At 49.7% G+C, this 264,659-nt stretch overlaps 2 protein-coding genes across 22 annotated transcripts; both read right to left on the bottom strand.

Annotated features, from left to right (window-relative positions):
* Positions 1 to 23,119: 23,119 nt before the first annotated feature.
* PPP6R3 (protein phosphatase 6 regulatory subunit 3) lies at positions 23,120 to 151,756 on the bottom strand. 21 transcript variants are annotated; one of them, XM_019755615.2, is made up of 25 exons: positions 151,624 to 151,756; positions 119,844 to 119,995; positions 94,149 to 94,381; positions 89,670 to 89,856; positions 86,417 to 86,554; positions 83,842 to 83,907; positions 81,650 to 81,762; positions 76,626 to 76,739; positions 66,929 to 67,058; positions 64,753 to 64,905; positions 62,663 to 62,812; positions 61,490 to 61,554; positions 60,209 to 60,324; positions 58,550 to 58,635; positions 52,655 to 52,741; positions 47,360 to 47,457; positions 45,836 to 45,890; positions 44,897 to 45,030; positions 38,969 to 39,090; positions 37,079 to 37,232; positions 35,538 to 35,644; positions 33,739 to 33,889; positions 28,730 to 28,747; positions 28,361 to 28,462; positions 23,120 to 25,335 (listed from the first exon to the last, which is right to left on the bottom strand). In XM_019755615.2, the coding sequence occupies exons 3-25, from the start codon at positions 94,373 to 94,375 to the stop codon at positions 25,284 to 25,286; spliced, it is 2,625 nt and encodes an 874-aa protein (XP_019611174.1). In that variant the 5' UTR covers positions 94,376 to 94,381; positions 119,844 to 119,995; positions 151,624 to 151,756; the 3' UTR covers positions 23,120 to 25,283. The 21 variants fall into 21 exon arrangements, with proteins under 21 accessions (XP_019611174.1, XP_019611178.1, XP_019611180.1 ...); XM_019755619.2 differs by having other exon boundaries at positions 47,360 to 47,439; XM_019755621.2 differs by having other exon boundaries at positions 47,360 to 47,406.
* A 5,594-nt stretch (positions 151,757 to 157,350) lies between these two features.
* LRP5 (LDL receptor related protein 5) lies at positions 157,351 to 261,929 on the bottom strand. The gene is made up of 23 exons (XM_074336834.1): positions 261,721 to 261,929; positions 231,637 to 232,033; positions 225,185 to 225,382; positions 221,000 to 221,196; positions 219,480 to 219,611; positions 202,570 to 202,966; positions 201,102 to 201,273; positions 191,140 to 191,356; positions 188,982 to 189,271; positions 187,336 to 187,562; positions 185,824 to 186,008; positions 182,878 to 183,201; positions 181,058 to 181,257; positions 177,861 to 178,069; positions 176,765 to 176,955; positions 175,962 to 176,171; positions 172,986 to 173,111; positions 169,345 to 169,581; positions 167,261 to 167,371; positions 165,870 to 166,106; positions 164,747 to 164,886; positions 159,663 to 159,760; positions 157,351 to 157,816 (listed from the first exon to the last, which is right to left on the bottom strand). The coding sequence occupies exons 1-23, from the start codon at positions 261,794 to 261,796 to the stop codon at positions 157,555 to 157,557; spliced, it is 4,833 nt and encodes a 1,610-aa protein (XP_074192935.1). The 5' UTR covers positions 261,797 to 261,929; the 3' UTR covers positions 157,351 to 157,554.
* Between the last annotated feature and the right edge of the window lie 2,730 nt (positions 261,930 to 264,659).

Genomic DNA, 264,659 nt, shown 5'->3' with positions numbered 1-264,659 from the left:
CTGGTTCAAGTCCCTCCATGGGATGGTAGGCTACGTCCTCTGCAACTAAGATTGAAAATGGTGACTGGGGCCAACCCGGTGGCTCAGGTGGTTGGAGCTCCATGCTCCTACGCCGAGGTCGCCGGTTCGATTCCCACATGGGCCAGTGAGCTGCGCCCTCTACAGCTAAGATTGTGAACAACAGCTCTCCCTGGAGCTGGGCTACCATGTGCTGCCAGGAACAGCCAGTGGCCAGTGTGAGTGGCCGGTAGCCAAGAGCTGCTATGAGCTGCCGTGAACAGCCGACCGACGACTGGCGACCGACGGCCTCAGCCGGGGGGAGCACAAGGCTCATAATCCCAGCATGGGCCAGGGAGCCGTGTCCTACACAACTAGACTGAGAAACAACGGCTTGAACCGGAGTAGGCGTGGGGGGAGGTGGGAGAAGGGGGGGAAAAAAACAAAGAAAACGGCGACTGGACTTGGAACTGAGCTGCACCCTCCACAACTAGATTTCAGGGCAATGACTTAGAGCTGATGGGCCTTGGAAAAACACACTGTTCCCCAATATTCCCCAGTAAAAAAAAAAAAAAAAAAAAAAAATCAGAGGGATGAACTGTTTCCTTTAAAAAAAAAAAAAAAAAGAAAAGAAAATGTGTATCCACACAACGAGTATCATTCAGCCTTAAAAAGGAAGGGAATGCTGATACGGGCACCACATGGCTGAACCTGGACAACATTTTGCTGAGTTAAATAAGTCAGACACAAAGGGACAAATACTGTATGACTTCACTTAGATGAGGTCCATAGAGTCGTCAGATTCATGGAGACAGGGAATAGAATAGAGGTGGCCAGGGGCTGGGGGAGAGGGATGGGAGTTTGTGTTTCACGGGGACAGAGTTTCTGTTTGGGATGGTGGAAAAGCTCTGGAGATGGATTGGGCGACAGTCACACAACCTTGTGACTGTACTTGATGCTCCTGAACTGTGCACTGAAAGATGTATAAAATGGTGCTTTATGGTATGTGTTTTACCACATTTTTTAAAAAGTGGACAAATAGGCCAGAGGGAATAATTATGCTCAAAGTAATGTAATTCTTTACAAATTCCACTCCCCCAATAAAAAACTAATTTGGAAGAATGTTTTTACAAATTTCAAAACCTAGCTTCCAAACTCTATTATGTTCCCAGTGAAGTGGGTGAAAAGCGACAGGCCGTGGAGCGTGACACTGAATGAATAATACAATAGTCACCGGCAGCCTTTGCCGGGCAGTGGGGGCCCCTTCACGCCCCAAACGCTTTCTGATTAGTATATAAATCCGTGCCTGTCAGAGAATCCTGAGGCGGCTTGACCCTTTGGATGGCGTTATCCCAACTGGTGTGAGTCTCATTTCTAGGGCACTGTGATGGAAGGGTTCGCAAATGGATATTGTGGTTTGAATTTGAAAGTCCAGCCAGTGCTCGTAGCTTTGCTTCTCGCTGGTAATGCATCTGAATATGGAAATGTCCCTGCTCAGACAAGTCCACAGCATTGGGTGTGGGTCTTTATTTTCTTGGGATGGTTAGTCACAGGGTCAGGGAGGTGTCATTTCCCCAGGATCACTCTCCCTGGGGTTGAGGGACCATGTTGAAGTGGGGACAGGCAGACATCAGCATGGGGGGGTTGCTCCCCAAATCAGGCCGAGCACATGATCCTTTCTCTCCTCTCCTCCCCTTTCTGATCGGGCAATGGTCCATCAACCACGGTCTGCAGCACCAGATCTGGGAACAGACTGAGGGTAGCAGACACCATTGCATGGAACCCGGATCTCCTGTGCGCTGGTGCCTGGCAGCCTTTTTGTGCCATGAGGTTCCCCTACCCCCAATCAGAAATTATGGGACCAGTCTGGGTACCTTGGTCACTTGATTCAGATTGGGTCCCTCAGAATTTGGGATTGAGACTAACAAGGAGTTCTCTTGAGAGGCCAAGTCAGAAGAACGAAAGCCATCTGCTAGTAATGTCACCTCCTGTCCCTTCAGGATGCTGGGAGGACAGAGGAGAAATGGAGCCAAAGAGCAGAAAGTAAGAGACCAGGGACAAAGCAAGCGCAGGTGACTCCTCTGCCATAGGTTCAGTGGCTACCTGAGGCCCAGCTGCTCTCTTGTCCTTGAGGTCCCAGAAATACACCTTGAATATTTTCTCCTTTTTAGCTTAAGTCATCTCAAGTTGACATCTGTTATAGCCAGAGGCTCCTAAGTAACTCAGCTAAAATCATTGCCCTCCTTAGATAATGAGGAAACAGAGGCTCAGAGGAGTTAAATAACGTGCTTGAGGTCACCCAGCCAGAAAGGGCAGAGCCAGGATTTAAAGCCAGGTGAGCGGGGTCCAGAGGGGCTCCCTCAAACATGGGGAGTGCTGGGCTGCCGTGAACATGCCCAGACCCCCTTGGTCCCCCTCCCCGCTCCCACCCTCAGGGGTCCATCTTCCACAGGACCCCAGCTCCTCCCTCTCTGGCCTGGAGGACAAGGCCCTCTTCCCACCTGTCCTGAGTCATTGCTTTAACCCCAGGCAGCCTGGTGGAGGAGGTGCCGCTGGGCCAGTGAGTCTCAAGAGACATGGGCTCCATCTGGGAACAGCGGCACTCATCCAGACAAGATGTTCCCAGAACCGACGTCGGACGTTTCACAGGCACGGCACTGTAGCTCCCAGTGTGGGAGGCACATCCTCTCCAACTTCTAGACTGTTCCACACTGAAGGGGCCCTGGGAGGCTGCTGTATGCTGCGTCACAGGCAGGGAAGCTAAGGCCGGGCACAGCGGGTGGCCTGGGACACAGGCTTCCCATAGAGCCCTGGACGGGGTGGCCGGACACTGGCTCAATCCCCGCCCCCACCTTCTCAGCAGGACGTGTAGTGTTTGAAACTACTAAAGTGTCCCCATGCAACCGCAACAGAGGCCAGTCCGAGGCGTTTCATCAGCTCGGTGGACCCGGCTGTGCACGGTGGGCTGGAGGAATAACCCCCAGCCTCAGCCCCCGGTGTGAGTGTATGACTGTGCACAAATATACATCCTGGAATAAATGGGTGTGGATGCTTGTGTGTGGGGGTGTGAGCACACACGTGTGTGTGGGTGTGCTGGTGTTGGATGTGTGCAGGTGTGTCTCTGAGAGTATGCCGGTGTGCGTGTGTGTGTGTGAGTGTGCATGTGTGCGAGAGCAGTGAGTGTGTGTGTGTGTGTGTGTGTGTGTCCGTGTGTGCGTCTCTGGGTGAGACCTGACCCTGGGGCACGGCCGCCTCACCCTGCCTGGAATTCCCTCTGCTGCTGGGTGTGACAGACTCTTTGTGTCCTCAGGCCCTGCCAGGCCTCATGCTAAGGAAAAAGGTCTCCTGGCCTGCGGCTTCTGTTCCCTGAGCTCAGGCTTTACCTGTGCAGGGACTTGGGGTCCAAGTGGCTTTTTTCCTTTTCCCAGTTGGTGGCACTCTGCCATCTCCAATCGCTGCCCTGACCCAGGAGTGGGCCTGTTTCTGGGACACCCGCCCACCCCGCCGAGTCCTGTCTCCCTCTCGCTCACAACTCACTTTCCAGCCTTCTCTCCTGATTTGAGCCACACCACTCTGGAGAACATACGGACTCAGTTTGCCAAATCAAATCTGACTTATTAGGTTATTTTTGCCCTTTTAAAAAAGCATCACCATGCCTGGTAGGTTTCCTAATTGAATAATATGCAGCAAATGAACTTTCATTTTTTAAAAAAGCCAATCCCCTAAAAACATCACGAGTGTGGAGAGACATCTGCCTGCCTTTTGCTCCCACTGGTTAAGCCCCCTCAGCAGAGAAAATCGCCCCCACACCTCAAAGCCCCGCAAGCCACCAGGGGTCATTTAGAGCAAGAAGGAACCAGCCTAGCTACAGACACACTGCACGGCGCCATGAAGGGCTGGGTTTCTTGGCAGGAGCGGCCCCTGGCCTCCCACTCAAAGCTGGACTCCTCTGGGGCTTTCCCCGTGCCCTGCGGTGGGCTTGGCTGCTGGGTGGGGACGGTCATCCAGCTAGTGAGGGGAGAGGCTGACGCAGCCTCCCATCACCAGCCCAGACCCCAGCTCCCACTCAGCTGCTCACCCTGAACCCCAGTTGTCTGATTAGGAATCGCAGGGCATCCAGGCCACACGGCATCCTTCCCAGGCACCGCCACAGGACCTCGAAGCTGCACCCCCAGTACCTAGGACCCTGTGCTTCAAAGGACATGCACAGACCCAGGCCCTCCTCTTCTCAGTTGGGAGATTCTGTTCCCAGGGCACATGGCCACATCTGGAGACGTTTTTGGTTGTCACAACGGGGGAGGGAGGGGAACGGTGCTGCTGTCATCTCATGGGTGGGGGTCAGGGGTGCAAACGCCCTGCTGTGCACAGGACGGCCCCCAGGCAGAGTGTGCCCCACGTCAGCGTCAGCGGTGCTGTGGCTGAGCAGCCTGCCCCACAGCCCGCGGGGTAACAGGATGTGCCCTGATCCTGGAGTGGCAGGTGAGGAAAGACATAAAAAGGCGAGTGACAAGGACGAGTCGGTACTGAGCTGGGATCCTTGTTCAAAGCACAATCTCTGCATTTTTCCTCTAAAAAACGGCTGCCCGGGACTCCCCACTGCCCGCAGAAACAGGAGCGCGGAGCCCCGGGCCTGGCCTTCAGGTGCCTGAGACCCCACGCAGGGCTCCTTCCTTCCGGGCCTCTGCTCATTCTGTTCCCTCTCTGCCATGACGCCCTTCCAGCAGCTGGCATTCGGCCCGATGCCCAGGTCCTTCGTTTCCCCAGTGCCTTAGGGTGGGGGCTTAAAGAACAGGCATTTATTTTCCTCCGTCCTGGAGGCCAGAAGTCCCGCGTGCCACAGGGTAGTTTCATCCCCAGGCCTCTTTTCTTAGTGGGGAGGTGGCCGTGTGGTCCTGTGACCTGTCTGTGCCGACAGGGAGTGAGCAAGAGCTGGTGTCTCTTCTTATAAGGGCACCAAGCCCATGACAGGGGCCCACCCTCATGACCTCATCTAGCCCTAATCCCCTCCCAAAGTCCCCACCTCCAAATACTGTCACTCCGGCTTCACCACAGGCACTGGGGGACACTCGCTCAGTCTGCAGCACGAGCCACAGCTCCCATTCCCCGACCTGTGTTGTGCTTCTGTCTCCAGAAGCCGCTCCTGCTTTGGGGGATGCGTGACCTGTGCGTTGGTCACTCCCACCCCCACCATGTCATGGGCTCTATAAATCAGTCAGGGTTAACTCAGAGCCTTTCTCCCGCTGAACTGTGGTCCCCATGAAACCCTCCTGGAGACACCTGGGGGCCTGACTGGAGGTGCTGAGCAGCAGCCCCTCCCCACCAAAGATGCCACACACCACCCCCTGCCTCTCACACCTCACGCCCCCCACACCACCCCTGCCTCTCACGGTTAGAGGGGATAATAAGACTCAGTGCTCACTTTTCATCAACAAGGAAAAGAACCCCTGTGGCAGCACAGAATGGCCTAATTTATGCTGAAATTATCAGTAATTTGGGCCATTGAAGCTCCAGGTCGAGGACTCTTTTCCTGAACACAAGATAAAGATGAACTCTTCAGAGTAGCAGTTTCTGCAGTTATATTTTGGTGTTTTGTGTTTTTTTTCCAATGTGCCCATAGCTGAGGTACAGCTCTGTCTGTGGCTGTGACCTTGAACGCTTCAGCTTCCATCCAGAAGCTCTCGGTGCTGGAGAGCAGCCTGCCCTGCGGGCCCAAGGCCGAGCCAGGGGCCACACAGTGACCGTGACCGTGCAGAGAAGGGACCTGCTCCCACTGCCTGTGGGCAGTCTGACCCCATTTCATTTGCATTTTTATCCCTTTACTTGCCTCTCTGTTGATAACTCCAATATTTGAAAATGTTCACGGCAAATGGAGATTTATATTTGAATTTGCTCTGGCATCACCTAACAAGATTTGAGTTTCATTTGAAGCTATTAAAAACACATTTCAAGAATATTTGCCAGAATTAAGAACTTGAGCTGAGAACACTGTGGAGAATTGATCTTTCCCTGTGAGGGCCAGCTCACGGTAGATGGCAAGAGAGTTCATCTCTGAACCTCTGATGTGATTTTACGCACAGAGGGGCTCAGGGCACTGAGTGGCCTCGGCCCCCTGGGGGCCAGCCCACAGCAGACTGGCGTGGCAGCCCTCCCCAGGCCTTGCCTGGGTCTAGTTCCGGACAATGTCTTCCGTTCCCTGATAAGGCCTAAGGGGGAGCCTCCTAGAAGCAGTGACCTTTTGGGCTAAATCAAAGTCAGCATATGTTTCCTGTAAAGGGCCAGATGGTGACTATTTTTGGCTTTGTGGGCCATACGCTGCAGCATGAAAGCAGCTACAGACCACCCATGAGGAAGTGAGGGTGGCTATGTGCCAATAAAACTTTATGGAAACAGGCTATGGCCAGGTTCGGCCCATGGGCCATAGTTTGCAGACCCGGATCTACATGCACGCTCAGCTGTAAGGGGCAGTTCCACCAAGTTCATCCAGGCTGTGGGCAGCATTTGTTCCACCCACAGATACAGAGTACAAAATGATTGCTGCCAGAGGGTAGGGGGTGGGGGGATGGGTGAAACAGGTGAAGGGGATTCAGAGGTACAAACATCCAGTTATAAAATAAATAAGTCACAGAATATAGTCAATAATATTTTAATAACTTTGTATGGTGACAGACTTATTGTTCTTGTAATATATAAAAATATCGACTCACCTGCCTTGTACAATTGAAACTTGTCTTAGTTACGTCCTCATTCCTTAACATCATGTTGTACGCCAACTATAACTCAGAAAAAAGGGCAAAGGATATGAATAGACATAAAAAAATAAATTAAATAAAACTCTGCCCCCATTAAACAACAACTCCCCACCTCTCCTCCCGCAGCCCCTGGCACCCATTGTCTATGAACTTGACAATCCTATAGGTTCTTATGTGTGGAACCACACAGTGTCTGTCTGGCTCATTTCACTCAGCATAATGCCCTCGAGGTCCATCCATGTGGTAGCAAGTGTCAGAATTTCCTTCCATTTTAAAGAATAGCATTCCATTGTATGGATGGACCACATTTTATGCATCCGTTCATCCGTCAATAGACACTCGGTTTATTTCCACGTTTTAGTTATTGTGAAAATGCTGCTATGAGCATGGGTGTGCAAAGATCTCTCAAGACCCTGTTTTCAGGTCTTTTGAGTCTATACCCGGAAGCGGGATTGCTGGGTCTATATGGTGATTCTGTGTTTAATTTTTTGAGGACCTGCCATACTGTTTCCCACAGCAGCTGCCCAGTTTTCATCCCCACCAGCAGAGCACAGGGCTCCACATCTCCACCTACTCACCACCATGCGTTATTTTCTTTTCTGTTCTTTCTCACTTTTTTTTTTTTTTTTTTATGGTAGCCATCCTAACGGATGTGATGTGGTATCTCATTGTGGTTTGGGGTTTCATTGCCCTGATGACTTGTGACGTTGAGCATCTTTTCGTGTGTTTATTGACCATTTGTATGTCTTATTTGGAGAAACGTCTATTCAGGTCCTCTGCCCATTTCTTAAATCAGGTTGCTTGGTTTTTTGTTTGTTTACTTTATTCCTGTTTGTGGTCAGTTAATATTCCATTGTATGAATAGATCACAATTGGCTTATCCATTCATTTGGACATTTGGGTTGCTTCTACTTTCTGTCTATGGCGAGTAATGCTCCTACGAATGTTCCTGTACAGTTTTTGTGAGGACTTAGGTTTTGATGACTCTTGGGTCTATACCTAGGAGTGGAATTACTGGGTCACGTGGTAACTCCACGGTTAACCTTTTGAGGAGTGGCTAGGCTGTTTTCCAAAGTGGTCTCACCCTTTTCCATTCCCCAGGACTATTTCGTAATAGTAGAATTTCACAGAACAGAAGAACACAACACATGGGTTCTGGAATCGAAAAGGCCGTGAGCCAGAGGGAACCCGCCTTACAAACCTACACCCAGACACAGAGTAGAATTTCAGAACACTGAGAATAAGGAGAGAACCTCCAAAGTTTGGAGGGAGAGCAAACCCGAACGGGGCAGCCGTGCCTGTCCAGACTGAGCCTGCAACGTGAACTTCACCACTGATAAGGCAGCACACACTGACAAACATACATTGATAAATTTGTTCACTGTGAAATTAAGAACTTTTCTTTATCAAAAGGCATCTTAAAGAAAGTAAAAAGGCAAACTAGTAGTTGGGAGATGTTTGCAACACATTCGACTGTCAAAGGATTAGCACGGAGAATATAGAAAGACTTCCTACAAATGATGAGAAAAAGTGAATCCCATGGGATGGACAAAAGACACGGGCAGACATGTCCCGGAGCAGGAAGCACAGATGGCAAGACCCTCAGGAGAGATGCTCACCAGCATCTGATGGGCCGCCGATGAAGCCCACAGCAGACGCCATCTTACAGGCATTCCATCCGCGAAACATAAACGTGACGACCCCTCAGTAGGACAGGGGACAGGTCAGTGAGGCCTCATTCACTGTTGGGTAGAATGTGAAATGATTCGACTAATTGTCCCCAAGAACGGATCCTCTTGTCCACAGGACGTGTCCCTGTGCCCTTCTTGCAGATCCACTGTAGTGGATCCCAAGCAGGAATCTAGCCCGGTGTTCCCGGGAGATACGTTCCAGAATGTCCACAGCAGCACCTGTGTTTACCAGCCAAACCTGGAAACGGCCCCAATGCCAAATAGAACGGATGAGTCAGCTGTGGAATATGAGGTCCCAACAGCAATAAATAGGTGCCCTCAGCCTGGCAGCTGCCCTCCAGGGACGAGCTGGGAGACGTTGGTGGGGAAGCAACCAGCCCCGCCCGGAGGCCTACGGAGCCTGGCAGGAAAGCGGAGCCCGGCCAGGTCACCGGGAGGTGGTTCTGCAGGGACGTTGCCCTTGGACGTGACAGTGGTTGGGGAATTATCCTGTGCCTACTCTGGCTGTGAGCTGCCCCCTAGAACCCAGCAGGCCTATGCCCAAATGTGGCAGCTCAGGTCCCACCCAGGCTGAGGACCCACGAGACCTGTCCTCGGGCTCCCAGCCAGGCCAGTTCATGGCCGCCTTCCAAGAAGGGGGCCACCATTGCCCCCTCACCTCCCCTGGCCAGTCCGGGAGCTGGGCTCACTCTGGTGGAGCTGGGTCTTGCTCGCTCCCCATGGCCAGCAGGGAGGCTCTCACACCACCCCCCAGGACCTTGGCCCTTCCAAGGCCTTTCCTCGCTCTGTGCCCCCACTTGGTTCCACCCCTCTGGAGCCTGTCCTGACCCAGGGCCTCTCTGCCCATTGGGCTTATCCAGAGCCACAGCTTTCATGCCCCGGGAGTGCTGCTGTGGGGCCCCAGTGCCCAATGGTGGGCCTGGTGGAGAAGTGGCCCCCTCCCCTTGCGGGAAGGCCCACCAGGCAGGGCTGGCTCTTTCCTGCATCGCAGTCTCCTTCCCTCTTCCTTTCTCTCTGTCTCTAGGCCCAGGATGTATGTGATGACCAGGGTTTCCCAGCCTTGGCACGACCGACCCAGGGGCCGTCCTGAGCAGCACAGCTGGGATAGCCGCCCCCAGGCCTCTCCCCGCTCTGGGCCAGGAGCAGCCTCTCCCCCACATGCCAGACACTGCCACGTGCAGGGCCCGGGTAAGGAGTGTCTTTTAAGAGACTGTGACGGGGAGCTACGAGTGTGCCCCTGCCTCAGCCCTTGCCTCTGCCTGCTGCTGTCCACAGTGAAAGGTGTCGGGAGGGCAGGGTGTCTGTGGCCCCCTCCCCGTCCTGGGCTGCGGAGCCTGCCCTCAGCACCAAGCTCTGTTTTCAGAGCCAACACCCCCGATGTTCCAGGATGCCAGGCTGCAGAAAGAACGAGCACATCCGTTGTTCTGGACTCAGGGTGCCAGGCAGGAACAGTGGCAGCAGAACATAAAACAACTGTCTAGCTCGTTGACACCTGCTCCATAAAAATCATGTCTGGGCCTTACAATGTCACACTGCAGGATAAACACAAGAGAGGAGGGGTCAGTCTGCCCTTGCCAGGCAGTCTGGGCACCTCGGAGCAGCCCTCCTAGGGGTACAGGACCAGAGAGGGGCAGCAGGACTGGGTGAGGGGGCAGGCGCGAAAACCGGCCCAACCGGGGTGTGGGTGGGGGCCCAGGGCTGAGACTTGGGAGTCCCAAGTTAGGGTGGGCCTCCTTGGGGGGCCGTCACGTCAGGCCTGAGCACCCAGTAGCCAGCTAAATACATAGTCTGAAGGAATTGGGTCATTTTTTGTTTCTGCAACACAAATACCCATCAGCACCAGAATGAAAAAATAAACTGTGGTCGTTTTGTTGAAGAAATAAAATACTGCAGAGCAAAGAAGGGCAATGAAAACCAGCGAACTCGGGCCACACACAGCCAACCACGTGGGGGAAACTTAGGGACAAGTGAGCGGGAAGCAGACCGCAGGCTGTAGGGGGTGGGGCTCTCCCAGGAAACTCTGACCGCCCGAGGCACGTCTGTCCCCCAGTCCGATCACCCCAGGAGGAGTGTTGGCTGGAAGGGGACCCAGGATCTTCTGGGTGTGGCTTTGGGCCGTGCACGTGTGCAGAGCTCCATCGAGTGGGTCCTTCTGAAAAACAGCCTCACTGTGTCTAAATCAGGCCCCAAACAGCTCAAAGTCTGGGGTTCTGGGCTGACGAGAAGGTGTGCCATGTGCTTACTTTGACTTTTGTGTTCAAGGGCCATCGCCCCATGTAGGGTCAGCTCCATGGAGGTGATGGAGCAAGGGCCACAGTGTCCCCAGGGCCTGGCGTGCAGGAAGAGCCAAACAACCACGACGGGATGCAAGGTTAAAGGAGGGCCTGCCCCCCACTTACGGTGAGCCATGCCCCAGGGGAGAGGTGCAGCAGAAAATGCAGAATTTGGGGGGAAGGACCTGCTGTGGGGGCATGAGGCAAAGGAGCAGGGGCTGCAACCAGGGCCCTGGAACCGCCCAGAATGAGTCCTTATGGAAGACTGGAAAGGAGGCTCCAGGGAGCCCCGAAGGCCCCTGGAATGAAATTTGCAGCAGCAGCAGCGGCCCAGCACCAGGCTGAGACAGGAGGGGAAGGGGAGCTGTGGTGGAGGTGACATGTCCCTGCCCGCTCCCTGCTCTGCGTCCGAGGCCACTGTCCTGTCCAGCAGTGTACAGTGGGCACACCACCAGCCCCATCCCAGGCACACGATGGCCAGAGCTGAGAGGTGGGAGGGACCTGGCTCTCTTTCCTCTCCCCTCCCAGGTGGGGTTGGGGGCTATAGCATGCGTGAGCCCCTGCTGCTCCCCTCCAGCTCTCCAGCAGGGACCCCGTCAACAGGATGGGTGGGTGGGAGCCTGTGGACAGGGAATAGTACCCCGGGGAAGAGCCAGTGTCAGGGGCTTGCAGGAGAGGGGCTGTGGGCCCTGGGCTGGGTCTGGAGGCTATCAGCCCCGAGTCACCAGCTGGCCCCTCTCCTGAGCCTGGGGGCGTGACGGGCTGGCCCCTCTCCTGAGCCTGGGGGCGTGACAGGGTGCCCCCTCTCCTCAGCCCCAGGGGAGAGCTGAAGCAAGCCCAGCTTGGCAGGCTCTTTTGCCTCCCTAATGGGCTGCGTGTCCTGTCTGAACTCTAATGCGAGTAATTTTGCCTCTCACTCACAGATTTCAGGAAAAAAGCATATAATAGCCCTCATCCAGTTTAGCAGAGAAAATAAAATAGTAGAAAAATAATAGTAAAAATTACTGTGCGACTTTCATCACCTTTATTTTTTTTTAATCTGCTTGCTTATGGTTCCCCCCCATCCTTCCCTGAATTTCCAACAATGCAGGAGGTTATGGTTAATTTCCGGAAAGCGTAACCTTTTTGGAAATGCACCCCTCTCCACAAATGAACAGCTGCTTGTGGTAATTAAAGTGCTGTCGTGCTGTGCTCCCACTGCTTGTGCTAATAAGCCTAATTGACAATAACAAGCATTAACCATGATTAGTCATAGACAGCTAATAGCATCACTGGTGCCTGTCCTTTTCTGCAGGGAGGGGGTTGCTTCTGTTTTCATTCTCCATCTGCTTTCAGGATTGGGACCCTTGGCTGTGTGTTTCTCTCAAAAGGATCCCCTTTTTGCCCAGCATTCAATAGGCAGGTTCTTTTTTCAAAAGTGGAGAACAGCACTGGGATCGAACCTTTCATGTCGGCTCATTTTTAAAAGGAAGGAAGCTGGCTCGTGTCGCCAGCACATTCTAGGGTTTGGCACTTATCAACATGGACACCCTCTGAGACCACGGGCAAGCCAGATGCTCGGAATGCAGAGGGATGGTTCATCCAAGGAATGTCACCGTAGAAAAAAGAAAGGCCCTAAAATCCAATATGCTTTTTAAGGAAACAGGGGAACCAAATATATACACAGGGTGCCAAAAAAAATGTACACACATTTTAAGAAAGGAAAAAAATTGTATTAAAATTGTATTACAATGAACGACGCTAGCATTCATTTGATTAACGCCATCTTTTGAGCGAACATCATACTATACATGGCTTCCATAATTCAATTCAACTTCCAAAAGTAATACATAGATAACATCTGTTAAAATGTGTACATTATTTGGCACTCCCGGTATTTTTATAGCACCAGAAATTATGACAACAGACTATTTAAAACTCCCATCAAAGGCGGCCCGGTGGCTCAGGTGGTTGGAGCACCGTGCTCCTAATGCCAAGGCCGCCGGTTCGATTCCCACATGAACCAGTGAGCTGCGCCCTCTACAGCTAAGATTGTGAACAACAGCTCTCCCTGGAGTTGGGTTGGCATGAGCTGCCGTGGGCAGCAGTGTGCTGCTGTGGGCTACCGTGTGCTGCCAGGAGCGGCTGGTGCCAGCGTGAGTGGCCGGCAGCCAGTGTGAGCTGCTGTGAGCTGCTGTGAGAGGCCGACTGATGACCAGTGATCAAATGCCTCAGCTGCGGGGAGCGCAAGGCTCATAATCCCAGCACGGGCCAGGGAGCTGTGCTCTACACAACTAGACTGAGAAACAGCGGCTTGAACTGGAGTGGGGGGGCGGGGGAGGCAGAAGGGGAAAATAAATAAATAAATAAATAAATAAATAAATAAATAAATAAATAAAGACATAAATAAAACTCCCATCAAAGAAGCCTTCCGCTGGTGTGCTTCTCTCTGCGCCCCTCCTCCCCTGCATGGATGGGGTCCTGTGGGCAAGGCGGGGGCGAGCTGGAAATAAAATCTTGGTGCTTAATTTCATCCCTGAGAAAGGATATTGGGAGAAGGTCATAGACAGATGAGGCTGACAAGTCAGGCCTCCATGGTGGCCCCTGCAGCCCTAGCAACCCAGAGTCACAGGAGAGGGTTTTCAGAGAGAACACATGGGCTTCCTCTGGGTTTCAAAAGCATATGTCGGCAGATAAGCAGGAAAGAGGGTGAAGAGAGTGCACAGCAGTCCTAATTTCTAGGTGATTGGCCCCAACCCACATCCTCGGCCAGTGTGACCAGTTTGAATGGCCACTGTGGTGGCTGCTGGTGGGGCCGCCCACATCTCCTTACCAGGCTGGCGACCCCAGCAGCTGGGAATGTTGGTCATTAAGCTGTCCCTGCTGCCCTTTCTCCCAAGGAAGCCGTGCTTTCCCACACTCTGTCCATGGGGGTCAAGGCTTGCCCCTTGACTCTGTGTGCTCCTGTCATGCAGGGTGTCATGCGGGGTCCCTGGTCCCGCTCCCCGCACAAGAACGCAGGACATGGTGAGACCAAAAAGGAACACCCACGGAGCCATCGATAGGGGAGTCACACCACTGTAGTCTCGCTGGTGGCTGGGTTGGAGACACAGGAAGCAGGAGCCACACGATCTACTACCTGCCATCCACTTCTCTGCCAACCGACCCCACTTGCTAACTGCAATCCAAGCTTGCTAGCTTAGCCACGGCAGTTATATTAGTGGCTAATGGCTAACTGGTTACAGCTGATGGCCAACTAGTCACAGCTGGCAGCCATCTACTACCCGAGCCAGCACCTTTCCATGTGAGGCCGAGAGCCTGGAAACTGCTCTCTGGGACTCTGTCCCCACAGCTCCCCACCCCACAGCTATGGCAGCGGGAAGCCAGTCTTCCCAGCTTGAGCTGGCATTGGAGCTGGAAAGGTAGGGGAGAACTTCTGGAAATGAGAGAGCTGCAGGAGCGAGACCCAGAGTCTGAGTACAAACTGCCCAAATCCGCCAGCCTGCACACACAGAGCAGAGATGTGAGAGAGGTGAGTACCCCTGGAAAGAGGGGACTGTACTGGCTGACATTTGTGAGCTTTCTACTCTGTGTGTGGTATGTATTCCCCAACTCGTGCATAACTGAGGTGGCAGAAAGTCTGCTCTACAACCACTTCCACAGCTCCTGAGGGACCAGGCCCTTGGCTGTCACCATGACCTTCTCCGTGTGATGGTAAGTGCCACCCTCTGGCTTCTGGTGGTAAAGGGCTCCCACCTGGCCTCCAATGCCTTGGGGTCCTGTATCTCTGTGCCACTCTTGCTGTCATCCCTGGCCTGCACCCCTCAGCCCATGCCTTCCCGATGCCCAAGGTGGCGGTGTGTACTCTTCTGGCCTCACGTACCCTGTGGATTCCAGCACACCCACGACCAGGAAGGAGTCTTTCTCTGCCATATGCAAGGCAATTCGGGCATTTCAATTCAGGCTCACTTCTCAGCATGGCCATTGCTTTCCACAGGCTTTTAAGAGAAGTGTGCACGATCCCCTGGGATTCTTGACAGGGTGTTCAAATCTGGATCCCCAAAGAGTGCCCCCAAACCAACGAACACCTCCTTATCTGATCTTATGTTCTCACCCCCTTGACCGGACCCTCAGAATCCGGTCCCGCGGGTAGTTTCCAGCCCCGTCGGCCTCCCATACCGGGCCCCGCAGGTCCCTGGATGGGTGATGCTGTACCTTAGCTCCCAGGCTGAGGTTGGCAGCCAAGAGAGAAATGGGGACAGCTCCCGAGGGGGCACCTGTATTGTCTTCACACCTGGGGGAGGAGTGGGCCACCTCCACAGATTCAGAACTAAGTCTGGGGAGTCAGACTCTCCATAGACATCCATCGAGGTGTCAGGACCCCAGCTGTTCCCCACGCGGCCCCAACACTGGTATGAAAGGTCAGCCCCTGTGAGCATCCAACAGCCTTGCAGTGTAGCTCCTCCAAACTTCCCACAGCGTGAGATGAGGGCTGGACAGGCCGCTCAGAAAACCCTCTGGCTCTCGCGCTCCATTTTCAATTATTTGTTAATTGTCCTCCACTTGTCACCATCTGTCTCAAGGCAGCTTAGTAACAACCATCTAGTGCCACCGCCCTCACAGTGGTCCCACCCCCTGTACGGTTCAAATGCCTGAATCAGTGCCCTGGCCAGTGCCTTTCCCCCACCAGCTCATTCATTCCAGACCCTGCTGGTGACCATTTTAGCAGTTGGGCCCCCACCTAGTGTTCATGCGGCATCCCAGCCAGTCCCTAAACTCCATCACACCACCTGCTTTCTTGGGCCATTGCTGCTGCCAACTGAGCCAGTTGGGTTCTCCTGGCAGCAGACACCGAGGCAGAGTTAGAGATGTAAAGGCCTGGTGACCTGTGCACGGAAAGGGTGGGTGCTGTCCACCTGTGACGCTGGCCCAATCGCTTCCAGCCCAATGAGAAGTTTAGAGGAATCCCACAGTTGGCAGACAAGGCCAGGCCCCGTGCCATCCTCTTGTTCCGTGATGAGAGGAGGGCTGCCGAGTAGGACTTAGGCTGGGAAGCTGAGGCAGACCTGGAAGCAGCTATGGGTGGGAGGATATCAGCCAGGTCCACTCCTTGCACATGAGCCCAGTGGCGTGTCTCTGTGTCTGCTGCAATCAAGTGTAATTCTATTATGTTTTACTCTGCTGTTAACTTCTAGTCACACATTCCTTTAGCGGGAGGAGAGCAGGCATCCTATTAGAGGGTTATTAGTACTTTCAGCACTAACTAGATGAGGCCAGGACCTGGAAAGGCCAGCTGGTTACCTCCCTCTGCCTTTGTGCTGTAGTCAAATAGCTCTTTTTTTAAAAATTGAAGTTCGTTAATTTATTAGTCAAATTAGATATCTGCTTATTTGTTTGAAAAAAATTACAAATTTTACCCTCAACACATTTAAAAAATTTTATTTATTTAATTCAACTTATTGGATTAATAAAATTATATAGGTTTCAAGTGTACACTTCTGGATACCGCCTTGCGTGTTCACCACCCAAGTCAAATATCCTTCCGTCATTATATTATTTGACCCCCTTTGCCTTTTTCTGACTCCCCCCCCTTTGGTAACCACTAAACTGTTGTCGGTGTCTATGAGTTTTTGTTGGTCTTGTTCATTTGTTGCTTTCAGTTTTATATCCCACATATGAGTGAAATCAGGTGGTTCTTGAGCTTTTCCACCTTCTTTCGCTCAGCACGATCATCTCAAGATCCACCCATGGTGTCGCAAATGCCAGTATTTCATCTTTTCTTACGGCCGAGCAATATTCCATTGTATATATACCACATCTTCTTTATCCAATCACCTATCGAAGGACACTTTGGCTTGAACAATATCTTAAGGGTAGCACACATTACCGTGGACGACAGGTACCGTGTTGTACAGTTCTCTGTTAGTAACTCCCTATTTCCCCCTCCCACCAGCCCCTGGAAACCACCATTCCACTCTTGGACCATTCTAGATACCTTGTGTAAGTGGACTCCTGCAATATCTGTCCTTCTGCGACTGGCTTATTTCATTCAGCATAATGTCCTCAAAGTTCATCCATATTGTCACTGCCGAATTCTTTCTTTTTAAGGCCAAATAGTATTCTGTTGTATTATAGATCATATTTTATTTATCCATTCATCTGTCAATGGACATGTTATTTCCACATCTTGGGTATTGTGAAGAATGCTGCGATGAACATGGGAGTGCCAATATCTCTACAAGATCCTGATTTTGGTGTTTTTTTTTTTTTTTGATAAATACCCATAAGTGGATCACATGATAGTTCATTTTTCAATTATTTGAGGAAACTCCATACTGTTTTCCATAGTGACTGCACCATTTTGCATCGCAACCAACAGTGAGTTTGCAAAGGTTCCAATTTCTCTACAACCTCACCCACACTTGTCTTCTGTTTTGCTTTTTTTTGGTAAGAGCTATCCTGACGGTATGAGGAGATATCTCATTGTGGTTTTGATTGGCAATTCTCTGATGACTAGTGATATTCGACATTTTTTCATGTACCTGTTGGCCATTTGTACGTCTTCTTTGGAGAAATGTCTATTCAAGTCCATAGCCTGTTTCTGAATCAAGTTACTAGTTTTTTGTCTTCCTATTGAGTTGTATGAGTGCCTCATATATTTTGGAGAGTAACCCCTTATCAGACATATGGCTTGCAAATATTTCCTCCCTTTGTAGGTTGATGTTTCATTTTGTTGATGGCTTCCTTTACTCTGCAGAAGCTTTTTAGGTTGATGTAGCCTCACTTGTTATTTTTGTTTTTGTTGTCTGTGCTTTTGGTGTTATATCCAGCAAATCATAGCCAAGACCAAGATCATGAAACCTTCCCCCGTTTTCTTCTAGGACTTTTACAGTTTCAGGTCTTACATTTAAATCTTCAATCTATTTTTGAGTTGATTTTTGTGTAGGGTATACGGTTCCAATCTCATTCTTTTGCATGTAGGTATCCAGTTTTCCCAACGCTACCTTAATTTAAGTATAGTTTCAACCCTTAAGACAGTTATACTCATTTCTTTTTACCACTTATTTCTCTGTCCGGTGCTCTCTATTCTTACTGCATTGCCTGACTTCCATCTGGGAGGAGTTCCTTGTGTCTAGAAAACTTTTAGTGCAGCTCTGCTGGTGTTGATTATATCTCAGTTTTTGTTTTTCTGAAAATATTTTTATTTTGCTTTCAGTTTGGAGGATAATTTGCTAAGTATAGAAGTCTAGGTTGGCATTTTTTTCTTTCAGCATGTAAGATATAATTCCATGTCTTTTGTTTTGGCTTTCATCATTTCTACTGAAAAGTAACATATCTATTGGAGGCAATGTCCTTTTATCAACTGCTTTTAGATTTTCTTTGGGGTTTGGTGGCTTTATTATGATGCTGTTAGTTGTGGTTCTCTATTTATCCCCCTCGTCATTCGTAAGAGTTTCTTGAGTCTATAGATTGGGAAATTCTTGTTGGTCTCCTCTACCCCATTCTTTCTTCTTTCCTTTCTGGGACTCCAAATACACTATATTACATTTTTACTGTAGCCTATATTTCTCTTAGGTCATTTTCTGTATTTTCCATCCTTTTCCTCTCCATACTTGTCTGAATGTTTTCTACAGACCTATGTTAAGTTCATAAATCTCATATTCAGCTTTGCCCAATCTGCTTTTAAATTCATTTGTTGGGTTAATTTCAATTATTTGTTTCAGTTTTAGAATTTCCATTTGACATGTTTTTTTGTAATAGATTCCAGTTCTTTGGTGAAATTCTCCAGTTGATCACCTAGTGTCTTGACTATATTAGTCGTATTTTAAAGTCTAAAATCTCTAAGCTCTGGATCCATTGTCTGTTTTCTTCCAGTTTTCAATAACTTCACATGTTTTGTTTTCTGGCCAACATTGTGCATGAAAAATGGTGGAGGTTTTGGATGCGACAATTTTCCTTGAGAGGGGATCTGTTTCTTCCAGTAGAAACTGGAAGACTGACCTCTGATGTGTTCCAGGGTGTAGTCCTTCAGGGGTTTCAACATTCACCTGAGTCCTTCCTCCTTGGAAGTCCCTGAACTCCCCATTTCTGCCCCCCAACATGGAGAAATGTCTGGTGATTCTTCTCAGCCTCTTAGCTACAGTTTTCTGCTTGGCTTTTTGGCGTCTCTTCCTTGCATAGCATAGGAATCATCAAAGGCCTCGAGAGGAAAGGAAGAGCATGCCAGGTTCACTTCTTTATGGTTCTCTTTCCTCCAGGATCTTGTCCTGTCAGTCTGGGCTTTCTTCATAGCCCTTGACTCTAATTTTTGTCTTCTCATTCCTGTAAGACTGTGGTGAGCTCTGAGCCTCCGCTTTCTGCTGGGTCTCATGTTCCTTAGTCAGAAAAAGCCACAAGAGGAAAAACCTGGCATCGTATGTCAGGCTTATCCTTCAATGCATTTCCTTTCTCTCTAGGATCTTGGTCCTTTGAGCACCTGTCGCCTTATTTGCTCTCCAGCGGCTTCAAATAGCTAGTCTAAAACTTTTACTGATACTGTTGGCAGGATGTTTAATCTGATAAAAATCACTTATAGTTGGAAACAAAAGTCCCTTTCCTTGCATTTCTAATAATTATGTTTAGCTGCTATACTTATAATTTGATGCATAGTCTCTTAACTCTATACAGTGCTTTAAACTTTAAATTCCACTTTGCCTGATATTATGTTTTTGTTTGCATTTTCCTCTATTTTACCATTTGCTTATTTTCAGCCTGTCACCTTTATGGCTTTCATATAAACAACATATTGCTGGGTTTTATTTTCAACCTGTCTGACCATCTGTCTTTTAAAAAGAGAATCTAGTAAAAAAATCAACAACAAAAAAGAATCTAGATTTACTAACAACTTATATCCTTTCTAATTTTTCCTGGTTTGGGAGGGGGACTAGGGGAAACTCTGAAAGATTCAGAAATAAGTGGGAATGAGGACATGGGAGACAAATGGAAAAAATCTAGTTAGAAATTCTAGCTTGAGATGTGCGGCAAAATAAATGGGCTTGCCAGTACCTCACTCCTAATTTAGACAGAATTCCACGCCTAACCATTGGCAGAGCTGGACAGCCACGGGTCCCGTTTAGAGGGACAGAGAGCCTGGGCAGACGACAGACCAAGACACATGCCTCCGCAGGCCAGCAAATGCAAGAAAGAACACTTAAGGCACAGATCCCAAAATGCAGGCTGTCTCCAAATGAATCAGGTAAACTGCTGTCATCACCCCGAAGAGTGAGGATGATCTGCTTATCCATTTTCCTGTTGTTGGATGTTTTTCATCTTTTGTTACTATGACTAAAACGACATTAAACACCCCTGTACAACTTTTGTGGGTGGACTTTCGCCCTTCTCCTGGGTAAGTATCTACAATTGCCGAATCATAAGACTGAAGTATGCCTCATTTAAAAAAATAAGAAAACTTACCCAGCACTTTCCCAAATTAAATGTATCATTTTAGATGGCGATATGCGTTCCAGTGGCTCCACATCCGGTGCGTGGTGTGGTCGGTCTTTTATAACCATTCTGACAGATGGGCAACGATATCTTCTGTGGTTTTCATCTGCATTCCCCACTGGGTAATGACATCAAACGACTTTTCCCATTCTTACTGGCCGCTCACATCTTCTTTGTGAAGGTCTGTTCCAGTCTCTTGTCCATTTGTTAAATTGGGTGTTTCACTTTATTTTTGATTTGCATTTTTCTATCTTCAGGATCTGAGCCTTTCCCAGGACACACAAGTAATCTTTTTCTCCGGCAGTCCATGGCCTACCTGTTCATTTTGAAGAGCAGAAAAGTATAATTTTGATGGAAGCTTAATTCCTCTTCTTCCGTGATTTGTACTTTGTGTCCTAAGAAGCTGTTGCCCATTCCAAAGCTATTTAGGTACAGTGGTACCTCGGTTTTCGAACGTAATCCGTTCCAGAAGACCGTTCGAGTTATGAAACATTGGAAAACAGCCGACAGCTAGGCCTCAGGATCTTGCACTCAGCGGAAGCCACGTGACATGTTAGACTTCCCAGGCGTGTTTGAAAACCGAAGCATTTACTTCTGGGCTTACGGCGTTCTAAACCGAAAAGTTCATCAACGGAGACGTTCGAAAACCCAGGTACCACTGTATTTCTCTTCTAGAAGCTTAAATGTGGATATATTTAGACCTGTGATCTATTTTGGATTTTGAAGTATGATAGGAGTCCAAGTTCTTTCCAAATAATCCAGTCGTTGGTTGAAGACTTTCCTTTCCTCACGCAAATGCCTTGGAATGTTGTTGAGAATCAGCTGACCATGTATTTGTGGGTCTATTTCTGGATTCTGTTCCATTTCATTGACCTGGGGGTTGGCAAGCCTTTTCTGCTCAGGGCCAGATAGTAAATTTTTCTGGGTTTGCAGGCCATGTGCTCTCCACTACAAATATTCAACTCTGCCAGTGTACCCTGAAGGCGGCCAACTGGGGGTCGGGTCCAGTAGCAAGTGGGGGGCAGTCCCACAGGTTGCTCAAACTTGTCTACTCCTGTAGGCTTATCAAATTTAATTCTCCTATATGCACTGGTCTGTTTCAGAACTGTTTTGTACACCAGCCATCAGCCTTTGTCTATTGTTATGGCTGTAACAGTTTTACTGTTCTATCGACTATCAAAGAGTCCATACAGCCAGTCTCCACTAATTTGTTGCTCTACTTAGAAATTAAATTGTCAAAATTCTAAGAAAAATACACCAGAAGATTTGACGGGGGGCGGTGGGGCGGTCGAGGGGTAATGTGTGTACTAGAATAATAACAGCTAATATTGAGTATTTACAGAGCCAGGCATTGTTGTTATATATTAAACGTGTTACACTTAATCTTCACGACTCTGTCACTTGCTAGCTCGTCATCCTTGGACAAAACTACTTGACCTCCGTGTCCCTCTTGCACATGCAGTGAGGAGAGCTATTTCATAAAACCGCTGGGAAGAAAAGTTAATGCATGTCCAGTAATTAGGACAGTGTCTGGCACACAGTAAGAACCCAGTTTTATGTCACCCAATAGAGAATTACACAGGAAAAAAACAGCACAACACACCCAAGCGCCTTCCATGAAACGGTGTGAAACCCTGTTGGCTGCATCTGTAACCTACATGGGAGAGTCACCTGAGAGGCAGCGTGGCACCATCTGTTTACTAGGTAGGCGTGGACTGATAGGCAGGATGGAAAGGGCGCAGGAGCCGGCGAGCGCTGGACGCGGAGACGGCAGTACGAAGGGAACGGGACCCAGAGAGAGGAAACCGAATAAAGAACGCTCACAGGCTACGGAACGAGTGAAGCGATGCAAGCCCCTAACCATCACTGCCGTGCGGACGAGGCCAATGTCCGCAGAGTGGGCATGGCCCTGTCGCAGTACAGCTGTGTGACCACAGGCTGGCGGGGGCACCCAACCCGGAGGCAGAAGCATCATCAAAGCCATCTGCTCGGAGCATAGGCACTGGAGCTTTCTGGGGGTGCAGGTTTTAAGTAAACCAGCAGCTCAAAGCCAGGCTTCAGGTTGGTGAGCAGGTGACGTTACAGGCTTGAGGAGTGAAGAGCTACCAGCTAACATTTACGAGCTGCTATTACCACACGGCAAGGACTCTTCGAGCTCCTGTAAGTCTATGAACCTGTGACCACCATTTCCCCTCTGACAGAAAGAAGTGGACACGAAGAGAGGTGAGCGTTGTGAGTGTCGGGGGGAGGTGGGGTATGAGCACGCGCACTGGCCACCCAGTGAGATGCCCGCAGAGTCCAGCGGGTACAGGTGTGTGCCCAGACTGGTGCACTGGGTGGGACCTGGTGACTGGCTCTAACCACCACAAGGATCTTTGTTTATGCAAATCGGTGGAAGGAGAATGAAAAATAAGCAGTGGGAATGTCACACTTTAAATGTCATTGTGGAACAGCTGAGTTCTTTTTTTTTTAAGGAGGGCGCAGCTCACAGTGGCCCATGCGGGGATCGAACCAGCAACCTTGGTGCTAACAGCACCACGCTCTAACCAAATGGGCTAACCAGCCGCCCCAACAGCTGTGGAATTTTACCACTAGTTATTGGCAGGGCTGGAAGCCAAAAAATCCAGGCTAGGGAAGTGCTGCCCATGGAGAAGACAAGCTAGGGGACCTGACAAACCATCTCGGGACAAGGGCTCGTGGCTGTTCCCGTCGCCTGTGCGCCAGGCACTGATGGTTCTCGTGTCTCGGTGACAGTGGCGGGCGGAAGGAGCCCTGCCCCGCTGGGTGGCACACACCGTAACTCAGTACAGGCCGGGCTCCCTGCACAGCCGCCCGTGTAGAGCACAAGGGACATCAGGGAGCCCCGACCGGGACAGTCAGTGTCGTTCTCTTAACACGGCCCCCACACCCTGTCCGGTTGTGAAAGCCCAAGCAAGGTACAAGGAGATTTCTAGAAACAGAATCAGGCTTTATTTTTGTTGTTGTTATTTTTAATACAGGTATTGTATTGTAGACATCTATTAGTCTTGCAATTCAGGATGGCCAATACACAGAAATTAAAGTAGGAAGTAATGAGTGTGCTCGCTCCTGGTCCTGGGGCTGGTACCCTCCAACCCCAACAGGCTGTCGTCCTTCCCATCCTCGTGTCCTTTCCCTGCCACACAGACAAGCAACACAAAACACTACCCCAAACTAAAACCCCAAATGCTCTTTCATCAGCAGCAGGCGGGATGAAGTAAGCCTGTTACCTCGGGTGGGACGGAGAAGCCGAGCAAACGCAATCCTCACGGACAGAGGCAGCGTGTGCCACGCCTGGAGCCGAGCCCGGCAGTTGCCGGCAAAGCTCTCACCAGGTGAGACCAGAGTGCGTCATCCATCAGTGGTCCCCGAGGTCCTGTGCCACAGAAGTCAGCATCCTTGAGACGAGTGAAAGGAACCCAGTCCTCCGGCGGTGCCAGATCCCAGGGGGACACACGAGACAGTCTCTTCGAAGAGGCACTCACACAGAAAACGTTCCTGAGGAGGGGCACAAGGCCCAGCGGGGCACCCCCGCCATCTGTCCCCGATGCACTGCTGACTCCACTGTCCTTGAGGGCTCCGTGTGCCTCTGTAAACCTCACCAAGAGTTTCCACACCATTTACAATGGAAAAGTAAATAAGAAATAAGGCATTAGACATTTGACTTTTTTATTTCCATATGTAATGTAATGTTTAGGCACGCTGCTTGGGATGCTATTTCTAAAAAAATCGTTGGCCATTTTTCAGAATATCCTTTTGGTTTTAAATACTGGTCAGGAAAAACAAATGATGTAAAAATACGTGAATAATTTTCTATTACAGAAATGAAAAACTGATTTGCATCTAAAAGTGCAAGAGGTGAAGAAATTTAACCCTTTCACCAGACGATATGGCAATATACAATATATTGCTTCAGCTGTTTGAGAAGGCTGTGATGTATTCTTATATTGACATAGAAAATTATAAATTACATTGAATTAGTATCCATAATCACTATATATATACACAAACCAGTTCTAAAAAAATAGACTGGTTTAGAATTTACGAGTGAAAACCTCACAAGGTACAGTAAAACAATTAACATGCTTAGGTGCCGGATGTTGATTTCTAGTTTAAAAATACTAGCCTGTAAAATGAATTCCATTAGCGGCACGAGCATTTTTCAACTGACTTGCCTAATAGGATTTTGGTACGTTAAATACGCAGATTGCTCTGAAATGTTCATTGGTGATGCTTGTTAACAAGGTAAAATTTGGTGAATGGGTTAAAAGGCAGATGAACTACCGAAAGAAAACAAAAAAACAAAAAACGAAAAACAAGAAAACCCAAACCACAAGCCATGTACACTCCAAATAGTCTAGTGTTTCACCTGTAGGAATAATCATTTCAAGCAAACAAGACTTTAACAGAACATATGGCTTTACAATAACATCAATTTTCAACTAAGTTGTAGCAATAAATACTTAATCTCTACCAATAGACTTACATTTTTTGATCCGTTTTAAACAATACAGAAAACAGTCACCAATCCGAAACTGGTTATAAAAAGAACACCAAATATTTCTTATTCAAAATCACTTTTGTAAGTTAGAACAACCAAAATAACACTTAGAGGGCATTTCAATCCTACAACTCCTTGCCAACCTGGAAGAAAAATGAATTCAATTTTGTACAAGGTGAAAAATGTATGAAAACTGCCTAATACTTTGGTCACACTAATAATTGTCAAATAGTTATGTTTCAAATACAATAGATCTGTGTATTCACTTTTATAAAACTATTCTTACAGCCATTTTAACTATAGTATTACTACTATTATTACATGGGTGGCAAGGTCTTATTTCACAGGCTACCCATTATTTAGAACAATACAATATAAACATACGCAAAAATTCTTGGTATTTGTCAATGTGCAATATTTGTACACTTCTGAGTTTCTCTGTACAACGTCTGAGCATCTAGAATATAAAGGTTGCTGGCCCTGACCCCTTGCCGAGCGAGTGCAGCAGACGGCCTGGCGGCTGCAGCCGAGCCCAGAGCCCCTGAACGCTGGCAGTCGGCAGTCCTCCGTCAGCGGCAGCAGAGGCCACTCATCATACAGGCCCATTCACTGAGGTGTCGCCTGGCAGGCTTGGCTGGTCAGTCCTACGGAGTAAGAGACAGACGTCTGAGGGAGGCACTTACACAGGAACGTGAGGCAGAACATGAACTTCTTTTGCGCTGGGGGTGGGGAACATTTATTTCAAAGCTGCCCATGCAAGGCCAGGCATGCAACCTGGCACTGAGCAGTGACTTAATGAAACACTTCAGAAATGCATTTACCCAAAGCTCCAGAAAGTCTAACTGAAGAGCCTCTAAGCTCCTTCTCAGGCTTTGGTTGAGCGGTAGTTCGCCAGGCCTACAGGACAGCGGGAACTCCATGAAACCAGCCCCCCTCCTGGCTTTCTGGAAGCACAGGACTGGCCAGGCCCATGGATCTAAGCTGCTCCCGGAGCACACGCCTTCTTGAATGCAGCTTTTTATCTGTTCCGTGTATCGGAATCCACACAAAATTTCACTTGAAACATAAGACGCTGCTACTGAGGGGAAAAAGGAAACTAGAGGAAAAGCTTGCCAACAGGACCAACCGCTGAGAACAAAGGTGTGACTGGAACGAACGCGCTCAGGTTTACAGGGGGAGGGAGAGGCAGGATACTAAATGGACACAGTGGGGACGGAATACGGAGTCTGCCATCCTGCGCTCTGGATGGCATCACCCACAGTCCTACAAAGCAGACTTGGGGAAGGATGCTGGAGGCGCCATTGGGAAGTACTTGTGAACTAGCATCAAAATGCACACACAAAACGCTTCAGACGCCTGCAATCGTCCCGAGGACCCAGAAGGCAGCTCCACACACAATGCACGCTCTTCACATTTGACGGCATCTCAATGTATCAGAGACACAGGCATCGAGAGTTGTGGACTCAGACATAACCGGGCACATCCTGCCCTCACCACTCACTGTGACCTTACGTGAATTTGTAACCTGTCTCGGTTCAGCTTTCTCCCCCGGTGAAAAGGGGACAATAACCCCCGCGGGGGACTTGTAAGCAGACGACGAGGACAAAGTGCCGAGCACACGGGCGGGCACGCGTGTCAGATGTGCCCGACGAGCAGCAGTGCACACCGGACAGCCCGAGGGATCACCGTGATGCTTGGCTGGGACAGGAGCCCCATGGGGCAGGCTGCTTAGGAAAAGTCCCAAATGGCCTTTTGTCGCCACCACTGCCACAAGCTGCCGTAAGAACATGAACGTGGCACATCTGGAAACTTCCCTTGTCTCGGCCGCAAGGGCAGCTCAGATGTCACCCGCTGAGGCCGTTCCCCGCCGCCCTACCTAGCACGGGCTGTCTGTCCCTTCACCCGCTGGATCTAGTCTCCATGAGGCCCCCTTTCTGCGCGCCCCATGTGTCTCTGTCTGTTCTGCTACTGTCTTCTCATCAGGCCTAGACCACTGGCTGCCACCCTCAGACGTGTGCTGGACGAGGAAGGGAGATGGACAGATGCACGGACACACGTGGTGCCCCTCTTCTGCCACTGGCTCTCCCCGGTTTTTCCTGCAGATTGGATGTTTCTAGGCAGGGAGAAGAGCAAGGGGAATGGTTCCCCTGAGGAAACGAGCCAAGGATATTATCCCAAGCCTTCTGGACCACTTACGTCAGAGAATCCAAGACCGGATGCCCAAAGCAACACTCCAATTGGGACAGACGTGGACTATCCTGCCTTCTAGACAGTGCTCAATAGCAAGGAACTTACAGGTAGAAGTCAGGGAGATGACATCACTGATTGGGAGTTAGACCTACAAAGGACCTTTAAAATAACATACACTGAAGACCCCAGGCAGAAAAAGTGACTTGCCCGAACCCTTAGAAACACTGCCAGGGTTGGATGCCCAAAGCTGGGGTGTCACCCGGCCTCCATGCTGCCTCCGCCTCCCAAAGCCTTCACCAGAGCCAACATGCTCAAACAGTTCTTATAATTAATATGTGTTTTTTTAATTACAAAAGCAAACCCCTCATTCTGGCTGTAATTTCCAGGAGAGAAACAAAAGCAGAGTCGGCCAACCAGTGACTAAAGAGTGCCCTCTGCTGGTCCCGCTGGGTATGTCACCCCTAAAATGCCTAGAAGATTTTTGGTGGGGGGGTGGTTTGGGTGGGGGAAAGTACAACTTCTCTAAAATGACGGTATTCCTGAGGGACGATACACAGATAGATATAACCAGAAGAGTTAACTCTGGAGATACTGGGGGCAAATCCTCGTCCCTGGCTTGGCTTATCCCTTCAGAGCTGGCTCAGCCTGAGCAAAAGGTAACTGGAAAGAAACCACCACACTCCAAATCACTCAGCTCTGGTAGTGCGGTTTTCAGTGAAGACAAGGTAAGTTTACAAAAACTAAACCGAACAGGGCTCACCTAACAGTGGAGAATATTTAGCTACACTTGTGAAAGGGTCTCCAGGAAAGGCCTCCCCATGTGTCACAGGGGCGTGTCCATAGGAAAACGGGCGCCAGGAACTGCTTGTGCCTGACAGCTGTGTGACTTCACGGAACCAATGAGAATTTGGGGCGCAGTCCGGGAGGGTGGCTCCATGGTCTCAACTTAATACCTCATCAAAAAAAGGGGGCTGGGTAATGCCAGCATAGGACCCTTCCATTTCCAGATTTTTTTTTTAACTTTTATTTATTTGTGTTTTTCCAGGACCCATCAGCTCCAAGTCAAGTAGTTATTTCAATCTAGTTGTGGAGGGCGCAGCTCACTGGCCCATGTGGGGATCGAACCGATAATCTTGTCAAGAGCACTGTGCTCTAACCACCTGAGCTAACCGGCCGCCCCTCCCACACATTTCTTGAAGGGCCAGTGATGTTACTGAATCTCCAAACACAGGTCAGTTTTCGACTTCTGGGGTGAGGAGATAAACTGTTATTTCTGAGTTCTCAGCTCAGTCACCCTGATTCCGTAAAGACTGAGAAAAACGTTACTGTGCTGAGTAAGTCACTGAACGTGTCAGGACAACTGAACGACTTCCTCCTGTGTCCCATGCTCCCCGATGCCAACTTCCCTCCCCGCGCCCAGGTGACAACAACCAAGGCCAGAGCAGGGCCTGGGCAGAATCCCAGGAAGCGGGCCGTTACCTCTGCTCTGGGCGACTGCTGGGGGGCCGGGGGGCTGTCTCCGGGCTCTCCTCCACATCTTTACAGGCAGCATCTTGAGAGGTAGACAGTTTTCCTTCCTCGCTGCAGGAAAGAGGATGACAGACAGCGTGAAATGCCACGGTCCCAGGCCAGGGGGCGGATGAGGGCACATGCAGATGGCGCTGGAAGTCGTGGGTGCCATGGAGTCACAGGCCCGGGGCTGAGCATGCTCAGGGGAGGGGATCACAGGCACCAGACAGTGACTGGGAACCGACAGGAGGAGAGGCTCACGCACAGTGGGGACCGGAAGCAGGACGATGTAATGCAGCTGGTGTCTGGGGAAGAATGGGCCCGCACGCCTGTACATACCGATAGGATTTCAACACTCTGAAGCCCAGTGTGCAAAACAGAAAAAGAAATGTACAAGAGTTTCAGAACACTCCTATAAATGAGGAATTTGGGGAATACTATGTCCACGAGTGCACATAAGCAAATCTGCAGACTCGGTGAAGGTGTCAAATGAACCTGTTTGAAGGAATGAGTCTTTAGTTAAAGTATTTTGCTTTCCGGGCTGAGCCCACCATTTAAACAGTCAGTAGGACAGACCCCCATCAGCTTGTGGGCTGATGTCATGTGGGCAGGTGACACGCAGCCTAAACCAGGACTGAACTTCTCGAATTGCCCTCCAACCATGCGTGAGAAGTACAGACACTCAGAAGGAGAAGAGCCACGAACAGCAGCCAGAACAGGTGAAAACTGCCCCTCAGGGGTCAGAAGGAAATACCACCTGAAAAAGGTTACTTCCCCACCAACTTCCCCATGGTTCTTGGTGGAGAAAGACAAGCAGCAAACGCTTTCACCTGTTTGTGGGTTGAGATTTGGACTTTTGCCTGTTCTGTCTGGATTGCCACGTTGACACAATCAAGGTGGCCCTAAAATTAGCTGAAGGGTGGTTGGCAGTTCCCTCTGGGAAAGTCCACTATTCTGAGAGCTGGTCCTGTCCTGGATTTGCTTATGAAAAGCGGAATCTTAGGATGGTTTCTTGAGTGGCTTTCAGATAGGCCCATGCAATTTGTAAGGAGGAAAATGAACTAAAGATCTGTGGACAATCTGAGTGACCTGGTTCATTACTCTACCCCCACTGTCCACTCCCTGCCCATAAAGGAGGTGTTTCATACACACGACCTTCACCCCGTAAAATGCAGCCATTGCATACAGGTATTCTGAGTCACGTAAGTGGCACCGGATCGTACACCTCATTGCATTGATCTCTGTAATGAGCCGTCTGGAGGACCACCTGTCCCTGCCGTGACACAGGACCCCACTGTGTGCACCTCAGTTCTACCTGGCTTCTCACAGTGACCAGCCCCGAACTGCCCTCCACCTCGCACCTCTGCGCATGATGCTGCAATGACCGGGACGGCGCAGGGCCCCAGGGACTGCCTGGGGTTTCTCTGCACCCTACAGCCAGCGGTGGTCATTGACAAGGAAGTCCCTGGCTGCACTCCCCAAAGCAGGGCGACCGGGCTCGGCCCCAGAGCCCCCCACTTGCCATGACTCCCTTTCTCATTCCTGCTACTCTCGTAAGAGATGCCAGATGACGACTGTTTTGAGCAGCTCTATTTCTTTTAGCCCTTTTGGATTTCCTTGTCTGTAAATCGCCTGTTGCTATCTTTTTCTTTTGCCCATTTTCTGATTTGGATTTTCCATCTTTCCCTTACTGATTTATAGGAATTGAACACCTTCTTGTTGACTGAGATACCGTAAGCTTCCTCCCCTCCCCTCATTTGCTGTCTGCCTCCTGATTGTGTGTACAGTGCTTTATCAACTAGAAATTCTTAACTTTGATGTAATCCAATTCTATCCTTCGCATTATGGTTTATGTTTTTGCAAATTTTCTTGTTTCGTTATTAAAAAGGAAGTCCTTTTCTGCCCACAGGTCAGAAAGACACACTGCATTTTCTTCTAACGACCACGAGACTCTGGCCACATCACTTAACTCTGGAGTCTCATTTTCCTCATCTGGAAAGTGGGATAATAACCACCGTTCTTATCTTCTAGGGTTCTCGAGAGAAATGAAGGAGTTAGCACACATGAACCGTTCAGAGAACAGTGCTGGGCACGCAGACAGCACCACACATTGGACCTTTAGCCCCCCTGGAACTAACTGCTGGTCGGGGGGGCTCTTGTTTCACTTGTCCCCTTGTGGTGAGCCAGGCTCCCTGCGCCCCCACTCCTGCTGTTACTAGGCTCCCCCATCACACTGGCCCCTTCACCTGTTTGCGCACTAAGATCACACTGTTAGAATTACTGACATTGCAGCACGATCCAGTAGCTGCCAGCGCAAGTCTCTCATTTAATCTTCCTTCTGATTCTCTCACCAATTTGGGAACCTTATTATTCCACATAAATTTTAGAGTGTGTTTAACATTTTAAAAATCCAACTGAAATTGTGTTTGGAATTGCATTAAACTTAAAGGCTGATCTGGTGACGGGCACCTCTCTGCCCCACTCAGCTGTCCCATCAGAGCGTGGGTGGGGCTTCGTGCACCCAGATCTGCAGTGGCTGTTACAGGACGTCCCCACTCTCTCGACAGGCACCTGGGCTGGGAGAATTCCTAAATAGCTTAGAGTCTGATGTGTTTCGTGGCTGGTCCTCTGCCTCTCGTTATACAGCCTAGCTGCTTATTACTGATGCAGAGAAAGGCTACTGATTTTTAAGAGCTCTCTTACCCAGCGCTTTCCTGAACTTTCCATGGATAATAATTGATCACTATCTGTGAACAATAATAGTTTTACCACTTCCCATCTAATCTTCCCTACAATTCTATTTCTTCTTTCCTCCGAACATTGCGCATGGCTGCCCACAGTGGCAGTGACGACGGCCATCCTTATTTGTTCCTCACTTTAAATGAATGCACCGAAAACTCCCTTAGTGAGTGTCATTTCTGCTGTAGTATTTTGGTCTTTACCTCTTACAGAGGTAAGGAAATTCACTTCTGTTCCTGCTTTACTCTGTTTTAATCATCTACGGGTACAGAACTTTATCAAAAGCTTCATCAGAAATATCAAACGATTTTTCTTCAAGTCTATTAATATATGGTGAATTTCACTGACAGATTTTTCTGATGTTGAACCATCCTTGCACACCAGCAATGAATTCTAATGGATCATTATGGATTATTTTTAATATGCTATTGGATTCAGTTAGCAAATACTTATATAGGGTTTTTGCATTCAGTTTTCTTGTAAGTGACATGAGTCGATCGTTATATGTAATTATCCCTATCTGGTTTTGGAATGAACATTTCACTGCCTCATAAAAAGATCTAGGCAGTTTTTGCACTTTTTAAATTTTCTGTAACAAGACAGAAACTAGCAGACTCATATGCACGAAACGGCCCTGCATCGTTGCCGTAACGACACACCCGCTGCCTGTGAGGCCGCCCCGCTCGGGAGTGGGTGTGCTCCGTTGTCCTGACAGGTACTGGCTTGTTTGTATCGTCTATCCATTTCAAAGATTGCTATTGGCTTGTCTCTTTCTTACTGATATTAGGTTCTTCCTCGATCCTCCTACTGAACTTTCCTTGATGACTACGGCTTGTCTTTTCATTTTATCCCCTTTTGGAATGTTAGAAATTAAATAAAGTCAAATTATCAATCATTTCCTTTGTGGTTTGCATTTTTTATAGTTACAATATAGCCTTTACCCCCAAATTCTAAAGATACTCTTACATTGTCTTTTGAAAGTTGTAGTTTTGCCTTTCATACTTAGGTTGAGACAGAGATTTAACTGTATTTTTCTCCAAAAAGGATACCCACTATTTATTAATCCATCCTTTCCTCACCGAACTGTAATGTCATTTGTTGTCACACAGGTCAAATCCACGGAAGGCAGAGGGTCTGTGTGTGACTGCGGACGCCACATCGTCAACAGTCGCCTTAACGAGGCGTCCTGACCCCTGGCCTGGGGAGGCCCCCTCACTGCATTCTTCAAAATGACCTGGGCTAGACTTGGCTCTCTCTGCTCCTCTTTATGAATATTACAGTCAGCTCATCAGTTTCCATAAAAAACCCAATGGGATTTTGATGAGAAAGACGTTCATTTTACGGGTTAATTTTTTAGAAAATGCCAGAGACATCTTCGCATTAACACACATGGTGGCATGTCTCCCTATTTATTTAGGTCTTTAGTATATCTTTCAATCTTAATTATCTTACAGACAAGGTTTAAATTTTAATTAAAAAAGAGGGGGCACATCTCGGACAGCTGGTGTTGGTTCACAGGACGCACTTGATTTGTACATCCAGCAAACTTGCTCAACTTGCTCCACTTTCCTAGTAGTTCTAATACTTGTCTACAGACACAATCAGAAATTGTTATGTAGAAAATCATAAGCTACAAACATAACCATTTTATTTCTTTCAAATCTTTACACCTTTTTAAAAATTTTACACTGCATTTACTAAGACCACCAGCACAGCGGTGAAGAGAAGCAGTAATGGGGGTTCTGAATGTCTGGGTCCTGCCTTTGAAGGGAACACTTCTAATGCTTCCCTGTTAGGAATAAAGTCCGCTGTAGATTTTCAGTAGACACTTCCATCAGTTTTAGGCAGCTACTTCCTGTTCCTGGCTGCTAAGTCATGAACTGCTTCAATTTTTATTAATTTTTTTGGACCATCTACTGAAGGTCCAAATGGTTTTTGTCCTTTTATCTATCTGTGAATTACCTTCAATAACCTTTACAATGTCACAATATCCTCACATTCATAGGATACATTTTTGGTCATGACTTAAAAGTACATCACTGGATTTGGTTTGCTGGCTTTTAACGTAAAAGTTCTGTGCATATATGCCCACACAGGAAGTTAGCCTACAGTTCATTTTTCTCTTTCACGCCTTGTTTTGTAGTGACCTTACAATGAGCTGGGAAGCGTGCCTTCGTGTGAGCTGAAAGGGTGTGCACACCATGGAGACCAAAGCTTACTGAGCTCTAACGACCGCGCTGTGTTGGGAAACGGTTTGCATAAGGCGGAGCTTGGGTTTTCACGGGCTGAGCTTTGAAATGAACTGCATACAAGTTAGTTTCTACTATGACTAAAGGTTTGTCAAGTTTTTACATTCATGTATTTTGAATCTGCTAGACTTAAACTAGTCTGAATACTAGAGATAGAAAGAGAGAGACACAGACAGACAGACTTAGGGACCCAAACTCTCCATCTCTTCATTAAGATTTACTGAGTTTAACAGAGATGTTAGAAAGATGTCAGGCTAATCTCTGAACCCACATTTGAATCAAATTAACGATATGAACACTTGAGATAACCCCCAGTCCCCTCCCCACCTGAAGCTGCCAGTCGGACCCACCCCTGGTTACCTTTTGAAGACGGCAGTTTCTGTCTTGGCATCTACAGTGAGGCTGAGAGTCTCCTTCACGCCGCCATTCATCACTGTCTCAGTTACCTTGTCTGTACTCTCTGCGTCCTCCTCTCCATCAGAACTGGCTTCCATGGCCACACTGCCTGGCGCTGAAGAGAACACAAGGTGAAGGTCACAAACACCAACACCACACAAGAACTGTCACCCCTCTTCTGTGCATTCCCACCCACCCAGTGTGACATCTCCAGCTTGAAGACGACGACATGGTTCGCCTGGGCCAATTCTTGATGGGCACAGGCTTCTCACAAACACCCACTGGTGATGTGCCACGGGGCTTCTTCAGCCCCACACCGGTGAGTGCCCACGGCCTCCCGAGCTCTGTCTTCCACATACCTGACTCCCCAGCACGCGCCCATCCCTGTTCTCCGTCCACGGTCCAGGCAGGCAGCCCGATTCTAACCTCCCTACCTCCACGCACAGGACGCAGCCCACAGCTTATCCAGTGACTGTGCTCGTGCAGCCTTTTCCCTTCAGTTGCCCCACTTGGGTCCTCTTCTTTCTTTTTCAAGTTACTTTCTTGTGGTTTATTTCCTTCTTCTATAACAGGGAGCCATGTGGTGTACTGCTTATGAGCTGGGGCTATGAAATCATACTTCCTGAATTCAAACCACAGCATCACCACTGACTCGTTCATAACCCCTGGGAAAGGTATCTAACCTGTGCCTGGGTTTTCTCATCCACCAAATGGGGATAACTGAACCCCATTTGTTGAGGGATAAGATGAAGTCATCCACATAAAATGTTTGATAGAATGAGAAACAAAACCAGTATTGGCTGCTGGTTTATTACTTTGCCCTGCCCCTCGGTTCCTGTGCCCTCCATCCGTATCCTCATTTCTTTCTCGAAGGACCTCCTTCCTTGTTCCCTCACATATACCGACTCCCGCTCATACCCGCTGCACTAACCTCCTCCCCCTACCCTCACTTCCCAAAACCCCGTTCATCAGCTGAAGACAGTTCAGGGCCTATGCAAGGAACGATGTGTGTACAGTGGTACCTCGGATTTCGAACGTAATCCATTCCAGAAGACCGTTCGAGTTCTGAAACGTTCGAAAACAGCCGACAGCTAGGCCTCAGGATCTTGCACTCAGCAGAAGCCGCGTGACATATTCGACTTCAGAGGCGTGTTTGAAAACCGAAGCACTTACTTCTGGGTTTACGGCGTGCATTAACCAAAATGCTTGTCAACGGAGACATTGGAAAACCGAGGTACCACTGTATTGTGAATAACAAGACAACCACTGGACACCCAGGGCTCTTTCATCTGTTCACAAAGGTGAGAAGAAAATGAAGTCGTGCAGCCTGAAACCCAGACACACGCACTCGCCCAGCAGAGTGAGCTCCGTGGCACAGGAGGACAGGCGCCGCCAGGCTCAGAACACACACGACTAACTCGGCCTGTGCACCCAGTGCAGCCGGCTACGACATTCTTCATCCTGGGCATTTTCCTTTCCTGTGCAGACAGGACCACGGAAGGGAAAACTCTGTCCCTTACTCCTACAATCAACGCTGTGTTTCCGGACTGAACACGTAATCTCTTTTCTCCGGCTGCCCTGAGGACATCAGACCCACTATCTTATTCTCCTGGCTCCTTTGGGCCCTTGAGCCTGAGAGTCCAGAGTCAAACCTGCTTTTATAAATCTGCTACGCGGACCGAGGCAGCTTTTCAGACCCATAGAACTAAGTGCAAGTTAAAGCCTGAATGACAAAACGGTGGCCAGGTCCCCACCATACCCACCTTCGGGCTGCACCACCAGCGCAGCGACACTGGGAGTCAGGGGGTCCATCGGTTCAGTGCTGGTTTCCATTTCCACTGGAGAATTACTCCTTAAAGCATCTTTTGTACTTTTAGAAAAGAGAAAATTCAAATGTTAGCAGTGGGGAGGAGCACTCAGTGACCATTATTCGCAAAAATCCTTTGAAAGTCAGTTCTGGTTCTGTTGTGGAGACATCGGTAGTTGGTGACAGACTCCAGGGACACACGAATCTAAGCGGGGCCAGGTAAACATTCTGCTAACTCACAGGGCGGTAACGCAGGGGCTTCTCAGGGGTTTCCAGACAGGGACAAAATGGCCCAGCCTCAGCCTCACCGCGATCACCAGGCTCGCAGGGCAGGGAAAGCAACGGCATACACTGGACATACCACTGCGTCTACGGTGCCGCTTTTACAAAACCCCATTTACCTTGAGCCAAACTGCCCGGAGGGCCTGGCCCTCTTAGTGATACTGAATGAGAAAACACAGGCTGTGCACAGCGGCAAAGGGAAGTGAGCTGTTTCAACAACGTTCTCATGTAACCAAGGGGCCCTTGTCCTCCAGTCACAAAAGGCAGAGAGAACCAAGAGGGGAAACTCGAATGACCGGTACTAGAGCCGAGTTGGTGAAATCATTCATACTATTTTGGAGACGTTCCCACAAATCTCAGCTTCACCTCTGAATGACAGCTTACTATCTGCTCTGATCAGAATTGCTATAAAGAAGCAACATGAGTTTTAGCCAATTTTTTGATTTGTCTAAGATGGTAACTCCCAGCTCACCATCTTCCTGTTTTTTCCATTACCAGCAATTGTTTAAAAACATCACGTGTTAGAACAGGCAAAGCAACACAGTCTTTCATATGGCGCGGAGGAGATCGATTTTTTTCAGTAGACCAAATAAAACAGTGTTTAGCAAACGCAACAATACATGAAGTCCATGGCTAATACTCAAATGCTGGCAGTATTATTCAGGAACGTTACAAAATGACAGGTTGCTGTCATCGAGAATAAGACACATAACAGGACCCACAGCACACCTGTCGCACCCCTTAATTTACAGCACTGGACAAGCTACAAGGGAAATACAGGTCCGGACTGTCTGTAAGTTTAAGACACAGTTTGCCTTGCTCTGCCGCCCTCCACACACAGGTGCCTGGCAGTTCTCTGGCTCCCCCTCTTTCCTAATCTCCTCACTCCTGCCCTGATGGCTCAGAGGGGCCCAAGAAGCCCTGGCAGATGCCATCGTCATCAGCATCCTGCCAAGTAGCTTCCCGAGGCCACGTCTTCCCAAGCCACTTGGCTCACCATCTACGCCCTTTCTCAATTCGCCCTGGATGAAAGGAAGGAGAATGCTGGTTGGTTGTCCTGTGACTCAGAGCTGTGCCACTATGTCCCCCGTGTTGATTTTTAATCTCGTTTGAGGCCCTATATTCAACTTAGGGAAAAATCAACGTGACACCAAGCACACACCATCCCCAGTTCTCCTATGGAAAGGTCTGGAGAGCTGGCGCATGCGTGCTCACCTCAGGGAAGACGTGAACTCCGAGAAAGAGGCCCAGCCCGTCTCTTTAGTCGGCATCGGCTCCTCCGCGCTCCAGACATCAGACCCCACAGAGTCTAGGGGAGCACCGTGGGTTGTCTCCATGGGGACATCAAAGTTGGCTGACCAGTTGGGTGCTAAACAGAGGAGAGGAATTACATTTTGAGAACGTTTCACCAGTTTCATGTAGCACAGATATTTTTCAGAAACAGGTCTGCACTGACAAAAAAGATGGGCGTTGTGGGAATAGGGCATTTTAATACACTACTGGTAGGGAGGGGTGCAACTGGCACCCTCACCTGCAGGGTGATTTGACAACATCGATCGTGTTATAAAACTTCATGTTTCCTCTGATCCCTTAGCAAGCCCCATTTCTAAGATGTTTTTTCCAACAGAATATCTCACAAGGATGTGAAGCAACACAGGCTAATGTTAATTTCTTAGTTTTGACAAATGTACAAGGTTATAGCAACACTGGGAGGAAGAAAGATAAATGGAGCCAATCCCTCTACAATCTCTGCAACTTTCCTGTAAACCTGAAATTATTCCAAAATGAAGTTTATTAAAAAGAAAAGACTGTTGGCTATTTAACTGCAGTCCATTGGACACCACGCTGCTTCCCAGCCCACACCTGGTCCCACTTCATACTTTCCCGGCCTCCCCAGCGTTGCACAGACAACAGGGACACAGTAAGAAACGCTATTTGGTCACTGCCCCCATCTCTGTTTCTTCTTGTACGCTCATGAGCCGACTGGGGCCTGGGGGCTCCTGGACAGTCTCAGGATGGGGGCTCTTTGTAAAGTTGAGCTTATTATCAGTCAGTGCTTTAATCAATCACGTCTACTTAATAAGGCCCCCATAAAAGACCCAAGCTGTAGGGGTTCGGAGCTTCTGGGACAGGGAAAAGGGGGTGCGTCCATGGGGACAGAAGCTCCGTGCTCGGGACCCTTCCAGACCTGTCCTAGTCATCCTTTCCTCTGGCTGTTCATTTGGAGCCTTCAAAACATCCTTTGTAATAAATTGGTAACAGTAAGTAAAGCTCTTTTCTCAGTTCTGTGAGCTGTTTGAGCAAATAACTGAACCCAAAGAGGTCACAGGAACTCCTGATTTACGGCCGCTGGGTCGGAAGGACCAGAGGCCTGGACTTGACTGGCATCCAAAGTGGGGCTGAGCCCCTCACCTGTGGGGTCTGCACTAGCTCCAGGTAGAAGTATCTGACTGAACCGTAGGACACCCAGCTGGTGTCGGAAAACTGGTCTGTGGGAAAACCACACATCTGGTGTCAGAAGGGAAGCTCTGCTGAGGATTAAATGAGGGCCCGCACGTAGCAGGTCTGAATTAGGGTTTGCTCCGTGCTTCCTGCCCTAAAATCTGGATGAGTGTGGCAAGCCTCCACGGACACCAGGAAGACAACACTGGAAAGCCTGAAAATCTAAGAAGCCGACAGTGCTTGTAACAGGCCAGCTAACCAAGTCTTCTCAGCAAGTAGCAGGACATAAATAAGCACTTAGCTGGGCAAGTTTTAGTTACAAGACCCATAAATCAACTCTGAACAACCCCTTTAGACTGGTTACGCTTTAAGGCCTTTCCTCTGGCCTGGTGCAGTCACGATGCTTCACACCAGTATTGCCTCATCTTTCCATCACCCGCGGTCTGTCCCCTTCGGCACCACCACACCCGGAGGATGGCAGTCTCCTCCGGCCACTCACACAGTGCGCTTCCCTCGCAGGTATAACCTGCGCCTTTCCCTGGCCTGGTCAAACGACCGCAGGTATCTCAGCTAACTCTTCCTTCTGGAGTCACCTCACACTGCGGACCAGTTTGCCTATTTTCCAACACAGAGCGAGCGACACGGAGGAGTGAGGCGACTCACGTTCATTCAGGTCCACCTCCATCTTATCCTCGGTGCTGGCGCTGCCGGACTCAAACAAGTCTTGTTTCGCTCCATCCTCTTCTTCAGAGTCTGTACTTTCCTCGCTGTCTGTGCTCCCCGAGCTAAGGAACAAAGGAACCGAAATATTTAATGCTGCCTGCCAGGCACCAGCTAAGCCCAGGACCTTCTAAACTTCATCCGACAACAAAGAATCGCATGCACTTCAACTGGATCACGCCTGCCGTTTCACTAAGACTTCGCGCTGCAGCAGCGCCGGGGACACGGGTGAGAAGGGGCAGTGTGTCCGTGGAGGCCCCGAGCCAGCCTCAGCGGAACAGCGCAAGGAAATGGAAGACAAATGACTGGTCCACAGAAAGCGGAAGGAGCAACACAGCAGCAGCGTCCCCTCAACTGGGACAAACGCCGGGAGGTTCAGGTTTCTTAAGGAAACGACGACAGACAGCCCAGATATTTTGATTCCGGGGATCAGAACACGGCTAAAGCAAAAGGCAGGAACCAGCGCGCCCCGGGGCAGGTCAGCGGTCCCCAGGGACCACCCTCCCACTGCACAGCGCGCGTCCGCACGGAAACCAGCCCCGTTCTAGCAAGGCCGCTGGCTGATGGGAAGAGCTGCACTGCAGAATCTTCTAGTTCCCCTTCTCTTTCCTTAATGTTACGTCCCCGCTGTTTCTTCCTTTCAGTCACTGAGGCAGAGTGCCAGCTTTGCAGGTGGCGGCAGTGTGTGCTAGTGAAGGGAAGATGCCGGTGTGTCGTTTTTGATTAGTTTAACAGCATACTGATGAAACGAACCTGTTAGAGCTACATAAATTAATCTATTTGCAAATAATAGTATATGTTACCTAACTTCTAGGGTAGGCTGGTCCTAACAACTACTGAGCAAGTTTTAACATTTTGGCTTTAATTCACTTTCATTACAGCTTTGTATGTTACTCTTATTTAATATAACCTCTATTGTATTAATTTCTTCTGTATTTTCCTTTTGGATTTTATAAATCAGAAGTTTAAGACCACAGGTTGGAAGAACAGTCACATATTTCAAACAAATAGATGTGGCTCCAAAAGATTCGTATTTCTGTCCTTGAACTTCAATGGCCTTAAACCTGTCTCAGCTTTAACAACTGAAGTTTGGGGCAATATTTGCCGATTCTGGTGTAACGTACGTGATCCTAGTGTGTAACAGCTGCTGCGGAAGCTAATCTTACTCAGTTCTATAGCAAAATACCTTTGTGGTTCAAGATGTGAAGTATGCATGAACATGACGTTGAATTCACTTTTGTGCCATTTTTGTAAATACCTCAAAAAAGGTATTTACAACCTCAAAACAAAAACAAAAAAAACAAAGACTGCTCTGCGAGTGAGCTGCCTAATCAGAACTCTACCACTTGGGCAACCCTTAAAGGTGTAGATCACAATCTAAAAAAACGCCTTCTAATAGATGTGTAGGTGGAGCTTTTCACGTGTCTTCGCCACCCATCTATCTTCTTTTCTGAAGTTTTTTCACATCTTTAGTACATTTTAAAAACTGGGTTATTGTCTTTTTTTCTTATGATAGAGTTTTGAGAGCTCTTTATACATTCTCCTAGAAGTCTTTTATCAGATACACAATTTGCAAATGCTTTCTCCTAGTGTATGCTTTGTCCTTTTGTTCTTTTGAAAAGTAGAAAATTTTTGTTTAATTTTGATGACTTTAAAACTTACTGAAATTTTTCTTTCACGTATAGTGTTTCTGGTGTTGCATCTTAGAAATCTTTGCCTAACCCAAGGTCACAAAGACTTTCTAGTATAACTTTTAGTTTTATATTTAGGTCTAGGATCCATTTTGAGTTAATGTGTATATATGGTAAAAGGCATGGACTGAGTTCATTTTTGTTGCATACAGGCGTCCAACGGTTCCAGCACTATTTATTTGAAAGCCTATCCTTTCTCTCCTGAATTGCCTTAGCAACTCTGTCAAAAATCAATGGTCTACATACCTATTTATGGGCTCTACTCTGTCCCTCAATCTAGTCCCTGTCTTAATTATGTCTGAATTACTGTATCTTGAAATCAGGTAGTGTTGGTCCTCCAATTCTCTTCTTTTTTGTCAGATTCACCCCTACCTATGTAAGATTCCGATGCCACTATGAATAGTATTGCCTAGTGATTTCGATTCTAATTATTGCAGTATACAGAAATACAATTATATTGATCTTATATAGTGATTTCGATTCTAATTATTGCAGTATACAGAAATACAATTATATTGATCTTATATAGTGATTTCGATTCTAATTATTGCAGTATACAGAAATACAATTATATTGATCTTATATTGTGAAATCTTGCTAAACCACTTAATTGTTCTAGTCTTTTTGTAGATTCCAATACGTTTTATACATTGAGAGTCATTCTGTCTGTGAATATAGCTTTACTTTTTCCTTTCCAATCTAGATGCCTTTTATTTCTTTTTCTTGACTTACTGCACTGGCTAGAATCTCCAGCACAAACACTGAAAAGCAGTGGTGAGAGCACATACCCTTGTCTTGATCCTGATCTTAAGGGGAAATCGCTGAGTCTTTTACCATTAAGTATGGTGCTAATGGTAGGTTTACTATAGAAGCTTTAATCAGGTGGAAGAAATTCCCTTCTAGCTCCAGTTTGCTGAAAATCCTTAGGAATGGATGCTGCATTCAGCTGTATGATTGACTTCCGAATGTTAAACTAACTCTGGATTCTTGGAACACATCTTGCATGGTCATGATATATTATTGTTGCATTTATTTGCTAAGTTTTTAAAAGTTGTGGTATCTATGTTCATGAGAATAACTGGTCCCTTTTCTTGTAATGCAATGTAATGTCAGCTTTTGGTATCAGCTTGCACTGATGGGGCCTCACAGACATAGGTACTATGCCCTTCTTTTCAATTTTCTGGAAGCTTTGGTATAGAACTGGTATAATCTCTTCCTGAAATATTTGATACAATTCACCAGAGAAGCCATCTGGGTCTAGAGGTTTTTTGGTACATGTGGGAAGTTTTAAATTAAAAATTCAACTTCTTTAGTAGATATGGGACTATCCAGGTTACCTTTTTTGCTTGAGCTTTGGTACTTTGTATCTTTCCAAGATCATCTAAGTTTTCAGTTACTGGCATAGAGATATTCATAATAAGCCCTTATCTTCGTTTAGTCAGTATCTGTAGAATCTGTAGTGATGTCACCTCTCTTATTCTTGATATTAGTAATTTGTATCTTCTTTTTTCTTGATCATTCTGTCTATAGGTACATCAATTTTATTAATCTTCTCGAAGAACAACTTTTGATTACGATTTTCTCTATTGTTTTTGTTTTGCATTCTAGTTTCTTAAGGTGGAATCTGAGGTTGCTGATTTGAGATGTTTCTTCTTTTTAAAAGTATGCAGTTAGTGCTAAACATGATCCGTTAAGTACTGTTCTAGCTGTGTCCTCCAAATTCTGGTATGCTGTGTTTTCATTTTCTTTCCATTCAAAACACTGTGTAATTTTCCCTTTGGTTTCTTAACTTGTGTTAGTTTCTACACATTTGGAGACTGTCTAGAGATATTTCTGCTATTTGTCAGAGAACATACTTTGTATGACTTGAAACCCTGGAATTTGTTGAGACTTGCTTTACAGCCAAAATATAATCTCGCTTAATAAATATTTCATGTACACGTGAAAAGAATGCATGTTCTGCTGCTGTTGGGTGGAGTGCTTCATAAATGTCCAGCAGGTCAAGCTGGTTAGTAGTACTGTTTGAGTGTTCTGTATCTTTCCTGATTTCTGCCTATTGTTGTATCAATTACTGAGAGAGGAGCGTTGAGATATCTGATTATAATTGTGGATTTGTCTGCTTCTCCCTGCAGTTGTTTTCCTCTGTGTATTTTGATGCTATTATTAGGTACACAGACATTTAGAATTGTTAAGTCTTCTTAATGAATAGAGTTCTTTATGACCTTTTCTTTATCCCCTTCCTTTGAAATATAGACCCTGGACCTTTTCTTTTGACTCGTTTCTGTATCTATATTTAAATTATTTCACACAAGCAGAATAAACTAGATCCTTTTTTTTTTTAAATCCAACCTGAGCATCTCTGTGTTTCACCGGGGGTTTCTGGATCATTTGTTTAGTACTTATTGTTTATTACTTAAACCATTACTGATGTGGTTGCCTCGGTTTAATACTATCATCTTGCTGTTAGTTTTCTGTTTGTACCAGCTGCCTTTTATTTTTTTTGCCTTTAGATTTTTTTTAAAAAGTGACTTAATTTCCTTTCGTTAGCTTATTAACTCTGTTTTGTTATTCAGGGTTTCTAAGTATACATCTTTAACTTATCACTCTCTAGTTTCAAATGATATCACAGCCAAAAACTAGAAAGAACCCCAATGTTCATTAACAAGTCAATGAATTAACAAATTATATAATGTATCCATTTGATGGACCACTGTTCAACCATAAAAAGGAATGAACTCTTGGTACATTACACAACAGGGATGACTCTTAAAATAATTATGCTGAGTGAAAAGAGCTAGACAAAAGAATGTATAATGTGTGATTTCATTTACATAAAACTTTAAAAAAACACAAATCATTCTAAAGGAACAGAGAGCAGGTGGGGGAAGGTCTTGCCAAAGGGCACGAGGGCATGTCTGTGGGTGACGGGTAAATCTATGATGCTGACGGGATACCAGTTTCATGGAGGTATACACATGTCAAAACTTATCACGCTGCGTAATTAAAATAAATGCAGTTTACTACAAGTCAATTCTACCTCAACAGAGACGTTAAATAAACAACTGCCTTCTCTCGTCACATTGTGTTCCCTCTGGGTGTCACCTGTCATCTCCTCCAGGACACTTTTCACTGCCACACTTAATGCTCTGTTAGGACCAACTGCACTGCAGTTTCAGTGTGTGAGGACGGTCTGCCTCCAGAGGATAAATGCTACCAGGCAACGGTTATTGAGTAAATTCACAACACAAGGGCCAAGATTTCCTAGCAAAGGGTGACAGACAAGTTTGACTGGCGCTTGATCTTAAAAAAGAAAAAATCCCCATGAAGACACCTGACTCTTGCTGTTTGTTCCTGGAGCTGCGGCGGCTACAATGTGGTCACAAGGTGAGTAACCAACATGTGGAAGGTGACAGAGTGGAAACCAAAGAAAGAAGCGAAGTTTAGTGACCGTAACAGCTCTGGACTGTGAGACAGAAACACCTCTGCCGGGTAAGCCGCTGAGGGGCTGGCTGGGAGACGGGACAGAGGAGGTTTTATTATACTTTTCACTGTACCCTTTTCTCTTCAGATTGTATGCCATGTTAAAACATTACTTATTAAAATTAAAGGAAATAAAAATGAAAGTTCAGCTGTTGTTCTACTAACTATGAGGAGTCTAATGATACTCAGGTAACAAGAACTCCCTGTGTACAGAAGCAAATCTGGGTTCTTGTGACAGAGAGACTTAAAGAAAATTAGGAAAAAATAAAAACTGGATTGATTCTGAGGCGTGTCAACCGCCATGACTATCTCCGCAAGTTAGATTAGCTTTTAGAGAGAACTTTTCCCTCCTTGGGGAAACTTTCAGTCTTGTGTAACAACCAAAACATAACCTGGCTGCCGCTGTTGTTAACGGGAAGGGAACAATTAATCAGAGCCTGTGCGACTACATTCCTCAGCATCGTCCCCACGCAGAAGAGGCTGTCACAGTGCTCCGTGAACGACAGCTAAACCCTGCCAGCATTTTCAAGCAGATCACCCTGTCCACACCTGTCTCCCAGCAGCTGGGAGCACCGGCACCCACCACACCAATCAACCAGGGCATTTCTATCAGGACAAAAGCTTTGGGCTCCAGGACACAGTGCACTTCTCCTAGTAAGCATCTGCTTTGTGCCTTAACAAGACATCTTTCATCTTTCACCTGGACCGTCTCTGGGATTCTGGTGTAAACGCAATGTGCTTTTCCTCCCAGATGTCTTCCTCGTCAGACCCGCCGCCATCGTCAAACTGCTGTATTCTTTCCTTACAACACGCTTCAAACAAGGCAATATTTCCCTAAATAGAAACGAGAGAGGGAGGGAAAGAACAGAACAGATTTACAAATCAATTTATTTTCTCCAAAAGTTACCAATGTACATTGCATTCTTCCCCTTCCTTTAAAAACAGTGCCTATCCCCTATACTAAGGTAAAATGTAAGCACCTAATGTCAGCTTCTGTGTGAGCGACAGCCAGAATCCCCCTTCGGTAAGAGGGATCCAGAACTAGCCTGAGAAGCCGGGACTGTCCCCAGGGACCCACTTCTGCCTGGGAGCCTCGCTGCCCCGCCCACCTGTCAGGCGGCCTCAGCTCCGCCCCAACAGGAAAGGCAGCCTGCGTCTCCAGCGCTGGGATCAGCCCAGCTAAGCCGTGACGAGCACCAAGTGTCCGGCTGCAGTCCGCCCTGATCACGTCAGCACACAGACCGGTGTCTGTCATGCCAATCAGCACAGAGATCAAGGTGGTGCCCATTCAGGTGACACAGTCCAGCGCCATCTGATGTGGCGGACTGGCCCGCTGCTTCACAACTGCCTGGGGAGGAGAGGCTGTCCTGACCCCGCCCAAGTTTCTATCCTGTTGCCACACAGCAGACCGGAAAGGCGGCACGCTGGAGTCCAGCTACACTCCTTGAAGCTCAGTAACTACACTGCAATCATGTTTAAGATGCGACAGGGGCCAGACAGGTCACATGAGAGGGCGAAGAATCAGCGCTCTTAACACGCCGTGTCCCAGTGACAGCCTCTCGCACAGCCTGACAGACCAGCTCCTACTCGCCCATCCCTCAGATGCCTGGTGGCTACGACAGCGAACATTAATACTTACACTTTCATTTGTATTGAGAGTAAAGTTGATGTCTGATACCCGATCGAAAGAAACACTGTAAACAAAATATAAGTGTAGGAACAGTTAATTATCTATAGACTCAAAGACAGTATTTGTGAAATTTTCCAAATTTAAAGTATTCCCACTATCACTGAAATCTCTGTAAGTTACAAACAAACACCTTGCTTACATTAAATGACACCTCCTCCCTTAGTATTAAGGAATTTGTATGAAATGGGAAGGCTAGAAGGGAAGCCTTCTGAGACACAATAAACACCCTCACAGCTGTCCTGTGAAGGCTTTTCACATCCACGGAAACAACCATGCTCCATAACCAGGAAAAGGTTGTTGGAAGCTGTTGAACACTGAGCTTTCTGCAGGTACAGCCAGCACACTCATACATAAAACACACAGACAGGCCGGAAATCGTGCGCTGTTATGAAACATCAACGGGGAGAAAGGAGGGAGTAAAAGGATTCACAACCTATTCAACATAATTCTGAGTGGGGCTGGCTTAACGTCCTTAAAGGAGCTGTTCTAATCAGCCACATTCCAAGGACCCAGTGCAAGCTGTAAAGAGACTGTGGACTCCTAACATTCAGTGTGAGTTCAAGGCGAGCACGGATGCCCTGTGGCGAGCCTGTGGGTTCGGAGCCGAGCACCCCTGGGGTACAGGCACACCACCACGTGGACAGTCCCTGCTCTCTGTGGATTTCAGTTTTGCGGACAGCCTCCAACTCCGGCTGGGACAGTGCAGCCTGCGGCTCAGTGTGCCGACAGCACGTTGCGTGGCACAGAGTGTGCCGGGGGCCTTTCAGCTTCTCCCAGGCCTAAGCTACAACTTGTGAGGGCCCACAGCCTCCACTGGCTGTGGCTCAACCAACTACTGGAGGAACAGTAACAGACACTGGGGGCTCACAGGGGTCACCCGCGAGCCCCCTGTGAGAGCAGCCATCAACACTCTAAACCCCATTTGCATACACCCTTTATTTATAAACACCTCTCACCTGCAGGTCAGGTGCCAGGCCGGCTGCTTTCATTTCTGTGGATCACTGCACATCTGCTACACCTCGTTCTCTACAGCACTAACAATCCCCATTTCTGTGCGCCTCTGACCCTGACTGCACAGTGCTCTGCCTGCCTGGCTCTTGCAAAAACCTACCTCTGCCTTATAGTGAGTCACCTCGACGAGAGAACACGCAGGCTGGGGCTGCTCACCCCGCCCTGTAATATTAACACCTCCCCCTGTGCTTGCTCAAACCAGTTCTCTCTCCAGGAGGAGCTACTTTACATAATGCTACTGGCAACTAACGAGGAGTTCCTAAATCTAGTAAAAACACACCTCTGTGAAAGAGGCAAAGCCCCAGAGCAACCCCTCCTAGTGGGAGACCTTCTAACTCCTACTTGTCCCCAGGGCTGGACGCGTTGGAAGGAAAGGAACACCTGAGCCCAGGACAGTCACAAAATGTCTCACAACCAGCAGGAGTGCACGAGACAATTAAGGAAACAGGAAAATATACTCACTTGCCAATGTCATCTTGATCTGCAAACTTCTCATCGTTGAAGCCAAACTGGTCAATAAAATTGGACGTCATTTGTTGCATCTGATAATCAGAAAAGGCCTGGCAACCCCAGGACCAGTGACAGTGACATAATGATTCTAATGACATTCTACATACTATTTGCCCATTTGTGTTCCAGAAATCATCTTATTTATTGAGCCATAGGACTTAAAAAGTTGGTGTGTTTTCTAAAAAACAGATCAAATAATTTCAGACACAAAATTTACCCCAAAAAGGAACTGTTTGGAATTTGGTGCACAAGTCATTCTAAGGCACATGTCATTGTAAGAAGTGTTAAGTGACCACTCTGTCCTCTTGCAAATTATCTTTAGAGCGGGGTCTGGGTTGTCTAATTCAAAGAGGTGATCAAGTGACATGTGACAGTCTGAAATTATAAGGTTTATCAGTTACCTCTGGACACAACCAACCTTATCCTTAAGATCCAACAAGTACTGACCCCACCCAGCCCCGCCCCACCTTTGCACCTCCCCGCCCCCAATAACTGCAGCAACATAGTGGCAGAGGAAGAAAGACAATCAATCACCATCAGCATCTTACAAACACACGTTCAGGGACACTTCATTTTCTTAGAAAAAGCTTTAAGTCTTAAAGAGACTGGGAAGAGTATAAAAGTAACCTCTGTCCTACCTATGAGAAAGGACAGCCCGTTTTAACACTGCCCTGAAATCACTCTGAAAAGCCTACACCAGTTTCCTACACCGTTTCTAGAGCACCGAGCTACCTGGGTTTTCTTAGGGGAGAAATGGGGGACTCTGCAGAAATGCTGGAATTCTAATCTAAGAGAACAAGCAGGCCCAGGAGGTGAATCGGGGATGTGTCCTACGTTCTCTATCAGGAGTGAGGAAGGGAAGACGATAAGGAAGGGCGACTCCTTGGTGTACCCCAAATAGTAAACCCGGAGACAGATACCAATGTGTGTGCTGCCCGTGGACAGAGCTGTGGACAGATGACACCGCTCTCTCCTGCAGGTGAGCCCCATCCAGGGGACATGAGCAGCGGCCAGTGGCTGAACTAAAGACATGGCTCCTGAGGCCACTTGCTGGGAGGGAGGGAGGCAGCTGTCGCTGAGTTAAGCCGATCTGTCCTTGGTTCCCCCCGAGCGGAGCCCACGGACCCACCCACTGATGTACACTGCAGACGTGCCTGCCCTTCCTTCCTGATTGCTCATTCTGGTGGCAGGGAATATGGCATAGATAATCCAAGTTGTGGATAATTAAAAATCACTTATATTTGGCTTTGGAAGGCATCTTTTCCTTAGGTCTGAGACACGCTGTATCTGGTGTACAGAGAACTGCAACCCCCCTTTTCTCTGAGTATACCCACCGCCGCCTCTGTTCACGCTCACACTTCCTTGCCGTCCCCTTTCCTGCCCAGAGATGAGACTGTACGAGCACGTGGGGCACAGGGCCAGCCTCGCAGGCGTGCCGTCAGGAAGAGCGAGGCTGAGCGTGGGGATCTGGCTGACAGAAGGGGAGGCACAAGCTCCAGGAGGCTGGGCCCAGTTTTGGACGCATGAATAGAAAATATGCGATGGAGCATTTATAGTCATTAAGTCAAAAAAAAAGAAGCCGACTCCCCCGAATCACAGCTTTATCTTTGATAAGGTAACAGGAGCGCCTGATAACTTTGAAGATGCAGTGAAGGTGAGGAAGCCATCCTGAGCGAGCAGCGTAAGCCAGGCTCTGACTTTATTTGGGATGGACATTTGGTCACACGGGGGGAAGGTCCCTCTCAATTGTTTGCTTTGAGTCTTTCTTTTCCCTTTAATTTTGTACTTCTAGAGATCATACTGTAAATGTTTTGGGTGCAAAAGGGAAGATGTTACCAAAGTGTTCCTTCAATGCTTATAAACAGAATGCAACCACTAAGTGTTTTTAAATGTGCACGTGAATACACACAGATACGTACACACAGCTGTCCCTCGGCATCCGGGGGGCTGGTCCCAGGACCCCCTCGGGGACCAAAACCCAAGGAGGCTCGAGCCCCTTATGTAAGGCTGTGTGCAGTGTTGGCATAAAAAGTGCCCACACCCTCCCGTACTCGCACACTTCCAATCATCCCGAGGCCACTCATAATACCCACTATAACGCACAGGCTGTGGAAACATCTGTTACACTGGACTGCTTAGGGGACAATGACAAGAAAAAGTCTATACATGTTCGGAACAGACCCACTGTGGGCCTAGCTACATTGTGTACGTCAGCAGCTTTGTCTAGTTTTTTCCTGAATATTTTTATCAGCAGTGGCGGAACCCACCAATGCGGGACCCATGGATAGAGGGCCAACTGTATACACATACACATTCGCATTTGTCTGTCTGTGCAGATACGTCACAACTGACAGACAGTTAACCTCCGTGCCACAGCACCGAGGAAAAGGAAAACCAAGGAACCGTGGCCCTCTTAGTGCCAAGTCTATCATACCTCCTAGGATACAACCAGCAAAGAACTGCAGGTTTCAAACCTGATTATTACTAAGAAAGCTGTCAAGGCTACTACCCCCACAGAAGTAAAGGCTGTTACTGCATTCTATGTAAAGCTACACAAGTGCTTTCCACCCTGAGAAATCCAAATCTGGAGAGCCCCATACGGCTGTGTAATTACTGAAATATTTTAATCAGTTAAAATTAAAAAACAAAAACAAAACCCCCACACTTCCTGGAACTGGCTTCTGGCCAAAGCCGGGGACTGTCCAAGTCACCGAGAAGCGATCCCGCTGCTTCATTAAGCAAATCTCTCTGGGGGTGTCAGCTGGGCCACAGACTCTCCCAGTTCACCTTGTCCATCTGACCACGTGCCTATGGACAAGCCTGTCTGGAATGAGGCCTGGGGGAGCCGGTCGGATGGGTACTCTAGAGCCAATGTGTGGGACGCAGCGCGAATTCTGCAGACGTGCCTCAGCCTCCACACCTCTGTCAGGCAGAGTTACGAGAGGCAAGAGGCAAACACTGGAGGGGAGGAAGCAGAAGGGCAGCAGGCCCAACGAGACAGGCAGGGACAGAAACCCTGGGAGGCACTCGGGGCCGAATGTGGCCCCGCAGTGAGTGACACGGGCAGGAAACCTTGTTACGTAACTTGCCCTAAGCTCTCTACACTTGGGACTTGACCCACACGACACCTAACTTCAAATATGAACGAGAACTTGAAGTTCTCGTTCACATACAAAGAGCTCTGGACTAAACTAACCTAGACTTGTATGCTCAAATGAAAAAGGAAAAATGCTCTGGAGTCTGTTTCTTATTTTCAGAATGATCCATGATTGGTTTTAAACCTGCAAAGAGAAGTTTGCTGGGAGCCTGTCAATCAGCAAAGCACAGTCCTTTTCGTCCGTTTTGGAGAGTTACACAAAGTGGAGGGAACCCACAGGCACGAGCCCGGGGAGAGCTGTTACTAAGGCAGTTCTGTGACCAGGTGGCTTCATCGGCACATCGGCAGTCAGTCAAACCAAAAAAATGCCAGAAGTCTCCCAGAACAGCTATGACCCAGGAACCGGATTTAATGAGCAGTAAGGGGGTCCCCTTTCCACATACCTAAGTGTACCCACCCCTTGATTAGCTCAGTAGCCTAAAGTTCCAAGTTTGTTGGTTTATTTACAAATAGATGTTTAGGGCACTCTCCTTCTTAAAGCTATTTCCACAGGTACAAAATCACCTTGATGATTTCCGCTTTCCCCATCACGCTCCACTGTAGGGTGGAGCAACGGATGGCACTGGGGTGCACCCCAGGTTAGGCGGACCATTTCCGTACTCTCTGGGCGCTCCCGACACACAGCTGTCGTCAGCGCTTCCTGGGGCGGCACCAGGGATGGCCAGGCCGAGAAAGGCCTGCCTGGAGGCACGCGGGCTCCCAACGAGCCCGGAGGGCAGGGCTGCTCAACAGCAGCCCAGACGGGAGGGTGGCAGTGAGGGGCTGCTGCAGGCTATAGGAAAGCCCAGCGGCTCACCAGCACCCCCCCATGGCTGCTCCCTGTGCTCCCTGCCCCTAACCTGGGGGGATCGGGGGGCCGGCTTCAAGGGCAGCAGTGTCAAACATCAGCCTAGTGCTGCAACGCTACTTCAGACTATACTGAAGATGGAAACGTTCAATGCCTGGTATCAAACCAGCTGCTCAGCTCGGCCTATGCCAGAGCAGGCCAGTTCACGGGATGCAAGAGACAGGGCCGCGTGATCATCAGACATTTCATCCTGGCCCTGGTCAAGGATGAGGCTTCAAGATGGAGAAAAAGGAAGCCAAGCAACACACAGTGCCGGGCGGGAAGGCCACTGCCGTGCCAGGACCTGGTCCTGACTGAGGACACCTTCTCCGTACCAAGTGTTGATATCATGTTTCCCTGAAAGTTAAGCCCGGGTCTTATATTAATTTTTGCTCCAAAAGATGCATTAAGGCGTATTTTCAGGTGATGTCTTATTTTTTCATGTACAACAATCTATATTTATTCAAATACAGTCATGTCATCTTCTTCTGGAACACTGTCATAACGTACTAAATGCGTCCGTCTGGCTGACGATCTTAACTGGGGCTTATTTTTCGGGGTAGGTCTTATTTTGGGGGAAACACGGTAACTCTGGAAAGGGCTTCTATTTTTAGCTCCCAAACTTGATACCCAGTTGAGACAGTGAAATCATGTCGCCCCTCAGGAACCACCAAAGGGTGATAAAGCAGTACATTTATTTTTATATCCTGTTTTTCTCCCCCACAAAGATAACAAGCAGCTGGGGAACGGAGAGAAATCTGGGGGCGGGAGGGGAGGATGGCAATGAGCTGCTTCCACTAAAACTTAATTTAGTAGACCTTAAAGAAATTAGAAACATGTAAGCCATTTGCTTCAGGGACATTTAGGCAAGTTACGCTTACTGACATTAAAAAGGTCTCACTCCAATTATTCTTACCCATAGATCTCGACTACTGGAGTCTTTAGGCAACAACTCAACTACTGTAAAGGTCTGCACAACGAGCATGTCTGAGGCGCTTCATGAACTGTTCGTTCAGTTCATTCAAAGCTCCTGAGAATTGACCCAACTCACCATTGTTTATCAGGCGTGAAACATTTCCTGGAAATATAATCAACACAAACCCTCCTGTCACATACCCAACAGTTCCTGTTTGCATGCTTTTCCTAATGGATAAGTAACCCCAATCACATCCTAACATAATCTGACTCCGAAACTGATTCATAAACGGCAACTGGACTAAGCAATGAAAATAAAAACAAAAGCAAAGCTTTAGGCATGACTCACTTGCTGCAAAGAAGAATCCTGTGAGAAACCCGTTTCTTTAAAGTCAATTTCATCATCACTGGATGAATGAATATGGCAGGTTGTAACCTATATGCATAAAAATGTAAAAGACTATTTAACATAAAATGTTTTGGACATTTGTTTGCATCAGCATTTTTATGGAAAAATAACATTTACTTTTTCTCTCAATGTGTAACAACAAGAACAAAACTAAGAAACAGTGAGTTGTAAAATCAACCCAATACTCTGGGGTGCACGTCCCCTAACCAGATGGCTTGGCGCCCTGCCCTCTGCTGCCCACGTGTGGTCATTTCACTCATTACCAACATCACCAGAAAACAGGCCAGAGGACTTAACTCCGTTCAAGTGATTTTGGTAATTATCTCCAATTAAATGTTTACAAAGGGAAGGCGGAAGGAATGGCTCAGGTGAAATATAAAAATAATTTATATGTGCCAACCTGGAAGGCTAAAACTGCAATTCCCAGGATTACTAATGAGCCACGAGAAAGGTGAGATTTAAATATAACCATTTCACTTGAAATTCTTGCATTTCTTGCCCACTCTAAGAAAAGCACTGTTCATATGACTTGAGTCAAGTCTCCAGCTTATAAAAAGACCCCAAATCTTCTTCCCCTTAAAATGTCCCCCTGCCCTCAGAACTTCACAACCAACTGACATTAATTAAGCAAAAACACAAACATGAACTATTCACCGCTTCATGGTAAGTGAATTTTATTAATTCAGAAATGTCACACATTAGAGGAAATGTATTAAAAATTAGAAACGATACACAAATGACTAAGTATATAGCACTAATAGCAGAAACTGCTGTATAGCAAGTACTAAATATGAACCGTCTATACATTGTAGAAACCGGCATGAAACTTCTGAAGGTCACTTACACTGCATTTTCTGGGTTCTTCTTCCTGTATTTTTAGCAGAAGTGTTGTGGGCAGAGACCACTGTCATGGGGGAGGGGGGCATTACCCCCACCCCTTGAAGCCATGCTGAATGGGCTGGAGCCAGAGAAACCGGCTGCTCTGCTGTGTGAGGTTCCAACACTGGTTCAAGCCCAAAGCAGAATTAAATAGGTCTGTGTCTGTGTGTGATGCAGCTTGTGAAAATCTGAGTAAATCACGTTCTGAAGAAAATTAATCTTTCTCTCTGTCTGACCGCCTGTGTAAAGACACTGAGCCCACGTGAGGGACCCAGTGCTTCAATGCCTTCCCTCCGGTCCAGAGACGCACTCGCACTCTATGCAGAAGCTGGCCTGATGAAATCAGACGCACAATCTGCGATCGTGGAGGGAACCCTGCTTGCTAGCGTCAGTCAGTCGGAGCTTTAGGGGAGGAGCTTCAGAGAAGAGGGGGGAGGGGCCGCTGCAGGAACGTGGAGGCCGCGGGGTACTGCTGGGTCATGGAGCTGCCATCTCATGGGGCCACTGCTATGAAGAGTGGGCCAAGTGGTCGTACAGCAGGGGGTTTAGAAGAGCTTTGGGCTACTTGGCTGGCAGGCTAGTTAGTGCATGAGTCACATGAAGCCAGTGTGTATTTTAGGGGTGCAACCCCATGGTGGGGCGCAGAATTAGACAATTCAAAGAGCAAGCTAGGTGAACTAAACAAGAGAACAAAAATAGTTGGCTACTGCTGGCATGTTTACTTTTTGCTACAAAATAAGATTTCATCAGCTCATTAAAGATGAGAAACAAAGTAGCTTTTGTTGAGCAACTATGTGTCAGATACTGTGACCACTTTACATATTCGCCTTAACCTGTATCTTCAAAGCAATTCTGGGAAGTATTTAATATAATTTTTTCCTCCAAAAAAACCCCTGCTGTTTTAGGAAGTTATTGTTAATAACAACACAACGTATGCACACATTCGCAATTTTGTTACTGAAAGGTGTGCCGATTCTGATTTAACACGATGAGCAAAAAAGACCACTGCATTTACCCCGGGGGAAACTTGCTAATCGGAATCCCACTAGTTCATCACACAGAAGTACTCACCACGGAGTGCCTGAGCTAAACTTCTCAGCTCCCCTTTTACTGAGAAACCTCCAGCTCAGTAAATACCACTTCCATTCTTCTTCTTCCTCGGCTAAAACCCTCGTCATGCTGTTTCTTCTGTCCCCGTGCATCTGTCACGCTACTGTAGAAATGGAACCTAGACCCACCACTTCCCATCAGGTCCACACCATCTCCCTCGTGCAGGCCATTAGCGCGTTGGGATTAACGCTCCATCGGGCAGCGAGTCCCCTGCTGCAACCGTGGTCCCACCGTAGTCTGTTCTCCACCAGCAGCCGCAAGGATTTCTTCCAATGGACATCACATTAGGCCACTTTTCAGTTCCAAACCTAGTAGCTTGTCATCTCCCTAAGGACACAACCCAAGGGCTTGTCGCGGACTAAAGCTGTGAGATCTGGCCTGTAGAGCCTCAGACCTCACGTCCTGTTCTCTCCATAGCTCGCTCTGGGATGACGTGTCAGCCTCTGCACATACCGGGAACAAACTAACCTCGGGCCTCTGTGCTCACTACCCGCCCTTGCCATCAAGCCTCTACACAAATGTTACCTGCTCAGCGAGGTTTTCCCAGGCCATCTAATTTTGAATTGCACAGCTGCCCCAAACGCTCCCTGACTCCCTCCCCTGGAGTTTCTCCATCTGCATCGAGGCAGGGTTTTGCCAGTCTTGTTTAGTACAACGTCCTCAGTACTAAACACATAATAGCCACTCAAATATTTACTGAATTAATGAATACTAATAAATACCTTAAAAAAGTAACAAGTATAAGAACACTCTTGCCAAGATAGATGTATTCTAAGTACATTCTTGATGCTACAGTGAAAAAATGCTTTTGAGGAGTCACCATCTTTCACAAAATTTGTATTAACTGCTGTTACAGGAAAAAACCAAACAAGTGTTTCCCTCATTTTTGCCAGTCATGTTGCTAAGGAAAGCCACAAGCATGACTTAAAATTCTGAGTGAAACGTGGCAGCTCCAGCCTCAGCCCGCATTGGTGTGGCCCTGTTCTGGCTCTGGGTCCCAGCACCTCCCTGACCGGGGCTGGTCAGAAACACCGACTCTCAGAGGTCCCACCACAACCTGCTGGACCTCTATGCAATTCCTATTTACACATCTGTACATAACCTCCATAAACTGTCTCATCAGCGATGGAAAAGAAGCACAAATGCTTTTAAAACACATTCTCCCCTTGGAGAGGGAGGCAGAGAATAAAACAAACTTAACTTTCCAAAGTCAGCGCAAAAACATTTCCTACATTATCTATGTTATCTAAATCCTTACCAATTTTTAGATGGGGGGCTTAGTCAAAACAGTGGTCTCTGCATGTAATTAAAACACCAAATTTCATTCATAATAAACTCCTAACACAAAAGCATAAACAATGTATGACTCCGCTGTGCATATACTTTGGCACGATGGGTCGAAAGATCAAAGTCCTTCAGAGCTGGGGGGGAGGGTGATTGAAAAGTTGCCCCAGAAGTGACAGGAGCCTGGGGTTGGCTCAGCCTGTCCTACATAATGGAGCAAGTCCTCAGGCCCACAGCCAGCAGGATGGACAGGGAAGTGTCTGGTGCAGAGGTAAACAAATCCTTGCCGGAACCAGAAAACAAGAACGGGCCAGGGCAACACAACAAGCATTTGGTGCTGAACTACAGGGTGACTCAAGTCCTGTTACTACACCCAAAATAATTCCAGAGAGGTACCCGGCCCAGCCATCCTAAACCAACGAAATCAGGCAGTGCATCGAATCTAACCTGCTTGGGGAAAGGGCAGGGAGTCAGCAATCTACTAACTAATCGCTAATTTCGGTGATAAATGTGCCTGAAACCGTCAGAAGGGAAATGCTCTGAGCTGGACTCTGCACTGCCTCACACGTGTGGACACCCCTCCTGAACGCCATTTTTACAAGAGCAAGAGCCACTAACAGAAAACAATTCTAGAGTGGGGCTGCATCAACGTTAACAGGGCTCTATAAATCTGAGCACTCTTGCAGTATACGCGAACTTCTTCCTTCCTTTTTACTGTAGGTTATTTATGTGGTGCGTGCACATGGCAGAAAGTGCAACAGGCAAAGGAGCACTGAGCTCCAACGAGCGGTGGGTGGAGCCCGTGTTCGCGTCTGCTTCAGCACGGGTGTCACGTCTGGATGTTGGCCCCACAAAGGCCACATGTGACTCCGCATGCCAGGCCCGCACTCCTCCGTGTGGACATAACAGTAACACTTACAGTCACACACCAGGTAGACGCATCATGCAAAGCAGCTGAGTGTTGTCTGAATTGCAATGAAGTCCTTCTTTCCACAGAACTGCTCTCAAGAGAAATCTACTTGACTTACCAAAGATAAAGAGGTTTTTAAATTTTCCTGATACCAACAAGTTTAACGGGACATTTTTTATTTCTATCTCTGAAGTCAAAGGATAAAATTAAAAGAATTTTCCCAAACAAAATCAGAATATTTCTAAATATTCCTTTTTTTTATAGAAACAAGACAAAAATCCCCTTAAAGGAGATCACTCTGCCTGCATTTTTAACAGGTATCAGCATGGGGGCCTCTACAATTAAATGGCTCAATTTAACAGTATGAGAGAACACTTTCACCCTACAATAAAACCTGGTTATCCAGAAGTTTGAGCAATTTGATTGGGGGGAAAAAAACTACCGAGTGATACATTCATTCAAAATTATTTAACCTTTCCTTGATGACTCAGGGCTTTCAAAATGAATGTGTTTCTCTGCTGGGCTATAATACACTAGGACACTAAGGGCCATGAGATCTATTTCAATTAAATGACCCCACACAGGTCCCTTTTTATAGCTGTCTCTTAACTTCATAATTCTATCCACTCCTGATACCTACTGTTATCACTATACCCACCTTAACAAGCCATTTCCCCACCAACCTGTTCAGAGTCTGGAAACAGAACCAAATTTGTTAGACCATCTACAAAGCAGAAGGCAACAGGCCCTTCAGGCTGTGACTCAGGATGACCCAGTGGCCGCTCTGTCGCTGCCTCAGCCTGTTTCCCTCATTAATTAATTCTGTTCTAAACAGATAATGCCGCCACACACTTGACCGAACAGTTGAGGTGTTACTGTTTATTAGAAATTCAAGACTGCAGCTGCTGAATTTCCAACAGAGAGTGAAATGCCTGACACACCTCCTTCCCAGTGGACCAAGGCCACGGCCTCGACTATTAGCTGCCAGGCGCTGACGAAAGGAAATGCTTTTCCACATCTTTAAAAACAAAACCAATACTCACCTTAAAACTTAATGTGTTAAAAAACAAACAAATAAAAACAACCAAGGAACGCATTCCAAAGTCCAATATAGTTTAAGAAGATGTATTATCAATGCCATTATTCCCTGGCTACAAGACCAACCTGTTAAGACTTTAAAGCTGGGGTTTCAAAGGCATCTACAAAACGTCCCCCACTGGGAATGAGGTCAAACAAAAGTCAACTCAATTCAGTAACATTAGAAAGTATCCAAAGGAACATTCAGGCTTTCTGACCACCCAGGGCTACCTGAGGCAGAAGGCAACAAACCCACAGAGCAAAGGGAAGACTAGAGGCCATCCTGCTGAGCTGCTCAGGGAGCAGGGCGCTGAGGGAACCGGAAACTAAATACGGAGTGAAGCAGATGTCAGTGGCTTCTTTGTACCCCGCTGTCCTCCCAGGCAGGAATGAGGAGCGGACTGGGCCAGTTAGCAAGAATACTGCGAACACTGACTTCTCTTCCTGGTAAAGAAACAGACTTATCCTTGACCCACAATTCCCAGGACACATGGAAGATCTTTCACAGCTCTCTGAATAAACGGGCAAAGGCTAAGAGCCCTGAAGTCACAGAAATGTAACCTTGTAAAACCTACTAGATCTACCGTGTTCCTCTTGTTAGTCTCTCCTAAGGAACTTGTGCAGAACGTCTCCCATCGCTCCCTGACTTCATCTGGAAGATCTTCAAAGGAAAAAGAAGAAAAGCGTCATCACTACAGTGATCTACACACAAATGACATCAACAGGTAACACAAAAGGGCACCCCCCCCACTGGACTCATCAGAGAACTCCCAGGGGACCGGAGTTACACAGACGTGCACAGCATGAGCCCCGAGGACTTTCAGGAACCAGAGCCACGCCTCCAAGAGTCTACACGTGACGCCAATAGCTCTTAGCAGCCGTGCATTTAAACAAGTTTTAAAAAATCTTTTGGTTAAAAACTTAACCTGGAAAATGTGAGTGTTTCCAACAAACTCTTCTGAGAAGGTAAGTCTTTAAGGTGGGGGGAAATGCCGTCTTTTTTCATGGTCATGCAAGTTTAGGAAACACTCCAAAAGTCAGCTCCCGCACACTTTCTTGAGACACTCTGATTAGCATCTGGCCAAAGAATGTTCTGTGGAACTCAGTTTGGCTTTTCAAATTGCTCAAAAATAATGTTTCCTAAATGTCTGTGTCACAGGCGAATACATGGCTACATAGTGAAATTCAACCTTCTGTAGAAATTTTAAAGGAATTCTTTTCTGAGAAAATGAAACTATAGCTGTAATCTTGGAGGCCTTACTAAAGTTGTCATCTGATAATGCTGATTTAAACACACACGTGCACCACCTGGCAACTTCCATAAAACAAAGACTGAGCTAAAAAACAATCACACATGGCCATTTCTCCTTGGTAAGAACATAAACTGTGATGATCTGGCTTATACCCCCCTCAAGAAGCAAAATTACAGGTGAGCAAGCCCCAATTTTTCCATCACTGGGCATTCACTATGGTTTGAATGCACATTTGATAGGTAACAGCCTCTTGAACACATGAACATTCTTAAAAGATAAACAGAAGAATACACTGGAAAATGAGTTTCATCGAGTTAACTCTGAATGAACTCTGGACTGCAAAGGTTCAAGATTTTTCACGTTCAGAGTCAGTCATGGGACTAGTGACCGGCTGGTAACAGAGCTCTCCTGTTTGAGGAGACAGCGCGTGGCCTGCCTGCCAGTGTAAAAGGCATCCATCCACTCACTTTCTTCCAAGTAACCTTGGGCTGACTGCATTCAAATGCTAGGACAGAAAGAGTCCTTTAGGAGCCAATATTCCTTGTTTTAGTAATAGAGATAAGGGGAAATGCTGATCAATGCTTTAATATCCTGGTTATAGGAACTCAGTCCATAGGCTATATAGGGGCCATTAGAAGAAAAGAAAAAGCAAGAGAATTACAGGTCAGGTGGCTCAATTGCCAGCTTGCGAGTGCTTCGAGCTCAGGGGGTTAGGCCACTGAGCAGTGCTCTTTGAAAACGGACGTGGGTAACTAACTAGTATGCTGAACTCGGCCAAGCCCACCAATACTCACTAACACGACTGCAGGAATAAGAACAGCAAAGAACTATGTCGCTCAAAACATTCTCGAGAAGCTCACTTAAAGAGCCAGATAAAGAAACTCCGCAGACAACTAGGAAACATGCTGTTACTCCTACTTTATCCTTAAATCCTTTCTCTGATCCAACGAAAATGTAATTCCAATTCCGTGAAGCACGTACCTTTGATGAGCTGCTGCACGGCTGCACTGTTGGGGCCCTTATCCGTACTGTGCACGATGCAGTTCGCTATCCTCGTCAGGTGTCCCATGTAGCCGTGCCGTCTTCCTCCCTCGGCCCTGCCAGGGGGCAAAGGGCAAATACTGAGACTCCTGATAGGATGGAGCGATGCAACACCTTGGTGAATACAGTGCATTTAAGCAATCATTCTAGAAGCCGAGGCACTACGATGAGAATGGACAGAAAAGCTGGGCGCCAATACATTACCAGGCGGGGAGACAGAGAAATTGTCTACTCAAAGATTATACTATAGCCTCATTCGACAGGACAAGGTTTACTCAACTATACAAACCAACCATTAACCTTCAATAATCTGTTACCTTTAAAAAACAAAAACCCAAACATTCATTGATGCTTTTCCTTTTTATCTCTTTGTGAAACTTTTTCAGACATTAAACAGATTGTAGGGAACTAAGGTAATAATTCTGCTGGTTCATTTTGCTAAAGGACATCAAATTTTAATCACCCCAACCAATTAACAGAGGTAATTATCTACCAATGGCATTTCTCAAGTTGAAATATTGGCTGGTTTGTGGACGTGGCCAAGATGAGAGGTAGTCAACTTGTGTTTGGCCCACACACCATTTGGAACGTACGCAATTTATCCCTCATCCCTTTCCACATTTAGGGTCTCATCTTCCCAACTGAGATCCATCTTTTCATTCAGAAAAATGCCTATTAAGACAGCATCACTAGGGAAGTCTGTGTAACAGCTACTTACACGTTATCAACTAATACTTCAAGTAATCTTGCCAATCAGCTAACGGAATGTTCTAAAAGGAAAATACTAGGCAATTCCCCCCTCGAGTTCCACGAAGCAACTCTTCTCTACACCGAGAACACGGGGCAGTCAGGGCAGGCGTGCGAGGTTCAACCATCATCCAGGAGGACTTGGCTTGACAACCATTCCTTCAAGTCCACGTTATTCTCAGAAAACAGCCACTCAGAAAGGACCGAAAGGTTTCAAAGCTCAGCACAGAGGTGGGGAGCACTCCCACCCCTAGGTTTTCCCTCAAGAGAGGCAGAAAGACAGAGGGATCTAAAAATAAATTATTAGAATATCTGTTACAATTAAATAATCTGGAGGTCCTGAGAGAACATTTACAACTGTAAAGTGGCATGTACCATGTGATTTCTTTCCAGATTCTCTGTCTAGGGCAAGGGAGGACTTTTTTTTCAATTGAAAAATTAAACTGAATTCCTATCAGGAAACAATTTACGTACTGTTTCTTCTCGTTCATTTCCCAGGCATCAAGTATTCGTTCTATTAACTGACATTTTTGAAAAAGCTGAAAAAAAGGGAATATAACCAGTCAAGATTTACATAAATGTCACAGTGTCAAAACTGAAGTGAGACAGAAGTCTAATTAAACAGACTAGTGCTATGTATAACCCAGTAAGCTAAATATAGCTGTGAATTACTGGCAAACAAAATGCAGTGTGACGGCGAGTTTAGACCTTCAGGATACAAGATAGGACCCACGCCTCCAGCAGGGCCACTGTTGGACATGACAGTATTTCCGGTACTGTTACCAGTGAGCAGCTGACCTAAAGCAAAGCCAGGTTTTATCGGCCACGGAAATTGGGCCCAGAAATACAGAGCCTGGCCGAAATTCCAAAGGAATAAAGAAAATCGTGCCTGGCAAAAACTTCACTAGAATCCACAGCGATGCTTGTATTATTTTCACTGTGAGCACAACTAACTTCTGGAGGCACTAACATTGCTGCATTCATATTAAAAGCAGGTGCCACAACCCTGCAAGCCAACACCAAGCGCCTGGGCTATATTACCGGAATGCGCCAGCGCCAGTTTTAGTCAAACGTCCTTTGTCCCCCCATCTACTTGCTTACTCCAGGCTAGCCTTTTCCATCTTCCAGGTTTGGGAGTAATGTCATATGATCACAGCATTTAAGAGCAAGAAGAAACCTGAAGACTTAGTAAAATCACCTCACACTTAACCAGAGAAAGCAGACCCTAAGAAGAAGCTCCCTCAACACTGCACTGAACTCGCTTCTCCCAACTTTCAGCCACGTTTTCAGCACCAGAGGTAAAACTCTGGCGTGCCAAATAACTGCTGAAATGTTTTCTGCAGTATTGACATTTTTACGGTGCTTTTAATCTCCAAACCTATTTTCAATCTTCAAATCTATTAATTTTACCAAATAAGCAGGCCATTTAGATTTTTTCCTTAAAAGTTCATCTAACGGTTATATGTCCAGGATTTGATTTATAGAATCACTGGTTAAAAGTGCAATGAAAATAAGATAGTTAACTATTTAGACTCTGAAATTTAACTTCATGTCCTTAAACTTCAATTTACTTCACAGGTATATGGGAAAATGCTATAAACAGGAGTGGCAAAAAAAAAAAAAAAGAAAGACACCGAGTGAGCTTACGTGTTTCAATAACAAACTGTCGCCAGTGGAATCTTGATCAGTAATTGTGCTATTTTCTGTGTTTTCAAAGGGACTTGCAAGAATCAATGCGATACAAATTTCCACCTGTGTATGCAAAAAGTTATTCCACGTATATTTGAAGAACATGTCCTACAAAAAAAACACAAATAAACAATGCTTTCTTTTATTCGGTTACCTCAATGCTTAAGCCACTACTTTAATACAACTACCAAACAGTGATTTAATAACGTAAAAATGATGTGTTCTTAGTCCAATAGGACTCATTAAAGGGAACACAAGTTTATTTTAAAGAGGGCTTGAAATGCCATTTCATAGAATACATAACAGAGTGTTTGCTCATTCAACATGCCAGAGTTTTCAAGGAATTGAGTAGAGACCAAAAATAAACAGATGACAAAAAGACAAGAGTACGTTTCTGAAAGAGAAAGGGAGAATCTTTTTACATTTTCACAGCAACTAATACTGACATTTTAAGTTCAGTAAATTTCCAAAGAAACATATGAGAATTTTATTTTGATTCAACAAATTGTTACTGATGGGTTTTGTGCAGGGCACGGTGCCAGGGGCAATACGGCGACAGAGAGATACAAATACGGTCCTCAGTCTCGAGGGGCTCACAATCTCAGCAAAGAATAACCACCTTGGCATTTGAAACTCAGAACTATCAGCAAATGGAGCGAAACAAGAGAGGACATGTGGCTCTCCTAGAAGTACAAAGATGTTCCAGATTACCTCAAGAGTAACAGTATCACAAAAAGGAAAGACAATCCCTAAAAGCACAAAACGCATGGTTAAGGTATGTATTCTAATCTCAAAATGAAAAAGTAATGATTCATGACCCTTTAGGAGTTTTATCAAATGCGTTACCACTCCAAAGTAGCTCTAAAGATGAACAGAATGAACGAACAGCAGTTGTATATTTATCAGCAGTAAGAGTAAAGACCAGTACTTGATGACCGCAGGGAAACTCCCAGAGACAGGAGTGGAGAGTTATATTCCTGGAGTCAGAAGGTGGAGCAAGAACTATGTCCCCCAGAGGGCAACAATCAGGCTGCCAAAGAAACTGTAACCCTTTGACATTTCATCTGTCTCCAAAATGACCTGATCTGTGCCCCATACTGATGTGTCTTTTAACCCAAAGCTGAAATACAACTAAAAGTATGTCCGTGGCACCAGGCAGCATAACGGCATGGTTGATAAAGCCCATGTGGATTTGAAATCAGATGTGATATCAAATCCTGGCTCTACCACGTCCTAGCCATGCAACGTATCCCCATTCTGGGCATGATCTGAAAAAGATTCTCTCACAGGGTTTTGTACTCAGGATCACATGAGAAACATAAAAGTGCACATTCCAAGACCTTTCATGTTGTGAACAAACACCCCGACCCTCTTTTGAAAGCTCCCCCAAGTGTACGGTGGGATGGCATCTTGTGAAACCTGCTAAGTGGTAACCCTTGTGCCTTCCAGGCTGTGGGTGGCAGGACGGCCAAAGCAACCACGAGTACCAGAGCTGGGCCGGTGGATTCTAGGCACAAACTTTCAAACTGGGGACTTCAGAGGTCGGGGAATCCAGACATTCCCTGGGCTCCACTGACAAGCAGACTAACAGCTGCTTCAAGAAAGAAGTTGGACTCGAATCAAAAGCCCACACAGTGCCTCCGATGTTACATGGACAGAGAGACCTCAGTGGAAAGAAGACAAGCGCCTGTCCCTTTGCTACTTATGGCTCTAAGCAGCAGCGGTCATCCCTAGTACAGTCCCCTGAAGCGGGTGACTGTCCTCACTCTGTCATCTGTGAGACTGAACTTCTTGAGGGAAAGGCCTATGTTTTAATTATCTTTGTGATTTTCTAATATAGTTCTTTACACACAGCAACGATAAATAGCTACTGGAAAAAGCATTAAAAGTAGACGATAAACTCCAGGCAGAAACGACATAGAAGACCATTTACGCTCAGACCAATAGAAGGCACTGACACACATTGTAAATCGGTGAGGCTGCACCTTGAGTTACCTATCCGTAAAATATCGCGGGCAAATGAAAACGTCTCTCCGGAAACGTCTTACCAGTATGACGCCAATGCTGTTCAGCTCCATGAGGTCCCCGTTGATACTGCTGGTGTTCGTCTGAAGGAGGCTGGATATCAACCGGATCACATTCAACCGGGTGTTCCCCACGGGAGGGTCCAGCACGCCCCACGTGGTCTTCATCACACTTTTCTGAGGACGAACAAGCTTTCATTAAAGCAGGGGCGCGTGCTGAGACGTAACAACACTGGGTAAACTAACTCCGCAAACATTTGACCTGAGTTCTGCATCGGAAGGAAAATCCAAAGCTGCTATTGATGTCTTTCAAGGTATGAGGAAAAAGATGATCTAGTAATTTCCCTGGATGATTTTGTAAGAAATCAAATACCCTGTGTCAACATTCTACGCTGCCACAGAAAGAAAGCAGACAGCTACAGAAGTCCATAAAAAAGCGCAGTATCCCAAACCCGACCAGAAACGAAGAGAAGTTACAAGTGGTTTAGGACGCAGCCCTCCATCTTTGCCAAATGTGTGATAAAAACAAACACAGAAGCTGCTGGTGGATCACAACCTGGAAACCAGATCAACCTCAACCCTGTTCTTGTCCATAAAAGGGAGTCTCTGTACTTTGAAAGCACAAAAGACACAGACCATTCCAGAATTTCAGCAGTTTGACAGGAAAGGGGACGAGTTATAACAGAGAGTGCAGTGTCGCCAGCCACACTGGCACCCTCGCTCTCTCCTGTTCCTCTTGAGGCTTCTCAGAACTGCAAGTCTCACGGTTTTACTCGTGTAAGACAGCTCTAATGAACAGACATTTTAACAAGTGTCATCGAGCTACTCACACACATCAAATAGTGAAATCAGGGACAAGCCCATCTCACTCAGTCCCAGCAGTAAGAGGAGCCCCCACGAGGTGCTGCTGCCTTACTTCCGAATCAGGGCCAGGAACACACGTTTGAGACTCCACCTTAGGTGCCACCCGTTCTGTCCCCTTAAGATACAGGTCAGGGTACTTCATTACACACCCTCTCCTCCCTCGGGTCCCTTCTCCCTCCTCCAACTTCCCCTTGGACGCTCTCTCTTTTCTCCTCAGTCAGTCCTTTCTGTTGCTTTCCCTCCTCTCCCTATTCTCCTTCCGAAGTCTGGCCTGAAGAACGCCGCTGACCGGAACTGCTACACGACACAGGTTCTTTCCCGGGGACAAGCGCCAAACACGCCGGGCCGAACCCAAGGCAGGCTGAATGCAGACGAGGTGGGACCACTGCCTGCTCGCTGGTCCCACCAGCCACCGGAAGAGACAACCTGGAAGCTGAACTAGACACCCTGGGTAATGGACGGAAGTTACTTTGGCCCCCCACAACATGGCTAAATAAACACAAGTCTTTATTGAGAAGGGAGAAGCTGGTATGATCAATTCCCAGGAACTCTCAGTGACGCCACCGAGAGGCACACACAGCGGCCCGGACCCGGACCCAGCGATGCAGGGCAGGAGGGAAAAGGAGGGTGGACGAACTGGTGCAGGTGGCAGAACTCTCTGGAACTGCACCCTCCACCCTACAGATGCCAGAAGGAAGAGCCTCTTACCCTCATCTAAACCTCTGCACCAATCGAGGGGCATAGGGGGCAGCGGAGGAACACCACTTATGGACACCCCTCTTTTGTAGGTCTTCAGTGTCTGTTGTCTGTGTTTTCAGCGGCTCGCCTGCACCAACAGTCATTTTTAGATTCACACACAGATGCACGCGCCCTGCGGAACCGCTCACGCCCCAGGTCACATTCACCCACTAGAGCTTAAGTAAGGCCTCTGGCCATCACTGTCCCATTGCCTCAACATCGAGGACGTCAACTCCATCGCAAAGATCACTTCCCAAAAGCTAAACTGCACCTCAAAGATGTGAGAATAACATGCTATGAGAACGAAAGTGTTTATTGTACTGGATATAAGTACCCGGAATTTACAGAAAGAAAACACAAAGCTAAGCAGGTCCAATTTTGCTCAATTTTACCATTCACTAGTTTAGACGTTACATATAGATAAAAGCCAATTAGAAACTAGCTCAAAAGCAATCAAGACTACGGGCAGTGTACCTGTTAGCGTATTTTGTACGTGCTGGTCACAGCCAGTTCTCTTACTCACGAGTTCATACACTTTCTAACAACATTTAAATCAAAGCACTGAGCTGGCCGGCTGTGCTTCAGATTGCTACCCTACCTTGGGTGGCTCAAGCAGGAGTTCGTGGAAAGATCCAAGTCTTCCTCGGATGGCTTCTAGAACACTCTTGTTGACCGAACAAGCTGAATGACTCATGCCTGGTGGGCAGATCTCTATGTGGCCTTCAAATCTTGAAATAAAGCAAGTTAATTTTACTCACTACAATTTCAAAACAAATCACTCACAATGCTATCAGTGTGTAGATATATACACAATAGGTACACAAATATACAATGATTTTATCGACATTTCTGGAGGGAAAGGAAGCAGGTACAATAAAAACTCGAAGGGGCTAGGCCCACATGACCTGGAACCCAAAGGCCCGCAGCGTCAGGTGAGAAATTACATGCGAGTTCTTCCCGTTCCCTTAAACCTCCCATCTCCTTGTATGTGTTATACTAATAGCAGCTCTCTAACCAGAAAATCTGCAAAGCAAAAGGAGACGTGCTCCCTGAATGACAGGGCAGACCACACGGCCCACAATTCGTGATGTGAATAATAAGCGGGCCTGCCTCTGTTCCAGTTGTTCTTGTGTAATCAACGCTGTCTCCTAGTTAAAAGGCTTCAATTACTTCCACATAAAGCTCAACGTACACTCATTACTACTCACTCCTTATAGGAAGTTATGAGTGGAATGAGACTACCCAAAGCCTACTGGCTTGAGTGAGGACCTGGGCACAGGGGTTCTTAAAGCGGGGGCAGCACAGAGCCCACCCAAGAGGGGACAGAGGACATCGGGGGTGAGGTCTAAAAATGGGAGTATGCAGTTCAAATGAAAAGATCAGCCTGAAAATGGTGTGTCAACTGACCAGCAGTGCACACCGGGGGTTAGTAAGGCGGCCGCGGGAGCCGGACTGCCTGAGCCCACTGCTGGTCCTACTGTGGAGCGTGGGAGCAGCTGTAGGATGTCTCGCCAGGACTGCTGGGAGGGCCGTGCGAGTGCAGACAAGGAACTGAGAATGCTGCCTGGCACAGAGCCAACTCCTACCGTGTTTCCCCGAAAATAAGGCCTAACTGGAAATAAGGCCTAGCATGATTTTTCAGGAGGACATCCCCTGAACATAAGCCCTAATGTGCCTTTTGGAGCGAAAACTAATACAAGACCCGGTCCTATTTTCGGGGAAACATGGTAGACAGCGATTATTACAACCAGTACTCGAAAATATGCCACATGTGGAAGTGATTTCTAACTGTAAGAGCTAGGCGGAACAGCATTCAGAAACTTAATTACTGGAATGGGGGCAAAGGGAAAGGCCTTTTGCTTTGATTGTAGTGCTTTTTAATGTGTCGGGGTTTTAATTTATGTGGCCAAATATAGCTGTCTTCATTATAGCTTCCGCCTAGGGAACCACGCTGAAAAGTTCTTCACAATCCCATAATTCTGAGTATTTACATACTTCTCCTCTAGTATTTTTTAACTTAATTCATCTGGACTTTACTTTTATGTAAAACTGGTATAGACATATTTTTTTCCCAAGTGGTGAGTCACTGTTCAAGCCACACGTATAGAACAATCATCTTTGCCCACGTACATGAAAAACCATACCAACCCATATACTAAAATTCTTTAACCATTCATAGAAATTTGGTATCATAAACACCAGCATCACGCACTGTATTTATTGTATCAGTAATGCACTGTAACATGCAGGAGGCAACTTATCTCAATCATTGGTCTTGTTCAAAATTACTGCGCTAGCCTCACATTGTGATTCTTCCAAATATATGTAAGAATCTGCCAAATCCAAAACAAAACCATGCTGATGCTCCAAGGAGAACTTGATTAAGCTTAGACCTGAGCCTTGGAAAGGCACAAGAAGCGCTGGCTGCTTGTGCAGCAGCGGCCCACTCCTCCGCACTGCTCAGCAGCTCCGACCGATGCTTCACGGCACCTTTGTCTAGTCACAGGTTAAAGACACTCAGCTTGCTTACAGTTTGGGGTAATTATGAATGAAGCTGACACAAACGTTTACTTTACAGGTCTTTGCGTGACAGTTTTTATTTCACCTGGGTATCTAAGAGACTGCTATCTGCTTCACTTTATAAGAAACTGCCAAATGTTTTTAGAAAGTGGCCATGTGACTTTGCACTCCCAACGACAATGCCTGAGACTCTGTGACTTCCCAGCATTGCCAGCAGTGGCTGCTGTTTTGCTTTGGGTTAGCAATGCAGTGGGCTGAATGGGGGCTCCCCAAAATGTAAGCCCACATCCTAATCCCCAGTCTGTGAATGTGACCTTATTTGAAGATGTAATTGAGGATAGTCGGAGGTGAGATTATCCTGGATCAGCCAGGTGGACCCTAAATGTCATCCTAAGTGTCCTCATAAGAGAGACAGACACACAGCAGAAGAGGAGATGTGAAGGTGAAGCAGAGAAGTGGCCACAAGCCACGGAGAGCCAACAGCCACCAGGAAAGGGAAGAGCCAAGAATGAGTCTCCCGTTTCTGGCGAGACTGTAGCACTTTGATCGTGGACTTCTGGCTTTCAGACTGTGGGAGAATCCATTTTTGTCATTTTAAGCCACAGAGGGAAATTGTTATAGCAGCCACAGGAAACAAATACAAGTTCAAAAGGTGTGCAGCGGTATCTTGACATGGTTTTAACGTGAATTGCACTACTGACAAATGATTTGGGCCATCTTCTCATGTGTTTACTTGCTATACATGTTTTATTCTTGAAGTGTTTGCTCACATCTTTTGACCTTAAAAACTGGATTGCTTTTCTTGTTACTAAGTTTCAAGTGTTCTGTATATATCTGGCTAGAACTCCCTTCTCAGACATGTGCTTTGTGTCTATTTCCTGGCAGTCTGTGGCCTGCCTTACCATTTTCTTAATAGAGTCTTTCAGAGAGCAGATTTAACATTTTAGTGCAGTCTGTGCTGTCCACTTTTCCTCTATGGAATGGACTTTGGTGATGCAGCTGAGACATCTCAGCCTAATCCTAGGTCAGATTTTCTCCTAGAAAATAGTTTGGGCATTTCAAGTTAATTTTTGCCTAATGTGCAAGGTACGTATTGAGGTGCAATTGTTTGCAGCTGGAGGCTCCAGCACCAGTGGTGGAAGGATAGCCTTCCACCACTGAAAAGGCTATCCTTCCTCCGCTGACCCGCCTCCACACTTCTGTGAGCAGCACTGGCCGTGTGTGTACATCTACCTTGGACCCTGTCCAGTGACCTGTGTGCGTCCTTCCGCTAACGCCACACGGTCCTTGTGACTGGAGCTTTCAATCAGGTAGGGTCAGTACTCCTAATCTGTCTCTTTCAAAGTTGTTTTGGGAGCTGTATTTGCTTTGAATTCCATGCAAGTTTTAGTATTAGCTTGATTTCTACAAAAAATCCAGCTGGGATTTTAATGGGAATTACACTGAATCTCCAGATCAGTTGGGAAAGAATTACCATCTGCACAATATCGACCCTTCTAATCCATGAACACGGTACCTCTCCATGTATTTAGGTTGTCTTTGAGTCCATCAGTATTCAGTGGTTTTCAGCCTTCAACCCTGCACACGTTTTGATAGATTTATATCTAAGCATTTCCTTTTTTTCTTTTTTTTTCCCCTAGTATAATCCAGCAATCACCTTGGTATTTACCCAAGGGAATTGAAAATGATAAGTACTTTTAATTTTAAAGTAAATGGTACTTGGTGAGAATTCCAGATTCTAATGACTTGCTAGTAGTATAAAGAAATGTAACTAATTTTTGAATACCAACCTTATAGCCTGCAATCTTGTTAAATTTACTTGTTAGTTCCAAGAGTTTTTTTTGTGTTTTCTTTAGGATTTTCTATGAAGATGATCCTGAAATCCACGCATAGATTCAGTGGTCCACCTTCCTTCCAGTCTGGATGGCTTTTCCTTCGTGCCTTACTGTACCAGCTATGACCTCCAGCATGAGGTGGAATAGGTCAGGCGACGGGAAATACCCTCACTATGGTCCTTGATTTGAGGGGATATCATTTCAGTCTTGGACTATTAAGAATAATGTCTGCTATGGGTGTTTTTTCTTTTTAAAAAGGACTTTCTCAGTTTCCAGGTTCCTTCCTATTACTAATTTGCTGAGAGGTTTTAACATAAAGGAATACAATGAAGTGATCATATAATTTTTCTTTAGTCTGTTGATATGAGTTACACCAATTGGTTTTTATTAAGACTTTTTAAATTTTTTTATATATATATTTTTTAAATTTTTGTTAGGGAACAGTGTGTTTTTCCAGGACCCATCAGCTCCAAGTCAAGTCATTGTTTCAATCTAGTTGTGGAGGGCGCAGCTCACCGGCCCACGTGGGAATTGAACCAGTGACCTGGGTGTTATGAGCACTGCGCTCTAACCAACTAAGGCCACTGGCCGCCCCAAGACTTCATTTTTATCTAACAATTTTAGGATCACAGCAAAATGGAGGGGAAGGTACAGAGACTGCCCATGTCCCCTCTGTCCCCACACAGGCAGTCTCCCCCATTATCAGCACACAACACCCCCAGTGGCTCACTTGTTACAATCCATGAACCTACACTGTCACATCATAGTCACCCAAGTCTATCGTTCATACTATGGTTAACTCTTGGTGTTGGGTCCATCCTATGGGTTTGGACAAAGGTATCCATTATTAGGGTATCATACAGAATATTTCCACGGCTCTAAAAGTCCTCTTTTCTCTGCCTATTAATCTCCCCCTACCCCTGCCAACTATTGATCCTTTTTACTATCTCCATAGTTTTGCCTTTTCCAGATGCCATGCGGTGGGAATCATACAGTACGCTGCCTTTTCAGACTGGCTTCTTTCGCTTAGTAATTTCCATTTAAGGTTCCTCCATGACTCTAGAGCGCCTCCTTTCTTGTGCACTGAGTAATAACCCATCGTGGGACGTACCAGCTCACTTACCCATCACCTACTGAAGGACACCGTGGTTGCTTCCAAGCTTTGGCAGTTACGTGTCAAGCTGGTATAAACATCCACGTGCAGGCTTTTGTGTGGACATAAGTTTTCAGCTCCTCTGGGTAAATATCAAGGAGCACAACTGCTGGATGGGATGGTAAGAGCGTGCTTGGTTTTATAAGCAGCTGCCACACTGCCTTCCACAGAGGCTGCACCATTCTGCGTTCCCACCAGCAGCGACTGAGTTCCTTTGGCTCCACAATCCCACCAGCACTTGCGGTGTCAGGGTTCTGGATTTTGACTATTCTCGCTGATTGATTTTTGAAGGATGAATGGGTCTTGTATTCCCAAGATAAACCATACTTGGTCATGATACATCATCCCTTGAATATATTGCCAGATTTAATTTGCCAATATTTTCTTGAGGAATTTTGTACCTAACTTTTTCTGGAATCTTAGTTTTCTTTGCTGTAATATTTTTGTCTAGTTTCAAAGTCATGTTGGAAAGTGTTCTCTTCTATATCCTGGTAGAGTCCTTCCATGTTTGGTTGAATTCACCAATGAAGCTATACTGGACCTAGAGTTTTCTTTGTTGGTTTAAATATGAATTCAATTTCTTCAATAAATATGACTGTTAATGTTATCTATTCTTTTTGGGTGAGCTTTGGCAGTTTTATTCCTTTAAGGAAGTTGTCCATTTCATCTCTACTGTTCAATTTGTTTAATGAGTTGTTATATCCCTTCTTTCATTCCTGTTATTTATAATTTGTGTCTTTTCTACTTTTTTCTTAGTCAACTTGGCTAGAGATTGAATTTGATCTTTTCAAAGAAACGGCCTTTAGTTTCATTGATTTTATGTATTGTTTTTCTCTTCTGAATTTCTGATTTTCTGCTCTTAATTTTATTATTTCTTTCCTTCTGCTTGCACTGGGTTTAACTTACTCTTCCTTTACTAGCTTCTTAATGTGGGAGCTTAGATCATTAACAGAAGACTTTCTTCTCCTTTGTAATATAAACATCCATTGTAATAAATTTTCCCTCTACTGCTATTACTATATTCCAGAAATGTTGACATGTTCTGTTTCCATTATCAACTAGTTCAAAATATTTTTTCTCATTTCTCAACATTTCTTGACACTTCTGGTTATTTTTAAGTGTGTGGTTTCATTTCTAAATATCTGAAGATATTCCAGAAATCTTTTTTATTGATTTCTAGTTTAAACCCATTATAATCTGAATACACGCTTCATACGATTTATTATTATAATTTGTTAAGGTTTGTTTAACGGCTGAGAATCTGGTCTATCTTGGTAAAGGATCCATGTGACCTTGACAAAAATGTACATTCTGCGATTGCTAGGGGGAAGGTTCTGAAAGTGTCAGTTAGGTCAGGTGAATTGCCAGTGTTTTTCAAGTCTTCTATGTCCTTCCTGATTTTCTGCCTAAATGTATAACAATTTCTATTAGAATAGTTTTAGATTTACAGAAAAATCACAAAGATAATACAAACAGTTCCTGTATAACCCATACTGGATTTCCCCTATTCATGTCTCACAATAGTATAATACATTTGTCACAATTAATGAACCAACATTGATGCATAAAACCCATAAATCCATTTTGTATTCAGATTTCCTTAGTTTTCACCTGAAGTCCTTTCTCTGCTCCAGAATCCTATCCAAGATACCACATTATATCTACTTGTCACGTCGCCTTCGCTTCCTCTTAGCTGTGACAGTTACAGACTTTACTGCCAGGTATTTTGCAGAATGTCCCTCAATTGGGATTTGCCTTGAATTTTTCTCAGGATCACCGGTCTTTAAGAGGAAGACCACACAGGTGAAATGCCACCTTCATTACATCATGTCAAGGGTACATACTGTCTACACCATTTGTCGCTGGCTGCTGACTTTGATTGTCTGGCTGAGGAAGTGCTTGCCAGGCTCTGTCAAGTCACCCCTTTGATTATCTCTTTCCACGTGGTACGCTTCAGAAGGCAGTCATGACGTGCCATTTACACTGAAAGAGTATGAAATTCTGTACTTCCTCCTTGAGGAGAGAGTATTTACATAACTACTCGGCATTTTCTGCATGGAAGATCTGTCTCTTCTCCACCCCTTTATTTAGTCAATCATTTATTGACATCAGTATGGACTTATAAAAAAATACATTTTACACTTTGGGTTATACTATGATACTGCTTTACTTTACTGTGGAAATCAGTCCAGCCTTGGCCATAGGGGGCTCTTTCCGTCGGCTCCTGTCCCTGTCACACCCCCTTACTGTAGGTGGTTTAAGTACTTCCTTATTTTCTGTACCACGTGAAGCTCCAGACTCGCCCTGTACAATCCTTGCCCTAGTTGTAGATCCAGCCATTTCTCCAAGGAGCCCTGGCTCCTTTTATTGGAGAATGGTGTTAGAAATCCAGACCTGGGCATTCATACTTGTTCCTGATGGCACGTCGTTACTTCTAGGCCCTTGTAGCTCACAAAGCAAAGGTCTTTTTGGTTCGTCTCTCCACACTTCCACATGAATCATTTCCGAGGCCCCACGCTGATTCTTTCCTGCACTATGTCTGCGTTGGAAAGGACCCCAGTTCCTCAGTCTATGTTAAGAACGGTAATATGCACTAACTTACCCCTTTCTCCTTACTTCTTGAAGCTTGTTAAAATAATCTGGAATTTATTTGGTTTTCGACATTTGACTTATTTCAGTTATTCATTCTCAACATGTAACTTTGATAGTCATGTTCATTTCCACATCCCTCTCCATTTCATTTATCACCCCTTTTACCAACATATTTCCTGATCTTTAAGTTTTTCTTTCTAACTTATTTTTCTGTTTGCCTTTGGAAAAGTCCATCTGCCAAGTAATTTACCCCAGAAACAGAACACGGATGGAACACTGAGGTCTCACGTGCTTAGAAATGCCTTGTCTGCCCTCACACATCAACAAGATTTCAGGGCCACAATCCTGCCGTTTGTTTTTCAGTATTTATTTAGCTTTACAAATGAGATGCCTGGCAATCGGATTTGCTTCGCAGTTATCCCATTTTTTCTTACCCATATACTTTAAAGATTTACCCTTTATCCTTGGGATTCAGAAATCTCACCAGGATAAGGCTAAAATGTGAGTCGTTTTTTTAAAAAAATTTAAATCTTCCTTAGTATTTAAGAAACCTTTCTGGTCTGAGGAAAAATTCCTTCTGGTCAGACATTTCCTTCTATTATTTCTTTTATTGTTGTATCGTCTGTGTTTGCTCTGAGTTGTGCAACTCTGTTGTTTCCCTCTTCCGTGTGCAAAAGTGGACCCTTTTTCTCAGATGCACTCCTCTCTCAAGTCACTGCACCACTTCCTGTGCTTTGAAACCACTTTAGGAGATGGCGCGGTTGCCTTGCACACAGTAGCGCGGTCCCAGTCCTAACCCACGGGGTTAATACCCTAAGTTTTGGCTGCATCATTTAAAATGTAGTTCACCAGGGAAGACAGTCAAAATTCCAGACGCAATCCCCAAATTAAAATGTACTGGAAGCAGTAACGCCACAATGCCCTTCCCTTATCACTGGCCAAAGAATAAAGAAACCAGGAATAGAGGTCAGGAATTTGGGAAGCAGCAGTTGAGCAGACTATTCACTATTTCACTAGAAACCAAGAACCAGAAACCGTGGGTGGCAGAGGTCCCCACGCCGTCGGCAGACCCCTCCTGTCATCCTCTCTGTGCCCTCTGCTAGACTGGGTGGACCCAATAGTAAGCAAGAAAACACAAATTCCCATCTCGAAACCACACACTGCTGAAACGCTTACATACGCATATACGCCCCTCTTCAAATTCCCATTGGTAAGTAAATTAGTTAGTTAGCCCCGGACATAAAGTGTGAAGCATAACATGACAAACATTAAATGGCTGATCCAGGGGCACACACGTTTCTGATTCTGAAGCTCTTAGCATAAACTTTCCCCTAAGACCTCAAGCCACCTGTCCATCTATTTTAAAACAGCCTCATAAACTGCAGTGCCCTCACATGTGAAACCCCAAAAAGACAATGTGAAGCTTCAAATTAGCAGATCTAGGAAAGAACCACAAAACGGAAAGAGTCCTTGAATCGCCACCAACCAGGAACACCTATTTTCAATTTTCATAAGCAAGAAAGAAGCTTCTCATAACTACAGTATTGCCACGGGACATGAAAGAGTTTGGGGAATAAAATCAATAATGTAAACATTTTGTAGGGTGTCAGATGGGCACATGTCTTATTAGGGAGACCACTTCATGGACAGTGTAGATGCCTGATCACTGCACTGTACACCTGAAGCTGAATAGTATTACATGTCAACCATAATTTAATATATATATATACATAGTCACGGGATATGGAGTACAGCATAGGGAATTGTCAATGGATTGTAATAGATATATACAATGTCAGAGGGGCAATAGTTTGGGGGAGGGGGGTTACCCTTTGTGAGGGGTGAAATGTCTAACTATTACATTGTTTTGTACACCTGAAATAAAAAAATAAAAAAGAAAGAAGCTTCACGTGTGTGAGCCAGGAGACATGTTTTTGATTTATTACAGCACTTACTATAGTAGCATTTTGCCAATAAATAGTGTTCACCAAACCAGTTTTCAACTGCATCCCTATATATCACATTCAAGTAAAGATAACTGATGGTTTATATAGCAGAAAAAAGTTCAGCACCTGAAATTCAAGGGCATGATATTGTAGTTTATAACCAACGACTCAACTCTCAACTCAGCTTTTAAAAAAATCTAAAAAGCAAAACCCAAATGGTTCCTTTTGTAAGGTAAGAGGAAAGCTTACGTTGGTCGTCGTGTCTCAAGTAAAGTCAGCAATATCTGGATTGCACTGACGATGGCGGATTCATTTTTCTCCTTGTGAAAAATATTTGATAGAAGCTGCTCTATAATTTCTTGCCTAAGGAAACAAATCAATAGTCAAGGGTTAACAATAACATCATTTAACAGTAACAACTTCAGAGAAACAGGTCATGGTGCCAGTAAGACAAGTATTATACAAGCATTCAATGTCACTTGGGCTATTTGTTTCAACTTAACATTTATTCTTAATACATTTACTGAAGTAGGCAAGTGAGCCAGCTTATTATAATTCTCCCATTCTTCCATATGTATATTCCTACACCCTCCCCTCAGCAAACTCACCCGGGCCCTGCTTGTCTCTGCCAATCTTGTTGAGAACCAAAAATATTTCAAGACTTGACATCACCTCCCACTCAGACCAGGTGGTGGTGGTGGTGGTGGTGGTGGCAGAGGCTGGGGGGTGGGGTAATAAGACTTAGAACCCTTCGTCCCCACAAAAAAGGGGAATTTTTCAAAAAGGCTAATTAGAACCCATAAGTGTTTTCCCACAAGGCATTATGTATAATTAGAGACCTGAAACAGGTAAAAGAGAATATCAATTGTTGCATTTTAATCTATAATTAAAATGTGGTAGCAATGAAATGGATTTGACTGAACTATTGCCCAAAGAGGATTCCAAGCAGGCCCTTCCCATCACACCTCTCGAGCACATACGCAAGGTCACAGTTACTATAAAACGCCGGGGTAACCTGTGAGGTGAATCTATAAGGACACTGTCAAGGAAAGCTCTCGTTTCTTAGGATCTCAGTAATTTTCAGAATGCACGTGGATTAAGAAATGGAATCTCCTTTACAATGTGACATACAGCTGTCCCTCTTGCTCACCTGGCAGGGACGTGAGTCATCCCAAGGTAGGTGTGCTCACTGTATCCTAAGACCTGTCCCCTTGCCAGGCTAGGACCACAAGTAGAGAATCTTTTTCTATTTTGGGGGAGCAAATAAACCTGGCATCTAAACTAACTTCAGAGGATCCTCCTGCAAGGAGCTTTCAAGGACTCCCAGCCCAGCACTGTAATTGCTGGTGAGACCACTGCTACCTAAAGTACTGACACGGTAAGGTCACTCAACACATGGCAATCTGGAGCCTGCACACGAGGTCTCGGATGGCGCTCTGGAAAACAGACTGCTTCTTTACAGTAAACACGGACATTCTTCCAACAGCAGCCTCACCCCAGGAAGAGGGGTACCCACACAGCATCCAGCCTGACACGTCCCCCTTCCCACTCAAGCGTGGAGAGCACGACCAGCCTTTCACCAACACTGATATCTGAAGACAGTGGCTAACAAAGGTGCCCTTGCTATGTCATGATGGCGTCACATTCGAAGTCTCATATGTCCATTCTACCAACGGACAAAAACAACGTCATAATCAACAAACAGTGGCTGAGCCATATTCTGAGTCTTATCTAAATATACAAATATCACCAAATACAGAAGAACCATAAACTCAGGGACTGAGCTTATCTGACGGGATAAAAGGAATGCCTTCATATCCTTTAAATAATAAGGCATTTGTTTACAAGCGAGAGAAAATACATTCATTTTCACATTTAAAAAAAAAAGGAGTTCTTGGATGAGCATCCATGAAATTCGTGACAGGAGTTGTTTGCTGCACGAAGCCATCAGGGCAGGATCATTACCCAGGCCGTTGAGACAATGGCTCGCTTCTGTTTTGCTGTTTTTCATATGGGCAGTCAGAGGACTCACTTCCGTAAAACTTATTCGTTCAAACCTCAACTCATTCTAAGCTCATTAGTACCAAGAATTAAGAGCTGCATAGTCCAACCCTTTCTAAAACAGCTGCTTTTAAAGGTAGTTTTTTGTTTTTGTTTTTTAATTTTTACTGGGGAATACTGGGGAACAGTATGTTTTTCCAGGACCCATTAGCTCCACGTGAAGTCGTCTTTTTCAATCTAGGTGTGGAGGGCACAGCTCACTGGCCCATGTGGGGATCAAACCAGCGACTCTGGGGTTATGAGCACTGTGCTCTAACCACTGAACCAACCGGCCACCCTAAAGGCAATTTTTTAAACTTGAACTTGAAAATATCCCCCCAAGCCACTAAACTGAATCCAGCCAATGGGAGCCCAGCCTGCTTTGCAAGCAAAGGCTAATTACCGCCCACTTCCTTAGAGGTCGTCTGGTGCCCAACCTGGCCCTACCATCGTCTTTAACTTGAGCTCATTTCAAACTTTTCCTGAAGTGCTAACCTACACTTATATATATAGTGTACACACATACACACACACAAACATCCTGTGGGTTTTTTGGCATAATATAAAGAGTTAGGTAATCTGTACGCTATGTACTGCCAGTAGAGTGGCCTAACAATACTATATTTTTAGATAATAATTTATCACATCTATAAAAAGGCTATTATGATGAATAAAAGTTGACTAAGCTCACAGAAAGCAGCTTTTTGTCACGGTGTATTTTCTCTATCAACAGATACTACGAGAACCACCACAATGTGGGAGCATGTCTGACTGTTAAAGAGGTTGGTTCTCCTTGTCAAGAGTGTGGGAAGCACTGTGACAGAGTAAGTCTCCCCACTGCTAAGTGCAGTTAACGTTTAACTCGGTGACATCATGGGGTCCCTGAGTCATCAGGTCTGTGTATTTGAAGAATCCTATTCCAACTAATATTTAATGTTGTCAATTCTGAGCATATACCCATCTGCATCAAATTATGCTTGTCTGCTCCGGGACTAAAGACAGACTGAAACGTAACAGCTACCATGTTTCCCCGAAAATAAGACGCAGCCAGACAACAGCTCTAATGTGTCTTTTGGAGCAAAAAATAATGTAAGACCGGGTCGTATTTTACTATCACATAAAACTGAGTCTTATAATAAATAATAATATAATACTGGGTCTTATATTAATATTTGCTCCAAAAGACTCATTAGAGCTGACTGACCAGCTAGGTCTTATTTTCGGGGAAACACGGCAGTACGTCCAGGCTCCATTGGCTAGACACCCCCCATTTAGTTCAAGCAGAGGTGTATGAACAGAGACACTGAAGAGCTCAGTGCTTCCAACTCAGCAGTTTGACACTCGGGGTGAAGCTGCAATTTCCAAGACAGGAGCTACTCACCACCGGTGGCCACTGAACACAAAATGTAACTAGTCTGAGCTGGCCGGTCATAAATGTCCACTACACGCTGGGTCTCCAAATCTCTGTACAAAGAAGAGAATGTAGCGTACAGCTGACCCTCAGTACCAAGGGGCAATGGCCCCAGGACCCCTGCAGATACCAAATCCAGAGGGTTTTGTGTCGAGTATTTGCATATAACCTACATACATCCCCTCGTATCCTTTAAAGCTCGAAATTACTTATAATACCTAATCCGATGTGAACGCTACGTATGTAAAGAGTTGTTATACTGCACTGTTTAGAGAACAATGACAATGAGAACAGTCTGTCCATGTTCCGTACGCAGTATACGTCAGCAACACTGGGACACTTATCCCTGAATATTTCTGATCTGTGATCGGTTGAATCTGTGGATGCAGAATTCATGGATATGTATCTCATTAATAGCTTTTTAAAATAAACATATGCTGAAATGTTACTTTGAATCTACTAGATTAAATAAAATACATTATTAAAATTAATCTCACCAGTTTTTGCTCTCACGCGGCTACCAGAAAATGTAAGCGTACACGTGGCTTCTGTTACGCTTCTCTTGGACAGCACTGTCACGGACTGTATGAAACTGCTGATATTCAGTATTTTTTAACCTACTCAAATGGCCATTTTACATGCTGTGACCTAACGCTACTACAATTATTACCATCTGAACGTGAAAGGTCTTACATGTTATAAAAGCAGTGCATAAGCCATAATGCCAAGAACTTCTGACATGGGGCGGGTAAGATGGCATTTTACTTAGAAGCTGACGAGCTCTAGTTTTGCTACTTGAGAGAACTACTCATCTCCTTCTTCTACGTAATACAAACCGGGAAAACGCAACTTCACTTTGCAGAGGATACCTCGTCTCTAACTTGTTCCTTGCCTGAGTCACGCTTGCCAAGCAAATAATAGACACAAATGTTTATTTTAATAAAAGGGCCTTCCAGGTAGTGAAGCCAAAAAATGCAAAGGAGCCTCAACACACAGGAGGACTGAAAACAATCACTGACGAGAACAGCAGCAGCAGTAAACTGAAGCAAGACGCCACTGGTACTTAACAATGCTGACTATATGCACTGTCCAACTATTCATCCCAAGTGGGAAAATACCTGATTTTTTTTTTATTAAAATAACTTTCAGCTGTATGAATGCAGGTGAAATGTATGCCCATGCTTGACGGTAAATATTCTTTCTGAAACTATGTGAATCTAGAAAAACTAGTACACGGAGGTTGGCCATTCACCAATTGCAAAACAGCTCACCACCCTCACACTGTCTTCCCCCTAAATAAGAGATGGCTGCTCATTAAGGATTATCTAAAACTGAGGGCAGAAGCAGCACAAAGAAACGAAATACACACGACTGTACCCCTTCAAATTGGGTCTGGGCAGATGGCCCTTAGCCACAAAGATACGGTAAACCCTAAGAAGAGCTTTGGATAAAAATCGTTCACTAAAATAGGTCAAATTAGTTCATACATAAGACATTCTCCACCAAACACCCATGCAGGCGGTGAGTAGTTCTTAAGTGGCCAGCCCACTTACGATGGCTTTGCAGAATCCTAGTTTAAACTGTTGGAAAAGTTCAGTCTTCATGCAAATGTCATTTACTTACATTCGTCCCTGCAGGTCCCCACTGGGCATCACGAATGGCTGGCACCAGGTAAGCAGCTGTTCCTACCTTCTCACCCACCCAAAGGTGGTATTTTTCCAGAGATGCGATTCCCACAGGAGGAACACTTACCAACCACTCAATGGTAACACATCAAATAGCATCAACATGCAGAAAGAAGGAGAACAGAGTTTCAACATACTTCTCTAGCGTGGCAAGCAGAGGGTCTGGCTCTGTACTGTTCTGAATTTGTAACATCTGGTCTCTGCTCAGGCGAACAATTTCACACAGTGACTGTGATGCATTTGAATGCCGCTAAAGGAAAAAAGGAGAATTTTAACTACAAAACACGTCGGAGGTCAAATTTATAACACAAAGTTAGGGAGGAAACTGCGTAAGAAATAACACCAATTCACACTGGCCATAAGCTACGGTGAGTAAAACGTCAAGCTCAAAAGAAATAACATTTTGTAAAAAGCATGAGTATTTTATTCGGCCAGGCTTCTAAGCTTTTTACTTAACAATACTGCACAGTTACTATTTGTGGGGAGATGTAACAAAAGTTCTGGCAAAGAAAAACGTCTACAACTGAATACCGGAAAAATAGATCCCTAAAATAATATACTTTTAGCAGTACAGAAAGATACACTTCTTTGATGAACAGCTTTCTGGAGTATACCAATGGGTAAGAAATGGTACATCTTCTCCAAGTGTACAGTGTGTTTACCTTACGGAAAAGCACTAAAACCTCAGCGCCCATGTGACATGTGGCACCGAGCATAACCTGCAGAATTGGCAGAACACTGATATTCCAGCACAGATGACAATACACACCAGGAGATGAAAAGCCACTGTTTGGAATCAGGAGCCTAGCATCTCCTTAACAAGTAGAAATCGGACAGTATGATTTCAGCATGTAATGTATCACTTCTTACAGAACAGAAGTAGCAACTGTCCAAAGGGCAAGGTTAACTTTCTTGCAAGTCAAGTAGGGAAGGTGCTGACACCCTCAATGATTTGTCCTTCGCAGGGCTTGTCCTTTACCGATTTCTCCTGGACGCTGCAGACAGGCAGCAGACCCTGCTGAGCAGTCCAGTTCCGCTCTGATGACAAAAGCTAGTGATGAGCAGGCCTTGTCCACGGACGTGCTCCTGGTGAGGGGCGGGCCGCGCGCCTTTCATCACGCCAGCACCCCCTCCTCCAGCACCCGGCATATGGGCACCCGGCACGTGTCCTCATGTCAGCAGTACAACACTGCACTGTCCCAAGAGGAAGGACGGGGGGCAACAGCCCTGAAAGAGTTAACTCTTTCTTTCTCCCTCTTTCTCTTCTCTCTCCTTCTTTCCCTCCTTCCTACATTCCTTCTTTCCTCCCTCCCTTCCTTGTAGAAACACGTTTTAAATAAATACTCAGTAACATAAGTTTCTGAACGGACTGCAATGGAAGGGGAGGGCCTAGATCTACCTTCACACAAATTTGCCTTCATGAGAGAATGTCCTCTGGCTACCCTTCCTCCTGCGCACTGTCCCCCGTGGTGCTCACTCTCCCAGCTAACCTGTAACCGAGGGTGTATAACAAGCCCCCGCCCCGGGCCTCATGACAGACCCTGCATCTTCTTCAAACCAACTCCTTCACAGAGATCAGGTTGAACCTCATGGAACTGTCATGTCTGGAGGCAGAAATGGCTGAGTACTGGCAATTCCTCATGGCTTAGCCTGCCACTGAAGGTGGCAACAAGAGCAGCAGGAGAGAAGCGGGGTGATAGCCGCCTCTACAGAGCCACACCTTCCGATCCTGGAGACCCCATCCTGACAGATGAGCCCTCAGCACAGGGCTCAGTCTGCAAATTCCAAAGTCGTGTCCACCTGGCGCCAAGCCAATCTCCAGCACCTAAGACAGAGCCAAACCTGCCAGAGCACAAAGGCCTGGCTGGGAAGGACAACCGCCAAGAGCCCGTCCCGCTGGGGGCTCAGCGGGGTCAGCAGTGACCAAGACCTTGCTGTGCTGCCTGCGAAGCTTCAGACAGGGCAAGTAACAAATGCAGCGTGGCCTCAGCGCTTGGGCTAAAAATGGGTATAAAAGAAAAAAGAGGTGTGGACGGAGGAGAACTGCAACGAAGATAAGCAGATTCAGCATGAAATCCCAGCTCGAGAAAGGAGACAGCGCTAGAGCCAGGGCGAGCTGCTTTCCACGTCTGGACGTTTCTGGGTATCAGCAAAGTGCAGTGTTTTTAAAGTCTTTATGTTTAGAAAACTGTCTACTTTAAGAATGCCAGGTTGTTGCTGCTCTACCTGTCCTCTACCGTCACATCTCGTACAGTCATGCTCTGTGCCCAAACAAACACGGTTCCTTTTTAAAGCAATCAAGGTTATACAGTCATACGAGATAACTTACATCTTCTTCTTGCGATGGGTGAACTATTTCCACAAGCCTCTGGATAATTTTCTCCTCATTTAACCACTGTAAAACACATTGTAGAAGTAATCATAGCAATGAGTGGCTCCTGTTCGAGCCCCAATGAAGATTAACACACTTGGAAATATCCATCACATTTTAAGTAGAATGTTACAGGTTTCTCTGGACTTTGAACACTACAGGAAATTAGAAGTCCCCCAAGGAAAATGCCAGTGAATACATGATTTAACAGTAAGTAGCCAACCATACCAACTACCCCCCAACTTACAATACCCACATACAAAAATTCTATGCATCGGCTTCTTAGCCAAAGGGTAATTGTCAGAACTGAGCACTAAAAGGGCTTGTATTTGGTTACTGGGGATGGGGTGGAACTTCCACATTTTCTACAAGAGTATTCACTTTAATAAGAGCGCTTCAGAAAGACTGAGAAAAGCAATGTGTAGCATCAAGCCTCTGGGTTAAAACACATGATGAACTTGTAGATTGCAAAACCAAAACCACAGGAAACGTGGAGGCGCAGGGGGTAGGGGAGGGCACTACGGAAGCAGAGTTTATCTGCCCTGTCACATGCTAGCAAAGAGCTACTATTATGACAAGGGCCATCTCTTCTTCACCTACACATGAAACACTGCTGTGAATGAAAACATGAAGTGGATGAAAATAAGGAAGAACAAATGAAAACTCAGCTGGTATAAGATTAGTTCCATAAGGAACAGAAACACTAATAAACAAGGCGCTCACCACAGAGAAAGGGGACGGACAGAAAGACACACACACACACACACACACACACACACACACACACACACACCAGTTAAAGGAGGAGAGGGGAGGGGCTAGGTGGCAAGAAATCAAACCCTATTTGCTGAAGGCAGAGAGAGAGAAAGGAAAATACAAACAAAGCTATTAGGAGGGTACAGCCAAGGTCGAGACCCAAGTTCACAGTTTAAGAGCTGTTGTAAAATGTGCAGGGAATCACCCTCCCAGGGATCTTGTTAAATGCAGATTCTGACGCAGTAGGGCAGGGGTGAGAGGGCCCGAGTGCATGGATTTCTAATAAGCTCCCAGCTGATGCCTGGGACCACACTTTGAGTGGCAATGTCCTCAGAGGATGGTCACACCTGCATGGAAGGGGTGGGAGGAGGGTCCTGAGGGCACTCATCAGGCCCCATCCCTACTGCCTCCATAGCTGGTAACAAGCACTCACATTCCAACCCGCTTTTGGACTACCCCCCGACCCCACCGCGGGCCCCCAAATCCAAGGAAGTCATTTGGGAGTTTCTAGAGATCCTTCTCCAAGCTATTAACCACCTATTAACAACCTGCCTTTATTAACCATCTATCACTACATCTAAATTTCAACCCAGAAGTGACCAAAGGACTTCTAAGGAACCACACTGAATAATTTCCCCATAATAATCCAAACAGACAGATGACCCTCCCTCTGTCCTTCCCTGGAATCCTCAACCTCTCTTCACACGCCAAAACACGAAAAGGAACCAGCGTCGCTATGTAGGGACCTTCCACAGGCAGCTCCCAGGACATTCACTGACTGGTCCGCTCAGCTGGTCTCCTCAAAATGACCACGGTTCTCAGTGGACCTCTGCCTGGTTCTCCACGTTCAGCCCTGACCCTCGCCGGGACACACACACACCCCTGCCCACCTCAGCAGAGCACCCCTTTCCTGGGACAGCACCCGACAGACCCTCCTGTCTCACCTTCCGGGCCTTCAGGTCTTTAATTAAAATAAGCATTTTCAACGAAACTCATTTCCAGAGAAATGAGTAAGGTCTGAGGTTCGAGGCTAAGCATTACAGATGGAATGGACCGGGGAATGGTTCTGGAAGAAGACAGTGGAGAGAACGAAAGAGGAAGACACAGAAGACGAGAGGAGGAGGCACAGACCCGAGTCGGTGAGAAACCTCATTCCAGTTGCTCACACCTGCCTCTTCCCACCCGAATCCCATGCGCCTCAAGAGGCGCACGTATCCCAAACAGCCATCCCCCCCAAATTTAAAATCTGTGCCCTTTCCGAAGTGAACTGTCCTTATCCCATGCTCCGGTACCCACGAGAAGAAAGGTACTTCTGCAGCCCGAGTCCCTGGGAATCCCGACCCTCCTGTTCGGCTTCGGCGATAACCCTCCAGTGCGGCCATCTTCAAGAAGGAAGCCCCCCAGCACACTCAGAGGAGACTTACGGCTCCCAACCATCTTCCTTCCGCTCTTCCCACCTGACCAGCTTCGAGACAAACCTCAGCCCCCACCTTCCCGCCCCCCCTGCAAAACACGCCAGCAGAGGGAAAAGAAGCCCTCCCAAGGAAGGAGCCCAGGCACTCGGGATGGACACTCTGAAATCCTAAGCCTGCAACGTCTGGCTCTCCTCCTCTCTGGGAACAACCTTCTCCCCACCCTGCTCCCTGCCCCCCTCCCAGCCCCGTTTCCCAGACAACCTCCTACTACCACTCAAATCCCTGGGATCCCACCCCAGGCGGCTCCGAGCCGCCCCGCCCTCTCCCCCACCCCAGGCAACGCCAGCCATAATTCTACTCACATTCAGCACATCTTGCCTGGGCTGTGGAGGCTCGATGCACGTCAGCAGCCTGAGCAACAGATCCATGATAGCTGAAGTTCCTATGTGCTTTATAATAAGGTCGACAAAGTCACGTTTCTTCTTTAAGAAATCCACAATCTAGAGGAGAACAAACCAAAACTGAAAGGCATGTAACCTGGGAACTAGAAACTTCAGAATGCTTTCAATCCTGACCCCTCTAACTGCCCCGCTCCAAAATCCCACCTCCACTCAGTACAGGAATGGCAAAGGCTGAATCATAATAAGCTGTCAAGTTGGAAAGGCTGCTAATGGTTACAATATGCAAAAACCCTTAGGAAAACAAAAATCTCCCAAATTATCACACATTCCCCACTACAAACATACCGTTAACAGAATCTTTTATTTTTGCTCACTTTCACTATTAATTCTCAAAGAATGAGGATAAAATAATTTCATACCTTATGAAGAGCAAGAGAATATACCATTTCACAGTTTAGGAACAAAAAGCAAGTCCATTAGACTTTGCACTAAAATGCAGAATAAATATGCAAAATCCTAATCATACTCTAGGTAAGAGGGAAAAAACGTAAAACATAAAGATTTCTACATCAGTCAAAGTGACTAACTCACCTGCTACAGAAACATCTCATTTGGATTTGATTTCCGCAATTCACCTAATCAGACTCACGCAAGGAGAGTATGGGAGAGGCCGACAGTTACACAGAGGGACCGTGAGAGCGGCAATCAAGTTACAGCCGTCCACCTGAGTCCCTTCTGCGCAGGAAGAAGGGGGAGACTGTCCTGCCCCGCACACCCTTGCAGACCTTCCGTACGTGGGCACGACTCGTCTAGTCACAAGGCCCGGAAGCAGCAGGCCAGCGTGGCTGCTGCTCTAACACAGTCTCCCTGAAATCTCTCAACAGCCCGTGTCGTGGGGTTGCTTAACTCAGTTACAGATGAGGAAACCGAGGCCCAGACCGGGTAAGTATCTTGCCAGAAACTAAGAAGTGGCTGCCCTATAATTTAAACTTGAATGTATGTCCCCAAAGCCACGATGCTGCCATTATCCCACGTGAAGGAGTCTGATGGCCAGAGATGACAACTCACACTGCTCCACACCAGCAGGTGAAAACGCAGGATTAACCAGCACACGTTGCTTCTCCAGACAATGAAGTTAAATGTCGTAATGCAAACCTTTGACAAGTTATACGTAAATAATCCGCTCACAACTGAGTCACACAAGAGTTTTTAAAAGCAAAGGAGAGGAGGAGAGGAGGAAAAGTCACAGGTCACCGAAACACTGCGTAAGTCGGGGTAAGAGCATGGGACCTGCAGCCAGGGGCACAAATCGCAGCCAGTCAGTGCAGGGGACAGCACGGCAAGGACACGAGCTGTCCTGGACAGAGGACGACACTGCTGAGGTGCCTAAGCATCCCACCCTGAAGGCACCCTACCACTGGACTTCCTGCTCCACGAGCGAATAACTGTACCGGTGAAGCCAGCTCGCGTCTGACTTTTCCTCGTGATTTGCAGCTGCACTTCTCCTTACCTATACACCAAGTGATGGGAAACCTTTATTTCCTCTCAGAATTGTCTTTCCCCATCGCACAAAGAAAGAGCAAGGGCTACCGAGTCCACTCGTTCTCCTTCAAGGAGCGCTGAAGCCAGAAGCACAACGAGCAGCAGAGTGACGCCAGGGCCTTTCTCAGCATTTAACGGGCACGAGCCACCATCCTTACTCAGACGATGTGTCTGACCTTGAAGACCAATACGAATACTCAGAAAGCTCACGTGTATTCTCATGCATCACACTGACAACCAGGACCCACAAATTTGGGTTTCCCTAGCACGGGGTGAGGAGGAAAAGCACGAGGAAGGTGTAAGACCTGTTTCAACAATGGCTACAACCATCTGGAACTGACCAGTAACTTAGGCTGAGGGTTCCCGTAACAGTCAGCAGTACTGTTATTTCTCATCGGAAGGCAGGAGAGAGAAAGACAATCTGTATTAGAGTGGTCGTATCTGGGAGCTTTACCTAAGAAAAAAGAACCTCAATTCCGAGAGATTTCGGAAGGTAAACCTGCTCCATCAAGAACATGAGAATGACCTCAGCTTGCTAAAATAAAACATGCGCCCACTCCACTTTGGTACAGGGCAGACGCACTGGGCCGAAAATAGTGCCAGTCCCTCCACGTGTGCAGACGGCAAGGACGGGTCCTGGAGCCTCTTTCCCCCGAGGAGGAGGCCAGGCCCGACCAGTCTGACCACTCGCACCGTCATCACGCCCCTGCTCGCTGCGCTCCAGCAGGGCTGTTAGTTTGGACTTGGGCAGCAGAGGCTTGGCTCGCTGCTCAGTGTGTCCATAAGGGGATGGTCATATCCTGCTGGGCAGATCCTTTTCACACCAGTAACCAGTAGGGCGGCGAGTCTCACATTTCAGCACACACCCATCATCTGGAAGACCTGTACGAGTCCCAGCTTGCTGACCCACCCCGTGTCTGATTCTGTAAGTCTGGAGCAGGGCTTAAGGACTTGCATTTCTAACAAATTCTCAGGTGGGGATCATGCTGCCCTCCCATGACACATCCAACAGGTACCTGGGAAATGAATGACCCAAACACAGGCAGAGGAGGAGTAGAGGGAGAAGCGGGAAGGTGGAAGGGGAGGTATGGCTTTCTGACCAGCAGAGCTACACAGGTATACCTGCTACCCAGGTACATGAAAGTCGATACCCAACTGTCTCAAGCTAAACACTGACGTTTTTGAATGGAATCAAAATGGAAACGATCACCATTTGTATAAATCAATCATCAATTCCATTTACGAGAAAGCGTTTTGATCTAAGCTTCATCTGTCATCATTAGGGGGAAAGAAAGAAAACAGGCAGCTGTTCCTCTTCTACAGTCACTGCGACTCCACTCACACACTCCACTGCTCGGCGTGCACGGGGAGGCCGTCTCCACGAACAGAGACCAACATGCTCACGCTTCTGCTCAGCCTGAGAGGAAACCACAGTACACTAAAAAACAGGCCTCGTGAGGCTCGAAGAAAGGAGCATGTCAAGTCAGACCACATTCATTACTGTGTGACTCCACGTGAAGCCAGCGAGCAGTCAGAACGTTCCAGGTTGAACACATATTCTTTTACAGAAGCTGACGTCAGGCACAGAGAACACGGAAGCAACAAAGTGACTGGGGATCAACTCCGGGGGATGAGCAGCCCTAATACTTACCTTGTGGAAAACAATATTTACCTGTTCTGGTTTTCTGCTGATAAGAATACTTAGCACCTTGCTGAAGAAACTGGCAAGTAGTGGGTTCAAGGGGGAATCGTTTAGGAGGAAGCTATATAATTTCATTAGCAAGGATTCATCTTCTCCCAGTCTATCATTCATCTGGGAGACATCAGAAGTGAGCAACTCACAAGATATATTTGGATACCTAGAAGAACAGGATACTTACATCATCATCTGTATTAACAGTTTAATTACATAAAGTAAAACACAAATCAGAAAGGCTTCCTAAAAGTTTGTGGAAAAAATAACAAAATTATCTTCTGGGAATCAGAGAGTCATTTCAATCCATTCTTTCCAACCTCTAGATTAGAGTGAATGTTCTACTGTGTCTAAAATTGTTCCTGAACCAAGCTTTAATAGGCAAATGCTTTCCCCAACAAAACTCGAACACACCTAGGACTCAGGAGCCAGGGGGCCATGCTGCAGGCCATGGACTTCTCAGCAGAGGCGAGAGGGGCAGCGAAAGGCCTTGGGTGGCCGTCAGCAGCCTATCTGGCATGGAAGGTGACTCAGCTTGTGGACAACCATGGGGGGGCACTGGTTTCCAGGACACTGTACTGCACATGGCACCGTGTAACTACTCACACATTCAGGTTCCCGGACCAGCCACCTCTATTTTCACATGGGTTGCAAGCGGTACTAGAAAGTTGTTTTGGGGGCTTATCAAATGTTCAGTCTATGTGACATCTGAGGAGAATGCACAGTGTAATATACTAAAAGATATCAGCCTGGGTGACGCAGGTGGAAAGCTGTCTACAACGAACTTTCCATCCCAGCCTCCCAAAGGGGATCAGCCCACCATCAGATTCACTGCAGTGGGACACAGACCCTTTCTACAGACCCCCCAGTGCTAGAAATACCTGCACCCCTAAAGCTGGCTTGTCTCTGAGCACCAGAGCTCGCTCTCTCTGCAAAATAAGCAGTAGATCCATTTTCTCCACTCACTCACTTCTCTTACTACAATTTCTCGTCTGTTTTCAGTAGCAACAATGGAGACTCCAAAGCCCATGCAGACTACACTCTCCCCGACCCACAGTTCACTTCTCTGCTCTTTATTCCTCCCTGTCGAGCAGCCAGGACCCAGTCACCCAGAAGGGCAAGCTCAAATGCTGAGCAGGACAGGGAGGTGACAGAGCAGCCAGAAGCGGCTACGTGACAAGAGAGAGAGGTGACGGCTGTGGTCTGGAACACATGACAAGCAAGGGGCCGCCTGTTCTGTTTTGAGGTCCACGGCTGGAGAGCCACTGGCAACAGACAAGAAAGCTGCAGCACCTGAGAGGGTCTGACGTGAGGTCAGAAGACTGAGCAGGAGGCGACTGTCCCCACATGACCCTTTGTAGGGAGGAGAAAACTGAACAGACAGACAACAAAACGGGCAGCTGTGTGGGCATGAAAATCACATTACCAAACAGCTGTCTTCTGGAGGCTTATGGCTCAACCAGATTAGTCGTCCTCACTTTATGGAAAATGTGGGCATAGAGATACCGTAACATCAAGTCACCGTCATGCTGGGGGCAGGATTATCCAGTGGTTACAGGTGTGGCTTCTGGAGTAACACCATCGAGGCTCAGTACCTGTCTCCACCACTTACAAGCTATGACCTTGGGCAAGTTACTTAACCTCTCTGGGCCTCAGTTTCCAAGTCTGTAATCTGAAGACAATAGCCCTTACGTCACGTGGGAGGGTAATATATACAAAATACTGAGAAGGCCTGGGCTAAGTGAATGCTGGCTGTTTTTATTCCTCTTTATAAAACTGCTGACATGCTGCTATGGGGAATGGGGGGCACGCTGTGTCAAGTGCCCCAGCTTGAAAGCTGCTGGCTAAGAAAGGATTGGTAAAAGGTAGCAGACCTCAATCCCAGCTGTGAACCAAACGTGTAGGGTGCATTCCCCAAATTTTGATGCAGAAGGTCCAGGAAGTCACGGACATCTTTTTACATTTTTCATGCCTTTTCACCTATTTTCCCACAGGTGACTCCAAGGTATGATCTGGCTAAAGCAGCATGAATATGGGGCACTACACAACAGGCTCAAGGTTCTGGTTCTGGACAGGCTGGGGCTACTCTCTCGCTCCCGCCCTCTTTAACACTAAATAAGCTTCTAGAACACCCGAAGGCCTCCTCTCCTCCTACCCAACCACACGCTCTCACCTCACTTCCTTCCTTTGTACCGAGGACACAGAGGCAATCAGGAGAGAGCCCCGCCAACTGCACCCCGACCCGCATGTGGGCCCCTTCCTCCTCTCCCTATAGGGGAGCTGGCCTTGCTCCCAACGCTACCCCGACTTGTCTCCTTAGCCCACCCCCCACCTACTCAAGCACTGCACGCACTAGAGCTCACATTCCTAGATACCATCGTCATTTCCCTCTGGGGGTGTCAGTCTCAGCAGCCCCGAAACACAGACCGTCGTTTCCCGCATCTAGGAAAAACAACCAACACCCACCGCTCTCCTGATTCCACATCTGCCCGTGGCTCCCACTTTCTCCTCTGCTCCCTTTCTAGGAAACTCCTTGAAAGAGGCGTCTGTCTCCAATTCTTCCTCACAGCGCCCGTGTGCTCCGTGAGGCAAACCCCAATGGCTACTTGGTGCGTGGGCACAGCCCGGCCCACTGTCCCTTCTCTCCTTCCACCCTGGTTCTCCTCTTGCCTCAGGCCGCTCCGCAGCCCCTCAGTGGGGACCCTGACCCAAGCAACAGCATTTCAGCTTCTGAATTTATAGTTCTGCTTAAGGACCTATTGTTAAAGCTCTGTTGGTTTAAACTTATACTAAATTATTTAAAATCAGAGACATCTGTCATTAAGATGACAAAGGTTACGGTATGACCATCCCTGAACATGCTGCACCTGATTACTGAATTAAGTAGAACAGTGATGGGTTTAATCCACATGTGTGACTAATACATAGCTCTGAACTTCAGAAAACAAAACAGCAGCCTAGATTCCCTAGGTTAACTACCAGCAACCTTCCCCCTGAAAAGCTTTCCGACGCTCTGAAAGACCTCGCTGCACTAATCCAGCGGCTCGTATCACCCAGCCGTGTGTACGTTACACACAAGCCAGAAGCCCAGCAGAGAACTGCTCTGCCCGGCCAAGTTACGCTCCCTTGAAATGGTGCCACCCAGAGGCTGTGTCCAGGGAGGCAAACCTGCTCTTGCAACTTCAAACGTAGCACAAAAAGAGGGAAAAAAGAAAAATACCACTGGCGTGGCAATACCACAAAAGCAGTGACGACTTTCTGGCAAAATAAGCACTTTCCATAAGGTGTGCGCACTCTTCCCAGTTAAAGAGGTATTTGCTGCACCCAGCACAGGAGGGACCGACCCCAGGAGGGCACGTCCCCATCACACTGCCTTCTTCCAGGGAGGCCCCACGACAGGCAGCCCCCGTACTTGCTGGCTCACTGTGCCGGGAGTTCCAAAGCAGCCAAGTGTCTAGCTTTTGTGGGATGGGCATATGCTAGTATTTCTGCTGCCAAATGTCTTTCCTCTTCTTTGTTAAGACACTGGTCTCTGAGTGGAGGCTGTCACTGAACGCTAGCTGCCAATCTTCATGGCTGGCAGAGAACATGACATCCTTGAAGGTCCAAGCCACCAGCAACTTGAAAGCATTAGTATTATTTCCCTGACAGCAAAATTCTCACCGCAAAGAAATGCAAAGATACCCAAAAAGAGTGGACAGACTGGGAGAGGCAGGGCAAGGGAGAACCTACTAAAAACCACAATGCTCCCTACTGCATTAAGTTGATTTAATACATAATCAATCAATTTTTGTTCCTGAAATTGTTCTATTTTCGGGGGGGCGGGGGGGGAAGCCAAATATTTCAATAGAGTTGGAAATGGAAAAATAACTAACTGAAACCCCAATCCTTTAATCCCACATGGAAAGCTCACAGTTTCCGAGGTCTGTGTACAGTGTTACAAGACACAGTGAGAAAGGATCCCGTGCTAGCATTCTGCGTGTGAGCAGGTGAAGCCAGCGACGAGTAGACAAACGCACTGGGGTCACCCATGGTGTCACCTGCTTAAATTCAGTCACACCAACATTGACCAAGACCCACACCCTTATTTGCAGTTAACAAAAGGTCAGAATTTATTAATTTATCAGCAACGCTCTTCATAACCCAAGCTCTGGCTCATTCGCTGTGTGAGCTTGGATGGACACATAACCTCCATCTTTCTATTTGCAGAGAAAATACTTACTTGGATCGTCTTACTATTTTAAGAAACTGCATCGCTATTTATAAAGCACTTTGCCCTCCCACAGAACCTGAGTGGAATACAGAACGCTCATTTTTACAACCTCGTCGTCTCACTGGACTTGGCTCTGGAGTGCGTTCTGTGCTCCACTGGGCCGTGGGGAATCGCTGGACGACAAGAATGAATTTCTACCCCACTTCACTCAGTCCCACCCTAAAGAGAAGATTGAATTTTCTTACTTGTATCTGATCTTTTCATCCATGTCTTGAGGTGGTTCTTCTATAACGAATGAGACTAAATCTTCCAGACATTCTGCTTTTAACAGAAACTCTATCAGTTTGCGGTTCTGGGCTTTACATTCCTGTAACACGTCTTCCTCATCCATTAACTCCTTCAGTGTTACATCTTCTCTTTCTAGGAGTGTGTCTATGTGGGATGATGAGTGCAGATCAAATTTCCAGAACATGCTGGTCTAAACAAAATGCAGAGAGTATTTCAAATAAAATTTCAAATTCACATGTTAATTTTTCAAATTGCAGTTTAGTTTTACAGTCTAAAATGCCACAAATAAAGTTTCATGCTGAACCTATAAGATACTTCCTAAGTAAGTAAAATCAAGCAAGAGTTTTCTCCTCAGAAAAGAAATAGTTTTATTGGTCACAAAAAATGGACGAGAAAATGCTGAAAGAACGCTACTAGTTGGGGTTTTAACCTGCAAAATGAGCCCATCCACACTTTGTTACGAATGCCGGGAAAGGAAGAAAGAACACCCTTTCTGAAGGGCAGAAAACAGATTCTTCCACAGAAGTCGTATGTTCAGCAGCAAATGCCAAGTCCTGAGACCTCGGTGTCGGGCAGTCTTGAGAACACTAGAGTTAAATAAACACACCACAGCCAGCAGTACTATCAGCCACTGACAGCACTTTCACAGCCGAAAGCCGTAATATGGTAAAGCCCATGTCAATTCTTAATTAAAAACTAAAAAGCCGGAACCTCATTCTTGAGGAATGAGAGACACCAGTTCTCAATTGCAAGGAAGAACACTTGACTTACCATGATCACTCCACCACGCCACATACACTGTTCCTGCCTCTGCCTCCTGTCCCTCAACCAGGAAAACAACCAAATTTGTCTTCTTCAAGTTACAGAGTTAAAGGAGGTGCTTATTGGAAACGACCGGAAATAGGAAACACAGGGTCCACTGTATGATCTAAAGCTGCCATGACGAGACAATCTCACAGGCCATTCCTGAGAACAAGATGACAAAGGTCTGACTAGGGACAGGACCATTCAAAAGTCACGTCTGTCAAAGGTAGTCACTGCAGAAGTCCTGAAGCAGGGGGTAAGACACATACTTATTCCATGTAACCACCTGGAGAAGTGGCCCCATTAGCACCAAGAGCAAGCCAATATCCACATGTGCTCATTTAAAATCCTGCGCGGAACCAGCCTGGGTAAAAGGAAGGAAACTGCAAAAGGTCGTCACCTATGGACAGACAGCACACATACATTTTTCAAAGTATGTAGTTTGCTAAATCAACCACAGTAGGAGATCGGGTGGGGATGTTTGATACTTTCATGAACATGTGCTCAAGAGTATTCTTTAAACTAGAGATCACGGAGGGCAACATTTATTTATGCTGCTAGTCAAACAGATCAACCCAGCAATAGAGCAGCAGAACGACCTGTGCTCCATGGCAGGTCACTCGCGGGTGTGTGAGGGCACATCCACGTCACCGGACCTCACCAGAAGTCCACGTAAGAGCAGCGTTTAAAATAAAGCACAGTTTTAAGGAAACTCAGAAAGAAAAGGACTCCTTCAGGGAACCAGTTTTAGGTAAGAAATACGGTGTTACATTAGTTGTCTGCTAAAAAAAAAAAATCTTGAACTGTTTCGAAAGAGACATAAAGCAACATGCTGTCATCACCGGGCAACAACAGACCCAGGCCGGGCGGGGTGAGAAGCCGGCGTGCAGGCTGGCCTGACCCGCGCTGCCGTCACCACGGCGCTCGCCGGCACGACACAAAGCAGTGGCCCACAACATCAGGCCCAGCTGTCTCTTACCTCTTGATGAGCAGGCCAATAATATCGTACAGAAGACATCACAGGACATGCTAGAGAAGCAACGTCACAACTCCCCGCAGAGCCAGTCACCCCCACTACTCGCCAACAGTGACGTCCCTCCTCCAAGACGAGGAGCGGCAGAGCCCATTAGCTCCGTAGCACGTCTGCCAGCGAAGGAAAGAAACGCATATATTTCAAACCCAAGAGCAACCCACTTGCACCCAAAGCAATTACGAAGGAACTAGGAAATAATGGCAAAGATGATATCCATACACGTAACAAGCAGGAAGTTTGGGGAAAAGGACAGTGGAAATAAATCTTATGCGTAAATGCTTTTTTGGTGTTCAGATTTGCGGAAAATGGCAAACCAATAACAATAAAACACCCGTATTGTGTCATTTTATCCTAGTAAAACTGACAAGGAGCAAAAAAGACAAAGGGCTACCAAAGGTAACTCCCAAGGGGGAAAGAAGAGAAGCAGGTTTCCAGCCCTCCCAGAGGAGGGGAGACGCCTCCCTTGCTCCGGGCTGTCAGCGGCAACGGCTCGGCTCGCTCCCGTGTTTCTAAAATCACAAATTCTGAAGAGAGTCCACCTTCTTTCCACTCTTCCCCACACTCAATATAAAGCCTGCGATGACTGAAATGGTGCACCCAGCACAGCGGCCCACTGACAGGGCCGCAGCCCGGCCGTGGAGACGCCTCGCATACATGCGCTCACACCGCTCCCTGCTTAAGTAGCAACACGACCTTCGAGAACAATCATGTCCGTCCACCTTGCCTTCAAAATTGGTCGTGGAAACTTTGATCCTAGGATGTCTACAGACTGACAAAATAGTTCCTTCTACTTAGTTTAAATACGTCAGTAAAGTCACTGACTGAAAAGCTACCAGGTGTGTTAAAACACCTTCCCACAGCCCGGGCCCTAACATTATCAGGTCAGTATGTGCCACTTTGGTCTATCGGCCAAATTTCCTATGATCGAATGGGCTCTCCACCTGAAGTCAGAAAACTGAACATAGTTAATAATTTAGCCTGAAACCTTTTTAAAAAATTACGTCTCATTTAAAGTAACATCTTTTTACTTTTTCTGTAATCCCTTGTATGAAGTATAATGGAAAATACTAAGTAAGAAATCACAAAAAATGTAAATCTGGTATCAAGCCCTAACTATTGGCTAATTATAGACAAGATATACACTCACATCCATCAAAAATAAACTATAACACCTACAAACTATAGATTAAGTCATACTTCTAAATTATGGATCAAGACATAATAATCATATCTATCCTCAAATAAAATCCAACTTCCAAAATGTTACCATTATAAAGATAACTCACTAAATACTAGATTTATAAAAAAGACTGGTAATTAGTAGTGATGAAATGGAAGCAGAAATTGGCAAACTGTGGTCCAAAGACCAAACCCAGCTCCAGCCTGCTAGTTAAGATGACGCTGATATTCTTAACGGGTTGTTTTAGGAAATGAGGAGAATAATCGACAGGGACCATATGTAGCCCACAAAGCCTAAAATATTTACTCTCTGGTACTTTACAGAAAAAGTTCAGCGTCCCTTGCTCAACAGGGAGGGATTGTCTACCAGATCCACACTCCTCTCCGTGGGCACTCACTAGACCACACTGCCAACTTCTCAGGCAGGCAGGTACGGCCACGTAACGCAGTTTTCCCCAATGTGCTGTGAACCACCTCCCTGTGCCCTCCCCCGCTGCACGGAGCCGGATGCGGAGGACAAACCAGGCCCTAAGTGAAGGCAGAGCTGAAAAAGGAGGTGCAGCTGCCCCATCACCACAGGGGAGAAGGCTGCCTGCCAACCTGACGGCTGCCCTAGGCTGTGTCACCGTGTTTCCCCGAAAATAAGACCTAGCCAGACAATCAGCTCTAATGCGTCTTTGGAGCAAAAATTAATATAAGACCTGGTAGTATATCATATCATACCATATCGTATCATATTACCCGGTCTTAGTAAAATAAGACTGGGTCTTACATTAATTTTTGCTCCAAAAGATGCATTAGAGCTGATGGTCCGGCTAGGTCGTCTTTTCGGGGAAACGGGGGAAACGGGGTACACGAGCCGGTGCACACCTGCTGTGTGTGTCCAGCAGAGCAGAGGGCCTACCTGACCAACCAGCTCCTCTAAATCCCCAAGTCTGACTTCGCTGTTATTATGCTTATTAAACACAAGAAAATGAATTCTTTAGCAACTATCTTTTAAAATGCCTTTTGCTTTCTACGATCCTGAATTGGAATAGCATTGTCATTCAAGTGAGAACACTTGGAAATACACATTTCCATTTTGCATTTTAATACAAACTTAAAAATAAAACCACAGTAGTGACACCTAAAACAAACATTATGTATTTTATCTTTCAGCCAAACAGCAAATTGACTGGAAAGTGGTAAATTAGTTATCCCTGGCTTGGCCCTGGTTTTCGTTTGTGCCCTTTGAAATAGAAACAAGCAAGGGGTGAACTAATAGTTACAAAGTTCAACTGCCCAGGGGCCTGAGGTAAAACAGAGTCCTCTGAAAAACATACCTACTTTAAGATACTCAAAAACACCCTGCAAGGAGTCAGAACTCCAAAAGTTCATTTTCAGGACATAAATACACTTTAAAATCCATACCCAGGCTACATATGTACATAATTGATCAAAATAGACTGAAAATAGGGTTTTCTCCAAAAGGGGCTGAAGGTTAGATCGGCAGGTCACCAGGGAGTTACCTGTTACTCGATGTCATAGATAGATGCCAGCCTCTGCTGTTTTCTACCTTCCCCAAATCTTAAGACACAAGTGAAAATTACCATCTTACTCGTATATATGCAAAACAGGACCAAAGGATCCCTAACCCTATTCATCTCAGATCAACTGCTTTAATTAAGGGTCCTCTGAAATTACTGAAATACCATCCTCAGAAGCAAAATCTGGGCCCAGGTACCTCTACTTCACAGCAGTTAGGCAGTGACACTTGGTTTCTGAAAGGAAAGGTGTGACCCTTTCCCTAGGACACACCAACTGGCAAGTCATCTGCAAGAGGCGTGACAAGAACACCAGTCTGTCCACAGAATCTGCCCAGGCGCTGCTGTGGTCGAGTATATTCAGTAAGGGCCCGAGTGTGGTTTATGTAAAGCACCTACACCCCCTGGCTTTCACCACAGACACACCATTTCCCCCCAAACCTTGTTAGGACTGACTAGCAAGCATCTGAACCAGACGCGGACGCCAAAGCCAGGCTGGCCCTGAGGCCTCGGGAAAGCAACCTCCTCCCTAAGTGGCAGTGCCCTCCCAGGGAAACTGGTTGCAAGGAGCCAGTGAGAAACCCCAAGAAAGTAGGAATAACATCCAGGAACTGGGCGAATGGCAGCTCCGGGGCAATGAGCACGTCCCCCACTAGAGCCAGTGAGCTTCGAACCAGCGCTTCCCAGCCTTTCATGGGCACAGGAAACACCGAGGGGTCTCGTTCTGAGTCAGTAAAGCAGGGCTCCGGCCCGAGCCTCTCCAGCAAGCTTCCAGACTCCTGCACTGCCACCCTGGGCTGAAACCATTGCTGATCGTGTGTGACAAAGTGCAGTAAGTAATTCAAATAATTATACACCCATGAGAAACAGGAAAAGCATGCTTTGCAAACATGTGACTGTTTATTTCAGAAACTCCCTGTGGACAAGCTGATATGAGTGGGTTTTCTTCCGACAGGACAGAAGCAGACATTAACATATGATATCACTTTCCAACAGGGGCCCAAAAAAACTGACACCACAAACATGCTAACAGATAAACTATTAGAACTCTGAAGAAAACAAACGCTAATCATCCTACCTACAAATGAAAAGCAAACTGTGGGAATGACAAGAAGAACTTGAATGAATTTAAGATGCAAAATGTGCTACGCATATAAACTCTGAATTCAAACTGTTTGAATTGAGCAATTTTCTATCCAAGTAGGATAGCTGTACTCGGCAAAACCCCAAGTCTACACGCTGCTATGAACTATGGGACGCCTGTACCCAGGACTGGCTGGGGCCCGGGCAAAAGGTCCAAAGATTATGAAGTATTCGAGACAGCAACAGCGAGCTTAAAGCAAACGCCGCTGAGCATGGGGTCCTGAGAGAGAGATGCCCGGGCTACACACCCACGAAGCCAGCCCCACCTACACCAGTCCATAACCGGCCCCACGGGGGTCCCTAAGACCCCAAATCCTAAGTGAGTATTTGCTGTCATGCGCAGTCATGCAATAGACTTGCATAAGGTATTTCTGGTTTAAATAACTGCAGTTACCTAAACACACGGGGTACAAACAACAAAAATAGGAGAAGCAGCTGCTCCCACCTAAGATAACACATGGGAAAGAGTTAAAACAACAAAATGTGTCATAAATATTTAATACTGTTTCTTTAAAATGTGCTATGAAGGAGGATATTTGCAGTGCAGTTTTTTTTCATGACTTATACAAAGGCATGCAAGCACATGGCCCAAGTTCAAGCTCCCACACACCTGCAGTTCGTCTCTCTGCCGCATGCCCCAGGCCCCTCTCACCACCGCTGCCCAGTGGCTGGCCCCACCCACCACCCAAGCGGGGGGAGCTAATACAAATATCACCCAAGTCACAACGGAAGCCACATGTAAGTGTAACGTTTCTAGGAGCCACATCAAAAAGGTCAAAGAAACTGGCAAAATTAATTTTAATAGTGTATTTGATCTAACTTCACATATCCAAACATTATTTCAACATGCAATTCTTTTAGTACTAAGTCTTAAAATCTGGGTGTATTTTATACTTACAGTACATCTCAGTTTGGACCAGCCACATTTCAAGTCCTGTGTTTCCCCAAGTAATATAATACCCGGTCTTATATTAATTTTTGCTCCAAAAGACGCATTAGAGCTGATTGTCCGGCTAGGTCTTATTTTTGGGGAAACACGGTACTCAAGTCACATCTGTAATGTGCTTCTAACAAAGCGACTGACAAGCAGCATTTAAGAGTGTAATTTCAGGGACTATAAGTGATACCCAGGCTGTAATAAAAGTAGTGATGGTTTTTATAACACTTCTAATAAAGATGTTTCTAACCAATCTACATGCAACATGTGTTCAGACAGCGTTAGTTCAGGGAATGAAGTAAAACCCATCTTGCAACAGCACTTGTAACAAACATGTCTAACAAGGTTTTAAAAAGTCACATTCGGCTGCTGTATTGGACAAAACAGGTCTAATTATATAATTACTACAATTATGACTCAGTTTCTCTCCTGATACTAAAATAGCCCCCCCATCTCCTTCGACAGCCAACATCAACAGTTAACCACCTTTTCCACACAACAGCCAATTTTCCTTTCTTCTAAAATATAAACGTACATGCAAAATCGTATTATTTTTATATATATAGCAATTGAACATTCTTCAACTCAAAAAAGCAGGTCACAAGAAAACAAGAACCGCTTTTTAGCCTCTAAACCAGGGGTGTCCAAACTGCGGCCCGCAATCCGTTTTTTATTGGCCCGCAGCAAATTCCAAAAATGTATTTAGTTTACTTAAATAAACCAGGTGAGGCAATACGTACTTCACCTCGAGTGAGTGGCCTGGCTGTTTGTGTATTTTACCGCATATGGCCCTTGGTGAAAAACGTTGAAAAAAGTTTGGACACCCTGCTCTAAACCTAGGAATATTTGTAGGAATAAAAAGAAGTCTTCAAATTCTTTGCCTTGAAATGATGAAGAGGGCGAGATCTTAAATCAGGCAGGCCACAAGTGGCTTGTCACTGATTTAGATATACCTACTCACATTTTAAAATAGGTGTATTTATTTCATTTTATAAGCTAATTCAAAAATACACAAAGAAGAAAAAAAATGCCTAGGTGATTCAAACACGTTGGGAAACAATGTTGTTTGTTTAATGTATTAAAAACAAAGAAAACCCTAGACACCCTACTCGTCCGGGAGAAAACTGAAAACAGAGCCTTCATGGCCGCCATTCAGATTCAAAACTTGCTTATTCCCCCACAGCAGGCACAGGAGACCTGGGAACAGGATGTGAACAGGTGCGCGGCTGGAAGGCCGTTCTTCCTGGCTCACCTGCTCCTGCCAGAGGCCTATACCTGGAGCCGCAGGCCCCCGCCCTGGGCTTACATTCAGGTATGTGGGAAACCCAGTGGGCAGCGTCTCACAAGACCCAAGTGCGGAATTTTGTTGGGCTCCAGAAGGGTTGGCAGCTGCTCACTAGTGGCACGGCAGTAAGGAGGGGACAGGGAGGAAAGTAACTATAAATAGGCGAATGCAGAGTCACTGTGAAGGGAGGTCACCTGTCAGTGGTGTAAGTTAACGACAAGCTCCTCCTCCTCACAGCAAAGCCCAAGGCCGAGGCAAACATTCTCATTTTCGCATGAAGAGGTACAAAGATGGGACCCAGGAAGGAGTGAGCTGGCCTTGAAGCAGCTCTCGCTGTACTAAGGAAAAGGACCCCAAAGGACGGCGAAGTCCGCCCAGAGGCTGCTTGTCCCCTCAGCAAAGGCATCCATTCTGAACCGTCGAACCAGCCCCCGCCCCCCGCCCCAAAAGGCTGGATTACGTAAGTCAATAATGAGTGTCCACTGGAGGGAACGGATTTCCTTAAAGAAAAGGGCGATACACGCGCAGAGCCCGCTCCATGGGGTTTGCTCTGCAACTGCTTCTTTCAAAGAACGTGTTAAAAGCGATTTAACATGTTTCTACCATCCAGATATTCTAGAATCTTTCTCCGTTTTACTCTGCTTTTTCTTTGCTAGTTCAGCTTTCATAGTAGTAAATAAAGGACTGAAATCCATTTACTATGTGCTATACTAAGCAACAGGTACTTGTAAAGCCTAATATGCACTGTACTGAGGAATACAGGAGTGACATGATAAATGGTCCCTGCCCCTTGAATACAATAAAACTCAGAAGAGAGAAAATACAGAGAATAAAAAGGATAAACTCCAAGCCTGCTCTGTGGAAAGGAGCACAACAGAAGGGAGCCTGGCCAGAGACTTCATTACACCTGCAGCCTAAGCCGGGCCTCCAAAGGGAGGTGATGCAGAAGCAGAAAGGAGTCCGGGCCAGGAGGAATGAGCCCGCAAACGCGGAGCAAGCACGGAGGACGGGCAGGAAGACGCAGCAGCTTCAGGCAAGTTCACAGCAGGGAGGATGTCCTGATGACAAGAAGAAAGAGCCTTTCAGGAGGTACTGGGAATAGGTTAGGGACACAAGGCCACGCGTGAATGCTCAGCAGAGCAGTGGGCTTGCTGCAGAAGCGAAGAGGGGACCAGTGAGTCTAACTGAGATAAATGCGCATTAAAAATATCTATAGTAGAGTAAGCAACAGATTTCAGTAACACACAGAAACACATCTGCATAGAAGCAGAGGAAAAGTGACACAGCCGTGACATTTATGCTGCAGCGAGTATCCTTTCCACAGAGCTTCTGCTCCTCCAGATGCCAAGACGGGGAAGGGGACTCACCTGTTCTGGGCAGGGCCAAGTATGCGAAGGGCGGAGAGCTGAAGCGAGACCACGATGGTGGGACACGCAGGGACCACACAGCACACTCAGACATGAGCAGTGAAGGAGGTGAGAAGAGGCGGATGAGCGACAAGGTCAGAGCTACAGCTCAAACACAGAACCGCCAGCAACATGAAAGACAGACTGGAGAGGGTCGAGCCCAGAAGAATCCAGAGGCTTTTTCAAGAACTCACAGAACATGGCAAGGCCCTGAGAAGCCTCTACTTTCAAAACCAGTGCGTCCCCTCAGAGATTTCCCACTAAATTACCATTCCTCTGCCAATTTCAACCATAATTCTGCCTCCTCCAAGCCTAATCCTTCCTTTCTGGCTGTGCTTTGCTATCGGACAATACAAACTGGTGCTTGCCTTTGGTATTCTGGGCGGCCTGGGAAATCCATGACCTTCAGAAAGCGAATGCCTACCCCACACCGGGGACAACTCCACATATACCACACGGTGAGGGGTACGATCTTATCACCCACGTCACCTTTATATTTAAAAAGCCAACTGCCAATCAAAGAAAAGCCAGCCTTTCTATGGTCACCTCGTTCACGTTAGAACAAGTAATGTGTTCCTCCCCAAATTCTCGTTATGAAAACTTAAATGTACGTGAATTTCTGTGCATAAATTCCATCAGTCCAAGTATATGCAAAGCATGACTTATTTTTTTTTAAAGTTTTGGGTTTTTTGTTGTTGTTTGTTTTTTGTTTTTAAGTGATACTGGGGGGTTGGCGAAAAAAGACAAATAATGAGGATGACACAATGGTAATCAAGATTTGACAGGAACCTTGTCAGAGATCAAAGGAATAAAGACAAGGAAAACCCAGTTGGATCTAGACATCCTGTGTGTGTGTGTGTGTGTGTCTGTGTGTCTGTGTACACACGCATGCATGCACTCAAATACACACATGATGGAGGGGAGGGTGTAGCTAAGAGAGTATAATAAATGTCAAAGTCAAATCAGAAAATTCTTATGGGCTGTGGATAGAGGGTTTTCCATCTCAAGCATTCAGGATTCTCTGACTGTCTGAAACCAGGTAGGACCATCAACAAACGTGAAAGAAGTAACAAGTAACTGGGGAGCAAGAAGAAATACGACATGAATAGTCTAGCCTCTATCTGCAATAAAACAAAGACATTTTTAAGTCTCTAAAACTGTAGGGAGGAAGGGGGGTCCCGAGCAAGTGAGGGACAGTATGACAGGGAATTCAGCTAGGGAGGGAATTCTGCTCTAGCATGGAGTGAGGGGAACACTTGGAAAATCCAATTCAACTAAGTTTTAACTAAGTGAAAGCAGTTTATCAGCAGTTTGTGAGTCACCCAATCTGAAGCAAGTGACAGTGGCCACTTGATTATTCATGTGTCTGTTACAGACAGGGTGCCCCAAGAACACAGCCTTCCTAAATCAGGTACACGAGAGCATACTGAGACACTTCTGGAAAAAAGTCCCAAAGAAACAAGCTTCAGGTTAAGAATGAGCTAACTGTCCTCGTTAATCTCTAACTAAATTCAGTAACAGAAGACAGAATGCACAAATTGGTCAAAAAAGCTCACCCAGCAAACTTGCATGAGACCGTGCGTGCACGACCATAAGGCATTCAGGGCTCTCTCCAAGGCTCCTAGACCCGCAGTGATGAACTGTGCGCGTCCAGAAAGCGCTGTCCTTCACGAATGTTCTACCAGGGTGCACCCTCGTGCACAAGAAAAGGAAAAGCAGATTCAGGGACTCAACAGTCGGCTCAGGGATACAAGTTCAGTGCAGAATGTGAGAATAGTTTTGAGTCTTGATAGCTCCTTATGACAAGCAACCTTCAAGCTCTTTTAGCGATTCCACAAAAACATTACCTATCTTGACACTGGAACTTCCTATTAAAAGTAGAAACATGGTGAGCAGCCAGATGGCTCAGGTGGTTAGAGCTGAACAGCAGGGTTGCTGGTTCAATTCCCACATGGGCCAGTGAGCTGCACCCTCCACAACTAGATTGAAGACAATGAGCTGCCGCTGAGCTGCCGGCGGGGCGGCCGGATGGCTGTTGGTTAGAGCGCAAGCTCTCAACAACAAGGTTGCCGGTTCAATTCCCGTATGGGATGGTGGGCTGCGCCCCCTGCAACTAAGATTGAAAACGGCAGCTGGACTTGGAGCTGAGCTGTGCCCTCCACAACTAGACTGAAGGACAACGACTGGACTTGGAGCTGACGGGCCCTGGAGAAACACACTGTCTCCCAATATTCCCCAATGAAATTTATTTTAAAAAAACTGAAGTAGAAGCATGGTTGATAGCAGCTACCACCTACAAGGTGCCTATCACAGACTAGGCTCTGGACTTGACGCTTTAGATGCATCATCCCTACCGCACAACAGCCCTTCATTCTGCAGATGGAAAAACTAAGATGCTGAGAGGTCCGATGACCTATCAAAGACCAGAGCTGGTCCACATGCTGGCCAGAATCGGGACTCGAACCTGTCTGTCGAGCTCCAGTCTGTGCTCTTTCCAGTGTGGCGCACCGCCACACGGCCCGTGTGGGGACAGCTGGTGAGCAGCAGTAACTGAGAGTCCAAGCCCGCCCCCGGCCAGCTGTGTGTGTGCTGCGGCCTGCAGGAGGCCAGCCTGTAATCTAATGGTTTTCAGGACACTCACGAATGGGAACCGTGTGTCTGCCTGTACAGGGCAAAGAATCCCTTCACAGACAAGCTGGCTGGGTGGTGACACAGCTCCTGCGGCCAGTGGCTCTATCAGTGTTGACTCACCATGATGCTGCAGGCTTATCAAAATGCAGAGACAACATGAGAGAATCAGCTTCAAAAACTGACATGACGAAACTAAGAGAAATTTACTTAACACCGATAAAGTCCTTTGTAGATAAAAACTACAAAACACATTTGGGGCAGAGCACCAGGCAGGTGTAAGAAAACTGTTCAAGTGAAGAAAGAAACAAGTCCCAAGATTTCAGCTGAGGACAAGCTCAACGCCAAGTCACGTTATGATGTGACTAAGCAGAGCAGTGACAGGGTGTGGTCAGTGATGAGTGGCGCCTGGGCCCACGGGAAGCCCTCATCCTGCAGCCTGCCCTGGGTAGACCATGCTATGCCGGGCAATACCGTGGCACCCAAGGAGATGACCAGGGTGGCCAAAGGACTCCGGCGTGTTCGTGGGTGATAAGCACTCGGCTCTTTCACACCATCGAGCAGAGCTCCGCAGGCCACAACGAGAGGCTGTGAGGTAAAGCAGGCTGCTGTGGGCAGAAGCCAGAACTTGCTAACGGTCAGGGCCCGCGGCTGGAGGGGCGCCGGTAAAGCCTGGGGAGCCTCCGGGAGGGCGACGGAAGGCAGAGGCGTTTCCGATCCGGAGAGGAAGGCCACACTAAGTGATCGCTGTGGAGTCTGACAAATCTCTTCTCCAAGCCCGTCTCATCGGCAAGGCCTGGCTACATGGGGCCTGACAGGGAGCCTCGGTGAGAAAAGAGAAAGGTGGACACGACCTTCCAGACGCTCAGTGGGCTGAACCCCACAGTTCTCCACTCCTCTGGAAACTCTCTAACAATAATAAAGGACAAAGAAAAGGCAACCGCAGCCAAGGAGAATGCCAACAAGTTTACGAAAAGCCAGACAATGGAGAAATAATTCAGGAAGTCTAGCATCCAAGCAATAGAAGTTTCAGAAGCACACACTAGAATCCACAACCAAGCCCTCTCATCAAAACAAACAAAGATAATTCTCAGAGGTAAAGAATGTGACTCTGCCCCCAGGACCTGCACATGCCATCACAGTCTGTGGGGAAACAGATCCTCTGAGGCGGTGTGAAGTTCCTCGGCACCGGAGATAAAGAGTAGCCACACTTTTCTAGCCAGAGAAAGACTTGGAAAAGGAATGGAAATCTAAACGACCTCAGCTTCCTCAACAGCAATTTTGGCAAAAACCGTTTTCAGACACGAAAGGTCTGAAAGATGTATTCACTTTTTCAGAACGCTACTGGAGAACGCGCTTGATCGAAGCACGGCAATAAGCCTGAGGGGAGGACATGACGTACACGAAACCAGGGACACGCACACAAAGACAGTGCCAGCAGAAAGGTGAGGGGGACACCTGCAGCTCCCGGGGAAGTCAAGAGGAACCGGCCCAGAGGAAGGCACGAGGCCGAGGGCTCTGGACAGGATGTGACAAGGAGGCGATGTGCCAGACACATGTGACCACACTGAGAACCGTGCAAATTAAGCCAGAGATTTAGGGGTAATAAACCAAAATATACATCTAATTAATATTCATTTTTAACCAAAGTTGTGCTTTAATTATGTTGGAAGATGGGGGAGGGAGAGTTGTGCATATAAGAGATAAACCTTCATCTTCATAGTTAAACGTCAGACAGATCAGAAATAGCTACCTACAGGCGTACATTTTACTTAGAAATGTGGAAGGACGTGAATACGAGAAAACGGCTAAGAGGTGAAGGTAGCAGCCCCCAGCGGGTAATTGAGGGATGAGGAAGAGACAGGATGGGTGAAAAGGAACAGACGACTGTTATTTTTCGTTCTAAACCTTGTGATACTGTTTAACTTTTTAAACCATACACCTATGTATGACAAAATAAGAAATTATGAAAAGAAAATATAACAGCACTTAGGACAATCCCTGGCACTTAGTATGGGCTCTAATAATGTAAGCTCAATCTGAAATCAAGATATTGCGAAAGATTCGCTAACCTGTCAAGTCATATACAAAGATAAGACTGCATACACTTAAGATTCTGTGTACAAAACGAACAAAAAACAAGCAAACAAAGAAACAAAAATCCAACTGACCAAACCAACAACTATGGTACCTGTTCATGGTCAGGTCCCTTTTCACCTCATTCTTTCTTCCATCAGCATGTAAACCAATTCCAGAAACTGGGACCCCTGGGGGGTACAGTACTGAGATTGCCAGGTCTGACCTGCCCCTTATTTTTAAGGGGCATTCTTAGCTCTGTGTGTGTGTGTGTGTGTGTGTGTGTTTGAGGGGGTAACAAAAGAATATTCTATGACTTGTACAAATTCTATGAAATTCAAATTTGGGTGTCTATGAGCTTACAGCCACACCATTCATTTACAGCCTGTCTCTGGCTGTTTTCATGCGACCAGGGCAGAGCTCAGGAGCTGCGACAGACACCATGTGTGGTGCTCCCGTGACTTTGCACTGCAGCTCACCGGGTGCTCTATAAACAGCAGCAACACAGGTGTAACTCAGCGGTGTCCAGAGGGCCACGTGTCGTACTGCAACATGTGATTTCATTTTATCATCACTCTGCAGTCCCAACATGTCAAAAGCGGAGAAGGAAAACTGGACTTCACATGTGTGCTTATGGCCCAGTGGCATGTAGACTGTTCCGCGGTGGAATGTGATGGCAGAGCGGTGGGTATCATGCCATCATACATACTGGTGCTCACAGAATAAATACACTGTGTCAGCAGGACCAGACTAAACAGTCACTGCAGTAGCCCCAACTCACAGGAAAGCAACATTCAGAAAACTTACAGAATCTAAAATGGAGTATCTGATAACAGCAGAATTTCTTCACACACAAAAAATATGAAAATGAAGGCTCAAAGTTGGTTTCTGAATGACTTACTAGCCAAGCAACAAAGCCCAGTTTCCTTTGATTCTTGCTGAGTTCAGTCTGACTGACACACCTCAGCTGTCGTTTATATGGGAGTTTGAAGCGATGAAGAATTAGCCTCTATGAACAGTCCCCGCCTGAAACAACTACAGGCAGCATGTTTCCAGAGAAGCTGAGAAAAGATGAAATCACTACTACTGCTGTAGAATCTGTATAACGTGCTACAACTGACGGTGGTTAAATTATGTGTAAAGCAGAACCGGCTAATTGGACAAATTTCCAAAACCTGTGAAAATGTTAAGTGTTTAAAGCTTATGGTTATGCTTTCTAATTTCATCATCAGGCACTTCGGGAGAATTTGAAAATTCCTCATATGTTACTGAACTGGTAATGTCAACATTAATTTGATATTACTGAACTTAATTTACTCCCGTGGACTTAACCATCTTTAGTTCCCGACTTGTCCTATCACACAGCAGCTTAAATGGCTTATCAACGGTTAAGTTTTGTTGCAACTTCTTGAGCTCAGGGCCAAGGATGACATTTTTCTGAATGAGAACAGTCCTTACCCACTGCTACTGAACAATGCATGGGTCTGGAAATTTGCTTTTGCTCAAACCTTTATGTTTCTTAATGAATGCAACCTAAAATCACAAGGCTAGATAGGAATGGCGGCAGCGGGGCGCACTTTTTGAGTTCTCCTCTGGGTCTTACCACAAACGGGGCATATAACCCATCAAAGGACTCTGCTCATCATGCAGAACAGCTAAGAGACTCGTGCAAGGATTACTTGCCGGTGGGTAAATAGAGCGAGCAGGGGAAGAGGGAAGGGAGCGGAGTGGAGACGCGGCCCGCATCTGCGGCTGTAGGGACACGGCTGGCATCTGCGGCTGTGGAGGCGCGGCCCGCACCTTCGGCGGTGGAAACCCGGCCGGTATCCGCAGCTGCAGAGACGCAGGGGATCCCAAGACGGAACAGAGAACACAAAAGCCAGGAGTTGGGCTCTTTCCCTGCGTCCCACAGCTGATCTCTCCCGCAGAGGGGGCATTTGAGGCAATAACCTCAGCTGATACCTCCAGTTGGGCCCTAGGCCGGACAAAGGACACAAACTCCATACTTGGGCCACTCCCCCCCTCTTCCAATCCTATCCCTGCCCTTCCAGGAACTTAAACGGGCCCCTGAACCGAGGAGTAGTGTCAGATTACAGAGGAGCCTTAGTGCTCAGGCTCTGGGAAGACTGGCGGGCAGCTCTGACCCAGGGAAGAGGCCGGGAAGAGTGTGATTTTTGCTGGGCTAGGAGAGAAGAGACTCCTCCACCCCCAGCCACCACCTTTTCTGGCCTGCGGGAAGAGTGTGACATGGCTGGGCTGGGAGAGAGAAGACCCCTCCATCCCCAGCCTCCACCCTTTCTGGCCTGCCTAGGGCGGGGCAATTACAACTGTGGAGGTGGCAGACACAGCTGTGGGCTTTCAGCAGCTCAGAAATCTCCCGCCCGCCACACACACACACACACACACACACACACACACACACACGGAAGAAGTGCCCTAAGACTCAGGAGAACTGGACACAGGGCTAGTGGTGCTACTCAGGGCACATACATGCAGGCAAGAGCAGAAACTGCACTGACTTTGTAGAAACTACCATCCAGACCCCTCAGCCCCACGCATCTAAATCTGCAGTCCCAATGTCACTCTGGGCACCAGGTGACCAGCTCTGCCTGCACAATACACAGAGGACTCTTTGGTACAGCAGAGGACAACCTGGAGATTACTTGGTGGGCTTAAACCAACACAGGCACTGCTTTTTTTGTTCTGTTTTGTTTTTCTATCTTTGATATCTTTGCCTGTGTTGAGTGGGGGTTGTCGGTTGTTTTTACATGTGAATGTATTTGATCTTTTCCTTGTTGTTGTTGTTGTTGTGCTTGGTGATTTGCTTTGTTCTGAAATTGCCCTACCAGGGCCCAGCTTAAGAGGCACAAGATGCAACACACCCAGAGGCCAACTTCAGACCAAACCTGAGTACTACCGGGTTTGACCTACAAGTGACACACCCAGAGGGAACTCTGCAGGCACAAGAGCCCATAGAGGCCAAGCCTCATTTAAGTGCTCAACCCTCATGCAGCAGAACACCCTGCTGTGGGCAGAGCCAAGTCTCACCAACTAGTCAGCCTGGGAGTCAACCCCACCTACTCACAAGTGAAAAGCAATTAAAGATCTTCTTTAGCAGGACAATAAACACAACACAAGAGTCACCTTTGGAGCACATGTAGAGGAGAAGAATGAATTAGTGCAAGTCAAATATAAAGGACACATACTACATAAGATAACCCAGCAAGAACTAAGAACTCTGGGAGATCTACCTAATACATCGAAGCAAACACAGAGAGTAGCCAGAATGGGGAAACAAAGAAACATGTCCCAAATAAAAGAACAGAAGGAACCTCCAGCAATGGAACCAAATGAAACAGAGGTAACCAACCTATCAGAGACAGAGTTCAGAACACTGATGATAAGAATGTTTAAGGAGCTTAGTGACGACATAAAGAAGGACAGAGAAATCATAATGAACAACCAGTTAGAACTAAAGAACACAATTACCGAAATAAAGAACTCACTTGAAGGAATTAACAGCAGGTTAGATGAAGCAGAGGATCGAATCAGCGACTTAGAAGACAAGTTAGCAGAGATCACCCAAACAGAACAACAGAAAGAAAAAAGAATAAAAAACAATGACGATGGTTTAAAAGACCTCTGGGATCACATCAAGCACAACAACATGCGCATCATAGGAAAACCAGAAGGTGAAGAGAGGAAGCAAGGGATTGAGAACATATTTGAAGTAATAATGTCCGAAAACTTCCCTAACCTGATGAAGGAAACCAACATACAAGCCCAGGAAGTGCAGAGAGTTCCAACCAGGATAATCCCAAACAGGTCCACGCCAAGACACATTATAGTTAAAATGGCAAAGGTTAAAGACAAAGAGAGAATCCTAAAAGCAGCAAGAGAAAGACAGAGGGTTACATACAAGGGAACTCCCATAAGACTATGAAATGACTTTTCTACAGAAACATTGAAGGCCAGGAGGGAGTGGCAGGAGATACTCAAAGTGATGGAAAACAAAGGCCTACAACCTAGATTGCTTTATCCAGCAAGGCTATCATTTAAAGTTGATGGAGAGATAAAGAGCTTCCCAGAAAAGAATAAGCTAAAGGAATTTATTACCACCAAGCCAGCATTGCAAGAAATACTAAAAGGACTTCTGTAAATAAAAGAAAGATGAAAACAATCTAACTACAAATTTAAAAATGGCAATAACTATGTACCTATCAATAATCACTTTAAATGTAAATGGATTAAATGCTCCAATCAAGAGACATAGGGTGGCTAAGTGGATAAGAAAGCAAGACCCTTATATATGCTGTATACAAGAGACTCACCTCAGATCAGGCTGAAAGTGAAGGGTTGGAGTAAGATATTTCATGCAAATGGAAATGAGAAAAAAGCTGGAGTTGCAATACTTATATCTGACAAAATAGACTTTAAAATGAAGAATATATTAAAAGACAAAGATGGGCACTATATAATAATAAAGGGATCGATCCGACAAGAGGACATAACCCTAGTAAACATCTGTGCACCCAACATAGGAGCACCTAAATATATAAAACAGATATTGACTGACATAAAGACAGAGATCAACAGTAACACTATCATAGTAGGGGACTTCAACACACCTCTGACCACAAGGGACAGGTCTTCCAGACAGAAAGTCAATATGGAAACAACAGCCTTAAATGACACATTGGACCACTTGGATTTAATTGATATTTTCAGAGCATTTCACCCCAATGCTGCAAAATACACGTTCTTCTCAAGCGCACATGGAACATTTTCCAAGACAGACTATATGTTAGGCCACAAAACAAGTCTTGACAAATTTAAGAAAACTGAAATCATACCAACTGTCTTCTCTGACCACAGTGCTATGAAATTAGAAATGAACTACAGGAAAAAAACTGGAAGACACACAAATTCATGGAGGCTGAATAACATGTTACTAAATAATGAATGGGTCAAACAGGAGATCAAGGAAGAAATCAAAAGATATCTCGAGACAAACAAAAATGAAAACACGACGACCCAAAATCTAGGGGATGCCGCAAAAGCAGTCCTAAGAGGGAAATTCATAGCATTGCAGGCCTATCTAAAGAAACAAGAAAAATCACTAATCAACAGTTCATCTTCACATTTAAGGTATCTGGAAAAAGAATGCAAAATAAGCCCAAAGGGAGTACAAGGAAGGAGATAATAAAGATCAGAACAGAAATAAATTAAATAGAAACCAGAAAAACTATACAAAAGATCAATGAATCCAAGAGTTGGTTCTCAGAGAAGATAAAATTGACAAACCTTTAGCCAGACTCATTAAAAAAAAAGAGACAGAGGATCCAAATTAATCAAATCAGAAATGAAAGAGGAGAAGTGACAACAGACACCGCAGAAATACAAAAAAATTTAAGAAATTACTATGAGCAACTATATGCCAACAAATTTGACAATTTGGAAGAAAAGGACAATTTTCTAGAGGCGTACAACCTTCCAAGGCTAATTCAGGAAGAAACAGAAAACCTGAATAGACTGATTACCACCAGGGAAATTGAATCCGTAATCAACAATCTCCCAACAAACAAAAGCTCTGGACCAGATGGCTTTACAGGTGAATTTTACAAAACGTTCCAAAAAAGAATTATCACCTATTCTCCTCAAGCTCTTCCAAAAAATCCAGAAGGAGGGAAGACCCCCCAAACATTTTTACGAAGCTACTATCACCCTGATCCCAAAATCAGACAAAGACACCACAAAAAAGAAAACTACAGGCCAATATCTCTAATGAATATAGATGCAAAAATCCTCAACAAAATATTAGTGAACAGAATTCAGCAGTACATTAAAAAGATCATACACCATGATCAAGTGGGATTCATCCCTGGTATGCAAGGGTAGTTCAACATCCGCAAATCAATTAATGTGACACACCACATTAACAAAATGAAAAATAAAAATCACATGATCATATCAATAGATGCAGAAAAAGCATTTGATAAAATCCAGCAGCCATTTATGATAAAAACCCTTAAGAAAGTGGGAATAGAGGGATCATATCTCAACATAATAAAGGCCATATATGATAAACCCACAGCTAACATCATACTCAATGGGGAAAAGCTAAAACCATTCCCCTTAAGATCAGGAACAAGGCAAGGTTGCCCACTTTCTCCACTTCTATTCAACATAGTGCTGGAAGTTCTAGCCACAGCAATCAGACAAGAAAAAGAAATAAAAGGCATCCAAATCGGTAAGGAGGAGTAAAATTGTCATTATATGCAGATGACATGATACTATATATAGAGAACCCCAAAGACTCCACCTAGAAACTATTAGAGCTGATAGATGAATTTAGTAAACTAGCAGGATACAAAGTTAATATTCAGAAATCAGTTGTATTTGTATATACCAATAATAAAACATCAGAAGGAGAAATTTAAAAATCAGTCCCATTTACAATTGCTCCAAAGACTATAAAATACCTGGGAATAAATTTAACCAAAGAAGTAAAAGATCTGTACTCAGAAAATTATAAGACACTGAAGAAAGAAATGAAAGAAGATACAAATAGATGGAAACACATACCATGTTCATGGATAGGAAGAATTAATATAGTTAAAATGTCCATACTGCCTAAGGCAATATACATATTCAACGCAATTCCTATCAAACTACCAACGATGTTTTTCACAGAAATAGAACATATAATCCTAAAATTTATATGGGACCATAAAAGACCCTGGATAGCCTCAGCAATCTTGAGAAATAAGAACAAAGTGGGAGGTATAACAATACCTGACATCAAATTATACTGCAAGGCTACAGTAATCAAAACAGCATGGTACTGGCATAAAAACAGACACAGATCAATGGAACAGAATAGAGAGTCCAGAAATAAATCCATGCCTATATGGCCATTTAATCTACAACAATGGAAGCAAGAATATATGGTGGGGTAAAGACAGTCTATTCAATAAATGGTGCTGGGAAACCTGGACAGACACATGCAAAAAATTGAAGCTGGACCACCTCCTTATACCATATACAAAAATAAATTCAAAATGGCTTAAAGACTTAAATTTAAGATCTGAAACCATAAAATTCCTAGAAGAAAATATAGGAAGAAACTTCACAGACATTACTCGGAGTAAGATTTTTACTGATATATCCCCTCGCGCGAGGGAAGTAAGACAAAAAACAAACATGTGGGATTACATCAAACTAAAAAGTTTTTTCACAGCGAAGGAAACCATCAATAAAATAAAAAGGGATCCTACTGAATGGGAAAAGATATTTGCCAATGATATATCTGATAAGGGGTTAATAGCACAAATTTATAAAAAACTCACTCAACTCAACTCCAAAAAACCAAACAACCCAATTAAAAAATGGGCAGAGGACATGAAGAGACATTTTTGTAAAAAGGACATACAGATGGCAAACAGACATATGAAGAAATGCTCAACCTCACTAACCATCAGAGAAATGCTAATAAAAACCACAATGAGATACCACCTCACCCCAGTCAAGATGGCTATCATCAACAAATCAACAAACAACAAGTGCTGGCGCGGATGTGGGGAAAAGGGAACGCTTGTGCACTGTTGGTGGGATTGCAGATTGGTGCAGCCACTATGGAAAACAGTATGGAGGTATCTCAAAAATCCGAAAATGGAACTACCTTATGATCCAGCAATTCCACTCCTAGGTATCTATCCGGAGAAATCCAAAACTCCAATTCAAAAATCTTTATGCACTCCTATGTTTATTGCAGCATTATACACAATAGCCAAGACATGGAAACAACCAAAATGCCCATCGGTAGATGACTGGATTAAGAAACTGTGGTACATTTATACAATGGAGTATTACGCAGCCATAAAGAAGAAAGAAATCTTACCATTTGCAACAACATGAATGGACCTAGAGAACACTATGTTAAGTGAAATAAGTTAGACAGAGAAAGACAAATACCATATGATCTTACTTATATGCAGAATCTGAAGAAAAGAATAAGTAAACGAATTGATCAGAAACAGTTTTGGAGACATAGAGGAAAAACTGAGGGTTGCTAGGTGGGCGGGGGGGTGGGGATAAGGGGGAAGGTGAGGGGATTAGAAAACAGTCGGTAACCACAAGATTGCCACGGGGTTTTGAAAATTAATTTGGGGAACGTAATCAATAATGTTGTAAACATTTTGTAGGGTATCCGATGGACACGTGTCCCATTTGGGAGACCACCTCGGGGATGATGTAGATGCCTGATCACTGCACTGTACACCTGAAGCTGAACAATAATGAATGCCAACTATAACTTTATATATATACATGTATGTATGTATGTATGTATGTATGTATGTATATGTGTGTATATACTTACAAGAAGCGGAGTACAGCATTAGGAATAGAGACAGTGGAAATGTATTGGCTGTGTGCGATGTCAGAGAGATAGTGGATGGGGGGAGAGGGATTCACACAGTGTGAGGGATATAAATGATAAACGTCTTAAGTATGACGCTGTCTTGTACACCTGAAACTAATTAAAGAAAAAAGAGAGAGAGAAAAAAAATCACAAGGCTAATACAACCTAAAATTCCAGCACTGACCTGCAAAACTTAGACTGGGGAATATTTCAACACTAAGTTTGTTTGGACCATACATTCCAGCTGTTTCAGTCACTTCCCACGCTGTCACAAGTTAAAATGAGATCTTCATTCCCATACAAATTTGCAGTGGATACATTTTCTGAACTCAAGCCACAGTTAAACACCATTTTCAGACCTGAATGCAAGTGCGATGGAAACTTCTCTATTTCAGAATCCATTTAGTGATGCAACTGAGGAGCTTTCACTGGAAATTAATCTACGTGCTAAAAGGCAAATAGCAAGAGAAAAAACTAACAGATGTCTATCAATGCCCCCCAAGTGATGAATATACTCAACGAACCTCATGCTTCTGGAACAGTATCAGAATGAGACAGCACCTACCTGTGTACAGAGACATTTTTAAAGATGCAAAATCTGTGAAAGCTCATTACTGATCAGCATTAATACGTTAGGTGACTATTTGCAATAGATTTGGAGGGGAGCCTAACTTTGAACATCATTCAGGTGAAATGTTACCCCCTAGAAAAGAACTCCATTCTTCTCACTAGATCTACATTACAGAAAATGGAATGCAATTATTTCTACATTTTGAATTTCATCAATAAACTCCGTAAAAATGTGTTTTCTCTCTTATTATATGATACCTTCATAATGGTCTCTTGGTCCACAAAACCTAAAATACTTACTATCTGGGCCTTTGCAACAAAAGTTCAGTTAGACAACTCCTGGTCTAAAGGACCCTCTGCCTCCATGCTGCCCTCTTCTCAGTCATCTGGATTGATTCTAGGACTTCTGGAGGCTTCTGGGTAACTAACTTCTTAAGAGAAGAGTTCACCAGTCTAGTGTGAAACAACTTGCTGACAAGAAGAGGGGAGAGAAAATATGAAAGGGAGGAATACAGCTAAACGTAAGGGTTTGTTCTATAAGCTACCAAAGCTAAGAGTCTCTGTCAGCAAAGCAACACGAAACAAAAAAAGAAGAAAAGGGAAAAGGGGAGACAAAGTCTTAAAAATGTTATCCTAAGAAATGTCTCTGAAATTTTAGCTCCTACCACCAATTAATGACACCTATTACTTAAAAAGCACTAAAGACATAAAGCAGAAGTCAAAACTCCTTGCTCACTGGGAACTTAAAATCTACTTAAAGAGAAGAAATAACCCTAAAATAATTTCATGAGGTACTCGAAGAGTATACAAAAGAGTGACTACAAAGGAAGTGGACTATACAGAAAGGGTTGGCAAAAAAAGTGACAGAGAGCTGAGCCCTGGAAGTTATAACATCAAATACACAGAACAATAATGAAATCATGACGGGGGTGGGCAAAATGAGGTGGAGGGGGGTCAGAAGGTATAAACTTATAGTTACAAAATAAGTTAAGTCATGGAATGGAACGTACAGCATGGTCACTATAGTTTATAATACTGTGTTGTCTATAAGAATAGACCTTAAAAGTCCTCTCACAAGAAAAAAAAATGTATAACTGTGTGCGGATAGATGGTAACTAGACTTCCTGTGGCGATACAAATAGATACACTTCCTTCACAATAGATACAAATATAGAATCATTATGTTGGACACCTGAAACTAATATGTTATGTCAATTATATCTGAACTTTTAAAAAGCTAGTTATGTATTGTATTACAAAAAAAGTTCTAAAAATTATTTTTCAAAAACCAGTGTCACAACAAATGGACAAATGTTATAGTTTACAGATATACAATTATCCAAGGAACATTAAAAAACATGTTCAACCTCTAAAATAATCAAGTGGCTTCAAGTCAAAGGTTCTGTGGGGTCCTAAACTAGTGCCCTTCTTTCTACCACCCCCAGCTCCGAACCAACTGCTGACCAAGGTAAACAGATCATGTGTACTGCAAACTATCTTCTTCTTTGTAAATAAACCTAACGGTCAGATCACAGCTTGTAACTACCATGCCGACTTCTTAAATCTGAGTTCTCCACTGGTCTGGCAGGTGGAAAACTGAAGAGGCCTCGCTCACAGGGTAAGAACATACCCCTGGGTGGAGACAGAGAAGGGCTGGGCCCAGGGACCAAAACAACACAAACCAAACCATGAAACAAGGTGCCCGAGGTGAATGAATACTCAGAGGGAATTTTCCCCACCAGGGATTTATGCAGAATCACATGGAGGTCAAACTGGAGAAGTCAGAAGACCCTGAGTTTCAGGGCAAGGAGCTGGAGCTTCCCTGTAAGTACAGGGGTGGCTGAGGGTGGAGGACTCATCCAGAGGGGCAGCAAGGTCACGCGCAAAGTGGTATTTCTGCGCTAGGAAACATGGCCCAGGGATGAGAAGTGAGATCTGTCACAGCAGAACAACCCTAGTGTCTCACAGATGGATTGTGAAAGGCAGGTCATTAAACAGTTTATACCCACTTTCCCCTTGGGATACAATGGAGCAAATGAAAATGAATTAAGAACATGTGCACGTCCCCTAAAGGCCCTACTGGGCCACTTCCTATTATGTGCCAACTGAGCCAAAAGTCAAACATCCAAAGTCAACCTCTGGTCTTTAAGAAACTTTCAGTAAAGAGTTCCAAAGTGATAGCAATCTGGACTCAAAAAAAGTCCAGCGTCTGGCTAGAAGCCAGATGGCCTTTGTTTTATAAAACAAAACCACCTCCTGCCCCTCCCTTTCTCCCTTTCCCCTCCCCCCTCTTCTCTCTCTCACACTCACACACACACACAGAGCCAGGTGGCCCAGAAGCACTATGCATGCATGTTACTCCAGCTTCCTAGCCCTGGCTGGTCCTCGGGGCCCAGCTCACCGCCCCCGCCCCACCCCCCTCACGAAACTGGGAATCACATGGGTGCTGCAGATCGCAAGACACAGCAGAGCAAACTACACAGGCCGCTCTTTACCTTCCTAAAAATCCACTGGCCACAGAACCATACTGTACCTGCTCGGAGATGGCCCAGCCCTGGTCCACCCGACTCCAGGGTCTCGTGACACGACACCGCTTGCCTTCATGTAACTCACGGAAGCAAACTCCTGTACTCTTAATAGTCTTACCTTTCAAACCAAGTTTAAAAACTAAAAGAAATGTTTTCTTCTCGGTGGCTCCTTGCCCATTACAGATTATCCTGGCAACGGCTGTCTCCAATTTACTGCATCAGCAGATTAGCCGGGCGAAAGTGGGCGGTGGACACGAAACAGAAGGTCTCCTATAAAGAACAAAGAGCACATCATCACAACGTGTTCTCTCCTGGTCTGATGACAGCTGCCACTAAGGATACTGGTTCAGGGTCTTGATTCACACAGAGCTACACCTCAGAGGACTGGAAAGTTCTAGTTAACTGAACTTTTTTCTATGTCAAACAGGAAAAAAGGCACTGTCACCCTCCTAGTTCAGCTTTAATCCTACACTACACAATAACCCAGAAGCAAGAGGCACCACACCAGCATTATCAGTGAGCAAATTAGAAAAAAATAATGTTATCTTTATATTATGAAAACATCAGTGATATTCCTATCCAACACGCGGTTGGCTGCAAAGGCATCATACTTTAAACTACGAAAACAAATTTTAAGTGTCTCCCTCTAAATGCCCCCAAGTAGCCCCACATTCTATTGTTAAAGAATCCTAACTTCTCTAGGAACTGTGTGAGCAGAACACTAGTCACTGAAGTACTAGCTGCCTTAATGTCAATTAACCAACACTACACAGGAAGAACTAGCAACTATCCTCAAGGCACTTCACTTACTTAATACTGCAGAAAAAGACCCGACCTATGGACAATTACACTAATGAGAAATCCCGTAAGAACGCAGTCTACAAGACATCTTTAAAAAACAGCCTCACATATAATGCCTCTTCCACAGAAATCATACCAAGTTACCATCTCAACATGCTCCCTCGAATAAAATACAAACAATGCGAACTACTTCTTAAAACAAACACATCAACAAAAACAGTAGCAAACCTAGGTTAACACAAAAAGAATATTTAATTCTAAGTCAAATGCGTTTTGAACATAAGCTTGAAAAAGTACAACTGATCATCTAACTTTTTTGCTTTAAATCACAACAGAGCTGTCACCATGAACTGCTACAGTCCTTACACACAAAAAGCTTAACATGTTCACGTAAAAAGTGCACACTAAGTGTCATAGGTAACTCTAGTCCCATCACCACCATCCTCTGGTAGGAGTCCCAGATTCCTTTAAGAATTGGATGAAGTTAAGTACTTCACAAAATGCACACGCACGGCACGCACGGCACACACGCACACACGCACGCGCACACGCACACACGCACACACACACACACACACACTTTGGCATTTAAATTCGAGTGGTTGCAGGGCCCTCAAAGCTGACCTGCAATCACTGCCCCCACTTGCAGGCCCGGCAAGCACAGACTCCCCGCAGAGCTGTGCCGCTGCCTGGCGCACCGCGCAGCTCGCTCCCACCAAGGAGGCCAGAAGACAGAGCAGCCACCAAACAGGCTGGTCCCAGCCTCGGAATCCAGGTGCTTATTAAGCTGTGTCGAGGCTGCTGAGACATAACCCGCTTTGCTGGAATCGAGGCTTTGTCTAACTGTTCACTGTCTTGTCACTTAGACTACTCACTGGCCAGAGTGGGTCTATGCTACTGATGGCAGGAAATGGGGTTATTCTGAAGTGTGAGACTATAAGACTTGAGACCCAAAGACGGAACACAGCATGGAACAGCGGACGAGTGCAGTACTGGTCCTGGGTAGTGTACACGGCACACACATTGAAACGTCTCTAGAACTACAGCAAAAAGCAAAAAACAAAACAACAAAAAAACCCTGTTTTGGTTGTTTTTTAAAGGCACAACCCACAAGGACCAGGAGAAGACAACAAAATTAAAGGGGTGCTGGAAGGAAGCAGAGGAATCTCGGTTGAAAGTTATTCAATGAACACTCAGATCCCTAAATCTGCTTGCCCTCTCCTGCCCTCCCAACCCTAGCAGATGATGGGGAAGCCCAGCGGGGACGAGCCCGCCACCCTGCAGAGCCCGCCACCCTGCAGCACGAATGCTGCCACACAGTGTCCCCCCACCCCCCGCCCCCGCCCCCAGCCGGCTCCTCCTGCCCACAGAGCTCCTGAGCTCCCAGCCAGGCTGACGACGGAAAGGTATCTTCTGAATGATCCAACCTCAAGGGAAAAAGACCTGAAACTGCAGACACTGGGGGGCTTCCCAACAAAAGGAGCTCAACTCGTCGCTGCTGGGAAGTCCCTGGGCACTGAGCCCCACCTATGACAGATCCTCCCACCAACCACTCTCACTCCAATTTTTCTAAAAAAATAAAAAGGCCTTTTCATTGTAAACTTGCACAACAGTTCAATGGCAGCACAAGAAAACTCCCAGAGAGGCTTCACCTGGATTCACATCCATCACTGTGTCACTGTCGCTTTACCCCCCTCTCCACATACATCCCAAATACCTGATTTACTGCAGCCAACTCGCCCTTTACCCTTAAACAGTTCCCTGTGTATTTCCTGAGAACAAGGCTATTCTCTTACACAGCCAGAGTACAGATGTGAAAATCAAGAATTTAACCTACTAATCGTCATACACGGGTTACATAGTTCATGTTCCAATTCTGCCGATTGCTCTGTAAGGTCCCTACCGCAATCCCCCTTCCCCTCAACACAGGCTCGTGTGTCACACCTAATGTCATGCATGTCTCCTTTATTTCCTTTCATCTGAAACAGTTCTTTAGCATTTGTCTTCCATTTCACTGACAACTTTGAAGAAGACAGGGTGTGTATGCATCTCTGGAAGAAATACTACATAAATGAAGTTTTGTTCTTTTCCTAGAGTATCACACAGAGACAAGATGACGTCAATTTCTTCCATTATTGGTAATAATTCTGATCACTTGGTTAAAATTTGCCTTATTTCTCCACTGGAAAATAACCACTTTTTCCCTAAGTAATTAAGTAGTAAGTAATCTGTGGGAAGATATTTTGAGATTACGTTTTTAAAACATTCACCCAAGAGTCTTAGTACTCACTGGCAATTCTTGTCTGAATCACGTTACACTGACAATTATAAGGTGATGGGTTTTTTGGTAAATCTATTATTCCTTCTGCACTTACCAGGCGGCTTTCTAACTGCAGTGAGGTATGTTCCCGTCTCCCCACTCGGTCTTCCCTTAATCCGCTAGCAGCACGGACTCAGAGACTTATTTTATGATTAATGTCATTATTCATTCTGACGCTCAAGCTGTCCCAGATTTGCCAGGGGGAGCCCCACCGAGCAGACTCTTGTGTTTCTCAGGTTTTGAGCACTTCCTTATTTCCCGGCATAACAACAAATTCCAGATTCATCTTGTACGTTCTCTGCCTCAGCTCTGAAATCATCCATTTCTCCAAGGGGCCCTGGTTCCTTTTAGTGGACACTGTTATTTAGAAATGAAGATCTGAGAGCTAAGTATGCTCATAGATAGTGGACAAAGCTGGGAAAGATGGAAATTTCATGTGATTCAACTCTATGTGTTGTCTGTGTGTATCCCTGACTTTTAAATATGAATGGAAACCAAAGGGTTACATCTCAGGAAAGCTCTGTTGTGAAAGGCCATGAGCAAAACAGACAAGGCAAGTTGGAAGAAAGACTATACCAAATAAAGAGAACATAAAAGTAAAATTGATATCCTCATCCTCAGAAAGAGAAGATAATCCATCCATGAAATAAAAACTGGTACTCTTTTAAAGGGTACAGAGGACAATTAGCAGGCTAACAAAAAGAAAACAATTTCCAATCCAGAAACCTATACCCAGTGAAACTATCAATCAAGAATACAGAGACACAGGAAGACTCAAAGGATTTGCCTCCTACACCCCTGTCTCGCAGAAAACTACTGGAGACTGTGCTTCACTTAAACACGGGGAAGAGCAACGAGAGAGACAACGGAGTATACAGAAACAGGAGATCCAGTGTAGGAGAGAGGCAAGAAGACGCCCGACCCCATCCCCCCAGGAGACAACTGTGTTCCCAGCAGGGAGGGCAAGCAGCCCTCACTGGAGCAGGCACAGATTTCTTCAAAAAGATGATGATGGAATACCTAACCATGTAACTGGCTGAAAGTTTGAGACTAAATTAGTGATTAATACATATTTTTTTAAGTGATGCAACATTTCCAAGGAAAACCAAGAGTTGTTTAGTAAAGGAAAAGTATTTTATAACTTACCACGTAACATCATAAATAGCACACAGGGTCATAATGATAAAGCTAAATGGTAATTTGACTAAAACTGCAATAAAACCATATTGGAAGGATAGGGAAGATAAAATGTGGGGAGGAGGGTGCAGTGAGGGGAAAAGAGAAAGCTAATCCTGTAGTCCATATCTTTTCATAGTGGCAAATCAATAGATATGCTTAAAACTAAAACCCTCGGCAAGCACGCATGCAGTCCACACTCTTCAGACACATGGAGGTAAATATTTATTAATTGGCTAAAAGAGTTCAAAATATCATAGCTGCCTTCAGGAAAAGGGAAAAAAAGGTGGGGCAGCTAAGAATTGCTGTTCATCTTATCCAACCTCCTAGGCCTAGCTTATTCTTAACTGTGGATGTGTAAAACTGTGACCAAAACAAATTTTTAATACATTTTTAAGCAGAATGCTAGACTGGGAAGGGACAGTAAATGCAGAGCCAGAGCACTACACAAGCTACTCACTAGCTGTGTGACCTAAGTCATTTAACCCGAGAATCCATTTCTTCACCTATAAAACAAAGGAATTAGACTAAATTAACTCTAAACTTTCTTCCTGCTTCAATAATTTATGAATCTAATATAAATGTAAAGTAATCAAGGCTTTAAATATGGTGCCAGTGGCTACAGACATTAGCCAATTGAATTCCAGAAAGAATTAAGCAGGCTGGGTGAAAGAATATACAGAAAGAGAAGGAGGGAAAAACTGGCGTAAGTCCGTGGGTACTGAGAGAGGGTGCTGATGGCGAAGGAGAAGTCAGAAAAGTACAGTTTAAGAACTGAAGACAAAGAGCTCCTGACCCTGGCCTGGAAAGAATTTAACGTATCTTGACAAACTATGACATTAGACCCCTGAGAAAAAGCTAATGAGGCCACAAAGAGATGGTTGTTTTGAAAGTTAAAAATATACAGATGATGGTGGAATCCACGAGGATGCTGAAAGGTTCTTCCCAAAGAATACAGAAGCTCAAAAGGCGGGCAATTCTTCCTGAGTGTTTCATTCCTAGGAAACTATAAGCTTTATATCCTAGTTAAACACAAACGTGAGAAAGGGGCATAGCTGGGAGCAGACCACCTACCTAAGGACAGTGGGGAGGGAACAAGAACATTGTGTCATGGAAGCTGAAGGAGAAAAAACACGGATTTGCTCATCAATACTATGTCATTTAATAGCTGATGTCTTAGTCCATTATCCAGCTGTTACAATGGCTTATAAAGAGCAGGAATTTACTTCTCACTTCTCTAAAGACCAGGAAGTCCAAAACCACAGCATCTGCAGGTTCAGTGTTCAGTGAGGACCCACTTCCTGGTTCACAAATGGCCATCTTTTCACTGTGTCCTCTGATGGCGGGAAGAGGCCAGGGAACGCGCGGGGGTCCCAGTCACTAGGCCCCATCCTCATGACCTAATCACCGCCCAACACCCACACACTGAGGATTAGGTTTCAACATGTGACTCTTGCGGGGACACAAATGTTCAGTCTATGGCAGTTGGTATCATTAGATTATTCTCTCAGAGTCAATGGACCCAAAAGGGCCCCCCCCAAAAAAGGAAATCAAGATTAAAAAAATAACAAACTATATTTATTTTTGCCAATCATTCCTTACAAGAGTCACATTTTAGTCAATAGCCATGTAACCTAACCCTATCCCAACGTGTCTCCTCTTTTCAACCCTTGTGATTCTGATTAAGGCCACTGAAGAGAAAGCACAAACAACATAATTACGAAAAGCTGAGCAGTCAGGAATGAGGGCTACTCACGGCCCAAAACAGCAAAAGAACACTCTCAACAAAACAGTATCTAAATACGTACTTGCTTAGTCACAGAACTCCAGAACAGCAAGAAGGGACATCTATCTACCCTCACAGAGCCTGTGTGCGAGCGTTATACAAGTGCCCCTCTGTGCTCTTGGGCATTACTCCTAGTTTACAGCTGAGAGTCAGAAGGACCTACTCCAGATAACCTTGAACACTGAATTTACTTTGTGAAAAAGCTCACCGTAGGGTAGTAGGCAGTAACCACCTGCTCTACACTGTCATATGAATTGTTACTATAAACTCCACGATATTCCTGACTGCTGCAAATTCACAAGAGGAAGCCATAGCTGTTACATAACCTACAAGAAAGCATTTCCTCCTTCTATCACAGCCAGCTGAGAACACCCTCTCCGTTACAGACATGTGATACCTGCAGCCCAAAGCCTGGGCACACAAAAGCCAGTAGCTCTCGAGTTCCTGCTACTCTCAGAAGCCCTGCGGTGGGCCAACTCAATCGGAGTGTCCTTTTAATGTGGGCCCTGCGCCATTTCTGCAAGTTCTCCTTGTGTATGTTCCCCAAATCACCCAGTCTAAAGTGAAGGAAAAAAACCCATCTCTGTGTGAGGTCTTGTTCATTTCATCCTCAGTGCCTAGCACACTGCGGATACAAAAAAAATGCACAAAATTTTGACTACAAAAATCATGAAAACTGAGCCCGCACGCACACACACACACACACACACACACCAGCTAATTTCAGAAACACCAATCCTTTTAATACAAGCCATGGCAAAACTATCAAGGCTTCTAAATCACTAATCAAAAATCACAGTACCAACAATGCAAAAAGACTACTGCCTAAAGTATAAAACACCAAGGTAAATCCATACCACCTCTTAAAAGTAAAATCATGTATGGAGAGTACTTGACGCACAAATGTTGGCACCTGGTTGGATTACATCATCGTCTGGCTATGCACCCTAATGGACACTCAAATCACTGCAGTCATGCATGAAGCCAGCCCAATCTAAGTTGCTATTAAAATGGAGCCAAGTCATAAATTAGTAAATTAGCATCCCAAGGAAAGCCCGGAGAACCAACTCTGCCTGTTACGACAACATGCAAAGATGCAGAGCAAGGGCACGAGAGACCCTTGATCCCAAGCGCCAAGCTGACGTAGCCGGCTCAGGCCCGGCACACAGCGAGCCCAGCTGGTGTCTAAGCTGAAACCGCCATAGGCCAGAGTACAATAGCAAGATGCCTTTTGGGAGGGCATCCTGGTAATCAAGTGATTACTCTGTGAAATAAAAGTCTAGAGACTGAAAAACATGCTGAGCACCATGAAGGTGAACGAATGTGTTCACTGAAAACGCAAAGATAAGATTTTCAACTAGCAAACAAGATACGTCAGTGATGGAAAAGGAAGAAAACTCTTCATACAGGTTCTCGGGTGCTGTCCTGAAGAATGGATGAAATACAAACCAGGCCCACGCTTCAACCAGCTGGCTGTACACCGTCGTAAGCTCCAAGTCAATTTTTCCTACTTGCGAACACAAACCCCATCTCTAGTTGGCAATTGTAAGCATACTCACGAAGCTTTGGTCCCCACCACTAACACGTGAAGTTCTCCCAAACAAGTTGCTGTTAATTAAGTGCTCTGGGCCTGCGCTGCCCAATACAGTGGCGACCAGCCCCTACGGCTACTGAGCACCTGCCACGTGGCTGGTAAGACTAAGACACTGAATTGTCAATCGTTTCACGGTGAGCACAGATAAAGAATATTATCGTTATACGAAGTTCTCCAGGACAACACCGGTGACTCACATTCAAAACCAACCACAGAATAAATGTTTATGGTCTATAATCTTGAGTAAATTCACATCTCTAGGCTTCAACTTTCTCAACCAAAAAACGTAGAGTTCAACTAGATCGCCTCCCTGGCTGTAAAGAAATCAGTGCAACATATAAATTGTCTTCATTAGAACTGTTGCAATGTCATTAAAGTCCTACACCCCCTCAAAATGATGGCAGGTGACGCAGACGTGATGGTGTAAGGTCATCACCTGACCCCTCACACCACCGAGCTCCCCCAGCCTTCGGGCAAGTCACCTCATCTCTCTGAGCCTCTTTTCTTATCTGTAAAAGCACCACTGAAGATGCTTCAAATCCTAAACTTCTTTCCTATGGCTCTAAGAAGTAAAGAAACATGAAAGACAAAATATAAGTGAAACCAGGATATCCAATGAAAGGAAAAGGAATCGTTGAATAACCATAGTCTCAAACTCTAAAGCAATGAGTCAATATAAACAAGATCTTAAGAGTCCTGGCGACAGAGGACGTGAAGTCGTACAGCATCACGTGGGAGGCGATTCGGTCTGTCCGGGTGTCCCTGGTTTTATACGTTTCCTTAAGTCTGTATGTGGATGGGTGCTACCTCCCAAGGCCGACCTGCAGGAAGGTCAGCAGAACCAGGTCAGTGCAGGTGGCAGCACACACAAAGGTCTGTCCTGTCCCTTCCCCCACAAAGAGCTGACCTAGAAAGCCTTCCTCCCACAGACAGCTACAGTATAATGAAGCCCATTGCTACATTATTCTGGGTTCTCAAACAACATCGGATCTTGCTGCCTTTTCAGACCCAAGCCAAGTACAATGGGGTGCTCTCCTGACAGGAGCTGCGGTTACTTTTAGGTGCGGCAAGGTAACTGGGGTGTGAAGTCATCCATGAAGCCTGTGCAGTGGTGGACAACCCAGCCCATACAGAAGACCGGACGGGGTCCCCTGAAAAGAATCCTAACAGGCATCTGGCCCTTTCCTCAGCTGCCGGGAAGGTGCTCGGGCCTCCCGAGGAAGGCAAGGCTGCGTCGGGGTGAGGCCGTCACTTCACCGGCACCCAGCACTCACCTGCCGCATGGCCTCCGCCTCGGAGCTCCCGGCCTCTCCTCGGCGATGAGGTGTCGGTCACGGAGAATAAGATCAATGCCCTCATTAAAGCAGCCGGGGCAAATGTGGAACCTTTCTGGCCAGGCCTGTTTGCAAAGGCTCTGGCCAATGTCAACTTTGGGAGCCTCCACTGCAGTGTGGGGGTGGGGGGGACCTGCCCCAGCAGGAGGTCCTGCCCCCTCCCCCACTGCTGCCCAGCTGAGGAGAAGAAAGGGGACGCAGAGACAGAAGAATCTGAGGAGTCTGTTGATGACATGGGCTTTGGTCTTTTTGACTAAACCTCTTGTAACATGCTCAATAAAAAGCTGAGCTCTGGGAGGAAAAAAGAAAAGAATCCTAACAGGTATCTGGAGAAGGGAATGCAGACTAATAACTTACTAAAAAGCAGACGGTCAGGGCAGGATGACAGGCTTCACACAGCTCTTCAGAGGCACATTTTCAAGTGCCTTCTGTGGCCTATACCAGCCCACGGATGCTTTCCTCAATCTTGAAAAGGGGTGGGGGAGTCGCTCCCAAAGAGCCTGATTGAAAGCACAGAGGGGGGAAAAACAACAGATGCTGCTTCCCTGGAGAGAATGTTTTACCTGATACAGACTTCCCATGTATCACAGTTGACTGAGCCAGGCCACCGCTGATGACCATTTAGTTTTCAATTTACAAAAATCCCCCCGAGTTCCCAGCGAGGAAGTGCCGGACCCAACACTGAGCGTTCTATTAGCAGCACGCGTGGCCAGGCGGCTCTCCTGGAGGTCGCACGGGTCCGTACTCCCAGCAGCAACGGACAAACGCCTGTCCCCTCACACCCTTGTCTTAGGAGCACTGTTGGTATGTTTGAGAGCCATTTATTCTCCGCTTTTCTGCCAACTGTCTGTCTATGTCCTTTGTCCACTTTTCTCCTGGGCTGGGCTCTCAATGAGTTGCCCTTTGTCCGACAGCATTCCCTCGTCAGCTCATTCCAACGTGGTGTCTACCTGTACCACTCAGCTGAAACCGCTCTTGCAAGTCACAGTCACTTCCAGATGGGGCGAGATCCCAGGGAAACTCTTCTGTCCTCATCTCAGCCTGGCCCCCAGCAGCAGCGTTCAGCACAGCGGCCGCAGACCCGCCTCAGCGGGACGTCCGCCTCACCTGGCTCCTCTGAGCTCATCCTCTCCTTGCTTCCGCACCGGCCACTTCTCAGTCTCCTTAGCCAGGTCTCCTCCTCTTTCTTCCTCGTCTGCACAACTGCTATGGTGGAGGTTCCCACGGGGTCAGACTGTGGACACTGCCTACTTAGTACACACTCCCAAGGTAAACACACTGGCTGGGCTGTCAGTTCACATCTGTTCTATTCATGCTGTTGCCCCAGCAACAGAAACAAAGCCCGGGAAGAATAAAAAGTTATCTTGACTAAATGAAGCCATTTCCGCGGTTGTTAAGGTACTTCTATAAACACAGTTGAGACCCAACTTTATAAAACCAGTAAGACCATCTCGATGCTTCAAACACAGGTACCCAACTCCTCCTTGCCAACATTCCCCTTGGACGTCCACAAGCACATCCCACTTAAGATCTCCAAACGGAGCTTTTGTTCTATCACACACCGGCCACTGATCAAATCTTTTCCCCACCAAGCCTTCCCGGTCTCAGAAAAGGCACACCCTGTGACAGAGGAGCCTGGAAACGCCCTGGCTCCTCTTTTCCCTCCCAAACTAATTCATCCAAATTTTGTCAATTCCACCTTCTGAGTATCTCCCCTTCCCCATCTTCTTCTGCCACCACCTGGAAGACAGAATCAGCTTCCTAATTCATCTCCGTGCATCTCCAAGCCATTGTTCATTGGCGTTCCTAGTCAACGTCCCCCACTACTCCATGTGAGCAGTGACAATAATGACGACAATTCTGATCTATGCAGTCCGCTATGGTGGCCGCAGAAGGCTTTTCAACACTTCAAGTGCAGCTAGTTCAAATTGATGTGCTGTGAATGTTTTCAAAGACTTAGGACAAAAAACAAACAAAACAGAAGTGAAAACATCTCAATAATTTTTTATGTAGATTACATGTTGAAACGACGCTATTTTGAATTACTGGGCTAAATGACACATTTTAAAATTAGTTTTACCTGTTTCTTTTTACTTTTTTCATGAGGCCACGAGAAAATTTAAGATTACACAGGTAGTCTGCATCGTATCTCTATGAAACACTGTCCCAAGCGTGTCACTGAGGGCACCAGCACCGTGGCCACCTTTTTTAACCACCTGTGACCAAAGCACAGCAAGCACCAGGCCTAACATGAGGTAGGTACCCAGATGCTAGCTGAGTGAATTATGGCCAACAATTACTATCTTCTATGTACGTTCACTTAAAAACAAAACACTAAAAATTTAATTTACTTGAAGTTAAATGATACTTTAAAAATACAATTTGTATTAGGAAAATAACTTTCTAAGTTTAAACTTTAGAAATTCATGAATTTTAAGAACTAATTTGTCTCCTTCTCTTATGTTCATTCCAATCTTGTCATTAATTTTTCATTACTAAAGCTTCCACCATGTTTCCCTGAAAATAAGACTTAGCTGAACTATCAGCTAGCTCTAATGCGTCTTTTGGAGAAAAAAATAATATAACACCCGGTATTATATTGTATTATATTACCTGGTCTTATAGTAAAACAAGACCGGATCTTATATTAACTTGTGCTCCAAAAGACGCGTTAGAGCTGATGGTCCGGCTAGGTCTTATTTTTGGGGAAACGGTATGAGAAAGGGAAGACCGGAAATTTAACGGTGGCCTCAAGAGACCTTAAGATTTTGAGTCATCAACCCTTAAAACATTGGTCATCACACCTAAAAAAAATCAGCTGCAAGAGAAAAGTAAGCTGGTGGACAGTACAAGAAGAAAAACACGGCAAGTCTGAGTAACAAGAGTGCGACCTTGCTATGTTACGCCCCGCAACATCTTAAACTACCGGAGAGGGTGTGGCATACTCCAGATGACAAGGCTGACAGTCAGTGTGTTGTCATTCTACAGAAGACAGAAAATGCCTGCTCACATGATGGCCTCAAAGCACAGAGAAAGTAATGAGGTAGAAAGTACATTCCAAAACGGACACCACTACATTTTAAGCATAGAACAACTCTGATCCGTATGAATTTCAATGCGGTTTAGTTTGGAAGTCCTTCAAAAATTTCAATTTGGGTCTACATTCAACCTCCAAAGACAGATCACAGCCAAAGAATCAACACCAGTGAGAGTACAACAAAGCTTCCCCCATAGAGAAACTTACAGCCACCTGGCTACAGAACAAAGAACTCTGTGGGGTCACCACAAAACAAACAGTCCAGCTCTTCCACAAAGAGATCGCAAGGGGGGGAATGAAGACTAGGGACTCTATATACTTTTTAAGTTGGCGGGCTTCCACTGGGTCCTGATCAGCCAAAGCTATTAAACGGTACAAAAAATGATGATATTTGAGACAACTGGAAATCTCAACTCTGACTAGGTATTAGATAATATTAAGCAATACTGCATGGGTTTTTTTTAAAGATATGATAGTTTTATGGTTATGTACAATTAAAACAAAAAATGTGTTTATCTTTGAAAGATATATACTGATATAGTATTTACGGAAAAAAATACTTTGTGATTTTCTTCAAAATATGGAATGGGTTAACCATAAAGGAAAAAATTAATAAGTTACATTAATTTTAACTTTTCTTCCTCAAAAGACACAATGACAAACAGAGCAGAAGATTCACCGTCCTTGTATCTCCTGAAAAGACTCATCCAGAATAAAAGAAATCCTACCGAGTGTCGAGTGTCGTGTTTGGAAACACATTCAGATCCCTGACACTCATTCTTTCAAGAAAATGGAGCCCAACTCCCTTCCTTGAAGTGTAGGCTGGATGATTTAAGTGAATCTCTTCTAACAGAACATGGCAAACAGAAATTCTCCGACTTCCGAGGCTGTCATAAAAAAAGACAGCGTCTGTCCACATGGCGCTCTTTCTCGCAGATCACTCTCTGGAGGGGAAGTCAGTCACTGAGGCACCCCTGACAAAGACCCAGTGACAAGGCACGGTGGCCTCCCACCCACAGCCATGCTCGGGAATGAGCCACCTCAGGAAGGAGCCTTCAGAGGGCTGATCACATCCAAGCCAAAACCACTCGCCAAGCCACTCCCTAGTTCCTAACCCACAGAAACTGTGAGATAATAAATGCTTATTGTTGGTACAAGCCACTAAGTTAGGGGATAATTTGCAATGCAGCAACACAGAGTTAATGTGATAAGAAAACCAGATAATGCGATAGAAAAAGAGAACAAAAAACTTAAATATATCTTCATAAAAAAGGATATCGAAATGACCTATAAAAGTATGAAAAGTTGCTTGACTTCACTACTGCAAATTAAAACTGTCATAAGATACCACAAACGGCTACTGTGTTTCCCCGAAAATAAGACCTAGCTGGACAACCAGCTCTAATGTGTCTTTTGGAGCAAAAATTAATATAAGACCCGGTATTATATTGTATTATAGTATAGTATAGTATAGTATAGTATAGTATAGTATAGTATATATTACATTACATTATATAAGACCCGGTCTTATTTTACTATATTAATTTTGCTCCAAAAGACACATTAGAGCTGATTGTCCGGCTAGGTCTCATTTTCGGGGAAACACGGTAGGAGTGTAACTAGAATGAAAAATACGGTATTAGAGAGGATACAGAGTAAGTGGAACTCTCACACACTGCTGGTGCACGTGTAAGCTGGTACTACCACTTTCGCAGACACAGCCAGTCCTCCAAAACTGGACATATGCGTACCTCTGTGGCCTGTCATTTTCACTCCTAGATATATTCCCAAAAGAAATGCATGCATATGTTCACCAAAAGACACAAACTTTGAATGTTCAGAGCAGCACAATTTGTAATAGCCCCAAACTGGCATCTATCCAAATGTCCATCAACAGAATAGATAACTTCATACAATGAAACTTCATGTAACAAGAACAAATCATCAACTACGTGCAATAACATGTATAGTCCCATACACAACGCAAGAGAAAGAACTCAGACACCAGAGAAGATTCTACTTATTTAAGGAACAAAACTGGGCAAAACTAATCAATGCAGTTAGATCCCAGGGTACCAGCTGCCCTCGACAGGGAGGGAAGGACTGGTCGTGGGCAAAGGGGATATGAGTGTTGCAATTACCCAGGTGAGTTTCAGCTTGGGAAGGTTCATTTATGATACGTGTGCTTTTCTTTATTTCTAGTGTAATTCGACAGTTTTAAACTAGCGACACCACAGGAGAGAGGTGGGGAACGGGGGAGTCAGTGGGACAGGACGGCCACGGCTATGTGGCGGCTGGGGCTGGGTGACAGGGTTCATTTCATCCTGCTATTCTTCCTACACTTATGCATGTTCAAGTTTTCCCACATTTTAAAAATTTCTTAACATAAAAAAGGCTAGAAATGCTGGTAAAAGTATAAACCGGCATAATTTTTCTGGACACAGATATCAAAAGGTGTTAAAATCTACACATCCTTTGACCAAATTATTCAATTTCTCTGCGCTCACCCTAAGGTGTTTTATTTTGAGTAAAAGGTCTTAAAACAACGTCCAAAGAATTTAAAAGAGGAAAAAAAGTCTAAATAGAGAGGACACAGGACACTGTAGGGCCCACCACAGGACAAATAATCTAGGTCATCCACAAATACACGGTACTGAACTATCCAATGATAAATAATGATTTTATCTGCACCAAGGTTTTTATCCAACCAAGGAAATATAGTCATTAAGAATGATGTGATCATATGAAAAGATGCTCCACATCATTGTGTCATCAGGGACATGCAAATTAAAACGCGATGCCACTACACACCCATTAGATGGGCCAAAATCCAAAACACTGACACCACCAAATTCTGGTGAGATTGTGGAGCCAAAGGAACTCTCACCCACCGCTGGCGGGAACTCAAAATGGTGCAGCTCCTTTGGAAGACAGTGTGGCAGCTTCTTACAAAACTAAACAAGCTCTTACCATCCCATCTAACAATCATGTTCTTTATTTATCCAAAGGAATTGAAAACGTATGTCCACACAAAAACCTGCACACGATGCTTACAGCAGCTTTCTCCGTAACTGCTAACACTTGGAAACAACCAGCAGGCGCCTCAGCAGGTGATGGATAAACAAACTGTGGTCCATCCAGACAATGGAATACTACTCAGCACTAAAAACAATGAGCTCTCAGCCATGAAGTCATGGAGGAATTATAAACGTACAGTGGTACCTCAGTTTTCGAACGTGATCCGTTCCAGAAGACGGCTCGAGTTCCGAAATGTTCGAAAACAGCCGACAGCTAGGCCTCAGGATCTTGCACTCGGCGGAAGCCACGTGACGTGTTCGACTTCCGACTTCCGAGGCGTGTTCGAAAACTGAAGCACTTACTTCCGGGTTTATGGTGTTCGTAAACTGAAATGTTCGTCTACGGAGACGTTCGAAAATCGAGGCACCACTGTATATTACAAAGAAGCCAGTCTGCAAACGGTACATACTGTGTGATTCCCACTGTATGACATTCTGGAAATGGCAAAACTGCAGCGACAGTAAAAAGGTAAGTGGTTACGTGGGAGGCAGGAATGAACAGGCAGAGCACAGACGATTCTCAGGGCAGTGAAACTATTCTGTATAATACAAGGGTGGATACAAGTCCTTATACAGCTGTCCAAACCCAGCGAATGTGCACCACGGAGTGGACCCTCATGTGAACTGTGGACTTTGGGTGATAATGACGTGTCACGTAGTTCAAAACGTACCGCTCTGGTGCAGCTGATAGTGGAAGGGGCTGGGGGTGGGGCAGGGGGTGTACTGGAAACTTTCTGTACTTATGGCTCAACTCTGCTGTGAACCTAAAACAGCGCTACGAAATAAAGTTTATTAATTTTTAAAAATGGTCAAAATATAAATTTTACATTATGTATATTTTACAATAAAAGATCTGCTAATTGTTGATTTATAGAACTTAAAAACAATGTCATATGTCATTTGAAAAGAAGATGAATAGAAAAAGCTCCTTTAAAAAGGTTTTTTCCACTGCTTAACAGTTGTACTTTACATGCAAAGACAAAAAGCAAAAGAATCCAGCTTATAATTTAGCATTTTACCTATTTCTGCAGCAAACACTGCACTTATAAAAGCTTCTAAGAACAAAGTGCTTATTATATGAAATAAGAGCTGAATTGTGACTTAATAAATCTAAAGCCCCCTGACATGGGAAACGGCTATCAGGTACATTTTCAGTCTGCAGCAATTACAAAGAACAAGGCAGATCTCTAGTCCTCCCTGGAACTCGGTGAAGAGTACTGAGTGATAAAATAGGTGCATACGCCCAACACTGTGTCACTTCCATAGCACATATGAGTACGCAAATACATAGAAACAAACCAAGACGGTAGACACAAACTATTAACAGCAGAACGTGGAAAAGGATTGGGAGGTGATCAGAGATTTTAGTCTTATCTATAATTTTACTTTTTTTCAAAGCAAATATAATCATATACTAATTAAAACCAAAAAAAAACACAACTGTGGCTTTTGTATTCCAAACAGAAAAACAGCAATAGAATAAAAAAGATTAATTCATAAATTCACAATGTCCTACCTCTAGTCAAGACTTCAACACCCAAGCCAGTAAGAGAGTTCATAAAATATATTAATCATTAACAAAGTCAGCTTGGCCTCAACCACTTGTTCTGTTTTTGATTTTTACATTAGAATACTTGCCTTGCCCGCCCCCTCAACCCCTCACGAATTCCAATTACCCAGTTATCTTCTATGGAAAAGGGAGAACTTTAATAATCTCAGATTTCTATTTTATATACGGAAAAACTGGGGCTCAGAGAGGTGAAATTGCCCAGTCAGCCAGCCAGTCAGTGGCCAAACCAAGGCTCTGGTGCAATTCTCAACAACTGAATGACCCTTCGGCTACACATTTTGGCTCCACCGCCTCCCTCCCTCCCAGAGGCGGCGTCTCACATGAAAGATGAACATCCCACATTCATGTGGAGGGAGAACAGTTAAAAAGCAATGCTTGCAATGAATCGAGCACAAGTGACAACCAGCACCACTGGGCAAACAGGACACAAGTCACACCTCCCCCGTGTAAGGCAGGTGGGTGAGCTCCGGCAGGCCGCTGCAGGCTTACACGGCTCACGAGGAAATCCATTAGCAACTGATGCCAAGAAGTGGAAAACGAGGCCTGACAATAAACTATGGTAAGTGGCAGGAGTGGCCTCTACGTTCTCCTGGGGAGAAAAACAAACATGCCCAGGGATGTTTATTTTGAATCCTCACAACAATTCTGCTGACCCAGCTCTCTCTGCCCCCCAAACCCCCGTACAATCCTCTCCCGTGCTTTCCTCAACGCCCTGGAAGAGTATCAAAATTGAGTTTTTGGAAGTTTGATATAAACTGTAGTTCTGTTGCCTCTGCATTTCAAACTCTTTGGCCTTGCTGAAAATCACTGGGACAGGATGAAGTCTTTGCTCCCGGGATCAGCAGTGTGGGCACCAAACCACCTGCCCTCCTCAAGCACGGCCGCAATGGACAGGGTCTGCTAACCATGGTGTCACAAGTGAGTTCCAACCCTAGCCCAGCAGCCTACATGTCAGGATGTCCCTCAATGCCTCTTTTGTGTCCGATTACCTCTTTTTCATTTATTAGTCAAAGAAAAGAATTTTACTATCAAGAAAAACGTTTACAACAGTGCCTCCCCTCCCCCGGGACAGCCCATGTATTATAAATGCTGAACTCCACTCTTTTCCCTTCCTCTTGGCTCTTACTATTTTGATCCACATCCCTTTTCCAGATTGTTTTTGCTGTTCTCTGTACTTGGCTAGAGTCACATTTAAAGTTCACATAAATGTTTTCTAGCAACCAAATGATCCCAATTTTAAAAGATAATTATTCTTGAAATCTTTCGCATTTCTAGATATAAAAATGAGCTAACTAATGTGAAGGAGCAGAAAACCTCTAAGAAATTCCTTACTGCCATAGGAACACTCCATATTAAAGAAGAAAAAAATTCACATTTGCCAGCTCTTAAAAAAATGAACACCCTCTAATACTTGTAATTTTTAAGTTTTTTAAATACTATCCAAAACAGATGGCTGGTACTTGGTTATTCAGAGTTAGCAAGACACCGAGAGTGATCAGAAATAAATAAATAAATAAATAAATAAATAAATAAATAAATAAATAAAACAAACCAGCAACCTAAAAGTAAGAGAGAGAACACATCTGCTGGACTGACCAACCAGAGTGCTTTAGGTACACAACACCTCAAACTCCTGGGTAAGGAAAAACTGACACCTAACTTCTAATTAATCTCAACAGCAACAATGGAAAAAGACGGGAAAGACTGGCAAAGTGCTAAGGGAAAATAATTATCAATCTAAATTTGGCAAAAGTGCCTTTAAAATATGACCAAAAAATACACATAATGTCTAATCTGTGGAATTTTAAGAGCAACAAGATGAAAACTCGGCAAGAGCACCATACAAACCAGGAAGGAGTATAAGACTAAGACATTCTAAGGTTCTTATAAAAGTAAAGGGATCAATTAACTTCAGGCTGTAAGTTAAATATGAAATGTCTAAGATTACTGAGAAAATAAGTGTCTATTCAATATATTACTGGGTATGGGGGTAGACAGGAACAAAGGGAAAAAAAACCCACAATACATAGGGCAAGAAAAAGAAAAGGAACTGGAAAAAAAGCCAAGTTAGAAAGCACAAGAGAAGATAATAGAAATAAACCAAATATTTTTCTCACAATTAACATAAATGGGCTAACTCATCAGTTTAAAGTAAAATTATAAAAATGCAATCTAGTTATGTGCTGCTTTCAAAAGGCACATCTAAAAATCATTAAGGTCAGGGGTCGATGGTTAGCTCAGTTGGTTAGAGCGCGGTGCTCTTAAAGAGGTTGCCGGCTCGATCCCCGCACAGGCCAGTGTGAGCTGCACCCTCCACAGCTAGATTGAGACAACTACTTGACTTGGAGCTGATGGGTCCTGGAAAAACACACTTAAAATAAATAAAAGTTAAAAAAAAAGAAAAAAGACATTAAAGCCACAAAAACACTTGATAGTGAAAGGGCAGAAAAATATGTATCAGGCCAACGTTAGTCCAAAATCACTTGGCACACTATACCGATATCTGACAAAGTATACTTTACCGGAAAAAACATTCCTAGAAACAAAGATTCACAAATTGTGCAAGTCACTGGGAATTTAATAATTCTAAACTTACAGACACAAAGCAAAAACAGACTACAGAAACTTGGCAGATCTCCCATAACAAGGGATATTAACAACACCTCCTGTAATTGATAGACAAAGCAGACTAAACTAGTTAAGCATACTAGTTTGAATGTGAATTCAATTAATGAGTTTCATCTAATAGATAAGGAAAAAGCTCACCTTAAAACTGGAAACATTCTTTTTACACACACGAATACTGATAAAAATTTGCCACAAACTAGACAATGTTAAAACAGCCTCAAAAAATTTCAAAGAATCAAAATCACATTGGACTACATTTCATTAACAAAATGCATGCTATCAATAAAACAAAGATTAAATAAAGATATATACAGTATATATACAGTAAGATTTCTCAATAGACTTTCTAAGCTTCTAAGTCAGAGCTTAGAAGAAATCAAATGAAAATCTGAATATATTCAGAACTGAAAGACAGAAATTCTACAGAGCAAAACTTCTGAGATGAGCTAAAGTGGTAGTAAAGGGAAATTACTACTTTATTTGGAAACACATACGTATATGAAAAGGCTAAAAATTAATAACTTAAGCATCCTGTTTGAAAAGTTAATTATTAGTGATTAATTACAAATAAGGCATGAATTCAAAGGCAAAAAATGAGAATTTTCTGCTAGTATATTTTAAAATGCACAAAAAATAAACAAATTTTAGAAAAATATAAATTACCAAATGTGACTCAAGAAAAAACAAAAACTTGAATGATTCTGTGAATGTTAAAGCAACCAAATCAGTGATTTTTAAATCTCAGAAAGAAACACAAGGCCCTGATGGTTTTACAGGCAAGTTTTACCAAACAATAAAGAAAATAATAATCCTAACTTTATATACATTTAAGAGAATAAAAAGGAAGAAATACTACAGCTCATTTTATTAGACTAGACTAATCCTGATAAAACTCCTCAAGGTTATTAAAAAAAGGAAAATTACAGACTGATCTTATTGATGAACGCAGATCCACAAATCCTAAAATATTAGCAAGTCAAAAACACACAAATCATACCAAAAGTATTTTTTAAAAGAGTATGTCACAGTCAAGCTGAATGTATCCCAGAAATGTAAAGTTAATTTAAATCAGTATCTTTTAGAGCAATTTTTCACATTAGCAGATCAAAGGAAGACAAAACATATTATCATCATCTCAACAGACGCAAACAATGCATTCAATTAAGTTCAATACCTACTTGTGACTTTCTAAAATTCTCCATAAACTAAGATGGAAGAAATCTTCCTCAACCTAAAAAAAAAGGAACCCACACATTTAATGGTGACAGATAAAAGTATTTCCTTTAAAACCAGGAATGCAATGATGCCTGCTGTTGCCATTTATATTCTCCATTGTAATGGCTGTCTTGAAGCAGTGCGATAAGAAATAAAAAGTAAAAGGGCTGGAAAAGACAGAACTGTCATTATTCAAAGATGAGATGATTATCTACAGAAAAACCCAAAAAGAGCCCACAGGCAAATTAAGTTAGAGCAGTTACTGCATGTCTGAGCTGTGTAAAGTCATCTACATTTCCATTTGCCAGCAAATAGAAAATTTAACTTAAAAAAATTATTTACAACAGCAACCCAAACTATAAAGTACCCGAAGAATGTATCTAACAAAAGATGTGCAAGACTTGTAGGGAGAAAAACCATAAAACTTTTTAAAAGACAACTACCTACAAGTCAAAAACCTACTTCCTCTTCTACCTGGGAAGTGAGGGCTAGGAGAAAAGATTAGAAGACACTGAGCTCCTTTTTTGCCCTTTCATTCCATGCTTTCAATAACCACTTTTTAAAGATCCCATAAGCACAGTAAAAAGGCAATTCACAAATTGGAAAATGGTATTTGTCACACAGATATTTAATAAAAAATGAATCAGAATATATAAGAATTCTTACAAATAAGAAAAATCAACTCAATAAAAAAAATAAGACATAAACAGGCATTTCACAAAAGTGGAAAATCTGAAAAAGCCAGGAAGATGCTCCACTTCATCAGCAATCAGAGAAAAGAACATTAGAACCATGCAAAAATAAATTAATAAAAATGGACAAAGTATTCAAATAGACTGTCCTCTCAAGACATACAAATGGTCAAAAAGCACATAAACAGATGTGCAACAGCATTAGTCATTATGGAAAGGCAAATCAAAAACCACCGAGAGATACCACACTTCACACTCCTGGGGTGGATTTAATTTTTTTTTTTAACGGAAAATAATAAATGTTGGCAAGGATTTAAGAAATTGAAATCCTGATACATGTTGGCAAGAATGTAGCCCCTCTGGAAAACAGTTTGGTAGTTCTTCAAAATCTAAACATAGTTACCATGTTACCCAGCAATTCCACTCCTAAGTACACACCAAGAGAAATAAAGGCATACGTCCACGTCCACGCAAGGCCTTGCACACAGCAGCAGTGGAAACAACCCAGAAGTCCACCCACTGACGAATGGCTAAGTAACACGTGGCCTCTCCATACAATGGAATGTTGTTCGGCCATAAAAAGCAATGAAGTACGGCGGCCGACACCTGCGACCCCACGGATGCGCCGTGGAAACACTATGCTGAGTGCAAGCAGCCAGACACAGGAGCACGGTGTTGCGTGATTCCATTTATAGGAAATGTCCAGAATAGGGCAATCGATAGAGTACAGTGGTGCCTCGTGCTTAGGCAGAAACGGAGACTGTGAATGGGTACAGGTTTCTTTTGGGGGTGATGAAAAAGTAAAATTAGACTGTGGTCATCATTACACAAGTCTGTGATACACTAAAAGCCATTACATTGGACACTTTAAATGGGTGAACTGTATGATGCGTGAATTATAGCTCAATAAAGCTGTTCTTTTTTGAAAACGTGATGTAAGCTCACACTCACCAAACTGGCAAACATAAAAACGTCTGACAGTGCGAGCCAAGGGTTAGACAAGATACAGAGCAGCGCTGGGAGGAGGGCAAACGGACGGACATTTTGGGAAACAGGCGGCACCATCTTCTCAAGTCAAAGATGCACAGGTGCCACCAGCCTGCACGGTCTCAGCCTGGAGAAACGCTTCTGCACCTGCTCAAAACAGCACTGTTTCTTTACTGGAAACAACCCTACCCTCCAATGATAGGACGAAGGACAAAATGAGATATATTCGGTCTGAAACAGAACACAGAAGTGACAAGGAGTAATCGCAATGACAAGCGTCCCATCTGGATGCCCTCACCTCCCTCACGTCCCAGCGTCAACACCATGGCCAGACCTGCTCCTGCTTTGCCACTTTCGTTCAGGGAGAAGCACAGCTCCGACCCAAATGCAGCACTGCCTACTCCGCTTCTGGGAAAAAGACCACTACTCTCTGCACTTGCAACTCACAGTGCTCCCCACAGAGGCCGCTCCGCGTTGCTACTCCACTCACACGCTTACTTATCCACAGAATATTCCATACCTTCTCCTCTCTCCTCACAACCCATTCGGCCCTACCCCTGTCACTTTCACAGACTGCTGGCAACTCCTTCTATTTCACTGGGAAACAAAGAGGACATGTCCACATGCTCCCACCAAGGGGGGAGGCAGAGCCCCCCCTTCCTCCTCTCACCACAGGGGAGCCTATGGATGCTACTTGGGCACTCGGCCCATTCATTCCCTGGTGCCGTCCCAAGGACACGGCTCCAGCAGTGTCCCCTCCAGCTTTATCACGTCGTTCACTCTGTACAGGATCACCCCCCACCCACAGCACGAAAACGCTGTCCCTTCTCCCATCCCGACCAAACCTTCTCAAGGCCCCAAGTCTCCCTGCAGCGTCTTGGCTCCTCCACTCGTGGATCTCTTCTCCCAGGTCTTCCAGAACCCTCCCTTCCAGGCTTTTCCTGCACCACCCTGTGGAAATGGTCCAGGTCATCAAGGACTTCTCGGCCCTCCTTTTACATGACCTTCCAGCAGCAGCACTGGGCACAGGTGTCACTCTTCCTCCATGACAACGTCCTCCCTGGCTTCACAGGTGCCACACTCACCTGCTTCTCCTCCGCCTCCGGCTGCCCTGCCCTGCTTTCCTTGCTGACTCAGCCCTTACTCACCTCATCGCTTTCACTCAACCTCAGGACTTGGGTCTCACGTTTCTGTCTTCAGCCCAGACCTCTCCTCTCAACGCCAACTGCTTCAATCCTACCCGTCTCGTCAGCTCTCTAAAAGCTTCACAAACTTAACTCCTGTCAATAAACCCAACTCCTGATCTGATCCCACCACCTTCATAACGGCAACTCCCACCACAAGCAAACCCTCCCAGGACCGTCCTTCACTCTGCTCTCAGCAAAGCCCCTGGGCGCCACCTTCAAGACCATCCAGAACCCAACCACTTCTCACTTTCACCCAAGCTGCCATTATCTGTTTGCACACAGCAGCAGCTATTTTTAACATAGCTTTAGGGGGTCCTTTGAAAAACACAAATCAGATCTCAGGTCACACTTCTGCTCAAAACACTACAAATCGCCATCTCATTCAGAGAAAGACAAAACCATAAAGAAGACCAGTGTGACCGGCTCCCACCCCCACCTTCTGTGACCTTGTCTCCTGCCACTCTCCCTGGGGCTTTCCCTCCAGCCAGCCTGGCCTCTCTACTGCTCCTTCCTGCGACAGAGAAGGCACAGCCCTTCTAAGCACCTCCTGCACACTAGGCCCTCTGCCTAGAAGGCTCCTCCCATCCCGCCCGCACCCAAAGCCACGTGGCTCCCTCTCCTCTCCTTCAGTTCAAAGGGCCCCAACTCAGGGAGGCTCACCCTAGTGACATTTCAATCTGCAAACAGCCCCCACCCAGGCACTTCCCTGCTTTACCTTTCTCCCCGCTGTATCTGTAAACTGTCTTTCCCCACTAAAATGTAAGCTCCCTGAAGGCAGGGACTTTTGTCTGCTTTGCTCACTAATAAACCCAGCATCAGAAAAAGTATGACACAATAAGTACAAATATTGGAACAAACGAATCTCAAACACAATGGGCGGAGGAGTCACAGAATAAAATGATTCAATTCATATAAAGACATGCAAAACTTAAGTTATATAAGGATACAGTCACAGATGGCAACACCATAAAGTAAAGCAAGAAAATGATACCCGCAGGGCAAGTGGGGCAGTCAGAAGAAGTGGTGGGGAGGGCACAGAGGGAGTCAAAGGCGGCAGCAACGGTGTATATCTTAAGCTGGTCGGTGGGTACACAAATGCTGGTTTTAACATTTATTATCTGTACACATGCTGATATATATTCTTTGACACATGAGCTCATTAAAAATCAAAATTAAAAAAACAGATTAGCACAGGGCAGGCCAAAGCCAGCCCACCACCTGCTTTCGTAAATAAAATTGTGTAGGAAGACAACCACCTTCGCTTGTCTGTATGTCGTGCCTGGCTGCTTTCACACCACAGGACAGAGCTGCGCAGCGACAGGGACCGCAGAGCCCTCAGAGCCCTTTACAGAAGAGAGCTGTCTGTCTGGTACAAACGTGGAATTTGTAAAGAAATTAAGTGCAAAATAAACAGGTCCAATCATCTGCTAAAATACATTGATCCTTCAAGGTAGATGTGATTTTCCAAGTACACTGGAAAAACATGGTTCTTTCTGAGACTCCAAAGCAAATGGAGTTACCTTTACAATGGCAGAAAGATTTTCAAGAATGTTTTTGAAAGCAACATGCAAAACCTCAATTTATGATCTCTACTCCCGCCAAATAAGAAAACATTACATTTATGTAAGTAAAACATACATAACGTAAACATGAAAACACACCAAACACGTGCACACAAACACTAGCTCCCTAAGCCCCGACCTGCAGCGCCCCCGAGCAGCTGGTTAGACCGCAAAGGTCCTCCGTGAGCCCTTCACAGCGCATTTCCCTTCTTCACGGTAGTCACTGCACTTAGAGTCGTTTCTGCAGCTGCTTCTATTCTTATCACGAAGATTGGTGAAGGCAGTAATATTAATACAAATATTACTCTTGTGCTAGGCTTTGCGCTAATTGGCCTATATTTAACATTAATTTCACAGATAAGGAAACTAAGGGATAGAGATGTCATGTAATATTAGCATCACACGGCTAGAAGACTGGGAGCCAGAACGCAAAACCAGCTAGTTCAGACCCTGAGCACTCTTCACCGCCATGATATACTCTGCACTGGGGACAGACAACAGGTACTAATCTGTGAAAACTCCCTTTGCTTAAAACCCCATCTATGATAGGTGTCAAACACATGGTTGTTGAATCCAGTGTAATAAGGGTCCGCAGTGGGAAGTGGGGAGGTCATTCAAAGAGCGTTATTTAATCAGGGTCTCACAGCAACAGAGGCAGACGAGCCCTACGCATTGTCCGGAGGCAACAGAAACCCTGCGTATCTATGTCAGTAAGAAAACCAGGAGACGCTATTCCCTCGTCTACTACAATGACAAAACTAACATGTACTACCACCGAAAGGGAACAATTCACAAGTTAACCCTTTGTCTTAACTCTCGGTGAGACCTACCTGTGATGTCACTTTTTTTTTTTTTTTTTAACAGGACTTTATTGGGGAACAGTGTGTACTTCCAGGACTTTTTTCCAAGTCAAGTTGTTGTCCTTTGAGTCTTAGTTGTGGAGGGCGCAGCTCAGCTCCAGGTCCAGTTGCCGTTTTCTAGTTGCAGGGGGCACAGCCCACCATCCCTTGCAAGATTTGAGGAATTGAACTGGCAACCTTGTGGTTGAGAGCCCACTGGCCCATGTGGGAATCGAACCGGCAGCCTTCGGAGTTAGGAGCATGGAGCTCCAACCGCCTGAGCCACCGGGCCGGCCCTGTGATGTCACTCTTGAAACGAATGACACTTGGAATTGGGGTCTAGTGGGGCCAGCAAAACCTTAAGGCATCACGCAGGAACTGAGACTTCGCAGCTGCCTGCGGGTCCATCCTCCAGCCCGGCCTGAATTTGTCTCTAACAAGCAAGGATCTCTGAGTTCTGTGCCAGCTCCAAAACCGTGATTCTCACGAGAAGAGCCCCAAACAGCCAACAGAGTCAGTACTTGTCAAAGCTCTTCCTGCCACTGCCCCCATCTGGGAATTGAAAGCTCAGATTTCACAGAAGTCCAGCCAATGTCCACTAACTACGAGGCCACCGTGTGCCTCAGTGGGCAGTGTAACACAGCTGCCTTCCTTGCCCTGCCTAGGGGCTCAGCAAGCCATGCATTCTGGGGCAAAATGCTTTCTCTTCTTGTCCAAGTGCGTCTGACACCAGCACTGTTGTTCAGACAGACATCAAGGTACAGGGAACTCAAGGTTCCAACGAGCAATCCGCACGGCTTTCTCCAAGTCGGACTCAACATTCAATCATACTCGTTTTTGCAGCCTTTTTATTTTTATTTTTTCCCTGCAGCCTTTTCAGTTCTGCTCTCTAATGTTCCAAAAAACCACTCTTTCATTCACCTTCCTTTAGGCCACCAGATTTCACAGCAGTCGACCCCTGGGATACACGAACCATTCCAAGGTAACGCATATTCCCACTGGAAGAAATTTTGGAACCAGCAACATCCTAGTCTTCTCCAGAGTCGTTGAGAAGCACAAAATCAGAGCCTGCTTATAGCAGTAAAAAGAGGTTCATAGCCTATCAAACTTTATTATATAAACTCATAGTCAAGTATGCAATCCTCAGTAATACTTAGAAAACAGGTCAACGCGAGCCAGCTGTATGTGACAAGTAGTAAGCCATCTCTACTCAGTAAACCCAGATCTTTGCCACGTATGTGACATAAAAATGTCCCAGTTAAGGTAAGAAGCCTCTCAAGTACTGCCAAGATCCCTTTTACTTGCTGCTTTACCATCCAGCCAGTCTACCTGGTATCCAGATGTCAGTTCGTTCATAATCATCCAAAATCTGAACTAAACGGTATTGATCCGACTAATAACTATTAGGTTGGTGCAAAAGTAACTGCAGTTTTTGCAATTATTTTTAACCTTTTAAACTGCAATTACTTTTGCACCAACCTAATAGTATCTCCTCTCTCCCAGTAAAGAAAAATAAAGAGGGAGAGAGGAAGAAAGGGGGTTTCCGTGGCAATTAAATCTAAGCCAAAGGTAAAAGGCCACAAAAACAGATCTCCACTCAACCGAGACCCAGACTACGGCAGAAAAAACCGTTTCTGTCCCCTGGAAGCACCGTGACTTCAGGGTGCCCAAGACGTTTAGCGAGAACCCACATCAAGGCCCTGGTCAGTGCGGAACCAGTCAGTGTTTCAAGTCTGCCTGACTGACTGACAACCAACATCTATGGAGCAAAAGACAATACAGCTCAATCCTATTTGACGTTACAGAGCAGCTTGCAGTACGGCAAGAGTGGCGTCACCGCCAAACCAAACCAAACCAAACCAAACCAAACCAAACCAAGGAGGCAAATCAGCATAACCATTTAATACATGGAAAAAACAAAGGTGTACCTCCTTTATCCTCTGGCAAAAAGACTTCTGGAATCTCCATCACCCAACCAGCGAAGGCAAACGAGTGCTTTTCCTCTGAAGCCTCTAGGGCCTCTCACCAACAGCCTACCTACCGACTTACTTACCACAGGTACAATTGTAACAAGCTGTTACCTGGTCTCCCAGGCAAACTCTGTCTCCTTTGTAATGCTGCCTCTCCTTCTAGAATGCACGGCCTTAAGCACCTGGTCATGAGTGACTCCCTAAAACAGTTCCTGGCAGAGTCAAGACAATATATTAGCTGATCAAATAAATGAAGATTAGAAGTAGAGGGCGGGAGGGGGCACTTGTCATTCTCAATCTTGGCCACAAGTCGAATTTTAGGATGAAGGGTTAGAAAGTGCCTGCATAGCCTCCTTTTTATGTCTTGATGCTAACATTTAGTTGCTGAAAATGTGTATAGTTTTTATACGAACATTTGTCCATTCAATAAACTAGATCATTTAATCGTAAGTTTGTGTGAGGAAAGGATCTCTGCCCTTCTCTAACTACGGCACCTCATCCCCCCCAGGAGGAAAAATACCCACCTGGGTCAGAGTCCAGGGCACAGAGGAAGCCCCTTTACTAGCAGGCAAGGGTCACTGTGTAAAAAGGTTCAACATAAAGTATGCCTCTCTCTTGCGCTCAAAGGGCAGAACTGGCAAAGTGCTCCAGGGCTAACTCTCTGGAAATAAAAAAAGGTAACGATGAAGCTGATATCTACGAACAGAACTAACAGCTGATTGACAGGATGAGGGCAAAGGTACAAAACTCAAAAATCACACTAGTATAAAGCTGTTTAGCACAGGAGCAAACAGCACTCAAAGCCTGAGAGTGCTACTAAGTTTCAGCACAACATGGTCATTATTTTCCTGAGGGAAAGGAGGAAACGTTTTCTAAATTATTTTACAGAATCAACTCATTTAAAATGTCTTTTAAAGTTCCATCTTCAGGCCCCTGCAAGTACCATATGTACACCACCCCTTCCACCACTAAGTAACGCCAAGGAGGGACCGAGGGACCACAAAGACAGAGCTCACAGATTACCTGAAGGACTCCCTGACCTACAAGCAGCCCCTAAAATTTGTGGTGTCGCACAGCGGTGCCAAAACCTAGCTGAACTTCAGTATTACCTGGGAGCTTTTTAAAAATATATTCTCAATCCCACCACAAATTTCCAGAGGTGGGATCCATCACCCGTGGTCTTAAAAAGAATCCCAAATGATTCTAATCCAAACCAGTCTAGCATCTGTCTTGCTCAACCTTGGCATTATTGTTATTTGGAGCTGGAGGGGGACTTGGGAGGAGGGAACGCTGTCCTGTGCGTTACAGGACATTTAGCAGCTTCCCTGGTCTCTACCCTCCAGAAGCCAGTAGCAGCGCACTGCTCACTCCCACAGGGGTAACAAGTTAAAATACCTCCAGACATTGCCAAATGTTTCTCTGGAGGCAAAATCATCCCCCAGTTGAGACCCACAGATCTGGAGTAAATAAAAACCAATCACTTGAGGTTCTCTTCGGAAAGAAAGAAAAAACAAAACAAGAAAGCTACTTAAAGCCAAGAGGCTAGGTCTGTGTTTTCAGTTCCTCTCACCTGAGAAAAGTAGCTAACACTACTCAGCCCACTGGGGCTCAGATTTTGACTTATAAGGAGGAACAAACCACAGCTTCTTGGGCTTTTCATGAAATAAACTCAATGCTGAGTGTTAGCTGAGCAGATGGTTAGAAGACCTTCACTGTCACTATCATTGACTCTTCTTAGGGATAACAAAAACACTGTAAAATTTTAGACCAATATACACTCAGACTGCATCTCAAATATCCAAAATATAAAATTGCAACATACAACTGTATCATAGAAACAGGAAATACTGATCCTGACAACTACTGTTCTAAGGAAGAGATGTTTTATCTGTAACAAGTGTATTATCTTTGTACCAAATAGATACCAAAAATTAGACAAACCGAGCAAACCTCACCCTGTCGAGTCTCAATTTTACTACCATTCACTTTATATCCAGTTATGGTCTCACTCTCAAATTCTCAATTAATTAATTGAAACTAGCAAGTTTTTGCTTTGTTTTACTATAATTTACACAAAAGCTATTATAGTTTTCTAATCCAAAATGATCTTCTTCCTGTTCTTAAGTTACACCAGCAAGATGCTCGTCTCTACTTAAGACTGAGTCTATCCAAGTAACACTTTCCAGTACAAGTCAGGTCCCAAGCTGGTAATGCCAAGGAAAGGGGGAGCATGGTTTCGCGTACCAGGGAGACGCACACAGGGCAGTAGTTAAAAGACTGTGGGTATATGTGACTGACTAGATGGCATTTTGTTAAATATTTTAGATTCCCTGATCAGACACACTGAAATGCAAAACAGCTTATTCCCCAAACCATCTTTACTGAAATAAATGTCAATACACAATAACCTTTCAAACCTAAATAAACACCCAAGAGGACACAAAGAAATCCTGGAGTTACTGATTTGGGGGCAATCATACTAAAGATGTAGCACCCAAAAGTAAAGAGGAAAAGAATCTGACTCGAGCTCCTGACGGGCTTTTCCTGATTTACACCTCCTAAGCCAAACACTCTGAGGCACCACCACTAAAAATTACTCCAGGAAACGTTTGTAATTCGGTGACTCTTCAACCACCCCTCTCCTGAAAAAAACTGGAAAACATTTCCACTTCATTTTCTCACCCCAGCTGATTCTTAAATACACAGTTTTCTAAAGACATTCACCACGAGCCAGGGCTTAAACACTCATCTGACTTTCTAATAATACCTAAACATTTAAAAATCAAACTTAAATTAATAATAACAGCCACTAATTACTAAGCTGATTCTGCGTGCTAGGCACCTTTTCTAACTGCTTTACATGTATTAACTCATTTACTCCCAACAAACTTTTAAGGTAGACACTTATTATTCCCATATTGCACAGGAAGCAACGAGACTGAGTAACTTGACCACGGTCACAAAGCTAGAAAGTGGTGAGACCAAGACCTGAATCCAGGCAGTCTGACCCCAGAGCGAGGATCGCTCAGACATCACCACCACCGAGCAGACGTCCCACTGGCTGGAAATCCGGAGTCCCTTTCCCACTTGCTGCCTACCTGCAACGCGACCTTGAGGGCTGAATCGAAGTAAAAGTCACATCAAAGTGGGGCAATATCCACGTTAACAAGCGCTGTGAGGATGAAAGGAAACTACCAAGTAAGTGCCCCTCCCATAGAAGCAAAATATAAACAAAGCTCCACGGGACCCACAGAGAAAAGGTTAAATACCGGAAAAATTACACGAAGCTCTGACGCGCCAGGACAGAGATGCAGCCGAGGGCTCGTTCCGTGCGCCTCACGACCGAAAGTCCCAGCTGCGATCAGAGCGAGCGGGATGCGGGAAGAAAGCCCTCCGAGCTCAGCGCGAACAGGCTTCTTTAAGAGGGAGGGACCTCCGGCCGCAGAAGGACCACCCCCCTCGCTCATATTCGCCAGGGAGGCTTTCGCGACCAGGTCTACATTCGAGTCACAACACTGGAGTTAAAAAATCGCTCAGACGCCTATTTAAATACTTCCGAGCTGTTTTTCGCGTTTTCCAGCGCGTCTGCGGCGAATGAATAGAAACCCACAGAACTTGTTTCCCGGAGAACGAGTCCAACAATGGCCTTCGCCAGGCGACAGCGAGCTGCCCCTCAACTTGACATGCTTCCGGGGCTCGCGCGGAGAGTTCTCCGGAGCCCGCGCGCGGGGCGGCGCTCGGGGCGGGCAAGCGGGAGCGGAACCGGGCCAGGCCAGGCTAGGGGCGCGCCCCGCCCGCCACCACCGCCGCGCTGGGCCGGGACCTCATCGCGGGCGCAAAGTTCGCCGTCGGGCCCGCGTCCCACCCCAGCGCCCCGCACGGCGGGGCCCCCGTGGCCCGTGGCGGGCGAGCAGGAGGCTGACAGGCGCGGACCGGGACGGCCGGGAGAGCCTGGACGCCGCGCCTCTCGGGCCGCCGAGCGGCGAATTCCGGGGGGGAGGGGAGGGGGCCGGGACGCTCCCTCCCCGCGCCGCCAAGACCAGGAGGAAGGGCCTCGCCGCCGACCGCGCGCCGCGCACCCCGCGCCGCTACCCGCTCCGCCGCCCCCCTCCCCCTTCATTACCTGGAGGAGCCCGCGACCCGCCGCTAGTTGCGCTCAGGCGGGAAACGCGCTCACCGACACCATCAGCGAAGCGCCCAAAATGGCGGACGTATCAAGCAGGCCTTGAGTTCTCCCCGCCCTCCCTCTGGCCTCCTCGCAACCAATTGCGGCCCTGCCCCCGCCCCCGGCTCCACGGTCATTGGCCTCCCTCTCCCGTGCCCTGCAGCCTATTGGGGCGCCCCGCGGCCCCGTTGCACCCACTCTTATTGGCTCGCAGACCCCGTCAGTCAAGGGCAAGGGGAGCATTCTTTTCCCATGGACTTGACGGATCCGGAACCTCTAGGACCCCGGAGTCTGGAAAAACAAATCAGAAACCAGGAGAAACCTGGCTGGGTCCCCCTACGCCGTAGCAACAGCAGGGCCCCTGTTTGACGGACGCTTGGGACCACCAATCCGATAGCAAATGCTTTTTAAAACTAAATTGAGCCAAACCAATCATGGCCGTGAAGCTGGAAGCTGCAAGGGAACCAATGGGGTAGCGAGACCCGTGGGCGGGTTGGAGGGCCTGCAGGAAACCGGTGATGACGTGAGTCACAATATGTGTCCGCGGCGGAAGTTATCCGGACCTGGGGAATTAGCTCAAATGGTAGAGCGCTCGCTTAGCATGTGAGAGGTAGCGGGATCGATGCCCGCATTCTCCACGGCTGAATTTTATAAAGGGAGACCTGCACGTCCTCGGTCACCTTACGAGGAAAAGGTGGCTGTCGCAGGAGTTAGGGGTCACGGTCACTGTAGAGGGGCCAGACCAGGTTCCCCTAGCTGCTACCCCTACAGCCCCAGGAGAGAAGAAATGTTTTGTCTTACGGAAGGATTTACACACGAGTTTCTTCCGAAATGCTAGAGGGCGACAATTGGCGACAGGGCTAAAAGTCCGGTGAAACCCAGCCGGAATTCAGCGAACGCAAAATCACGCACCCACGAGTGTGCACGTAGCGCAGGGGAAGCGTGGGCTGCCGGCTGCGGAAACGGGGTGCTCTGCATTCGTGGGCAGCCCTCTAGTGAGCGCCTGGCGTGTGCACAGCCTGTGGGGGTTCGTCAGGCACCACCCGGGTAGCACCAGGTAGTGGTAAGTAAAACAGGCCGCCGACTGGTGCGGGCCCTTCCTGAGCAGGTGTCATTTCAACACAGGGACAGGGAGGACAGAGCTGCAGGCCCCTGAGTCCAGATGGCGGGGAGAGAGGCCTGAAGCCCCCGGGTGGGTCAGTGGAGCGCCAGGGAGGCAGGTGTAGCTGCGTTGTGGTGGGAGAGGGCATGCGCGTGGCAGGGAGAGGAGGTGGCAGAGGTGACCTGGAGGGGGTGGCAGGGCCTAGAGGACAAGTGAAGGAACTTGGGGTTTATGCTCAGAGATTGAGGGCCAGGAAGCGCTTCTGGGTGGAGAAGGGCGTGTTCATGGCTGGCCTAACTTTATTTAGAAAGGACTGTTCTGAGCAAGAGCAGCAAGGCACTGCTACAGGACGCGCAGAGGGCGGGGGCGGCAGGCCCCAGGGGCTGGACCTAGGAGCCAGGGAGAGGCTGCAGGGAACACTGGGATAGGAGTTGGTGCCTGAGAGGGAGGCTGGGCGTGGGCAGGAGGGGACAACTAGGGCTGGGACCTGCCCTCGGGGGCACCTAGGCAGGGCCCAGCCACCCACTGATCCCTTTACTCATTCATCTTCAAAGGACTTGCCAGTACCTGCTTCAGGCTCCTCCATCCCAGACTCTGAAGTGGGTCCTAGGGCCATGTGCACTATAATTAAATGAAATAATGCAGTACCTCACCCAATATAAGTGGGCCCCAAAAGTCTCCAGTTAGATGAGCTCCTAACCTAATCTGAAGGGTTGAAGCCAGGAGAACTTCCTGAAGGGGGAGGCATCTGAGCCCGGCCCCTCACCTGAGCACAGTGGGGAACCACTGACAGGCTTTACAGAGGAGAATGACTTTGAAGCTTTGCATCGGCCTCACTGTTGTAGAGTTTCTAGATTTCACAGATCACCACTTTCCCCTTTTTCTCCCTAATCCTTTTGTGATTTAATTTTTAATGTTTAAATTTGCAACCCATCGAGACTTTTAAAAAATTTATACGAATCATTTTGCACATACTCAACAGTAGAGAGAAACATAATGAACGCCCATGTGTCCATCACCCAGCTAGTACTCCTAAACTTTGGGAACAGCCACAGAACTGTGTCATTACTAACTCTATCAAGTAATGGTTTTTTAAAAATACCATTATTGCCATCCTTTCATACAAAGAAGGACGTTTGAACACACACTCAGGTAGGAAAGACTAGCTCAGGATAAACAAAAAGACTTTAAATTGAATAAGTTCAACTTGGGGACAAAGACATCCCATTGGCTTTCCTTTTGTTACATCACCAGGGCGCAGTCCTGATTTGAGAGCTAGAGTGGGGCCATGCTGGAGACAGCCATGCTCCAGAAGGGCCTGGGCTGGTGCTAGGTCACGTCAAGGTCGGTTGAGGTTGGAGATAAGGGGCCAGATACGCAGCTCTAGTGGGATGTGAAGGGTCCACCGATTTTAACATGGAAATGTAACTCTTCTGTTTCTTTTCCTTCTCTTCCCTGCATTAAGATTCAATCTGGGTTGGGGAGAAGGTATTTCCCTTCCTGCTAGAGGACTGTTGGTAGCCCAAGTGTTGGTAGAAAGGGGAACCACGAGGTTGCTAACAATTAGGGCCGCTAGCTTACGGGGAAAGAGCAGAAGAGGGCATTTGGGTGGAGAGAGAGAGAGGGAGCGGCATGGGACCCTGGATGAGGACCTCGAGGGAGGAGCCAGCAAGGGGGTTCCTTGGCAGGACCCCAGCCTGGTGACCTGCGGGTGTGGTGCAACAAGGGGGTCTCAGTGCTGGGAAGAGCCAGCTGAGGGGCTCTCAAGGAGGTGCCCTGCAGGGCCCAAGTGGGACCCTAGCCCCACCCCACTTCCCACCACCCAGGTTTCTCCACTTCACGCACATCCCAGTTCCCCATTGCCCTGCCTGGCACTGGACATGCCTAAAATCTGGCCAGGTGGACTTTGTTCGGCTACGCGGGGCAGCTATGGACCCCAGAGGGCTGCTGGGCCCAGGCAGGGTGGAACTCCCACATGCATCCTGCAGCCAGCCTGGAGGAGGCCTGAGCTGAGCAAATGGCTCTTCTGATATGGTCGGGGAGGCCCTATCGTTCCCCGAGGGACACCCCGCGGGCTCAGTGAGGGCCGACGGAGACTCGGAAGTCATGCGTGTCACCGCAGAGGTGAGAGGGTTTGGAGGGAAGGTGGAAGCCCTTTTGGCCTCGTTGATTAGCACCCAGGAGCCAGTTAGTAATGTTTATTGGATAAAGGAGTGATTGAACAAATGAATGAAAAAATTGTGGCTTTTCTTCTTTTTCCCTGAGCCTTGGTTTCATCAACTACAAATCAAAGATACCTCGCTGGGGTGTTGTGAAGTTTAAATGAAACAAGCTGGGTTAACTTCACCCCCTCATTTAAGACAGCTTAGACGTCACCTCCTCCAGGAAGCCTTCCCATCTGAGTGTGATACCCTTTCTGGGCCCCAGATATCTCAACACTGCTTTCCCCCAGCCAAGCCTTTGGAAACTCTCCATGCTGGATTTGGAGTACCTTCAAGGGAGAAATCTGACTAATCTCTGGGCCCCCAGCAAGGGCTCTGCAGGTAGTGGGTGCTTACTGAAGGCTGACAGATTTATTTGGCACATAGTAGGAGGCCAGCAGTTTGGCCCACTCCCCCTAGCTGACCTCAAGGCAGGAAAGCGTCCGGCAGAGTGGTCTCTGGCCACCAGATGGCACCCGTAGCCATGCAATGGATCTATCAGGGGACACTCCAGGGTGCTGGGGGGGAGAGCGGGAGGGCTGCAGAGGTAACTCAATCCTCCCCCAGCCCACGCAGGCCATCGGAGGTCACAGCCCAGGTCATTCCTTCCTCACCCCTGGTCTGATCCCTGGCAGGCCCTAGCGGACTGGATGGCTGGCTGGGTGGGAGAACGGAGCAGAGGTGCTCCTGGGGACCCCTGATGCATGATTGAAGGGCAAGAGAATGGACGGAGGTCTCCTAGGGGACCCCCACAATGCAGCCACTGCTTCTGAGTCAGCAAAGGTGCCCTCTGCTCCCCGCTTGGCTGCCCAGGCCGAGACTGGTACTTTAAATTAGCACCTCAGGGCGTGGGGCCCAACCTGGAAGAACAGGAATCCTGAGTGCTTAGAAGCCCCCCGCCCACCACTGCAGGCAGCTCTGTGGGGCAGGGGACCCCGCCTTGGGCTGGGAGTCTGGGTGCACCATCTAGCTCTGCCGGTCCTGTGTGATGTGACCTGGGGCAAGTGCGTCACCTCTGAGTTTAACAGTTCCCAGCACCATTTACTGAGGACCTGCTCCTTGCCAGGCAGACTGGGCGGGGCTTCTTCACCGGGCATCATCTGTGGAAGCCTCTGACAGCCCGAGGGGACAGGCGGTGACGGCGGCATGGAGTGGCTGAGAGATGAGGCTGGCCTTCCCAGCTGCAGAGCTGACCCGTCATCTGCAAAGGGGCCTTGGGCATAGGCTCCCCCTCTCAGGTGGCCCCAGGTCGGTGCTCAGCACTGGCTTCCTGTGCTCACTCTCGCTTTGCACTGATGCCAGATCACTCTGTCCCCAGCATCTACTCTTGGTCTCAGTGGCAGCGGCAGCAGCAGCAGCAGTCGGGACAGGGGAGGTGAACCCTGACGGTCTGTCCCAGGAACCAGGCCAGGCAGGCTTGTGCCCTGATGTCCCCAGCTATGTTCCGTGGCCAAGCAGTCCTAAGGGCCACCGCCTTCCCACCTCAGTGCCAAGGCTGAGGGTCCAGTGTATTCTGGGGTCCCCCATCCTGGAGGCTGCCCAGCAGTTGGTCACCTCTGTCCTCCAGGCCCTGGGGGTGGGTGAATGGTTCAATCTCAGGGGTGTACTGGGCGGCCCTTCTTCCAGATCTCGGGAGTGTGTATCAGCACTACCTGTGGCGGTCCTCTCACCTCCCTCCAACATTGCAGTGAGGGCCAGGCCCGTCCTGGCTTCCTGCCTCCCCTCTGAAGCCCTCTGCCCGGCACCAGAACAGCCCAGCTTCATCACGACACCATTACTTGCTGACTTCTCCATCTCCTTCCACAGACTGGGGGTCCCCAGGGTCAAAGCCCAGTTCTTATCTAAGTCTCCTCCAATACCATCCAGGTGGACACAGGGCAGGGCTCCGGCTGGGGGGCTCCCTCCTGACCTGGGGTGTATGTGACCTGGCAGCCCCATCCACTGTGTCCACACAGATGGCAGGGCCAGGAGGGGTCCCCAGCCCCCAGCACTGTGTTGATGGGCACAGTAGCCTGGGCTGGCACACACAGAGTTCACACGGTGGCAGAGACTGGCCAGGAACAGCCTAAAGCCCAGGTATAGAATCTTCAGGGCCTCCTGCAAAACGAAAACAGCCTCTTTCTCAAAAGTTATTTAGAATTTCAAGATGGCAACAACAGAGCATGAAACCAAGTGCGAGGCCCTTCGTGACTGCACACGTCGGACACCCATGACCTTGACCCTGCCCACAGGCCTCTGCCTTGTGGGAAGCTGATGGAGAGACGCCTGCGCCCAGGAAGACAAGCGCACGACCCCGACAGCTGCGCAGGGGGAGGCCGGGGTTCAGGTTCACTCCGTGGGGACCCTCAATTCCAGCGCACACATGGCACAAAAGAACAGCAGTGATGTTTAAAAAAATTAAGTTTATAAATATTTTCTCCGCTGTACAAAGTTTTCCCAGCCCTGCCCACCCATCATTGTTCACATTTCTCATGTTTTTAAAATCCCAACTATATTTATTTCTTAAATCATAAAATATATATTTTTCTTTGTTCATATTTAAAACTATTTACAGGGGTGCAGGGAGGCCGGGTGGCCCGGCCGAGGTCAGGACGAGTCCGTGCAGGGGGACGGCGGGGGCGGGAAGAGGTGGAAGTAGCTCCTTTCGGTGGCAGGGGAAGGCGGGCAGCTGTCCTCCGCAGACAAGTACTGGCTGTGGGGTGTGGGCGGGGGCGGGTAGGGGTCTGAGTCTGAGTTCAAATCCAGGTAGTACTTGCTGGCCTTCCAGCGGCTGGCACTGTAGTCACTGTCGCACACGTCTGTGCTGCAAGGTGTCGTGGGGGGAACCATTCCACGAATGATGTAGGGTCTGAGGGGACAAAGAGTGGGGAGCGGGACCTGACTCGGGAGGCCCCGTGCAATGCACCCGATGGGCACAGCTCCCCCAGCTGTGTGGCCTCTCTGAGCCTTGACCTTCCCACCTCTCAGTAGGTGCCTCATCCACCCTGCAGGGCTGCCAAGCCAGGCCCCCTGGAAGCCCTGCAGCCCCAGCCAAGGTCGCCTTTATGGACAGAGAGGGGACTCCAGAGTCTACCTTGGGCAACTCCCTCAACCGCTCTGAGCTTTAGTTTCTCGTTGATAAAACGGAGAGGCTGAAGCAGCACCCACTTCAAAAGGGGCCTGTGAGGATTCAATGAGATTCTGCATGGAAAGTGCAAGAAACTGTCTGGCACCAAAACGTGCTCGGCAACTGTTCCCCTTTACGTCATCACTGTCAATGCTGGAGACCGGTCGGCGAGGAAGGGTCCCATCTTGAGTGAAAGCAACCTGACCCCAGAGATACCACCCCGCTGCCCCCCCATGACACCGCCTCCCAGACACCTGCACCCTGAAATCCTGTGTTGAGCCACCCCGTAGCCTGCGTCTGGGGTTGGGATCATGGTGTGTTTAAGGGCCCCAGCCCTGGGCCACAGTGGGGCTCACAGCGGGCAGGAAGGTGGAGCCAGTCCCCAAGGGCCAGCGAGGGTGCCTGGGCTGAGGCAAGTGCAGCAGGAGCATTTGGCTCAGGGAAGCCCAAGAGCAGGAAGGGGCCCTGACATGGTGGGCAGGGGAGAGGGATCAGAGGTGGCACCAAAATCAGGACAGAATGAACAAAATTGACTGAGGGGCCTGGCCTGGCTGGTGTGGATGTGACGGCCCTGGGCACAGTGGCCGATGAGGCTGCTTCAGGTCTCTGAACAGGGCAGTGACCAGTAGAAAGGGGAGCCTCTCCCAAGGCTGCATGGCTCCCTGCCAGGCCCCGGAGCTCCCGAGATGGGACACCAGATGGCAGGTGGCGCCTTGCTCAGAGTCTCTGTGGGGCCTCAGCCCCTCCCGAGCTTCTGCCTCCACCTGGGCGGTCCAGCAATATGCCAAAGCCCTGATCTCTCGGCCGGGGGCAAGCCCGGCCCAGGCCCACCCCCACCCCCACCCACCCCATCGGGTGAGGGGCCCCGTGCACCTGGGGGTGGGCGCTGCTGGCTGAGACCCCAGGGCTGAAGGGCAGGAGGTTCACCGACCCCGCCCCAGGCTCTGACGGCCCCTGGACACATCAGTATGCCTGGATCCCGCTTGATCTCCATGTTCTCAAGTGTCCTGCCCCACCCAGGGAGGAGGGGCCTGCAACAACTTGGGGTGCTGAGCAGGACTGTGGGCTTCTCAGGCTCAAACAGGCCCTTGTACCAATAAAGGACCATCCTATTGAGGGCCCGAGAGGCAGGCAGGTGGTGCACGCGCAGCCATGCAGAATTAGATGTGACCCTGTAGGGCCCACAGCTGAATTAACAGTCCGATGCCTGAGTCTAGCCCCTGTGCATCAGTCTCCGCGGGCAGTGGGGCCCAGCCATGCCAAGGTGGGCACCCCTGGTGGCACCCTCCAAGGCCAGTCTGCCTGTCCCGGCTAAGAGGCCACTCAGAACGTGGGATCCAGTGGGTTTCTGGCCTCAACACGAACGCCCAGTGGGCTGGGGTGGGGAGGCAGCACGGTGTGGTCCAAGGGCCAGGAGATGCAGGGGAATGAGGGCTGGGCCCCGACGTGTATCCATCAGTGCCCTGGAGCCCTCCCCGGGTTTTCTCTCCTAGGAAACGGGACAAGGCCCCTCCCTGCCACAGGCTTGTCTGGAGACCCAGCCCCACAGCGTGCCAGGGCTGTGCGAGGCTGTGCCGGGACTTCGTACCTGTATGGTCTGGCGGGGGTGGGAATGTTTGAAGAGTAGAACATGTCCATGTTGTACAGGGACGGGTCCGTGGCGGGGGACGGCGGTGGGTTCAGGATCTGAGGAGAGCAAGCAAGAGTCACGGGGGCCCAGTGGAGCTTTGCGGTGCTTCCACCCACCCGCCCTCCTGGCCCGGTTTCCTCCTAGAGCAGGGGGTGCAGGGCTGACCGGCCTCAGGAGGCCCATGCTCCCAGGACCCCTGTCTGCAGAGTGCAAGCAGCTGCTGTCACATCCTGAAGGTCGTGGGAGCAGAGGTGTCTACAGCCCCGGGAGCCCTGCCCTGACCAGCAGTGACCCCCGGCCCAGGTGCTGGCTCGCCCTGAGCTCTGAGGCGGAACTTCGGGAAGGTCCCTGGAGGCCTGAGTCAGCCAGTCCTTTGCCCTGCCCCACCCCAGCAGTGCAAGATGTCCCCATAGGCCCCAGCATGGCCACCTGCACCAGGACCACACACAGGGGTCCTCACGCCAAAGGAGGGGCCACAGCCCCACTGCTGGCCCTCGGGGCGCCTCTGAGCAAATGAGGAAAGGATGCGCCTTCCTCAGGGGACAATAATATGGTCCCCAGACTGTGAAAATAAATGGACAACTCTATTATGCGAATGCACCCTCCTGAGCCGGGCAGCACGTGACCCACCCCATAAAGGGACAGAAGGAGCCGGGTCTGCACCTTCCCCAGCACCCAGCACCCAGCACACAGCTCCTCCAAGCCATTCCTGGAGGGGGCACAGCCCGTCCCACTTCCAGTGCTCCCACAGCTGAATGGGCACAGGGCTGTCACTGCACGCCCTGAAGATGTGTCTGGGAGTCCTGGCCCTGTACTTCTGGGCTGCACATTGCTCCCTGGTGAGGGACTTCACCTGTCGGGGCCTTAGTTTCTTCATCTCTAAAATGGGGCTAAGAAGACCTGCTTCCCGAGGCTGTCCTAACACTTGGTGCGTCACCTACCAGAAGTGCGGCATGGGTCCCTGCTACTTATTTTGGGGAGGGTCCTCTTGGCCCAAATAGCCACTCTGGGGATTCCTCAGGATCTGACCCCAAAGTTGGCAGGACACGACACTGGGAGGGGTTATTCAGAGAGGGGAGCAGAAACCAGGCAGGGAAGCCCAGCGGAAAGGGCCTCTGGCAGCTGCCTGTGGGGTCCTGTTTGGGCATCTGCCCATGAACTTGACTGGAGCTGGTTTTCCTTCACTTCGTCCTCCAAGGCGTGCTCTGGGATTCTGCCCAAACCCCCTCCCTCTGCTGCTGTCACCGCTACTTCCCCCAGGGTGTTGGGAGATTAAAGTCAAGGAGTTGTGGAGAAGGTCTTCCCAATACTGCACTGGGCAGATTTCTAGCAAGTTCCACTGGTGTAGCACCTCAGCGACTTCTTAGCCAATTGCTGAGCAGAGGCTGTACCCTCTCTGAGACTGGACCATGGCCCTGGGGGCGCTTCTTTGGACGCTCTCTCCCACCTGATCTGCTTTTCCTGTGTTTTGAAGAGTTCGCTTTACCTCTCACTAGCCGACTGTCCAGAATTCCGGTCCCCGCTAATAATTCTGTCTATTGCACTTTCTCTGTTCAGAACACCATGTGAACTGTAACTAACAGAGACCACCTGGGAGCCAGCGGCACAGAAATAAAGTCAGATGCCAACAACCTAATTACATTCCCAGAGAATCAAAGATTGAAATATAAAACATGAAACTCTGAGAACATTAAGAAAAAGAACACGGAAAGAAATTTCTTTTCTTCTGATAAAAGGAGGGAAAGCCTGTCTGAGCACAACCGAAAACCCCTAGATGTCGTAAGAGAAAAGATTGATCGTTTCATTGTATAAATGGCAAACACACCATAATCCAAATCAAAAGACAAAAATCTAGGAAAAACAGTTTCAACACACGTCTCAAGGAACGGGCTAATTTTCTTAATATATCTATATATAAAGAGACCTTATAAATGGATAAAAATACTAACAACGCAATATAACATAGACCCTTCAGAGAAAATAAAACTATAAAGGTAAATTACACACACAAAAAGATGTTTGACGTCACTTGTAATGCAAGAAACACACATTAAGATTATTCCACCGTACGATTTGCACCTTAAGTTAGATTCATGGAGAGAGTGTTTGAGAGGGAGTCGTGCCGATATGGCCCTCTGCTGGCCGCAGGATGGACTGTCCCCAGGGGAAGGCCACTTGGCAAGAGTGGGCAGGATGACAGACACTCAGCCTCTGCAGCCGGGCATTCTTGCTGCTGCCTCCCCACAGAGGGGGAGTGCAGCACAGCCTGGGAGCAACCGGATGCCAGGCTCTCAGGAACCGCCTCTGGCTGCCAGTTACCACTCAGTTCTCGATCTTGTTTGCCAATGGGATGACGACAGTGCCTCCTTCTGGAGACAGGTTCACATAGCATCCGGAGAGGGCACTGGTCAGCTGGGCGGTCCGAAGTGCTCAGCTTGCCTTCTCGTCAGCAGCCAAACGCAAGGCTCAGAGAGGGGCTCTTGTTACCTTCAGATGCCACCCTTTGGGTTTTAAAGAGCACCTACGAATCTACTCTGTACGAGACTATAATGGTAGATAGTTGTCATACGTCTGTCCAAGCCCACGGAGTGGACACCACCAAGAGTGAGCCCCACTGCCCACTATGGCCTTTGGCTGACGCTGTGTGGTCAGTGCAGGCTGCCGGCTGGAACAAATGTAGCACTCGGGTGGGGGATGGTGACAGTGAGGGAGGCTGTGCAGCTGTGGGGCGGGGGGCATGTGCGAGATCTCGGTACCCTCCTCTCAAGTTTGTTGTAAACCTAAAATAGCTCTTAAAAAGATAAAGTCTTAAAAAACGAAATACATATGTAAAACTGGCAAGCTCTGAATAAGGTCAAAGGATGTCGTATCCATGTCCTGATTATGATATGGTACTACTGTCATTGCTAAATGTGAGTGTCCCCAAAAATTCCTATGTTGAAACCTACCCACTAATGTGACATTTAGAGGTGCGCTTTTGGGAGGTGAGTAGGTCATGAGGGTGGGGCCCTCTCAAATGGGGTCAGTGTCCTCACAAGAAGAGACCCCAGACAGCTCCCTTCTGCCATGAGAGGACCAGACGGCCACCTGTGACCCCAGAACTGGGCCCTCACCAGACACCCAGTCTGCCAGTGCCTTGGTCTTGGGATTCCCAGCCTCCAGAATTGTGAAAAACAGTTTGCTGTCAAGCCGCCTGGTCTGTGATAATTTTGTTAGAGCAGCACGAACGGACTGACACAACCGTAGGGACGGGAGATGCTCCCACTGGAGAAAACTGGTGAACGGAACTTCGCTGAATTATTTCTTGCAACCGCGTGTAAGTCTACAGTGGTCTCAAAGGAAAAAGGAAAACAATTACTCCCTTTGCTGGAAAACTAAAGTCCATGCTCTTGAATACTCGCTTAAGTACACATTACCCAGGGAAGACGCACAGAAACTCTCAACGGGAACCTCCAGGGGGGTTCCTGCTCGGGGTCGGGGTGGGGGGTCCCTCTTTTCACTGTATATTGTATTGTGCCTTGTGAATTCTGTACCATGAACATATATTACTGACGCAAAATCATGTTAATTTAAAAATAGCTGGCTTTGCGTGGGGTTTCTTTCTAGGTGATGAAAATGTTCTAAAATTAACGATGGCGATGGCTGCACATATCTGTGAATGTACTAAAAACTACTGAATCCTACAGTTTAGGTGGGTGGACTGTATGGTATGTGAATTATATAAAAAAAAATAGTTGGCTGGTCAGAGTTGTCTCTTGCTTCCTGATGAGGTCCCCCGGCTCCCAGCAGAGCCTAGAGACACAGAAGCCAGTTTCCTGAGCCTCCCGGGACCTGCATGGAGGGTCCAGGGGGCTGCTTCTAGGGACAAGCTCAGTCTTACATGGGATTCTGGTGCTTTTGGCTAGTTACGTGGAGCAGGGGAGAGTCAGAGAATAGGGAGGACGAGAGGAACGATGGTGACTATTCTAAACTCCAGGATTCTGGCTCCTTGTTTCCTCTGCCCCTAAATATAGTCAGACCCCGAGCCTCCAGGAGACGAGTTCCTGTCCTGCGAACCCAAGATAATGACCTCTGCTGCCTCCTCCCCTCCCAGGGCCTGCCACAGTCAGGTGCAACACCCCAGATATGAGAGACATTCAGACGGGCAGGAGAGCCAGCCCTGGCTGGTGGGGCTCGCTGGAGACCCCACAAAAAGCTCAAGGGGCTGTCCTCACTGAAGAAAGCATACTGTTTTAAAGAATTAAAAAGCGTAGAACCAAGTCAAGTCAGACCTCGATGTTTATAAATACACAGGTTCACCTACCTCCTTGCATCAAGCTCACCCCGGTTAGCCTGGAGCTGATGGAAATTTGGGGTCCCCCAGCTAGTCTCAGAGAGAGTCCCCACATGGGATGCTGCAGGGCGCTCGGGCCCTGGGGGCTTCAGTGTTTCACCCTCTGTATGATCATTTCGCTCTGGCATGTGGCTTGGCTAGGGTGAGCCCGACCCTGCCTGGGCTGCCAGAAGCTCCAAGGAGCATTTCAGCCACACAAGTCCCCTCAAGAGTGTCTGTCCTTCAGAAAACAACCCAGTTATTTTCTGTGAACAAGCAAGCCTTGGTAGGAAAGTGGGGTGTCCCTGGGGAGAACGCTGAGGGGGAGCTTGCAACAAGCACACCTGAGCACCCCGCCCAGATGTGCCCTACAGAGGCAGCCATAGGCGGGCGGGCCTGTGTGGAACAGAGACCGCTACCCGGACACTAAAATGCCCAACAGCCACCCTGGGAGGCTGGATGATGGGTGAGACTTCTGCTCTATAGATTGTTGTATTGTTTCTAGATTGTCCATAATAAATAAGGAGTACCCTTTTCTAAATTGGAAACAATATCGCTGAAGAGGAAAATGACAGGGTCTGGAGAGAAAGGAAAGTCAACGTTCTCACCATTCTGTAAGGAGGGATAGCTAATTCCAGAAATCCTGAGGTCATTTTTTAAGGAGTGCCCCCTGGTCAGCCACTGGTGGTGAGGACCTCCAGCCAGCCAGGCCTCCCCCCACCCCACTCACCGGTGGGTACAGTGTGGCCTTGGTGCTGGACGAGCTGCTGGACGAGGCTCCAGTGACATGGTTCCGGTCGTAGAGGGGCACCCCGCCCCGGCCCCCCATCAGGCTCACGGAGCTCATCATGGACTTGCCGCATGAGATGCCTGCCAGGCCAGGGGGACAAGCAGGTCAGGCTGGGGCACCCCACAGACACGGCGGGTCCTCCTCAGCTCCAGCCACCCACAGGACCAGGTTCAGGTGGATAAGTCCTGTCTGAGGTGTGTCCGACCTCCCCACCGCCCCAGGTCCTCTGCCCACCACAGGTGTGAGCCTTAGCTGTAAAATGGGGAGACGCACAGCACCTCCCGTAGGGGCCGCTGTGAGCCTGTAGGAAGGAACTCAAGGTCTCAGCACAGAGCCGCCTGGCACAGACACGGCCCTGCTTGGGGGCTGCTGCAACAGTGACCAAGCCAGCACCTCGGGCCTCTCGGAGCTGCTGAGACCCCCTGACAACCCCACCCCCCCAAGAAGAATCAGGGCCCCAACAAGGCTGGCTCTGGGCAGGGCGTTGAGAAAGGAGAGAGGGACCCAGGGCTGGACAGGCCCTGGAGCTGACCTCTTGGGCTCAGCACTGACTAAGCCCACCTTCTCTGTGAAGTGAACCAGTGTGGTTCAGCCTGGCGTGGGACCAGGGCATCTATACACATGGCCTCTCAGGTTTGTGGCTCTGTGGACCATACCACAGAGTCACTATAACTGCACAGCCAAGTCCAAACCGTGCTCAGGGCAAAACTGCTTGTTATATATGCCGACTCCTTTGATGCTACAGAAAACCCAGCTGCCCTCCACGGATGACTCAAGACACACCCCACAAGAATATTGAAGGTCAAGTCCAAAGAGCTGTCCCCACACTTCCAAGGCCAAAGGGCGGGTCATAGCTGTGCAGGCCTCTGTGTTGAGAAGGACGCTGATACCAAGGACAGGTGCCACAGTAGAGCCTGAGTGCTGTGATCGATTAGTAATGTCTGCCATGTGCACAGCAAGGGCCATGGTAGCGGCACTCCTGATCTACTCATCCCACATCCTGTCCAGACTACTCTCCCCATCTCTGCCCAGGGCCCTTGCACACACCTCTCAGGCTCCTTACCTGTGAAGGGACCATGCTGTGAGGCGCCTGGGGCTATGAAATTGAGGGGCACGTGGGGGGTCCCACTGACGTACTCATGTGGGAAGGGCCCGTTGGCCCCTGTGTAGCGCTGACACACCACACGCTGGCAAACAAAGTAGACCCCGCCCATGACGAAGAGCGAGAGGATGATGCCAATGACAGGCCCGATGGCACTGCTGTGGGCTGGGGCATCATCCGAGGACGGCTTGGAGATTTCTGCCAGGGGACAGAGGATAGGTGGTCATCGTTAACCACAAAAGAACAGGCGCCTGTGGGGAGCCACCATGTACCCTGCAGGGGCTGGTTCTGCCCAGGCCCAGCACCCACGGGTGTAGGGAATAAAGAAGGGGGGCTATGGGGTGCTGGGGAGCCATGCTGACCTCAGTACCTCTGACCCGCTGCCCCCTTGGCCTGTCCGGAGTGCCCTCCTTCTGCTCTGTCTGGCTAAGCTCTACCTACGTCCCAACGGCCCCTCAGGGGTGACTCCCCTGTCATCCCCTTGTCCAGGGGCTCTCGGTGGTGGCTAGAAGTGTATATACCAGATGCTTCCGTGAGTCATGAGCGTGGCCAGGACGCCCTTGGAGCTGGTTATGATTTGCTGACCAGCAGGCTGCAGATGTGGGGACAGGTGGATGGAGCCTGGTGTCTCCCAGCCTACGTAGCAGTGGACTTCAGCCATGCACAGGGGCTGGGCGAACAGGCAGACCACGGGCCCAGGGCCTTCACCAGCAGGGCTCACTAAGTTCCACAGAAATCCTGAGTGGGGGCACTGTGAGGGGCAGAGTGTGACAGGGCCTGGACTCGTGGGGCTCAGCCCAACCCATAAAGCCAGGAGCCAGCTCAGGGGAACCTCTGGGCACCCCGTGTGTGGCACTGCCAGGTGGGGGTGCTCCTTGAACATGGTCCACTATCAAAGCCACCAGCCCTTGATAGGCAATCTTTGATTCCGACAGGATGGGAACTGGAATGCGGGCTCTAGATTCAACTTGGACACAGCCCTGTCATCCGGGGGCGATCTTACTGCCTGACAGATGTTGCTGAGTGAGGTCCTGGGCAGCAGAATGATGCGTCCCACTCAGGCCTGGCCTGGCATAATCAAGGGGGCCTGCCTCTGTGCCTCTGTGCCTCTGTCCCAGCTGAAATGCCTCAGAGCTCAGAGTCTCCCCCTCCTCTCCCAGCTCAGCCTCCCAGCTGCCTCCACCTCCAGGAAGGCTTCCCTGCCTCCCCCCGAAGGCCAAGTACTCCCAACCTCCTAGCCCCCTTAAACACGGCCCCCAGTATGTTTCCTTCCTCTAGACCCCACACTCCTGGGCAAAACCCCAGCACTGGAGGGAGACCTCCCACCCCCACCCTCTGGGAATCCGGCTCACCGCACATGAGCTCATCAGAACCATCGATACAGTCGGGGAAGGAATCGCACTGCTGCTTGATGAGGACGCACTGGCCACTGGCACACCGGAACTGGTTGGGCAGGCAGACGGCTGTAAGAAGCGGGTCTTTCATTCAGAGAAGCTGGCAGGCTTGCGTGGCTCCCTGCCCCGCCACCCGGGACCCAACAACAAAGGTCTGGGCTCCAAATTCAGAGTGGACAAAGGGGACCCATTCCAGGACTGGGGTTGGAGACAGGTCATGGCAAACCCATTCTTCCCCTTCCCCTTGCTGACCCCTGTTCCAAGGCCTCCTCAGGGCCGGGCTCAGGACTGGCAGGGAAGACACCTTAACAACCCACCGGGAGGTACTGACCAGACTCCTCCCACACGGCACCAGGACTAACCAAGGCTCTCCCAGATCACAGGGCAGGTGAGAGCCAACTAGAGCACGGCCCACAAGGAGCCTTGGCTCCCTAGAGTGTGTGGGGCAGGGGACAGGTGACGTCTCAGCAGAGCCACTATGACGGTAAAAGCATCCCACGCAAGTGACCAATGCAGCTCACAGCCTTTGGGGGTGGGAGGAAGCAAAACGCTGGGTACTGACTGCTGCGGCCGCCTCCCTTCCTGCTCCCAGACACTGTCCTCGAAGAAGCTACAGCCCCACCAGGAAGGCAGCTGCCTGGGGCCTCAGCCGTCAAGCACACTTGCTGTCTCAGCTCCCCACCTGTCCTACCCCAGATGCCCCGCTCTGAGAACTGGAGACAAGGGACCCTGTCCTCAGGGTGGGTGGGACCATTTGCTGTTAACCGAGCAGGGAAGGAAGCTCTCAAAACAGAGGGTGGAGCCCAGAGCCTGCACTAGGGGCCTGCTCTCGGCTCTGTCAGCAGTGGGAGGAGGCAGGGGACAGTTCCTACTCGTGGCTCCTGCCATCCTCTGAGATGGAGGCCACAACACGGTGCCGGGGCAGGGGCTGTAGCAGCACTCAGCAAGTATTTCTGTAAAGGGCCAGATAGTAGGTATTTGGGCATCGAGGACCATAGGTCTCTATCGTAACTGCACCAAGCCCAGCCACAGACAATAAGGAAACGAATGAGCCTGGCTGCATCCCAATCAAACTTTATTTACCAAAAAAGTGCTGGTCTGGATTTTGCCCTCAGGCCAGTTTCCCAACCTCTGGTCTAAAGCCTCCATCAAATTCTCAAAGTGTTTATCAGCTGAAAAGACTTAACAACTGTGGCTTTATAGAAACATCTAGGGAAACGGCCCCCAAGCCTTCATCGTCCACAGAAAGGCTGCTCATCATGAATGGGGATGGTGGGTTACCTAAAACAGGACCTGGTGGCTATGGGGGAGGCAGTAAGAATGACCCATTGACAGCTAAGTGGCAGTCGTGGGGCCGTGGTGCTGACAACATGTGGTTAGGAACCAACTGAGTAGGCCATTTATAAAAGGAAAACTCAGAGGGGTCACAGAGGTAGATGTATCACTGTCGAGGTCTAAAGGAAGATCCTGCTGGTCAGAGTGGATCTGGCACGAGTCTTTGTTAACTCCTGGTTTAATGGGTTGCTAGCGACCACCCAGGGGTTATCCCACAGACTGCTGGGTGGATGACAGCACTGTCTTTTGGGATGGGGATTTACCAAGGTGTAAGCCATGGAAATCCAGCCAACTACTGGATTTGCCTTGGATTTCTGTAAAACTCTTGACCAAATGAGAGAAGGCAAGACTGACTCTTACAGTCTGCCTTCAAGCCAAAGTGCTTGGCAGAACCGGATGGGGGCAAATGGCAGGGTTTTCCTCATTGGCCTGAAACTAACTTATTTTCCTCCCAAGCTGAGGAGGACCTGGTGATTCCGCTCTGGGGAAAGGTTTCACAGAGACCCTACCCGGTGCGGGCAGACAGAGCCCCAGCTGGGCACTCTGGAGGGCAGAACAAGTGGCTTCATGGGAACTGCACTGCTCTAGGGAGGGGCAATCAGGGACGGGGCCTGTGTGGGCGGGGCCCGTGTGGGCGGGCCTTGTGGGCGGGGCCTTGTGGGCGGGACCTTGTGGGCGGGGCAGGGGAAGGGAAGAGGGTGCCTCACCATCGCAATCGGCCTCGTCTGAGCGGTCCTGGCAGTCGGCCTCGCCATCGCAGCGCAGTCGCAGGTCCACACACTGGCCACGCGCGCAGGGGAACTGGGCGGCCGAGCACACAGGACAGCCCTCCTCGTCGCTCTGGTCGTCACACTCGGGGAAGCCGTCGCAGCGCCAAGCCCCGGGGATGCAGTCGATCTCCCCCGTGGCACAGGCGAACTGGTCCGGGGAGCAGGTGGGAGGCTCTGGGGAAGACAGAAACACCATCACTGGCAGCCCCGCCCCACGCAAAGAAATCCCGGCGATGCGCGTCTGGTGCTGCATCGTCTAGTGTGTCCTGTCAGCTGACGCTGCCCTGGCGTAAGATGAAGGTGGGAGTAATAAACGTTTGCTGAAAGAAGACGTGACTTTTGCTGTTTTTTCACTGTGGAGGGAAAAGAGGCTAATTGGGACCGTGAACTTTAAGTAGCAGGCACTACACCGCATACAGCGGGAAACGCTCCAGGCTGGGAACTCAGCTGTGACCGCTGGGAAGCAGGGGCAGACCTCTTCTGCTAGGGGTCCTGTCTGTCCCTTCTGCTGGAGCCTGCCTTTGCCGCCTCCAGCCCCAGGCCCGGCTGTCAGTCCAGTGCATCGAGTGTGTGCATGGTGGCCCGGCCACGCCTGAGTGTCCACTGCACCCAGTGGGTCAGCAAGCAGGTGGTCAGCACCCACATCTGTAACAGGGCTGGGCGGCTGGAGCAGTGAGCTGGAATTCTGCAGGTGGCCAGCATGCCCATGGGCACAGAGGGGGCTGGCAGAGGATCTGGGCACCTTACGAAAGAGTGGGCTAAGAAAAGGCAGGAGGGTGAGGATACCATAGCGGGTGCAAAGTGGGTGAGGAAGGGGAGGCAAGGCTCCCAGGTGGAGGGAGTCGTGTGTGGGTACTGAGTTCCGAGAGCAGAGGACAGCAGACCTGGCGCCACCTCCTACCAGGTGACCACGGTGGGTCAGTCCACCCCTCAGAGCCAACTTCCTCAGCACAGGCCAAGGGCAGTAGTGCTCAGTGAGTGGCATTTTTCTGGAGTCTGGCATGTAGATGGGCACAGAGGCGGGGGCACCAGCAGAGAGAAGCGAGAGAGCCCCATGGCTTCAGTCTGCCCATTTCCGGGGGGGGGGGTCCCATCACCATCCCTCCCCTCCTTTGTGTGGGAAATCACAGAAAACTGAGGCCGGGAAATAGGCCAGAACTTCATTTCAAAGTTTAACAACAGTCCTCAATGCTCTGGAAACCTGATTAAGGAAAAAAGTATTGGTTTCCCGCAGCAACAATGCACCTAAGCCTTGACATTTGGAACCTGTGTAACTGCCAGGTTCACACCAAGCTGAACGGGATATGTGTGGGGAAGGGAATGTGAGCAAACACAAAAAGAAGCCTGGCTGTCCCCACTGAGCACGGCCACAAAGGACACACCAGGGCCAGTAGAAGCCTGGGTGCCCATGACATCCAAAGGGAGCCAGGGACGATGTCTGCATGCTGAGCCACCAACAAAGGACACACGCAGAGGCTGGCCACGGCAACATATATGTGGACAGGGGTCCCCGCCCCACTTCAGCTCCCAAAGACCCTGTGCCTATTGTTTTGACTGACCCCCTATCCAGGAAAAAAAAGGGTCCATGACCCCCTTGTGGGGTCAAGCTCTGATTTCTGCAGGGCCGGCAGCCGTGGCTGGAGGGTGAGGGTGGGATGAGGGTGGGGGGGATTGGACAGACCTGGGGTTGTGCCCAGGCTCCCCTCTGCCGCTGTGTAACCTGACGGACCCACCCCCAAGCTCCTAGAGCCTCCATTTTCCCATCTCTAAAACAGAAACAGCCACCCTACTTCACAGGCTCCATCACAAGAAGTAACCGAGGTAGTCGGGTAAGAGCACACACGTGTGTGTGCGTGTGTGCACGTTTGCATGTGGGGGCTGTGCCTGGCTCAGGAGGGGCTCAAACAGCATTGGCAGTGGCAATGCTGAGAACACTGAGGCCACATGGTTGTTCCTTGCCCGTCTGGCTCCCACCATTTCACAAGGGTCCATGTCACTTCCCGAGAACCTGTGGCCCCTTAGCCTTCTGTGATCTCCCCAGAGAGGTGGCCATGGAAGAATAAAGACAGGTAGACAGTAAACACACGTCTTATGGGCCGCGAGTAGGGGTCTGGGCTTCCTCAAATCTGGAGGGCTACAGCCCGGGGAGGAGGGAGAAGGAGGGGACAATGGACAGAGAAGCACGTCCTCTGTGTGGAGGCACATAGCTGGGTCCTGGGGACAGCCGAGCGCTTTGCATAGCTCTCTCCACAGAGGGTTCTTCGCCAGGGCAGCGTGGCCATTTGTGGGAGCTGCACAGCCACTCTCAGGCCATAAAGCCTCGTGCGTCCGGAACTGCAAGTTGGAGACAAGCCACAAGGAAGCTCAGGAGAGTCAAGGTGGCTCCCACCAGGGGGCAGTCACAAAATGTCCCCTCTGCTCTTGGCCTAGTTCTCTGGTGTTTGCAGTGTGAGGCAGGGCAGGAGAAAACTCCAGAAGGACAGGCCCTGTGGTCCCACTCCCCGAGCTACCAATGACCAGTTTCTACCAGGGCACAACAAGCTCCAGAGAAGAACAGGCCCCATGTATTGTGAGACCATCTGCTGTGTGGGGGACACAGTGAGGGTATGAGGGGGGTTAGGACAGGGTGAAGCCTGATTCCCAGGAGCTCACGGAGGAGAAGGAGAGATGAGAGGACCCAAGGTCACCTAGGGGCGCTGGGGGCAGTAGAGATGAAGCTCTGGGAGCTGGGCTTCATCATGGTGACAGTAACAGTTGTCACTTTTTGTTACTGCTTCTATCCCCACAACTAATAGCAACTGGCATTCCCATGTGCCATATATCAGGGACCATTCAGAGTGCTTTTACTCAATTCCCTCCCTCCCTCCCTCACAGGAGGCTCAATTGATCAGCCTGGGGTCACTCAGCTTGGAAGTGGTTGAGCTGGGATTTGACCCAGGTCTGTCTGATTCTTGTCTACTCCCCACAAAGCTGCAGGAAAAGAGGACCAGGGGCCTGCCCAGTGGCTCAGGTGGTTGGAGCACCGTGCTCCTAACGCTGAGGTCACTGGTTCAATTCCCACATAGGCCAGTGAGCTGCGCCCTCTACAACTAAGATTGTGAACAACAGCTCTCCCTGGCACTGGGCTGCTGTGAGCAGCTGGAGGCTACCGTGTGCTGCCATGAGCGGCCGGTGGCCAGAGTGAGTGGCCGGCGGCCAGTGTGAGCGTCCGGCAGCCATCGTGAGAGGCCGGTAGCCATCGTGAGCAGCCAGCAACCAGCGAGAGCTGCCGTGAGCTGCTGTGAGTGGCCGACCGACGACTGGTGACCGACGGCCTCAGCCAGTAGGAGTGCAAGGCTCATAATACCAGCATGGGTCAGGGAGCTGTGCCCTACACAACTAGACTGAGAAACAACAGCTTGACCCGGAGTGGGGTGTGGGGGGAGGCAGAAGGGGGGGGAAAAAAAAGGATGGCAAATGAAGAGACAGTCTGCTTTGGAAATTGAATGCCATAGGGACCGTGATTTTAAAAGGATGCCAGGCAGAGAAATCAAGTCCCTGTCCACGTTCCCAACAGAAAGCACTGAGGTCACACCTACCACCACAGGTCAGCAGGTTCTGCAGGAGCACGAGGTGTACTGGGCAGGAGCATCGTGGCGTCCCGTCACCCTTGGCAATGCAGATGTGGGAGCAGCCGCCGTTGTCCCGGGCACATGGGTGGGCTGCTGCAGAGACAAAAAGAGGCGGAGGTCAGGCTCCGCCTCCCACTCCCACCGCAGGACCAACCCCGAGGGTGGCGGGGATGTGGGCCAGGCCAGCACTCACAAGAACTGGCACTCCTGTAGGCCAGGCTCCTACTTGATTCCCAGGGCAGCCTACGGAGTCTGTTTCTAGTGACACTGCATTTTGCAGATGAGGAAACAGAGGCCAAAAGCAGTTACAGAACTTGCCCAGGTGCCACTGAGCCCACATGGTTACTCCATACTGCCGCCTGTCTGTCTCCTGTAGCATAGCAGGCTGAGTAGGATATGTCCACATCCGAAAGACTGGAATCTGTGAGTATGACCTTATTTGGGAAAAAGGTCTTTCCAGATGTAATCCAGTTAGGGATCTGGAGCTGAGGTCATTCTGGATTATCTGAATGGGTCCTCAATCCAGTGACAAGTGTCCTTATAGAAGACACAGGGCAGAAGGCCATGTGATGACAGAGGCAGAGATTGGAGAAATGCAGCATAAGGAATGCCTGCAACCACAGAAAGCAGAAGGGGCAAGAACCACCCCTCCCAGAGCCTCCAGCGGGAGCGCAGCCCTGCAGACAACTTGACTTCAGACGTCTCACATCCAGAACTGAGGGAGAATACATCTCTGTTGCTTTAAGTCACCCAGTTTGTGGTGACTTGTTCCAGGGGCTGCAGGAAACTAATACACAGGGGAGTGAAAACAGCAGGCTAGGGAACCCTGGGGAGCTCACCGATTTCTATGTAACCAACAATGCGTCCAACCCAAGTGACAGGAGGGAGCCTGGGAGGGTGGCTGACCTCCCTCAAGTGAGAGAAAAGACAGACAGCACTCAGCTCCCCACCCCCACCAAAAAAATCACAGTTGTCCCTCCTCAACCTCGAGGATTAGGTGTCCTTAAAATGGCAGACGCCATGCTTTAGAGCAGGGGTCAGCCAACTTTTTCTGTAAACAAGTTCATAATTTTGGCTTTATGGGCCAGACCGTCTGTCACAACTCCTCAAGCCTGCCAGCTGTGATGGCAAAGCCGCCGGTACAAAGGACACATAAACCAGTGCGTGTGGCTGTGCTCCAATGAAAACTTCATTCACAAAATCTAGCTGTGGCCCACGGGCTGCATCGTGCTACCTGGTTTGGAGTTTAGCTGTGGGATCTTCTAGGGAAGCAGGCTGGGTGACTCACGTCCGAAACAAACACGGGATTTCCTGCCCTCACTCAAAACGAGGAGCCGCTCCATGCCACCTTCGACACTGCGTATCAGTGCTCACAGGATGTCCCCAATTTCCACCCCCATCTCTGCACAATGTACTCTTCCTGACCCTCTCGTCCCCTCAGGTCCAAGGAGCTGCCAGTCAGTGCACCTGGATTTCTGCCAACACCAACAGGTCTGGACATTCATGGGCTCAACACTCACCATCGTCCTGACCACCTGCAGCCATTCTGAAGGCCGTGACACCCAGTAACCCATGACTTAGCTGGGGACGGTGTAAGGGACCAGGCAAACACAGTCATTCTAACCCATATCCACAAGTGCCTCAGTTATCTGGAAACTGTTTACCTAACAACTTCACTTATCCAGGACCCAGTCAAAAACCCACAAGAGTAGAAACTGGCCACCAAGTAGTCAACACAAAGTGACCAATTCACTGCGTCAGTGGTCAGGCCCCGCTCTGAGCAGGGAGCCCAACAACCTCACTCAGACCCATGTGTTTGTACCTGACACATGATTCTAATGAATGTGGTTGCCAATTTGCACAGCCCACCGGAGGAAAGCAGCACACAGGCCAGGGGCTAAAACATGGCCGCTGGCCTCACATCCAAGTGCCAGCTGACAGGGAAAAGGTAAGACCCTCTCTGAGCCCTACCGTCCTCAACTATAAAGTAGAATTGTTGTGAAATGCACATCATGTAATAATACAGTGAGCCCAGGGCCTGGGAGGAAGGAGTCACAACACAGCACAGCCAATGGAGACCCACGGGTAGAAGCTCATCCACTGAGAGAAGGACACCTGAGCCCAGTGACAGCCGAAAAATGAGTAGGAGTTACTGAGCCGGAGAAGGAAGGAAAGGTGATCAGACAGATGAGCTCTGGGAACAGACACACGGCCAGTGGTGGGGCGAGGGGCAGGGAGAGGCTAGCGAGTGGGACATCCCCCAGGGCCGTGAAGGGCACCATGAAAGTGGCCAGACGGCAGGCGTCACAGGACAGGGAACAGCCCTGTCCACCCCGCTGGTGGCCCAGGTGTATTTACTGAATAAAGAGCGAGGAGACAGGTAGACCCTTACACACACTACAGCCATGGAGGGAGGGGGTGGAGAACAAGAGGTCCCAGGGGTAGAGGTTCCTCTCTCCCAGGCCCTTGAGAACAACCAGGCTGTGGTAGGCAGAATCCTAAACGCCCCCCAGTTGCCCACCCTAACCCCCAGTGCAGGGGATGTGATGGGCTATCATGTCCATGGTTTCGCAGATGTCATTAAGATTATTAGTCAGTTGACTAGAGTTCACCAAAAGGGAGAATAGTCTAAAGATGGGCAAATCTAATTACAGGCCCTTGAAAAGCAGAGCAGGTCCCCAGGTGGTCGTAGACGAGGAAGTCAGAGATTCGGATCTGTCTCTGAGAGGGAGGGGAGCACGAGGTGAGGACCTGAGGTGCGTCCAGGAGCTGAGGGTGGTGTCCAGAGGACAGCCAGAAGGAAAACGGGGCCTCAGGCTAGCACGCTCCTCTCTGTCCCTAAGGGGGCCGGTTCAGGGGTTGCTGTGCTGTGAGCACGTGACCACCCTCCCCTTGAGGACCCCCCACACGCACACATACGCTGCTGCCCACCCCCCCACATACAGAACTCCTCCAGGCTGACATCCTCCACGGCGTGGATGCCGGTCAGGTGAGCGACACGGCCCTGGACGCGCGTCCGCTTGTCCCCAGTGGTCGTCTCCACACGCTCGATCATCTGCTGCTGGCGGTCAACCCAGTAGAGGTGTTTGCCCAGCACGGTCAGGCCCACGGGCTGCACGATGTTGGCGTCCTCCAGGGTCAGGCGGTTGGCCCCTGCAAGTGGGACACGTGCCCCCCACGTTTGGCTCAGGAGAACGGAGGGTTGCCGGGGAACCTGGGGCGGATTCCCAGGAATCAGGCCGATCCGAGACCAGCCCTTGGACAGCCGTGCTCCCACTTGGGCCAAAACAATGGAGCCCAGTCACTGGTTCTGGTAAGCACAGTGCCCACCCTTCTCCCATCCCACGCATCTTATGGAAGAAAAGCCCCCCGAGGCACCGACTCTCACTCCTGTCCAGCCCAGGGGCCTCCTGGTCTAAAGCGGCCCACCTGTGAACTTGAACACAGGGGCAGAGGCTGGGATCGGACTCTGCTCTACCCCATGCTGTGGACCCCAGGCAGCTCGCTCACCCTCTCTGAGCCTCATCTCTGCGTCTGGTCCGCAGGTATCATTAGGGGCCTACATCCTGGAACTCTGGGCAGGACTGCATGAGGGGCACAGGAAGCCCCAGCACAGTGCTCGCCCCCAGGAGGTCCTTGACAAGCGTGGCCACTGCTACTGATGACACGGAAGCCCGGGCATCCCGGGGAGGCCAGACCTGTAACTGCCCAGGGACCCAATCCTGGGGGATGCCCGGGGCACAAACCTGACAGGTCGCAGCTTTCGATGCGCTTCAGGTCTGCGTCCACCCAGAAGAGCTTGCCCAGCCTGTTGTCCACCACGAGGGCCACGGGGCGGATGAGGCCCGTGGTGAAGAGGACCTCACGCTCGGTGCCGTCCAGGGCCGTGCGCTCGATCTTGGCCGCTCGGTCCTGCATGTTGGTGAAGTACAGGTACCTGTGGGGGGTTGTGGAGGGCAGGTGAGGGACAGACGCTGTGCTCTGCCGTCTCCTCAGCCAGGATCCAGCATGCTCAGCGCCACACAGCCCAGCCCCTGGCCCGCGGGCATCCAGCGGGCCTTGGCAAGGCTACCAGTCATGTGGCCCCGGCCCATCAGGGCTGGTCCCCAAGTCTGAAAAGGTCACTCCCTGTACTGGGTTGAATGGTGTACCCCCAAAATCCATGTCCACTCAGAACCTCAGAAGGTGACCTCATATGAAAATAGGGATGTAACAGATGGAATTAAGCATCAAGATGAGGCCATACTGGGTTAGGGTGAGCGCTAAATCCAATGAAAGTGTCTTCAAAAGAGAGGAGGCCACAGACACAGAACGTCGCTGTGGTAAGTGGTGGAGGGGTGCGGCCAGGAGTCAAAGAATGCTGGGGGCCCCCAGAGGCTGAGAGAGGCAGCAAGGAGCCTCCCTGGAGCCCCCAGAGGCTGAGAGGCAGGAAGGAGCCTCCCTGGAGCGTCTGGAGGGAGCACGGCCCTGCCCACACTTGACTTGGGACTTCTGGTCTCTGGCAGAGAGAGACTAAACATCTGGTGTTTTAAGCCCCCCATTTGTGGTCATTTGTTGCAACCGCCCTAGGGACTAGTACTCAAGCCACCTGCCCCTCCACAGCTGCCAAGAAGTCCCTGCGTCCATGAAGGCCAGCCTCGAGGGACCATCCGTGAATGAGTTTCCACGTCCAGCTCTGGCTGCTACGGCGGGGACCCGGGAGCCTCCTGGTCGATCAGAATGTTGGGAGCGGAAAGCCCCTCCTAGCTCCAGAGGCTGACGTTCACCAAGGGGCCTCCTGGCGCGCCCCAGCGGGATGCAGCCCCCACCCCTCAGTGCCCGCCTGCCCCTCCGGCCTCGCACCCTCGCTCAGCATTGACGACAATGGCCCTCGGCTTGTCACGGTCCCCGCGGAGCACCACGCCCATGGCGTCCCCGTTCAGCCGGTGGACATTGATGGTGTTGGTGGCCTCGCACGTCCAGAACAGCGTCCGGCTGTAGATGTCGATGCTGAGATCATGCGGCTGCCTGTCTGGGTTTTGGTTTTGGCTCAGGGAGGTCAGAACGAAAGGCTGTAAAACAGTGAGAAACGAGCACCAGCTGACGGCGTGGTGGGGAGGGCAAGGCCTCCGTTCAGGCCAAAAGTCAAAATTCCAACCTGTCAAATGGGCGCAATTGACACATGCAATCCACAGGCCCACTTGCCAGTGAAACACGGATTCCTACAGCAGCCTCAGGAAGAGCTCCGTGCTGTCCACTCGGATGTCAGGCCCACCCGTCAGAGAACCCACGGGCCCGGCTGTCAGCCTCGCACACCGGCGGCTCTCACGTTCTCTGGGTCCTGTTCTGCACGCATAAGAGGACCGCCTGACAGTTGAACAGTCAACCCGGGATCACAGGCCCCTTCTCAAGACATCTCGTCTCTTCTTGCTCGTTTTCTTAGACTTGTGCTTTTTATTAGGACCCTTAAATCTATGGGAGAGGCCAGGGGTACAAGGCCCAGTGAGGGTACAGGCCAAGCGAGGGTCCTGTGGAAGCCACGCCCAAAAGCAGCCTTTGGGACACCCGGCTGGCATCAGAGCAGCCAGCTGAGAACCACACAGCCCTCCCCAGGAGACCAACTTTACCAGCGGGCCAGTTTTATAAAACCTGAACCCCAATTTCAGCGTAAATGATAATATTTAGGCTCATGCAAAATTTGTAACTAGAATCCCATTCAACACCACAATCAACACCCTCCCCCGACCCCCTCCACCCCCGTCCTCAGCCACTTCATGAAGTTCATGGCAGCACTGTGTGCCCCACGGAGACAGGACCGAGGTGTCACGGACAGGTGAACACATAAGCAAATGAACAAGTAAGCAAAACATGGTCTCCCACCCAATGGAGCACTCCGCAGCCATGAGGAAGGAGGAAATTCTGACACATGTTACAACGTGGATGAACTCTGAGGACACTTGGCGTCGTGACATAAGCCAGAAACAGAAAGACTATGACTTTGTAAGAGCATGATTCCACTCATATGAAGGTACTTAGAGTAGCCAAATTCACAGAGACAGAAAGTCGTCCGGATGGAGCATGCCAGGGGCTGCGGGAGGGGAATGGAGAATTAGTGTGTCACGGACACAGAGATTCAGTTTGAGAGGATGAAAAGTTCTGGGGATGGATGGTGGTGACAGCCATACGACAACATGAAGGGACTTAATGCCACTGAGCCACACACTTAAAAAAGGTTAAAATGGTAAATGTTATGTGATGCCTGCTGATCACAATAAAACATTAAAATAGGAAAGAACACTGAGCCAAGTAGATAATAATTTAAAACATCATCCTTAGGGGTTGGATGCGGTGCCCGCCCCCTCAAAAGCATCTGAAGCTTAGCCAGAGACGCAGGAGGCTAACCGTGTTTCCAAATTAAATGGAAACCCAGAAGCTGCTCCTAAACGGCTTTTTCTTCCAAGGCTTTCCCACTTTTACCCAGGTATTATGAAAGAATGCTTTTGCTCAGATACCATGAAAGAACCCCGGATGAGACTCTAAGGCAATTTGCACCCTGTATTGTTCTCAGCAGGGAAATCATAGTCCGCCAATTAACACTTCCTCATTCTGGAAAGGACTCACAGTGACTGTCACCTGCACTGAGCAGGATGAAAGAAATCCATTTCCACCATTTCCAATAGGTTCTGCACACACAGAGACGGTGGTCACAGCTGCCCAGGCACAGCTGGGGCTTCACCATCCATTCAGGACACACACCTCAAAGGGTGACCTGTTGACGTCACATCGTTGCCTGCCAGATGAAGTATTTTGTTGAAAGGGGGTTCTAGCCCATCCAGACAGCACTAGCATCCAGTTCAAGGGAGGCAACGGCAAAATCTACTTGACAGATGTGAAAATCATCTGAAAATCTCCACCAACGAGCATTTCTCTGCATCACTGTCATAACAGTATCAAGATTTCACCATGATGACGTAAGCCCCTACATTGACCCCTGGATTGAGAAAAGAGAGTGTCTGGCTCTGTAGCTCTTGTAAAAGGAGTCTTTGGAAACTGGCAGGACAAGCCAAGCATGTGCTCGACCCCACAACGATGGGAGGAATGCCTGTCACCTCCCTGCCACGTGGAGATGCCAGGTGTACCCCGAGGCTGCAGTGAGAATGTCCTTCTTGGAATCGGTCACAAACCTAACATGGAAAAGCTAGAACGTGCATTTTGAAAATGCCAATGTCTTCCAGTGCAGGGATGGACCCGGGACGACCGCACAGAACAGAGATTTCACATTTGCTCCTGTACATTTCATCTGTGAGAAGCACCAGCTGAAAGCACCAGCATGGAGCCAACTAGGAACACAAGCGCACACCCCAACACCATCCGCCTCCCTGTGAGCCCCACCTCCACACTGGGGTGGTCACTTTCCGCCCCTGAGACAGTCCTCATCCCACCGGTTCACCAAAGCCCACAGGCTACAACCTTGTGGCCAACTTCTGGTGTCTTCAAGATGAAGCCCCATCTCCACTGTAGCTTTGATGCCCTGAGCCATTTAACGTGCACAAGACGCTCCTGTGTTATCAGTTCCTTTTTTTCAGTATGTTGGTGACAGGGTTTTGAGTGTTGTGCCCCAGCTCCCTCCCCCTATAAGCCCTGTGATTTGTGCTGCGTGATTTTGCGTGAGTGTAGTGATTTTTAGAACACATAGATGGCATTATAGCAGAACGGACTATACAATTCCTATGAAGTAAGAACAAATCCAAATTAAGAAATATCAACTACCCTGCACAAAGCCACTGTGGAAAGAAAAACAATCCCATGGGGTTTGATCCCCCCGACCCTGTGCCAACCACTTCAAAAATTATAAAATCCAGTTTCTACATAGAATCAAAGGGTGTCACACTGCTCAGGTGTATACCCGGCAATGACTTATCAGAGCCCAAATCATCGCTTACCGAAAACTGTGCTCTGTGGGCACCCCCTCCGCTAAGGGAAAGGGGGCAGAGCCTGGAGACCACCACGGCAAGCTCCGCGCAGAAGCGCCCCCCACGCCCCGCAACAGCTCCACTTGCCTGGGTCCCATCGTCCTTGGCTCGCTTGATGTTCTGGCGCCCGTCCGCCCAGTAGATGAACTTGTCCAGTGGGTCGTAATCGATGGCCTTGACGTTCCTCAGTCCGTGCAGGGGCAGGATGAGGTCCGGGCTGTGCTGGTCATCCGGGATCATCCGGCTGATGGCACTTTTCTGGCTGAACAGCAAGAAGGTGCTGGGCGCTAGGGTGAGGCAAACAGATGGGGGGGCGGCACGTCAGTACCTGGGAGCTGGAGGGCACGGCGGGGGCAGGGAGGGGGCGTCGGCACTCCGCTTTATTGTAGAGTAGATGAGTAGACGCACCCACCAGATGGACATGGAGAAAAGGCAGGCGGGACATAAAGCTATTTCTTGGGGGTCGACAATGGGGAAGTTTACTCTCCACGTTACGTGTCTCCGTTGTTTCAGTATTTTCCGACTGCAAGTGTTATTTAAAAAATAGGTATCAATTCACCTTTAAGTTACCGAGACTTAAGATGGACGGAAGACCGTGGCAGCGCGCCTCATACTCCCACCCGCAAGGACGTCGTGCTCGGATGGATGGTGTGCAATTTGCTGCCTCCTCTGCGTGTAAGGGAAGTGCTGAGAACCAAATGGACTGAGGAGCGACACTAGGCGGGGACACTCCTCAGGGGTGTCAGTGAACAAAGCTGCCTCGGTGCAGAAACTACGTCACTCAGAATATGTAGGAGGCCACTGGTCGCAGCCACGGTCAGGAAGTTACAGGTGGGCAGTGTGAATGCAAGTCTCACCCCAGGTCTGCTCGCCACAGGAGCAGGGACGGAGTCACAGGCGTCCCCTCCAGGCCATGGATCACCTGCACAACTGCTTGACCCTTCAAGGTTACGGTCCCCAGGGAGCAGAGACAACAGGACAAAGGGAGCACAGGAGTGGGGACCCCCAGGCTGTGGCCGCCAGCCTGGGGTCTCAAACATGCCCCTGAACTCACAACCTCACCCTTAACCCTTTGGAGCTCTGGTACCTCGTCCACATGACCAGCACAAAAAAGACCAGCCCTCCTAAGGCCCAGGGCTGTGTGAGCCTCAGACGAGACCCTAGATGACAAAGAGCTTCATAAACTGTCACATGCTGCAGGGGCTGAATTATAACCGGTGCTCTGCTGACATCACAGGAGAAAAGCCTGCCAACACGACACACCTGTTTTTCCTGTGGCCCGTGGGAAAGTGGCTCTCAGGCTCTCTGAACCTCACATTTTTTTAATCATTGACATGAGAGCTTTCTGAAAAGGCGTACCTAATCCAGAGGGTCAATGTGAGGGTTACACGAGTGAACATGAGGCCAGATGGCAAGGGGTCAAGAGGAGGGACTCTGCAGCCAGCCTGCCTGGATTCAAACCTAGTGCGAACCTCACCAGCTGTGTGACCTTGTGTGGGGTATTACGCATCTCTGTGCCTCAGGCTCCTTGCCTGTGAAATGCGGACAGTGACACTTCCTGCCCTACAGGCTTCAGGGTTATGTGAATGCCATAAAAAGCACTAGAACGACGCCCACCTCTATAAATGAGCACTCTCCCCCGTGACTGGCTTTCATATCCAAAGACTACCCCATGGAATGTGGCAGCTGAGGGCTTGGCCCATCTACCCTGTATCTTGATAAAGCAACGGGTCCTCCACCCAGCCCGGGGCTCCAGGTAACGTTATGCAGCTTGTGCAGTGCACAACCTGCCCAACAGTACATGTGCACCAACGTACCCAATGTAAGAAGCTCCTTTCCACCTCAGCCCCCAGAGCCAGTCTGAGCTAACATAGGGGTGAGAAGCAGAGGGAAAGTGAGGCACTTACGGCTGCAGTTGCGGCTGCTGGGGTCCAAGGTGTAGTGTGAGGCACAGCTGCAGCGGTGGCCTCCGGGGACGGCAAGGCACAGCTGCCCGCACTGCCCATTGTTGTGCATGCAGTCATTGAGGCCATCCTGGCGGGAGGAGTGGAACACCAGGATGTCCATCACGAAGTCCAGGTGGCCCTGGATGAGGGTGCGGTTCCGGCCACTGGTCTTGTCGGCCCGCTCAATACTGTGCAGGTTCCAGTCTGTCCAGTAGATGTAATCACTATACTGCGTCAGGCCGAAGGGGTGCGGGAGGTCGTCGGCAATCACAACCCGCTCCTGACCTGCGTGGAGACACACGGGCAGGGCGTCAGCCTCGGCACAGGCTGCCCCGTCAGGAGAATGGCTTCAACCTGCAGCCTGGCGGCTGGTGTCAGAGCCATACGTCCGACCACTTTGGAAAACGAGCAGGATGAACTGCAGCTGGACAGATGTGCACTACCAGGTGACCTGCTACCCCCGGGCCCTGCCACAGGAGGAACGCACGCAGTGTCCACCCGGTAACACGGAAGAGGCACGCACAGAAGCCACTGTCTGTAACAGCCGCCAGCTGGAAGCAACCCTACTGCCTGTCAGTAGTGTAATGCACCAAAAAAGTGGTGGGATCTTCATGTAATGGAAATGACGCAGCAATAAAAAAGAATAACAACATGGGGGCGAATCTCACAGCCATTAGATTAAAAGAAGCCAGACACTAAAGAGCACATGCTATGTGATCACAGTGACAGAAAGTTCTAGAACAGCAAGATAGATAGAAGAACGGAGGTAGAAGTCCGGGCAGCAATCACCCCACATGCCAGCAGCAGAGACTCCTGAATCAAAGTGTGGGGTAACCATACCAAGGTGCGGCCTCAAACCGAGCACATGTCTGTGCACCTACTGTGTGCCACGCACTGGGCTGTGTCGGGGATACGATGGAGGACATGTCGGCTCAGAGCTGGGTGGGACAGGGCCCCGACGGGGCTGAGCCACGGGGGAGGGAGAGAGCAAATGTGGGGCCTGGGTGACACAGTTCTATCCCTCGGCCTGGGCATGGCTCTCCAGGTCTTCACACGTCAAACTGTGTCATCATGGACACTTCATGTATGTTCTATTTCACACTAAAAACAGTGCCAATGAAAACATGTTAATGACATGAGAACACGCTCGTCACACGGGAGTGAGTAAAGTAGAATGAAAATTGCATATGGCACAATCTGAAATGATGTTTTTAAAACTATTTTTAAAAAGGAAAAAAACAGATCTTCAGATTTTTAACAATTAAGAATATTACTTTAAAATTTGTGAACCTGGAAAGAAATATGTTAACATGAATATTGGTTACCAGTGAATGGTGAAATTATGAATAATTAACACTTTTCTTCATATTTTTCTGTATTTTTAAAAAGTCTCCAAGTTTGTTATTTTATCATTAGGAAAAACAAGTTATTAAATAAAGATTCTCCCTAGTACCTCCACCCAACACACACACACACCAGGTCTCCGGGAGCAGACAGTTTTCCAACAACTATCATTATAATTACATACTCAGAGGGCACCTACTATGTGTCAGGCATGGTGAGAAGTGCTTTTACCCATATCATCTCCTAGGGTCACATGGTAAGTGCTTTATGAGGAAGGTACTACTAGTATTAGGGAACCGAGGCACAGAAAGGGTAACTAGCTGGCTGAAGTCACACAATTAATATGTGCCCGGGCCAGGACTACACTGGGCTGTGAGGTCCCAAGTTCACCCTCTGTGTCCGGCTCTAACGACATCAGGCATCATTACCCATCCTTCACTTGCCTGGGGCCTTGCACATTATTAAGGGCTCAGTAAACATCTGCGTCATTAAATGGAAAACATGCTATGGCAGAGTGATAGCCAGACCCCACACGCGTGGCCACCCTCGATCGGCAGGGTCATGGGAGTGTCCAGGGCTTTCGCTGTCTTCCGTCCAAGTGTGTCTCCACTCTGGGGTCATCAGTGAGCTGAATTATTTCGGGCAACCACAGCTGTGCTGTGATTGGTTTCTCACCTGCCACGAGCTTCTCATAATTTACTGCTCAAAGACACATCCAAAGCTGGCCGTTGGCCTCATAAACCAGGACAGTCAGGGTGCAGGGGTGGGGGGTATGCAGTCTGCCCAAAGCAGAAACCAGGACACTGGGGTTCTAGCTCTGCTCACATAGCACCTGGGGCAAGCCATTCAGCCTACCTATGGCTCAGTTTGCTCATCTGTGAAATGGGCACAACCAAGCTCACCACAGGTGACAGAAGAAGCCACTAGGGAGGAAGCCAGATTCTCTCTACTACACATGGTCGCCCCATCACCTGGTGCATCACCCGAGAGTGCTGACAGAACCATGCCCCTCCAGCAGTACAGAGCTCAGACTTGTGTGTTTTGGGTTCAAATCCTGCCCCTATTGCTGGGTAGCTTCGAAGCAAGGTGATTTGTTTTGTTTTGTTTATCTAATCCCAGGGAGTTGGGTATGGCCTGTGAGTGGTCCCAAAAATGCTTGGCACACAGTAGGTGTTCAGGATCAATGGAGATTGAGTGCATAGTCCTGGGGTCTGAGAGGTGCTCTGTGACCTCAGGCAAGTCCTGTCACCTCACTGAGCCTCAGTTTCCCCATCAATGAAATCCTATGCCATGTGGTGTAGTGTCAAATCAGAGTCCTAGCTCAGGGCTTAGCTGGGACCCAGCTCGCCAGTAGGTGTGCAGGAAACAGTGGTCCCCAGGACCTCTGTCCACACACCTACAGCCAGGGCACAGCGCAGAAAGGGACAACCCTGGGGAGAGGGCAAGGCTGGATGAGCACTCGGGGTGTGTCTACACCTCCTGTAGGGCCTGGGGACTCACAAGCCAGAGGGGCTGCGAAGTGCCCGGGGCTGCCCCAGTCCTGTCGGTCCCGCCCGGCCTCACCCAGCATGTTGGACGACTCGATCATGTTGGTGTCCAGGTCGGTCCAGTAGAGACGCTGGTCAGCGTAGTCGATGGTGAGGTCGTTGGCCCGGCCCACCTTGTCCACCAGCGTCATGCAGTTGGTCCCATCCATGAAGGCCCTCACGATCCTCGGTTTGCCGCCCCACTCGGTCCAGTAGATGTAGCTGAAAGGCACAGGGAGGAGGGCGGAGCGGGCTCAGGTGCATCCACTGTCACCACAAGGCAGGGAACACAACCGCCACCATTGCCTAGGCTTGGCCCTCCCTGCCCCAGAGCAATCCACATCCACGACATCCCTCTGGGAAGCAGAGAAGAGGTGAGACCCTTGAACCTACCGCCACGCCAATATCCCTCCAGGGGCTGTCACTGTGCTACCTCCTGCCTCCTGAATTCCCTCAGCTCACCTGCGGGGTACGTGTGATCACACCGTTTACAGACAAACTAGGTGCACAGCCGAGGTGACTGGGTAACAGAACATCCAGGCCAGGATTCTTTTGTTGGAGACAAATGCTAACTAAGCCAGACAGGATAGGATTTAGGGGGCAAGGGCACCAGGATGGACGTGGACAAAGCAGGACTTTGGTCCTGTTACCCAAAACAGGTAGGAAGCAAGACCCCAAGGCGGCAGGAGCTGCATGGCCAGATTCCAACAGCTCTGCTGCCTCCCAGCAGCTCCAGGAAAGGAAACACATCCTTATTCCAGAGCCGTGCACATCATACGTGCCCTTTTGCTAAAACCTGGACCTATTTCTCTTTGTTCTGCCGTCCTGAAACTTTCCTTCCCTGACAGAGCACGCAACAGGCAGGGTTTGGGGTGGTCCACATGCATCGCTGATGCTTTATGGGGTGAGCCCTGTGTCAGCATCTCAGAAAAGAAAACTCTGGTGCAGGGGGAGACGCCACCCTGACCCTCCTGGCCCCGGTGCCCAGGCCGGACCCAGGCCGCCTGTAGAAAAAAGCATGGGTGAAAAGCCTTGGCTGTGCAGCCTGCAAGAAGCCTGGACTCCAAGGAGCTCAAAGCCAGCTGTGAGATGGGGAGTCTTGGTGATCCCAGCAGAGGGAAGTTGCCCAGGACGGGAGCCTGAGACAGGACTGGTCGGCCCAGCGCTGCTCTAACTGGTTACGTGACCTTGCGTAAGTCACTCAGCTTCTCGGAGCCTCCATTTCCACATCTATAAAATCAGGGACAAAGACACCCACCCCTTGCGGGCCCCTGGCTGCTGCAGTGAGACAACCCACTGCAGAGCCTGATACAGTGGCTGCCATTCCTTCCTTCTGCGCTGGGCCTCAGTTTCCCTCTGTGAAATGAACTGGATGACCTCCAAGGGTCCGGCTGGCCCCAGCCACCTCAAAGCTGGTGGCCGCTAATACTGCTCTAATCACAGAGAGCCAGCTGGGCAGCGATCCGCCATGGCCGCGGGTCATCACCGTGAGGCAGAGAGATGGGAGGGGGACAGGGACACGCACGCATCGGTCAAACACGGCCCTTACCCTTTGGTGGGGTCCAGGGCCAGGGACCGCGGGTTGTCCAAGTCCCTCCACACAAGGACCTGCCGGAACTGCCCGTCCAGCCGGGCCACTTCGATCCGGTTGGTCCCGGTGTCGGCCCAGTAGAGGTTCTTGCCCATCCAGTCGACCGCCATGCCTTCCGGGTAGTCGAGGCCGAACTCGATCACGTGCTCCACCGAGCTCCCGTTCATGAAAGCGCGGCTGATGGTCTGGGAGCAGCAGGGGAGAAGGGCCATGGTTAGCAACCAGCCGTTTTCAAAATGTCCAAGCACAAGATGCTCGGCCACCGGGAGCAACTGCCACCCGCCTCCATTCGAGAGTTTTTAAAAGAATGTTTCAAATGCAGCAAAATACAACCTTTTTAGAAAACATGATTTGGCTGTATTTATCTATACAATATGTATTTTATAAAAAAAAATATGTACATATGTTATACTGTATATAATTATAAAATTATATATAATATAAAGTACATATTATCTATTTACCTAGATAGCATGACCCTTAGAAATAGTTATATCCTTCCACCCAGTCATCTTCCTCCTGAAATTTATCCAAAGGAACTAATGAAAATACAAAAAGTGGAGAACTCGGAAAATACGAAAGAGGCTTTTTTACTGCTGTGGTGTTGTTTAGAGTTGGGACTAACTGGAAGTGACCAGAACACCTAAAATAGGGAATGGTTACGTATAACAGGGAATACCTACGCAATGGAATACTTCACGCATTTAAAGAGTTATGTTAAAGAGTTTATAACAGGTTAAAAAGTACCGGTTACAACTTAAGTGAAAAAAACCAGGATGTGGAATTCTATGCAGCATATAATTGCGATTATGAAAAATACTATCATAGGATAAAAACTCCAAAGAAATACAGGGAAATGTCAGCAATGGTTGACTTGTGCTGTTGGGGTTATGGGTGATTTTTATTTTCTTTTTTATACTCTTCTGTATATTTCCCTCTTTCTACAATGAGCCCTGGTAACTTTTAAAATCAGTAAAACTTTTAAGAGACATGTAATATAAACGGTAGGATAAACGACAGATGATTAGACTGGTTCAGTTGTTCAGTACTGTACTTTCGATAGGGTTCGGCACTCGTTTTCTGCAAAGGGGCAGACAGAAATATTTTGGGCTTCACGGGACACACGGATCTGTCACCACCACTCATCCTAGAGGCACAAAAGCTGGTGTGGACAATCCATAAACAAATGGGCATCGCTGTGTTCCAACAAAACGTTATTTACAAAAGCAGGAAGCCGGCCCATGGACCAGTTCGCCAAACCCTGCTTTCTCTGTATTTATCTAGGATGTTTCTATTTGCACCTTGAATGAAGAAAGTCTGCTAAGCCAGGGGGCCCTGGGGAGGGAGTGAATCTAAAGACAGTGTCACACACGTATCACAGAAACACCATCACTCTAGAAACGTCCATTTGTGTATCTCCTGGATCTACAGTTGTAATCATTCATGTTAGTTTATCAAAATAGGTTCACTAATATTTTACTGGCTTGACTTGACTTAAATAAATAGTACAGGTCTTTCGAAAACATTTTTAAAGCCTTTGAGGCAGCCGCATTGCACGCAAGGCGTTCACGGGAGTGGTGTGCAGGACACAGAGCAGGCCGTACCTTCAGGCTGACGTCCGTCCAGTAGATGTGATTATTGGACACGTCGAAGTCCAGTGCCGAGGCCTCCTTGACGCCCGTGAGTGGGATGGCCACGTCATTGTTGTTGGTCTCCAGGGAGATCCTGTGGATGGTGGCTCGGCTCGTGAACACGAGGAAGGCCTCCGGGACGATGCAGGTCTTCATGTCACTCAGCAGCTCCAGGCCGATGGGGCAGCCGCACTTGGTGGCTCGGGGTGTAAAGAAGCACAGGTGGCTGCACCCCCCATTCCTGTCTGCACACGGGTTGGTTCCTGGAAGTAAACACACAGGCCCTTGACATCAGCAGCCCAGCAGAGGGAGGGGAAATCGATCCACGGTCGCGTGTGGCTTTACGTCCGCCAGACACAAACAAGCCCACTCAGTGGAGATGATGGAAAGCCAGGTCCTGCCTGGTACTGAAGTGGCAGGAACGACAGGGCCCAGTGGGACCCAATGCATTAACTCGCTCCGACCACTCAGCAACCTGGGGGGTAGAAGTTAGCCCCATCCATGTTTTCCAGTTGAGGAAACAGAAACGCTGAGACGCTGCGGAAGGTGACACAGTTGGGAAGTTAGGTGGCAGCTCAAAAAAAACAAGGACTGGGAGAACCCAGCCTCCTGGCCTGAGCTCCGGCCCAGGCTGGACACAGTAACACCTCGAGGCAGTGACGGAACAAGTGCTCCCTCCCCAAGCCAGGCCTCCTGGCCTGCCAACGGGACTGGAGCCCGAGACGCCCCCCAGATGGCTCCTCTGCGACCTCGAAAACTCAGACCCACCCAGGACGGCCAATGATGCCTCTGTTTTATTAAAGCAGATGGTACTTAGCACGTTCATTTATTTTTGGCCAGACTGTTAATCTCACTCATCTACTGGGGTGCTGTTAAAATTGGCTCTCATTTAATGTTAAGTATTTCAGCTAAAAAAAGAATCCTTTTCCTCATCTGTCTCAGTAAATCCTGAGATGAGAGAGACAGGAGAGAGGGAGGGAAAGGAGCCCAATTTCTCAATTTTAATCACACCCCATGGATACATCTTTTTTCTTATCCCTGGGATTTTATTTGTTTTTTAAACAATCACTCACGGGTGGGCCCCATGGTCCACAGTGGATGATGAGTGTGTTTTACAGGGAGCCTAGTAGAACGAAGCTTGTCAATCAGGAATGCGGGTTGGGACTACAGGCCTCCCCAGAGACACAGAAGCAGTAGCTGCTCCCAGGTCAGCCCACACGGCCCCACCTCCAGGTCTCTGCTCAGCTGTCCCTTTGGCCAGCAAACACTGCTCCCCAGCGGCTCCTTAAATTCCAAACTCAAATGACCTCCCTTATATTTTAAAGGCAGGCATTCTTTTAACATGCCAGTTATAGCCACCCGCCTGGTGGCAGAGCTGAGGGGTGTCTCACCCACCAGACTGTAAACGACTTGAGGGCAAGCACTGGGTCCCTGCTGGTCATTCATTCATTCATTTATTCCTCCAGCAAAGGTTTGCTGAGTGCCCGTAATGTGCAGGCACTGTACCAGCCACTGGGGTCCCCGCTGGAACAGAGCCCCCACCCCACGGAGCCCACAGTCCCCACATCCCACCTGGATGCTACTTTCTCCCATGCAGCTTGTTGACCTGCATTGGGAATCCTTTTCATAAACAGACAAACTTGTAGCAAGTGACCTTTTTGCAAATCTTGGCGATGAGGTCGAGGTCAACCCACGCATGAATCCTGAGCTTGGCCACCCATTAGCTGCGTGGCTTTGCCTGTTTCCCCCCAGCGTGAATGGGGCAATATTGTCATTAGTGCACAGGGTTGCTTTGGGCACTAGGGCACTTAGCCAGAGCCTGACACACAGCAGGCACTCCCCTAATGTTAGCCATTATTACAACCACGACTGCCAGCAGTGCCAGTGCGTAACCACTGCCTAGTCAGCATTCCTGGCCCATACACTGCCCCACGCCCGCCTGTCCTCAACCAGACGGTATCACCACCTCCTGTCACGCTCATCCCGAGGGGACCACCCAGCTGGGCACTCACGCCTCCAGCTTTGGCCCCAAACTGGGCCGCCCATGGACCCAAGGGCATCCACAAGCCGGTCCCTTCTCCCTGCACCAGCTGGCATGGCTGACCCGTGGGTGGAGGCTGACAGGACTCACCGACGACCTTGGCCACGTTCACGGCCTTGAGCCCCATCAGGTCGGGCAGCTGGTCGATGATGACGTCGCGGCTGGCCTTGACCTTGTGCACGCGCTCGATACTGCGCCGCTGCCAGTCGGTCCAGTAGATGAAATCCCCCAGCAGCGTGAACCCGAAAATGTGCGGGAGCTTGTCCTCCAGGAGCGTCCGCCTCTTCGTCCCGTCAACGTTGATCACCTGGCGGGATGGGAAACAGGTCTGAACCAGCCTGAGCTGCCCAAAACAAGACACGCTCACTGCCAGGAGGAGTCTCAGCTCTGGCTGCACCCCGCCAGGCCACCATACAAAGCTGGTGGCACGACTCATCAGGGGCGCTGGCCGCATGACATTTTCAGTGAGGGCCAGTGCAGGGCCTGTCCCCACAGCCTCGCCTACCTCGGGGTGGATGCTGTGCTGAGAGGGGCAGCGTGGTCTGGAATAGCAAGGCAAAGAGGTGTTCTCTCCCATACCGTCGCTGATCGACTGACAGAGGCCGCCTGGTACCCAGGTGTGGGTCTCAGACCAGGCAGGGCTCCACAGGAAGGAGTCCCAGCATCGATTAGCAAGGCTGCCCCGGGTGTAGCACAGGGGGGCCCCGGATCACACCCGAGACGCAGAGCTGAGTTTCCAAAGGCTGGACAACTAACGCACTTAGGGCCCTGGCTGAGGCCTCCCACTTGTCTGTGGACTAACTTCTTGCTTGGTGATGACCAGATGAATTCTGAGGGCACTTCTGGTTCTGGTTCTGAGTCTGAGCCTGTAGCTCCAGGATCTTTCCACCCCCAGAAGCACTCGCAGCCATTTACTCCGAGATCTGCAAGCCAAAATCCATCCCTTTCTGGAACAGTCAGGGCTGATCAAAAGCATCAATCCCAAAAGCCACAGAGGAGAAACATACTGTCGAACATAAAAACACCTTAACCAACTGAAACACATCAACAGGAGAAGACGTGATTCTGATAACAGAGGATCCTGTAGGCGCTTATGTTAAAAGGAAGACGATAAAAACGCAACACCCAACTCTCGGCTTCCAGGCCAGGATGAAAGAGACACGATGAAATCAAAAGCAAGTTTCAATAGGTCTCCTGCAGCCAGATTATATTTCCAGCTCATCAGAGAGACTAAAAGCCTCTGTTTTGCAAGCAGCAAATACTGGGGACAGATCAGATGCATGTGGAACAGAAAAGACTGGTCCTCTGTTGTCGGACAGCATAGGACAAAACTGCTGGGTCAGGCGGGAGGGGCAGGCAGCCGGGGGCCCCACCTCAGCTCTGCCCCACGGGCAAGCCCCTTCACCCCAGTGGACCTCAGTTTGCCACCTGTAACTGAGGGGAGAGGCTAGGGTCACGCAGGGAACTTAACCAAACAAAGAACGATGGCCGGGCCCCAACCTGGGGCAACTAAATCAGAACCGGAAGGCCCATGGCGCCTGAAGGCAGCTCCCAAAGACGGTTCCGAGGAGCAGCCCAGGTGTGAACACTGGGTTGGACCAGACCTTTGTATCCTGAACTGGGGAGCTGCCAGCCTCACCTGGGGGACAGACCCCAGGTTGTGTGGAATTCTGGGTACCACTCCTGGTCCCTCGGGTTAGCAGTACAGGTGACCCTGAGCGATGCAGAGGTTAGGGGCGCCAATCCACTGCTCACGCAAATAATTTGACTCCCCCCAAACTTAACTACTAATCATCTGCTGTTGACTGGAAGCCTTCCCAATCACATAAACAGTCGCTTAACACATATTTTATGTGTTATACGTATTAGGTCCTGTATTCTCACAATAAAGTAAGCTAGAGGAAAGAAAATGTTATTAAGAAAACCCTAAGAATAAACACATTTATTGAAACAAAATCCACATATAAGCCGTTCAAAGTCGTGTTGTTCCAGGGTCAACTGCACAGGGCAGGCGATGGATGAACTCTTTAAAACGGTCGAGATGCCGGTTCCGGTTTTGGCCCCACACAGGAAGGCACATTAAAGGGATGAAAACACAGTACATGGTGAACACAGAGCACCTCAGAGAACCCTCAGCACAAATCACACCCGGGAGGGAGTCTCGCCCTGGGATCACAGCAGAGGAAGTGAGGGTGGGAGGAGAGGGGGGTCTGTGTGTCCCGTGAGAGGTGAGGCTCAAACCCTTGGTCCTAGACTCAGAAGAGCATGGCTGGGGTTTGGGAGCCAGAACACAGCAACTTAACACCACGGAGAAACAAGACTCAAAGTTTTAATATTCCAAAATGTCAACCCCATCCCTTGAAGAGTTTCCTCTTCCTTCTCTAGTTCCGTATTTCCTTAAATAACGAAACTTCAGACGTACATAGGTAAATGTTCTAGAGAACTGAGATGAGGGAGCACATTTTTCCTGGCTTAAGGATGATGAAAATGAGCCCACAAAGGCACCATCCATCTCTCCACCTTTGTCCTGATCCCCTGGCTGCCCAGAACGAAGTGGGAGGTGGCAATGAGCTGCCCCCCACCTGGGAGTGGCTGGGCTGGCTGCACCCACAGCAAAGGCAGGACCGTGGCTCTGCGGGGGCAGGACCTCCTTGTGACTCAGAGGCCACTCCTCGACCCCATCACCATTACAGAACCCACAAAGCACCGTGCAGGATCCCCAACCTGAAAGAGCAACAGGACCCTAACACTAAAAAAATGAATGACCCCAGAGTGGTCTTCTTATAGCAGCTTTTAGCACCCCTTGGCCAAATCCAACACATCTGCAAAAGCAACTCTGCAGGGCTGGGCCCTTCCCAAATCCTGCAGCAGGCGACTGTCTACAGGGAGCACATGTGTCAACATCTCTGGGTCCTTCTGGGCCCAACTCGGGGCCTCTACCTTTCCTGGGGCCCTGAGCCTAGCTGAGCCTCTTACTGAAGTCAGGAGACAAGACACAGAGAAAGTCCCATCTGCCTCCTGGACGGGTAACACATCCACACAGAATTCAGAAATAACAGCACAGAATCTGGGATAGCCAGGAATGTGGGAGCCAGGAGAGACCGTGGGAGATGGATTTTCCAGGATAGGGACCAGTAAACGATTTCTGAAAAGGACTGTAAATATCTTCAGCTTGGTGGCCATCTGGTCCTTGCAGCAGCAGGAAAGCAGCCATGGAGAGCGCATGAAAGAACAAGCATGGCTGTGCTCCAATAAAACTTTATTTGTGCCAAAAACAAACGTTATTTGTGGACATTGACATTTGAACTGCAAGTCACTTTCACATGTCATGAAATAATACTATTCTTTTGCTTTTTAAAAATCATTTAAAAGTTCAAAAACCAGTCTGTGTTTGAGAGTGGTAAAAAAAAAGAGGCAGCCTGGCCTGTGGCCCACAGCAGTTTTCAACCCCTGCTCTAGAAGTTCCCGTGCCCTTGATTTTCAAGAAAGGAGACTAGACGTCTCCCAGAAGGTCTGCCAAAATGGTAGTCAGATGCCAAAGGTGCCTGAGTGCCAGCCTTGCTCTCCCTGACCTTTCAGCCTCTGCCCTCCAGGGCTCAGCAGATCCACACTCCATGCCTGGGTCTGGGGTAGGGGGTGGGGCGTGGCAGAGGCAGGGCAAACAGAGCAGACACCTGTCCCCCGACCAGCCCACCACACAACCTGCAGACCAACCGCTGTGCGTGGGAAGGGAGGGTGGGGAGACCCCACAGAAGCCCAACCTCAGCTGTGCTGCGAGGGGCAGGAGCCGCAGCTGTGGAGTCTGCACAGTGCCCCACAAAACAGTGGACCCCAGAAAGTCACCTGAGCTGCAATTTCCTTATACAAAGTCCTCTGTTTACAACAACTTGGTCGTGCAAAGAGACCCGAGCCCGAGGACAACCCTTTGAAAGCACACGTTTGAAGGAAAAAGAGTTGTTTTCTGACGGAATAATTATCACACTCAGTCAGACACAAAATTAAAACTGCTATGGTTATTTTGTTTCATGTCATAAAAAAGGATCTTACACACACACGCGTGCGCACGTACACAACTCCGTCCCAGGGAGCCCCGCGCTCTCCTTCCCCACGGCTCACGGGCAGGGACATACAGCCAATCTGTCACTCCTGCAAAGACTGCTTGTTCTGGTTGTGTCAGAAGTCACCTCCTCGACTTAGTAAATGTCAGGAGCAGGGGGACAGATGGATGTATTTTTATCTTCTCAGTCTGTGATTCAGCCTCGGCCTGCCTGCCCCGCCAGGTGTGAAGGGCCCCGCCGGGTACTCCCCCTGAAAGCCTACCCCGACAGCTGCTGGGACTCAAGCTCGTCACAGTCCTGGCCAAGTGAGACAGCAGAGGGCCACGGAGACCCCAGGCGACCTTCCAAGGCCGCCAGCAAGTACACTGTCAGCCACACACAGGCGACACCTCCTGCCACAGAGATGAGCCATGGACTGGGGGATGGCCTGCGAGATTTCTGCCTGTTCTGTCCTCGGGTCAGAGCAATCCTGAGGGGAAAAACTAGGCAGGAAGCTTTAGAAAGACAGCTCAAGGCTTCTAAAGGGCAAGCCCCGTCCTTGCTCTGAGTCAGTAACGGCTGAAACCACCGTGCATGGACACGCCTGGTCACGGTGTGCTGCTTCCTATGTGTGTGCGCAGGGGTGTACAAACGCTTTGCCTATTTCAGGATTAATCGTGGGCACAATTCCTCCTTCTACGGTAGAAACAGAAGGAAACAGAATTTACACAAATAAGCGAAGGGGGAAGGCAGGGCTTCAGAACAAAGGTGGCTGGAAAAGCAGCAGGGGTGCTGTTGGGGAGACTGAATGACTCCCTCCCCAGCGCCCCCACCCCTCTCCTGGGCGGCTCTCTAGAGCACGGAGGTCTCTGCTGCCCTGCAGTTGTCCTGTTATCTGTTGCCTTCCTACCCCCCCCCCTCTAAAACGCCTCCCCCCACCAGGGCACAGGTCTGCCCCTTGATGCTTTTCCAGCAGGAGGCAGCAGTCAGTGAATGCTGTGGAATGAACAGATGCTTGCCACGGGGTGGGGAGGGGGCTGCGGGGCGGGGTGGGGGGGTGTCATTGTGATGTGACGGGAGTTCTGCTCAGGGACGACCCACCTGGCAGCTACGGAAAGGGAAGATGCAAGGTGAGGCCCAGCAAGGGGCACGTGGGAGCCACAGAGAGTGTGGGAGGTAATAACACAGACCGAGTGTGCCCCAAGTCCTCAGAGAGCTCCCCCTTGCTTTGGGAGACATGGCCTGCTCACAAACCTGTGAAATTAGGAGGAGATGACAATGATGAGTCATAGCTGGGCAAGAGCGTAAGCGCTGGACGGGATGGACGGCGCCCTGGCTTCTGGCCGGGGGAGGCCGTGTCCAGGCTAAAACCGCCATGTTGCCATTTTTGGGAAGGAAGACCCCACCCTGAGTGCCCGAGTGGATGGAGGAGGCAACTCATCCCCACACAGGGGACCACAGTATATGGCGGGAGGTGATTCCAGGCCTCCACGGGAGAGGGTCAGGGGACAGCTGGGCACGTGGGCTCGGGAGAGAGCTCTGGACAGAAGGAAGTGCTTGGAGGAGGACCCTCCTGGGCCATCAAGGGGCCTGGCGTCTGCCAAGAAGCACGGTCGGAGGGAGAGGACAGAAGTGCAGGGCTGAGCGGCCATCAATTAGAGGCACTTAGGGAGACCGTGAATCCTAGTTACTTTTGCAAATAAAGTTGAATATTGTGGCACAAGACTTACTTAAGAGCTGTGGTCAGTCAGAGGAGGGGAAGTGCTCCCAGCTGGGCAGGCAGGAGGGAGGGGAAAATGTGCGAGGCCAGGAGGTAGGATTGGGGAGGCCTGGTCCTGAGGGTGCAGCCGGAGTCACGGGCAAGGCTGCGTGTGGATGAAGGGTAACCACAGGGCAGGAATTTCCAACCCCAGGGGCTCCAGATGTAGGGTTAAAGAGCAGGAGCTTGAAAAACAGGGAGTAGAGGGGATGCAGAGGGAGTGTGGGGGCTGCATCCCCAGACCTCAGCCCACACCCATCCCACATGGTGTTGGGACTGACCTAGCTGGGCCCCCACCCACCCCAGGTGGGGAGGGGAGCTCAGAGCTGCCTCCTAGAGGGAGTGGCCAGGGCCCACACCCACGGGGAGCCCCCCCATGACTCCCACCTGTCACTTATGATGGCAACTAGCTGGCCACCTGAGGCCTGGCCAGAACCTGATGTCCAGAACACTGACATAGACAAGGCCAGCAGGAGGCCCCACCTGGAGGACCACGTGGGCCTGTCCTCGAGCTGGACCCTGTCCCACAAATCCCATCTATGTGCCGCGAATGCCGTCCAGATGAATCCACGTTTCATCAGCTCAGCGTCTGCAGACCTTTGTTCTCCTCCCAATTCATCAAGGGATCAGCACAGCTGCCCTGTCAAGTCCTTCCGGGGACGGGTGGGCGGAACACAGGGGCCTGACTGCCTCTTCAAAGGGAGGCCTATTTAAAGGAACTTCGCCATCCAAAGTCCCTTTCCTCCAGTGCCTTCGCCGGCCTTCAGAGCCAGGCCACGCGCACAACCACGCGGAACAGAATCCGTCTGCCGTTCAAGGCAATGCGGCTAAACAAGCCCAAAGCCGCCTCCAGCTCCTTAGCGCCTGCCTGGCCATTTCTTGTCTCAGGGCATAATTCCAAAACATGACCGTTGCTCAAAGCGTGAAACATGTCCTGTCACTTCTCACCTGGTTTATACCTTGCCTGACCATCCCTCCCTCCTGGGGTCTGACGGCACCCTCAGAAAGGTAAACACGGTCCCTCACCCCTCAGCTGACCCCCAGCAGCGGCCCCTGCACCCCAGCTGGTGCGTGATCCAAAGGTTCATGTAACACCGGCGGCACCCAAGGGACACACCAGAGGAGCTTCTGGGGCCAAGACCCTACGGCGAGAGGCAGCAGGCCACACGGCGGGCACACGTGGGCCAGTCCCCAACCATGCTCAGGTCACCTCCCAAAAGCTTGCCCTTATGTCAGCTACCTGGGCCCTGGGGCATTTCACCACTGAAGAAAATTCCAGAAGGGTCTGTTCTGGGTTCCAGGCAGGTCCCAAGATGCTGCCATGACCCAAAAGCACCTGCGTCTCACTGGGGGTGTTTCCCACGCTCTTGGGAGGAAAACACACCGAATTCACACAGAGGACAGTCTCCATCCATGTCAGCGGCTTCCCTGAAGTGGTACGTCCAGCACAAACCCCAAAGCCAGGGTCAGCGCTGGACATGTGGACAGACGGCAGCGATAGTCCCAAAGTGTGTGCCACCAGAGCCACAGCGGGACAAGAAAAGGACCCTACATGGAGTCGTTTGAGAACACTCATGCAACTCAGTCCCCTCGTAGAAGTTCAGCTGATTTTTTTTAACTTTTATTTACTTAAGTGTGTTTTTCCAGGACCCATCAGCTTCAAGTCAAGTAGTTGTTTCAATCAAGTTGTGGAGGGCGCAGCTCACACTAGCCGATGTGGGGATCGAACCAGCAACCCTGGTGTTACGAGCATCGCGCTCTAACCAACTGAGCTAACCGGCCGTCCCCTCAGCTGATTTAAGCATATGAAAGTCCCACAGGAAAGTCACCTGATATTTCCCAAGATGGTTTGATCCAAGAATCCCAAACACTTGTAATTTTTCAGTCTTTTTAAGAGTCCTAGCGATTAACTATAAATCAATAGGTAATACGCTCATGGTGCCTGTTTCTGGTTTGTCCCCTGCGGCCACTGCACGTGCCCCTCCCCATCCTCCTGCTACAGACGTAACTATTTTTAGTTCCTCTGTTTAGTTCCTTGAAACTCTAATATTCTCCTACCTTTCCCCACCCTTCGGCCTCCTAACTTCTGTCCGTTCTGCTTATCCATTATCCCGGCGGGTAAAGTTTACATTCAGTCCAGGAACCTGACACTGTTTTGGGGCTCTGTCTGTGGAGTGATTATAAAATTGCAAAATCAAAAACCACCTACTTGCTGTGTGACCCTGATCAAGTTACTGTCCCCTGGACCTCAGTGTCTCATCCACAAATGGGGACTATGCCACATACCACAAAATACTATGATGGTACAAGCAAGTGAAATATAATTAGTCATCAGGAAAATGCAAATCAAAACCATGAGACACCACAGGACACCCATGAGGATGGCTATAATCGTAAAAAAAAGAAGAAAAAAATTACAAGTGTTGGGAAGGATACCTTGGAATTGGAACATGCATACACCACTAGTGAGTGTAAAATGGTTCCTCAACAAGTTAAACATAAAATTACTACACGATCCACCAATTCCACTCCTAGATATAGACCCAAAAGAACTAAAAATACGCGCTCAAACAAGAATGTGTACACGCATGCTCATAGCAGCATTACTCACGATCACCAAAACGTGGAAACAACCCAAACGTCCGTCTACAGACAGATGGATGAACAAAATCTGGTCTGCCCATATGATGGAATATTATTTAGCCATAAAGAGGAATGAAGCACAGACGTATGCTACAATTTGGATGAACCCTAGAAACAGTACACTACACGAAGAAGCCAGGCACGAAAGGCCACATATTGCATGATTCCATCCACATGAAATGTCCAGGATAGGCAAATCCATAGAGACAGACAGTATACTAGTGGTGGCAGGAGCTGGGGGGTGGGGAGGAGAGATGGGGTACCAAGTGCTTAATGGATACAGGCTTTTGGGTGCTGAAAATGTTCTGGACCTAGATAGAGGTGATGGTTGCACAACACTGTAAATGTACTAGATGCCACTGAATTGTACACTTTAAAATGATTAAGGTGGTCAATCTTACGTTGTTTATTTTACCACAATGAAAATGACAAGCCACTGCCGTGGGAGGAAAGGGATCAATGCCTTTAACGCGTCCAGTGGCATCAGCTGGACACACACATCCCAACCCGCTCCCAGGGGTGGGTGGGTCTGCCGACCCCACCGGAAACAAGGGTCTTGCCTTCAGGCTCAGAGGCTCGAGAAACAAGTGTCTTCAAACTCCCTTTAGAAACAAGGTCCTTCTAAAAATGATCGTTCACAGGGAGCTCCAACTGGAAATGGTTACGACGACGGCTACTTGGGAGTCAATGGGGGATGCATCTGTGAGCCCTGCGCCCCCCGTACAATCCTGCTCAGAAACGTGGCTTGAAACCCTGAGACACAGACACACATTCATATTCTCGCGCCCACCCTCACTCTGCAAGCAGCCCGGGGGGCGGCTCCCCATGGAGCCGTGAGAAGAGCAAAGGTGACTCCCCAGTGGTGACACCAATAGGAAGTGAGGTGACCAAAAGCAGACAGGGATCGTCCAGAAGCTACTGGAACTGAGGGAGGTGTCCATGCCAAGGAGAGGTTTCAACATCACTAATGTCCCTGCATCAGGGACAAATTTAAGTACTGTATCATCAAGAGCACCCCAAAAAAAAGCACCTGTGAGTAAAAAGCAAGTTGCCAAAGAACGCACACAGGACACCACTTAAATGCGGCCTGGAAAATCACGCAGAACAAGGCCACGTAGTGTCCAGGGAGACATCCAAGGAGTACAAGAAAATATCACTTCGTGCCTGGAGATGAATGGCCAAATTCAGGATGGTGGGCACGCCTGGCGCCAACTGCATTAATCCTGGGTGGCAGCTTAAGCTGGGTGGTGGGTATGTACATTTCATTACGACTTTGTATTTTGAAATAGCTCAGGACTCACAAGAAGTCACACAAGTAGTTCTGAGGGTTCCCGGGGACCCTCGCTTCCCCCATGACATCTGACTTAACACAGTATATCCTGCAGTGTTATTAGCTCTGTAAGGCCTTTCTGCACATCAGAACTGTATCGTGATAAATAATTACTGCAAGGATTCTATTTGTCCCCATAACAGAGCCCCACCTGAGACGTATGACAGGCTGCAGGGGTGGAGAGGCCCAGGCTCCGCACAAAACCCAGGGCCCAAGGACAGGCAGGCTGCAGGTCTGTGCCGGACGGCTCCACAGACCGTGCTCCCCCGTGGGGACCACTCACCTCGATCTTGTCCGTCTTGGCGTCCCCCCAGTAGAGCTTCCCCTCTTGTACGTCCAGGGCCAAGCCATTGGGCCAGCCGAGGGACGTGTTCACCAGGACGTGACGCTCCTGCCCATCCAGGTTGGCGCACTCGATTTTGGGGTTTTCCCCCCAGTCCGTCCAGTACATGAGGCTGGAGAAGAAACACATGTCCATGACCACGTCCATCTGTCATGTCCCTGCTGCACCCCCGGGCTGAGAGCAACGCCCGTCCCTATCACATAGGAGGTGCTCGGGGAATGCTGGCTGGCGGGACGGATCCCCTTTCCCCTGCCCGCCCCCCACGGAGACAATGCTGTCCCCAGTGCGGGCTTAACTGCACGAGGCTCGAAGGGGCTCATCTCCTGTCCAGCAGGTCAGCGGACAGCACACACCCTAAAGAGGGACCTGGGGCTGGAGGGGCTGAGCTCCGAGAGGGAGGAAGAGGCAGAGTGGGACCTTCCCTTCTTGAAATGGCCGAGGGCTCCCATGTGCAAAGCAGGTGACATGTTCTGTATGGCCCCAAAGAGCAAAACTAGATCCTGGGGTGGCCGCCCCCAGGTGGAGGGTTCCTGCCCATGAGGAGAAACTGCCTGAGCTGTGCCCCAAGTCACAGCCCCTCCTCCCGGAACCCACTCTCTCTCACACCCAACTGCCGGCCCCACTTGCCCGGGCGGCTCCTCAGACTGAGAGCTGGGAGGGACTTTGGAGCAGGCTGCCCCCCACCCCCATCTCACAGATGAGGGCAGTGAGGTCCAAGAGGCAGAGATGACAGAGTTCAGCGGCAGCACAGTGGGGCACAAGTCCCGAGCCACAGGCCCTCCATGGAGCCGGCAGTGAGCTCCTCTGCCTCCTTGCGCCTGCCCCCCAGGGGACCCACCTCTCACCCTCACCCACCCTCCTTGGGGGACGGTACTGCCCTCTGGAGCAGCATCCATGCTCCTGCCCCACCTTGGGCAAGTCCCTTAACCTCTCTGGGCTTCAGCTTTGTCCCCTATACAACTGTACATACCCCGGGGGGCGAGGGGACATGGAAACGATTCACTGAGTGTAATGTGCTTCGAAGGGGCCCAGCATGTACGTGGTAAGTCCGCAGCGGCCATCAGTGCTGCTACCATGTAAAGTGGACCATTCCACTTTACAGACAAGAAGCCCAGGGGAAGACACGACTAACCCAAGGTTTCCCGGGCTTTCTACACATGCGCACAACAGCCTGAGACAGAGCTACTCCAAGTCCTGTCCCCAGGAATGCCAGTTCTCAGGCATCATCCCAGACCTCCCGAGTCAGAACGCGGGGAGCAGGCCCAGCCCTGCACATCTCAGCGAGCCCTCTTCCAGGGGACTCTGACACAGGAGAAAGTTCCAGTGCCACTGGGTCTCTCACTTCTGTGAGGCCCGCCCCCAGCCCCAGCCCCCGTCAGGTGGGAGGCCCGCCCGCCCCCGGCCTTACCCCATCATGGGGTGCAGCACGATGGCGCGGGGCTCGTCCAGGTCCTCGGACACCAGGATCTTGCGGGAGGTGCCATTGAGGCGCGTCACCTCGATGCGGTCGGTGCCGGTGTCCGTCCAGTAGAGGTTCCGGGCCACCCAGTCGACTGCAATGCCGTCCGGGTCATTGATCTCGGTGTTGACCAGCGTCTGCGCCCCCGACCCGTCCAGGTACGCCCTGCGGATGGCCCGCACCTCGTCGTCCGTCCAGTAGACGTAGCCCTCCAGTGGGTCATAGTCGATGGCGATGGCGTGCCGGATGTCATCCACCTGCAGCACGATGTCAGTGAAGTCCGGCGTGTCCAGCGAGATCCTCCGCAGGTCCGTCCTCCGAGCCAGCAGCAGCACCTCCTCGGCCCCTGCGGACACACGAGCAGGAGGGTCAGGGGCCTGCGGCAGGACGAGAGAGGGCCCGGGGTGGGCACGGCGGGGCGGAGAAGGGGCTCAGCCAGGCCCCCGGGGCTTCCTGGCAAGGACAAGCCGTGTTAGGTAATCTTCCTACACAGTCACTGATTCACCCTCACAAGAGCTCGGTGAGACTGACACTATTTGCATCACCATCTTACAGATGAGAAAACAGAGGCACAGAGAAGTTATGCAGCCGGCTAAAAGGCACACAGCCACCAGGTTTCAACCACTGCACAGCAGAAGAGCTGCTGCACACTCAGTCCCCTTTCCCCCCGGCAAACCCTCTCCTGGCCACAAACCAGCCCCAACTACAAGTCCTGCCTGGGCACTGGGCTCCAGACCCCACTTGCTGGCCATACCCCTCAAAGCCCCCACAGGTCCCCACCTCCTACGTGCACACACTTTGTGGCTCAGCTCAACGGTCCCTTTCTCCCTGAAGCCCTCCTTCCCCCCGCACACTCTACAAGGCAGTTTCATAGCCCACGACCACACGTGGCATGCAGTCCGATTCCTTCCTAGTGGCCGTCTCACGGACAAGGGTGAATGCCCTGGGACAGGTGCACAGGCTGCCTCTTTGTCACTTGGCAGGTGTTAACATTTGACTCTGTCCTGGATCCTCCCTGCTGGGATTTACAGAGCTTCCAGCAGAAGGGGCACGTAGACGCGGGGCCCCGGGGTGTTCCCCACCATGGACGGCCACTAGGAAGGAATCGGACTGTGCGTGACACGTGTGGTCGTGGGCTATGAAACTGCCTTGTAGAGTGTGCGGGGGGAAGGAGGGCTTCAGGGAGAAAGGGGCAGTTGAGCTGAGCCACAAAGTGTGTGCATGTAGGAGGTGGGGACCTGTGGGGACACCTCCAGAGGCTGCTGAGGTCAGGATGTGGTCCCTTCCCCAGAGCTGTGTCATTTTGGCCCTTTCAGAACCAGGAGGATTAGGCCCAGAGACCATTCCTGACACGTTGGGGCCACTTGCCTGGTTTCACCAGAGGCCCAGAATGGGGAAGGACCCCCTGAAGCCAGAGCAAGCCTGGCATCTCCCTCATACCCAGGCCCCCAGACCCCCAGGCCCAGCCTCTGCAACCAACCGCCAGGTCTCCTCAGTGCCCGGTCAAGCCACAGGTGGTCTCCTGCACCCCAGTGCTGGCTTCTTGCCCAAGGGCCGAGCCCTCAGAACCTGGTGCCCTACATTTCAAGTAAGGGCGGGAACCGGTCCTGACTCGCCCGTTCCAAGGCCCAGAGTTCATTCTCTGATTCCTCCACTAGAGGGCGCACACGTGACAGCAATGGCTTCATGAGCCCAGGGCCAGGGAAACTAAGGCAGGCGGCACTCAAGAGCTTCTCCAAGTGCCCAAGAGCCATTGGACACTTGCAAGAATCAAAGTCAGATTTAGTGCAAGTTCTGGTTTGATGTATGTTGGAGGGAGGGGAGGGGAATTCTGAATTCCAACAGATTGTTTTCCTCTGGCCTCCATTCCCAAAATATTCTGTTGACATCTGACCTGTTCTTCAAGGCCCAAGTCACATGTCACCTCCTCCCCCGGGGGAAACTGTTCCTGCCTCACCTCCCCAGTGGACGGACTGACTGCACACGCACACACTGTCTGCCCCTCGGCCTGGGCACCACCCTGACTGGCTCGTGGGGCTTCTGGCACACACCCCAGCACAAGGCCATGCCCAGAGAAGGTGCCAACATGGAACGAGCAGGAAGAATTCCGGGCAGGAACCTGCTGACCCCTGCTGTGTGACTTTGGGCACTTCCCTCACCCTCAGTGGGTCTTGGTTTTCTCATCAGTAGAGAAGAATCAGCCCTACCTGATGGTGTCTGAGTCTTTTCTAGCTCTGACATCAAGGGGACCATAAACCAAACTCCGTGGAGGGTTGTGGCTTGATCTGCCACCATGGCAGAGGTAGGGTATCCCCAGGGCACGGCCAGGAAGAGCCCTGCCAGCAGAGGCTGTCGCTCTCCCAAGCCGAGGCCGGTGGCAGCTTCACTGAGCGAGACGGGAGAGTATGTCACACCCCACTGATCTCAAGCACTTCCTCCACGACGCCACAGAAAACATTGGTCCCAGATGGAAACCGACACTCGGTCCCGAAACACATTTTGAGCCTGTTTCGCCCATCCCTTTTCCCATGATCCTCCAGACACGATCACCTAAAATAGCACAGTCTTCACTCCAGCCCCTGGAGGTAAGATTCTGCCTCATTTTACTGATGAGGAACCTGATGTGCAGAGAGAGGTTAAGCTCCCCACCCAAGGACACACAGCACTTGTGGGAAAATAAGGCCCCACAAACACTCCAATCCCTGAAGTTGGCACATGCAGGAAGCCCGAGGCTGACAGGCTGCCCGCTGGCTCCGTACCTTTATGGACAGCCACCTTCAGCCAGGCCCTGGGCAAGGTGCTAGGGGTGGGAGTGGATCTGCCCTGGGGTGCGCCATCAGTGAATTGGTGCTAGGAAGGAAAGCTGGGGTACGGCGGTGGCTGAGACTGGGGGTCTGGCCTCCAGTTCCAAGAGCCTCTGGGGTTCATGTGGCTGTCACCACGCAGCAGATTCTGGCTGCGTGTCCAACAGGCAGAGTTATCACGGCTAAGTGTGACCGGCCCCATCCCTCCGGTAACCAGGTAACCAGGGTGATACAAAGCCTCGAGCACACACCCCATCAGGGAATCCTATTATCAGCATCCCTCAGAATAAAGTCTCTGTGGCTGAGGCAGCGATTAAATGCTGGGATAAATCTGTGGGTGTTAATGGACTCCAAAGGGGGGGGGCCTCACTCACTCCTAGGGCTGCAGAGACATTGAGGTTTTCATTTGAGCTTTGCAGAGACCAGGACCCTGGGCGGGAGCCACAGTCCAGCCCACTCACCTGAAGGTGTGAGCAGGGCATACCCACAGGTGATGGAGTGCTCCGTCCAGGGCCAGGACAGCAGGGGCAGCAGCGGAGAGAGAACCACTAGCCCGGGCCCCGCGGACGCTCACCAAGGCTATTGCCCACAGGTGACCCCCAAGGTTGTCTGCAATGAGGTCTGAGCAGCCGCCCTGGCCTCGGGCCACCTGGGGGTGGGCGCAGGGCACTGTGCCTGGGCATGATGAGAGGCCGACCCCCTTCCTGGGACCAGACACGGAGCCAGGGTAGGAGTTTGTTTAAACACCAGGGAGGTAAACTGTTTAGAAACTAACAGTTTGGCCAAATGGTTTTCCTTGGGGTTGTTTAAACAAATAGCCTGCCTCACAGTGCTGCCAAAGAAAGTGAAACCTTCCCCTCGCTGGCTGGGCAGCCGTCCCTGGAGCCTCCTCCCGGGGAGGGGGTGGGGGGCTCCTGCCTGCAGACACGCAGGAAAGAAGAACAGCATCTCTGCCTCAGGGCCAGGTGTGGGGCCTGGGCACAGGCCGGGGCACAGGCCAGGGCAAGGCCTTCCTGGCAGAGGACGTTCTCAAAACAAAAAAGCAGACCTGAGGGTGACCAAGGTCATGGACTCGGCCAGTTCAACACCCTCCCTCCCTGCTGACATCCATCCAGACCAAGCCACCCTCCGTCATGGGCACAGTCCCTGTGCCAGGCCAGGGATCAGGCAGATGAGGCGAGACACAAAGAAGGGCGTTCATATCACCACAAACTGGGGGGCTTAATCCAGCCAAAATTGATTTGCTCACAGTCTGGAAGCCAGAAGTCAAACGTCAAGGTGCTGGCAGGGCCGTGCCCTCTGAAGACTCCGGGGAGGCTCCTTCCTGCCTCTTCGAGCTTCTGGGGGTTGCTGGCCACCCTCGACATTCCCCAGCTTACGATTGCATCACTCCCATCTCTGCCTCCATCTTCACACAGCCTCCTCCCCCATGTGTCTGTGTCCAAATTTCCCCCTTACAAGGCCACCAGTCGTTGGATTGAGGGCCCACCAGAATCCAGGATGACCTCATCTTAACTTGGATACATCTGCAAAGACCCTCTTTCCAAGTTCGGTCACATTCACGGGTTCCTGGGGTTGAAACTTAACATGTCTTGGGGGGGGGGGGTACAATTCAACCCACGAAAGTCAGGGAGCAGAGTGTGAAAGGCAGCTTCAAGGGAGGGAACTCCAGGCAGAAGGGACCACATGGAGGCCAGAGCGCGTGGAGGCCGTCTGCAGCTGGGGAGGGCAGGAATGGGCTGACCTATCGACGACCTCCCCCTCAGCTTGCCGCATTGGGCCTGATCTGAGCTCAGAGACTGGGTGACCACCAAGAGTTTGAGTTGTCCCACAGGCCACAGCTCTTGCATGCAGGACGCTGGGGCCGCTCTGGGCCCATCCCCGTCTGCAAGGAAGTCTAGTGCACACAGCACGCTGTGCGTACAGCAGGAACCCAGCCACAGGACAAACACGCCACTCTGGAACAAAAGCCCGGCAGGAAACCGCACCAAGTGTCCACAGCCGTTATCTCTGGAGATCCCCGGTCTTCCTTCTAGTCTCCGGCAGGAGTCTGCACACGTTTTCTGCAAAGGACCAGGCAGTAAACAGCCTAGCCTTTGCGGGCCTCAACTGCGTCTGTTGCAGTCGCTCAGCTCTGCTGTTGCGAGGGGAAAGCCGCCACAGATGACCAAAAGCAAACAAACGTGCGCAAACAAAACTTCATGTCTGGACCCTGAAACGGGAATTTCCTATCGTCTTCCCACGTCACAAAACATTCTGCTTGTGAGTTTCTTTGCAACCACGTAAAACTGTAAAAACCATTCTTAGCTCGTGGGCTGCACAGAGACAGGCAGCTGAGGCATTTGACCCCCAGGTTGTGTGCTAACCCTCCTATGAGAATTAAGTGTGACTTTTACAACACTAGAAAGTGACTTCTGATAATGGGTAAATTGGGTGAGGCGGAAGAGGAGCTAGAGAGGGGAGCACCCGGTATCCCCACTCTATTTTCCTGTAAAACTAAAACTGCTCTCAAAAAGTCTATTAAATTTAAGTCAACGAAGAGGCATATAAATCAGTAAGAAAAGCACCCAAACCCCAGCAATAAACAGGCAAAGACCATAAACACAAATTAACAGAAGAAACAGCCCAGCAGATAAACATGAAAAAAACGGGTAGCTTCGTGGTAATTGGCGATAAAATGCAAATAGGAAAGGCCCATTGCTCCCCACTGGGGAGAGGGGGTGTTAATACTCGGTGTGGGTGCCGCCTGTCCCTGCCTCCCAGAGGACTGCAACCAACGCACACTTCCTGGATGGCAACATGGTTCGGGGACCCTCTGACCCCACGAGTTCCTCCAAGAACCCAGTCCAAAGCAGTGGCTAGAAATGCACATGGATTCCTGGCCACAGAGAGTCACCAATGCTTCTTGAAAACAGCAAAACCCAAACCAAAGAAAAGAACCTGTAAACAACCTAAATTTGATACAATACATTAAAAATAAAGGAAGGCACTGGGGTATAGGTCATTGCACAGGCCCTGAACACCGCACCCTGGAGCAGGGCTGACTTAGGAAGTGCTCATGAAATGTAAATGGGAGAAGTCACCTCTGCACACAGGCGTGCACCCCCAGATCTGAAGAAACGCACAGAAAAAAGATGAATGAGAAACACACCAGCACTTTAACGGCTGCTATCTCTGGGTGGCAAAATTATAGGTGGTTTTTATTTTCTCCATTAGTTTTTATGATGTTTTCTTTTCTACAGTGAAAACAAATGTCACTTTATAGCAAGAAAAAACCAAGACTTTACAACATGAGTTCATGGGTTTATCCTTAGAGGATCTCCAGGTCTGGGGGGGGGGGGGGAGTCTGGACGCTGGGGACAGGGCTTCTCAAAGAGCGACCTGGGGAATGAATGCACCAGCCCTCCGCTGAACTGTCCCTCGGGGTTGGTTTATGTGACCGCCAGGTTCTGAACCGTGTTAGAGGAAAGAGCAAGAGAAGAAAGGAATGGGGCAGGAAAACCCACAGCCCTGACAGACCAGGAGGAAACCCCACTGCCAGGTGGCCCAGGGTGAGGACCTCCCGGGTCCTCACAGTTAATCCCCCCCACACCCCACCGTGGGAAAAGGGATTTCTGCAATGAGCAAAATAACACCACATCCCAGGGCGTGGCCTGACCACACCAGCCCAGACACAAGAGGAAGGACGCCCCCCGCCCCCCACCCCGTCGCTCAGCAGACACAATGGACATAACCACCATCCCCCACTGAACCAACTGCAGCCCCAAGGTCACGGCCTACGTGGGAAGGATGGCCCTGCTCGCAGCTCCAGGGTCTCCTTCAGCCCTGTCTCCCCTCAGCTGCCCCCACAGGAGGCAGAGCTGACTTCGGCCTTCTTCCGGGCCAGGAGCTGTGTGGGCAGGGCCGGGTGTCAACACAGGCCACTGTCCACTCTGCAGTTTCTAAGGCCATAAACAGCTTCACAGCAGGCAGGCGGCCGGCTTATTTTTGTTTTTTAGCAATTGATTAAATTTCTCCACTGCCCTCCTGGGGTAAGTGGTTGGACAAACGCTGAGACCGCAGCCCAGCATCCTGGCCCAGGAAACCGCGCCGAGTGACCACAGGGTCACAAGGCACAGAGGAAGTGGCCAGGCCGGGCGCTGGTTCCACTGGAAACCCAAGGCCCAAGCAGCTGTCCACCCGCATAGCCCACCCTGGGCCTCCCAGCAAGCATGAAGGCAGGCTGCAGCCGCCAGGAGTGGCCGGCAGGTCCCCTGGCCTTGAGTCTGGGCCTTGGTCAGCTCAGCTCGAAAATGGGCAAGTCAGTCATCTGCCCAGAGGCCTGGGGCAGCCAGAACAGCAAGGTCAACGCCAGCCTGTGACTCCCCTGCAGCCAGCCCCTTGTTCCTGTCTCCAGCTGTCAGTCCCTTATATGGTCCTCCCCTACCTGTCTTTCCCCGCTCCCCAAGACTGCTCACCACACAGGCGGGACAACCCACTGGTCACACCCAACTTTAGCTCCCCAGGCCCATTTCCTCACCGAGTGACCCTGAGCAAGCTACCTGACTTCTTTCCCCTCACAGGTAAGACTCGGGTATGGATAAGGTCCTGCCCGCAGTGAGGCTGGAAAGGTCTCCTGCCCATGACCACTGGAGCCTAAGGCCACAACCCCAGTACACTGTCCCCTCCCACTGGCATTAAACACACCCCCAAGGACCTGTCCTGGCCATGTTGTCCATGAAGACAGGGAGCAGAGATGCACCCCGAAGGCTCAGGTCCCCGGCGGAGATGGGGGTGGGGGGAGAGGCACACGAGCGAAGTCTGGTTCATTGGGCCAATTAAAGGTGGGCAGCTCTGCAACTCAGGAATGCAGGTGTGGGGTCTTTACAGCAGCCAGCGACTCATGTGAGGAAGAGGCTGTGTCCCACTCGGCACCTGGCTCCATTCTTTAAGGAGCCTGTCCACACAGAGGGCCCTTCTGAGCCAGGCACACCCCCCAGCGGCATTCCACAAACAGCAGGGACTCTCTCCCCTCCTGATAACACCCGCTGTCCTGCGGCTCCTGGGGATGGCATGACCGGGTGCATGGACGTGCCCCTCTGCCTGGGAACCCAGGCAGTGTGGGGCGGGGGAGTGGAGTAAACCCTGGGCCAGGTGGCCCGGGTTCAAACCCCATCTCTGCCCCTTCTCCTGTGGTCTTGGGAGAGCTTGACCACCGGTGCTTATGAAGCCAGCCAGTCACAGACCCTCCCGTCCTCACATAGCTGCTGTAAAGCACTGAGTCCAGGTCTCTGAAGGGCCACCCATGTGGCAGCCCCCAAGAACATGACTGCTATTGCCACCCTATGCGAGCGGTGGAGGCCCAAATCAGAGTGGGCTGAACCGTATGAAAATGCCACCTCTCTAGTGCAAAGGTGATTGAGCATCCATGGGTCACATGGTTCAACACAAGTGCACCGCATCCCACAGTTTATAAGGCACCTTCAGAGGCAGGGTCATGCCTGATATTCCCAGGCAAACAAGGCACGAAGATCCTGCACCTCATTGGGGGTCACAGCCACACGGTGCAGGGCTGACCTCAAACTCAAATGCCCCAATTCCCACCAAATCATGGCCCTGGGGGTAGCAAGGAGGGGACAAGAGAAGGCTCCTCTTGCAGTCACCAGAGTCGTTCCCGCTGCACCGACGAAGGCGACTAAGCAACTTTCCCAGCACTTTTCCTGGGCCTGACGTTGTTCCTAGGAGAAGCCAGAATCCCTCCGTCCCTCCCTCCCAGAGGGCCCGGGGTGTCTGAATGGAGGCCTGAAGGAACGTCAGGTCAGGAGCCGTGGGGAAGGGTGCTGCGAACAGCGAGCACAGCACAGGGCAAAGGCAGGAAGACAGGTAGGGGCTCAGGGGGTGGGTGGAGAGAAGCAAACCATCTATTTCCAATGGAATAGGAGGTAAAGGGTACAAAAAGATCCGCCTAGTCTCTCTCTGATGACAAACTGGCAGCCCCAGGCATCAGCCCAGCTCATGCAGTGGTCTGGTCACTGCCCCTCCCGCAGGCACAGGCACAAGAGCACTGTCAGTGGGACCAACACAGGGAATCTGCAGCCATCACCAAACGCAGAAAGGGCACAAATGGCGTGTGATCCGAAGGGGCTGGACGGGTGAGGACTTCCTCTGGGCAGACCAGGATTCTGGCAGGGCTTGGACCCCAGGAGCCCAGAATTTGACTCTGAAGTGAGGGGAGACAGCTGAGGTCCAGGGTCGTCTGGGGCCAAGTTGGAGCTGGGCTCAGGATGCAGGAGCAAGGGGGACACAGAACAGGCTGGGGGGGACAGGCCTAGTGTCGGGGTGGCCAGAGAGGACACAGGGCATCCACACGGAGCTAGCCGCACCCAGGAGGAACCCTACGAGGACAGTTTTCTCTTTCTAAGAATACGGCATGCTCCCCTCGCCTTCTATTCAATTTAAAAGTTAGTCTTCAGGCTGAGACACAAAAGAGCACATGCTGTGTGGTTCCATTTCTGTGAAGTTCTGGAATAGACAAAACTAATCCTTGCTAATAGAAGTTAGGACAGCGGCTGCCTCTGCAGGGCGGGGCCAGGGGTGGCGGGGTGGGGAGAATTTTTCAGGTCGCAGAAAGGTTCTGTATCTCGATTGGGGTGGTGGTTATGCAGATTTACACAACTGTCAAAGCTAATCAAAACGTGCACTTAGAATCTGTGCACTTTATTGTCTGCAAGTTATACCTCGATTTCTAATAAAGTTAGTGCTCGGGCTTGTCACACCATTTCCTGGGACTGTGCAATCTGATTTTCTTGCTATTAAAAATTGACGGTCCACGGCTGAGAACAGCAGCTGCCTTCTGTTTGCAGAGTCAACGCCAATCACAGCCCGGGCGGCGGCAGCCTCGGCCACAAGGGCCTCCTTTCTTTTCCCTTTGACCTACTTCCCTGATAAGTGACAAGACAGCCAGACTGGGAACAAACGCGCCCCTTATTCCCCGGCCCTGAGCCTCAGCTAATCCGCCCGGACAGACGGATGGATGTGAGGGGCTTTGAGACGCCGCCCAGTTGTCAGTCTGCCCGTCAGACCCGACAGTGACGCCTCTGTTTCCCCCGCCGCCTAGGCCAGCCACATCCCCGCCGTCTTTTTGTTTCCTGTCCCTGTGAACATCTGTTAAAACTACTTCTTGGCGAGGTGCGGCAGGCGGACCCGTAAATCACGGAGTCCGAGCCTCCCGCCTGTCCGACGGCGGCCACAGCCTCAGCTGGAAAGGCCTGGGTGGGGACAGAGAACCCTGCCCAGATAGCCTGGCCACCCCATGAGCCACCTGCCCAGGTCGGTCAGGCCCCGAGCACGGTGGGGGATGGGGTGGGTGGCACACCACCCAGAAGCCCCTAGCGATGAGGAATACGTGGGGACAAAAGTCAAAACAACAGGGGCATGTCCCACAAAGAGCCGGCCGCTGAAAGGGCTGGAAGGAGGGAAGCAGCAGGCCTCCTTGGACGGTGGTGGTAACTCCCAAATAAGGCCCCGCTACTGCTGTTTTTAGCCCATTCCACATAATTGGAAAAACATGGGGAAAACCAAAGCCAGCTGGGCGCCTCAGTGCAGAGGGGGTGGGGAGGCTGGGCTGGAGGGCGGCAGGCGCGTGGGATCGCAGCCTGGCCCGCCCCGGGGAGGGCTCCTTGTGTGCTGCTTCCCAGGACAAGAGTCACTTGGGCCCCACAGGGAACCACACCGCCCCCAACCCCCATCTTCCCAAGCCCCTGGCAGAGCTGGGCCCACAAGGGGGCCACTTGCTGTGACTTCCTTCCTAGTCTCAAAACCTACAGGACCCTCACCAGGGCCACTTCAGGGGGGTCTGGGGAACCTAAGACTCTTCACCCCTGAGCCCAGAGGGAGTCCCGAGTCTCATGTCCTGTCTGCGTGAACCCCACACGGGCATACTAGGCAGCACTTAACAGGCAGCTTCTCATCTGACCCCCTCAATCGTGGTAAAGGGCATTACTCTGCTCGCCCCATTTCACAGGTGAGGAAACTGCAGCTCAGAGGGCTGACTGACCAGCTGCCTTCCATGGGCAAACGACAGTGAGGGCCCGCCCCTATCCCATCTTCCCCTTCTAAGGGGATGCTTGCACACTCCTGGGATGTCATACCCCCCATTTGTTGGCATCTAAGCGTCACCACCAACCCCCTCAGCCCCTTCCTTGGGCAAGGCACTGACCCCCTACACAGGGGCTGGCTTTCATTTACTTAATGTGGGGACAGAGCCAGGAGTGCAGTTTCCAGGCTCTCGGCCTCACGTGGAAAGGTGCTGGCTCTGGTAGTAGATGGCCGTCAGCTGTGGCTATTGGCCGTCAGCTGTAACCAGTGAGCCATTGGCCACTAATAGAACTGCTGTGGCTATGCTAGCAGCAAATGGGGGCTAGCAAGAAGACGGTGGCTAAGCTAGCAAGAGCGGATTGCAGGTAGCACGGCGGATTAGTTAGCAAGTGGGAGTCGGTTGGTTGGCAGAAAAGTGGACAGCAGGTCACACGTTCGGTGAATCCAGCCTCCAGTGAGACCATAGTGGTATGACTCCCCCATCTATGGCTCCATGGGTGTTCCTTTTTGGACTCACCATGTCCTGCGTTCTTATGTGGGGAGCAGGACCAGAAACCCGCAGGACGCCCCGCACGACACTTAAAAATAGGATTCTCACAAGTCACAAAAAATTTCTTCATTTTCAGCTCCATGAAGCAGACGCCCCAAGTGAGAGCCCCAGGAATGCAACAGTCATGCCTGAGGGCACAGCTTCAAATCCTGAGGTGTTTCAGGCTAGGCTTCCCGACCTGCCTGCCCATCCACCTGCCTTGGGCACATGTCACGTGCACATTCAGCCCGCCACCTCCCACCCCTGACCCTTGTCAAGGACACTGATTTGGTGGGGCTGGAGAACGTGGATGTGACAAGGGTCTGAGGAATGCTGACACAGCCAGGTCCCTGACCCTGACCCCAAGTCCCTCCCAGCCCAACACTGACCTTCATCCCACAGGAAAGGGAATCACATACCCAGCTCACTTTCGACACACGCTTCACCCCTCTGCCCGCTGCCAACTAGGCCAGTGAGGAAGGCACCCAATCCACCCTTTGCCTCCACCCAACTTCTGTATGTACTTCTGATTCCAAACGTTCAGAGAAGAATTGCTCCCCTGGGATCAAACCAGATTGCCTGGCTGGCTCCAGGTTCAAGGTCAAATTCAAGCATAGCTCATATGTGTTGGGCAGCCAGGCTTTCCCCTCAGCAGCCCCGAATCAGGTACGACTGTCATGCCTTTGACAGGTGAAGCCGCACAGGGAGGTGGAGTCATTTCCCCAAGAACGTGAGTTAAGGTATCATAAACAATGACTTGACAGAGAGAGCCATGACACAATCGAAAATGAGGTGCTCTAAATTCTGGGTTTGGCCGAGAGTGAATTTCCTCACCGCCACAAGTCTTCAGCAGGCTCTGCAATACGTACAGCTAAAGCCGTACTATCCTTCCTGAACACTGCTTCTGATGCCTCCCCTTGTGGAATAGAGAAGCCGCCCAGCACAGCCTCGTTCTCCACCTCCATCTTCTCTGACGGCCTTTCCCCTAGCCCAAGGCTACCTCCTAGCCCTCACCGCGTGGTCTCGGTTCTTCACCCCTTCCCCACACACACACACTGGCCCTCATGGATTCCACAGCCAAGAGGAGATCCCTGAGCAACCCCAGGGCTTCCTTTGCCAGCCCCTGAATTCCACCCTCCCAGCAGACAGACTCCCCGACCTCGGAAAACTCCCCTGGAGCTGGCAGCCCTCCATGGGTATCGCTCCCTTCCCGCCGGGGTTCTGCCCACCAGGGCCTCAGAGCTCCGTCAGGAGCAGCAACGTTCTACAGAACTCCGTGCTTCCTGTCTTGCTTTTGCCTTTGCGCTACCAGCTACTATCTCCCGGTGGTTTCAGTCGGTAACCTGCGCATCATTTGTGCTCAAACGTGGATACATTCCACATGTAATTTATGTCCACAGGACGCAGAACTGCTCATGCCCTCGGACGCTGGTGGTCTCAACAGCCACACACAGAAAGGAAGGCAGACTGTGTTCAGGTGATAGGATTATGGCCTTTTAATCAAAGCTTTTCCTTTAACGAGATCTTTTGTGGCAAGGATTAAGGACTGGAGGGCGGGAGAAGCCGCCTAAAGCCCCCGTTCACAGGCCCGGGGGCCGCTTTTTGTGACACCAGAAGCCCTCGGCCCCACGCAGGCCGTGCACAGTCCAGTCTGACTGGCCGTATCTTTCCCCCAAACAGGCCTCCAAGGACAGAACCCATTTCTCACTCATGCCTGTATCCCTTTGGATTAAGGAATATGGAGAAATTTCCAGAATGCCATCTAGGTGAAATGCTTCTGAGAAGCTTCTGAGTTTCTTCTTAACTCGAACTAAAACTTTTAGAAAACGCTGTTTACCCTTTCCCACCCCAGTTACTCATGGAACACTACAACTTCCAATGGCTCCAGGGCAGGGAGCTACAGAAGCCCCATCAGCCCCCAGAACCAACCAGTCCTTTAATAGGAACCGTTCTTACAAAAACACCAACCCACAGTCACACTCTCATGCAAAGCAAGATGTCCTCCCATCCCTCTTGTCCCCTCTGGGGAGCTTGTCCCTCCTTCTGACGTAACACCCTGGACAGGGCATCTGGAGAGAAGGCAGAAAGATGAAGTCCCAGAGCTGCCCTCTGCAGCCGCCCCTGCCCGGCCCACACCCCACCCAGGCCAGCCCCTCCGAGTGACCACAAAAAGGTGTTTCTTCTGCGCACTTGGCATTCTCCAATGGAGTGATTTATAAAAGTGTCCTTCCTAGTTGGGGGGCAAAAACCGTCCTTACAAGAAGGTGGCCCAGAGCAGCCAAATCCTGGGGGAATCTGCTGGCTTGCTGTCACAGATGAAGGGGGTGGGTGCTATGGATCAGCCCCCAATGCCCCCAGCTTCCAACAGGAAGGGCAGGCTTTGCTGCTAATCTACCAGTTCCACCCTGCAGGTATCAGTGTCAGCGCCCCACCGCAAAGCTTTCAGCACCCCCATGCCACCTCCTCCAGGAAGCCCTCCCACCCCAAGAGGCCTCCTCTACTCTGCCCTGCCCTCACCCCCAGCAGGAGGGGGATCCCCAGAACTGCTCTGGGCGTGGACATGGAGATGCATAGTTAACGTTTGCAGAAAAAATGCAGTGCCCTCAAAAGGCACAACCAAGTATGCACGCAGGGGGTGGGGGAAGGTTCCCCAGGGCTCGGAGGCTCCAGCTGTTGGAACACTGGGAACTAGAAAGGAGGCAGGGGTCCATGTGAGTCCACAGCCTTTGCCTCGTCTGGTTGGAAAAGAAATCAGCCCTCCCCCACGGGGCAGGAGGACCCTTGGACAGTGGAGGCAAACCTAGGCCTCCAGCAGACCTGTCCCAGCTCCCTCAGGCCCACTGAGACAATCAGAGGCCAACAGCATGAATGGTGGACTTGGCCGCCATGTACTATGCACCTACTACACACCAGGCACCCTGCACAGAGCTTTCAATTCCTGTTAACACAATGGACCCTCCACAACTTCCCTGGGCAAGGGGTGGCCTGGACCCCATCTCGCAGATGACGAAGGGAGGAACAGAGTGACAAGGCCCCAGGCACCAGCTACCCCCAGATGACCAACAGCCCTTTGCACCCCAGCGTAGCCTGGGCACATCCTTTCTGGAACTCCAGGCTTCTCCAGCTTCACTGGACCATGACTCTGGGATTCTATTAGGGTTCACACCCCATTTTTGCCCAGACCCCATTCCTGGAACTCTGATGCATGAGGCCTTAACAAAAGCTGCCGACACAAGTGCCTCATCAGGGCAAGGTGCCTGACAGGCATTTCTACAAGATGGGGTGGTCATATCCATCCCCCACTCCTTCCCCAAATGTCCACATGCAGCCTGACTCTGGACACCCCAAGTGGGCAGAGATGGCAACCAGACCTGTATCCAGCCACACCCCTCCCGCTCCCAGAGCAGACATCACAAACCGATCCAACAAGGGCTCGGGCAGGCATCACTAATCAATGGCCAAGAGACACCAGGTCCAAATCCCTCTTAGTCCTGGCCAGGCCCAAGCCAGCCCTCTCCAGGCAGCACAACTCAGAAACAGCAAACACACAAAGAACAGAAATGCCCAACAGGGGAAGATGGTTCAAAAAGTACACCCACTTGATAAAATACTCTTCAGGCACCACAACTCATGTTTTTGAAGTATATAATATACACAAATTGCGAATGCTCCTGCAATAATGTCACGTGAAATGCACAGACAGACACAGAAAAACAGCAAAGACACACTGGAATATTAATAGACTGTGCCTTTAGCTTCTCAAATACACCAAGCAGGACATCATTTGCAGGGACCACTGCAGAATGAAAAGGCGGGGCCCCCTCATGCAAAAATTATTCTACATTTCACGTCAGCGACAACTGAGCTCTGGTGGAGCTTTCGAAGCCGGCTCAGCCCGCCAAGGCCAGGCCACAAGACATCAACTATCCAATCACCTCTCTCCAAGCAAGAGGCAGCAGCAAACCCAGGCCTTTGGGAGCCAGGAGGGCCCACCTGCTAGAACCTTCTCTGCTGCTTGCTGCAGGCAACCCCAGACAAATGACTTACCTTCAGTTTTCTCATCTGTAAAATGAGGGCATTACTCCAACCTGGCCAAGCTGCCCGTGCCCCTCGAGTGTCTACCACCTACCCTTAGCCGCTTACTCTGAACCCCTGGTATCGCTGAACCACTCAAGGCAACAGGCCTGGTCCTCCTGAGCTCCAGGCCTAGCTTCTCTCCCAGCCTCACCTCCGAGGCCAATGTGAATGGCAACGTCGCCCAAAGGGACCAAGAAGCTGGTCTTCGACACACTCGCCTTTCTAACACCCCAAACAATTCTCTAATTCACTGTCTCCCCCCGTATCCCAGCCCTAGCACGGTGAGCCCCAGGAGACAGGGCTCGCGTCTGCGCTGCACACTCGGGACCCCCGCACCCAGGAACTGTGCCCAGCACACAGCAGGTGCTCAGTAATGAATGAACGGAATGAGGTGCCATTCCCGTGATTCCTAAGGCAAGCTCTGAGCAGCCGGCGACCCACTTTAAAAGAACCGTGAGGACTGAGCCACTCTCATCTCTAGTTCCCAAATGGTGATGTGTCCTTTTAATGATTTCCCTACATGAATGACCTCCCAGGGTCACCTGGGAAAACAAGGCTCTTCGTAGGTGGGGGCTGCAGGGGCCAGCACGCTACGCAAATAACAGACCCTTTGATGCGACAGAGAAGACTTCACGGAAGCAGAAGCCCTGCCAGGGAGTAGAGGAGACTCCACCCCCAGCACGACCACAGGTTCACCCACGACCTTGGCCTGCCAACAGCCGAGGGACCAGGGAACCCCAGGGTTGGGCCCCAGCGCTCAGGTAGCAGCGATGGACCAGCAGCCATGGGCAAAGCGGGGGGACAGTGCTTCCGTGGGCTGCTCACTTCAGACTCCGCCCCACAGAACCCCTACCCCACGGGACCCATGGCACAAGCCAGCCCCCCCAGGAAGCCCCTGCCCTCCCTTTGTTCCCCCCAAGGGGCAGTAGGCCCAGGGGTGGCCACGGCCTGACCTCGCTCCCTAATCCCCCTGCTGGCCAGGCCCTACATCCCCGGGGACAGGCCGATTCCTCGACTCGCCCCATTCCCGGAAGCACAGACCCTGACCCTTACACCTGGAAACAAAGCGGCTCAGACACGGCCACAGAGGAAGGGGGACACTTCATTAAAAAATAACCATAGTATGAGTCCTTCAAGTACCAAGTGAAAATTAAGGGGGAGGAGGAAAAGGTGGTAAAACACCTACAGCAAAGGAAAAACAAGGTGTGTGGGGGAGGGGCTCAACTGAACTCTGTGCAATGAAAATGCCCATTGAGAACATGTCCTCCACCTCACTTTCCATGGGGGGTTATTACGGCATGAAGACTCCATGGAGATGGGACGGGTAGAGACCCATCCCGCCAGCGCGGCCCCGCCAGTGCCCTCCGTCTCACCTGCCTTGCACGTCTTGCCGTTGTCCTGAAGCTGCACGCCAGTGGGGCAGGCGCACGTGTAGAAAGGCTCCCTCGGGGACAGTAGGCACAGGTGGGAGCAGCCACCATTGTCCTCCTCACACTGCGTGCGGACTGGGGAAAACGGGACAGGGTGAGAGAGAGGTCCAGAACAGGTCCCGAGAGAAAGAGAGAGAAAGACAGAGAGAGAGACACACACACACACACCCGCTCCCACCACCACCACCACTTGTCGCCAAAAAAGCAATACCCCACCTCCTCGGAGCCCACCCCACCCTGGGAGCCCCAGTGTGTCCCTCTGCCCAAACGCCAACCTCATGTGGCATCGGGGCCATCACCACAACACCCATCCAACCTCCCTGCTGACCCCCGCCACCCCAGGCCTTCAGCCTCACCAGACAAGGTGACTGCCATTCCTCCAATTTCTCCCAGCCACTCTCACGGCCAGATGTGGGCATCCTCCCACCTGGTCCCCGGCCCCCAATCTCCTACAACAAGAGGCCCTCATCTCCTTCAAGGCCCTTGAGGGACCCCTCCTCCAGAAGGCCGCCCTGGCAGGATCTCAGGACCTGCCCGTGCGGTCATGACGGGGCACCCCAGACGGTGGATTCCGAGAGCAGAGGCCCGTCTTATCTTTGCAACATGTTTCGACCCTATAGGTTCTGCACAAATGCTTGCTGGACACTGGGCTGAGGCTCTCGGTGCTGATGACAATGGTTTTCATTCTCCCAAGCCTTTCCACAGTGAATATGCAACTGAACGGAACAAACAGTTCCGGTATCGCACCCGGCCCAGGGCAGGGTGGGGTGCAGTGGCCCTGAAATGCGGAGTATCAAACCCACTGTTAACTGAAGCACACTCACTCGCTGGCGGTCCCTCCCCTCCCTGCCTGCACTGCCTTGTGTGGATGCATTCAAGGATCATGGCGCTAACCAGAAAGCCACTCCCAACAGCCCTCCCCTTGCTCTCAGAGCTGAGCACAGGTGCCCCTGGGTCCCCACTCGTAAGTTCAAAGTTTGAATCTTCTATAGCGCTGTGGCTAGAAACCCCTGCCCTGGTCCCCATGGGTGCAGGTGAGCCCAGGGTCCTGGTTTCACTGGCTGCCTGTCACAGGAGCCCTGAGCCTGTGCGTTTCAAGCCTTTCACCGTCAGGGAATCCCTGGCACGATCCCATGGGAACCCCAGATTGAGAACCTTGGCTCAGAGAAGATTTTTCATTAATAAATACGTAACTTCCCTTGGAACTTGAAAATGGGGCAATCGTCCTTGGGAATCTCTTTGCCACTTCCAAGGACCACTGGGCGGAGCCCCACCTAAAGCAGCCCCCACACTAGCTCTGCAGGGGGGCCTCTCTCAGGCCTCCGCCCAGCCCGCCCCTGCACTCCGCTCTAGCAAGCACCCCCTTTTCTCCTCCAATGGCCTGAGGGTCGGCCTCCCGCAGAGCACGGGCCCCCACTGGGGGAAGTCGCCGGCCCCCACGCCCCGCACCCACCCTGACTTACAGTAAGGCTGCCGCTCCGGGCTGAGCACTTGAATATCCATGGGCGAGTACAGAGCACTGAGAATCTCCTTCCGCTTCTCCCCGGTCCTCTTGTTACAGGCATGAATGGAGCGCGTCTGCCAGTCGGTCCAGTACAGAGTGTCCCCAGAGAGCGTCAGGGCAAAGGGGTGCGTCAGGCTGCCCTCCACCACCTTCTGCCTGCAGGTGCGGGAGGCAGAGGGAGAAGCCATCAGAGCCCCCACGGTCCCTCAGCACCCAGCTTCGAAAGGTTTCCACCGTCACTGCTGACCCATTTACACTACACAGGACAACAGTAGCTGTGATGGCGCCGAGTGAGACCAGGGCAGAGGGTCCCAGGAACCCTCTCCCAGTGTGCACAGGGCACCTTTCAGATCCGGATGGCCCCCCGCCATCCCTGACCATAACATCCCCTTTCCTGCCCACACAGCCAGCCGCTCCCTGTGCAACCTGTTTCTAGAACGGTGGCTGCTGGAAAAGTGCCCCACAGAGAGGAAAGAAGGAAGGAAAGTGGCAACGAGGAAGCCACACTTGGTGACAAGAGCTGATGAGGAACACACCTGTCCTGTCCTTATGCTTTAAAAACTCAATACAGATCAGACCAAATGTACTTGCTCCTCCCTGTAAGGCCAGTCATTTGTCTCAGACGAATTCAACTTGTATCAACACAAGAAAAAGATTTTCTCTTCTATGTATTCACCATGCTCAACAAACCAGAACAGCTGGTATCGTGTGTGACAATCTCCTTAAGGGCCCTCCCTTCCCTATAGGCTCCCGGAGGGTGGGGACTATGGGCGGGTGGTCACTACCACGTCCCCAGCCCCTGGTACAGTACAGGGGACAGTAACACTCAAAAGGAGTTTCGGAACACCCAAAAACCATACGCTCATGGTCTTTCTTGACCTGACCTGACGTGACCTCTTTTTTGTTTCTTTGATGGCAATATTTTTAAAAATTTACTGAGGTGAAATTCACATAACACAAAACCAAAGTGAGTAACTCAGAGCCATGCAGAAAACTCACAACGTTGTGCTATCGCCACCTCTATCTAGTTCATGAACATTTCCATCCCTCCATAGGAAAACCCAAACCCATTCAGCAGTTGCTCCCCACCCCCTACACCCCCACCCCAGCAACCACCAATCTGCTCTGTCTCTATGGAGCTGCCTGCTCTGGACATTGCTGCGTCTGGCTTCTTTCACTTAGCAGATTCCTCCATGGAGCGTGGACAGTGCTTCATTCCTTTTTATGGCTGCAGAATATGCAGAGAGAGAGAGCAATTTTGCTTATCCATTTGCCATTCCTCTGTTAGTGGACACTGGCTTGTTTCCACCTTTCGGCTACTGTGGACAGTGCTGCTATAAGTATTTGTTTCAATACTGAGTTTCAATGTTTTAGGGTTTACACCTAGGAGTGGACTTGCTGGATCACATGTTAATGTTTACATTCCGAGGAACCACCCAACTTTCTGCCGGTGTTGCCATGTTTTGATCGGAGAAGCCAGAGACCCATCATTTCTTGGGCTGTTCCACCCCCCAAGTCCTGCCTCGGCCAGAGGTGCTGCGGGATGCTAGTGCCAGGCCTCAGTGTACCTCACCCACCCTCACCCCTCCTCGCAGGACGCCTCCTCCCCTCTGGGCGCAGCACCAGCCACGCCCACTCTGCCTCTCATCAGATCCAAGAGCTCTCCCGGTACCCCAGCCTTTACTAAGTGCTTACTGGGTCCAGGCACTGTGCCCCAAGTTCACGTGCATTGCCAAATCGGATACTGTGGCTACATCTAGGAAGTACAACCACTACGCTAACTCACATGTAAGGCCCCGAGCCTCAGAGCACTGAAGTGACCCAGCCACGGTCTCCGCTGGGAGGGGGCTGGGCAGGTGTGCCTGGCTCTGGCACCTGCCCCCCTTACGAGCAGACCATGCTTCCACTGGACCAGCCCGGGGCGCATCCATAAGAGCGTTGGCCACCTGTGGTGAGGCACGCAGAGCAGGGGCTGAGAATGGACCTGCAGTCACAGCATCTGGGCTACAACCCTGGCTCTGTCTAGCTGTGTGACCTGGGGTGAGTTCACATGCCTCTCTGAAATAGAGGATCATAAGAGCGAACACTTCATAGGATTGGTGTGAGAATGGAATGAACTGAGAAAATGTCCTGGCAAACAGCAAGTGTTAGGGAAGAGTTAGCCACCATCATTAACATCGTCACCACCATCATCGTCACCATCACCACCATCATTACAATCGTTAATATCACCACCACCACCACCACCACCATCATCATCATCGCCATCATCATCATCACCATCACCACCATCACCATTACCATCATCATCACCACCATCATCACCATCACATCACCACCATCACCACCACCACCATCACCATCACCATCATATGACATCACCACCACCACCATCACTACCATCGTCATCCCATCACCACCATCATCATCACCACCACCATCACCACCATCATCACCACCACCATCACCACCATCACCATCATCATCATCACCACCATCACCACCATCATCACCACCACCACCACCACCATCACCATCACCATCATATGACATCACCATCACCACCATCACTACCATCGTCATCCCATCACCACCATCATCATCACCACCACCATCATTGACACCACTGTTGTGACCACCACTATCACCACCACCACCATTATCATGTTTGAAATGCCACCATCATCATCACTGTCCCTCATCACAAACCCTCGACCAGGACACCCCCACCTGCAGCCATTCCAGCAGCTAATCCACCCTTCATAACTGCCAGGATCACTCAGCATCCCAAGGACCACGGTTTCTTAGGCTGGCACACTTTCTAAATCTCAAACCAGGCCCCAGGCCAGTCTGTCTCACAGAGACAATGGGATAGAATGTTTCGAACCAGCCCGCATGGCTCAGCTGCAAGTAGCCCGCATGGCTCAGCTGCAAGAGGCGGTCCAGGAGGAACAGAGGCCTCCTGCCAACAGCCATGAAAGTGGATCCTCCAGCCTCAGCCAAGCCTTCAGGTGACCCCAGCCCCCGCCAGGAGCCCGACTGTAACCTCAGGAAACACCCTGAGCCAGAAACACCCAACTAAGCCACTCTTAATACCTGACCCCCCAGAAAACTATGTTGTTTTAGGTTGCCAAGTTTTGGGGTATTTTGTTATATGGCAATAGCCAATTAATACACAAGGCTGGATAAAATGTGGCAAACCTGCCGACGTCCTCAAGCCTGTGTGAGCTGGTATCTGCCTGCGTTTATGGAGATCAAGTCACTGAGTCCTCTCCATGCTGTCACCGCCGCCCTTGGCAGTGGCACCCAGAGACTCCCTGCCTGGGCCAGGAGCCCTGCCAGCGCAGGAACGGGGTTTGTCCTGGCGGGGGGAGGAAGGCTGGGGGGGCGTGGCGTCCCTAAGACCTGGCACTTAGCCAGCAGGTGTATATGGTCAATGAATAAACTGCCTTCACCTGCACTGGAGGGTACATTCCTAATCTAACGCATAATGAAGTAGGGAGACCGTTAAGCTAAGCTGACCAGAAAGCTCTAAAAGCAATTACCCAACAATGAAAAACCATCCTTCACATTCACTCATTCAACCCATTTTATTGAGCATCTACTATGTATAAGGCCCTCTGGCGAGACTGGGGAATGTAGTGAACACCAAGACCGACCCTACTCCAGGCTTCAGGATGCTTACATGCTAGGGGAGGACGAGGGTGCCGTGAACTGTTCACAACCCTGTTGGACCTTTGGGCTTCAGGTCCTCAATCCCTTATCTGCAAATCTGAAATCCAAAATTCTGGAAATTGAAAGAGCTGTGTCACTCATTTAACGGCAAAACCTGTGCATGGATGTGGAGCGATTTACAGCCTTTTCAATTTCACTTAGGAGGAACACTTTACATTTTGCTATAAAAGTATTCACATGGGACGGCAGATGTCCCTCCTTCCCCCAGCCTCGCTTGGGGTTGATGTCAGATGAGGGGTGTGCAGTGTCTTACTATTCCAAGTTCTGAAGGGTCCTGAATTCCTCAGGCCCCCAGGGTTCAGATACGAGACTATAAAGGATCCTAACGCCCAGCTTGGACTAGCCGAGGGTCTGGTGGCAGCTGGAGTGCGGTGGGGAAGGTGGGGTCCACACCCACGCGGCCACTTACCGGAAGGAGCCATCCAGGTTGGCGCGGTGGATGAAACTGAGCTTGGCGTCGGCCCAGTAAAGCTTCTGCTCGTCCAGGTCGATGGTCAGCCCGTTGGGCCAGTAAATGTCCGAGTCCACAATGACCTTCCGGGTGCTGCCATCCATCCCCGCCCGCTCGATTCGGGGCGTCTCGCCCCAGTCTGTCCAGTACATGTACCTAAGGAGGAGGGCAGAGGAGACAGCGCTACCACATCCGCTCTGTGTTTTCTGTCTCCACAAATGCAAACAGGACACAACGCAGTGACTGTGCCCTCGCATCTCACCCATCAGAGATGACCAGTGTTTAGGGGCTTGGGGTGTTCTCGCTGGTGATGTGTTTTATAAGCCGTTAGTAATAAACTAATTTTGAAACAAAGTTGGGTAATCAAAACAAACTGTGTCCAACTTGTCCTCAGTCAGCAACGTCTTCTGGGCACCCTGTCTTTTTACTACTAGAAATCCTCCTTGTTCTTTTAACAGTGATACAGATTATTTATCATTTATTTACCATAAATTATTTAAGTAATTGCGCGTTGGATGTTTGAGTTGTATCTGGTTTTTTGCTACCATGAAATTGCTGTAAACGAACCTCTAAAAGACAACTAGAAACGTGTAGGATGGAATATTATTTGGCGCTAAAAAGAAATGCGCTATTAAGCCATGACAAGCCACGGAGGAACCTTAAATGTATCTTATGAAGTGAATGAAGCCAATCTGAAAATGGTCCATATTGTGTGATTCCAACCATATGATATTCTGGAAAAGGCAACACTTATGGAGACAGTAAAAAGATCAGGGGAGGGAAGGGGGACCGGACAGAGCACAGAGGACTTCCAGGGCAGTCAAATGACTCTTTGATATTATAATGGTGGATACATGACATTAAATCTTTGTCAAAAGCCACAGAACCTACACGGATGTATAGGAACTCTCTGTACCTTCCCCTCAACTTTGCTGTGAACATAAAACTGCTTTAAAAAAATGAAGTCTATTTAAAAAAACACCATCACGTAGGTGGGATGTACCCTGAATGAATGACAGCAGTTACTCCTGGCGGGGTTTGTGGGGGACCTGGCTTTGCTCCTGCATGCTCTCAAGCTCCCAGCGAGGGGCACCCATCCACGAGAAACCACAGCTCCTCAAAGGCTTTCTCATTTCATGTCCCACTATGAAGACTATATGCTGCGACACCAGGCGTCCGGTGTGACAGGTTCAAACCCCACCCGCCAGCATCCAGAGATGTCCCCAGTTCTCCAGGCAGGTGGCCACTATTTTTCTACCCAGCGACGCTCCGCAGAGAAGGAGGACAGTGCTGGATTTTCCACTGGGGAGCTCCTCTGCTACTCACGGTCCATGAAACTCCCCAGGTGGCATGGTGTCCCCAGTCCCCTCCTTCTGAGATGGGCACAGATCCTGGCCATCGGCAAAGCCCATCACCCTCGGTCTTAGGGACCGCTTCAGAGACAGGCGGCTCGTTCATGCTGGGCCCACGGGACTCAGCCCAGACCCCTGACTGGGAAGGCAGGGGCTCCCGGGAACCACCTGTGCCACCGCGTGCGAGGGCCTGTCATCCCAGGACACCTAAACCCAGATGGGGTGGGGCGGTGCCACAGGTCATCGTGCGAATCTGAGGACAGCGTCACTCCACAGGCCCTCTGCTCTTCGCGCTGCTCCTCTCTATTCCCAGCCAGGCCCCCCTTGGCTCTTGGCCTCCACTTCTTCAGAGGTAAAACTGCACCCCTGTCAGCAAACCCTGAGCTGCTGTCCACCGGGGACCAGCGCGGTCATCAGGGAGAACAAGCCCAACCTTACCTTTTGGGGGGTCTCTGTCCAGCAAGAGAGGGAAAATGATATGCACACAGCTGCCACCTATCCCTCCACGGGAGCTCTGTGGCCACAGGAGCTGCGGGTACCTGAAGGGCCACCCCCATCCATGGGGCCATGCAGCCTTCCCAAATTCCCCATTTAAGGAAACCAGAGGCTGTCATTTCTGGGCCAGTGCCCCCACCACCTTCCTGTGATGAGATTAACGTGAATGAGCAGGGGATTGTGTGACATGTACTCTCTTCCCCACAGGGACCAACTGCACCCAGCTGTTGTCACCAAGCTCCCCAGTGGGGACAGACAGGAGAGCACACTTCACACTGACCACCTCTCCAAAAAGCCTTTGTTGTCTCCTGAGCATCTAGTGAGAACTCGAATGGCACAGGGAAAGCGGGACTTACTACGCCTACCGGACAGATGGGAAAACTGAGGCTCTGAAAGGCTGACCTGCCCCAGGTCACATGCGAGTGGCAGCTTTGGCAACACAGGGTGGTTCCCTGGTAAAGGCCGGGGCCTGGTCATCATATGACTCAGCCCTTCGCCAGCAGGCCCGGGGTGGTGGTGAACTTTTCCTGGCAGCCCAAGGCTCACAGGTGCTGTCGGCCAGCTCGGCAAAGGCTCCCGCCAGCCTGGTGCAAATGCCTTTGTCTCCCCTCGCTGTCCCCCCCTCACCCCCCGCAGCCTGGAAAGAGCCCAGCCCTCCTGCTAGGCCGCCACCAAGAAGGTATCAGGAGAATAAATCTCAGAGCGATCCCCGCAGCCTCCCCCAAGGCTCGACGGCGGCCAATGGGACAGACCAGAAAATGTGAAGGTTCAGGACCGCCACGAGGAGCATAATTCAAATTCCTTCCCCCGAGTTTCATAACAGAGGCCGCTGGTTTCCTTAAATGGGGAATTTGCAAGCCACTCGGTTACCAGAGACGGGTTGGCGTGGACGTGCTCTTGCAAAGTCCTGAACGCTGCCACAGGCCCAGCCAAATTCCACGGAGGAAAATCAACTTCCGAAGAAAAGCACTGCAGCCTGGGCTTTGTGCAGAGGCTGCGGTTGTGGTTGTGTTATTTTAGGGAAGGGCCATTCTGCATTTTAAAGAGGGGGTTGGGTTTCAGGCTGGGTTTAACTTAAGACCCAGGAGCCACTGCAGCCCCTCACGGGCTGGCACAGGCCGGGCCTCCCCCAGTGCTGGGCTCAGGTCCTCAGGGTCAGAGGGTCCTCCCCAGGGCTGGCTCTGCCACCCCTGAGGACGCCTGTGTTTGTCCCCCATGACACTGAAACGGCTCAAGTCCAGTCTCTGGGGTCCATGGGCCTTCCTGGCCGTGGGCTCTGGTCGCACGCACACTGTTGTGGACATTTGGACTGAGAACTTTCCTTCCTGATAATGGCCGGGGCGGGTACCCCCTCATCTGAGGAAGGACCCCAGTGGGGGACGGTGTCGCAGGAGGGCACAGGAGATGGCAAAGGGGATCCAACGGGGTCAGGATGGGGCAAAGTTGCTCCTTGCAAACTTGTGTCTGTAGCCAGGATGGAGGACAAAACCTCGCTCATACAGGGCTCCTGTGCCCAGGACTCAGCCCAGACTCCAATGGACTAGCCTAGAGTCCTTCCCTCCTGGGCAACATGGTGCCTAAGGGACATCTCAACCTCAGCCACAGTCACAGAGGAACTTGGGGACCATCATCCAGCGTTCCCACCTTCATTTGATCTGGTGAGTAGCAGAGACTACTACCACTATTTTCACTCCCTCATTCATCAGACACGTTACTGGGGCAGGAAAAAGGCGTGGGGAGAGGGTGGGGCCTCAGCTGTGCTGCCCAGGACATCAACACACTTGCCTTGGGGGGAGGGGCGTGATCCTAGGTAGATCTGGGGGAGAATTCAAAGGCAAGATCAGAAAGGATTCCAAACATTTAATGAGAAAAGCCAGAGACTGACCAGAGATGGTGCAGGCAAAGCCAGTCTGGATGGGAATATGAAGACGGCTCCCAACCATGCACCTCCCAACCGAGGACCTCACAACCAAGGTCAAGCACCTCCCAACTGAGGACCTCACAACCAAGGTCAAGCACCTCCCAACCTAGCACCAAGCACCTCTCAACCTAGGACCTCACAACCATGGTCAAGCACCTCCCAATCTAGCACCAAGCACCTCCCCACCGAGGACCTCACAACCAAGGTCAAGCACCTCCCAACCTAGCACCAAGCACCTCCTCACCTAGGACCTCACAACCAAGGTCAAGCACCTCCCAACTGAAGACCTCACAACTAAGGTCAAGCACCTCCCAACCGAAATGGCAAAAGGCCAGAGGAAGAAAAAAGAGAAATCTGTGTGTGGACATGGAGACTCTATTTCCACTGTGGGGAGGGCCACGTTTAGTATAAAAACAGCTAAGTTTCTTGAACCTACTAACTGTTCTTGGTGCTTTCTGCATGGCATGTGACATGGTCACACCCCAGCACTGTGCCATCCTTGTTTTTCTCCCCAACCTGCATGCAAACTGCCTGCAAATGCAGCTGGTTCTACCTTCAAAATCAACCCCAATCTGGCTACTTTACACCCCCAGCTCACTACCTCCCTGGTCCAAGCCACTACCCTCTACTGCCAGCATCACAGTCATAGCTGACTAGCTGCTAGTCATAGCTGCTCCCACTCCAAAGACTACTTTCATTCCAACAGCCAGAGGGATCCCCTTAAACATGAGTTAGAGCAGGTGACTCTTCCACTAAAAACCTGATCTGTCCCTGGCCCTGATTTGAATGCCATCCCCATTCCTCCCTCATTCCACCACAGCCCTTCCAACAGGCCCAGCCCCTGCTACCCCAGGGCCTTTGCACTGGCTGTTCCCTCCACCTGGAATACTCTTCCCCACATTGCATCATGGCTCTCGCCCTCATCTGCCTCAGGTCTCTGCTCAAAAGTCACAAGAGACCCTCCCAGGCTCTGGATCTACGATGGGAAGCCCCTCACCCCGCCCCTCCCATCCTTGGCCCCTACTTTATTCTCCTCCCTGGCACACACCCCTCTCAGAACATTCTCCATTTACGGCCTTCTCCCCCCAGTACATCATAAAGGTCTCAAGGCTGTTCCCCTCAGCCTCTCCCACCACTGACAGACGGCCCCTCTTAGCTAAGGAGACTTGGTCATGCCAGCTGCCACCTCCTGGAAGGTGGTCAGTGACTCCAGGAGTCTTGGAGCCAAATTGTGGCATGACAGAGGTCTGAGATGGGGACCGTTCACCAGGCAGTACAGAGACCATCCTGGAAGATCAGCCTGGCCCCTGGGCAGCTTAGCTCACTTGGAAGTGGGGCGAGAGGGTTCTACAGGGAAGTCACTGCTTGGCATGAACCCCCAGCCCCCGGACGCTGAGGCTGGGGTGCTCCTCTGGTGGTGGGGGCAGCAGGTCAGCTGGCCTGATCTCAGTGAGTCAGACAGTGGGGCTGTAAATTCCACACCATCCTACCCCCCGGGTGTGTGCACTGACCCATGCACACACATACACACACACAGGCTCACACCCCCCGTTCCCACACTCAGGTCACTCACACGGCTTTTACACAGACCAGCCAGCTCGCTCCCCACATCAGAAGCCAGTCCAGTGCAGCACACCCATGTAAGCAGGCTGACTGGGCCACAGTGCCCCTCACACAGCTGTTCTCTGAGCTTCCAAGCCCCCCAAGCCCCCTGGCCTGCAGGTAGCACAAAGTCAGCAGCATGGGCTCGCAGTGGAGACAGGGATTTTCTAACGTAGACAATTCAGGCATGTCCCACAGCCAGTCCTCCCTGGCTGTTCTCATCTGCAACGGCCCAGGCTGGTACTTCTCCGAGGGGTGTGGTGACATTAAATAAACTAACACACAGTGTTTCCACAGGGCCTGAGGCCAAAAAAAAGCTATTGTGTTTCTGCTCAAGATGTCAGAGAGCCGCCTCTGACAACTAAACCAGCAGAGAACTGGAAAGACATGGCAGTGGGTCGGCTGCTGCCAGCAGGCAGTCAGTCACCTGGCCTGCTGCAGCCCAGGTAAGAGTGTGTCATTCCCAGGCTGCAGGAAGAGGGGATGGAGGGCTGAGGAGTGACTGAGCAAACAGCTCCCACTCAGAACAGTCTAGAATGAGCCTGGCCTGGCTAGCCAGTGAAGCTTGACTGTCTCCCCACAATCTCTCCATCCCATCCTGCAACTCGTCACACGTTCTGAGCTTGCCCACCACTCACAACCCCCGCCTGGAACTCGCAGGCAGGCCCTGAGCCTTCACAGGCCTCCATGAATTCAGACAGGGAAGCAGAGGGCTTCTAGGACACACCAGGGTGTGAAGTGTGTAAGGTGTGAATTTCACCTGTAGGGCGTTCACACCTCCTCAGTTCCCATCACAAACACAACAGAGACATCTGACGATTCAAATCCATGGCCAAGCATGACAAGTGTAAAAAAGAAACATGACTATGGACCATCCAGGGGAAATAATTCTCAACAACAAATTCTGAAAGGTAAACTCATGTTAAGGTTGCCAGGTTTTCTATGAAAAAGAAACTTGGGCTCAAGTAAATTCAAGAGGGAAACCATGACCAGCACAGCCCCCCCCACCCCCCACCAAGGGGACAGGCAGCTGGGTTTACCCATGAGCGGGGTCCAAGGCAATGGCCCGAGGCTGGTCAAGGTCTTGCCAGAAGAGGACCTTCCGGGACGTTCCATTGAGGTTGGCCACCTCGATGCGATTGGTCTCTGAGTCCGTCCAGTACAGCTTCTTGCCGACCCAGTCGCAGGCCAGGCCATCGGGTGACACCAGGCCGGAGATGACCACGTTCTGCACGGCAGCCCCCGTCTGGTTCAGGTACGTCTGCTTGATGGCCTCCTCGCTCACGTCTGTCCAGTACACGGCTCCCTTAGAGAACTGGAAATCCACCGCAGCCGCGTCCTCCAGGCCACTGACCACTATGGTGGACTCCAGCTTGACTCCGCCAGCGTCCACCAGCCGTACATCCCGGCGGTTGGCAAACAGCAGAAGTGGTGAGGCTGTGGGGACAGAAGCAACCCATGAGGACCACTGGCTGAGCCCGGGGTGCCTGGCCTAGGACGGGGGCTATGTGCACGGACCACCCCACGTACCTCACGGCCAAGGCCCTCCAGCTCCTTCCTGCCACTCCCCCAAGACACTGCCAGGGAGGTGCCTGGGCAGGCCCACGCCACTCACAGGCTCTTTCAATGCAACAGTGTCATTACTGAAATCACCGCTGAGGGCTGTCATTTGTCCCACCCAGGCCTGGGGGACTCATCGTGCTATAGCCACCAGCTCCCACAATGATGCACGACCAGGCCACACATCTTTCAGGGCTGCACAGAAGTCCTATCACCTTCGTCAGCCAAATGCAGGGGATGGGGACACGAGAGCACAGCCCTGGCTGTAAAGCCCAGGCCGCAGAGCCTCGGGATTCCCTTATAATCCCTGGACCACTTTCCGTGGACAGACCCCTTCCTGGGACTGTGGCCTCAGTTTCCCACTCTAGAACGCCACCCCTCTGCTCAAAACCCTTCGCCAGCTTCCTGTGCCGCTCAGAATAAGGTCAGGCTGCCAGGACAAGCGCCGGGCTCAAATCCTGATCCCTCCTTTGAAAGATGAGAAGACACGTGGAGGATTCAAGGGCAGGACCCTCTACGGGGCCCCACCACTCCCACTGTCACTGTCACCGTCATCGCCGTGTCAGGTCTACAATTCTTCACGGCAAGAAGAGACACGGTAAAAATCAAGCAAAGGGATGTCGCAATGATATCTGAGTTGGGCAGATATAATATAAAAAACACCTGTCCCCAAATCTCACTCCTCCTGCCCCAAGCAGGTGCAACCGTAGCAAAGAACACTCGCTAGTCACAAGCTGACAGCTCTTTGCAGTTCACACAGTGACCCCACCTGTGCCACGACCGCTCAGACTGTGGATGACATTACGCCCATTTTACAGATGGGGAAGACAAGGATTTGAGAGGAGCCTGCACCGCTAAGTTCTATGTCCACAGGACCCCAAAGGCCTCCACACCTTGAAAGCTCATCATGCACTGGTGTATTCAGTTTGTAAAACTGCATCACTTTTCTGTGTGTTTGTACTTTGATAAAAAGTTCTTAAAGATTAAAAATGAAACTTTCCATTTTCCCGGTTGCTCACAAGAATCTTCCCCAACCTGCCAAGGGTCCCAGTAGACCCTGCGCTCCAGGAGGGCCCAGCTGCCCAGCTAAGAACCCCCTGCCCCCGGCCAGCACGTAGCCGCTGCTCTATAAACACTGACCGGGGTGTTTACATTTCACCCATCCAGCCTGCAGCACCCCAACTTCAAGACAGTGAGTTACTTCTGTCCTGTGAGAGGCGAGAAGGAACGGGGGATGCTGCCTGGAAGGGTCCTGGTCCCCACCCCACCAGAGGTTCCAGGACACGGAACAGGAGCGACGCCCACCAATGGAGGCCTGGCCAGGTAGAGGGGTTATGCCCAGGGTCACGGAGGGTCCGGAACCTTCCGAGGGCAGATCAGTGAGGACGGGAAGACAGTTGTGCGTGGGATCAGGAGGGCACCGTGGCCCCACAGTACGTTCCCATGCCTCACGGCCACGATGCTCCCGGGCTCCCCAGGGTCCCTGCAGCAAGGTCCCCAGCTTGTCCCACTCACGCAGTGAACATGTGACCCACCGGGCATGCTGAGTTGAAATTCTACACTGGTTCTTAACATTGGGGGGGGTCACAAAGCCATCTGAGAAGCCGATCCTCTCCGCTAAACACACGCTGGTGCACACATGGTGCTGTCGCCCCAGGACGTCCCCCTCCCGGGGGGACCCAGCTCTAGCCTGAGGACCCTTTGCTCACACAGGCAGCGTGAGGGACACTGACTCCGCTTTCTACTCTGTATCAGCATCTCTGGGCGACAACGAAAGGGAGGGTGTCAGGCGTGAGCAGGCTTCCCGCTGCCATAGGTATCCCAGGTGTGAACGCCAATGGGTGGACGGCCACAGACTGCTTCCCAGCCAGGAGGGGCAATGGTGGACGGCAGTGTCCCACTGTGTGGCGGGGGAGTCGCCAGTCCCAGCTGCTGGCCAGACACCCAGCGAACCTTCTCTGACAGCACAGTCCCAGAGGGGGATGGCGCCGGGGCCGGGACGGGAGGCAGGGAGCGCTCAGAAGCTGCCCCAGGCACAGAAAAATCCTAGCTCTGCTCTGTTCCCTGTCCCTGAACTGGAAAGACCACATTTTCACCACGGTTTACACTCTGGGCAGTTCAGGTGCACCCTTCAAAGGCCGCAGATGGGGGGTGAGGGGGTGTTTTTCAATTTCCTGTGCTTTCCCAAACTGAGACTCAGGGAGGGGCGGCGGGCAGGCCTCGGTGGAGCCCCGGCGGGTGTGGCCAGGGCGGGCACAGGCCTTGGCAGGCAGGCTCTTTCCCGGAGGAGCCACTGATGCTCCTAAGACGATTAGAAACCAGCACACACTCGATTCTTAAGTGTTCACTCTTCTGTCACCTGGGGAACTTACAGCAAGGTGGCGGGCCCTCTGCGTGGGTGGCGCCCGCCTTCCCCAGCTGGCACGGGCGGCACCTTCTCTCCCAGTCCCCTCCTCAGGGCCTGGGCGACCCTAGCTAATGTGGCCCCACGCCCATGAGGGGTCCCGGGTGCCCCAGCCCATCCAAGAGACATGGCCTCTTTAAAAGGACCCCTCCTGTCCCACAGGTGGAGAGAGGCTGGGGCAGGACAGACAGAGAGAAGCCAGGGGGCTGCGGGCAGGAGGGCCAAGTGGGAGGAGAACAGCATAGAAAGAGGAGGAAAACGTGTTGGGAAAGGCAGCCAGGAGTGGTGGGACTGGCTGAGACCAGGACGGAGCCGGGCGGGTGCTGCCCAAGGTCACGTAGCACCTGCAGGCACCATCTGGGCACACGCGACCGAACAAAGAACCCACCGCCATGTCCTATATTCCAGTGGGGGAAACAGATAATAAGCAATAAATATCATCAATAGATCAAGCAATATTGGGACCTTGGAACATTAACACTGTGGTTTGGAAAACAGAGCAGGGGGAAGGGTTGGGAAGTGCTGTTTCACATCAGATGGTCGGGCTGTCTCACTGAGAAAGTGACAACTGGGCGAAGACCTGACGGGTGTGAGGGAGGCATGGACGGAGGGTGTCCCCGGCAGAGGGAATGCCAGTGCAAAGGTTCTGGGGCTGAGCACTCGGGAGGCGGGCAGACGCTGGTGCTTGTGGTCCTTCCCCAGGGACATGCCCATGCGCCCAAGACCCTCTCCTCTCACAGCCCCCTGCAGGTCAGGGGTCATGGTTGCATATCCCCCAGGTAAGGAGGCTGTGGCTCCTGGAAAGGTGCTTGACCTGCCCCATGTCACTCCACCCAGGGATAGCTCTTGACGGGTGGCCCAAGCTTTGGGCAGTGAAGAGAAACTATGCCATGTGAGGAGGAAGAGGAGGGGAGGGTGGGCAAGCTGAGAGCTCTAGCCACTGGCCCCACCATCACCATGCTCTGGGACGCATGAGGAGTCACCATGAAAGACAGGCAGACTCACCTGGCGGCTGCACATGCCAGGACAACCCTTTCCGAAAATACCGTGGTAACTGGTACTAAACCCTCTCCCTGGCAACCACCCTCGCAGGAATTTAAATCAAGGAACACCCAAAGGAAGGAAAAGGTCCTCATCACAATATTTGCTTCAGCCTTATTTGTAATAAGAAAGAAAACAAGCAAAATATCCCCAATATCAGGGTAACTAAATTGTTCTCTCAGTGCAAAGTTGCATCATTAAAGTAATAAGAAAATGATTGCAGCGACATCAGAAAATGTGTAAGATATCCTGCAAAGTCAAAACACACACACACACACACACACACACACACACACACACAGACGACCATAAACCTAATGCACACTAGAACTACGGTTATGAGAAAGTGCTAGGTGGGGGACAGAGATGGAAAAGGAGACTGGATTAGGGAATGATGACCTTATTGAGTCTCTGGGTAAATATAATATTTTTAATGTTTTAACCCCAAATTCCCTTTATGTTGCCATGAAGTTATCTGTGCAAACATTGTTTTCAGGACCATATATATCACCAGGGCAAGCAGACGAGGTCGGCCCTCAGTGCGTGAGGCCCCCAACCGGCTCAGGGTGACAGCTCAAAGCAGGACTGGCTCAGACCTGGGCCTCTCTGACGTCAACGCCCCATCTGTGAAATGGGGGTAATTACTGCACCTACACATCAGAGACCGCGAGGCTTAAAGAGGACAATTCATACAAAGGCTCAGCCCAATAGCAGCATACTTGAAGCACTTAATAAACACCTGCCAGGCAGGGGTCCGGGGCTCGCTCTACTGCTGCTAAGGAAAGTACATCACTCAGACGCAGGGGCCTGGGTTCAAATCCCAGCCTGGCCTCCAGCTGTGAGATTTGGGGCAAGACTTTCCATCTCCACTCTGAGCCCAGGTTCCTCATCTACAAAGCAGGAAATTGTAGCTACTCTTAAAAAGAAAGCAGTCCCACAGTGCCTTAAAAAGGTGGTATAGAGTTACCATAGGACCCAGCAATTCCACTCCTAGGTATAGACCCAAAAGAACTGAAAACAGGGACTCAAATAAATACCTATACGTGCAAGTTCATAGCAGCATTACTCACAATCGCCAAAAGGCAGAAACAGCCCAAATGGCCAACAGATGAGCGGAGAAACAAAATGTGATATGGCGGTATAACGGAATATCGCTTGGCCGTAGAAAGAAATGAAGTACCAATATACGCTACAACATGGAAGAACCTTGGAAACATTCTGCTGCGTGAAGAAGCCAGACACAAAAGCCACATATTGTATGATTCCATGCACATGAAATGTCCCAAACGGGCCAATCCATAAAGACAGATAGATTAGTGGTTGCCAGGGGCTGGGGGGAGGGGGAACGAGGAACAAGGTTAGTGTGGATGAGGTTTTCTTCTGGGGTGATGGAAATGTTCTGGAATTAGAGAGGTGGGAGCTAGGAAATGCCACTGAATTGTTCACTCTCAAATGGTGATTTTATGTTACATGATTTTCACCTCAAGAAATAATATTTTTTAAAGGTACCGCTGCGCCCTGAGCCCACTGAATTCTCCCCGTGACATTCTTCCTTCGTCCTGGCTTTCCAGTAGGTTTAACCAGGCACAGCTTACCCTTCCCGAGAGCCTATATTTACAGACACGATCCTCAGGACACCCCACAATGTCCTCTGCACCACCCTGTTAGGGGAGGGGGAGCAGGCCATCCCCACCTACTTCTAGGCTGTTCCCAGGACCCTCACCCAATAGGTGTCAGAGAAAGGCCACTCCTTCCACCTCCCGTCTCGGGTCGCAAGACTCGTGATTGATTTACAGTCCCGACCACAGTAGAACCAGGAGCCTGCAAGCGCCAGCACCAACAATCCCTCTTTAACCCACGTGAGCACATCCAGTTCTTATATATAGAATTCATAGCAGATGTCTGGGCTTCCATTCCGATAGCCTGTATTTTACACCGTTCACATGGTTACACTAAACACAACCCCACTCAAGGTAATCCAATCCCCTGCTCCTACAGCAAAATCAGCAACATTTTTCAGACATGCCTTGTTGATATTCACCAAGCGTTACATTGCTCACTGGAGCAGGCTGGGGCCTAGACACAAACTATGGATTCATCAGGCAGGAATGGTCCTGTGTCCCGCACCGGTCCCTGTGGAAGGCCAGAAACAGAAGACAGCATGGGGCCACCTTCAAGGAGCCTACAATTTAGTCGGGCAGGACACACACCACACATGCACATGTGCAGTTAACCACCTAAGCAAGAAGGCAGATGAGTGACATGCCAGGAGGTGCCTGGGGCCAGGAGGAGAACGAGCTGTCAGATGGACCTGGCAGGCTTTCTGGAGGAGGAAGAGCTGGCTGTGGGTGGCCCTGGCAGGCTTCCTGGAGGAGGGGAGACTGGAGCCTTGAAAGATGAACAAGACTTAGCAAATGCTGAGCATGCCCTGGCCTGACACCAAGATGCATCTACGCACTCAAGTTAATTAATCCCACTCACAACGGCTCATAAACAACTTCCCTGACGCCTAACAGCTCTGAGCGCCTCTTAGCTTGAGTCTCTCAAACTGGTTATTCACACAACCCACCCTGCACACCATCTCATACCCCCCCTCCCATCCCCAGAGGCAGGAGTTCTTCCTTGCCACTTCTGCCAGGTGCCACACCTCCAGGTATGCCTGGGTCCGCGCCCACCTTCCCTCCACTGTTCTCCTACTTGTCCAGCCCTGCGCCAGGAGCACCACGTGCCCAAGTAAGAAGATTTTGGGACCAGCCGGACATCTGGAGAGCCAGTCCCTCCCTCCATCACCTCCCTCAGGATATCCTGGCTGTGAGGGCCACTACACCCCCCCCGACATGTTTCACAACCAGCTTCCCAAGTTCTACAGAACCTCTGTTGCAATTTTTTAGAGCATTTTTAGTTTATACAATATGAAAAAGCAAAAAATATCACAGCTTAGCCAGGGGGACAGAAGCATATACAGTGATGCTTTATTGTGTGAAAGCCTGGCTTTAATGGTTTATTAAGTGATGGTGGGAGACCGATGGACGTGGTGGTTGCACACCACTGTAAATGTACTTAATGCTACTGAACTGGACACTTAAAATGGCTACCGTCATGCGGTGTGTCATGCGGGGTCTCTGGTCCTGCTCCCCACACAAGAACACAGGATATGGTGAGGCCAAAAAGGAACACCCAAGGAGCCATAGGTAGGGGAGTCATAGCACTATCGTCTCGCTGGCGGCTGGGTTGGAGACACAGGAAGCAGGAGCCACACAATCTGCAAACTGCCATCCACTTTTCTCTGTCAACCAACCCCACTTGCTAGCTGCAATCCACTCTTGCTAGCTCAGCCACCATCTGCTTGCTAGCCCCCATTTTCTGCTAGTGTAGCCATGGCAGTTATATTAGTGGCCAATGGCTCACTAGTTACAGCTGACGGCCAACTAGCCACAGCTGATGGCCATCCAATTGCAGTTGATGGCCATTTACTACTTGAGCCAGCACCTTTCCACGTGAGGCCGAGAGCCTGGAAACTGCACTCCTGGCTCTGTCCCCACAGCCACCATGGTAAATTTCATGTGATGTGTATTTTAACACAATTCGAAATAATACGAATAAAAATTGAGAGTGTCGTAATGTTATAGATTATTATAAGCTACTAAAAAGAATTACTTAGGACTATAGTCGCAGCTTCATTTAGGATTTTGTCTTTAAATGTTGGCTGGTCATTAATGCATGTCCACATCATACTATTTATTCTGTTATTTAAGCCAGTGTAGACTCGTCTACTCCTGTGTCATTAAATGGGTTGAGACCCAACATGCCCTTTGATTTGATGTTCAGACTTTCCTAGATTTGGACAGTGACAGCCCCTTTGTGCTGGCACATGTGTCCTCTTGGCATGCCCCTATCGTGCCCGGAGGGTTACTTTCTGGCACAAAAATATGTTCCAGGCTCCCATACACTTTTCCCTCCCTGCCCCGGCCCTAGAATCGGCCTTTTCTCTGGTTCTCTCACTGGGAACGAGCTTTCGCAGCCAGAGCTGGGCACTCGGTGTGCTCACGGCTGCTGGGAGCCACTGCCTGCGGGCCTGCTCAGTAGACAGCGCCAGGAAATACACCCACAGCCTCTCCTCATCCTTCACGGGCCCCCTATCTGAGTCTGCGCCTATTCGCGAAAATGCATTTATATTCCTCCAATCAATACCCACGCAGCCTTTGTGACCGCTTGTCGTGCAGGGGACCCCGCTCGCTGCGCCATTTGTCAGGCGGGGAGGCCTGCGGGGTCTCTGCTCCCGCTCCCCATACAAGAACGCAGGATATGGTGAGGCCAAAAAGGAACACCCACGGAGCCATAGGTAGGGGAGTCATACCACTATATTCTCGCTGGCGGCACTATACTCTCACTGGAGGCTGGATCCACACTGTCCGCAAACCGCCATCCACGTTTGCCAGCCCAGCCGCCATCTCCTTGCTAGCCCCCATTCTTCCTCTCTTCTCTCTCTGCTAGCATAGCCACAGCAGTTATATTAGTGGCCAATGGCTTACTGGTTACAGCTGACGGCCAACTAGCCACAGCTGATGGCCATGCAATCACAGTTGATGGCCATTTACTACCTGAGCCAGCACCTGTCTATGTGAGGCCGAGAGCCTGGAAACTACTTTCTGGGGCTCTGCCCCCACACCGCTCTTGGACTCTGGCACGAGGAGGGGTGGTGAAAGGCTGAGTCTCCCCACACACGTTCCCAGCTGAGAAGGACCAAGTAGCCCTGCACCTCCGTGGCTCCCCTCATGCTGTACATGACTGTCCTCTTTGCAGTGGAGCTGGTGCCATGCAGCTCGCGTCCCCATGCCCGGTCATCGCCGTGTGAAATGGCTCCCAGGCCCGGAGCGGAAGGGCTGCCATGTGCTGAGCGGAGAAACGGTGTTGGGAGAGCTTCACGCAGGCCTGGGTGATAGCGTGACTGGCTGTGTGTTCAGTGCTCGTGCATCAATAAGCTACATTAAATCAGGTGTTTTTAAACAGAAACACACGTGAAACAAGGTTGTGTACTGATCAGTGCACAAAAAGGTTGTGACCAGAGGCTCGCAGGAATCTAACCCTGTATTTTCCGCTGGGAGCAGTGGTTGGGTATCTGCGAATTCAGTGTTTGCTGTGGCGAGTTTATAGACATAACTGAATAGGAAGAATGGACTGCATGTAATTGTTTCTTCATATATTTCTTCCTCTGTGTGTGTGTATGCACACATGGTACAATCTATGAGTTCATGGCGGTCCTTGGAATTTTAAATATTTCCACAGGGTACTTTCTAATCTTCCCCATTTCTACGCTTGCCAGTACCTTTTCCAAAGTGGAAACCTAGCTTTTGGGATTATCTACATATCTACTTATTTGCTCAACAGAATCCACTCCCAACCACTCCCACAGGCTCTGCTGGCCTGACACCTCTCTCCCCGCTCCCACCTTTCTTCTCAGACCTGGGTATCCCCGGCCACGTCACCACTGGCATCTCTATGTGACACCCCCTCCCCACCCCACTTCCTCAAACACCAGGCACCAACATTTCTGCACCAGGAAGGGATGGGAAGAGCACTGTTGGAAACGGTACTGAAATTACAGATCAATTTAGGAGACAGTGACCTCTCGCTGATACTGTCTGCCTATCCATGAACATTTATTTAGGTCCTCCCAGAGTGTCTTTCTATAAAATTTTATTATTTTTTTGCATGCAGACTTGCACATTATTACTTCGCTATAATTCTAGTTCTTTTAAATGAAGTTCCAATCATCGTGTTTTTAAAAAGAGAAATAAAACTAACATGACTATCACAGAGACAGACGGCAAAATTCCGGTGAATCTAATAATAAAACATGAAACCTCAAAAGACACTTGGACTGGGGTCAACGTTTAAGGCGACATGGGAGCCTCCCCATCCCCAAGCAGGAAAGTTCTACTTCCCCTCTAAGAGGAAATGAGGGAAAGCATGAGAAGCGCTGATCTGGCCAAACTGCTGGGGACCAAGGAGAAATCTGTGCGGTCCCACAAGTGCACGGGAGGTAGACACTTAGCTCACAGAGGTTCAGTCCCTCTGCTCCAAGGGCAATATAAGAACCATGCACTTGACTGCCAAGAACAAAGCTCAGAGATCTAACGATGAATGGAAATGGCACTGCTGTACCATTAGCAGCATTCTCAGAAAATCATACCTCAGCTTCTCAGGGAACTTTGTTAATTAAGGGGGAAGAAATATGAAACACCCACACTCACTTTTATGTGGGCAGTTCCTTGAAGCCAGGGACCTGCCACCCCACATTTCCATCCTCGGGACCCAGCTCGCGGGAGACGCTCAGCACCTGTGCCGCTCCCACTGGGGGGCTGAGGGGGTCGTGGGCAGAGGTCACACAACTCCAGGGGCAGAATGCCATGTTATCTCGAGCTTTTACCAACTCAGACAGGCTCGACTCGACGACACAATCCTGCAGTTGTCCATATATTCTAAAGGATAGACTTGACATTTACAACAATAATAAAACCTTAGGTTTCCTTTAAATGAGCAGATGTCCTGCCTTTTATGGAAAGCTCAGCAAAGTCAAACTTGCAGGCCTGAGAGGGCCCAGCCAGAGCGGAATTCTCGATAACATCTCCAAATGCCCCAGAGTGACTCCACTCCCCCGGCTTCCACCTCAGCTGAGCTATCATAGCCCCCCAAAGACTCCCCCATTCATCAATCCACCTCAGGACCTGCTAAGAAAGGGAACACCCCCAAATTCTTCTCCCGGCCCCCCAACCTGGCCACAGTCCCCCTAGACTCCCCAGCAAGGACACTCCTCCCCCTCTCCTAACCCCACCCCCACCCCCACCTTCCACTCCCACCAAGTCTCCAGAAGACCTCACGCTGTCGGCCTCCACGCCATTAGCCGTTCCCACCCCCACAAAACCCTCCCCGGTCTCTACACCTGGCCCAGGTGAAAGCCCGCCCAGCTAGCCCCACCTCCCCTGAGCTTGCTGTCTGTACCCTCCCCGACAGGGCCCACACCCCGCCACCTCAGGGCAGGGATGGCCGATGCCACCCACTGGGCCCCATGCAGAGCAGGGCACAGCTGCCAAGGGGTTTCTGGCAGAGGGCCCTCCTTCCACCCTTCCCATTACAGGTGCTGCCACGATAAGGATCGACCAATGATCTGTGAGCTGCTGACATTTGCATAAAAATAATGAATAAATACCATATTTAGCTTCAAATGGGGACATGCAGCCAAGGTGGGCCTACGACGGGAACCCCTTCCCAGGGGCCGCCTGCCTCATCCCAAAACAAGGCTGCTCAGGTTGTAAAGGGCTTTTATTACAACAAGGGTGGGGAGTTCAGAATACACAAAACTAGGATGGTGCCTCCTGGGCCAGGGCAGGTGGGTGAAGGCTGGGAAGCAGATGCAGGAACCTTCCAGAACACTGCAAGGTCTACACTTGACCTGGGTTAACGCAATGAGCTAGGGACATTCATCAAGCTGTGTGACATCACTGGCTGTAAAACAAAGGCCGCCACCTCTGGTGCCCACCTGCCCTGCCCCAGCTCAGCACAGGGTCTGTGTCCTGCTCCCTACATTCACCTGGCACCTGCCCAGCTCCTGGAGCCTCCACACCCCTACCCCCCTACCCCACCTCACCCCCACCCCCACTTTCCTCCAGACACACATTTGCCCCAGGACCCTCAGCCAAGCCCGGGCTCCCAATGCAGTTTGGAGCTCGTCCTCTTCCTCCCAGTTCAGTCACCCAATCTCTGCTGTCCCCCAGCCCCCCCATCCTAGTTTCTCTAATCCTAACACACACACACACTCACATACTCGCATGTGTGTGCACGCACACAGCCCTATAGGAAGGCGGCAATTAACCCTGAGGGCCAGGCAAAGTTTCCAGAGCAGGGACCATATTTCAAAGGTCAGAGAAGCAGGCGAGCAGGAAACGGTCAGGGTCAGGTTTGCTGGGTGGAGCAGGAAAGAAGAAATCAGTTGCAAAAGATAAAAAGAAAATGAGGTCTCTTGTTTCCAACACCTTACAGCACAAAGAAACAGGACGTAGGCCTCCATTACACAGGGAGATGGGCTGGGGCGGGGGTTGTCCCCCTGCATGGGGTGGAGGGCTGTGGCCCTGGGGCAGGTGAGAGGACACTGGCTGTGCCAAGGACAGGACTGAACCTCTGCTCGAGGAAGAGCCTGGGTCGGCCGCTCTGGAAAGTCCCGGGAGACAAGCAAAGGCCCAGGACCTGACGAAGGGCCACTCTGTGCCTGCCAGAGGGACGCCAGGGTGTCAGTCGGGCAGCCCACTGCTCCCAAAGGTCACTCTGAGCGCCCCGACCCTGGCCCAAGTGACCTGGTGTCGTGCGGGGAGGCCTGCGGGGTCTCTGCTCCCGCTCCCCATACAAGAATGCAGGATATGGTGAGGCCAAAAAGGAACACCCACGGAGCCATAGGCAGGGGAGTCATAGCACTATACTCTCTCTGGAGGCTGGATCCACACTGTCCGCAAACCGCCATCCACGCTTGCCAGCCCAGCCGCCATCTTCTTGCTAGCCCCCATTCTTCCTCTTCTCTGCTAGCATAGCCACAGCAGTTATATTGTGGCCAATGGCTCACTGGTTACAGCTGACGGCCAACTAGCCACAGCTGATGGCCATGCAATCACAGTTGGCCATTTACTACCTGAGCCAGCACCTGTCTATGTGAGGCCGAGAGCCTGGAAACTGCTTTCTGGGGCTCTGCCCCCACACCTGGGTTCCCCCAGGAGTGAATGTGTGGCCTAATTCCCACACAGAGAGGGTCACCCCCAGCCCAGGGGATGCCTATCAGATGGTCATCAAGCCCTCCACCTTTTAAGTCTCAGCCACCCGTGCCCAGCCCCCAGCCTACACTCACATGGGACAGCAGACCCTAGAGGGATGGGCAGAGGAAGAAACTAGCGTCTGCTGCGGGCCCACTGTGTGCTCCCACCCTCTAGCTGCCCCTGCTTATCCTCGTGACCCCACAGGTGAAGAGCAGTCTTATCTCATTTCTTAGCCGGAGAATCCAAAGCTCCAACAGGTGGAGCAGCTCAGGAGGCCACGCAGCACACACGTGACAGGCTGGGGCAGGCTTCCGGGCCCCCTGACTTTTTGCTCCACGACCTCTCACCCTGCCACACATCACCCTACAGACTCTGGACTCTGAGCCTATCTGAGGGGAAACAATCCCCAGAGCAACAACAAGCAGCTCAAAGAATGTAAAGCAAACAACTGTTACCAAATCTCTTGATGGGAATGGCCAGGAGCTTAGGCTGAAGGTTCAGCCGTGACACTGGGTCATTCATTCCATGAACTCAGCAGAGAGTGAGAAGACCACCACCCCGAGGTGACAACTGTGAAGAAGCCACACCAAAGCCAGAGTGACAGTAAAGAACAGTGCTGGTGGTGTCACGTGTCACTTAGGGCACAACCCAGCCTACACACCAGTAATGGCCCTCTTTCCTCAACTGTAAAGGGAGCCCAGGTAGAGGGGACACAGCCAGGCATGTAATTACCATTTGAAAGGCCCTGGGAAGTCCCACGGTGAGGAAACCCAGCTCACTTCCATTATCTCAGGATTTCCCGAATGTATCTGACCAATGAATATTTTTTAGTTCAGACGCAGGGTAAAGTGAAATGGAAAACACGAAAGTACAACTCAATCGGATGTGCCAGTAGAGGCCTGGCTCAGCACCCTCACTGCCAGGCCACAGCCGCCTCTGCCCTCTTTCGTGGACTAGAAGACTGACGTCCATCACTGCTCCGCCCCCCACACCGCGAGAAACCGCCTCTGGCCGTGGATGCCTGACTGCCTTGAGGAAGGGGCTTCTCCACCTGGTTACTAGGAAACCGTGTGCAACACACCACCCAGATACACACAAGCCGGTGGTCTCCAGGACATTGGTCCCCACTGACGAGGAAGCGTCCCACCCACCAACACAGCACAGGGCCCGAATGACCCCAATGGACCAGGACCCGAATGACCCCAACGGACCAGGACCCCTGGCCACTGAGCCCCCAGGGCTGCCTCAGTGTTGTCTGGCCTCCAGTCAGACTCCAGCGAGGAGAGGACACATCCCACGCCAGGAACAGTTACCAGAGCCAAATCTCCTTTTCCAAAGCCCAGTCCATTAACAGTGGTGGAAGTCAGGGTCTGATCACGGACCGCTGCTCAGCAGAGATGTTCCTGTGACGGAAAGTGCTTTTCCCTGAAAGCCATTTCCCTACTAAGTATGTTTTTATTGGGCAAATACATATATATTTCACCGCAGTGGCCAGGCAGGTGCTGACAGTAGTGGGGAGCCGGAAGCAGAGGCCCGGGGGCCTGAGAGGGAAGGAAACAGGCAGCCAGGGCTCACCAGCAGGCACCTCTGTCTCTCCCTCTTTCTCACATGCACACACACACACGTGCACACACGTGCGTGCACACACACGCACTCTGCAAGCCCTCATTTCGCAGCCACGGAACCATGGAATGTTACCAGCTCAGTGACACCTACAGTAGGACAAGTTTTTAGGGGCTGTGACATTTGACTTATATCTGCAAATGCGCCTTTTCTCTAATTAGAAGGTTTAGAACAGAGCAGAAAAAAATATGTATTTCAGAGTTCCAGTTTGACTTGCCAGAAACCAGCCTGTTACTGACATTCTTATTTTCGACAAAATATAGCATTCTGATTACATACCATTTCAGTTCAACGGCTCCTGGCTTGCCAGGCTCCCGGAAGTGGCCCGTGGCCACGGCAAAGACTGAGAGTAAAAGTCCCGGGATCAGAGTGACTCGGGGGCCCTGGGGGGGCTGGCTGCTGGTCCATTCTGCTGGAAGGAGAGTCAGTAGCTTTCAGCCAAAGAACTGAGGCCCCATTCAAACGGCCGTCAGGTTCCTACAGGAGGCAGGGCCACCCAAGAGAGTGGTTCTGACGGCACTGACCCTCCCCAGGCCTCAGTTTCCACATCTGCTGAATGAGGAGATTGAGGTCTGGGCTCAGCACCAAGCTTATTTAAATGTACTTGGGGCTCTTCAGCCAATTTCCTTTAGAGATGAAATAAAACACTTTTATAGTTCGAATGACGATAAAGAGGCGGGTAGTAAAGCCTCAGGCTGCCCATTTTAGTGCCCGCGTGACCCTGAGCAAGTTCCTCAAGCCTCAGTTCCCTCATCTCTACAACAGGGGTAGTGATGGCACCCAGCCCCCACAGCGGCAGGAAGGATTAAATGAGTCAATCAATGAACATTTTTTTTAGAACCTGCCGGTTCCAATGCACACATGCAATAAATGTTAGCTGTTTTTATCTATCAAGTTGAGATATTTGTATCTCGGGTGTTCTAAGGCAGGATGCATTGACCGAAAAATAAAGATTTTCATTAAATGCATGCCCCACGTAAAGCAACCCCATAGATTATTCTTAATGGAGACTAGTTTCCAAACCGCCAAGAGTGCAAGCTTTTACAGGTCTGTTAGCTGTCCTTGGAAATCAACCAAGGAGGCACCTCTGAGGATACTGTGTGTGTATGTGCACGTGTGTGTATGTGTGTGGTTCACAGCCCCTCAAAGGAGCACGTACATGCACACACATACACACACACTCAATCTCAAGAAAACAGCGACAGACGGAGCAGCCAGGGGCCCCACTGGACTCTGGGGACACCCACTCAGTCCTACCTGGCTCTCCCGCCAACTCTACATCTGCACTGTGTCCTAGAGACCTGTCCTTTGGATGGGGACCAGTGTTTGATGCCAGAAAGATGGGGGGAAAAAAAGAGGAAAGGGGCCAGATCAACTGCAGGTAACAGATCCAGTACCAAGACCCAGACTCCAGGAACGCAACGCAGATGCAAACATTTGGCTAGCTCAAGGCCACCCAGCAAACCCAAGGACCCAGAACAAAGGCCTGCACCGCTGTGGTACCTCTACGCCACCACCCTGCAAGTTACCACCATGGGCCAGCAGACCGCCCAACCCCTGACAGTCAGCGGATCTCTACCCGGGCTGGCAGAGACCGGCCGTTTCCCCCCAGGCGGGAGAAGCCCTCCCCAGGCCCACTGGCGTTTTCCCCGCGTGCTTACAGAGATCTCATTGTTCTGCCTGCAGAGGAAACTGGAGAACTGAGCTCAGAGTGCATTTTGGAACTGGCAGAAAGGAACATCTGGGAAAGGAAACACATTTCAGAAACAAACATACCTTTGTACCAGCTTTTATTTTCTTGAAGTGTTGCACAAAAATCATAATAATGAAGACGTGCCAATTTTACCATCACACTGCAAAATCTCCTTTCTATGGGGCAAAATTGGGAGGCTCTGCTTTCAAATGATCTACCGTTTCTAGGGGAAAAAGCAGCCACCTGGGTGCCGAGGTCCACAGGCTGATACCCAGAGCCAAACAAAAACACCTCAGGCTCAAGACACGTCTGTCCCATGCAACGTGGACAAATGAAAACCATCACATGAAAGAAAACTCAAACGCCCTCCCCGTGGTTTGCTTGTAACTGCTTGCCTGCTGGTACCTGCTGAAGCCTCTGACGTGCTGACGTTCTTCGAGGAGCTGGCATCTCACCGAGTACCCATGCGGGTTTGGGGGCTGCCTGTAAATTTCAGCACCCAGCACCAGCTCCGATTATCCCGGAAACCAAGCTAAGCGTCGGGTCTGGAGGTTCGCAAGAATGAGGAGACGCCCATAATTAGGGTTCTGCAGGGCCTAGGGGAACTCCCCCAGTGTGCCAGGGACTCTGCAAACAGGTCCATAAAGATGAAACAGAATTCCCCACAGAGAAAATCGGACGAGCTCCAGGGAGGTGTCCCTTTCTCTACCCCAGAGAGCCCTTTCTGAGTCACAGCGAGTGAGCTGCTCCCTGCAATTGACATCACTTGTTCCTAACAGGAGATGGGACTATTGTCACCTCATTTTACAGACAAGGAAATTGAGGCAGAAGGGGACAAAGTAACCTGCCCAAAGTCACACTTAGCTAATCAGGGAAGATCAAATGCCCAGGTTCTTCCCACAGTACTTGAAATTCATTCATTTTGCCTAACGGGGCAACCGAATGACCTGGATCTCTGTGCAGAAGGGTGGGACTAGAGCCGCATCCAGACAGTGGATCTGCCCCCCCAGGCGCTGCAGGGACCCTCCCCTATGCCCATGAGGAGGCACGACCCATGGCCTCTGTCGGGGTCCCCACAGGACAGTTGCCGCCCACCACCTGACCGCACGCCCTCATCCTGTCCAGCACAACCCTCTGTCCTCCAGAATAAGAAACGCACGCTGCAGCCGATGCTTCAGAGAAGCAGCCGGGCCAGGCTGGTGGGTCAACAGCCCCTCTTGCTCACCTCTGGGGCGCCCAGAGCAGGTTGGGTTTAGGTACTGCAGGCAGGCAGGATGGACAAGGCCCGCCTGCTCTCTTCATACTTATAAACAGCGGGAGAGGGACACCTGAACCAGATACATCCCTGTCACTCGGGTGCCTCACCCATCATGGATTGGGACAATTTCCTAACTCAGCTCAGCGTTCCGATACGCTGCACCATCCTGCCCAACCAGGCCGCCACCAGCCAAGGCGGGAAGGGAAGATAACCGCTGTGTAGGACATCGGGCAAGGTCCCCGTCCTCCTCAGACTCAGTGTTCCCATCTGTAGGACAGGGGCATGGACACACCGAGCGCTAAAGCCACACAGAAACCCAGGAGCACGACTCCACATTCCCCCGGGGACACCCCTCACGGGGACCACACGGGTGCCCTGGGGATTCTAAGCATGGAGCTACACGTCTCCTATGCGACAGGGCCTAATGCTCCTAAGGGAGCGCCTGCCCCTCACTGCTTCACTCTGCAAACCCACGTCCCGTTCTGAGCCTCATCGGCGGCCATGGAGACAGAGCTGGCCTCCCTGCCTTCAGGGCTGGTATGAAAGTCGGAACAGTGGAAGAATAACCTGCCAGGCCGCAGGAGGCCAGCCTGCAGGGAGAGAGGCCACTGTGCTTTCCCCAGAGGGAGAGACGCATCCAGGTGGCACAGGAGCCAGGCCCAGGCAGCAGGCACGGGAGGACAGCACTGCTCTCCCTTCACAGCCGTCAACTCCGTCGCACACCGCTGGCCGAGGGTCAGCTTGTGCTGTACCGCTCTCTGGCCCCGCCTGCGCCAGCCATGAGGACGGGGCCCCTGCCTGCCTGTGCCCATCCTGCTCCCAGGAGCCTAGTTCTGTGCCGGGCACACAGGAGCCAGTCAGCACACACCTGCTAGAGGCTTAAGTTACTCCAGGGCTAGAGGCAACAACAGGAAGTCAGGAAAGCCAGGCGCCTGCCCAGCCAACAAGAGGCAGGTCCCACCTGGGCTCGTGGACAGAGGGCAGGTGCGGAGAGAGGGCTCCTACCCCAGGCTGCAAAAGAGAGGGTAGTGGGCTGCACCCTCCACGTTACAGACGCGGCCTGGCACACGGCCCGAAGAGCAGCAGCTCTCAGAGTACCTGCTGGGCACAGAGCCCAGTCAGCAGTCTAAGGGAAAGGTACTGACCATCCGAGGGACGCCGGGCTCCCTCCTCTGCCTTCAAGGGGAAGCTGACCAAGTGGGAAGGGGAAGGGCTGCTGGTCAGGCCTCAGCCCTGCGAGCCGGCCAGGCTGGCTCATTAGCAGGCTGTCAGGGAAGAAAGGCAACAGGGGAAGAAGCAAGCAAGGTTCCTAACGATGTCCTGAGCGGCAGGGGGTACACTGGCAATGCCTACAAATAGACGGATGGTCTCCAGATGAAGGCGTGAAGCAGAAACGCCCGATGGCCACACCTCTGACGGCAGAGGCCGGACGAGTGCGCCTTCAGACTCCTGTATCTACTCCCCATCGCAGGGCTCCAGAGCCCACGCCACCAGGCCTCCAGCTACAAAACAAATGCCAGCTAAACCTAGGCAAGGAAACAGATTCGGTCCTGGAGGCAATTAACCAACTCAACGCTCCACCTTCTAATCAGTGATGGGCAGAGGGGTCCACCCAGCTGAGATGGTTTCCACCAGGCTGGCCACCTTGCAGTTGAGTAGAACATGATTCCAGGACCCCGAGGGCTCTCTCCCCAGAGAATAATAATTGCCATAATAATCCTAATAACTAATAATTATTGAGCGCTCACCAAAGGCGGCCTGTGCGAAGCACTTTACGGCCTCGCCCCACTGCATCCTCAGGCCTGTCTGTGTGGGGGCGCTATGATTATACCCCAACGGGTGAGGAAACGGAGGCCCAGAGGGGTTAACTTTCTTGCCCACGGCGGCAGAGCTGAGTGGAGCCAGGAATGTGAGCCAAGCCGGAACAGGTGGAGGGGCCCTGGATTCCAGGCCCAGGGGCTGGGCGGGCTCGCTGCTGGGATTCCTCTGGCAGCCCCCTCAGCTGTTCACAGCAAAACTGGGGGGGGGGGGGCAGCCAGGAAGGAGGCTGGGGCTCAGCGTGGCCTCAGTCTGGAGGTGCCTGAGACAGCGGCTCTGCTCGGAGGCCAGCACACACCATGCCACGGTGGCCTGAGGCGTGCCCACTGGCGAGCAGGTTGGGCTTAAGTACTACAGGCAGGCAGGACGGACAAGGCCCACCTGTTCTCTTCACACTTACAAACAGCGGGAGAGGGACACCTGAACCAAATACGTCCCTGTCACTCGAGGGCCTCACCCATCGTGGACAGAATTCCGATATGCTGCACCACCCTGCTCTGCTGATGAGCTAGTGAAGCTTGGAAAGACTCTGAACCTCCCCTTCCCCCACCCCCACCCCCGTCAAAAACACAACACCCCCTGAGATCCCAGACACTTAAGCCCCTATCATGGTAAAATCGGATTAGTCATTAAATGCCTGGAAAGCCTGTAAAACTGCCCCCTCACAGGCCCACGGTGGAGCGGTTCCCTAACACCATCCTTCGGCACAGCCCCCAGGGTGGGGGCTAGCGCGTGGGGTGGGGTCCCACCTTCGGCCACATTCCATCCTGGCCCCTCCACCTGTTCCGGCTTGGCTCACGTTCCTGGTTCCATGCAGCTTTGCGGTCGTGAGCAAGAACGTTAACCTCTCTGGTCCTCGGTTTCCTCACCTGTTGGGGTATAATCATAGCGCCCCCACGCAGACAGGCCTGAGGATGCAGTGGGGTGAGGCGTAAAGGAAGGTCTTGGTGCACGGAGGACGCTAAGGAAGGTCCGTCCACGTGCTCGGGAGCTGGGCACACAGAGACACACGCCAGCAGGAGAAGGGCTGGCCTGGGAGAGAGCTCCGAGGGGGCCTGTCCGGAGCGAGCGCCTGCCTGAAGCCCAGGGCTCCTTCACAGCCAGACCGGCCTGGAGCCTGGAGCAGACCCGCCTCACCCTCCAAAACAGTTATTCCCACCTGGGGCCACAGCCCAAGGAGCCACGAGGTGTGCTGGCTCCGAGAGGTGCTTTCAACGCTGAAAAGCCAAATGGAAACTGCTGGGTGAGGGAATAATGGAAACCCTGCAACAGAACGCCAACCAGATCTGCTTGGCAATCGTGCACGTCTGGGATCAATAAGCAGGAAAGTTTATTATTTAACAAACGTACTTTCCTTGAAAGTATACAATCTCTCAACCAGAGGGAAATTGTTTAAAAAACTAGAAATGGGAGCCCAAAGGATGGAAACTGCTCTCTCTCCTGCTCTCCTATCTCGAGCAATCCTCCATACATCTCACCGTTCGCTGCTCAAGCAACTTCTGAGCAGTGGGGAAATTAACTGAAAACACGCAAGCCTTCAGCCGGCCACCCCACCAGCCTGCTGCACATTGTGTGGGGAACACACAGAGACCACCCTGGGCAGCAGACAGACCCACACTGGGCCCACCCTGTCTCCAAGCCTCCCCGCGGACACAGCACCCTGCACCCAGCCTAGCAGATCGAGGACCTGGGCAAAGGATGACATGCTTTAGGGCTGCTCTGGTCACAGGTATCAGCCAGGTGGTCACCAGCTCCGCAGGGAGAGGCAGTGCTGTGGCCACAGCCTGCACCAAAATGACCGGGGACATACTCCCGTCTGGGCAGAGGACACAAACAAGTCCCCTGCACTGGAGGCTGCTCCCTGGCAGGGCTAGGGGTCCAGCATCTCAGCCCTTGTGAGCTGACACTCCGCTTGTCCCCCGGGAGAGAACTCTGTGCAAACGCAGGTGACACCATGAAACCAGTGCAAACCCCCCTGCGACACTCCAAGTGGGCAGTCAGCCGTGCACGGGTCCTGCCCAACCTAGGAGCTGCAGCAGAGAGCCAGGCAAGGATGGAGGGCTGCAGCGGCCACAGCAGATGTGATGAGCATCTTGAAGAAGGGGACAGTGGCAGGGGAGGCCACGGCAGCCAGGGCTGGGAACTGGCACTGCCCGCTTGCCCACAATACAGCACAAACCACACCCCCCACACACACACACACCAGTCAACCAGGCACTAAGCAAACTCACGCAGAGACCTGGGCAGTGACAACTCAGCTGGAAGGCACCCAGACACCAGAGCTGGCCGGGCCACGTGCTCTGGCGGCTTTTAATGCCCCATTGAGCAATTTCCTGAGAGTTTGGCTAGGCAGGTACCGCCTCCTCATCTGGGCTAATGGACGGGTACAGCCTGGGGAAGAAATTAAAGTTGCTCACATTTTGTTCTGGAATGAGCTAGGGGAGGGGAGCAATCATTTACGTGGTAATTATACTTGCCTTTGGGTAACGCTGGAATTAGTTGTGTTAGGGATTGTTTCCTGAGCAGACGCTGGTGTGAGCGAGGCAGCAGGATCGTCTCAGGCAACTCAGCACAAACGTCACCTCTGAAGCACTCCAGGTGCTGACAGAAACCAAAAACGTGCAGACTCGCTCCATCGCAGCCACAGATGAATTTATGGCCACAGCCAGAGACCTGCTTGCTTGTGGGAGACCACCTCTAAAGTCCAGCCCTCGGACACCTGTTGAATGTCACCATGTACCGTCCCCAGATGAAGAGATCAAAGGATAGGCTGACTCTGAAGTTTATCGCAAAAGAGTAAATGTACAAGCGTCCACACAAGGTTTTTCAAAAGAGCAATGAAGGGGGAATTGCACAATCGATCTCAAAATACACTGATGCTACAGAGACTAAAACAATAGCCTACTGATATAGAAAGACACCCACAGGTCAACGGAGAACAGAGGAGTCCAGAAAAAAAACAGCCAAGCATCTGTGGACACTGTACACGAAAGAGTGGCATTTTAAATGAATGGAGATAGGATGAGCCAGTCAGTTAAGGTGTTGGGACCCCTCCCTGTCCACTAACTGAGGGGGGAGGAGGCAGGGACAGTTCATACTGTGCCCCCCGCCTTACAAAGCAGACAGAAGAATGTCTGAATACAAAACACAAAACCCAGAGAAAAACCTAGGAGAAAAAACCATATAACAATTGATGTCCGTACCAAATAAAGAGTCCCCACAAAGCAATAAGAAAAAGATAAACAACTTGACAGAAAAATGGGCTAAGGATAAGAGTGGGCAATTACGCAGAAAAATAAATACAAATGGCCAATCAGCCAGTAACAAGGGAAATGCAAGTCAAAATGTATTATAGTTTTAACCAAATTGATTTTAAAAAATAGAATCTGGTAATTGCTGGCTTTGGAGAGGATACGGGAAAGCACATTCTCTCACTGATGCCTGGTAGGGTATAAATTGGGTATAAAATTCCTCCAAAAGGGCTTTTGCACACATGAAAATGGGTACAATGTTTAAAAGGGCCTTTGGAGGAATTTGTGAGTATCTTTGTAAACTTATAAACGGATATACTCTTTGACAGGGAATGTATCCTACAGAAATGCTTGTATACACGTGCACAGGTGAGAACCATGCTGTTCACTGCGTCAGGCCTTGCAACAGAGCCTGGAAAAACGTAAATGCCCTTGAACTGGGTCAAGGCCTGACATATGGTACACCCGTACTGTGAAACAGTACTTGGCTTTTAAAAAGAATGACGACCTACAAGTAAAGATACAGAAAACGGTTTTGATACATTAGCAAGTGAAAAAGACACGCTATAGGATGATAGGGGGTGACTGGATTTATGTAAAAGATAGGAGTACACGTTCAAAAAAATGTAACACGTGAAAAAAATGTATTAAAGGTCTGGTCATCTTGGAGGAGAGAACTGAAACAGGCAACAAACAAGGACACTCATCGTCACAAAAGAGGGGACCATGGTTCATGCTTAAGCCGTTTACATGTATTCATGGATGTCTTGCATTTAAAATACATACAGAGGGTGCCAAAAAAAAAAAGTATACACATTTTAAGAAAGGAAAAAACTGTATTAATTGTAATACTCAGTATATACCAATAACAAAAGATGAATACAAGTCACATATGACTTCTGCGATCATAAGAGGTGCTCAAAGTGGTTCCCATCAGCGTCCATACACTTCTGATTACAGCCAACTACTGCGTGAGCATCGATACCATCTCTTAAAAACGTGTGTACATTTTTTGGGTACCCCCGGTATATATTTGTAAAAAAAAGTGGCCAACAAGCACATGTAAAGATGCTCAATGTCATTAGCTACCAGGAAAATGCAACTCAAAGCCACAACCAGGTACCACGTCACACCTACTAGGACGGCTGGAACTGAAAAAGGAGAAAAGAAGTGCTGGCCTGGATTGGAGAGACTGGAATTCCTGTGCGTTGCAGATGGAAATGCAAAATGGTGTAACCTCTGTGGGAGACAGTTTGATGGTTCCTCAAAATGTTAAACAGAGAACTGCCCCTGTGATCCAGCAATTCCAAAAGTTCAAGCAGGGACTCAAACAGATACTTGTACCCCCATGTTCACAGCAGCATTCTTCCCAATAGCCCGAGGTGGAAACAACCCAAGTGTCCATCAGGGATGAACGGATGCACCAAGTATGCTCTATCCACACAATGGAATATTATTCAGTCATAAAAAGGAACGGTGCTTCCACACACACTACAACTTGGATGAACCTCGAAAACATTACACGGAAAGCAATAAGCCAGACACAAAAAGACAAATAGTGGCCGACTCCACAAGGAGGTACCTAGAGTAGATAAATGCATAGACACAGAAAAGCCGATTAGAAGTGCCCGGGGGCTGCAGAGCAGGGGGAATGGAGAATGCTTAACGGGTGCAGTTTCCATCTGGGGTAATAAAAACACTGGGGAATAGACAGAGGTGATGTTTGCACAACACTGTGAATGCAATTAATGCCACTGAATTGTACACATAAAAATGGTGAAAATGGCAAATTTTATGTCACATATATTTTACCACTATAAAAAAGTGGCTCCGAATTTAAAAGAATCGAAAGGGAAAGGGGGAAGGCAGATCCCAGGACAGTAGTTTTTCAGCCAGGCCAGCAGAAACCGCCAGATCTAAGGATCCCCAGCGGCCCACACCTGCTCCCATGGGGCGCACGGTGTGCCGTGCCAAGCCTGAGGGGATCCTGGGGACAGTTCTGGGCCTTGGCTCCAGGGACAGTTCCCTATGTCACGGCACCAAGCAGAGCCCACATGGCCAGACACAGGAGGGTAAGTGTCAGCCTGGCGAGGGCTGGTCAGCCTGCCCACTCGGCCCACCCCTGCTGCCCAGTCCCACAGAGAAAGCCTGAACACTACCAGCTTGGACCCTGAAGCTTCACACAGCCCCCTGCAGTGGGTACCATTGTCATCATGTTTTACAGATGAAGAACCTGAGGCACAGCAAGCTGAGTGACCTGCCAGCCTCACACGGGCAGTCGGGCAGCTCGGCCCCTGGGCCCTGACTCCAGGGCCTCTGAGGACATAGTTCTGATGACCACCAAAGGCCTTGTGGGCAATTGTGAGTGCTGGCGGGGCCGTTGGCAGAATGGCACAGTGCGGTGGCCAGCGAGGGGCCCAGACGGGGAGGTCCGGCTCAGCCACACGCTGAGGCTCTGGGTCCAGGCCAGCCTGCAGGCCACCACCTCGCTATGCCTCTAGAGAGCCCTGTCTACCCGTCCCGGCCCAGACAGCCCCCTCTTAAGCTGCACGGTCCCAGCGCACCCAGCACTGTAGCGCCAGAGGGCAAGAGACTTCCTGGGAGAGGGGCCTTCATCAGATTCTCCGAGGCGCATGAGACACCCCCAAAAGGCTAAACCACTCTCCTCCCTGAGCAAATCCTCGCTTCAGTTTAACCACTAGAAAAATTACTTCAAGGCAAACTGAAAGCACTCAAACAGTGTATGTTGAATTAAATACCGACCAATAAAGCAAATAAAACACCCAGGAAGTAGTATCTCCCCACCTCCTCACAGATAACGCCACCATGACAACCTCCAGGGGGTCCAGAGCAAGAGACAAAGGACATGTGACCTGGGCACAGACTGATCACCACCTGAGGTTCCAGTGCCACGTGGCTGCTGCTACCTCAAGAGCACGAGGCAAATACTCCCAGGCAGGGTGAGCCAGTGGGCAGGCCAGCGGAGAGCTAACTGTCCCCTACTGGGTGACAGGCAAACTGGGACAAATTAGAAACCAAAGACTGGCCCCAGAGCCACACAGATAACCGGCCTGCTCGGGGCTCAAGACTGGGCAGAACTAATGTGGGCAAGGGTGTGCCCTGGTTGGCACGTGCCCCACATGGCTTAGAGGCACAGAGGTTCCCCCACTTACCGGGGAAGGGCCAGCAGCCAGGTCTGCTCCCGGCTGGGGCTCTGGCCTGGATCGGGGCTGCTAGCCACCCTTCAGGGGCAAATGAGCACCAGACACAGACACCCAACATCTCACACCAACTTCCGACCTCCAACTGGATGAGGGTGTTAGGACTTGGAATCTCAGGGTGCTTTTAAAAGGGAACCTGGAGGCCTAGAACAGAACCTCTCACGTCCTTCCCACAATGGCCTGTCCAAAGAACAACCTCCATCCAGGTCCCTCCTGACACTGGCTCCTGAACCCCAACTAGTTTTGCAGATGACGAAATAGGCCAAGAGCTAGCAAACCGCTTTCCAGAGCTAAAGAGAAAGCAGAGACTGGCCTGGCGCAGCGGGCGGGACCCTGGGCCGGCTCTTTGTGCAACCGCAGCTGCCTCTGCATGTCAGCACTTGGACCTGTGCTGTCCCCGGGACGGCCCTGCAGAGGGGGCCTGTCTCCAGCACACACACCACCACTTTCTGAGCAAATGTGTCAACAGGCCCCCAATGGGAAGGGGCTGGACAAAGCCCCTCACTCCCATCAGAGCCTCCCCGTTTTGAGAGTGGGCTAAGTGACCTCATAAGCCACAAATATCCAGTTTCGCTCAGGGCTTCTGTAACACTGAACATGGCACTGACTCCACCTCCCAGCGCCCCTGCTCCCCCGGAGGCAAGCACCAGCCCTTAACTTGTCCCCTCTGCCCCCTTCCCCATCAGCTCTCACGTCTCTGAACCAAGGCAGGAGGAGCTAAATGCTAATCTGCCCAAGTCCTTGCCCAGCCTAAAACAGCTTCCACTGTCCTAACCCCACGGGGATATCACAGCCCCCAGCCTGTGCCCACTGAGAGAAGTACCCAACAATGGGGGAGTGCAAAAGCCAAGTGTGCTTTATCCTTCTGATGGCATATCATTCAGCCGTGAAAAGGAATGCAGTGCTGACACATGCTCCAAAGTGGATGCACCTCAAAACCGTGAAACTAAATAAGTGAAAAGGCCAGGAGAAAAGATCACATAGCATAGGATTCCATGTAGATGAAATTCCAGAACAGACAGAAAGCCGACTGGTAAGCAGGGGAAATGGGAGCTACTATCTAATGGGAATGGAGGTTTATTTGGGGGTGATTAAAATGTTTTGGAACTTGATAAAAAATGGTGGTTGTATAACATTGTGAATCTACTAAATGCCACTGAATTGTACACTTTAAAATGGTTAATTTTATGTTATGTGTATGTCATCTCAATTTTAAAAAAAAAGGTTAGTTCAACACCTTTCACCTAGGACAGACCTGAATCTAGCGTGCATTTCATATCCCCCCTGACTAAAGTCTTCCAGAAGCTTCCATCGCCTTCTGGCTCACATCCAGACTCTGCAGCGTGATCTGGCCTCTTTCAACTGAGGAGACCACCTGGTCCCTGAGGACAGGGCTCTGGGACTGTGAGGGAGAGCCCCCTGGGCGCCCCTCTTCCCTAGCTGTTCAGTCAGCTTCTTTCTCTACACAGAATGGCTGGCAGCAAAAGCTGGGCCTCATCTGTCATTCTATCCCCAGCACCTCACACAGGCGCCAAAGAGTAACATCAACCATAATAAGCGCTGGTACAGCGCCAGGCTCGTGTTACTCACTAAACTCATGGTAGGAAGTATTATATTATTAGCCCCATTTTACAGAAGAGAAAACTGAGGCACACAAAGGGAGAGTTAGCTATCCAAGCTCCCCTACCAAAGTAGGCAGCAAGGTGCAAATTAGACCCCCAGCCACCTGGGCTCTGTCCACACAGTTAAGCACTCCGGTCTCAGTGTCACAGCAATAAATGAGTCAGATAGTAAATGAGATAACCAAGGTCACACAGAGAAGAAAAATCCAGACTGTGTAATAACAGCTTCTAGACCTTCCAGACCAGAAAGATCAAGGACCCCGTTACACAACAGAAACTGCAGCTCTGCCACCACCAGTCCCTCACCCGGGACTGGGATGGTGCCAAGGGTTTCTCACACAGCATTTAATGCTCCCAACAGCCTGGGCTTGGGGGGGAACCAGGTGAGGATACTGGACGCATAGAAGCTAAGTAAGTCGTCCAAAGTCAACAAGCTGCTGAGCATGTATGTAAACCAGGTTGGTCTGACCCCAACGCGCCCCCCATTCAGCCCTGACAAGCCCCTGCCATAGGCAGGCAGCCATGCTTGATCCTCACCTGACTGCACCCACACACACACCCCCGCCCAACCAGTGTGCAAATTCTGGCAAATGCCTGAGCGGTGACACAGTGCTGCTGAAATTAGACGGGTTCCAAATACGACGGGATCTCCACAGCAAATGCTGGATCGTTTGGGTTGACTGGGGAAATGCTTGGATCCGAATGGGAGGTTACAGGCATGGGGGCCCTGCTTTGAAAAGCACAGAGTCCTTTGGGGGGGACTCTCTCAGTGGACTCCACACAACATTTAGTTTACTCAACAGCCACCCGCTGGGCCCTCCCAGTGGGCCAGGCAGTGAGCATGTGCAGTAACTACCCTGGGGGGGTGGGGGTGGACCTGGACAGGCTGGGCCTGGAGCAAGTGCTGTGGGGCCAGAGGGGAGCAGCCTGGGCCATTCCCAGTACCGGGACCAGGAACAAAGGCACTTCCGTGGGCTCACAGCTTCAAATTGCAACAGGAAGCAATCAGGAAAAATAATGAGCTACCAACTTACTGGCTGCACTCCGGACGGATGCATAAATCGAACACAGAAATCAGGGACAAACCATATCAAGAAGAGTCCCAGGAGTTGTCCATCCATGTTAGGCCTGGGTCACCACATCAGCTGGTGCTCTAAAACCCTCGTGCTGACATGCTTCCTAATGTTAAAATAATCAGCTGCATTTCTGCCTCACACACAACTGAATTCCACACAAGATTCATCTCCTTAGGGGCTCGAACCACACAACGACAGGCATTCGCCTCCAGGAACCGTCACCCCGAAAGGTACAGGAAATCCCAAACTGCAAGGAAGTGCAGATCAACAGAGCAGGCTAAGAAACCCCACCTTTAAAACAAACATCTTCCCAAAAAAACCCTTTTGCCTCCATGTTCCAGGCATTTCCGGAAAGAAAAGGAGCAGCGTTGGCCTGAACTACCCAGATACTGTCATTGTTTTGTCGTCACCTTGTTTTGCTAGTATCAGACATGGCCGAGAAACGTAAACACGTTCCTGAGACAAATTTGGGGTGAAACCACTGACAGTCTCTAGGCTTGGGCTAGGAGGCAAGGGGACTTGAGGAAACCATGGCCTCTCTGCAACGCGCCCCCCCCCCAAACCTCAGTGGAGGGGCCACAGCACTGGGAATGTGACCACAGAGCCAGGCCAGTACACCTCGCTGCAATGTCCACAATGGAAATATCCAGAGAGACAGCTGTTTGTCTTGAAGAGGCTCAGACAAAGGCACCCGAGGCCCCCCCATCCCCCAAAAAACCGGCCACCAGCCTAACAGCAGCCCCAAGAGCACAGGACTTGCTGGCCGTGTCTACTTGGCCAGCCACACTGCAGAAAAACAACACTCACGTCAGAAGATAATGATTTAGGTAGCGAGAGACTTGCTTCAAAAACCACATGGCAATCTCCAAATTAAAAGAACATATGTAGCGTTTCGCAGGCGCTTAGGTTTCCTGAGCCCTCCTGACCTCAACTCCACCCCTTGGGACACACCAAAAGTTGAAGAGAAAGGTCCCCAGCCCTCCATGTCCCCAAGGCTGTGCCCAACTGAGGCACCAGCACGCTGCCCCACTACGCGCCCCACCACGCCGTGCTGTGGGACCAGGTCATCCCCGCGGTGGCCCCACACAGTCGGCCCGTGGGGTGGACACGGGCCGGGCGTCACTGTTTGAGGCCCCAGCGGCCAGACGTATCGTCCAGGCACCTGGCAGGTGTCAGTCCGTTTGGAAACCTACTGCGACGCAGATGAAAGGCCAGCGCAACAGGCCAGGCCGCCCCGCGCCCTGTCTCAGAACTTTTTCTGCAACTTAAATCAGTTCTCGGAGCTCGCAGGCCGGCTGCGCGGCCATCGGAAACAGGCTCGCCAAAGCGTTCCCAACGCAGGGCGGCCAGGCCTGTCTCCGGGCCGAAAGTCCCCGCTCGGTGCCTGCCCAGGGTCCCAGCACGGCCTCGCCCGCTGGCTTCACGCGGGCGCACTTCCGAGCGCGCCTCGGGGCCCGGGCAGGTGAGGACCCGCCCGCGCCGCGCCGCACCTGGCGGGGTCGGCGCCGCCTGCGCACCCTCCTCGCCGCCCCGGGACGCTCCGGACGGGCCCGGCGTCCGCGAGAGGGGCCCGGGCGGGCGAGACAAAGGGACCGCGCGCGGCCCCCGGGCAGCGGGGACGGCGGGGAGCAGCGGGGATCCGCGGCGCGCGCCCCAACTCGCCCCCAACTTGCAAAGTGGCTACCGCGCGCCGCGCACTTGGCCGCGGGCCGCCAGGGCGTCCGGGCCATTGTCCCTGCGGCCCGCGCCCACCTACCCGCGGCGGGGGCCAGGCTGCAGCAGAGGGCGAGCAGCAGCAGCGGCGGCGCCGGCCGGGGCGGCGCCCCCCCCATGTTATCCGGGGCCGGCCGGGCCCGCGCCGCGCTCACTCAGGCTCCATGGCGCGGCGCGGCGGCTCCTCGCGCGGCTCCGGCGCCTGCCGCCTCCCCCTCGGGCGCCGCGGACCAGGACGACGGGGGAGGAGGGAGGAGGCGCGGGAGCGGAAGCCGCGCCGCGTCTCCGCCCCCGCCGCTGCCGCCCGCCCGCGCCCCCCGCGCCGGCCGCGCCCTCCCGCGGGCGCCCCCCGGAGCCGGCCGGCGGCGAGGCGATCCTTGCGCGCTCTCCCCACGGTCCTCCCTGCGCCCCCCGCCTCCCGCGGGGAAGGCCTCCCAGGCTCCTCGGGGTGCGGGGTCGGGCTCGGGGCTTTCACCCCGCGGGACCCGGGGCCCGGAAGCAGGTGTGTCACCTGTAGGGCCGCAAGTACCTGGTTTTTACCAAGGGGGAAACTGAGGCACAGGGGTTTTTTTTGTTGTTCGGAGAGGGGACGTTGCCCGCGGGCACACAGTGAAGCAGTTTGGGGGCTGAAAGCCAGGGGCCCCGAGCCAGGTCTGTGCACTTCCCCGCGACCGCAGCCCCCACGGCAGGGCCGGATCGGGCGGCCAGGCGACACCTGTTCGCACTGGTGAGGTCACCCGGAAGGGCAGAGGACGACGGCGAATCGGCGCAGGGCGCGAACATACTTGTAAGCGGATGAGAGAGTGAGGCAGGAGCTACACGGGCTGGGATTGGGGTGGGCCTGAGGTTTTATTTTTAAACTAAACGGACGCCCTCTACATTCATTGTGGTACAGACTCTGAGCGAAGACACGCTGGTCTTCTAAACATCCTTCTAAGCGGGCTGAGCGAGAAAGCCCCTCTAGGATGGCAGACCTCATCTCTGACTCTCGCCAAGCAGGCGCTGAGCTCCTCATCTTCCCAGCTCTGGGCCACCTGAGCGTCCAGCTTTGCCTGGACCCTCAGGGCACAGGAGGGACTCAGAGGGAGCACAGCCCCAGCTCTGGAAACCACGGGCCCCAACTCTGGCTCTGCGGCTTCCTAGAATCAGGTGTGCCCTTGGGCAGATCTAAATATAACCTTCCCGCCACACTTTCCTCCCTTATAAAATAGGGAAGCAGTGCCTACCTTGCAGGTGCGAGAGAACTAGCGGTAAATCACCAAAAACTGATACAGATGCGAATATTCTTCACCTTCACGTACGTGTGACAACCTTACAAAGCTAGTGGTCCGGCAGAACGTCTCTGTCCTGAATGGGGCTGATAGTCTAGAGAGGCAAGCAAAAACAAGAAGACAGATAAATTTAAAATAAACAAACAAAAAAAAAACCCAAAATACCATTATCAGACTGAGGGATGCCATGAAAACTGAGGAATATTGTACTGCAATGTCTGGACATAGGAGACGTAGGGAAGTCTGACTAGGGAGGTAGGGACGACCGACGAAGCAGTAGCAGGAGCTAGCTGGGGCCAGTGCAGATCAGACCTGGACCCCAAGAGCAGTGGGGAGCCATTGTGGGTGTTAAGTAGCAAAACCCTTACTGATTCCTCTCTCACACCCTGTGCCCAACCCCAGAAGCACATCCTGTTGGCTCTACTTTCAAAACAGATGCAGACTCCCCGCTCTTCTCACACCTGTGCTATCACTACCCTTGTTGGGGTCCCCTCTCACCTCCATGGGTCTTCTGCTTCTGCCTTGACCCCCTTCAGCCTAATCTCACAGCCAGAATGAGCCTGTTTAAACAAGTCAGATCACATCCCTCCTTTGCTCAAGAATCTTCTCTGGCTCCCATGTCAGTCAGAATAGAAGCCAAAGGCTTTATGGCAACTACTGGGCCTGATCTGGCCACACCCCTCCCATTATCTCTCCAACCTCCTCTGCACCCTCCTTCCTCTCCGTCACCCTGCTCCAGACACAATGGCCTCCTCGCTGGTCCTCAGACACACTGGGCACACTCTTGCCTCAGGGCCTTTGCACTTGCTGGTCTCGCTGCTGGAACTGTTTTACCCCAGTTAGCCACATAGTTTATTTCCCCACATCTTCCATCGCTCAGCCAGGCCTTCCCTGACCTGCCTTTGAAAATTGGAAACCACACCCCCTCGAACACCCACCTCTTCCTGGGGCATTTCTCCGCTTTACTTTTCTCCTTAGCGCTGAGTGACATCTGACAGACTAAGTGTTTAAACTTACCTTTCTTCCCTCCAAGAATGGAAGCTCCATGAGACTGTCATTTGTTTTGCTCCTTGTGTATCCCCTGAACCTAGACCAGGGCCTGGCACATACTAGGTGCGTACAAAACGTTTGTTGAATGAATGAAGTGAAAAGATCTGATTTACATTTATAAAAGGAGCACTCTGGCTGCTAAGTGGGAACAAGGTTGTCAGGAGGGAAGAGAGAATGAGGGACTGGGTACCATGGTAGCAGCCAGGAGAGATGGCAGCTTGGACTGGCAAGGGGTGGGGAGCTCAGGAATGGTGAGAAGGACCTGGATTTGGGATGCTTTAGGAAAAACAAATGGGGCTCACTAAGGGCACTGGCTGTGGAGAAGAGGGGAAGGGGGCCCAGGGTGGCTCACCATAGGAACTACACTAGGTCTAAAGTTCAAGTCAAGTTTCTAAATCTGAGAAGGGAAACTGAGGAGCTAAAGACCCTACACTCAGTTATGCAGATGATTGAGAGGAAAATGATGCAAGAATATAAACAAACAAACATTGGGATTCTTTGTTCTCAAGGAGGAAGGTGGCAAGCTTGATTGCAGAATGGGAGACTTCAATAAATAGAGAAGAGGGCATTTAAGTCAGGGGATGGCGGAGGCTGGCAGCAGCTCCTGGGGTGCCCTGGGGTTTCCTGTGCCAACTCTTGGGGTGTCAATTGTAGAGACCCC

This window comes from Rhinolophus sinicus, linkage group LG06, assembly GCF_036562045.2.
Source record: "Rhinolophus sinicus isolate RSC01 linkage group LG06, ASM3656204v1, whole genome shotgun sequence".
NCBI lineage: Eukaryota > Metazoa > Chordata > Mammalia > Chiroptera > Rhinolophidae > Rhinolophus > Rhinolophus sinicus.
The sequence above is the reverse complement of the archived record's forward strand: the minus strand, read 5'-3'. Positions and strand labels throughout refer to the sequence as shown.

What these genes read in the sequence shown, in the direction of transcription:
- PPP6R3 (XM_019755615.2), bottom strand. Translation starts at nt 94,375, where the DNA reads ATGTTCTGGAAATTTGATCTGCACTCATCATCCCACATAGACACACTC. An exon ending in GAAATGAACGAGAAGAAACA is followed by an intron (nt 60,325 to 61,489) that starts GTACGTAAATTG and finishes GCCCCCTGGCAG; the next exon opens with GGCCGAGGGAGGAAGACGGC. An exon ending in GGAGGTGGACCTGAATGAAC is followed by an intron (nt 37,233 to 38,968) that starts GTGAGTCGCCTC and finishes TCCTCTGTTTAG; the next exon opens with CACCCAACTGGTCAGCCAAC.
- LRP5 (XM_074336834.1), bottom strand. Translation starts at nt 261,796, where the DNA reads ATGGGGGGGGCGCCGCCCCGGCCGGCGCCGCCGCTGCTGCTGCTCGCC. An exon ending in ACAGCATGGTCCCTTCACAG is followed by an intron (nt 164,887 to 165,869) that starts GTAAGGAGCCTG and finishes CTGGCCTGGCAG; the next exon opens with GCATCTCATGCGGCAAGTCC. An exon ending in AGGCCACACTGTACCCACCG is followed by an intron (nt 159,761 to 164,746) that starts GTGAGTGGGGTG and finishes TGCTCTCCTCAG; the next exon opens with ATCCTGAACCCACCGCCGTC.